General features: G+C 39.8%; 1 protein-coding gene across 2 annotated transcripts; it reads left to right on the plus strand.

Moving 5' to 3' along the window:
* The first annotated feature begins 2632 nt into the window (after nt 1-2632).
* On the plus strand, nt 2633-208986 carry ARID5B (AT-rich interaction domain 5B). 2 transcript variants are annotated; one of them, XM_074232334.1, is made up of 10 exons: nt 2633-2744; nt 3121-3375; nt 36315-36540; nt 93978-94208; nt 157248-157360; nt 167282-167486; nt 169461-169513; nt 178702-178799; nt 195839-196037; nt 199643-208981. In XM_074232334.1, exons 1-10 carry the CDS (start codon nt 2724-2726, stop codon nt 201791-201793), a joined length of 3552 nt encoding a protein of 1183 aa, XP_074088435.1. In that variant the 5' UTR covers nt 2633-2723; the 3' UTR covers nt 201794-208981. The 2 variants fall into 2 exon arrangements, with proteins under 2 accessions (XP_074088435.1, XP_074088436.1); XM_074232335.1 differs by lacking the exons at nt 2633-2744; nt 3121-3375; nt 36315-36540; nt 93978-94208 and adding an exon at nt 94215-155370 and having other exon boundaries at nt 199643-208986.
* The last annotated feature ends 35383 nt before the right edge of the window (nt 208987-244369 follow it).

Here is a 244369-nt window from a genome sequence, read left to right on the forward strand (position 1 = left end):
GGCACTCTGCTGAGCCTTCCTGCATAAATGCTGCCGCTTTGGTCTTACAGGAAACTGACTCAGAGTCCATCTCAAATATGATCTTGTCAAAATACTGCAACTCCAGTTTTTTAAAACAGTATTTCTTGAACTGGACCTATCTATTTACACGAAGGGGGCAGAGAGCCTAACCCATGGATCTCTCAGACGTCTTTAATGGTCCAGAAATATGGAAAATGTCCTTCAGTCAGGTCCGATCATCTGTAAAAAAAAAAAAAATGAAATCTAAAAAAATAATAATCAAATGGGCTGGTCTCATCCAACAGACGCAGGATGTACTGTATCATAAAGTGAGGTGGGGGAGGGAAAGGAGCTGTAATCCCTCTTTGCAACAACCCACGTTGATGAAATCGGAAGATCAGATGAAATTTCAAGAAAGATAATTAAAGAGTGAGGCGCAAGGCGTCATTTGGCTAATGCAGAAGATGGGGAGCCTGCAAATTGCTACATTGTCTCCCTGCACTCTGCAGAGTTGGGATATTTAAATTATTAAAATAGTTTTCGACAGCTTCCAGGATCCCGGGTCTCTTTGGCATGGGCTTTTATGACTTCGGGTAATTTGACGATCTGCCATTTTCTCTCGTTTATCTCAGGGGCTAGAGGAACGAGATAGATCTTGCCTTTATGACTTCCCCATGTTCTGAATCAAAAATGTGGTTTAGATCACGTTAAGTGCTCTAATTCTTACTGCAGTGGACGCCTCGCTTAGGAAGATGCAAGCCACCCGAGGGAGGGGGCTCCCCCCCGCCCCCAGCCCGGACTCTCAGCCGTTCCTTCCCGGCTGAGTGTCTTCACTTCAGCCATGTGAATATAATTTTTTATTAAAGTAATCCTGTTTCGAGTAGATGCTAAGACTAGAGGTGAAACGTTGCGAAAGCGTTAAAAATAGCTTACTAGTAATTTCAACATCCTGTAATTTTATCACAGATCAAGTTTCAACTGTCATACTATACAGACCTTATTCCCCATATATTACATGTTTACTTTTTAACATGCCAGACCTACTTGGGGAGGATCGTTGCCAGTATAATAAAATTAGAGGGGGGGTGGGGAGAGCTGGGGGAGGGAGGGGTTGCTGGTGGTGGTGGAGAAGGGGAAGGGGCGGGGGCAGGGCGGGGGGGGAGGAGGGAAGAGGGCTGGGGAAAGGGGGGGGGAGGAGGTGAGAGTATACCATTTTACATCAACACTGCGAAAATGCAATCAAGCGGCTTAGAACCCCAGCAGCTGGATCGGAGCTGGGCTATGCAGTCAGCCCCTCTTCTCTGCCTGCTCCCCGTTCCGTCGCTCTTAAGTTTCTCTGTGTTTGCATAATAACCCAGAATACAAACCTCCCCGTGCTCCGGGGCTCCAGAACAATAAATATACACATTTAAAGCCTTTATTGTCTCACGGTTCGTGCCCTCGCTTGGAAACAGCTTCATTTCGAGTTGTATTTAACTAGTTTGCCCATGGATCGCCCCCCCCTCCCCGTTCCTAACTATTCCACCGAGGAAGCCCCCCCCCCGGTCTCCTCCCCCTCCCCTTCTATTTTGGGGAGGGGGAGATGGGGAGGGTGTGAGTGTGTGTGAGTGCGAGGGGCAGAGAGTTCGCCTGCTCTCGCTGTGGCACTGGGTTATATAAACACTGGAGCATTTGAGAGCGCCCTTGGCGTCCATCAGCATGGTAAACACGTCCGAGGGTATAGACCTGAAAAGGAAAGAGATGCACCCGCAGACCCCGGCGCCTCGGGGTGTCGCGTTGGGGGGGGTGGGTCTGCCCCCCCTTTTATTGTCTCCATCCTTGGAGGCCCTCGGCGGCCCTCCGATATCGGGGGGGGGGGGGGCGGAGGGAAACGGCCACGACAATAACGGCTCCGAAAGGGATCCGGGGGATGTGGGTGTGCGGCGCGTGTGAGTGTGCCCGAGTGTGCCCGAGTGTGCCCGGGCTCGCCCGGCCCTTCCCTGGGAGCCCGGGGGAGAGGGAGTGTGTGTGTGCTCGGCAAGGCGACCCGCTGCATGAATATTTATATGTTTATAGAATCGATACCCCCCCTTTGGCTCCCGTGTAAATAGGCATCACCAGCTAATTTAGCAGATTAGTTCTTGAAAACATGGCAGTGAGGAAGCGTCATTTAACTATCAAACCAATCTACATGTCTAATAAAAGCCGAGCTGCTAAACAGCGCCGGGCGCCCCTGAATCTCTGCAGGAAACGTTCTTTATATTAGACATATATAAGCAGGTCCTGGCAGATGCACGCAGCAGCCCCGCCGCCCCCGGCCCCCCGAAAAACGCGGGCCGCCGCCCGCCGGCCCCCCCGCCCGCCCGCCGGCCCCCCGCGCCGGGGCCCTGCCCCGGGGGGGCTCGCGGATTTTTCGGCGGCCCCCGGGGGGCGTCCCGGCCCCCTCCAGCCGCTCTACCCCCCGTCCGCGCCCGGGGCCGGGGGGCTCTGGCGCGTTCCCTCCCCGGCGGGGCGGGCCGGAGGCGGCCGCGGGGGCCCGGGGGGGGAAGCCGGGGCCCCGGAGGACGACGGGGCGCCGGCGGCGGTCATTTGGGGGGCGGCGGGGCGGGGCGGGCCGCCTTTTATATTGGGGCGGCGGGGCGGCTGGAGGGCGAGCATGCTTTTCCCTGCCAGGACCTGATGCAATCCATTCAAGCCAACAAGTTTGGAGAGAATGTTGAGTTCAATCAATTCAGAACGGCGAGATGGAGCTCAGCTCACTCCAGGTATTCCGCTCGGCTCCGCGCCCCCGGCCCGGCCGCCCCCGGCCCGCGCCCCCCGGGGCCCCCCGAAAACTTTCCGCCAAACTTTTGCCCTCCGCGGCTCCCCGACTCCCTTTTAGCCTGCCCCCCGAATTCCTGCACACATTCTCCCAGCCCGATCGCGTTTGCCCCCCCTTCGGGGGTGGGGGTGGGGGGCCGGAGAGGGGCCGGGGGGGGGCCGGAGGGGGGGGGTCGCGAGCTCTCTTCCCCCCCCACCCCCGCTCCCAGCCAGCCGCCCCGCGGGCTCGGGGTGCCCGGGGGGGGGGCGGGCGAGGTGGGGAGGGCGCCCGGGCCGGCCCCCCCCCCCCCGGGCTTGACCCGCTTGTTTTGTCCCCCGCAGTGGGTCGGCTCTCCGTGCGGCTTGCACGGCCCCTACGTCTTCTACAAGGCTTTCCAGTTCCAGCTGGGGGGCAGAGCCCGCATCCTGTCCCTGGGCGACTTCTTCTTTGTACGCTGTAAGCCCCGGGACCCCATCTGCATCGCCGAGCTGCAGCTCCTCTGGGAGGAGAAGACCAGCAGACAACTTTTATCCAGCTCCAAACTTTATTTCCTCCCCGAAGACACTCCCCAGGGCCGGAACAGCGACCACGGCGAGGTGGGCGAGCTGGGGCTCGGGGCGCCCGGCCCGGGGGGCCGCCTCCCCTTCTGCAGGGAGCGCCCGGCGCCAGCCGGCCTTTTTAAAGGGGTAGCGCCGCGCTCTGGGGCTCCGGCCGCTCGGCCTGGGCCAGGGCTGGGTTGGGGGGGGGAGGTCGGGTGCTGGGGGGGGGGGGTGGCCGTGGCCAAGACTTTTTGACTTGTCAGCTGTGCCCCGAGGAGCCCACGCCTCGGGGAGCATCGGATCACTTGTTGGAGGGGGGCCCTGGGGGGCCGCGGGGTGAGTGGGGCCCGTCTGCAGGGGGGGGGGTCAGTGTCGGGGCGCACACAGGGGAGTCCAGGAGAGTGCCGGGGAGCGAGTGGCTAGGGGTGTGTGTGTGTGTGTGTGTGTGTGTGTGTGTGTGTGTGTGTGTGTGTGTGTTGTGTCTGCGTGAACGTGGGTTGTGTGAGTGAGGGTCGGCATGTGTGAGGCTGGCTGTGAGCCGGTGGAGATGAGGCTACAGGGGGGTGAGAGTGTCTGTGGCAGCCTCGCGCGGAGTGTGCGTGTGCGTGTGTGTGTGTGTGTGTGTGTGTGTGTGTGTGTGTAGGTGGGGATGGATGGAGGAGCGTGTCTGTCCATACGTGAGTGTGATGCCTGGGAGTGGGGCTCCAGAGGTGAGTGTGCACCGACAAGTGTGTCTCTATAGGAGAATAGATGTCAGTGTGTTCTGATGTGTGTGTGTGTGTGTGTGTGTGTGTGTGTGTGTGTGTGCGCGCGCGTGCCCTGCTGCTGCTGGCTGCCTGAACGTCACATGCTTTCTGTATTTTTGCTGAGATCTCTCCCCTTCCTTCTCCCGGTCTCCCCCTCTGCTCCCTCGCCTTCCTTCCCCTCTGTCCCCTCGGTCTGCCGGCCTCGGCCAGCCCCTCTCCGGGTTACATCCCCGCGGGTGTCTGGCTTAGCCAGGGCTGGGGGGGTTTCTCCTCGGTGCCTTTCCGCAGCGTTCCCGTTTCTTTTCCTTTCTTTCTCTTCTTTTCTTTCTTTCTTTTTTTGTAAGTCTCTGATATGTTTAAGAGGGCGGAAATTACGAAATGGAGGGCTGAGTTGGGATCAAAAGCTATTGAGCTGGCAAAGACGTGTTGAATAAAGTGATAAATGACAGCTACTGGGCTAATACATTCCAATAACTCGCAGGTCTGCCTGGGCGGATTGCAAAGCCGTCCAGTAACCCGCACAAACACGTTAAGCATGAACAACTGTCTCTCCCTCTCTCTAATGCTCCCCGCCCCCCCGCACTGCACCCCACCCCCTCCCCTCCCCCCTTCGCGAGCTAGTGCCTGGACTCCCTTTAAATGACTCCACGAAAAGTGGCCCTTTTCCAAAAAGGAGGTTGGGGGGGGGTGAGGAGGAGGTGGGGGAGCGGCGTGGGACTCTCCCACGAACCCTGAAAGTCCAGTCATTTCCTCTCCCAGACGATCGCCCTGCTGGAGAGTGGGGGTGCCTGTAGGTAGGGAGAAGAGCCTGCTCGTCACGTTTCGGGGTGGTGGTGGCTTTTTTTGTTCTGTGTGTTGTTGGCTTTTTTTTTCTTTGCCTCGGGGCCAGTCCCGATCCGGCGGAGGAGAGGGCCGGCCCCGATCTCCGGGCCAGCCGGCCCGCTGCCCCGGCTGTCATTGTCGGGGGCACCGCCGTTCTGCGGGGCTCCCGGCGTCAGCCGCCCGCCTGCGCCGGCTGGCTGCCGGGGAGCCGTTGGGGGGCAGTGGTGCCGGCGGCGGGCATGGAGGCGGCGTCCCCGCAGCGCGATGGGCAGCACGACAGACTGACGGCCTGGCCAACTTGCCGCCGCCGCCGCCGTGCTTTTAAGTGGGGAAAGGTCAGGGGGGTCCTAGTGTGGCGGCAAAGCAGCTAACTCACCCCGGGGCGGGCAGGCTCCCGAGGTGCCAGGTAGGTAGAAGGCTCGGCTAACCCCCGCGCGAGGCAGCGCTGCCAGCCCCTCCTGCATTCCCCAGTCTGGGGGAGGAACTGCACTTTTCGGGGACGCCCCCCCCCTCAGGATCGAATGACCCATCAGTTTGTTCATTAATGTAGTTTGTCCGGAGACCTGCCCCGCTCCCTCCCCACAGTCCACTTTTGGGGGTGCCGGTCGCCCCTCGGGTCCGCTGTCTGCCCGCAATTTAAGAATGGATGTTTGGAACCCGAGAGCCAACCTTGAAATCCACCTACAGGTTGACCCCTCCCCTCTCCAGCTCTCCCTCCGTCCCCTCCCCCTTTGCAACTTTCCAGTGCAGCTGTCTCTCCCTCCCCCTCCCTCCCGCCCTCGCCCCTCCCCCTCCCGATTCCTTATTATTTGCTTTTCAAATTTATTACTTCAACATGGCCTATGATCTGGAAAAAGGGAAGGATTAAATATCCAGAAAAAAAAAGAGCTGGAGTCTAATAGACTTCTGAGTAAACCCAAGAGGAAATTATGCAGTGTTTTACGGGATATTTTGTGGTCACCTTCGAAATTGGAATTGCGATCTTTTTAAAGCCTTGGTGGTGACCCCACTAGGGTACAGGTTTTCATTTCTGTTTGGCTGATTCAGTGGAGAGGCTTAGCTTGCGGGCAAAAAATAGAGCAGCTGAAGGTTTGAATTTGCTTTAAAAAAAACTGCTGACAGGGACTATTTAAAAAAAACCCCACTTTTTCTTTGTTTATTAGAGGGAAATGAGCCATTTTAATGATCAGCTCATGTTGTTACTGCGAGACACCTTACCTGAGAAAATTCATCTTACCATTTAAAGGAAAGGGGGGGGAGGAGGAAGGGGAGATGACTCTATTTATAATTCTCAGCTGCATATACGTCCTCTAATATTATGCATGATTTGTTTTTTAATGCTAACATGGCTGGTAATTAGCTGTATGATTATGCCTGTATATTTCATTAGGACCTCAGCTGATGTCATTGTGAATTATCCAGCCATATTAAAACAATTTTCAGTCGAAAATACTGACACGCCTTAAAATTATGCAAATGTGAGTTGCATTGTGTAAAATAATTATGAAAAATGTTAGAGCAGGTAGAAACTTTCCTAATGCGGATCGGTTTTCCACCCTGGTGATGTCATTTCCCCCCCTGGCCTAAGTTAGTCATTCATTAGTAGACGATCGGCGGCGGCGGCGGCGGCAGCAGCAGCAGCAGCAGCAGCAGCAGGGAAAGCTGCAGCAGCAGCAAAAGCTCTGCTGCACACTCTTACTGGTTTGGCCGAGAGCCTATAGAAACTCACGCTTGAAACCAGGACCTAGGGAGGGCAACATCACACTCCTATTAACAAATGTACTTTGTTTTTACTTACTCCATTAACTTGTTTATATACATTGAAATGATTTCTATTATTGATGTTAAATAGTTCAGAATGATAAATTTGTTGTTTAAAGGGGTAAGGGAAAAGGAAAAGCTTCTTAGTGATTTGCACTTTGGTACTTGAGGAAAAAACGCTAGCACTTGGCATCAGCAGAGCCCTGTTGATTTTAAGGATGGCAGGGGAGGGTAATCTTTCCTTTATGTAACTGGCTTCAGCATCTATTCCTAAAGGACACTTAGGGCTCGTTGGTGGGGGGTGGGGGGGGAGGTTTGTCTGTTTGCTTGTTTCATAGAGAGGCCCTGTTATCTTTCCTAGATTTCTGGAATTAGAGAGATGGATGTTGCAAGACTTGGCAGATCCTAATTGTTAGAGAGAAAGCCATTCCCCAGAGCTCCACGTTGTATATATTATATTATGGAAGCTTGTAATCTTATACATTTCACAATTGTCAGTGTGCCGTGTCAAAGGTCATCCGGTGCTGGGTATGAGTAACATGGTTGGTTAGCGGGCCAATTGGCTCTATCGTTAGGGTTCAGCTAACAGCTAGTCTGAGGTGCCTGGTGACAACAATAACATCATAGTAATTACTGTAATTTTGTGTGTGTGTGTGTGTGTGTGTGTGTCTCCACCCTGCTACCTCCAGAGAGCAAAGAGTTTCATTTAGCCCTCTTTGTAGGTATTTTTGTAAATGATGGCCAACACGAGTATTTTCAAGGCATTCAAATCATAGAATTTGTTCTCCATTATCTTTGCCAAAGGAATGAATGGCAATCCGTTGCCCAGAAGGGGTTAAATTTCATCAATAATTTCCCACAATTGAAACATTCAACCATTTGCTCTTCAGGGAAGGAAAATGGCAAAGTAGGCGGGCGACCGTTCTGTTACTTGGTAACTTCTGATGACATTTATTTTCAAGTTGCCAAGTGCTTAGTTTAATGGCAATTTTATAGCCTCTTGAAATAGGCTTGCAGACAACTCTCCGATTCTTATTTAAGCCTGGCCTGCAGTGTGCCTGAAAGAAAAGGCATGCTGATGGCCTGCAACTTTGGGTGGCTCACCAATGCAGGATCATTTGGGTTAGAATGAATAGGTTTATTTAGTCAAGTCCAACCCCCTCATTCTACTAAGAAAGAAACTGAAGTTTGGGGGATCCAGTAACTAATCTGATTTGGGAACATGATACAATGGAAAGAGTACCCGTCCAAGAGTGATAAAAATCTAGATTTAAATCACAGGCCTTCCGTTTGCTACCTATGTAATCCTGGATGAATTCCTCATTCCCTAATTCCTATCTGTTCTCTGAGGTCCCTGGTTCCAGTTGTACCTGACCCCATTTGGGATTTTCTTGGCTAGGATAGCTGGTTTGTCATTTCCTTCTCCAGTTCATTTGACACATGAGGAAACTGGGGTAAACAGGGTTAAGTGACTTGTCACATAGCTACTAAGTGCTTGAGGTCAAATTTGAACTCAGGTCTTCCTGACTCAAGACTTGGCACTCTATCCACTAGATCACCTAATTGCCCACCAGAGGTTCCCTTACCTGCTTTTGATCTATGATTCTCTCTAAGCAACTGAGCTAAAATTCCAACCCAACTTCTCAGATAAGCTCCCCAGGACTGGCTCTAAGGGCCGCTTTGGTGCTCAACTCCTTGTGTGGGTTCTGAAGCAATGGCTCTCACGTTCCCACCAGCTGTCCCAAATGTTATTGCCCCTGCGTTTCCCTTACCAGAAGTGATGTAACTCCATAATGCCCACATATCTGATCAATTCTGGAAGAAACCGAGACTTGGTTACCCAGTTTGGTCTGCATTTGCATAACTGTAGTGTCAGATGTCGACTTAACTGAATTTTTGGTGCGATGGCAAAAGTTGGATTTGAGATTGGAATTGTCTAGACAGGAGCCAAAGTCTAAAAGGAAGAGATATGTTTTTACTCTTGGACCATTATCTCCTCATCTTCTAGAATTCATGAACTGAGTGTTCGGGAAGGAATTTCTTTGAGATGCTTTAGCTGATTTTATTGGCAACTGCTAAAATATCAAATCTGTATTAAATAAACTGGTGAGGCGTTTCCATTGACCAACTCAACTTCTGCCAAAGTAGGGCCATATGATGGGGAGGACACTTCTTGCAGACTAACTGGAACTTTGGAGTCCCCAAAACAATGGGTTGGTGAAAGTACACCTGTTGCTCATTCTTAGAAGTCGAAGAGCCTGAAATTAAACTCTGGGGCAGTGCTCCTTCCTTTGTGAGTTGCACTGACCCTCTCTTTAGAGCCCAATAGTGGATCATAGGTTTATAGATTTAATCTAGAGACCAATTAGTCCAACTTTCTCATTTTTTCTGATTAGGAAACTGAGGCCCAAAGAGTTTGTGAACTGCCCAAAGTCACTGAAGGATTTTTGCTTAGTATTATAATAATGCATGGAAAGAATAGGTACTATATTGTATGAGGGTAAAAATATTTTTAAATGGCTTAAGTTTAAACTGAAGTAATGTTTATGTCATCCACATTTAGTCCCTTAATCAGTAAATGCTTGTACCTACCTACCTCTTTTGCAAGTTATTGTGGGAGATACACAGAGGAACACAATATAGCCTTCTGCCCTTGAATTTTTAATGTCTTTGAGGAGGTTAAATGACCAGATCTAAAACAATTAGAGAACAATATTTCATTGGATCTGTGATTCTATTGGGTTTCCATTTAATTTGTTTTCTGATTTAGTTCCCTTCCCTTGCATCCCTTCTTATTCCATGCCCTTCTTGCCTATGTCTTTCTCTAAATTTCTATTTTGGAGCCACCAAACTAGAAGACCCATTATATTTCATGGATATGGGCAACATTTGCGCTGCCCTTTCCTTATGTTTGTTCCATGACTGACCCATTGATCCTTTTCTGCTCATATAGGTCCTTATTTGTATCTTTTACACCAGTGTTCGTCATCTTTAGTATTATGCTAATAATACCCGTCATTCAGACATATTCCATTGCCCTTTGAGTCAACTTTGATTCTGATTGTTTGGGGAGAGAACAATATAAGACATTATCTAATGAAGTGCTGAGTTATGTGGTCCAGACAATACATACAATCATTCAGAGAAAGACTAATTAATTTAAGTCTAGTAGATTTTTTAAAGAAGGTCCGGCTTCTGTGTTTAACCAAATAATATGCACATCCAGCCATCTGGCTCATGGTCAGAACCATTCTTGGCCCCTTACTATTTTGGATCTTTGCCAATAGGGAATTTTTGTTTTGGGGTGTGTGTGTGTGTGTGTGTGTGTGTGTGTGTGTGTGTGTGTTTGTTTTACACATTTAGTCATTTAATATAAGCCTTAGCCATTCCTAGACATAGTCCTATATCCAAACACAGGATCCTGAGATTACAGATTTAGAACAGGACGGAACTTAGAGGACTTATTGTCTAGACCCTCATTTTACACAGGAGGAAACCAAAGTCCATGATTTACCCAAGGTCATGAAAGAAGTAAATGAGAAAGGCAGGATTGGAGTCCAAAGCTCTGATCCCAAAGCCAAGTATTCTTTCTGCTGTACCTGTATTTGGTAGCCAGAAGGAAACTTCTGTCTGATTTCTTCATTCTTTCCCTACTTTATTCTCAGCTATGGGCCTACTATAGTTTATTGTTGTCGCTCAGTTGTGTCCAACTCTGACCCCATTTAGAGGTTTCTTGGCAAAGTTATTGGAGTAGTTTGCCATTTCCTTCTCATTTGACAGATGAGGAAACTGAGGCACACGGGGTGAAGTGACTTGCCCAGGATCAAACAACTACTGAGACCAAATTTGAACTCTACAAGATGTCTTTCTAACTCTAGGCCCACTTAGCTGTCCAACAACAGTTTACCTGCATGTAAACATTTAGCACCCGGTTTCATGTTGTTCATGTCCCCCACGGTCCATCTAATTGAAAGGGTGCTCATGTGTATATACTGCTTTCCAGGACTGGGAAACTGAAGACCTGATATAAATTTTAAATGTTACTCTGTGTGATTTTCATTGAGAAGTTGGGTACAAAGGGTTTTTGAGTCAGGAAGATGCGGATCTAAATCTTATATGCCCCAATTAGTTGATTCTCATTGGACAAATGACTGACTTTCTGGACCTCAATTTCCTGATCTGTGAAATGGGGGTAGGTGCATGATAATATCAGTTATACTTGCCCTCACCAGGTTGTTGTGAAGCTCAGGTAAGATAAAATAGGTAAAGTGATTAGATTCTACAAAAATGCCAACTGATGATTAACCAAAGGATTAGGAGGGCATTGACTTCACACCATTAAAGTTAATAGGTGAAGCTTCTCTTGTTTAAATGGGGCTCAGCTTGCAAAGTGCAGCAGTTTGGGGGGATGGGTGGGGGAGGGTGGACTGTTTAAATACTCGACCTTGACCGTGGCAGTGGCCTTTGTGTTGAGTGATTGTTGTCAAATTACACTCACGTGTGTTTAAGGATGATCTTTTTAACTGGGCCACACGTTTTCCATCAAGTCCAAATTATAAGCAATTAAAATCTCCATTGATGTTTGAACTGTTAGGCAAGAAGTAAGGAAATGTTATTTTTAATGATGTACAAGAGTCCACTCTTGTAAATAAATTGTTATTAATTATTGATAAGAGTGCAGTTGGTCATAGTGGCATCTTAGTGATACATGACCCAAAGCTCATTTATCAATGTCTCATTTTTTACTGATATCCAGAATGTAATTGCTGGAAATCAAAAGCATTTGCCCATCATTTTTTATACTCTGGGCAGTTGGATGTTTTCCATTTTGTAACTCAGAATAATAGCATTGTTGATGATTCTCGAAAGGATTGGTTTTTAAAGAAATTTAAAACAAATTTATTGATCACTGGCTTGAGGATTCATTTGCCTCTCAGAAACGTGGTCATGGGCGCCTGCGTTTCTTGAAAAATCTGCTCTCCTGCACTTGTACAATAATGGATTTTTCAAGCTACACTGTGATACTTGTCTGTTGGATGGAGATTAGAATCAAGGCCTTAGCCCACGGCCTGTGTATCTCCCATCCTGGTCTGTCAACATCACTAATGACAACACATCTCAAACATGCATATTATGATTATCAAAGTGTGCTTTCGAATCATGTTAATGCCATCAATCCCCCAACACTCACTTGGCGTAAATTAATTCTGCTTCTGAAATCAAATCCACTGTTAGCAGTATTTGAGATGTACGTTTGCCATTTATCACCCAGACTAGTACTGTTTGGATAATTATATCTCTTGCCTAACAATTCTCCATATCGACACCTATGTCAATGCATAGCTGCATGCAAGCGTGTGTGTGTGTGTGTGTGTGTGTGTGTGTGTGTGTGAGAGAGAGAGAGAGAGAGAGAGAGAGAGAGAGAGAGAGGGAGAGAGAGAGAGAGAGAGAGAGAGAGAGAGAGAGAGAGAGAGAGTACATGCAGACTCATGCTGTCCATTACAATACTGAACATATTCTCCATCCTTCTTTTTGGCAGCGGCCACAAGTCAACCAAGCCAAGACCAAAGGCATTAGTCAGTGTTAAGCCACATGTTGCTAGCCATTAGCCAGCAATCTCTAACCTGTGGTCACATCAGCCTATTTCCCTCTTTTACCTGTTCTTTGTGATTTCTCCCTCTGCTTCTGGGATGGGAAACACACCCACTGTTCCTTCCCCTCAGTGGATTTCCCAGGCCGATCAGTGGCACTGAGTGTTCAAACTCTTGTTTTTGAGAATAATGGGCTTTCCATTCCGCAACCCTCCAGCATGTTACACTACTGTGCAGGCTGGGAAATAAAAATGTTCTAATTGTGTCTTTTAAATAAGCATAGGAGTGAATTAATTAGACCATATTTTGTCTTTAGTTGCCTAGTTACACAATAGTATTCCTGAGCACGAGTAAGATAAATTGGCTCCTTTTGGTGTTGCTTGTCCCTTAATCATAATTACTGTATTGCTTAGGAGAGTAAAGCACACGTAGATTTTGAATTTTTTATTAATCATCAAAAATATGCATATGATATAAAGTATATGCTGTTCAACCTGTTTTATATGCTTCTGTGTGGGAAGAAGTTGTATTATGGTGGCAACATTTGCATTAGTTGCTCAAAGATGTAGTTCTGGGAAATACATAATTGAAATGTTTTTGAATTGCCTTTTCTGGCCTTTGCAATCTTATTCAAAATAATAGTGCCTCCAGTCCTGGAGTCGTCACTCTCATTTCATTGAACAGCTTCCTTTGCAGAGGATATGTAGACATCCAAGGTTAACCCTGTTGAGCCCAGTCTCGGGCGGGCACCGTCCTTCTGGCAAGCAGAGCTTCCCTTGCCTACATTCAGGAGTTCAGAAGGATGCCAACTAACAGTGGCAGCCCTCCAGTGATCCTAGTGCTTGGCATGTGTCTGTGTCCTATTAGGAGGTGCCAGGGCTAAAGAGATCAGGGCCAGATATATCCACTGAAAGCTCCAAGTTCAAATCTGGGCTCTAAAATTCACCTACTTCTGTGAACCTGGGCAAATTACACCAAGTCCTTTAAACTTCTGCTTTCTGTAAAATGGTATTATTACTGAACCTTTCCTGCTGGGCTGATGTAAAGAGGAGTGGATCTGAAGTCGGATGACTTGACTTGACTTGGTTTCTTTGCTGTTCTCTGCTGCCCAGGGTGACCTTGGGGCCTTGGTTTCCTTGTTTGTCAAAAGAAATTGGACTAGATTGTCCTTGTGATTTAGCTCTTTATCTACAGGCCTATGATCCCAAGCTATTGATAAATGTGAGCCTCTCTTGGTATCATTTCACTTCTGCACAATAACTTGTTGGGACTAGTTAGTTAAACACCTTGGCTTTCCTTTTCTGCTTAGAGCTGAAGTGCAAGCATTGGACACCTTGATAGAATTGCTAAACAATGAAAGATACTGGCGTAAGAAACCCACTGTACAGGCTCAGTCAATGTATGTGAAAATTGTCCCCATTGTTCTGTTGTATGAAAAGCAAGTAAATTATTTACAGATATTTGCTAATTAAAGCCCATATTGTTTTACCAGCACAAAAGAACACAATATAACTTGAGACAAAAGAATAGGCTTGCATAATTTGAATCTCCTAATGCAATGAATTCTTGTTAAGAAAAAAATATAATTATGTAATCTACAGACTAGGCCTTTGCACACTCCAATTTGAATAGGCCAAATTAGCAGCCTGGCCTATCTATCTGCTTATCAGCTGGCCCATACTGAGATCTTTGGACGAGAGAGAGAGAGAGAGAGAGAGAGAGAGAGAGAGAGAGAGAGAGAGAGAGAGAGAGAGAGAGACCACACCTCCTGACAGAATCACATTTTCCCTTTTGTCAGAAATTCTCTTATATCTGTTTTCAGATCACATCATATTTCTTTGTTAAAAAAAAAAATTGGTGACATACAAGTTGAGTCAGAGTGTTCAAATTTGTACCCATCTCTGAAAACTTTGCCAAGTCAGAGCTTGTTAGGTTGTTGTTCTTTTTTCTGACAGTCCCCACTTTAGCCATGAGTTACTATTTCTATTTGTTCTTGCTCCAAATATCATTAAAAGGAAGATGAGAAAAATTGTAAAACTACACCTTAGAAGAAAAGAATTTCGTATTTTGTTGCTCTTTCTCCCTCTCTCCTTTAGTTTTCTGCTCTTCTATATTAGGATCTATTTCCTGGGATGGAATCTTGACAGACTGAAAGGTAAAGTCTGGTCTACCTGCCTCTCCCACTTGACTTTTCTTATAATAATAACGTAATTCTAAAGACAGAGGACATAGAGGTGTTGAATTTCAGCTGGTGAAGTTCACCAGTCACATTGTAAGAAAGGCAGTTTGATGATGTTGGCAATAGTGAAACATATTTATCTAAGAAAACTGTTCTTGAGGTTTCCTCAGCTTTGCCTTGATATTGATGTCATGCTATGCCCTTCGCACTTTAGAAGAGTGTTTTGAGTTTCTATATCCTGTTTAACTTCTTTGGATGACCTGGCAAGGAGATATTACTCTCTGGAATCTCTAGAAAGATGGTCTGAAATCTGATTAGATTCTTACAAAGGAAGATAATGACCCGGAAGCCATGATTAATAGACTGGGTCTCCCAACTGGTAGTTACTCCCCCATGATCAATCTCTCCTGAAATAAAAAGGATGCTTTCATGAGTACATTGTGTGTTTGTCCAAGCCAAGCTTTTCCAAGATAACATTTTGGATAGTCTACAAAGCTGCTATTTCTGTAACTGCACAGCATGTAGAAGGAATGAAGGCATTAACATGGGAATGGGGAAGTGTTTTCATAGGTTTCTCTAAAATGAAGAGAACTTTTCAACTTTCTAGAATCTGATCAGGCTGGTTGGCTCCCTGTTCCTCTCTATGCTATGCTTTCTCTCATACCTTTGGAATGCTACCTTTTCTTATTCATTTTTACCCCATTTCCACAATGTAAATTAAGGGCCATCTCTTCTATGAAGCTGTTTACCAAGACAGTATATTGGTGGGCTATATCCTGTCCTCATCTGAGGTCTCTCCACATTTGGAGGATTGGGTTTTCTTTGAGGTGTCACTTTTTAGGAAGTACATTGATTAGCTCTTGAGTATCTTGAGGAAGGTGACCAGAATGGAGAGAGGAATATAGATAATGTCATTGGAGAATCAATTGAAGGAACAAAGGATATTGAACTTGACTTGGGAGGGGGGGGCCTGATGGCCCCTTCCCAGTATTTGAAAAGCCATCGTGTGCAGGAACAGTTAAACTTTTCTGTGTGACCCTAGAGGGTAGAACCTGGAACGATGGTTCTGCAAAAATAAATCCCGGTATAATGAGATCTGTCAAAGTCTGAATGTTTGGAACTATCTGAAAGTGGAGTGACTTGCTTGAAACAATAGAACTAATTTGGAAACATGTTTTACACAATTGCATAAATATAACCTATATCAAATTGTTAACCATTTTAGGAAGAGGACAGGAGAAGGAGAGAGAAAAAATTGGAGCTCAAAATTTTGTATTAATGACTCTTAAAAAATTGTCTTTACATATAATTGAAAAAAATACAATAAAAAAAGCTAGTCAGGTCCTCAAACAGTCTGGAGACAAGAGACCCAAGTCTTGTTATAGATTCCATTTATCCTTACCTAGCATTGGATACTGATTGCTAATCTTACTATTCACTTTCTATACCATACAATTTAGTACTTTATCCACCTGTGATTTCATTGGTATATTCATACCAATATTCATCTCCTGTCCACCTATCCAGTGCTGGAAGATCTGGGTTCAAATCGAGCCTCAGATACTTGATAGTTATGGCATTTCAACTTTCATGGCATTGATTCCTCATTTGTAAAATAAAGGGCTTCATCTTGATGACCTTAAGGGCCCTTCTAGCTCTAAATTATGCTCTCAGCACTTTGTGGGATGGAGAATTATGATGGCGGGAAATTTATCTTATGGCATGACTTTCTGAACATACACAGTCCTTGGAAAAATCTATCAGGGTGGGATTCTAGCTGGGGTGATCAGAACTTAATGGACCAGATGGCATTTTGAGTGGGTATTAATGGAAGGGTAGGATTTTACTGGTTAGAACTGAGGTTGACATTGAGGAGACATTCCAGGAATGATTTCGAGAAAGGCCTGGAGACAAGAAAACTAACAGGTGTGGCCAGATGAATAATCCTAAAGGACAGGTTTGTCCTTGTTACTCCCTTGCTCAAGAAACTCTTGAAGCTCCCTCTTGCCTTTAGGATAAAAGACAGAACTCTTCTCTTTGGCTTTGAAAGCTCCTCAGAGTTTGACTCCAGGCTTATTACATGTTACATATTACTCTCCTTCAGTCTCCCAACATTCCAGCCCAACTTGCCTGGTGGCTGTATCTTAGACACATTATCTATATTGCAATGACTCTTTCATGTCCTCAAAATATCTCAGACTTTATGATTCTTACCACTTATTCCATCAGTTAATCAACCAATGAATACTTGAGTATTGATGACTTGCTTAACATTGTTAGTCACCTGGTGGAAGAGGAATGAAGGGCAAAGAAATCCCGGTCTTCAAAGCTCTGCTTCATTCCTGTCTCTTATAGGAAGCCCAGCCTGGGCCAGGAATTTCTTTGTATCTACTTTGGATAAATTTTGTATTTCATGTCCTTTGTTCATGCTGTTTTCTCCCAATAGAATGTCTACTCCCACAAGTACTGTTTCTTCTTAGCCTTTGTATCAGAACTGAACACGATGATTGGAGCGGTAGATACTTAATAGGTTTTATTGATCAAAATATTTAAGAGGACGGTGAAGGGTCCATAGCATTGTAAACTCAAACAAGCAGGGGAAGTGACCTGCCCAGAATCACCGAGGATCTGGGATTTGAACTCAGATCCCCCTCTGGCTCTAAATCCCACATGCCTTTGACTAGAACATTGTTTTAGTTTTTCAAAGTGGCCAACCAACTCAAACTCATTAAGCACCTCTTAGGTGAAGATTATTCTACCAGAATATAAGGATCCTGTCTAATATTTCTTTTTTGCCCCTCTCCCACCAAGGGCCTTGCAGAGTCATAAACATTCAGCTATTTTATTGGTTGATTAACTGGGAAACAAGAATTTGGTAGAATTATAAAGCTTTTTGAATTTTTTTATTCATCCCACTGACTTTTTTTAAACTTCACTTTATTTTTTGTAAAATTTCTAAGTTCTGAATTGTCTCCCTCTGAGCCTCCTCTCCACTCTGCATTAGAGAAGCCACCAATTGAGACAGAGTAATAGATAGATGGATGAATATATGTGTGCGTATGTTTGTTTACATCTATGTATATTTAATATGTCCTATCTATACCATGCCATTTATCAGTTCTTTCTCTGAAGGGGAGACCAGTCAAAATGGAAACAACTGCTAGAAGTTAACCAACTTGTTCCCTCAAAGTTATTATAAAGATGTGGAGGAAATTTTGCAGATAATTCTGTAACTTCTAGTCTTTATTTCCGTTTTGATTGGCTCATTCCAAAGGAGTCCTGTCTAGCAGCCACAAACACCCCCTCCCAAAAAAAAAAGAGTGGGGAAACAAAAAAAGTACTCCATTCACACTAGAAGAGTCCACACCCAATCCTTGGTATTTCCATTTCTTTTTTGTCTTGAAACCATGATGTAGCATTAGATTCATATTGTCCAGTTTAAGTCCCCTCATTTTACTGAGAAGCAACCTGAAATGGACATCAATAAAGTGATTTGCCTCAGATAATAAAGAATAGTTGTAGGATTAGAATCCATGACTTCTGACTCATAGTCCAATTTTCTTTCTATGACACCATGCTCCTTTACCACCCATTTTCTTTTATAATCTTCCTAGCCCATGATAGAATAAATTGTGAGGGGAAAAAAATGCCTTCATCTTCTTGCATTTTTCCTCTTCTTTCTCCTTTTTTGGAAATGTTCTTCAAATTAGGTCTTTATAAGTTCATGGTCAGGTCTTTTAAAGAAACCAGGCTTATTAACAAGGGTCTATGAGGGGAAAGGGAGTCCTAGTTAGAATAGAAAGAAGTTATATTTCTATAAAGTGTTATAATTTTATGCTTTCAATGCCTTGGGTCTCCCTCCCTCTTACAGAAAGACCCCGTGTGTCTCTCTCTGCTCTGGGCCAATCCAGCTTGGAGTAACTACTGTACTGAATTCAAATGAGAACTGGGTCATGCCTTTCTACTAACCAAATTGCACCCAAATTGAACATACGGGGGGCGTCAATACAGACAATAATGGAGCCCTTTATGTCTAAGTGAAATATACAGATATATTATCCTCTGTGAATGTAGTCCATAATAGTCTAATTGTATTTTGTCCTCCTCAGGGTGACTGTGTATTCAGCAACAATGAGCTAGCATATAAAATATGCATCCCTAGCCATCTACCCCGGTAAAGGTTTCAATAACAAGGCTGAAGATGGTTTTTAAATGTAAATTATGAAGATGAGATAAATAGCAGTCAGTGTCTTTTATAATTATCAACAAGGCTTAGAGTCTTCCTGTTTGATTTGAATTAATTCTTTTTTTCAGCCTGGGTCCTGCTCATCTATTCACATATTTGATGTTCTGAGATCATTTCTTCAGGAAACCCCTGAGCAGGTGTTCAAATCATTCATGACCTCTAGAATTCTGTTAATGACCCCTCAAAACAATGGCGTGAAAGCATTCTCCGCATGTCAGAATCCAGAGATAGCTCAGTTGGCTTATTTTTTTTTAAAGGTTTTCTCATTCCTCTTTCGAAAGAGAAGAGAAACCTTGTCTCAGCACCATCTCTTGGAGAAGTAGCTGTGGTGAAAGAGAATTCACAACTTGCACAGGCAGCCCTGGTCCAATAGGTCAGCTGGGCAAAGTGTCTTTTTAAAAATGGCTCTTTAAAGGGGAGGAGAAAGAAAGGATGCTTTTAACTTTTCCTTCCAGGCAAGGGGGTCGCTGGGTGCTGAGTCAGGTAACAAATGAGGCTCTTTTAGTATCTAGGATGGTTGCTTAGACAACAGTGAGAGGATATTTCTGTGTGATGGTTTTTCCTCCAGATCTACACTTCCCCCCATCAGTTTTTTCTTTTGAAAATGACTAATGTTAGACTTTTTTGTTTTTTTTAAACCAATAAAGAAATGGCTTTTTTTCTGGAAACAGATTGACCTTTTCGGTCCTACATATTCATTCATCCCACCTAGGTTCTGCTGTAAGCATTGTATGTTCAGGGCATTGTGGCAGCTACAAATAGATACAAGTGAATAGCTCCTGTCCTCTAAGAGCTTATATCTGGTGGTGGTGGTGGTGGGAGGGTTGGCAGCTAGGTGGGTACAGTGGATAGAACACTGGTCCTGCAGTCAAGAAGACCAGAGTTCAAATCCAGCCTTGGACACATAATACTTAACTAGCTTAGGCAAGTCACTTAACCCTATTGCTTTGCAAAAAAAAAAAAAAAAAGGAGCTACCCAAGCAAGGGAAAGAAAATAGGATCCTAGATTTTTGGGGACCTCTTGTTCTCCTTCTATTTTATAGATGAGTGGGACTAAATCTCATAGAAGTTATGACTTGACCAAGGTCACACCATCAGTAAGCATGAGAGGTACAGTTTGAATCTAGGTCTTTTGACTCCAGTTACACCATATGATACTGGTTCCTATTGGTAATGAATAAATGCTACCCTAGGTCATGATAGACATGATTGTATGGGAGATCTTTGCCTTTACTTTTTAGCCTGTTCTGGAAGATAGGATTTAACTGTAAGATGATGCAATTGGAAATGTTCCAGACCCCCCAGGAGATGGGGGTCTCTTCATAGTTGGCTATTTCAAAGATTTCAAAGTTCAGACAACTACTTCAGAGCATTTTCTGTGGCTGGTCAACACTCTCAGTGGCTGGAGATTAATTGAATTCCCAGGCTCAGCTGAATCACTTTTTATCACAAACCCAATTTCATTGTTGGCCAGGAAAATACCAAAAACATATAAAAATGCTTTTCACTGAAAGCCTTTCGGCAGAGCCCTGTCACTGTATTGCCCAGCTCCTTTGTTGGGAATTGAGAGGCAGCCAGCTCTAGGAAACAAACCTGAATTTCCAATTTCAGAAGTTGGATTTGAATTCTAGACCTGAAATGGCATAGTGGTGTGATCTTGGATATGCTGTTTTACTTTCCTGGGCCTCAGTTTCCCTTTCTGTAAAAGAAAGTTGTTGTTCTGGTTGACCTCTGAGTTCCTTTCTAACTCAACTCCTGCTCCTCTTTTTCTTCTCTGACCCTCTCCCCCCCCTTCTCTCCTTCCTCCTCTTTCTTTCCAACTTGGCTTTATAAAATATTATGACTTCTCCTTGGGTGGTTTTTCCTTCTCTGATAATGGGCATATAATTAGGGATGACATAAATAGTAGATGGCAGATTTCTTTAATCTCTTAAGATTTGTTAATCTTACTATATGTCAACAAACACGACTTGGTCTTTTCTTTACCTAATGTCTATATTGGGAGTTCAGAACATTTTCCTGGAGAAGGGCTGAGTGTAACAAGATGGCGGGTTTTGCCTAGTGAAGTAGGAAGGAGGAGCAGAGAGAATCAGACAAAGTTAGTTAATCTCCAGTTTTTGGTAAACAAGATGACTGTTTTCTCCCCCTCAGCAGATGCTTTGGGGAACGCATAAATGATTGCAGAAATTACCTTAGTTTTTCTATAATACTAAGTAGGATTTTTCGTAGACTGGAAGCTCAAAGGGACCTTACAAACCATTGAGTTCAAGCTCCTATAGATGAAGAAACTGAGTTTCAGGGAGGTTGATTTGTCCAGGGTTGGGTGGGAATAGAAAGCAGCAGAGATAAGGCACATTGACTTGTGTGTTTGAAGGAAGATATTGCTTCCTCACGAAATGAACATCTTTGGAAGGTCTTTGGCCCAGCTAAGCCTGAAGAATAGCAGACCGTCCATCCTTTACATCATATTGAAGGGATGGCTTCTATTTCTGTTCTAGGAAGAAGCATTGATTGGCTCTCAACAAAGGCTGATGATATTCCTATATTATCCTAGCACTTGAAAAGAGTTGGGGGGCAACTTGACCAGTCTTATAAGAACAAGACAAATCTTAATAGCAATGGATGGGAGGAGGAAAGCCAGTGACATTTCCAGACAGGAGAATGGAGTCATTCTTGCCAAAAATTAAATTCCCCCCCTTCACTACTTTTCAAAATTGGAGAGTAATAGAGTCATATGACGGAGATAAATTCATGAAAAATTCCTGAAGGGTAGTAGGGACAGCTATATCTAGGTTCCTGGAGGAATCGTGGAAGTTGGCACATGAAAATCTGGAACCAAAAAAAAACCTGGACTCACATATTATATTATCATGGCTGATTAATTGAAGCCTGCACTTCATGGACTTCCAACAAATGTTTATTGGGAGCTTGCCCTGTAGCTATGTGTTAGGTATTGCAGGGACACAAATGATTAATTCCCCAACTCTGCCTTCAAGGAGTTGACTTTCTAGGAGTCCTACAGCCAGTAGATTCTGTTATTGTTGCTGCCTTATGTCTTGGATTTGAATCCAGCAGAGATCTTAAGTAATTGAACCCAACCTCTTCATTTTACAGATGAAGAAACTGAGGCTAGATAAAACTGGGTAGCTTGCCCGTATTTTTATAGAAAGTAAATATCAGAGGCAGGATTTGAACCCAGTTCCTCCTAATTCTGTGCATCATATTTTGATTTACTATGTAGGATTAATTTACTATTAGGATTAAAAGCACATTGTAACTAGCACATATAGTCCATCTAACAGTCTTTTTAAGGGTATCCCTTAGATATCCATTCTCTGTTTGAATGTCTCTCTCTCTCTCTCTCTCTCTCTCTCTCTCTCTCTCTCTCTCATTTTTCGGCAAGGTAATGGGGTTAAATGATTTGCCCAAGGTCACACAGCTAAGCAGCTAAGTCTTAGGCTGCATTTGAACTCAGGTTCTCTTGACTCCAGTTCCAGTGCTCTATCCATTGCAGCATCTAGCTGCCCTGCTTGCATGCTTCTAGAGATAGGAAGCTCCCTACCTTGTAGGTCATCTCATTGGATAGTGCTTCTCCTGAGTTAGAATCTGCCTTCTGGTAACTTCTACCATTACTCGTATTTTTTTTTTTTTAGGTTTTTGCAAGGCAAATGGAGGTAAGTGGCTTGCCCAAGGCCATGAACCCAGGTACTCCTGACTCCAGGGTCAGTGCTTTATCCACTGCGCCACCTAGCCGCCCCCATTACTCGTATCTTTACCTCCTCTAGAGAGAAATGGAATGAATCCAGTCCCTCTTGTAGGTGCCTACTTTGGACATATTTGGGGGCAGTGAATCTCAGCTTCCCTTGCCTCTGTGGCACCTCTTTGATGGCAGAGCCAGCAATAAGGCATTGTATTAGATGACTGGTGTCCCCCCTTCTAGGAAGAACTGACATTTTTGGTAGCGCTCTAAGATTTACAAAGTACTCTGTTCCCTACAACTCACTGAGATAGGTGGTTTAAGTATTATTGCCTCCATTTAACAAATGAAAAACCAGCCATTTTTGAAGTTAAGTGACTTACCTCTGGTCACTAGGAAACGAATAGGTGTGCAAGGCAGATCTGGTCTTTTTTTTGTCTCCATCCAATGCTCGCTTTCATGTGCTCTGCAGCCTCTGGCTAGAAGTACAAAGGTGACCAACTGCGGTTGAAAATTGGCTCTTGTTTTGTTCCTGAGATTTTGAATTTCTTGTACACAGAATTTTTACAAACTGAAGAGCCTTTGATTGAAGCCTGAATCATTTACCCTGGCAGAATATATCAATAATATCGGGAAAAACTAGAACTTAAAATACAAAGTGCTCCTGAGTAATCCGATCCAGGATAATTACATTATTAAATAAAGCTGTTGGTCTCACATTATTCCACTGGCATCGAGCACATCAGGATAATGACTTGAGCTGTGTAGAATGAACAGAGCAGACATGGGAGACAAGAGGGAGCATGTCTAAATCATATGTTTATATTTAAGTGGAGGTTACACAAAACACAAAAGATTGACTTGGTTTCTACATGAAAGCTTCCGAAATAGCCTTAATATACCTCTGCCATTAGCTAGCAGAGCAAAGACTCCAGGGCTGCTCATTGAAATTTTGATTCCTGTGTGCCAGAGCCCCTCAGACCCATGAGGTAATCCAAAGAGATTGGATTGGACTCAAGGCTTCCTCTAGGACTTCAGAGGAACGGAGATTTAAAGCCGAAAAGAAACTTTGGTGTCATCTTGTCCAACTCCTCTGTTTCCTGTGGTTCACCAGCCCCCCTCTGTTCTGGATCAAACAGACAGAGTTCAAACCTGGGGTCTACTTCCAAAATGTCTCTTTTTGGCTCATACTGCCCCTCACCAGAATTTGCTCTTGGGACATAGCTTGGGTTTCCTCAGATATGGCAAAAACAAAAACAAAAAAGAAAAAAACCCCAAACAAAAAAAAAAGTCCTCACATACTATAAAAACATTCAAGGTAATTTATACACATATAGCTATGCACCCATTTATGTATATTGAGTCCAGGATAGCCTTTATTTCACAGCCCTCACCCAAATAAAGATGACACAATGGACTAATAGGAGACTATAGATATTCTCTTTATTCTCCTGCTTTCCCTAAGTTCCTAAAGACCTCTAGAATAACTTCTTTCTGGTTTGGTTGCCCCCTGAGAGGGAACTGAACCTAGAATTGCCAGTGGTAATTCTGATCTTGTACATACATTATTCCTCCCCACCTATCCTGAAATAATTGACTTAGTGAGAACCTACCTTTAATTTAGAAAATATTAAGCTGTCAATGAAAGGGAGGAGATCCCTTTGTTTAGCTCTGGGAGGGAGGGCAGGAGTCCAAGGGGAATGGATAGTGATGAGGTTGCTTAACTTCTAGAATATTAACCCCAGAACTGTATTGTTATACACTGTAATTTGTTTGTTCCTCTAAATACTACCTTAAATACTATTGGGGTTGATAGTCATATCGGAGGGCTTGGGGGAACTCTACCAGTCTGGGCATCTCTCTCTCTCCAAACTTGAAATGGTGTAGAGATCAATATTCAGTTGAATAACATTTTTTCTGCTATGTTCGTGTACACAAAGAGGATGATATGAGTATTGATGTATTTTTTCTTTGTCATTCTACTCTAAGCTCATCAAATATGGTATCATGAAAAGCATGTTGGATTTGAGTCTGAGGACCTGTGCTTGTATTCTAACTCTGCAGTTTATTATTTTGAGACTTAATCACAAGTCAGCATCTCTGGGTCTCAGTATTAACACCTGTAAAAAGAGGAAGTTAGGGACAGCTAGGTGGCGCAGTGGATAGAACACTCACTGGCCCTGGAGTCAGGAGGACCTGAGTTCAAATTTGACCTCAGACACACAATAATTGCCTAGCTGTGTGACCTTGGGCAAGTCACTTAACCACACTGCCTCTCAAAAACAAACAAAAAAAAGAGGAAGTTAGACTAGATAGGGCCAGAGATCAAAACTTAGATCTTCCAGTTTTAGAAGATTTAGAACTTAAGAATTCTAAATCTCCCTTTTACTTATGATTCGGGCATTCCTTTATTTGATCCCTACTACAGAGTAAAAATAAAATGAGACCCAGAGAGGCTAAGTGTCTTGCCCAGGGTCACACAGTAGCAGACCCAGGACTTGAATCCAGGGCTTTGACACCACCTACTCAAGTGCAGTGGGCTCATTGCCATCTCCTTGGGCCACAAGATGATCACTGTTTTGACCACAGCAATTCACAAAGACTCACTTCTAAGTTATAGAGGGTTTGAGATCTGCATTGACAGAGTGACTACCCACAAAGACAACTTAGAACCTTTTCTTAATGTAGTATAGAATCTATTAATTTGCATAGTAAGGCCAAGAGTCATAAACCTGGTGAGTGGGAGCTGTGAAAATGACTTTGTTTGAGTCATTCCTCAATGAGGAAGTCTGTTAAAAGAAAGTTCTCAAAAGAAGAATTACAAGTTGTGAAAAAATAAAAAGTTTTCCAAATCACTAAAAAGAAAAATGCAAATTAAAATAAATCTGAGAAAATTAGCAAAGATGACAAAAGATAGATATAGTGAATGTCCAAGTTATCTGTGGAAAGACAGGTATTCTAATACGTTGTTGTTGGTGGAGTTGTGAATTGGTCCAATTATTCTGGAAATAAATTTGGAATCATGGGAAGAAAATGATTAGAATGTTTGTACCCTTGACCCAGAAATCCCATTGGTAGGCATATCCCTAGAAGAAATCACAAATGGGTGGGAGGGGAATGATCCTATAGATAGCAAAATATTTACAAATATTTACAGCACCTTTTGTAGTAGCCAAGAATTATAAATACAATAGTCACTCAATGATTGGTGGATCATTAAACAAATTGTGATAAATGAATAGTACCATTCCAGTGAAAATAACAAATATGAAGAATACAAAGAAGGTTGGGATGCACTTGGAAATAAAGATGACTTATATAAAAAACAAAAAATTCCAATAATTTTTTTTAAAAAGAAAATCACCTTGTCTACCGTGTCCAGAAGTATGCAGTATAAACCTAGTGAAGGTTTGTTGCAAATGTTTATGTGTTTGTGAGTGTGTGTTTGTGTGGAGGGGGCTGTGTTTTTTTTATTTTTTGAGGGGCCTGGCTCGTCAAAGAGTCAAAACTAATGGTGGATTCATTGACTGTATACATATTTGTCTTTTGAACAACCCTGGATGTGAGCGTTTAGACTAGTTTTATTTGAAGAACAAGAGTATGGTCATCCTTCTAGCTTTGAAGTTCATCCTGGGGTTAGTTGAATCTGCAGAGCGGCCTTACCCTTGGCTGGCATTACCATCCTCACAAAGATTGACTGAACAGGAACTGATTTTTTGGGGGATCCTTCTCTATCCGAAGTTTTCCCCTTTCATATCAGATCTTCAGAAGCTGAGCTTAGTGATCCTTGGGTCCCTAGGATAGTTTGTTGGTTCTGGTAAGAAAAAAAAGGGAAGAGTTCCGTCATGGGATTGTTGGTTAATCGGACAATTTTTTAAGTGTTGGTAGTTGGCAGGTGGTATTTTTCTTGTGGTGGAAGCAGGATGTGGAGTGGATGAAATTAGGCATTATTTTACATTAGCATGATTTTATGTCTTTAGGAACATAAAATAGTTATTGGAATTACTTTTTTGATATGCAAATACAGTTGGCCATGATGTGAATGATTGTCTTATACTCAACACCTAAACCAACACCAAGCCTACTCATATAATTAAATGCTGTATGTGGATGAGGGTCTGACTCTTTAGCTGACTACCTATACTTGCTGTATGTTTCAGGGAGCTAACAGGTATTGGACCTCATTTAGCTCTGAGGGGTTGAGCCCTTTCAAATTGGGACAGCTGCCTAGGAAAAAGGAAGATCGACTCTACCTCCTTTTGACTCTGGATGCTTTGCACATGACTGTGAGGCTCATTATAAGTGTCTGGCTGGCTTATACCCAACTGACTGTCATTTTTCCATATGTGAAATTATCTCAGTGATGTCTTCTATCTCTCAAATGTTATCGTTAGGTAGAGTTGAAAGGCAGGTCTGGTCCTTATTGTGTTTCCGTAAGTTCTGTAAGAACTACGAGTTCACTGCTTCTATGGGGAAGTTAAAAGAGACAAGGAATCGTGATGTGTAGAGCTGCCAGCGACTTCAGGGGTAATCTAGACCCTCTAAACTGTTCATCTCCATCATGGATTAAATTTTGTAAATTTTAGGGACTAAACAACCCCTTTAAGGTATTCTGGGCTGTATTTTTGTATCATTTCAGTTGTGTCTGGCTCTCGGTGACCCCATTTGGGATTTTCTTGGCAAAATTATTAGATGGTTTGTCATTTCCTTTTCCAGTTCATTTTATAGATGAGGAAACTGAGGCAGTAAGGTCTGAGATCAGATTTGAACTCAGATTCTCCTAACCCCAGGACCTCATCGCCCTGTTATTGTATATTGTCTAGATGTTCTCTATCACTGAGGTTCATTGATTGATCTAAAGCCACATAGTTAACCAAAGGACAATGGAGAGGCAAATGCTATGCATGAATACATTTTGTCAATTAGTTTTGTGACAGAAAGGAAGTAGCTGCTGATCCCTTCCCCACTCCACATCCCACCCTGAGACTACTTCCCATCTACTCTGCATTTAGCTTGTTTGTGTGTGTGTGTGTGTGTGTGTGTGTGTGTGTGTGTGTATTATCTAGCAATTTATAGTTCCCCCATGAGATTGTGAGGTCATTTCTGCCTCTCTGTGTAGCCAGTGTCCAGGATAGTGCTTGAAAAATATTAAATACTTAATAAATATATTTTGATTGACTAAGATCATCAGAGTTATATAACTGGAAAGGCAAGTGGGCCAGTCATGTAGCTACAGGAAGAGATGACCAACTGATAGATTAGCCATGATGGTCCATTCAACACATTCTGGAGGGTGGCTAGGTGGTGCAGTAGATGGAACACCGGCCCTGGAGTCAGGAGGACCTGAGTTCAAATCCGGCCTCAGACACTTAGTAATTACCTAGCTGTGTGGCCTTGGGCAAGTCACTTTAGACACAGTGCCTTGCAAAAAACCAAAAAAAATAAATAAATAAAGACAGTCTGGGAAATTGTTTGGTTTTTTTTAAATAATTAATTGTTATTCAAATGCATTTGAATGTAATTGGTCTCCTTTGTATTCCAAATATTTTGTTTGATGCATTTAAAAATATTATTCTAAGAAGGGGCTCTTAGGCTTTAGGACACTACCAAATACACACATATATGACTCAAATAGGAAGAAGATTCCTAGGATAAAGGAAGTCCTCACTTAGAGATTTACAGGAAGACACAGACAAGAATCACAGAAATTGGGAAGGCTTTTATATTCATGTTAAAGAGATCACAGAGGCATCAAGGTATTATGCAGACCATTAGTAGGTGGAAACAGGAACTGAGTTTGGTTCTCCAGACTCTCATTCAAGTGCTCTTTCCCCTACGTTGGTGTGTATCTCTTTTGGAGACGAGAATTTTGTCCCACCAAGAGAATAGTCTTTCTCAAATGGAGAATAAAATGTATGAAAAGACAAAGTGGAGTGGATCTCTGTCTCTGTTGGAGGGCCTTGGATGTCAAGCAGTGAAATGTTGACTTGCTGTAAGTCAATAAGAAATCTTTAGATTATTTAATAGCACATATTATGATAAAGTGTTTTAAACTTAATCATTAGTGGGCAAAAATAGTGTAGACTGACTAAGGAGCCCATCTCAGTAAAAAATTGCAGTTACCCAGATATCCCAGGGTATAGACTTGGTTAGGCTATATAGGCAAAGGGACCCATACTAGGAAACCTCCAATGAACAGCACTTGATGATCAGTGGTATCTGAGAGGCAAAGGAAAAGAGTGAGGCAGAGATATTCCAGGGGTTTTGAGTCTGGAAGTGCCATTGCATATGGTGAAGGTGGAAAAGTGGAGATTGTTTACGGAAGAGAGATGAGTTTGATTTTAGATCTGTTGAGTGTTGGAAGTACTCTGCCCTATAATCTGCTGAAGGACCATCCTTTAGGACTTTGTGCTCAACCCAGGGATTTTTTAAACTCCTGGATGGGGATAGGACAACAAATTGGTTTTGGGCCTGACCTGCCTGGGCCATTTACCACATGTATCCAGCACCTGGGAAGTACTCCATGGGGAGTGAAACCTTTTGTTATTATAGTTCCCCTGATGATACATAATGTTCATACGATAACAATGGAAGAATGGGAAGGGAGAGTGAATGCTGATTGACAGAGAGTGAAAGACTGAACAAAGACCACTTAGTTACTGAGGCTTGAAAGAAGAGAAAATTCAATGGCTGATGAAACAAAGCAGGAAAAAGATCAATGCCAAAAGGCATGATTCCCCAGAGACAACAAGGTGGAACAACTGTGGTCTTGGGATTGGGAACACCCAGTCCAAATCCCACCTTGGCCATTTCCTATCTCGACGAGACCCTTGGCAAGTTGATGAGTGATCTAGTCCCTCATCTTCTTCATTCTAAAAAGTTGGAAGTTGATGCTGGCCTCTTTTTTTTTCTTACATGTGGACACCCCATTTCTGGCCTGAATGTTTTCACTGACTAGCCATCTTACACCCTCAAACTCTCTTCCTCCTCATCTCTACCTCTTGGTGTCCTTTGAGTCTTGGCTAAAATTCTACCTTTCTTGAGTCACCTTAATGCTGATCCTTTCGATTTTTTCCAGGCTGTACCTGGTGGATGAGGTTGTTCCCATTCCTCCTCTTCCCATGGAGCAGAGATTTTTAATTTTGGTTTTGCTTTTTCTTTGCATCCCCATTCAATGCTTTTAACAGTTCCTTGCACATGGTAGGCATTTAGCAAGTTCTTGGCTAGATGGCTTCTAAAATCCCTTCCGCCTTCTTGTTCTTGTCTCTTGTCATTTCTGTGAAGTCATCAGCATCCATCTCTCTGCTGAGATAGTCCTCCACTGAACACCTCACTGTCCTCATGAAAGTTCCTGTATCATTTTTCTCCTTAGATTAAATCACCATAAGAGAGGGGAGCCTTCTGAATTCTCCATTATCCTAGTAACATCCTTGCCTCATTACTGATTTTTACCTTTTCCAGAAGACCAAAATGGATCTAATTACTCTAAATTATATGTTTGTAGATCATTGGAAATATGAGCTAAACTATAGGCACATTTTAGAGGAATGCTGGGAACTAGAGATCGAGCATTAGGAATCAATCACGGGTGTGATGACTGTGGTCATCAAAGACACACAGAAATGATATTTTTGAAGAGATGAGTGTAGGGAGGAAAGAGCTGAGGGTCAAAGACAGTGTCAAGAATAGATAAAGAAGGAAAAAGGAGATCAAAGAAATGAAACAAGAAATGATCCAGGAGATGGAAAAATTTCATTTGAATTCAAAAATTAATTGCCTACCATGTTGGCCCCTGAGGATAGATAGAAAGACAAGAATGAAAGCATTTCTGCTAACTGAGGGGATGAGGAAGAGGGTCAGTAGATACAGCAAATACACAACTAAATAAATGCAAAGTTATAAATTATTAAAAAAAAGTAATACAGAAAATTTCATAAGGGAGGGAACACCAACTGGAGAGGAAGAATCTGAAGATGAGGTTTGCGTCCTAGGAGAAAGTATCTGTGTTTGGGAAGGAAATTGGGACTTTGTGAGCCAAATTAAAGAGGGAAGGCATTTTAAACATTGGAGGCCATTTGTGTAAAGATATTGGGATGGGTGATGGAATGTTAGATTAAAATGAAAGTTCACGAGAGGCCAGTTTGATCAGAATGGAGAGTTTGTGATCAAGAATAATGAGAAATAAGATTAGGAAGGTAATGAGAGCCATATTGTATGTGGAAGGTTTCATATGCCAGGCTGAGCCTTTTGCAGTTTATCTTAGAAGTAGGAGGCACCACTGAAAAATTTTAAGAGAGAGGTATGATCATATCTGTGTGTTGGAAGTGTCAGTTTGACAACTATATTGAGGATGGATTGGAGACAGGAACAAAATCAAAGCAGGAAGTCCAATGAGGAGTTTTTCTGTCAGCAGGCCAAATGAACGATTAGAGGCCTAAATTTAAAAAAAAAGTTGCAAGAAGAGGATGGATGGTAAAGACTTTCTGAAAGTAGGATTTGACTTCTGATTGGCTCTGGGAGATATGGGAGAGGAAAGGGTCAATATTTAACTCTAAGTTTGTAAACTTGGGTCACTGGAAGGATGATGGGACCTCAATAGAAATAGAAAAGTTGAGAGAAAGGATGAATTTTGAGGAAAATGTAATGAGTTATAGTTTGGATATATTTAATTTGAGATAATATTGGCCATCCCTTTGGAGATGTACAGTCTGCAATTGGCAATGAGATAATGATGGAGGGAGGGGGATGGAAGTCTTTAATGAGCTCACCAAGGAAGAACCTGAATAGTAGGGATTCATAACCTGACATTTGTCTTCTTTAAGATTGCTTTGATAACTATGTTTTAATACAGTTTCTTTTCTATGTATTTTTAAGATGAATTTAAAAACTTTATTCTTTGGTGATAAACTTTATCAGACTGCTGGCAAGGTTGGGGTGCAGGTCCATGACACAAAGATTAAGAGTCTCTGTTGAAGTGGGAGAGAGAAAAAAAAGAGAAGAGAGCCCAGAATTGAATTCTGGAGGTGAGCCAGTCAGGGGGGATTAAGTATGATGAACTGACAGAAGGGGACCAAGCAGTAACGGTCAGCCAGGTAGAAGGAAAAACAAGAGGGAGCAGCTTAGAGGAGCTGGAGGAGAGATGTCCAGAAGGAGGGAGGTGTTGCCTCTCTGTTGAAGAATGGTCAAGTAGAATGAAATTGAGGAAGGTGTCATTGGATTTAGCACTTGGGATTGTTGCTGACCATGGAGGAAGCAGCTTCAGCTGAGAGGAGAAGATTGTTAGGCATTGAGAAGTGAGGACCAACACAGTGAAAGATGATGGACCTAAAGAGTTTCAGGAGGGCCATGATGCTCAGCATTGCTGCTGAGGGGCGGAAAAAAAGTCTGTTGGATACAGCATGTTATACTGATAGGAGTATTGAACTAGGAAGCCAGGGCTGTAGGTTCTGGTCCCAGTTCTGCCACTGGATATTTAGGAAACCTGGGGCAAATGACCTTAGTCTTATCTCTGAAAGGAAGCCATTGAACCAAATGGATGATATCTAAGTGCCCTTCAAGCTCTTAAGATTCTGATTCTGTGATTTGGTTAGAAGGACTGTAGTTATTGCTCCTTACTTTTGCCTCTTGGAAGCCTTGGTTATACATACATATATATATATATATATGTATATATATGTGTATATATATGTGTGTGTGTGTGTGTGTGTGTGTGTGTGTATATGTAGATATATATATAGATATGTAGATATATATGTATTTGTATATTTACTCTCTGGATAGAATGTAAACTCCTTGAGGGCAGGTGCTGTTCGACATTTTGTCATTGTATCACTAATCAACAGTTCTGCCACATAGTAGGACTGTTCATTGATGGATTGCTAGCTAAGGAGAAAGTCAATATGGTATATTGGATAGAGAGTTGGTCTCCATATCATAAAGATTTGGATTCAAGTCCTTTTCTTCAGCTTTCCCCTACCAGAACTCTAGACTCTGCCCCTGGAATATTGGAAGATGATAAGTAAACTTTTGCCTCAATTTGCCCATAACTAGACCTACAGGTCACTTCTCAGTCACTATTTCCAAAGGATGGCCCTGCACATGAATCCTTCAACTTTCCTTTGAAGCTGCCTTCTACCTGGGAATCCTGAAGGGCAGCTATTGTCTTGCTTGTTTGTAGCACTTAACTGTCACATAGAAAATGTGCCTACCTTCCTTTCTTCCTTCTTTCTTTCCTTTCCTTTCTTTTTCTTCCCTCCTTCCCTCACTCCCTCCCTCATTCTCTCCTTCCTCTCTTCCTTCCTTCCTCTCTCTCCCTTTTGTCCTTCTTTCTTTTCCTTTCCTTTCCTTTTCTTTGAAACTTCCTTTCCTTTCTTTTCTCTCCCTCCTTCCCTTCTTCCTCCCTCCCTCCTTTCCTTTCTTCCTTCTTTCATATGGGAATAACAATGCCATCTATAATATATGCTGTATATATTATAATATAATACATAACACATAATATAATAATCTACAGTATTTTCATGAGGTTCAAATATATTCAGAACTCTCATCTTCTTTAGGAAATTGTCCTAACCTCCCAATTTCTGTCTTCCTTCTTTTAATTATTTTGTATATATCCTATATATAGTTCATTTTGTGTGTATCTACATGTGTGTGTGTGTGTGTGTGTATGTGTGTGTGTGTGTGTATGTGTGTGTGTGTTTGGATGTTGTCTCCCCTTTAGACTGTAAGCCCCTTGAGAGCAGGACCTGTCTTTTGTTCCTTTTTTGTATCCCTAGCTCTTAACACTGTGACTGCACTTAATGGTTTACTGATCCACTGAAATAAGCTCTAGAGTTAGAAAGGAGCTTGAGTCCAATTCCCTCAATTTACAGAGGAGGAAATTGAGGCCTAGAATTTGAATCCAAGTCTTCTGATCCCAAAGTCAGGAAAGAACTTTCTGTTCATGTGTGTGAAAAGATTGGGTCTAGTCCCTTAGATTTAATTACTAAGGAATTATACATCTAGGAATAGCCAGATGAGGAGACTCCCTCTACCAATTCAACTCAGTCCCTTTTTGTCAACTTTTAGTCTCCAACAAGTGCTTGGGTCACTGATAGATTAACCCATCTACTAAGTAATAGTCAGTTAGTCAACAAGCAAATTATTTAAGGGTTTACTATGTGCTTGTGTGAGATTTTAGGATAAACTCTAGTGCTGTAAAGAAAAGCAAAAATAGAGTCTGGGATGTGTTAGAGGTAAGACTTGAACCCAAGTCTCCTTGACTTTGATGGCCTAACTTTCTATCTCTATGCACTTTTATTTACTCTCTCTTTCTGTCTCTCTCTGTCTTCTCTCCCTCCCCCCCGCCCCGTCCATCTATACCTCTGTGCCCAGGTGTACTCGTGTCTTCATATATTTTCCATGTTTGCTGGCCACTACTTCATTCCAGGCCTTAGCACATCTCCTCGGTGGAACAGTGCCGCTGACTTCTTCCCGTCCCCTTTGTATTGTCCTCAGGTACACCAGCAATATTTGTCTAGGGCTAATACCGGTGTGCTGAGGACTAATGTAATTGTATGATGAGTGTGCTCAGATTCTTTTCCTGGAGTTTCATCCTCACCAAGGGACTGGAAGAGTATTAAGAACCTGAGTCAGCGCTTGCCTTTGTGGCTCAGAATAATAAAAATGAACTTGCAATTTGGGTCTGAAAAATAATGTCTCCTGGGACTTCACATGTATATATGTATGTATGTATGTGTAGGTGTATATGTGTGTATGAGGGATGCTTTTTTTTCTCTTTGTTTTCCTCTTCACATGTCCTCCTTTCCTTCTAAATTCTGGCATCAAACAATGTGGTTGGGCTAGTTTCTCTGAATCCACAGTGAGATAGACTAATGATTTCACAATTTAACCATACTTGGGTTTAAAGTTGCCTGCAGTTGGATGTAGGAGACCCAGAGATCTCTGAGTTGAATCTTGAAAAATGAGCTTATTCACCAATGACAGAAGAAAGCCTACATTTTCCCTTGGTTAATAAATGATTTGTTTGGCTTGCTTTGTATACCAGCCAGAGCTAGTCAGACCATTTCTTGGAAAGTATCTGAAGCAACTGGTAATTGAAATGATAATCATTTGATCATACCAGAGCTATTTGAAAATAACACTTATCCCCAAACATGTCTGATCTGGGGAGCCATATTTTATGGCAACTGATGCTACAGAACATTTTTCTAATATTGAGGGTGATATATTGTGAGACTTCATTATCTGCTCGTGCATTCTAAACAAGGCTTCCACAGTGTTCTGTCCAAGAACTGTGAAGTCGGCTTTGATGCACCACCCAGTCTGAATTTTTATTCTGCCATTTAATAATCACCATGTAATAGCAATGAAATGCACGGCAACTACAGATCTTTTATTTCAAGAGGATGGTGTCATGAAATTGGATGAAATCATCCGTTGAAATTCTCCTTTATAGTATGCCCCATTGTTTACAAAGTATTGAAAAATGTTCATAAACAGAAGATAAAAACACCGTTTCCATTGTCTCCCATTTAGCGGAAGTTCATATTTAATAGCGATAAGGAAAGGGATTCCATTACGAAAGTTTATTTTTTTTTTTCAAGCACACGAACATGCATTTCATTTCTGATGAAATATTTATTGTTTTGTTGCAGTGTAATAGACACTGTGCTCAAAAATCGGTTTGGAATCGAATGAGGAAAAATAAAATTTGACATCTTTTTTCTAAAGCTAGGACTCCATATTGTGGTAAGCTTATCTCAATAACCTTTTGTTTGTTTGCTTCCTATTGAGTAATATATGTGTGTGTAAATGTGTTTAAAGGGTGGGGAAAGGCAGAATCAACTCTGCCTTTTGTTTAACAATCTAGAGACATCTTTCTGTTGTGTGGAAAAAATGTTGATAGCAGAGATATCACAGGCTCTAAAGGGTTTCACAGTTCTAGCTTTCTTCTGAAATGGGAAATGGAAAGAAGTTAGAGAAGTCAGTTCAAGTTGAAATGTCGCATGTTTCAAATATTTAAGTTAAGAACCGAGAGTTTATCTTCTGAAGTCCTTCCCAACTCATCTTTCTAGGAGGGGGGTCTGTTCCATGCAGAGAGAGATTTATTAACTTACTTTATACATTCTGAGTGAGAAGAGTTGATTGTTTCCTGGAAGCAATTAGATATACTTAAAATTCAAATGCATTTTCCATAGGAGAGACTAAGTTTAAATTGCTTTTCTTAGAATTGTAGGCTTCCCCTCCCCCCATTAAAAAAAATCAGTTCATTTCTCAACTTACAAAGATTTTAAGAAACATGAGAATGTGTAAGTTTTGTTCGGTGGGAAAAACATAACATTTATGGAGTATTTCTTTTGGGATTACATCACAGTTTTATTTAATTTTTAGGACAAAAGTTAAATTCAATATTTGTGTATAAGCCAAGGGAAAATGTACCATAAACATAGGAATTTTCTGGTGAGTCAGAGTTCCAAGAATCCCAGATTTACTTAGTCCATTTATATGAGGACTGGCTAACCATTAGTCATCTAGCCCTCCTTTTTTTACATTTGTAGTTAATTGCACCTAAAATGCTAGCTTTCACTCCAGGCTTTGACTCCACTGAATAATTGACACTAAGAATTGCCATTTGGGTTATTACCTTGGTATTCTTGGGTATTTTTGATCCTATACATTTTTACCTAAGTCAGCAACTAATAGTGTCATTGAAAGGTCATAAAAATAAAATGAGTTATTGAATGTTCTTTGATACAGAAGGGAAAGCCACACATATACATAGGACACACACATGCACACATCCCCCCACATATACAGATCCACCCCAAATATGGTCTTCAAGTCCTTAAAAAGTTTACTCAGTTCAAATGATAAGTCGGCTAGGACTGTTCTGTTCCATGCACTCTGGACTTGCAAATTATATTTTGGTTTCTTCTTTGACAATTCCTTTTAGGATGAAGTTATCGCAGTTTCCGAAAAGGTCATTGTGAAGCTTGAAGACCTGGTCAAGTGGGCACATTCAGATTTCTCCAAGTGGAAGTGTGGTCTCCGGGCTGGACCAGTAAAACTTGAAGAATTGAGCAAGAATGGACAGAAGGAAGCTTTGCTCAAATACAGACAGTCAACCTTGAATAGTGGACTCAACTTCAAAGATGTCTTAAAGGAAAAGGCAGATCTTGGTAAATAGAGCATCCTTTCCTAAATATGTTGATGGGAGGTGGTGGTGATTTGTATGTTTGTGGGGTCTAATTTTTTTTAAGGGACTGTGCAGTAAGATGTGAGGTCTCCAACTGTCACACTGGGACACGTGTATTTCCCAAGGTCTGAATATTGATCCTGAACAGAAATGGATAAAAGAACACCTTGCTGATAACGTATCCTACTGTGTCCAATTGTGTCCCTCCTATAGAGGCCTCCGAGATAAGAAATCTTAGATTATAAATTGGGGGTGGGGGGGAATTTTGGAGATCACCTATAGTAGTACAAGGGTTTTTAACTTTTGTGCCTTAGGAAACCTTTGGCAGTCTAATGATACCTATGGACCTTTTCTCAGAATAATGTTGTGTGTGGTTTTTTAATTCATAATTGAATTAAGTGGTAAATTTCTGTTAGGGGTTAATGAAAATAAAGATAAAACTTTTTTTTCTATCCAGGGTCACAGACCTCCTAAAATATATCTCTATACATATCCATATTCATATCCAAATCTATCGATAGACCTTTTTGGTGTCTACAGACTTTAGATTAAAAGCCTCCGATCTAGTCTTTACCAGAAGGTTCTATAACTTTTCTAATCTCATGCAGCTAGTGAGTAGACAAGACAGAATTTAAACTTAGTTCCATTGATTTAGAGCTTGGAAGTTGAATGATCACCTCAGGGTCACATAGCAAATGCATGGAAGAAATGGGACCTGACTCCAAATCTTCCTAACTCCAAGGCTGGAGTTACCTACGCTTTTTAATGCATTATATTCATAATCCTTCAGTGTTAATAATAATCTCCATTCTCTGAAGAGATGCCTTCTTCATTCAGAACTTGTTTTTCCAGTTCTTTGCAATTACGTGTATTATTGCAAACCTTTTTAGATTTGATTTTATTTGACATTTTATATTTGATTCTTCTTTGTGTTGAGTGGTCCACTGTCTGCTGGAAGGCACTGAAGTCTTCATCTTTCAGGTATATGGAAAGTCCAACATATTCACAAATTTGTATACATACTGGTATGGGACATTATTAAACTGGTATTTTTCCTTCCAAAGTTACAGAGTGGTTGTCTCTTGACTGGGCATCCCTCTATTTTGATTTTTAACTTTAAAACTGCCAAGGATATTATGGCCCATTATCCTTCTCACATTGGGTGACTTGTGAATTAGACTGTGATTTTGACTCAACAGTGCAGTTTCACTACCATTGTTCTGTGTTTCCCTTAAAGCTAAAAATCTTTTTTATTTTTTTGGTTACTTTTTTTTCCTTTTTCCTGTGTGATGGAATATTCTGTTACTAACAAACAGAGCAGCAGGAAGCCCCTGGGAGACAGGAGGATATGTAGCTGGTACTTCATAAGGAAGCCGATGCATTTTTATACCATTGTTGATTCTTAATCGAGGTATTATGAATGGAAACAAACAAAAAAAATCAACCCTTCAACTGAAGCAGATAGTTTAGTGTTTTTATTCTTTAATTTTCATTTTTTTTTTAAAAAAATTCATTTCTTTGCTATTTGGAACATTTTCCAAAGAGCCATGCCTAGCTATTTAAAATGTCTTACTCTTTTGATTTAGGGCACTTTTGAACATAAGAGCAGGAGCTTAATCAATGTTTCTTTAGGAATTTGGACTCTGGATTAGCCTAGAATATCTCCATTTGACCTGACCTACAGTTTAGTCCAAAGAAAGATAAAACAAAGACCAGAAAAGCTGGTTAGGAATCTGTCTTCCAGTGGGTGGCAAGTCACTATAACTCAAAACTAATTATTTTTTAGCAGAATGTCCTTTCAGGATAGAATTCGGAGACTTGAAATTCCACTCAGTTGGTAGAGCTGTGGGGAATTCAAGACATCAGTTTTGTAATTGGAATGCACACTGTGTTGTAATAATGTGTAAAGAGAAACAAAACCTTTCCTTAATGTAATGAGTTTCCTTTTATCTCTCTGATCTGTGGTTTACAAGTCTACATTGTCTGGATTTCTATGGAGGAGAGCACTGGTGTCATCTGCTGGTCACCTAGTCCTGGCCCCAGACCTTTAGAAAGCTAGTCTAGCTATTTTTTCCCTTTCCTGGGTGAAACTTCAAATTATTTGTTGTCTGCTCTTTTCTTGGCATGCAATGATTTTCTTATCAACTTTTCTCCTGGCCTCTCTGAAAACATCTCTGATCCCACATTGTTAATGGCACTTCATATACTTACTAGGTCTTTCCTTGGTGGACCCTTTCTAACTCCCCATTGTTCTTACCAAAGAGAGGAGTTGAACTGTGTATGATTACTTAAGACCCTTTCTTTTTCCTTCTGCCAGAAGGAAGTAAAATGGAAACTTCTCACCTTTTCTGGGGATAGAGGAAAACCCCAGAGTGTTTTCTTTAATTACTAAATCATTTCGTCCTGATTAAAAAAAATAAATAAATGAATCCATTGCCCTTTAAGGAATGGATTTCTTTTAAGGCATCCAAGTCTAATTAAAGAACCCAGGTTGTTCACTTAGGTAGAACAAGTTCCCTTTAATCCTAGTGCCTCACTTCTTGTGTCTTTCTGAATAGGAAAAACAAGAGGGTTCTTACAAATGTCTCTGCCAACCAGTTTCTACTCCGCAAAGAGTAGCTCCCATTGACTGTTCTCATTCAGATGACAACAGGTATCCTTCTCACCTGCTCCCTCCTTCCTACCATTCCTTTTGGATAATAGTTGCCTGGGTATGTGTTGGAATGTTTTAAACCTCTGGAGTTTTCATTCAAAATCCTATCATGACTGGTGAAGAGAACGGAGCCAAACACTGAGCCCGGCTCTTTAGAGAGCAAGAGCCTAGGTCTCCCTTATCCCTTTGCTGCCTCTTTTTGCTTCTTTTTCCCAGAGTCCAGAACAGAATCAGACTGAGATTTGACTTGGTGAGTTGCCTTTTCTTCCCTCCTTTCTGACTCTTTCATTCAGAGTTTAAAAAAAATAAAGAAAAATAACAATATGTAAAAATAGAATGGCTGAGGAATGTATTATTCATAAGCGTAATGAATACAAGAACCTGTTTTTCTAGAAGAATCGGGCTGATTAAATCGTTCACTACACAGGCCTCGAAGTTATTTATTTTCGTCGTTAGAATTACAGTGCTTAGCTTTTGTAATAAAGTGGACTTGATACCCATATTTGGTAGGGTAGTGGGAAATTGGCGAATGAGGAACTTTTTTTCATTTTCCAAAATTTTAGCAACTAAACTGTTAAACATAGAAAACTTGCATTTTTATACTCTTTCGGCTGGAGTTTGAAAATAAATTCAAATTATTTTCTATGATACTGCTCCTTACAGAGCACCTTTAACTGAGGTCTGAGAGCTTCAGTGTAAGCTTTATTGGCCTATAAATATGTCATTATAGTTGGACTACATTTATATGCTTTGGATTGTTGTTTAAGCCAAGAAAATATGTCTCTACAGGTTGACTTTTTATTGAAACCCTTTGAGGCATACAAGAGAATGTATTTTAGGCTAAGGTTATTAAAACAGCATTTTCATTTTTTTCTAGCAGACTCATTGTCAATTATGCTGCCACAAACTGTCTGTGGATAGGCAGTTATGGATGGTTTCATCTCTAAATGTGTCTTTAGAAAGAGAAATAAAAGATAGAAGAGTCTGATCTGAAATTGAGAAAAGAGGACCAAGATGGTGGCAGTGGGTGTGGGCACGACTAAATTTAGTCTTAGGGAGGGATTCTCTGGGTTAAGTTTCTATTTCTAAGGCTTGCTCAGCTTAGTTGAGAAGGAAGGAAGGAAAGAAAGAAGGACAAAAGGAAGGAAAAACAAAGATAGATGTACTCTGATTTTTCATATCTCTACCCCCCCACCCCGAAGCTACACTAGTGATTGGCACATTCACAAGAGGGTACATCCATACACTCTGACTTTTTACTTCATTGACTTCCTATTGGAATCCAACTTCCCCAAACCCTTTCCTTGAAGTACTTTTTGAATACCTTTAAGGGATAGGAAAATGAACAAATCATGGCTTAGAACTCAGCCAGATGGCTTGTTTCAGCCTCTGTGATAAGCAGTAGATCTGATGTGGACAAATAAATGAGAAGATCCCACTATGGGGGCCCCTTTCTCAACGGTGGGGAGATACAACAAGACTTTGGGGTCTGCTCATTGAAATAGTTATCATAGATCACTATTATTTAGTATGTCCTCTCTAAGTTTTTAATCTATTTTTTTTTAGCCTTAAACCACCAGGAATTCTCAACTGTGATTCATGAACTTAAAAAATTTGATAATTATATTTAATTATAATTGGTTTTCTTTGTAATATTCTATTTTTTATTTTATGCATTTAAAGAACATTATTCTGAGAAAGGTCCATAGGCTTCACCTGACTGCCAGAAGATAAGGATCCAAAAAAACCATTAAATCCACTTTAACTATAGCCCTCATTGGGTGATCTCCACATTTGAAAAGAGATCTGTTGTAATAAAGAAACCTGAATTTGATATTAATATCTCATCACTTTGGTTCCTGTTTATTTTTAATAGCCTTACTTAGCATACTTTCACAATCTGGATGTTCTTGAGAATGTGGGTAGGGCTCATCTACTAAAATTTTTGATGCTAGTAGTTTCCTACCCCCCACCCCTGAAATATTCACCATGAAGTTATTATATCTGTCAGAAATACTAGTGTGGTAATTTTCTATGTGAAAATAAGCTTAAGTTTCTTTCTTTTGTGCCAACATTTTCTTGGTTCCCCCTGGGCCATCATTTATGGGTTCCATCAATAGCATTTCTAGTACAGATTTGTTTGGGCGTTGCTAAATTTATATGGATTTCATGGAAAACTGTAACATCATTCCTACCCTGAAAATTGACTCAGTGCTTCAAATACTTATAAAAATGAGAATTGATTGGGTAACACTTCCCTTCCTGAAGGTGGAGGTGGAGTGAAGCATGATGTCAGTTTCCTTATTTTTCTTCTCTTACTTATCATGATCAGAAAATATTTGCCTTTTGTCTTTATCTTGTTGATGTGACTGTGGGTCTATAGCACAGGTACTTAACCTGGGATCCATGAACTTAAAAAACAATTTTTTTTCTATAATTGTATTTCTGCAGAATTGATTTCCTTTGAAATTCTATGTATTTTCTTTTAGCATTTAAAAACATTCTTCTGAAAGGGCCTATTGATTTTTTTTTTAGCAAAAGAAGGCCATGACACCAAAAAAGTTAAGAACCCCTGTTTTATAGAATCATCTTCAGATGATAATTGTGTTCATTCAGACAATGGATAATACATTTATAATTCATAGGACTCTTGATTTTCAGGAGGGTTTTTGCACACTGATATTGGACGAAATTAATCATTCTTAATCTCCTTAGTATTGACCCTATTTCCTCCAAATAGCTTGTTCATTTTTTAGAGCACTTTGATTTGTCTGCTTTACCCCAAATAGGCATTTTCCAAAATGTCAAAGATCATCCGTTCAGTGGGGAGTTGGGCTGTATATTTTGGGCTTGCGATGGGTGTTCTTTTCCTCTTTCCTTTCTATAAATATGAGTCCTGAGGACAGGCTACCTCTGAAAAAAACAGCTTTGATTCAGAAAGGTTTCATAAAATGCCCTTATGTTCATCAGGTACTAAGTAAATGTTGTTGCTATTGGGTCTGTGTTCTCTTCCATTGCCTTTTTCTCTCTGTGGGAAAAGTCTTGGAGAAGTGGGATCAGGATAAAGAAAGAATTCCTTCTATCTCTGCAGAGTGGTGTTTTCTTTCCAACTATAGATATAGGGACACTAAGAGGTTAAGTGATTTGTCCAAGATCACATAGCTTATGTATGTATGTATGTATGTGTGTATGTATGTATTGTGTGTGTGTGTGTGTGTGTGCATATGTCCTCCCAAGGTGGGACTTGAACCCTAGTCTTCTTGACTCAAAGGCTAGTTCTCTCTCCACTCTGCTGTACTATCCCATGCTTAAAGATGCCCGGGACCCACTTCCCCTTTTCCTCTTCCTCCTCCACTTTGACTTCTTTTTAAGTCCTATCTAAAATCCCACTTTCTAAGGAAGCCTTTCCCCCATCCCTCCCTCTAATTCCAGAGTTAACCATCTCCTAGGTATCCCTATCTGGGGCTTGCTTGTCTGTGTTTGTTGTCTATAGTTCTCCTGCCCTCACTTAGATTGTAAGCTCCTGGAGGGGTGCTTAATCAATTTTTATTGATGCTTGATTAATTGCTTCTCAGTTCTAGCCCTGGGGATGCTTCCATCTAATTTTTCAGAGATAACATTGTCTTCATGTCTCCCTTGCTTAGCACAATGGCTGATACCGTAAATGTTAGTGATTTAAATTGCTGTTTGATTGGATGATTGTTGAGAAGCCTCTGGTGAATTGCCTTCGGGTAGGAGATAATGCTATCATGCTAGAGGTAGGGGTGGAAGGTATTCTCTATGGTGATCCTCCCCCAGCCCCATTTGACAGAAATGGAGGCCCGAGTGGCTTTCCCAAGGTCATTGAACTAGTTAGAAACAGAATGAGGCCTCAAACTCAGCTCTTCTGACATCCAGTACTCTGATCTATCTTACTACTTTATGCTGGCACGTTCTGAGTCCTGCCCCAATCGAATCCCAATACACTTTTCCAGTTTCTTTATTCTTGAACCTCTCTTCTAATCATCCTGAACTATTCTCCCCACCAAGCCTTTAATAATTTCTAGAATGCCCATTTTATTGTCCTTTGCCTTTCTCCATCTTCCTGTTTGTACTGGGCTGGTGACATGCTACTTCTTCCACAAAGACTTCCTAGACTGCTTGAATCCACAGGGACCTCTCCTTCCCTGCGCTCTATATAAACTCATAGCATCGGAGCGAGTTTACTGATACCTGTGGCTCCCAAGGGTAGCTGGGTGGCACAATGGATAGAACACTAGCCCTGGAGTCAGGAAAACCTGAGTTCAAATTTGGCCTCAACTGTCTAGACCTCCTGCCTTTACTACTTGGCCATCACTGTCTCTCTTGGCCTCTCTTTAAAAAAAATGTAACACTTGAACAACTACAACCTTAAGCAAATTGCACATGCATATATGCGCGTATCAATGGATGGATATATGTATTTATTCATACATATACACGAAGATGTGTATCATACATGTACATGATGGGCATATATGTTTATATACATACATAAACTGAATTTTTATATATGCATATAAATTATATATATAAATATGCAATGGTTTATGTAATAAATATGTATATAAATATGCATGTTTTTATCTAGCCATCTATATATACAAATATATGTGGATATATGGTTAGAATTGAAGGAACATGAGAGGTCTTATGATCCATCCCTCTCATTTTATAGATGAGGAAACCAAGGCCCCAAACAATCATAATTATGTTTAAAGAGCTAATATATAGTCCAGATCTTTTAACCCCTAATCCAGTGACCTGCCTCAGTATCCTCATGTGTAAAAATGAGCTGGAGAAGGACTGAAATGACTGGCTGACAATAAGTGGCTCCCAACATTCTCTCGTATGATGTCCCTTTTTTCATGTCCAAAAACCTTTTAGAGTCTCACATGATCGTGGTTGCATTTTTAGTATCCATTGACTTAAAAATATTTAACTACCTAAAAATAAAAAGCTACTGTGATTTCAGTCATGTTTTAAAATTAATTTGTACCAGTCCCAACAGCATTGACACACATTTGAAAACTAGTCATCTAAGCCTGCCTGTTGCTTTGAAGCTAAATTAAGATAAAGAAGACGGTGTTTGGTCGATTCCTATGGATTCAAGGTCCCCTTACAATAGCACCAGGGTCCTTCACAAGCTGTTTTAGTCTAAGCCCTTTATGACCTGATAGGTACTTAGGGACCAGATTAAACTTGCTTGGAAGCTTGTTGTTCCCATGTTAGTCGTGTGTGTGCCAATTTTGGGTTTTTAGGAATTCAGTTGGCATCTGTGCGCAGGCCTGTTTTTAAATTGGGACATAGCTATTTTGGACCTGGTTGATTTTACAGTGATGCTACCCAAAGGATTGTGGAGAGAGTAGGCTGGCATTTCCTTTGTCCAAGAAGGGCCGGCGATGATGCTCACCTTGGGCCCTCACACCCAAGCTTTCTCTCTCCCCACCTTTGATAACACCAGAGATTTAAAATGATGGCCACACATGTAAGCTTTCCTTCCAATGAATCAAATCTGCTATTTCATATTAGCATCATTAAAACCATTGGACAAAATCTGATTGGTCATATACAGAGAAAGACAGCATGCTCTGAAACTTCCTTAGGAAAGTCAAGTCAACAGCCAGGTCATTTAAAGGTGACTAAGTTTCAAAGTACATTACTAACCTTATCATATTTAAGATTTTGCTGCCCCTGTTTTCAGGTGTTTATTTGATTTTCTTGGGTGAGAATGAGCCTTCCTAAGCCTGCAAGCCATCTGTCCCCAGTCTCTTGTCCCCCCTCCCTTTCTGGTCCCTCAGAAATCATGGTGGATGTGTGCTTGACCGGGAATGGTTTGGGCCATCAGATGGGCAGCTTTTGCTTTTTGGTGACGAGTGACCAGTTTCTCAGCCTAGAACTTAGTCTGGTTCCAGATGGTAGTGGTCTGGGTGTGCATAGCAGACCCTGCTTCCTTTTAGGGTCTTCGGCCTCCTGGTTTCCTTCAAGTCTCCTCTCATATGCCACTTTTCCCATTGCCCCAATGCATGTCATGCCTTCCCTTCTGAGACTGTCTTTCATCTACTCTATTTAACTTAATAACCCAATTATTTAGATATAGGATCCCCCACTTGATTGGGAGTTCCTTGAAGACATTAACTGATATTGTCCTTCTTTATAATTTATAATATAGTAGGCGCTTCATAAATATTTTTGGTTGGTTGCTTCATTGTATTTTAGGAATGAGCATTGCTGTGGTGATAGTCTATCTCTCCTTTTCCTGAACAACAATTCTTAGATTTAAGCGGAGAGACATGGTGCTGAAGGGATTTAGACCAGGAGAGGAACCACTGAGGTTTTCTTCTCTGAGGGTTCATTGAATCGAATGGCATCCTTTGATTTTACAGAAGATGAAATTGAGGCTCAGACAGGGCCTCTCTGATGGGCTTGACCAAGGTCACAACGCTAGTTAGTGGCAAAGATGGCAATAGAGCTCTGATCTGATTCTTAGTCCCATGCTGAGTGGGACAGAAGCAAACTCCTATCACTTCCTCAAAGTTTCCTTTTTATGGGGAAAGATTCCATTGAATTTTAAATGTGGCCTAGTAGAAAGAGCCTTGAAGTTCTGGAACTAGAGGCTCTGGGTTCCAGTCCTGCCTGTGTGAGCCAGTCACTTCACTACCCTTGGTCTCAGTTGTCTCAGCTCTGCAATGAGGGGGAGTGGATGGCATTCACCGGTCTCAAAGAGGGAGGGGGGGTCCCTTCTGGGTCTCACTGTCACCTTCACTCAATCTACTATCTTTACTACTTGGACATCACTGTCTCTCTTGGCCTCTTTTTTTTAATTTAATTTTTTTTTTTGGTTTTTGCAAGGGGTTAAGTGACTTGCCCAAGGTGTTTGAGGTCAGATTTGAACTCAGGTCCTCCTGACTCCAGGGCTGCTGCTCTCTTGACTGTACCGCCCAGCTGCTCCTTTCTTGGCCTCTCTTTAAAGAAACTGTAACACTTGAACAACCACAATCCTAAGCAAACTACACATAACTGAATGTGTGTGTGTGTCACACATGTATATAAATGGGTATGTGTGTTCATATATGCATGCATATGGGCATTATATACTTTTATATTTATATACCTATATACCTATAACAGATATATGTGCATATCTGGTTAAAGTTGAAGGAACATGAGAGGTCTTATGGTCCATCCCTCTCATGTCATAGATGGGGAAACCAAGGTCCCAAATAGTCATACTCATGTTCAAACAGCTAATATATAGCCCAGATCTTGTAGCATCCAATCCAGTATAATTTTCAATCAGCCATGCTATATTTTTTACATAATATCACCCTGGAGTACTATCACTTATAAAATATCTTCCTTTTTCTTAGTCAGCAAGACTTGTAGCTGCATGACCCTGGACAAGTCACTTAATTTCTCTCAGCATCTGTTTTCATAGCCTTAAAATAGGAAGAAGAAGAATACTGGTAACTCCCTTCCAGGGTTGTTCAAGTTTTATTAGTTTAATAAGTATTGGCTGAATTGAGTTGAATTTTTGGCCATGATGATTATCCTCCTAAAATTATACTCATTTGAGTTTGTAATTTTTTTTCAGATAGGAAAGGATATGGGTCGTGATAAAATGTTGCTTCTTGCTTTGTCTATCTTACCTCCATGGCCAGATTATGTCACAGAGTTTAAGGGTTGAAATTCCCTTAGATGAGTTCAAGAATAACCAGATTTTTTTTTTCAATTTTAACACCCAAACTACCTTCAATTTGGAAGCTCCTGCCGAGGGTCTGCCATGTAAACTTGACTGCACACTTCTTCTCTGAAAGCATCTGGGGCCATCCATGGGAAGAAGTTCCATTTCAAAATATCTTCCTCTGTTAGGATCATCAATTTAGACTTGGAAAGGACCCCTCAGATCACTCAGTGAAGTCCCCTCATTTTATACAACTTATCTGAGTGACTTGCCCAAGGTCACACTGAGAGGAAATAACAGATCCAGAATCTTCCCCCAGGTAGTATTCCTTCATCCCCAAAGCTACTTTTACTGACCTAAACTATCTTTTCAAGTTTGTTGAATTTTTTTTGGCCTATCTCCTAGAAGTCTTACATAGAAAGAACTTTTTTGGAGTTAGAACATCTGGGCAGTTAGGTGGTACAGTGAATAGAGCACCAAGTCTGGTGACAGGAAGAGAAGACCTGGGTTCAAATCCTGCCTCAGACACTTACTAGTTGTGTGACCCTGGAAAGTTATTTGACTTCTCTCAGTCTCAGTTCATCTGTAAAATTGTGCTAATAATAGCAGCTACCTAGGGTTTTGGTGAAGACTTGAGATAATATATTTAAATGATTTGTAAAATCTTAAATTAATGCATTTTACATATGTGTGTGTGTTAAATAATTATTATGGGGTGTAATTAGAGATGTAAACACTAGTGTTTGAAATTTGCCCCGCCCCCCCCAGTCTTCACAATTCACCGTGATCTAGGCCATTTCTGCCTTCAGACACATTCCTGATTTCCTTATGGGAGGTAGTCTAACCTTAACAGCTTCGACTGTAATAGGCTCTTAGCCAAGTTATTGGATTGACTCACGAGGTCACTGATTGATGTACCCCCTTCTCCCATGACCCAGGCTTACACAGCACACAAGACAGGTCTCTTTCCTGTGGTTGATGATGATGAAATAGAATATGGTCAGAATCTCCATCAAAATTCCTTTCCCCAGGAGCCTCATTTTGTTGGATTTTTCTGATATCTTCTGGTTTTTGTTAGATGTCTCTTTCCCCTAGGAAAACATGTTGCTTTCAAGGACTTGGGTCAAAAACAATACCCAGGATGTCCCGGGATCAGTTCACATTCCATCAAGTCTTTTCTACTCTCTGTATTTATAAGACTACACAGTGAAAACTGGTGCTTAGTATAATGACCTTGAGAACGCAGTCCAACCAAAAAAGTGTCAAATCTGTTCATTATATTTTACTTATTAGAGGGGGTTTTTGAATTGAAACAAAAAGAAGTTTCTAATTAACCATCAGCAAAGCAAGAATACTCATTCCCCTGACCATTCCCGTTAATCGAGATTTGACCGTGTTTCAGTTTTTGTGTGACTGGGAAGACAGATGACCTAATTCACTCATTCACTTTAGTGAGGAAGAAGGGTTTAAAAGAATAAAGATTGCTAAGGAAAGGGGCCACCTATCCACCTTTCAACCCTGGGCTGGCTCCTTCAGGTGGGAAGAGGGACAAGATTTGAATTACATTTTTTGGTCCTCTTGTATCGCCTTCATTTCTCTTTTATAGGTAGTAAACATCAATGTCAGTGTTTACATTTGGCAGTGGGGAAGTGTTCCTAAAAATTTAGATAAATTACATTTTTTATTAATGATTTCCTCTTTTAAGCAACTCAGGAAAGCTTACTACTTCAAGGAACAGTAAAAATGCATTTTGTAAGGAGGCAGCATGATCTGATGGAAAAACTGTAGAGTCAGGGGACCTCAGCTTGAGATCTGTCTCTAACATGTGACCTTGGGCAAGTCTCTTGACATCCCTGGACCTCAGCAGTTTCTTCAGTAAAAGGAGAAGGTTGGACTAAATAATCCCTGAGACCCCTTCCCACTCTGAGATAGTTTTGTAATGTAATGTTACCAAGACTTAATGTTTTTAATTCAATTTCACAAAAATTCATTAAGGTCTGTTTATATGCAAGGCACCACGGGAGGGATAAATAATAGATGATAAATACTAGTTATTATTAAATGATGGATAATAACAATAGCTTCTGTTTATCTAGCTCTATGAGATTTGCAGAGTTATCTCATTTGATTCTCACAACAATCCTACAAGGCTGATTCTATTGTTATCCCCCTTTTCCAGAAGAATAAACTGAGGCATGGAGTGGTTCAGTGATTACTTGGGTTCATGCAGCCAGGAAGTGTCCGAAGCAGGATTTGACCAGATTTTCTTGACTACCAGTCCAACTCTGTATCCATTGCACTGCTTTGTTTAGCTGCTTATCGTGTCCTTGCCCTTTGGGAGGGCTACATTCCAAGGCTGATAAGCCAGTAAAAACATGAATGTGGAATAGTAGATTTGTAGAATTGAAGCATTAAGAAGGGATTGGCCCGGCACAGATGGAAGACGCTGGGAAAGCCAGGCCATTGGAGACAGGGAGAGCTTTTCAGAAGGTGGCATCAGGCTGGGAAGGCAGTCAAGGTCTAGGGAACAGAGGCCATAAGAAAGGAAAACGTTCATGGGCTGTCCAAGTTGATGGACTAGAATATCTGAAGGGGAGGACTAGGAAATTGAGATCAGAAAGGTACATTGGTGCTGAGGGTGGCATTCTGGATGGCATTCTAAGAAATCTGAATCTTGTTGGGCAGACAGTGGAGAACCACTCATGGTTACTGGGGAGAGCAGCATAATCAGAGTAACGTATTGGGAAAAATAATTTATCAGTAGGGTAGAGAGGCTATTGGGAGACCACTTAAGGGGATGTTGTAGAACCCTAGATGAGAGGACTAGGTTAGGGCAGAGGTAGTGGGGAGGGAAAGAGGGGACATTCAAGAGATGGTACAGAGGCAGAGTCCTAAAACTGAGGAGATGCTAGGGATGGAGGAGAAAGGTGGATCACAAAGATGGATGTGACGCATGTCCTTATCGCTGCAAGGACTCCCCTCAATGCACACACATTCACATTCACAGTGAAAGTCCAGTCCTCCTTCCACTCATGTCCACAACTGTCGCCCCCCTCCCACTAATATTCCCACTTTTCCTACGGTCTTGTGGGATCCCAGCCTTGGGCTTAGGGGGGAATGTCTTTCAGCCTGGGTGTACCCCAACAGGCAGAGAGGCAGTGACTGGTGGGAAGGGCAAGTTTTGAAGAAAGGCTTCCACAAGAGGGAAAGCCATTCTGAACTGGGAAGCAAGACTCCAGAAATATGAGTGGTTGGAATCCAAGGCCTGGGTTGTGGAGCCTTGGCCAGGAGGATGGCCACCCCAATGAAGTGTAGTGGCAGCATGGTCCAGTAGGAAAATCATTAACCCTAGAATCAGTGAATTCTGGCTCTGGCATGTATGCTTTGGGCAAATCCCTAGATCTCAGTTTCCTTATTTGTAAAACAAAGGACAGGATTGGACTGAAAGACTTCTGAAGCCCTGGGTGACCTTGGGTCAAGGTAATGAACCTCTTAGGACAGTATTTTTCTTCTTTTTAAAATAAGCTCACTTTTGAATTCCCTTTTGGCCTTTGGAATTTTGTGAACCTAGGATCCTTCCTAACTTACGGCCTATTGATCTCCTAACTATGGAGACCACAAGCGTATGGAAGGGTTTCAAGGCAGTCTTGAGGTGTTTTTCATTTTCCAGTCTTCTCGCTACCTCTCCTGTTGTTAACTCAGATTTTATTTTATTTGTTAGTTATTTGCATGAAATGTAAAGGATTGTCAGATCAAACTTGGATGCATTTTGCATTTGGTGACATTGTGATATTCTTTCCCACCACCTAGGGTAAAAAAGGGCTGTGGGCACAGCCAGGGTGGTAACTGCCACATTCTAGACTTCATTTCTATCAGTTTGTAAAACTTGAGAACCATATAAAATTAGTTCCTTTAAAAAATTTATGACTGAAGATGATTTTTCTAGTGTGAAATCTTTGGGGAAGCAGAGACTCCCTTACTCTTTCTAAAATCCTGGAAGGGCCCATGTGAGACAGACGCTTTGCCTGGGCCTCAGGTTTGAAGTGGGTGAAGGTAAATGAATAGTATCTAAAAAGAGTCCATGAAATGAAAAATAAAGGCGGACCCTTCCATCTGGGTCCCATTGCCTAAGCGATAGGAGCCCAAGTGTGTATGGGAATGGGCTGGTCCAAACATTGAAATATGGATAGCATGCCTCTTTTAAGATGCTTGTTAATGATTTTATGAGCACGTTGGTAGTCAGAGCATTACATGTGGTTTGAGAAATGGGCCTGGATATGCTTGGCAGGCAATATTATTCCGGCAGAGTACGAAAGGCCATCTTTTTTTGACTGTTTGACTTCGTTATGCTGTGAAAGAGAAAGATAATTCAGCCGAACATTGCACTGTGGACTAGAGACACTGCATTTCAGAATACAAATATTACTGAAGGTAAATGAATCATTAAAAGAGAACAGTGGCATAAAATATCTGAAGAATGAACTTCTTGGAATCTCATCTAGAATAATTTTCCTCATTCATGGACTGTCCTTTAATCCAGATACTAATAATATCAGTTCTGTGTTTAAGATACCAAAAAAGCATTTCTATGGACACAGTACAAATGATTGGTAATTGTGTCTTACAGGGCTATAAATACATAGAGGGGATTTGGTGATATCATAATAAACCCCGAGCAGAACTAGAGTGGTTTCTAATGTTACCAGAACCTTGAGAAATATTTACAGCCTTGTTCACAGTACTACAGTTTTAGGGCCCTATTCTTTTGGTGAGACGTGCTTCTCATTTCCAATAGAGCCAAGTGGGAGTTAGGCATGTCTATCTAGGGGAGACTAGCCCCTCCGTCTGTATAATGCATGAATCTCCTAACAAATTCAAAATACAATTAAAGAGAAAGAAAAGGTTCCCCTCTTGTCCTTCCTTCAGCATCTTCATATCCTGTTTCCTCCCTTTGAAGGATGTTTCTAAAAGGGACAAGATGCAGTTGATGATCAGGTCACTTTCCTCTCTATTTTGGCCATAAATGGGCTGTTATTTTTTTTTTAATGCTATTTTTGATTGGGGGTGGTGGTGGATGAATCTGTTGTCATGATAGCCCATTGTTTCCATAGCCCCACCTCCCGCCTTCTTTGATAGAAGATGAAGAAATTTAAAGGCATGTAGGCAGCTGGGCCTTGATTCATAGAGAGGAAGACTCCTTTTCAACCGAGTGAGACCAAATCTATTCCAGTTAAGGTGTTAGCCCTTGTAATAATCTTACCCAAGTACTCACTTGGGGATATTGTGACTGGCTAGAGAGCTAGTGTTGGGTAGTCTAATATCAACCCAGCAGATGGTTTTAAGAAGAGTTTCAAGGTACAATAAGGAGAGCACTGACTTTGGAGTCAAAAGATCTGATTCCAGGGGTGGCTAGGTGGTGCATGCAGTGGATACAGCACCGGCCCTGGAGTCAGGATGACCCAAGTTCAAATCCAACCTCAGACACTTAATAAATACTTAGCTGTGTGACCTTGGACAAGTCACTTTACCCCATTGCCTTGCCAAAAAAGCAAAGACAAGAAAAGAAAAGATCTGATTCAAATTTTGTAAGTGATAACTTAATCCCTTTGCAACTTTGGGCTAACTATCTCTCTTCTCTAGGCCTCCATTTCCTCATCTGAAATTGGATGGGAAAACCTTTGAGATCCCCTCCAACTCTAGAACCTTATTCTCTCATTCTATAAGACAAGGACTAATCCCCAAAATGTAGAGGCCCATTGGCACCTCCATCATGTTCTTGACCACCATGTTCCATGTTCAATGCTTTCAGACAACTTTCCTCATGTAGTGGATAGAACATTCTAGAAGTCAGGAAGACTTGAATTCTATTGCCACCTCAGATCCTTTCCGGCTGTGTGACCTTGAGTAGGTTAATCCATTTTTCTCAGCCTCAATTCATAATCTCTAAAATTATAATAGCACTTGCCTCCCTGGATAGACTTGAGGAAAAAATATTGGTGAATTTTCTTGGCTACAAAAATGCCACTGTTGTTGCTGTTGTTTGGTTGTTAAACTCCAACTTTGCCATCTCTTCTAGATATTGGAAAAAAATCGATCCATAAAGAGATTGAGCGCTAAACCTTTCCGTTATTAGTGGCTAGCTGTAACCAGTCACAGTCCCAATGACTGCCCTCAGTCTAGAATGTTTTTTATACATTATTTGTCTTTAAAATCTTATTTGGATGATAGTTAATATATTTTGAGTGGCTGAGGTCAAATAAAAATTCCAGTTTTGAGGGTGAAGGGGGGCAGAGCTAGATCCCGTCCTGACTGGGGGGACATGGTGAGACCTAGAGGGGGTCCCAGAACTCTTAAGAAGGAGGATTTCACAGGTCTTTGTCATGCCCTGCCAGTGTTCCTTAGGACATTTAGCAGAATAGAGCTTCAAGAAGCATCGAAGTCACATTCTGCTCAAATGTACCATCTAAAAATAGTTTCATCTGCAGTGTGAACACAGTTTCATATTTATACTAGCATCTGGCCTAAGGAATTGAATACTTCGTTCTTTGAATAGCTCCACTCCAACTCTCGAATACTTGGTGACTAGAAAATCTCACCACAGTCAAACACCTTGTTTACATAAGCATATTTAAATGCAAACAAGCCCGCTTGAAGATGCAGAGAAAAAAAATATATTATTTTGAATTGGGGTGGTGCTTTGGGGTGAATTTTTTTCCTTTTTTTCCCTTTTTTTTTGGAGAGAAGGAGGAGGGAGAAATATTATAAAACATCAGAGCTTAATAGAAGATTTCTGGGACACCCACTCTCTTTTCATTCTCTCTTTGCCTAGATTTGGCTCACAGAGGAGTCAGTGGTTTGCCCAAACTAGGGGGTCGGTCTATACAGCCCATGGAAATCAGCCACAGTGAAGGACTTGAGAGGCAGTGCCAAAGTACAAGGATAATAGAAATCTAAGGAGAGAGGTTCTTGGCTCCCCCAGCCACCCACTGCCCTGGGCCCAGAAATCATTGGCCAGTGAGCACTGGATGGACCTTTGCTGGGCAGAGGGGATCCTAAGGGTTAGTCCCCATGAAGAAACATGTGAAAGTAATGTACTCTACAGGTAAACATTACAGATGGATGGCTAATGATTAGCTCTTAGCAGTTCAAAGGGGCAGAACATTTTTAATAGTTTTATGACCCTTGCCCAGACTTTATTCAAGGGAGATGGTAGATGTAAAATTCACATTTCAGGTCTACAGCTCCTCTGAACATCTTTGGAATGTGCTGGTTTTATATGTGCAGAGGCAGACAATATGACATGTGGAGTTGTCATGGACCAATCATTTAATCTTTCTAAGCCTCAGTTTGTTCACCTATAACATAGGGGCATTGAACTAAAAAGTCTCTAAGGTATTTTCTATTTCCAAATTTTGTTGGTATAAGAGGCAATATGGTAGAGTAAGTAGAGTCAACCTTCAAATCAAATAGACCTGGGTTCAAATTCTGCCTCTGACACCTACTGAGGGGTGTGACACTAGATGGGTCCAAGCCCTCAGTGGTCTTTATAAGACTATAAATTGCAGAAAGGGTGGCACCTTGCATGGATAGAGACAGTTGGTCATCTGGGAATTCTCTCTACCAATAAAGTCACAGATCTAGTGGCTATTTGTCTATATTTATATTTACAAGTGTTTACATGAGTACTAGAATGTGTTATAGTTGTATGAAATGTGTGCACGATGCAGATTCTTGTACATGCATGTGATACATGTAGCTATAGATTGGTATGTTTATTTGTACATATACATGATAGGTATATGTCCTATGAAAATTTAAAGCTTACCTGGGTTCACCAAGGCCATGGAAGGCCCTTCTAAGCTTAATACCATTTGAATTTTGACCTTTCCCAAATAGCCTCACTAAGCTCTGAGAGTTTCCTCTCCTTGAAGTTGATTCTTAAGTGCCTTGTATTCATTCATTCATTCATTCATTCATTCATTCATTTATTGCCACAACCAGTTCATAAAACTGCCCACCAAGGTGTGGAGTGGTTAGGAAGGTCCTACATCATCAGAGAGAATGCCCATACTGAACCATCTCTGACTTTTGAAATATTCATAAGGAAGTCCCACTAAGAAAGTCTATCAAGTTGGAATTGTTGCCAAGATTGGAAACCCAGGCCATTGGAGTAACTGAGTCTTCTCTGACTTACTTCTTCAGTTTTTCCCAGGCAGTTCAGGAAACTTGGGGAAGAAGGTTGACTTTTTCATATCCAAGTTCCCGGTGGTGTATTGCAGCCATCACATTGTACTCTTAACGTACTCTGTGAGAATACTTTATTAGGGAATAACTTGGGGGGGGGGTCAGTTTTGGATCATATTTCAATATCTCAATTATTTCCCATCTCCACTCTTGGATTTTCTAGATTTAAGTCAGTTCAAGTCCCATCTTTTCTGTGAAGCTTTCCCTAGCCTGGTCCATAGTGGTGTCCACCTCCACTCTCTAGAGTCCCTCCTCTATAACATTCCTGTTGTATTTCAATGGAGTTATTTCTTGAGACAACAGCTGAAAACCTATAATGATTAGCAACTTTCTTCATCTTCCTTCTAGAAATTCCTGTAACATCTATTGTTGAATCCCAGGTCTAGAGCTCCACAGAAAAGTTTAATCTTTCTTCTTCATGAACTTTTCATATGCTTGAGGATGAAGACCAGATATCCCTTTCTTCCTCTCCTCCTCCTCTCTCCTCTCTTCATTCCCTTTATTCCCTCTCTCTCTCTTAGACGAGTGACCCAGTTCTTTCAGTTAGTCTCCATGGGGTGTGATTTCCAGATGCTTCACCATCTTCAAAGCCCTCTTCTGGATATGCCCTCCTTTGTCCCAATCTTAAGAATCTGAATTCGACTGATGATTAAGTTAGTCCTGCCCAAACACTGTAGTGTGATCCCTGAAGAATTTATGTTTCTCCCATTGCCCACGAAAAATTTGTCAACAGAATGCCATCAAAAAGCATCACATTTCCATGCTATGGCTCCTATAAGTATCATGCTTTTTCTTTTGGGTTAATGGAAAGCACCCAGATCTTAGACCAGGTTCAAATTCTGGTGGTACAACTATTCACTGTATGTTCTTGGCCAGGTCACATCATCTCTTGAGTCTGTTACTCCTCTGTAAAATGGGCCAGTAGTGTCGGCATCACCTGGGTTATAGGATTATTGTGAAGAAAATATTTTGTAGATTTAAAATACTACAGAAATATAAGTTAATATTTTTTAGCATAAATGGTTAAGAAATCCACATATAATATGAAGGGCAACTTCCCCCCACCCCCCTGCAAAAAGCCCACTACTGCCAAAAAAGAAAGAAAAAAATGCAACTTATTTGTGATATGATGACCTTGATTTTTTTTTCTCCAAAGAAATCATGGGCAGGTTTTCTGCCTTGCTCATTTACAGATGTAACAATAGACTGTGTGGGCATTGGTCTGAATTAGGGCAATGCCCCCAGCCAATGAGAAGGGGCATCAATTTCATGCCAATTCTCTTTGGACCTATGAGAAACAGCGCTTTAATATCTGGCCCCCCCTGCCCCCCAAAAGGTTTCTATTTTTAGATTTTGTGTGGCTTTCTAAAGTCTTTAGCCAAAGTGAATAGAACAATCATAAATTGGTTTCACATTTCTGCCCATAGAATTGTTTGTTTAGCATTTTCTTTAAAACAAGAGACCTTCCATACCCATGAAAAGCCTGGATTTTGATTACCTATGAGATTTGAAATGATTTCTAATCTTGCCACAACTGTCATCTTCTGCTGTATATATGAAATGTTTCATTTTCAAAGAGACTGTCAGGCTATTTAGTAGATGGTTGTCCCACCCCCACACCCCTCCTCCTTTTTTTTTTTAATAAAATGCTTTGCTTTCTACTTTCTAAGAAAACAGTAGCATTCATTTTCATCTTTGCAGATAAAAATTGCAGTAACTCTTCCGAGGCTTGTCTTTTCAGGGAGCCTCTGCTTCAGCTGCTTATAAGATGTATCCATAATCCAAGGTATGGTAGATACTTAAATGTTAATTGACTTGAAAAAAAAATTAATTCCTCTAATACGCCAAATGATGTCTTCTTTGCTGGTTGGGTTTGATTTCCAGTGTACTAGGAGCACCCCCAAGAAGATGTTTTTTTTAAACAGATATAGATGAGAGGGAGGTGTGGAATGGGAACCCCCTCCAGTCACTTTTGTCAGCCAATGCCCTTGCCCAGGTCCAAGTGAAGAAAATGACTGAAAATTCTCTTCTTGGATGACCTAGGGAGACATTTTCTTTTCTGATAAAGACATAAATAGACATTCGAGGTAGTTGGTGAAGATTAGATTGGCCAAAAGCGGGGAAGATTGGAGCCCGACTAGCCCATCTAGATCCTGAAATCTAGTTCTCACAAGTACGTTCTCCATAGGGGAGTATTGCATAGGAGACAGCAGTTTGGAACATGAAGAATACAACTATGCGGCGGTGTCTTTGTCAGGGTTAGCGAATCTGCTTCAGGTTGTTTGCAGAACGGAGCATGCAGCCCTTGATCCTTTCGTTCACATGAATAAACAATTAGGTTAACAAGTCTTTATATGAAAAAAGAAGATTTAGATAGTAGAAGTGCAAATGGATTTGTGATATTAACCAGAAAATATTGTATGAATGAAACTCAGTCTGTAATTTAGTCTATCTTCTATAACCCACCCAACACATACATATCTGTTTATACATATATATACCACATATGCATATTTTGTACTTATGTTTACACATGTAAACACATATTTACACACATACCTGTATATATTTACACATATAAACACAGTCTATATTATTCCCATCTGATAAGGTTGAACTGGTTCTGAGTTTTAAGAGAATGATTTGATGGCCCCTGACTTGACCAGACTTTGATAGAGTTAGAGCCTTAAAGATAGCTTGAATTTTTCTCTCCTTTAAGTGATTTTCTCTTGTATGTTCAGATTCCTGACTAAGGTAGACTCATAATCCACAACAATTCGAAGGAACTGTAGGAAATCTCCCAAGTCATAAAGTCATAGATTTTTCAGAGTTGGGACCAGTAAATCTAGGTCCTTTGTTTTCCAGATGATGAAAATCAGGAAGAAAGAAGAAAAGTCATTTTCACAAGGTTACGCACTTACATAAGAGACAGAGCTGGGATTCAAGCCTCGGTCTCTTGACTCTCAGACCAATACTTTTTTCTACTACTTGCTCTCTTTCACCAAATAATGGGAAGTTATGCATAGATAGAATGATCTTTATTTGAAGCAGTATGGAGTGAAGTTATCAAACTATAAATCATAAAACCTCTTAATTTCAGAATGACAAAAATTGTTGTTGATCCAGAGGGTAATGGGAAGATGAATAGTAGATATCAGGCTCCTATAGCATTTTACTAATGACAACGTGCATCTAAGGAGTAACAGGAAAAGGTATCGTTGAGGAAATGGATGACTGGAAGAAATAGTGACGCATTCATAAAAGGAGAGTATCGGTGACAGATACATAACCCAAGTGTTGTGTTTTGGTATCCATATATTGATTAAAGACTGAGAAGAAGGTCTCCAGCAGCTAGGGAGACCCTCTGGAGATCCATAAATTGAGAAGACCTAAATGACTAGATCTATGCTATTGGAGAGGGTCTCCATATTAATGAAATATTATGAATGATGTATAATACAGACCTAAAACTGATTAATGAATGACAACTTATCAAGCAACTTATTAATATTGTAGGGGATAGGGTTTTTTTAAATATACTTTTTAATCTTTTTTTTAATCAGGCTTAGTAGGGAATGAAAAAACCCTTGCTAGCCAGACTTCCTGCTATGAAATACAAAACTTGTGAACTTCAGATCTAATTGTGAAATACAAGCAAACTTTCTCAAGAAGTATGGATAGAAGTCTATCCAAGGCCCCTTCCAGCTTTATATCTTTCATCATCAACTTTGAGATTACAATCTAGCGAGGAGGTGGTAGGAGAGGTTGGTGAAGGGTGTACCCAAGTTTGGATGGTACATAGGTAAATGATTTCAATTAATATAAATTCAGAGAACTCTGAGTCATGTGTGTCACGTGCAATGAAGAATTTGATGAAGATCACTTTCAGTTAGTGAGAGTGGGGAAGGATTCGTAGAGAAGATGATATCTGGGATTAGTCATGAAGGAAGTAAGCCAGTCAAGTGGCCTTTGACTAAGCATTAACTTTGTTCCTATAAGAGAAGGACTTTAGCAGATGGAGATGAAAGGGAGGGGGTATTCTAGGCTTCAGGGATAGGAAGGATGTTGTGCAAGATGAGTGAGGGCCAGATGATAATGTGTGATGGAGAGGCTCAATGGGAAGAATGGAGTGTGGAAGGGAATGAGGTTCGAAAGGTAGAGGGATGACAGCAATGGAGAGCTTTAAATGAGAGCTGTGTCATGGATCTCCTTTGGCAGTCTAGAGAAGACTTTGGATCACATTAAAAAACGACTAAGAATTATAAAGGAAATCAGCTAATTATATTGAAAGATAGCTGTCTGGGGGGCGGCTAGGTAGCGCAGTGGATAAAGCACCAGCCCTGGTGTCAGGAGTACCTGGGTTCAAATCCGGTCTCAGACACTTAATGATTACCTAGCTGTGTGGCCTTGGGCAAGCCACTTAACCCCATTTGCCTTGTAAAAAAAAAAAAAAGACAGCTGTCAAATTTTTTTTTAATACTTCATGATTAAGAACCTCTGGTCTAATCCAATCCCAGACCATCATTTTATTATTTATTTATTCATTCATTCATCCATCCATCCATTCATTCATTCATTCATTTTATTGCATCATTTTATGAGATGAAAATATCAGTGAGGATGATTTCACTGAAAAAAATGATTTGGGGAACAGTAATGCAGTCTGAAATGTACTTCAATCTGGTGATGACTTCATTATCTTACCACCCTGGGGATAGATTATTCTTAGCCTTTTCTCCCCAGAAATTTTCAGTAGATCTCCCCAACTGCTTGATGCTTTTCTCTGGATCCTTTACTATTTGGTGGATACCAGTATATAACACTCAGGCTCTCCATCTCTTAACCCTTGTCCTGATTACATGACCAGCCTCCATTTCTTTTTTGGGGGGTGCTCATTTGTTTTTTTTTAATGCATGTCATCATTGAGCATATGCTTCAATCACTCACAATATGTCCTTTCATTGGGCTTTGAAGTTTTGGTTCTTTGGAGGTCGTTGTCTTTCATGACTTGCAGCCATATGCTGTAGCATCACAGGGAAAATATTGGTATTAGAAAGCTGGGATTTGGTGGAAAGAGCAACTTGGGATCATTGAAAGTCTAACATTTCACCAATGTGAATCATTCACTTTCCTTCTCTTTTTCATATCTTGGGTTGGCTCGTCCATCCAGTGTAGTATATATTCCCCTTCCTTTCCTCTACTGATAGACTAACCCAATGGGTTGTCTGTGCAACTATATCTCCCCTTATCTGGGAAATGAGTTTGTGTGTGTGTGTGTGTGTGTGTGTGTGTGTGTGTGTGTGTGACATACATACATATATATATGTATATATATATACATATATGTATATATATAATATATATTTGGTTTTTTACTAAGTGAATGGCCAGATTCATCTCTTCTGTGTGGTGCCAAACGTCACTGAGGAAACTTGGGTCCTGTGAGGTTTAATGCAATCAGTGCAAAATTATCCACAAAGAGAAGGCTGTAGAAAACTCCCCATCTGTAGGAAGTCACCCTTTCATTTGAACTTTGCTAGGAGGACATCAATGACAGTGGTAAGCGTCCCTTAGTGAACTTTACTCTTCATGTCTTTCTTGATGTTGATCATTGGGGGATCATTGAACCAATTGCAACTTAACTCTATAATTTATAATCATTCTTTCCTCTTGTGTGCATATTTTTCTTTAGTATCAGACTTTTTCTTTTGTTTGTTTTTTTTTTCCTGGAACCTAAGTATGCATGTAGGGAGGACACTGGAGGAAACCTAATTTAAAGTCTTGACAGATAAATGTGCAAGGTCGAGTCGATAATTCTTGAGATTTCCAACTCAAAACAAGGATTGTGGATTGCAAAGCAACTCAGAATAGACAAAAGGAATCGTTATTACAGATTAAACATATGTCTAAGATATAGAAGGATTATTGTGTCTGTTTTAGATGTAATTTCATGCCTGAGAATTTACATTGAAGGAAAATTGGTCTGGATCACATTAGTAAGAGTCTGTTTTGCTGTCAGTTTAATTAAATGGAAACTGCTGGCAAGAGCACCGAGTAGGTTTATAGGAGTAATGCTCTTTCGTATGTTGGAACATGAAACTGTTAGGTCTTCCAGTTTGAAAAGGACACACAAATGAAACCAGTGATTCATTTCTGTTTACACATTCCCAGCTAGTTTACAGTGACCTTAGTAATAAATGAATTACAATTAGAAGTTGTATGTGGTTTGTGGTAGAATAGTTTGATTCTGATTTTTGATGAAGAGGTTAGAATTTGTTTCATGTTGTTTTCTTCCCTTCCTTCCCCCCCTCCCCAGATATCCCACAAAGCTTTCTTCTTCTAAAGGTTTGTGCCTCTCAGTTGATGGTTTGGAGTTAAAAATCAAAAAGGTGGGGAGTGAGTGTTGTGTTTACTTGTTATAAGTGTGTTGTCAGAAGAGGGGGAAAAAATAAAAATAAGGGGGGGAAGAAAAGGAAAAAATACCCTTGAACAGTGATTTATCTGTTAACTGTGGTTGGCATCTTGCCTTTTGGCATTAATTTTTTTAGAGAAACATATTTGGTTTACTTTAATAGGCAAAAGCACTGAACTTCATTTGAAAAAAAAGAACAAGTTTTTCTTTCCCTTTTTCAGTTTGGCTTCTTATATTATGGCCTTCTGTGTCATCCTACCCCTTGTAAAACAGTTCTGAGTTGAGAGGGAGGAAGAAGATGGAGGCTTTGGTTCAAACTCCTCTACTTTTCCTTGCACAAGGTCCCAAGGTCCCAGTCCTTTTAAAAAAAAAAGTCAGAAAATGAAATTTTAACAATCAGTGGTTAAATTTTTCTAGAGGTCAGACAACCTTGACATTGAGAGTGCTGGGCTGTTGGGGCCTTGGCTGTCCCCCTCACAAGAACCAAACTTCAGAATGTCAATGTGGATCCCATGGAAGGGAAGATTGCAACTTCAATAAAAGGGGCAAATATATAGGAGAATTGTCAGCTTACGTCTCAAGTGAAATTGGCTTTAATAGGATAGTTCTAGAATTATGGCTTTACAAGGGACATTAGAGGTTGTGTGGTCTGACCCACTTTATCTTAGGTGAACCCACTAAGACCCAGAGAATCAGTGATCATAGATTTAGAGTAGGAAGAGGACCTAGTTTAGTTCCCTCATTTTACAGATGTGGAAACTGTGGTACAGAGAGGGAAGGAGCTTGCCCAAATTCTAATAAATAACAGATAGGATTTTGCACCCAGCTCCTCTGACTCCAGATGTAACATTCTTTTGGCCCAATTTTGCTTACCTGATATTATTCTTCTGTGTGTGTGTGTGTGTGTGTGTGTGTGTGTGTGTGTGTGTGTGTTTATCTATTTGAGACAAAACTGAGAAAACACCCATTGCAACATTTTTATCTGGAAGACCCAACTCTACTTTTCCCATTCCTGTGACTTCTTATACCTTTCCCTGACCCCCCAATATATGTTATGTCTCCTATTAGAATATAGACTCTGACTTTTGTCAGTGATTGACATATACTCGATTTCAAAAGTGTTTTTTTCATCCACTTAGTCATTATTTCAAGATTCATTTAAATCCCATCAACAGCCATTACTCTGTCCTTCATTTTGAAGAAGAACACAACATCAGGGAGGTGATGCCATCACAAGTATATGAATTGGATTTGAGTGATGGCGGGGGCGGGTTGTGCTAAGTCACCAGCCTCACTTTCTCTATCAGCCGTCTGGGTCCCGTGGCCAAAGATGAATCAGGATGCCTGGAGATGGCCCTGGATGCCAGTCAGTCAGGGTTAAGTGATTTGCGACCTAGTAAGGGTCAAGTGTCTGAGGCTAGATTCAAACTCCTATCTTCCTAACTCCAAAGGCCAGTGCTCTATCCACTGTGCCATCTGGGTTCAGTGATAGAATTCTTTGATTCCTGGCCCAGGTACACTCACTCTAACCTAGCACTTAGCATGGTGGATGGCATGCAATAGGCACTTAATAAATGTATATTGAGCCACTAAAGGTTCTGTGTCTGACCCTGAATGTGCAAAAATTAAATTGGCATACCTAGCCCCTTCCTGCACTCTTAACTTTTGACCAAATCCTCCAGTGGGAGAAAGTTGTTTGCCATCATACAAGTTCAAAGAATGAAGCAATTCCTACTCTCAAAGAGCTTACAGTCTAAGAGGGAAGACAGGTGTGTTCTCACTGTTTATTATCCTGTGTTCAGCAGGCTTTGTCTATATTTGTTTGCTTACTGTCTTCCCTTCTTAGAGTAGCAATTCCTTGAAGGCAGGACTGTCTTTTGACTCTTTTTGTAGATAATAAATGTTTATTATTATTTGATACCGCCATTAATATAATTAATTCTTAATTTATTTAATTATTCTGAGAGCCTGTGTCCCTCAGGAGCTAGAGAGCCCAGCAGTCTCTGAGTCAGGATAAGCCAGATTCAATGTCCATCTCTGCCCCAGACTGACTCTGTGACCCTGGGCTCTTCATTTCTCTTGTCAGCATTACAGGATACTCAATTATCCAAACTTTATTAAAAGTCTTCTATGTCCCAGACATAGCAGACATTTTGCTACGGACACAAAAAAAGTCAAACAGTCCTTGTTACCAAAAAACCCTATATATTCTGGTGGAGAAACTCGTTCTAAACATATCAAAATATATACATATAAAATTAATAATTATAAATATGCAAAGCAGCACATGCAAAATTCAATGCAAAGTAGTTTGTAAGGGAGGGTGCTAGCAGTTGGGGATGGGAACAGAGATGAGGAAGACAAAGAAGGCAAAGATCTAGATTGGTGAAGGGATGGTCCTCCTCTGGGAGTTCCCAATGAATGAAAGAAAGTGTCCCTTTCCCTCTGACTCTGTAACTCCATGGTGGCCTGGAATGTTGATCCTGAAGTTAGAAAAACCTGTGTTCAAATTCAACCCCAACTGTGAGACCCTGGACAAGTCATTTAAGTTCTGTTTGCCTTGGTTTCCTGATCTGTAAAATGAAGATGATAATAGGACCTACCTCCCAAGGTTGTGAGGATCAAAAGAAATAATAGTTTAGCATAGTGTAAATGCAGTATAAATTTTATTTGTTATTGTCAATGGTATTTTGGGTTTATTGTTTTGTTTTTGGTTATATTTTGTTTTTCCAGCTACAGAGTAATAAAGGGGCATTTCTCTATTCCTTCAAACTCTTTCCATTGTGTAGGTGACAGAATACTGGTCTTAAAGTTAGGAGGCAACTAAGTTTGAAACCTATTATCTGGTACTATTTATGTATCCATTAGAAGTTAAGGAAACCTCCGTTTCTTTGCCTCATAACTGGGAATCATACATATAATATTGTGAAGATTAAATGAAGTAAAATAATGTGAAGTGCTTTCTAAATCTTTTTTTTAATAATTTTTTTTTTCCCTTTTGCAAGGCAATGGGGGTTAAGTGACTTGCCCAAAGTCACATAGCTAAGTAAATATTAAATGTCTGAGGCTGGATTTGAACTGAGGTCCTCCTGACTCCAAGGCTCTATACTCTGTGCCACCTAGTTGCCCCTTCTCTGAATCTTAATTATTATTATTATTCTGATGAGGGGCGGCTAGGTAGCACAGTGCATAGAGCACCGGCCCTGGAGTCAGGAGTACCTGGGTTCAAATTCCAAAAACCTAAAAAAAAAAAATTATCATTGTGATGGAAGCAGACCCTGTTCCCAAATTGGAGAACAGGTCCTAATTACTTTGCTCTGACACTTTTTTTTTTTTGAGACTATGGAGGTTAAGTGCTAGTTAGTATTGTATCTGAGGCTGGATTCGAACTCAGGTCCTCCTGACTCCAGGGGCTGTGCTCTAACCACTGTGCCACCTAATTGCCCAAGATCCGAAACTCTTGAAAGGGTTAAGCTTGCCACTTGCTTTTGATCAGTAAAAAATTTATACTGAAGATAACTCCATGATCGTGTCAATGCGTGAGTCGATTTGCAAAGCCCCTCCCATAGACTCGGAACTGTTTAGCACTGGGGATGCTGAGACAAACAAATGGAACAAGTCCTCCTCTCCAGGAGCTTAGATCCATCTTGAAAGTTCTATGGGCAGTGACTTCTTTGTGGAGAGAATATTTTGTAAACTTTAAAGCACCATATGAATGCAAGCTATTATCATGAAATTACCCAGAAATTGGATTTTCCACTTCCAGTAGCTCTTGAGTTTGCCATGAAAATGCAGATGAATTTAGCTCTTAATAAAATGAGCCGTTATTCTGCTAGCTGACCTCTGGACTCCTTAGTACCATTACTTTATGAAGGACCAGAAGAAACAGCCATTGTTGTTTGGGGGAGGGAGGGGAGGGGGAAGGCTTTTAATCCTTCAATTTATTGATTTGATATGTGCATGATTTTATCTAAAGAGTATGGTTTACCAGCCATTGTGGAGCTAGGATTAAGTACCAATAAAATGCTTTAGGCCTTAGAAAACAAAATGAGATATTCATGCAGCGAGTTCTGTTAATTTCTCTTCTTTTCCATTTCATGACAGTATTTCAAATAATTAGGTTGATTTATGATTACAGATACTTTTAAGATGTAGGATGCTATAACAATACAGTGCCAGTTTATTGTTTCTGGCCTTATCCAATTATAAAATTGAGTTTAGTCATGTAATGATGTTCCAACCGAAATATCAATCATGGCGAATGGAATTTTGTGATATATATGGGGAGGCTGGTTCGAGCTGTATTCTTAAAGGCACGGCCACATCTGAATATGCTTAGTTAACTTTCCTCTAAAACGTGAAAGAACCCACGAAACTTAGCTAAATTTAGCCCCTAGCTTCTAATAGGGACAAGGCACATGCTTGGTGACAGTGAAGGGACAGCATTTGACGGCAAGCAGAATATGATCGACTAGAGTAATTATTTCCGCACGAAAATGAACACCCTACGTTATTTGTACAAATAGCAGAGAATCATTATTTGGCCTCGCCATTGTAATGAAATAATAAAGATCATATTTAATTTAAAACAGTATCCCCCAAGGTCTTCTCTTTTTTTTTTAATTTTTTTTTCATTTAGAGCATTTTTTTGGCTACTAAAACAAACTTAATTTGCTGCTACAGTTAACAGCATTTGGGGGGTGGGGAGAGAGAAGACAGGAAGGGAGGGAGGGAAAGAGGTGGGGGGGAGAGGAGAGAGAAAGAGAGAGAAGCAGGCAAAATCTTTTCTTTGTTCCTTTCCATTACTCCAACATTCCAGAAAGAATGATAAGGGCATGTGAGAAGGGAATGTTGAAATAAGTCACCTATTGTACTATTCTTTACATATTGTTTGCATAACAGTTTATTTACAATAATTTGAGTCATCTCAGAGTTCCTCCGAAAGGCTTTTTTTTTTTTTTGGCCTGGAGAGAAGTACAGCTTTAAGATATTTCTCCTAAAATAAATTTGAGACGGCCTCATTTATAGTCAGCAATGCCTTGATTACTTGCAGACATACTGGAAATTTACATGCGCTTTTCTCCATTATAAAACACTGATCTGCTCATATCATTAGTTCCCTCATGACTCGCGCTTGGCTGCCAGCCAAGCCGGCTAAATCTGTAGTTGTAAATCGTGAGTCGAAATAGCAGAAAGTGGATTTGTAACTTAAAAAGTGTAAACAGTTTGGAAAATGAAGTAATTTTAGAGTATGATTGATTGCCTTGTGATTCTACTTTAAATTAGCCTAAGGTCTCCAGTGCAGATATGTGCTTGAACTACTTATTATACATTGTACCTTTTTTTTTTTGCTGTGGAATAATGGCATTGTTGGTAGGCTTTTTAAACAATGTATGCATCTCCTAGAGTGACCTTTTAGGAAATGAATAGTTTTATTGTGTGTCTATTACTTTGCCCGAAACAACATTTTTGAGTTATTCATTTGACTCATTCTATAAATAAAAAATTCAAAATGCAAAGCAGCTGCATTATAGGGAGTACACTTTATCAGCCCTGTACGCCAGAATGGCTATTGGAGATTGATCACCCCCGGTACAAATAGTTTCTTTGGTGATAAATTAATAATGTTTTGTGTAGCTTGTAGTTCCTGAAGATTAGTCCTTGGATATTATGGGAGCAAAGAAATGATGATGACTCTGGGGCAAGTGATTGTTGATCTTCTGGGGAATGGGGTGGGGCCGGGCCTGGCAGGACTGGTTTGCTCAAGCATGGGCCGGAATGGAAGGAGAAAGAGACCACTGGGCCATCACAGGGCCGCAGCCAGGGTTCTCTGCTCCAGGCTTCTCCAGGAGCCTGGGCTCCGGATTGACTCAGTGACTCATTTGGTGGCTGACTTGCTTCAGTCTTTCCCATTCTGTGCATACAGAGAGATAGCTTGTATTGATACCAGAAATATTTTTTTTTTTTTTGCCGCAGGGAAACAGGCGCTATAGAGCATATTTTTCATTATTGCTGGTTAGTCTTTTCTGCTTTCTAAATATTAATTCTCACAGTGCCTCTCTGCAGAGCTCGTACTAAGGGGGTGGGCAAGGTGGGCAGCCATTTAGAACGCCACGAGAAGCACTTCTAATACAACTTTTAATAAATGTACATTTTTATTAGTAGAAATTTCTGCTCTCTGTGGCATGCAGGTTTTTTTTTTTTTTGGAAAAGCAAAATCATTGACATTGACTGTCCCCTCCCCCCATGCCAGGAATGTTGTTCCCTACTTACTGCTGTTTCCTCCCTCATTGTGTTCATGACTCAACTCAGAGGCCACATGAAGCCTTTCCTAATTACTAATGACCCCCGACCCCCCCAATCACATTTATATATTATCTCTCTCAACAGAATGCTTTTGCATCCCTAATATTTAGTACAGTATCTAGTATACAGTAGGTATTTATTCAATGTTTTATGATTGATGGATAGATGTTTTCAGAAGCCTTGAAATCTGGCATATGACAATAATCTTAAAGGGTCATATTTTCCATCTACAGGGAAGCAGATTTTTTTTTGTTGTTTTTGCAAGGCAATTGGGTTAAGTGACTTGCCCGAGGTCACACAGGTACTTATTAAGTGTCTGAAACCGGATGGTGCTCTATCCATTGGGTCACTGGGCCATCTCGCTGCCTCAGGGAAGCAGAATTTTTAAACAAGATTTTGTTGATATCTTTTATTTTTCTATCACTGTGATTTCCCTCTGAATTCTTCTGCCTTCCCTCCCTTCCCTTTTTTTTTACAGGGCTGCCAAACTTACTTTTAAAAGTTTTTATGAAACAATAGACAATATATTTTGATTTGCCATTTTAGTGAGGGCTCTGGGGTAACTGGGCTTCTTTACTAAAGTATTTGGTAAAACCCACAGGGGCCACATAAAATCCCCCTGAGAGCATTTTGGACAGCCCTGCTTTGTAACAATAACCCAAAAAATTTAAATAGGAAAGAAAAAAAATAGCCAATGTATCCATGTATCAAAAAGAAAAAAATTATATTATAAAATATATTAACATAAAATATAAAATAAAACATTTAAAAATGTTTCACCCCCTTGAACCCTCCATCTCCAAAAGGGAATAGAGGATGTTGCTTCTTATAGTCTCTTCTTTGAGGGTGTATTTGTTTCTTGTAATGTCATACCTTTCACCTGTGTATATTTTGTGGTGCCTCTTTCCATTCATATTTCTATGGTCATTGCATATGTGGTTTTCCTGACTTTACTTATTTTACTTTGTATCAGTTCATGTGAATCTTTATATGTTTCTCCATATCCCATTTTACATTTCCTTCAGCATAATATTCCATTACATTTATTTGGTTCAAATTTTAAGCCTTGACTTACAAATCAAAACTTCCTACTCAATTCCTCCCCCCTCCATGGGAAATAGACATTTATACCCCTTATCATAGATGAGAAAATTCTCCTTTAGGTAGTTTTGATCATTTAATTTCTGGACAATCATTGATGGTGCTAAGGATAAGCAGTGCATCTTGCTTCATTGAGCATATATTAATTACCTATTATTTGCAAAGTAGAGTGCTGAGTATTGGGGAAATAAAATGGTTGGAGAAGGTGTGGTCCTGCTCTCTTGGAGGTTATAGCCTACTGATTCTGCTTATTTTGACTATATAGCAGCTCCAACTCAACCTCTTAAAACAGACTTTCATATCTAAAATGTTGTAAATGTTGTAAAATGGGCAGAAGGAAAGTCACTATTTCCAAGAATCATTATTTCTTAGAGGAGTCTAGAGGAACCAAATTGTGTTTCAACCACTAGGCACTCCTTCCAGAGAAATGTGGAAGCCATGGGCAATCAGGGCCTAATGGGCAGGTTTGTAAACAACTTTAGGGAGGAAGTGATTGGCTATTTCAAATAATATCATTTCACAAAGCAACAAAAATCACTTGGGGGAGAAAAGAGAGCTAAAGAAAGTTTGGTATGAGAGTCAGTTTAGCCAGGTCACTCTGAAAGCATTTGTAGCCGCATCTGGGAGGACATCAAATATGAGCTAAAGAACACAGACCTGCCCTGTTTCTATAAGAATGTTTTCCTAGGGGATAAGGGAACCGCCACTTTCACCTCTTCTCCTCTCAAAACTAAATATTCTTTGTAAAATTATAGCAATGAAGTTGACAAACTGGAGAGTCAAGATTTGAAGAGCAGCTCAACTTCATGCCTGTTTTCTTAGCTCTGCAATTTTTTTTTTTTAATGAGACTAGTCTTTGTGCATATTAAGGATATCCTTGACAGAAAAAGAAGGCTACTGGCGGGCTTTCACAGACAATTTTCTCCATCAGACCACATTATTATAGTTATATATCTGACTCATAGAGAGTCAGTGTGGCATGATGAGAATGCATCTCAGAGTCAGAAAGACCTGGGTCAAAGCCTGGTATCTGACATATACTAGCTGTATTATTCTGGGCAAGTCATTTGAGCTCTCAGTGCTCTAGGTGACTCTTTACGGTACAGAGAGGGTACTGACCTGCATTTGTAAAGGGAGACTCCTCTCATGGAAGTTTCCTGTGCCAATAAAATCACAAATATAGCCCGATCTCTTGTAGTTAGCTTAGAAGAATAGGAAATATAAAGTTCCTTTGTGTATTTTTTTAAACAGTGGAACAAAATAAAGCCCTCAAGTCTTCAAAGAGGGTGTCTCCTACCCATTTGTCAAATTTTCTAAAGGCCACATGACAGATACAACAATGGGGATAACCAAGGGGGACCCTCTGAGATTCCTCACTGCCTAGGAGAATGTACTAAACAGAGTCCAAGTAAAGCAAAGTTATTCCAATGCTCTTAGTCACATATGACTATTTCTGATATAATAAGAATTTCATGAAGCCCTAGAACACAATAAACCTTTACAGAGAAATCCATAATCAACTTGAAAAAGATTTCTATGACCATTCAAACTTGAAAAACAAAGCGGATGAAAAGTGCACATTGTATTGCATATTATATTGACTCTTCCAAGTTGGATCAGTTTTAAAATTGAAGTGAGAAAAGATGAAATATGAAGGTTCCCTCATTTAGAGAAAAGATCATTCTAGATACACAGGCAGGTCTGTGCTCTTTTGTTCATAGCTGATATCCTTCCAGATGCGGCTACAAATGTTTTCAGAGTGATCTGGCTTAACTGTGTTATACATCAGCACTTTATCAAAGACAGGAGTGACACACTTGGTATTCCAAACAGCTGTATGGGCACAATAGGTTGAATTGCTTTTGGAAATTTCTCAGTGCTTTCAGTGATTCCCTAGACCAGGATCACATATGATACAAAGGCAGGAGCATTGGCACCAGTAGGCAGTGCACCCTGATGAGTACACAAATAATCCAAATTTCAAGAGGATAATGGATAAACTCTTAAAAGCAAACATAACTCCTCAGACTGTGTTCACTGGAAAGGAGGAGAGGAGGGAGGTGCTCAGGTGGTTGACAGACAAGAAAAAAAATTAATTGAAAATTTGCATTTGCCCTGCTCTATCTTGTACCTGAGGGGCAATGTTCAACCTTTAAGATAGTTAGAAGTTTTTTGATGTCATTGGCAGAATGATTGAGGGAATGTTTATTCTCAGATAGGTAGAAAATGTCGCTTTCACATATGTTATTTCACTTGGGTTATAAAACTTAGTTATTTTTCAAAGTGTTTTCTTGAGAAACAAGTTCTCAGATTGTTAAAATATCAATGAATTGAGATTTAAGTTGCATAAGCCTGAAGCTCAGTCGAACTTTGTGCCTCAATTCTTGTTGAGGTTACCTTGTGTCTGCAGCCTTTGTTTCTTCAAACCCCATCTTTGATTTCTGGATTAATAATTTCTTCAGGTGTGAAACATTCTTTGCCATTTGGGGAATAGAGCTGGATAGAGGTGGCAAAAGGACTGGTCACAAATAGGTATACTCAGGGGGATCCTCTTCATTGAGGCCAACCACCTTACTTCACAGATGAAGACAATGAGGCTCAGCAAGTAAGACAATAACAGAATTTGAAAGTTAGAAGCCATTCATTCTAAACATGGTAAAAGGAATTCCTACTCACCAAGCGTTCATTTACTCTCTGCTTGGAGAGCTCCAAGTAGGGGGGAATCCATTACCTCTTGGGACATCTCTTATTATTAGAGAATTTTTCTTGACATCAAGTCAAGATTTACTTCATGAAACTTCCACTTTTTCTATTTCTTGGGCCCTCTGAGGCATAGAAGGTCAGTTCAAATACTTCCTTTACGTGGAATCCAAGTAATTTTGTCCAAAGGCACTAAGTGAATTGGGGGAAGGGAGGGTCAAGACTCCCATCATAGATTTAGAACTAGAAAAGATCTTAGAAGTCATAAGAGTTCAGCTCCCTTGTTTTTACAGATGAGGAGACTGAGCCTTAGTGAGGTTAGAACACACTTGCCCAGGGTTACACAGCATGTTAAGTATCAGAGGTGGTATTTGAACCCAGACTTGTGCCTATTAGTTTTGTAGATGAGAAAATTGAAATCAGAGAGGATCTGGCTAATGTCTCAGAGATAGTTATATAGAAAGGGCAATTTGAACACGGTTCACAATTCCTCCTACTTCATTTCCTTTTTTTCTCCCTCTTTATATTGTTGTTTCCCTTGAAGAGAGTTTGCCCAAGGGAAGCTAGGCAAGGTAAATTTTTTCTCCAAACTCTTTGTCTGGGTAGATTTGTCCTGGCTGTAATGTAATTATAGGGTAATCAATGAAAAATTTCCTGTAGTACAACTGGAAAGTAAAGCAGGGAAATATGGGTGTCTTTATTTGTCTCTCTTAAATAAGACTTCATGTTAAATCAGTTGCAAATGAAATGGATTGCATTATAACTTGGAGGAAATAGCTTCGGATTTCATAAATTCATCTAGATTTCTGGTTCTGGGCCTCCTTTCAAAGGCCTCTCTTAAAATGATAATAAGCAAAATAAAGTACCTACCACCACTTAGTGGATAATGAAGGAATTATAATTGCAAAGTGAGAAGAAGCTCCCACCATCCTCTGCTGTGGAATACTTTGGAATTGCTTTTATATACCATCATGGTGGAGGTTCTGAGTCCTATAGATGAAGGGCAGGATCTTGGTCTGCTTCTGTCCTAAGTTCACAATCAAGGGGTTCTCTGTCACTCAGCAGACAACAGTGATGATAGTTCCTCCTTTCCAGTAAATACTCAATAGCCAACATCACTATCCAGCTTTCAGTCTATTTCTTCCTACCTCTTTGGTTGTCAGAGAATGGCATTTGGAACCCACAGTTGTGTTCAGATTTTAGATCTTCCACCTGTGGTCTATGAATTAATCAATAAACATTCAGTACTTGCTGTGTCAGTAGGCATTTGTCATTAAGTGCCATTGTTCAATCTGGGTTAGAAGCCAGGATAAGCACAGAGAATATAGAGAAAGGCAAAAACATCATTCCTGCCTTCAAGGAGCTTACAATCTAATAACACAATGTACCAACTATATATAAATAAGAAATATTCAGGGTATTGGTGGGGAACCTCGATGGGAAATGGGGGAGTCTGGGAGAGGCCTCCCACAGAAAGTGTGATTGATATGATTTTTGAAAGAAATTGGAGCAGCTAAGAATTGGAAGGGAAGAGAGATCAGAGAGCATTCCAGACATGAGGTACCTTGGACAAGCGACTAAAGCCTCATTAAACCTCAATATTCTCTTTTCTAAAGCATTATCTTTGGATGAGGTACCTCCTGGGAGCAAAGGACTTTATAAGTATCAGCTGCCATACAAGTGAACCCTTATGTAACATGTTAAAGTTTGAAGTTATTTTATTTCTGTTCTCATATTATGTAGGAATCCACATAAAAATGTTAGGCTTTTGTTATCCCTGTTTCCTAGATGAGGAAACTGAGGCTGAAAGAAATTAAGTGACTGATTGAAGATTTGAACTCAAGTCTTTCTGACTTCAAGTGCTCTCTACATATTATGTTACCAGGTTGCCAAAGGAAGAGGAACAAATGGATAATCTTTGAATGTTGCTGCAAATTATAGAAGTCCTAGAGAAAAGCTCTTGGAACCTACAGGTTCTGTTGGAAGATTCTAGGTAAAAATGGACAAGAATTGTGTAGGGGGGCAGCTAGGTGGCACAGTGGATAGAATACCAGCCTTGGAGTCAGGAGTACCTGAGTTTAAATTGGGCCTCAGACACTTAATAATGACCTAGCTGTGTGGCCTTGGGCAAGCCACTTAACCCCATTGCCTTGCAAAAAAAAAAAAAAAAACCCTACATAGGTACTACTGTTTCCTTTCTGGGGTGGCTAGGTGGTGCAGTGGATAGAGAGCACTGGCCCTGGATTCAGGAGGACCTGAGTTCAAATCTGACCTCAGACACTTCACAGTTATCTAGCTGCATGGCCTTGGGCAAGCCACTTAACCCCACTGCCTTGCAAAATCCTTAAAAAAAAAAAAGAATTGTGTAGGATAAGAAGGCAAGATGGTTGGAATTTCATTGGGGAAATGAGTACCCGACTTGATGAAATAATGGACCCCTTGAAGTATACAATGATTATTTCTTTCTTCTAGAGTTGTGGTAGCAGTTTTTGTCATCTGTACAATTTCCCCTGGGTTTCTCAGGCCATCTTTTCTACCTTGAAGGAGCACATGGATATCTTTTGTCTTGGGGAGGATTTTGTTTTCCTTTCAGGAAAAATAAAACTTATAAATTCTACCTCAGCTCAAGAGGGAAAACATAGATCTAAATGGGGTTGTTGGTAGGAAAGAAAATAAAATCTAATTACCCACCCAGTAACTAAATGCCTCAACTTTTCCCTCCCTCCCTCCCTCTCTCCCTTCCTTCCTTCCTTCCTTTCCCCTTTTCTCTTTCTTTCTCCCTCTCCATCAGACAGGCACAGAGTAGTATCTGGTCCCATAGAAATGATCTGAAATCTAGAAGGACTTTGCTTAGAAGACTGTCTCTGACACACATTGGATGAGAGTAGAAACAAGTCATGTTGAAATAAAAACTGTAGGCAAGAAGCATTATCAATTACATGTATTTTATTGGCATTTTAAAATTCTAAGACAGTGGTTTTGTAAGGAGCATAACGGGAAGAGGAAGATGTAACAAGATGCTAACATATATATATATATATATATATATATATATATATATATATCACAAAGATGAGTAGAAGTGTAATGTGTTGCATAGTATAGGTGCCTGCTAAGTGACTAGATTGAGGATTCTTAAACCTCTTTTGTGTCATGGATGTGGATTCCTCTGATAGTCAATCTAAGCTTAGATAGAAGCTAAGGGACTACTCAGAATATTTTTAAATGCATAAAATAAAATATATTGGCTTACAGTAGAAACAATCATATTGAAGAAGAGGTTGTAGGCAAAATTATTGATCACATGTATTTTATCGACAGATTTAATAACCTCAATTAGCTTTGAAGTAGTTATAAGCATTAATGATATCTTGAGATATCGGCAACAATCGTAATGGGATATGAAACTATCTGTGACTACTGTGAATGCCAGAGTCACAGTTAATTGGTAATATGATTGTGGTTTGATGCTGACATAATTGAAGGAAATGCTAAATTTCAGTTAGAGGTTAGTGAAAAGAAAGGTTTGTTTTTCTTTGCAAGTTCAAAGACCCCTTGAGATCTATTTATAGATACTGTGGTCTAGATAGCATGGCTGGATGACTTGGTTGGTAGAATTCTGGAGCTTGGGGCAGGAAGATCCACATTCAGGCCCACCTCAGACTTCACTCCTTTCTTTTTATCTTAGTGATGTGGCACTTACCTCAAAGGATTACTGTGAGGATTAAATAGGAGGATCTATGTAAAAAATGCTTTGTAACCCTGAAGGCATCATTCAGATATTTTATTATTAGATAAAGCATCCGAAGTCCTCTCTTAAAGCATTCTTCTGTACCCTGGCAGGATAGTAATTGGACAGCCTGGTAGTTTGGGATGTTATTGTTTTCTTCTGCCCGGCTTCAAGCGTCGTTTTATCTACAGCGTTCATAAACAGTGTTGACGTGTGTATGCCCAGAATCTCAGATTCACTTGGCATTCTGCAAACTGGACGGTGTCTTACCTGCGTAGGTGGGAAAGGTCTTCAAAGGAGAGCGTGGCATGTAAATTGCTGCTGAATACTGTGGGAGATTAAGCAAAAGCGCCTGCATAGTTTAATATCTCAAAAGTTCTCAACTCTTACTCCTTGCTGGGTCTCTTTTAACTTTGCCTTATGGAGGGAAGCCATGAGGGAATGTGGAACCGCTGACTGGTACTACCAAATGTAGTATCTTTTGTCACCTGTCCATAGGAAATGGCCATCATTCAATCATACCGAGGTTGATTTTTAAAAGGTTTTGCTAATTTGTCTATGGAAGGACCTTGCTAGAAAGAAATGATATTTTTAAATGTCGATTTTTTTTAAGGTTGGGAAATCTTATTTAAATCAAAGTAATACATTTTTAGAAAAATGTAATCATTCTCACTCCTCCATGTGTTGGAGAAAGCTGTATCAAAGATGAGGAATTGGGGTTAGAATGAGTTGGTTATTTTTTTACACAGACCTAAGCACTTACCTGTGTGTTTGAACTTGTGAACATGTATATAACATGTATATAATATAAGAAATAGATTTTGTTCCTATTATACCCAATAAAAGTGAACATGGCAACCATTTCACTCTGGGACTGTGAGAAGTCTGTGTGGTCAAAAACATCTATTGGCTCATCCAGTTAGATGGTTTAGTAGACTCAGGGAAGGTTGGAATCCACAAGGATTTGGGGTCTTCTAGCCACATACTTTTATTCTGCAGAATTGTATATTGGTGCCTAAAAAAGGAAAATGATTTGTTGCTTGGAATGATAGAAATGAAGTTGGGTAATCTGGAAAAGTCCTACATTAGACATATAATTGTAAGATCTTGGGAGATAGAATTTTGTTGGGAGTGATTTGTTGGGAAGTATTTGTTGATTCAGGATCTGTCCCCAAGTATATGATACTCAGAAATTATGAAAGAACCATTTGAAAGTATTTTACTAGTATTCATAGTAGTATGAGGTTCATTGAAATTAGATAATGTTTTGGGAACATGATGATTTTTACATGAGAACAGAAATAGCCAAACCTCTTTGAAGTTTCTTTGGAGTTTGGAGGGAGGAAGAGAAGGAGCAAGGAAGGAAGGAAAGAAGAAAGAGAAGGAAGGAGGGAAGGGATAGAAGGAAAAGAAGGAAAGGAAAGTTAGTTTGGAAGGTGCCCTGGTTTGGGCATGATAGCTGCAGAGTGCCAATCAAATGAATACAGAGGAAGGGATGCCCAAGGCTGTTATTATAACACAGTAGACTTGGGGTGAAAAATGAAGACTTTGAAAAGTGAAGTCCCTTGCTCAGAGTCATTAAAGAAAAATGCAGGAGACTTGATTGCAGTTGAAGTCTGTACCCCTAAACCTTGGAAGACATGGTGAACAATCCAGTGATTTCTCATTGCAAACTAATCATGAAAACAAATGATAGTAATAGTAGTAGTAGTAATAGTAGTAATAGTAGTAGCAGCAGCAGGAGCCAATTTTTAGCTGTGTCTGTCTCTTCATGACTACCTTACTTTGCATTATCTCATTTTTTCCTCAGAATTAACCCTGGAAGGTAAATGCACCAAACCACACTACTTCTGTAAAGAGAAAGAGGAGGTATTATAGTAATTGAAGAAAAGAAAAAAAAATTCAGTGAAGCTAACTTCTCTCCCATTTCTCTGTATTTTCTCTATATAAAAGAAGGCAGAGAAATGTTTTCCTTAGGCTAACAAAAGAAACAAATCTGGAATTTTTAAAAATGGGAAATGGTCATTGGTATTTAAGTAGACTTTGGTGGAATCTTGGATGGCATTCAGAACCTGTTGAAGTCATCTTGATTATAAAGAGTCTAAATTAAATTGTTAAATTGGGCTACATGAGTTGGGTTTGCCAATAAACACTCATTGGGTCATATCTTGCTAAGGGAGAACTCCCAATTACCTGAATGTTTATTGAGCTAATCTCACCTTAGAAAATAAAACATTAAAATAGGTTTGAATTTTAGATGAGTATTTATTACATTGTTATGAAAAGATACTGCCTTAGCATTTGTAGTTTCATTAACCAAGACAGCAGAATAAACATTTCTTCCCAAGGTGTAACCTCCTTCATTGTTCCTTGGTCTCTGGAATGCTCTGTGTTCAAAAGAAGGTTTTTCCTTTGGCCAATGTGCCTACTGGAGACTCCCACCTCATATTATTGATATACGGTAATATAGGGGAAAGGACATTGTTCTTGGCCTGGGTTCTTGTCATCTCTGACCCTTACTTGGCTTTGTGGCTCTGGGAAAGTCAAACAACTTCCCGAGTTTCATTTTCTTCAAATGGAAAATGGACAAGGTAATGGTCCAGCTTATAGGGATGTTTCTAGGAAAGTGTTTTGAAAACCTTTAAGTCACTGAAGAAATGTAAATTATTATTCCGCTATGAAACTTGTAGTGTTTGAGGAGCACCAAATGACATGGCGCATGCATAATACTTTGTAAATCTTCAAGTACTTTAATAATATGAATTATGATTCTCTGATTTAATCTCACCTCTTTATCATGAACACCACTATTGTCTCCACAAAATAATCTTTATTAAGGATAGCCCTGTGTTGATTGGCCTGTACCAGTCAAGCGAACAGTCATTTCATGGAGAATTGGCCTCAAAGTCAGGGCTAATGGTTTTCAAGTCCTATCATTGACTTATTTGGACTTTGTGAACATGGAGAAGTCACTGAATCTCTGAACGCTCTAAGAAACTCTTTAAGACCCTTAAATTGCAAAGAAATATAATGGTAAAGGAATTTCCTTATCTAAGTATTCTATCAATAAAATCTCAGGTCCAGTCTTTATCCCTTTACTATCCCCCCCTCCCTTTTCCCTGTGGGTGCATATACTCAAAGTCTAATGTTGGCTCTCCCTACCATGGCTGATCACGGCCCAGAAGCTTTAGACACTCAGAGGTGAGACAAGAGCTAGCAAAGAAAAGTTAGTATTTTGTAGCACTAGAGGAAGAAAGGAAAAACAAAATGCTTTCCTCATATGTGATTGGAAGAATTGCCTCCTTTGGATGCCACTCACCAACAACATCTTGTTTTGAAGCTACTCTTTGAGAACTCGTCTTGCCATATAGTTATAGATAGGCATGGAGATGAAAAGGTAGGACTAGACACATAGAGTAGACAATGAGATTTGAAGGTGAGGCATTTTTCAAGAGACAAAATGGAGCCACGATCCATTGCCTCAGTGTTTATGTCCACTGAGAGAGTTGCCCACTACATGAACAAGGGCTTCTTGAGCTGGATTTTACTCTGTGGAGGATCCTGAGCTCCTTCCCTATCTGAAATGAGTTTTGAGGCCTCCCCTGGATGACTATTATCTGCCTCTTTTCTATGTAGATATGAGATACAGATCAGTAGTCCTTATCTGTGGCATTACGTTCTAACTAATAATTACTTTACCAACAAAAGTAAACACATTAATTAAAGGATGTGGCACTGGGTTGGTGCAGGTTTAGAGTCAAAAAGTCCTGAAGGCAGATCCAGCATACCTCTGGGCAAAGTACTCACCCCTGTTTTCCTCAGTTTTCTCATCCGTAAAATGAACTGGAGAATGAAATGGCAAATCCCCTTCCATCTTTGCCAAGAAAACCCCAACCAGTCATAAGTGAAATGACTCAACAGCAAATAAATGTTTGTTGACTGTCTGACTTTTCAAAATAACACTAAGATATTTTAATTTCTAACAGTAAATATCAATAAATGTAATCTACGTAAACAAAAGGTTTTTTTGAACCCCCAATTTTTAGAAGTGTAAAAGGGTCCCAAGCCCCAAAAGTTTGAGAACCACTGACCTAATTCACAGTCCTCTCATTATACTAGTGAGACAGAGGCCCCAAATGGGGACATGTTGGTAAGGGATTTTAATTTGAAGGAGAATTCAAGGTCATCCTAATGGCCCTACTTGTTGAATGATACTGTCAACAGAAATGAGAAAGCCAGAAGGAGGCTGAGGTTAAGTGAGGCTGGTGGGGTTGAGGCACAGTATCTATTGAGTTTTATTTTAGACATAATGAGTTTAAGAAATAAAAATCATTCCTAGTATAATTTTAATGGAATGATTTTTTTTTTGGTGATAAAATATGTTCATGGACCACAGTTAAAGTGGGTGAATTACATTCTTGTTGCTTGACCTAAGTCTAGTTGGGGAAAATCCCCCTAGTTTTATTCTGATTCAGAAATTCAATTCCTAATGGTTTTAAGAATGGGGGTAGCGATGGTGGGGGAGGGGCATAAAGACTAGAGAGGAGCTATTATTTCACAGGTAAGAAACAAGCATTACTCAAAAGTGAGTTTAAGTTTGGGGGCTTAGGGCAACTTGAAACCAGAAATTTTGTTTTCACAATTACCTATTGAACCTGGCCCTTGGGGTTTCTCGTAATTACCAGTGCACCATGGGGTCGCTGGCAGTTGATAGGGGAAATCAGGAAACTGCCAATGATTTCCTGCCTAAACAGTTCTCATATTCTTGCCAGAGTCCTTCTCTTAGAGTCCCACTGGAAATGTCCATTGATCAATCCTACACCTAGAGCCATGAGATCTTAGATTTATAACTGGAAGGAACTTCATCTAGTCTAACATTTCTTGGCTCCTGTTTTGATGAGAAAACTGACCATGAGAAATTAAGTGACTTGTCCATGGTCAAATTGGTATTGGAGGGTAGAGGGGGGGAGTTAAATAAAAACTGAGGTTCTTGAAAGCCAATGATCTCTCTGTTGTCCATCCTAGATGTCCAGAACTTACATTGTTTACTGTAAGTGTCTCCTGTTTCCAAGGAAAAATGGTATTTTCCTTTTTAGCTTGTACATTCAAATGATTGTGGATGATTAGACCATCTGTTCTCTTGGTCTCCACTCAATCTTCCTACAGAGGCACTTTTGAGTATAAAACTCCAGTGACCTCTAGATTCTTATTTAGTCCCTGTTTTCAGCACATTTTTTTAAACCCAGTTTTGTTGGCTGCTAATATCTACTTATGATTCTGTCTCTCAGTGATTGAGGATGAATCTACCCAAATAGGTTCTCCAATCAATGTCACGTTTTGGTGGGGGTTCCTTTTATAGGGGTTCCTTTTTAAAAAAGATTGGTGACATTTACAGAGTAGACAGGGACTCTCTTATATCATCACAGCCACAAAGACGAGAGGTATGCATCTTAGATGGGTTAGCAGCAATTGAATGTTGAAGGCAAAGACCAATCTGGTACTAACTGTGAGGAACATTCAGGAGGCCAGCTGACAAGTCTCTACCTTTGAAGTTCTTGTCTATGGAATTAATAAGGTCCAGGGTAGGAACATCAGGAAGCGTCTTATCCCTCCCTCCATTTTACAAATGAGGAAACTGAGGCACAGAAGTTCTATACTCAACTAAGATCACATAGGTACCTTTTAGGAGGGGAACCTTTTTCTCTTTCCTCTCTTCATCAGCATTTAGAATCTCAGGGAGGAGAATCCTCTTTGGGAACTGCAGAATTAGATAAGTCATGGAATATAAAAGCAGATCATTTGAATGATTTTCCAACATTACTTTCAAATCTTTTATGTTGGTGGATGGACTGGGACAGGGAGGATGGGAATGGGAAGAAAAATCTGTGACGGTAGAAGAGGTGATAGAGGTGAGAGGTCCAATGGGAGCATGGAGCCACTGTCCTTCTATCTGTCTGTTATCAACTCCCTCTCTCCCAGCTTTCTTAAAAGGAACTCAAATGGAGCCTATCTGAAGCATCAGCTCTAAAATAATGTCCTTTCACGGTGTGCTCTGAGTGCACATTAGAACTCGGTGGAGTTTTTACATGACTGCATTATTGGGAGATTGAAGAGCTGTTTCAGTCTCTAGTCGATTTATAAGTATCTCTTTCAGATGTTAAACTAATTTTAGGATTGTGCACACTGCAAAAACACATACACACAGCATAGTGCAGCCCTTTCAGAGCTGACTACTATTCTAGAACCATGACAGAAAGAGTAGCGGTTAGTTTGTGAAAATGGCTGAAGGTGTGGTGAACTCGAAGCCCGTTGTTTTTTGACAGATAATGCATAATCCATTGAAGAGAATTTCCTTTTCCAGGCCACATATTTGTTTCTGTTTTATTTTGAATGGATTTTTAACACTCACCAAGAGCAAAATATGGTGAGCTGGGGTCATGCCATAGAAATAGCCCCATCCAAAGAACTGCCCTTGGGCCCTCTGTAGAGCTGTGGGGGTTGGAACTTCCCTAGTCACCGAATCAATCTATCAGCCCTGAGCTGTATCATAGATACCTTTTCTTCTCTTTTTGGTTCATAGAACATTTAGAACAGAAAGGGCTCTTAAAGATCATGTGATGTAGAGAAAAGCATGCTGGGTGTAGGGGCTTTGTATATGAATGTACTATCCCCAAAAGAATGTAATCTCCTTGAAGGCAAGAACTGTTTTGCTGCTCTCTTTGTTTCTCCAGTGCCTAACATGATACCTGGCATATGATAGATACTTAATATGTTTTCATTTATTTTTGTAATCATAATAATATCTGGTATATGGAGAAAGCACTAAAATTTACTTTATTTATATTATCTCATCTGAATAACATCCTATGAGATAGATGCTATTATTATCTCCATGTTTACAAGTGATGATACTGAAGCTAAGAAGTAAAGCAAATTGCCGTGGTTTACATAGCTAGTAGTTTTCTGAAGTGGGATTTGAACTCAGTCCTTCTGGCTACAAGTCTAAGACTTTAACAGTGTACCACCGTGCTGTTTGATCTCAATTTTGTCATCTCTAGACTAGGTGATGATGACGATGATGACGATGATGATGATAATATGGTAACAGCAACAACAGTAACAACCATCAGCATTTATGTAGCGCCTACTATTTGTCAGGTGCTAAACACTTTACAGATACTTCCTCATTCAGGTAACAATGCAGATATTCCTATAATAGCAAAGCATTTTATGTGCATGATTTTGTTTAATCACAGTAACAACCCTCTGTGGTCATTCTATAGGTGTTATTGTCCCCATTTTACAGATAGGAAAGTAAGGCTTTGAATGGCAAAGGAACTCTTCCAAAGCTACACAGGTAATAAATAGTAGATAGGTTCAGGTTGTAAATACAGGAACCTTTGAGCCTGTGTCCAAGACTCTTCCTTCTAAGTCATGGTGCTTCTTTGTCTGGCAACATCTACACTTAGGAACCACCTCCCTCTTCCTGTTCACTTGTCCTTTGGGTCCTTCATGTGTTTCAACCTTGATTATTTGGTGTGCCAAGATCTCCCTTTCCCCCCATACATTTTAATTAAATCACCCTAGATTGCAAGAACAGAGAGGAAAAGTCTTTTCAAAATGGCCCATCCTTTATTTCCATTTTTTTTAGGTTGTGAAATTTTAGCATGTAGGGAGCTTACTTTTGGAATATTCTGACATTAAATCCTGGACAAGTCATTAGCCAATTGCCTGTGAAATATGTCCAACACATTCCTTAGTTCCCCAGACATTTACTGAATAATTTGTGTGCCAGATCTCCATGTGCAGTCCTATAAAAATGGTATCCCTTTTGAGATAAGGAAGGACTCTCTTGGATGGGAGAGGGAGAAGGGAAAAACAAAAGAGAGCCATTAATATTTATTTTTAGACATAAAATTAAAAGGCATCCCCAAACCTTTCATGACACATAAGCATTTATGAAGTGTCTGCCACCTATCCATGCCAGGGTGCTAGTAATAAAAAGACAAAAACATGACTATTTCTGCCCTCAAAGAGTTCAGATCCCCTTGGGGGAAAAACACCGTGTTAGTCAACAGCATTTGTTGAGTGTTTACTTTGTGTTGGACATTGTGCAAAACACCAAGTAAGAGGGAAAAAACAACCCTAAACAAAACAAAAACACCGTTCCTCCCCTTATTCTAAGGGAGACAAATTTGACAATTTCCCAGGACATCCAAGATATAGATGAATGTATACTTGAAGTTATGGGAGATAGCTATAGATATCACATATGTAAAAAATATGATGTGATAGAGAACTATATATTGTAGTCATGTAAAATATGTACATGTGAAGTTGAGTTCAAAGTGTGTACAAAGTAGTTAATCAGTAGATAAGCATGAAGGGATTATTACTAGGCTCTGTGTTACATATTGGAGATGCCAACAGGTGAAAAAAGAAGGAACAAAAGATAGTCCCTGTCCTCATGGAACTTACAGTCACATGGGGGAAAATAACACAAAAGCAAACTGAAAGACTGGGGGAGTATGTATGTTGTTGGCAAAGTTACAGGGTAGATTCAAAGAAATGGGAGTGGGGAGAATGGGGTAAGAACCTAAGCAATGGGAGAATCAGAGTGGGTTTCCTTCTAGGAAATGCCCCTTGAGCTGACATTGAAGAAAGCCAAGATGTCCCAGGAGGGGGAGGGAAATAGGGAACAACTTATTTAATCCCACAGAAATGGGTTCTAGAGCTATGTTAGGAAGTAGCCAGTAGCCCCATTTGACTGAAACGTGGGTTGTGAAAAGGACTTCTGCATTTTAGAATCAGAAGGTACTTGAGAGATGGTCTTGCAAATGAGGGAATCAACACCCAGAAAGAGGAATTGATTTGAGCCAGGTCACACTCTCTAAGGAGACCCAAGCAGTGATTGTTGTCTAGTTGCCTTGTCCTGTTCACTGCCAGAGGTGATGGTGAAGGAACTGAAGTGGGATCATTCTTGGGGCAAGGGTAATTTCCCCAATAGGAGGCTTTAGGCATGTCTTTGGACAGGGTGTTCACCTTAACTCTATTCGGTGATATGTACTCTGCCTGAATCCGAGTTTTTGAGTACCTGGATGTTCATCATCATCATCATCATCATCACCTCCATTAATGTATCAATATTTCATTCTAGAATGCATTTTTACAAAAGACTTGATGCATGCCATCTTGTTTCCTCCTCATACTGACCTTGTACAGTAGGTACTTTTATCATATTCATTTGGCAAACGAGGAAACAGTTTGAAAGAAGTCCAGTGATTTGGCCAAGGTCGCACAGCAGGTGAGCATCTGAGGTGCATGGTTCAGACTTGGATCTTGGCGATTCCAGGTCACTGTGCCACCTGCTGGCATAAAAGCCACACCTTCTGTGGATACTTCCACAAGGGACAACTCATTCTTCCCACCTCCAGTCTTTGCTTCCCCAACCCCAGACATCCATCCCTTCCCTTCTACTTCTAAATCATGTGAACCCCTGTTTTCTCTAGTTTAAACCCCCTAGAGTGAATCACAGAGACGTAACAAGGAAAGATTGGATCTCCAGGAGTAGCTGTGGGGGCTTTCTAGAAAGATAGTCACTCCATCTTATATTGCTCAAGCCAGGCTGAGGACAGCTAAGTTACGTTCCTGATAACAGATCAAATTAAATGCAGAGCCCCTTATCTTCTCGGCTTGGATGCTGCCCCTCCATGAGCATTTATCATCAATCATTTACTATGTGCCAGATACTCCATTATGGTATGAAGATAAAAAGGCAAAAAATAAATAAATAAAATAAAATGAAGTAGACTATGATTTCAATCAAGAGAAAAGCATTTATTAAATACCCACTGTATACCCAACACTGTGCTGGAGCAGTTTGGTGATAAAAATATGGGAATTTCCATTTTATGATGGGAGACACCATCATCTGGAGGACAGTCTAGATTAATCTAGAAATGTTAGAGATTTGATTTGTGGATCATTAAAAAGGAGAATATGGTTCCATCATAGTTTCCAATGTATGTTTTATCTTTGATTATGAAGCAGATGAGACCCTTCTCACTCCCCACTCACCTGCCCAATTTCTTACAGTTGTGTGATCTGGTTGTTGGTTTTACTGTTTTCTTATCTCCTCAGTTCCCTTCCACTGGGCCCTCTTTCTCTTTAATAATCAAACCTATTGAGAAATAGTCCAAAATGAATTCACACTAAGGAATAAATGACTGATAACAGTTGACAGTATTATTTCCTTCAGGCACTAATGTGATGAGTTAATGAGAGAGATGACTCTGTGAGGATGGGGGTAAACAGATACACAAGTGTGATATATATGCATATATAGGCATATATATATATCTATAGATAAACATGTCTATATATACACATATATCCATATATTGTATAAATGTATATTTCTTCTTAGGAATTAGGATATGAACAGATGGGAAAATTTTGGGGGGATGGGGAGAAAGAAAGGTTGTAATAAACCACATGGGAGGTCATATGTCAGAGGGGATTGGATTTGGTGGCTACAAAAGTCTCTCCCAATTCTCAATCTCTGATCCATGTACTTTTACTGTGTATCCTGCCAGCCCATATATTCTCACTAATGGACCCCTTGGATGACTTATATATTTTGGATATCTACTTGAGATTTCATAGAAGTGAGAAAACTAGACCCTCGATAGTTTAGAGAGACCATCTGAAAGCCCATAGCTCTTCAGTGCATTCCGAGAGATGGCGTCCTATTTGTCATTCTCCTGTCACCTTCCTTTTTTTTTCTTTCTTTCAAGATTTCAGAAGTGGGTTCATGTGTTATAGATAGGACACTCTCTCTATCCACCCCCCTCCCATACCCAGCTGTTTCCCTTAGTGTGGGCTAAAAATAATTTTTAAAAAAAATTTACATATATATTTTCCAAAGAGATCTGCTTTTAGAACAGGTCTATTCAGAGCCCTTGAATCTTAATTTATTTTTACTATGCATTTGGAATTTTTCTTGCTTAATTTGCTGTCCTTACACTAATCCATTTTCCCACTTTTTAAAGTTCCCCAGTGTTGTTTCTGTTGCCTATCTTAGGAAGATCTGTGTTCCCATTTATCAAAACAAATGGCAAGCTGGGGACCATTTAAAGTAGTTTTTTAGTTAATAAAACCAATCTTCTTGTTCTGTTATGTTAAAAGTACATTATCTTTTTATTGCCAACTCTATATGGCTCTGTCTGTTTTCCTTCTTAGCAATTTTCAGGACTGCTCCACTCACTTGCTGTGTAGAGAATTACAAAACTATTAAGGGTGGGGCAGAACCAGCTGACTTACAGTACAAACCATTTCTCAAAATAACCACAACAGTCCAATGCTGATGTGTAATTTACGTCACAGCATGTTTTTATGAAATCGTTTGTTCTGTATTCATTTAGATTCCGGGTGGAATCTTGCTTTTTCTCTCTTTTAATCAAACATTTTGCTTTTATAAAAAAAAATATATATTTTCCACTCCTTGTCTTGGCATGCCTCCAATTTAACAGCTTTGGTGAGAAAAAATAACTGATCTTTTTTTTTTCCCCCTTCTCTCTTAACAGTTTAACTGCAAGTGTATTTTCCCCTTTGATGTAGACTTGGGCACTAACTTGACTGCCTTGAAAGAGGTTTAGACATGTGGTAGGACACATTACACAGAACCGTAACCGAGAATTGATAAAGTTGATGAACAAATTTGGAATTTTAAACACTTTCCAACCAATTCATGGCTATTTAGCCATGTTGCTCTGGTGTATTTTCCTTTTACAAACATCTTTCTGTATAATGTCTTGTAATTAGAACAGGAAATCATTGAGTAACTGTAAGATGAATAAGAGTACTTAGACTGAAAGGAAAATTACCTTCCGAGAAATTATATTCAGATTTTTTTTTTCCCTGCCACACGTTACTGTCTTGGTAATGATGGTAACAGCTGTAGCTACTCTTATCTGTGTTATTGTTCTGCTTTTTGTTTTCTGGATTCAGTCTTCATTTTCAGTAATATCAGAAATGAATGGACAGAAAATAGGAAACGCCTAATTATGATAAATATTCAGTGTCACAACAGAGCAGCAATTAAATGGAAACTTCAATATAATTATCAATAGCAGCAAAAACTGGAGTGAAGCCAGGTATATAAAGTTGATGCCTCTTCTCCTAGCTGGTTGCTAGGAGCACAGGAAAAAGGAGAAAGCATCGAGAAAGGAATGTCTAATGTAATAAACTAACAGAAGGCGGCATAAATCATGGAGAGAGGAGTTCATATCGACAAGATTTGACTTCCATTGGCCTGAAACTAGACAGCAAGTTTTCTAAACATGAACAAATTCAGGTTTGCTCTTTTAAAAACCACTCTCTGTTGTCTTTGAAGCAGTGGGGACGTTATGTTTCAAACATAGCTCTAATACATATTTGGAATCTTTTAAGTGAAAAATCCGTAAATGTTTGTTTCTATTGGCATCCAAATGCCTTCACCCTAATACGATTAGGAGAACTAAAGGGTCGGATTCTTGGCAGATTTCTCAGTTGAGGTAATTAGGTGCAGGAAGGAACATGCATACTTTTTCCATCAAGCTCTATAAAATCCTGGCGAGAAGGTTTTTTTTTTTTAAGTTAAAAAAAACCCTTACTGATGTTCGAGGTAGATTATGGTGGTTAGCAGTAACTATAATAGTCTAATGTTTCCGAAACAGGCAACGTTCCTCCCCAGGCCCAAGAATGAAAAAGAAAGTTGCATTTCTGAGTCGTTTTGGAAGGTATGGGAGCAGATTGCTCCTCGGGAAATCATGTTTTCAACCACTCTGTGAATTTGGCCAGCTTTTGCTATTAAAAAAAATAGCATTATGGATGTTTGAAAGTCACTGCCCCATTAAGTCATTGTGTTTGCTATTTCATGCATCTCCCTTGCACAAAGACAACTTGAGCAACATGCTATTCAGCTTGAATGCCCGTTCTTCCCCTCTCTCCCCCCTCACCCCCCCCACCAACTTCCCACTCCCCCAACCCAATGATGTGAATTAAGCAGTGGTATACAGTTACTGTTTGAAAAGCATGGGTGGAGTCTCCCGATGTAATTACAGTTTCTCTATGGAATTCTGTTTTGAACTTTGAAAATATATAAATAAATGAAAAATTGACATTGAGAGAGGTTAACAAAACGTGTAATTATGATATAAGCCCTGGATTAGAGTAATTTTGGTTGAGCATTTACAAGTAGTGTACTTTAGGTATTAACTTTTAATAGGTAGAATTCTTTTTATTGAAGTTAAAATGAGATTGGCGATTTTGAATCTCCTATTCACAGGCAGTAATTCCTTTTAAAAATAGACACATATAGATGGGGAAGTGGGGGCGGGGGAGTGGACATGGGGGAAAACAGATTGTAACCAGGGAGTGGATTGTTACCTTACTAGAAACTCCTCATTATTCATTTAAAATTTTACCCAGTGTCAACAACTCTTCACTGATCATTTTCTGTGGACTAAAAAAATGTCAAATAATACACACCACCCAACTAAGGGCAACCTACTGGAGTTAGGAGAAGAAAACTTCTTTTTCTCAGGCCTGTATTTTGTTAGAGCAATGCTTTGATTTCTTTTCATATGTGGGTGTGGTTGAAAGAAAATCTTTGTTCCAGGAACACTTTGTTTGTCTTTCACTAAACAAATGTGCAATTTATCCATTCTTTATTCATTCTTAGATTTATCTGTTGGCCCTATTATGAATTGGAGTGGGGAAAAATGCACGACAGAGCATTTGTTGGCAGGCCTCATTGCAAGACTAACTTTGCATTAAAGTCTTTGTTTATTATATAAACATATATATATATATATATATATATATATATACACACACACACACACACACACACACACACACACACACATATATGAGCCACACAAATAAGAAAAAGTAATTTGGAAAATAAGTCACTTGGAATTTATATAAGAAAAATTCTTTCAAGGTTGACCTGACTTTTTTTTTTAACCTATGCTCCCAGCTAGGATACTGTATCTGGCCCTGGGTTTTAAATGTTCTTAGTATCAAGTCAGGAGGAAGTTAGTTTAATAAATACAAAAGCTTATGGTAAAATCATGGAGCCTTAGAAATTTTAGAACTGAAAGAGAGCTTTGAAATCATTCATTACATTTCCCCCGTCTCCTGTTCTACCTTGACGTCCTTATCAATTTTACGTATAGATTGACAGATTTCTTAATATCAATAATATTAATAATTAATAATATCTTAAGTAGATGTTTTTCCCCTGGTCACACAATTGTATCTGCTCAGTCTACAGAGAAGTACCAGGCTGTAGACCCCAATAAAGGAACACTCTGCTTCTGGGCCCCACGCCTACCCAGAGGACTAACTCTTCAACTTTCTGGGGAGCCAGTGAGGTTTGGCATCTTGATATAGTGGTTTGAGAAATTCATGGGAACCCACTTTGGGGAAAGACTCATTAGGAAGAAGTCTTGTCAGATTTGAAATTTGCTTTGTCCATCCAGTGCCAATGCTCTGATCGGTTCTCTCAGTCCAACAAGGTTGTTGATGAAATCTTGTCGACAAAACAACCAGTTGATTTAATTCTTTCCATCTGTGAACCAGTTGTTTTGGCATCACATGACTTTGCTTGAGTTGGAAAATAATGCAGATCGATGATTGTCACCCATTTATAGACTTGTTGAATCCTAGTCCTAAAGCTGGAAATGGACCATTTGATCTGTTAGAGGTAGGAAAAGTCTTTGTCAAGAGATGTGCCTTCTTGGCTAGGTGGTGCCTTGAATAGAGCACCAGCCTTGGAGTCAGGAGGACCTGGGTTCAAATCCAGTCTCAGACGCTTAATAATCACCTAGTCGTGTGGCCCTGGGCAAGCCACTTAACCCCATTTGCCTTGAAAAAAATCTAAAAAAGAAATTAAAAAAAAAGAGATGTGGCTTCTGACTCAATAGTCAGGAAACATTTATTAAGAGCTTGGCATTAGGGCTGGTGAAACAAAGAAAGACAAAAAGGGCCCCTCTCCTCAGAAAGCTTACATTCTAATGGAAGAGACAATATGTGAATAAAAAGGGACATACAATATATGAACAATCAGAGAATGGAATGGAATAGATGAAAGACAATCTCAGAGGGAGAGGAAGGGGACAGAGAAGGCCTCCTTCAAAATGTGTCTTGAAGGCAAACTGAGTCTTTTTTTTTTTTTTAGTTTTTTGCAAGGCAAATGGGGTTAAGTGGCTTGCCCAGGGCCACACGACTAGGTGATTGTTAAGTGTCTGAGACCGGATTTGAACCCAGGTACTCTTGACTCCAGGGCCGGTGCTTTATCCACTGCGCCACCTAGCTGCCCCCCCGGGCAAACTGAGTCTTGAAGGAATCTAAGTGATAGAGATGAGGGAGGAGAGCATGGTAGATGTTGAGAGAGCCAATGCAAAGAAGTGAAAAACTACAAGAGCGCCAGTGTAAATGAATTTTAGAGGATGTAGAAATCTGGAAAGGTAAGAAGAGATTAGGTTCTAAAAAGCTTAAATGCCCAACAGAGGATTTATATTGGATCCTGGAGGTGATAGGGAGCCATTACAAAAACCATGGGGAAATTCTGGTCCACAGCTGGTTGTTCTCTGCAACTTTCCATAAAATAAGTTGTTCTTAGCCTAACTAATCAGGAACCACTGTCCTCATTGCTAACATCATGAAATGCTCATGAACATTCATTAACATCTGTGCTGCCTCATTTTGGCAGGAGCTCATGGTCTAAGAGCAGTGATGGTGGGAAGACATATTAGACAACTGAATAAGCATAGAGAGACTTTCTCACAACTAGGACTATCCCAAAATAAAATAGGGTGTTCAACAGAGAGTAGACTCCCCTTGGTGGAGACCCTGGCCATCCCCTCATCTGGTGTGTGATAGAGAAGATATCTTCAGTCACAAGTTTCCCTAAGTGGTCTCTGGGGCCCCTTTCATTGACAATTTGGTGATTGAGTAAACACCTAAAGTAAATGAGAATGTTAAATTCATAAATGTACAAAGCATTGCATAAGCAACTCTTCTAGATTGCTTGGTAAACAGAGAAAGAGGAATTACTTGTTTCAATGAAAACAGTGTTGACTAGCTTTCAATGAATTAAGAAAGACTTCATGGAATAGGTGAGATTTCAGGGACTGCTTAAACAAAGGAAGCAAATTCAATCATAATGAACATTTGTCAAAAATTTACGGTATCCAAGGCTCCTTCAAAGATATAAAATAACTGTATTCCTAACCCTAAAGGGCAGATGTATCAATGAAGGGATCATCTATGTGCAAAAATAAAGTGGAAAGGAGACCTGGTACTGCTCCTGGCTTACTTTGGGCAAATCCCTTTGTCTCTCTGGGCCCCAATGCTCTTGAATATAAAATGGTGAGGGGAAAGAACTAGAGATGATCTTCAATTACTTTTCTCACTTTCAACCTTACTATGATCATTTCTCTAAATTAGAAAGTAAAAATGTTATGGAATAGGTCAAAAAAGGTATTTGCAAGAGGTCCATTAAGCCCAAAAGAGAGAGGGAATAAAAAAGAGATTTTAAGTATTTTTGTGAGGAGAGCCCAGTTTCAAGGGAAATAATCATTGAATAATGGAGGAGTAAAGATGGGGTAATGAGCTTAGGCAAAAAAATTGACATAGTCTAAAGGGGTCACATGAATTTATTAAGGAATGGCACTGAAAATTTCTTTTTTCTTTTGTGAAGTTAGAGTACTACTTTCTTTATCTTATACCTTTTAGCCTCAGTTTCTTCATTGGTAAAATGAAAGGATTGGAATCATTTGCCACCCAAGGTCCCTTCTTTCTTAAAAGTTATGGTTTTTTGATCTTGAGAAACTGAGGCAGTCTCAGGATGACCCGCTCAAGGCTATTGAAAGTCATTGTTGGGGGGCAGCTAGATGGCACAGTGGATAAAGCACTGGCCCTGGAGTCAGAAGTACCTGGGTTCAAATCTGGTCTCAAACACTTAATAATTACCTAGCTGTGTGGCCTTGGGCAAGTCACTTAACCCCATTGCCTTGCAAAAAAAAAAACCTAAAAAAAAAAGAAAGTCATTGTTGGAATCTTAGCTAGGCAGTCCATCAGAACACGGACCCTTTCTCATTTGAAATTTCTTCTTCCTTGGAAGTTTATAATGGTACAATTGTAACTTTGTGGTTGCCTCTTTAGATGGCACTTAGATACTCTTGAGTTTGAATAAAGACTGATGGATGTCAACACTTAATATTTAGTAAGTTCTTTAACTCTATAGGAAGTACCTACTTTAACCAAAAGTGTGAACTATTTTTGGGTCTGCTTTAAAAATCTCAAATTAGCATGTCTTGGGAGACACATTCTATCATCTTTAAAAATGGCATCTAATTTTGGAACTTTCCTTCAATGTAAACATATTTCCTTTTAATTAAGTGTGCCAGCTGAAGAAGTGGCTACCCACAAACTAAGCAGGAGGCTAAGAAATGTAAACTGTAAAAAGATGTCATCTTGCAAGCCGCAAAACATCTCCATTCGAGGAGAAACAAGAAGCCCAAGGAACTAAATGAACATAAATAGAAATACATCTGGGAATTAGCCTCCTATCTGAAAAGGTCACATCTGCACCTTCCACTGATACTGATGATGTTCTATCGTTATATCCTCTCCTTCCTAATACTTTACCACCGGTTACCAGATGGTCATAATAGTGTCAATATCCCTAACAACAGTCTTGTACAAATCCCTACGGCATGGGAAGGTCTTCAAATACTGAGTGTTTTTCCCATTGGATAAGTTAAGTGATATATTTGGGAATTGGTTATAACTGATGGTGGGTTTGTGGAGTGCAGTGGCAAACTGGGCTCTGGGATACTAAATCTGGTTTGGCATTGCATAGACTTGGAGTCATCGAAGGGATGGATTGTTTGTCATTGATAAAGCTTAAGATGATGGAGAGACTTATCCATGAGGGGTTCAATTTGGTGAATGGGTGCTAAATATAGCAAGGTGTAAACAGGCATCGAGAACATCAAGAACAGGATTCATTAAAGTTACTGAAGCATTTTCATCAGACTTAAGTTGGTTCTGATTGAGTCCTTTAACAAGGGCCCTTGGGATATACTTCTCAGCAGGGTTCCCTTCGGTCTGCTAAGGTGCCAGATGGATTTTGAGGGTTTGGGGAACATTGAAATAGGGGAAGGAAAAATGTGGCTAGCTGGGGTGGCTGACTTGAGAGAGAATTAGGAGAATGAGAATTGTAATGATGATGATATTTAGATCCATAGAGATCTGAGAAGTATACTACTTTCCCAAGCAAAGCATATTGTGTGAGTCCATATGACTGGATCAATGGAGAGAGGGAAGAGGCATGAGCTCTGATGAATGAGAATTGACAGGAGATAACTTCATGCTATATGTCATATCACATAGAAAACAGAATTTGGAGATTGAAATGATGTGATCATATCTTGATTCTTGCATGCCTTGCTGTCTTTACAAGAGGAAAGAGTTATAATGGAGGTCTTTTTTTGTTGTGTTTTTTTTTCTTTGCCTAGGGGAGGACGATGAAGATTCCAATGTGATTGTCCTCAGCTATCCACAGTACTGTCGCTACCGTTCCATGCTGAAACGTATTCAAGATAAACCATCATCAGTGCTAACAGACCAGTTTGTGTTAGCCCTGGGTGGAATTGCTGTGGTCAGTAAGAATCCACAAATCCTTTACTGTCGGGACACTTTTGACCACCCAACTCTTATAGAAAATGAGAGTATATGTGATGAATTCGGTAAGTCTCTCTCTTTTTGTTTCCCACTGTTTTTGCTTAAACAATGTTCATTTTCATCTAGCTGATGTTTCCACCCCGTGGTGTGGCCAGTGATGGTTGGCTATGGGTTCTTTTTTTTTTCTTTTTTCTTTTTAGGTTTTTGCCAGGCAAACGGGGTTAAGTGGCTTGCCCAAGGCCACACAGCGGCTATGGGTTCTTAACCATGTTGAGTCTCTTTCTCTCTCAACCTGTCTACCATTGGCAATGGGGTTATTATTTTGAATCTACAGACAAGTTGTTGAACATATACAACATTAAGCTGCTTGTTAGACCTTGAAATTGGACTTTGGGAAAGAACTCCAAAATATAAAGCTTCCTATTACATTGAACTTGAGTTGCTTGGGTATTGGTTTTACTAAATGGTTATTCACCTGTACCTGTGGTACAGCATTATTTACTGGACCCATTGTAGATCAACAGGCATTTGGGGTTGGTCTCCATGGTGCACTGGTTTTTTCCCTTAACAAGTCACTCAACAAACATGAAGCAGTTGGGGTATATTATTATCAGGATTCAGATAGAATTGATGTTTCAGAGTTTTGAGTTTTGAGTCAGAAGGAATCTTTGAGACCATTGAGTCTACCCCCCTCCCCAGTCTCCCTCCATTTAATGACTCAGGTCTGGAGGTGGGTAATCAGTTTAGTCAAGGTCACATAAGTATTAAGTATCAAAGGTAGGATTTTGGACTCAAATTCTTTTGGAATTTGAATAAAAATTTGACCTAAATTTCTAAACTTCTCATTTCTAAAAATTGGACTCAATTTGAATTTGACGAAAAATTTCTAGTGCTTTTTAATTTTATCAAGATTATGTTGTGTTTTTCACATACACACACACACACACACACACACACACACACACACACACACACAGACACCTATCCTATATACTCAAAACATAGTAGGGTTCTAAATTGTTCACCATCCTGTGACCTGATCTCTTTGACTTTGTTCTCTCTGATGGGCTTCTGGTTTTAGTATGGTTCATTCTGGTAGTGCCCATGGAGAGGCTTCCTCAAGCTCCCCCACCCCCACCCCAGTAGCCCTTCCTTGGGGAAGAATATTGGCATAGAGTGGAAGTCAAGAGAAGAGAAGGAAGAGCCATTGTCATCATTCAGTGGGTCCTAAAACCATGAAAAACCTGAAACTGAGTTATTTGATATCATTTCAGCTATGGAATCTATAAAGCTAGAAAATCTTTACCAGTCCTTAAAAAAGAGGGGCTAATACTTATGAGGAAAAAAGACTTTTTCACCTCCCTACTCCCTTCCCCAGTATATAAAGCAAATATGTGTGAATATTTTAGTACAAATATATCTGGCCATAATAATTAGGGCAGTCAATGTTTCTGGAATGTCTTTGAAATAAATTTTTATTCAGCTAGATAAAAATGTGTCCTTGTTTGTGTGTGTGTGTGTGTGTGTGTGTGTGTCCTTTTTAGCCCTACTCTGAGCTTCCCTTATTTGGCCCCTTCAAACCACCCTCTCCACTCCCTGCCACTCTACTGAGGCCTCTCATTTACTGACACAAAATAAAACTGAAAGAATTCCTTCCCTCTTGTTTAAGAGCATTTGAAATTAGAATTTCACAATGTAATGCAATGAAAAAAAAAAGGTTTTAACCTTTGGGGCTAATTTAAGCGTTATTAGTCATTGAGTTTCAAAGCTCTTACCATGAAGATTCTTCTGTAATTTGAGAATTTAACAACTCAACTGTGATCAAGATGGCTGTTCCAGTTACTAAATCCATCTTCAGTCTTTCTTCCAAACTTTTGCATCTGACTTGTAAAAGCTATGATTTCCTGAATCTCCCAGTGACATTGCTTACTTTAATATTGTTTTTCTTCCTTGGCCTCTTAAAGTGGCAGCTGACTTTTGCAATGCTAAGTTGTTTTTTTTTTTTATTGAAGGTACCTTTAAATTGCTTCTGGGATATCTGGCCATAATAATTAGGGCGGTAGATGTTTCTGGAATGGAATGCCTTTGAAATTCCCAATAGTGTGCTATGAGACAAACTAGTCAAATCAAGGAATTTTTTTTTCAATCCAATTTTTAATTTTGGAAACTTTGATATTACCTGTCCCCCCCCAAGGAATGCATATTAAGTTTCCAAAGAGTATACTTTTAAATCATCTGGTTGTGCCAAGGAGCCACAGGCTGAAGGAGCTGGTTAAAATGTATGGCTAGGATTTCTCCCCACAACTAGCAGTTGGTAGAAGGACATAAATTTAATTAGTGACTAGCATTAAACAAATGTTACTAATATTAAACACTGCCAGATGACTGAAACACTTCTGTTTGATTACCCCAAGTGCCAGGGGCTTCACAGATGAATTTGTTGCACAGTATATCTATTCTGTACCGCACGTCTGGTTGCTTCAGTAATTGGTCAGATGTAATTTAGGTAACAGTTTTCCTGTGCTGTGAAAATCAAATTTTATTAGCCATATCACCAGGTGGATGAATAGGATACCTGATAGCAAAGAGTAGGCACTCTGAGTGGCTATACCTTTGACATATTTAATGCAGAAGGGTTCATAGAGTATCTCCCTGTTGTCCATTGTAAGGACTCTGTCGGTTTTTCTAATTCTAACAAATGTTTATTTAATCAGCCTATATTTCCTCAACCCTTGCTATGAATCAAACAGTTGTGGGGGAGAGTAGTTCCTTGCCTCTGAGTAGCTTAGTCTAATTGGGAAGACAAAACCTCTCTGTTCTCCATCTCTTGTCTCTGTCTCTGTCTCTGTCTCCCCCCCCTTCTCTCTCTCTCTCTCTCTCTCTCTCTCTCTCTCTCTCTCTCTCTCTCTCTCTCTCTCTCTCTCTCTCTCTCTCTCTCTCTCTCTCTCTCTCTCTCTCTCTCTCTCACACACACACACACACACACCCCAAGGCTAATTGACAATGTGCATACAGAGACATATATAATTAAGCATCAAATGAACAATACAGACAAATGGTGCCTTGGGAGTTAGGAGGAGGGAGAAATAGAGTTAGAATGGAAGCCAGAAGGGTCATAGAAGGATTTATGGCAGGACAGGAATTGGTCATGGAAAATGAACCAAAGTAAAAGTTTATTAGGGGGAAAATGTATATACATGTGTGTTTATTATTTTATATAATAATATTATGTTATAAACACATTTATGTGTTATTTATATATTTGAATATATTATATTTGAATACCATATGATGTATTATATAAATATACAATATATTTATGTGTAGATAGATAGATTTTTTTTTTTAAAGAGTAGGTCTCCGCATTTCATATGACTGGAAGGGCAGGGGCTACTCACAAACCCATAGGTATAGATTGACATAGGTGTTTTGTCCTGCCCCAGTTCTGAGCCGGGCCAGTTTATTCCCGCTTTGGCATCCCAGCAGACTACCTCATCTTGGGGCCCACTGTATCAATTGATGGACTTTGTACAAATACATCACAGCCCGCGGTTCAGAATTCCTGAGATCCTTTACCCACCAGCCTCAGTAGCTAGGATTACATTGTTAATATTTGCCCACACCCAGCTATATTTACTTAAGATATAAAATTATTTTATATTTTAGCCATTAAATTAAAATATATAATGTTCCATATGATACATAAAACTCTGTAATATATATCCTATAAATATGTATTTTCCTACATTCCTTAAAATAGCTTCACTTCTTGGTGCATAACATTTACAGAGCTTTGTACTCTGCCAATTGCTTTCACATACTTTATCTCATTTGTTATTTTTTAAAAGAACAATAGAGAAGAATAGGAGTGTTATACTCATTTTAGAAAGAAGGAAACTGAAGCTCAGAAAGTTCCTATGATAGGTTAGTTCACAGTAAAACCAGGCTTAGGACCCACTGGTCTACTTTTGGTCTCCTGTTCTCAAAGTCCTGAGAGATAGCGAACTGGAAAGGACCTTTGACTCTTGTTGACTTTAGTCTTGACTTTTTACAGATTGGGGAAGTGTAGGTTTTTGGCGATTCCTTGATTTGCCCAAGATCATGGAGGTAATGAGGTTGTTTGCAACAATTGCCTCTGAACAGGAGTTAAGCCCAGGTCTTGGACTGCAAATTCAACACTCTTCACCATACCTCCTTCTCATATTTCTGTTAACTCATCATGGCTGCTTTTGCCAGTTTTTTTCTGGCATATTTTGTTTTTTCAGGACAACGCTATAGCTACCTATCATCCCTAAGATATATAGTCACTATGAATAGTGACAAATTGCCATCTCTTACCTGGTTCCTCTTTTAACAGTAGGGATAGACTTATGAATTGGAGAAGCATGGTGAAAAGTACCATCTATGGTTTCTGGATGGGATTTTCTTTCCCTTCCCAAACCTAGCTACCCTAGATGAGGATGAGGTTCATGCCTCATTGGTCCTATGTCTTCAGAAACCAGGTCACTTTTATTTAATCCAGGAACCAGGATCTCATGGGTAGATGCAATGTATCTGTCCGAGAATATCCCCCTTTTACGGAGCGTTCTACAAAATGAAGGAATTTCATTGGATAGTAAATGTGATTCATTTAGATCTGTGGTTATTTATTGCAAAACTCCATGGATTTTTCTGAAGCTATTTAATGAAAAATTTGATTAGAAATTTTTAATGGAAAAAGAGGATCAATGAAATACTGTGGTTTAGTTCAAAGGAGCACCATTGAGATTTTTATTTACGTTGAGATATTCAGAATCGAGTAAATATAGCTTGGTTTTAATTAACTGTCCTCCTTCCTTTGGAAAGGTTATTTTAGGCTTGAAGGGTTTTGATAGTAGACCATCTGCTTTCTTGACTCCATTTTATTCAGGTTCATTCTTTAGTTACAGCTTTGTACAGATTCAAAAACTGGGGTCTAAAGTCGAAATTGGGGGAGATTATTAAAAGGTGATTGAAAAGACTCCACATCTGGATATTGATTGTATTCCTTGGTCTTCTCAACTACTCTACTCTTAAAAGTCATGTGTTCACTTAGCATGGAGAATTGGCTTATCTTAACACTAAGGAAATAGGTCACCTCTTCTTCCGCCTGCCAAAAAAATAAAAAGAGTGGTTATGATGAATTTGTGATTAGGAAATGAGATCGTATAACAATTGGCAAAAGTGAAGACTAAAGGCAAGAATTATTAAGTTAGGGGTTTGGGAGCTTTTAGAAAAACTGATAACTATATTTCAATATTATTGCTTTCCTTTCCAATCTTATCTAATTTATTTTATTCACTTACAAATATCTAGAGAAGGGGTCTGTAGGTTTCACCAGAGATGACCAAGGTAAAAACAATTAAGCAAAAAAAAAAAATCCAAAAAAGTTAAAATCCCCTCCTTTAAGATAATATTTTTACAAAAATTATAACCCAGTTCACAATCCTTAGCTTCTACAACTGAATTTATATGTGAATCATCCTAGCAAAATTTCAGAGAATGGAACTCTCCTCTCTGCCACCCCCCTCCCCCAAGTGTTTAGCCATTTCCTTCATTTTGATTTTCCCCTTATGAAATGAACCTGTCATTTATATTGTGTTCAGTACATGTGTGGCAGAGGGAAATGCCCCCACCCCAAAAAAACCTTTTATCTCTTTTTTTTTCTAATAGAACATTAAAATGTACCCCTTGTAGGGATGGCTGGTGGCACAGCTGATAGAGCACTGGCCCTGAGTCAGAAGTACCTGAGTTCAAATCCGGCCTCAGACACTTAATAAATGCCTAGCTGTGTGACCTTGGGCAAGCCACTTAACCCCATTGCCTTGTAAAAACCTAAAAAAAAAAATAATAAAGAAAATTTCTTCAGGGGCGGCTAGGTGGCACAGTAGATAGAGCACTGACCCTGGAGTCAGGAGGACCTGAGTTCAAATTCAGACTTAGACACTTAATAATGACCTAGCTGTGTGGCCTTGGGCAAGCCACTTAACCCCATTGCCCTGCAAAAACCTAAAAAAAAAAAAGTACCCCTTGTAATGCATGGCGTTTAACCTTAATAATGTGTAGATTGATTTCACTTGGGTAAGTGATCACAGTTCAGTCTCAAGTAAGGGAGGGAGTACAGTAGAATAATTTTCTCTAAGGTATGGCATCTGTCACTGAGATCTAACAGAGAACTCAACTTACAAAAATGGTACTAAGACCATTTCTTAGAAATGCCTAGAAAGGGAACAAGATGTAATTAGTTTTGAACTCCTTGGTCTTTCTCAGTTGAAAAGATGCATAGGAAGTTTCATCCTAAAATTAGTAGTAGTAGTAGTAGTAGTAGTAGTAGTAGTAGTAGTAGTGATGGTGGTAGTGGTGGTGTTGGTGGTGATGGTGGTGGTAGTGGTGGTGATGGTGATGGCACTAGTGTGGTGATGGTGGTGGTGGTAGTGGCAGTGGTAGTGATGGTGGTGGTGATGGTGATGGCACTAGTGTGGTGGTGATGGTGATGGTGGTGGTGGTAGTGGTGGTGATGGTGATGGCACTAGTGTGGTGATGGTGGTGGTGGTAGTGGCAGTGGTAGTGATGGTGGTGGTGATGGTGATGGCACTAGTGTGGTGGTGTTGGTGATGGTGGTGGTGGTGAAAGTGGCAGCAGCAGCAGTGTAGTAGTAGTAGTAAATTGCATTTTATTTGATCCCCCATATTTCCCCTGTAAAGTAGATGTTATTTTGATCCCCATTTTTCAGATGAGGCACCTCAGGCTGAGATAATTAAAGACTTTCTCAGAGACATATATCCAGTAAGTGTGTAAGGTAGGGTTCAAACTTGTGTTTTCCTGACTCCAGGTCCAGTCTTTGCCTCCTAGATCACTTGTCATGTCAGACTTACATTTCTAACCAAGACTAGGATTAAGCCAAAGCAAAGATTTTCCACCTTAAAAAAGTTTGAGTTTTATAGAAAGTAACCTATTTCCATTCATTAGTCAGTGTGTCCATGTTGTAAGCATTGATCTTCAGGGAAGGGGCATTGTAATTCAGGATTTATGTATACATGCACATAAATTCACCCAAAGCCCTATAAGGTAGATTCTGCCAAGGCAACTATCGTTAGCCATTGAATGAATCTCAGATCTATGAACTTTTCCACTTGTTAGCAAAATATTCATTGAGGATGGGGGATTGGGGGACATGATTTTCCCCACCTTTTTTTTTTTTTTAGGTTTTTGCAAGGCAAATGGGGTTAAGTGGCTTGCCCAAGGTCACACAGCTAGGTCTTTATTAAGTGTCTGAGGCTGGATTTGAACCCAGGGCCTCCTGACTCCAGGGCTGGTGCTCTATGCACTGCACCACCTAGCTGCCCCCACTTTTTCTAATCCACTTCAAGGATGTAGATTTTATTCTTCTCCTTTTTTTACTTTCCTTTTGGGAGAAAATACTCATTGAGACAAAAAAGGAAGAAAGGAAACCTTGAATGTTTGTGAAAAGAAAAACTTTAGGGTGGGGTCCAGCCTCCCCTAGTTCTTGTTCCAGGTATTCTTTATTTTTGCCAGAAATGAAGGAAAGGTGAATATTTTGTTAAAGACATGGAAGATTTATAAGCAATTGTACTTTTTTGGCCTCTGTAGGTTTTCATGGTCTCTGGAGATTTCTTTGATCACGAACTCCTGGCCCCTTTTCACAAGAATGCAGCTAGTGTGCCCATACCAGTTGATATCTTATTGATCTCTCAGATAATAAAAACCCTCAAAATTATCTTTAATTAAAGATAAGCAGTAAAGAAATTTTTCTTGCGTGTTATAGACTGGTTACAAAAAAGAACCAGGCCAACACAGGACTGGTTTTTCTTTGAAGTCCTAGAAATGGATGTTTGTGGACACAGAGTCAACACAAGCCCCCGTTACTATGCATGTTTCACTTCAAGCTATCTTTTGGATATGATACCCAAAGAGATGAGTGGAGAAAATAGGGGACTTATGATTTTCACCAGGCAGTATGGCCAACTAAGCTTAATTGAGAAACCTGGCTGTAAGAGACAGTCAGATGCTTCTCTCTTATATATAATTGTGATTTATTGTCTTGGTTTTAAGAACATGCTTTGGCCAAGAAAACCAGAAAATGCCCTATTTGGCAGAGACTTAGAAGACAGGATATCAGGACAAAGGTTTATACAGGTAAAAACATACCACATCCAGTAAAGGCTAATGGAGAGAATTTTGTTGTTGCTGTCGTAAATTATTCCATTCCATACATAGACATGGCATGGAGAGAAGTCGGGTGAGTGGATTTTTTCCCCCCTGTATTTTTTTTAAACAAAGGAACATTTTAAAATAGTTTCAAGCTACTTTTTAACAGCAGAGTGGACCCAATGACTTATTAAAAAAGCTTTCTGGACTCTTGGGTATAATAAACTCTTGTTCACCTCAGAAGAAGGGATTTGTAACTATATTGGCTAATCTTTCATCAAACATTTCATCTAGAAAAATAGGAAAGTTATATCCCATTACATTAGGAAGATCAACATAGTCTTCTGCTGAGTGAATTGGACATTTTTATCAATAAAAAAGCACACAGGAAGAAACTGATTCTTTGAAAAATTAACATACAGAATTATTAAGACTGGGGGACGTTATATGATGGAGAAAGAATATCCAGTATTTTAAAAGCCCTTTGATAAACTCTTATACTAAACTCACTCTCATACTAAAATTCATCCTTAACTTTTTCCTAAGGTTAAATTTTGTACCCTGGACTATAGGGAGGAAAGCTTATCTAAACGTTTTTTAGTCATTTCCAGAAATGAGCCCCCATTGGTGGTAGCTGCACATCTCTTTGTCCTTTTGAGGAGCAACTCAGTTTTATTCAATAGGGTTCATAGCATTTCCATTAGGTGCTGTCTGAAAGATCCTAGATTCATCTGAAACACTCTTATGGATTCAGAGATAAAGTTGTAGCATGGTAGATTTAGGAGTGGAAAGAATATTAGAGATCATAGTACTTCTAAGAGTTGGGGTTTCAAAGGTTTTAAATTAGAGATTGTCTAATCCAAACCTGCATTTTACCAATGAGTAAAATGGAACGTGGAAAGAATGACTTACCCACACACACACTCACCCAGGTAATAAAAGGCAGGGTGAGAATGAGAACCCATGTCCTATAAAGCCAAATATGGCTAACTTTTCCTCTTATATCCATACAGATGCAATCACTATCTTCAAAGTCAGGTAGTTTCTTTAAGGGAAAAATAATGAATTCCCATGGATGAACATACATTGCCTTGGTTTTAATAACATATGAGGGCCAACAAAGCCAGAAAATGTCTCTATTTTGGCAGAGATTTTAGAATACAGAGTACCCAAAGAACTCAATGTATATTGGGTAGTATGTTATTAAGTCATCCAGGAATAGTCCAGAGGTTAGAATTTGGTGGAGAATGTGGCGGCCCGTGGTTTGTACTGACTGTGGAAGAAATTCAGAAATTACAAAAGAAATTATTATTATAAGGATTCTCAATCTCAAGATAGATGAACTGTGATTGAGGGCTAACTACAAAGAAAGATGTGTAATGCTTTCTACTTAGCATTTAAAATACTGAAAACACGTATAACTCCATGAAGGAAAATAGGAGGCACCCAGGTCTTCCATAAATTTGGTGTGACTTGGAGTGGGTGGCTGACAATGTTTTCTTTCTATACCTTGCTACAATTTTCTGCTTAGAAGGCATTGGCATGCCCAACTTGGCATCTTTTTTTTAAATGAAAAAATTATAGGTCTAATTTCAAAAACTGAAATGTATGCAAGCTTTCCTGCTTCTGTCACATTTATATTCCTGTAACATATAAATCATTTCCTTTTTTTAAATTAAATTTCTCTTGCCATGATTTGGTAATGGGTTTTCAAAGGAGGCCAAGTAGCCAAGTTCTTGGCATGAAAAAAGACTGTGTTGCTTGTTCAGGAAATCTCACTGCTAGCTGGCATTGCCCTTGATCCCATCAGCTGGGCTTCATGCTCGCTTTGGTCATGGACACAAAATCCTCCTGCTGGGAATTCTTCAATCCATTCCAATTCTGGCCTTTCAGCTTCTCTTGCGAGGAGAGGGATTAGAATAGGTACGATATCAACAGTAGTCATGCCACAAATAACAGCAAAAACACTTCCTACTCTCAATGAATGATCAAACCTTTATCATATGCCCATCGGTGACATAAGGGAAAGAAGAGTTCTGTCCCAATCTTTGTTTGATGCCCTCCAGTGAAGTTTGAGCTCATCTCTCCTGGTTTCATTCCTCTGTAGGCTAGTTCTAATTATCAGAAAGAGTCTCCTTTTCTACCCCTGTACAACTGCAAACCTATTGTTCTGAGTCTTCAGGGCCAAATGGAAACTGCTAGAAACAAACATTTCACCTATTTGAAGAGGCCTGTTATGTCCTCACTAAGTCTTTTTTCCTTCAGAACTAAACATCTCTAGTTTCTCCAAGTGATGTAAACCAATCAGAAAACAATCATTTTTTAATTAATAATTATATATCTGACACTATGCTAAATGTTTAGGATTCAAAGAAAGGTAAAACACAGTTTCTGCCCTCAAGAAGCTAGGAAAGATAACATATAAATCATTATGGACAGAATACTTGAAGATAATCAGAAAGAGAAAGTTATTAGCAACTGGGGGTACCAGGATAGTTTCTCTTGAAGAAAGTGGCATTTGAGATGATAGCAAGAATGTCTTCCAACCTCATCCTATGTTAATGAAGAGCCACACTGAAGTTTTCTCCAGAATAAGGTTCCTTATCCCTTCAAAGGCTAAATGTAAGTCCATGTGAAGACCACAAGCTGCTAAGATGGAGCCACCTAACTTTTCTAAGAGGGTCAAGGGACTTTCATCAACTGGCAGAATGTAAGGTTGTGAGCTCTGGGGGAAAAAATAGCCAGGTTTTGCCCCTTCTTAAATGTGATGGCTGCCCTTTGGGGATACAGAGAGTAAAAAGAGGCCACCTGGGGTAGAAGGTGAGGGATCAGAGTCAGCTGGGATCATCTCCTCGAAGTATGAATTAACCGTCACAATCATCCCATGTTTTTGAAAAGAGCTCTGGAGGGTTTCAAAGATTTTCTCATCAATTTTTTTGCTTCTCCATCTTCCTTTCTTCCCTCGAGTTTAGAACCCCTTTAGTAGAGACTTTATATTTTAGCTGTTTCCCTGCTGACTTAATTATTCTTTTATTAAATTTACTATCATTATTATAAACTCAACATTTATAGTAAACACCAATTAACCAGCAATTGAACCAGGCATGGGGTAAATCTCCTACCAAACTCTCAAAAGTCAGCCTTTCTTTTAGATATGTAGAGAAAATGTATATAATACTCTACATCTTAGCAAGATAAAATCCAACTAGCATTGAAATGGTTGACCTTGGGGTTCCTTCCAGCATGTTCTGGTGCTATTATCTTTTATTTCCTTTTATTGTGCCTGTCACAGTGTAGCCAATTAATAAATGTTTTCTTGAAATAAATTTTTGTTCTGTTCTAGTTGGGGAGTATGTTGTCTTAGTTCCTGTTGAACTGATTCTTGTAGAAATGGAAATATCTTACTCAAGGAAACCCTGTTTCTTTGTAATAAGAAATCTCTAAGAGTGATAAGGAAGATGGCCAAGATGCTGGACAAATCCAACCCAGAACTAAGTTCTTTCTGAGTAGGGGGAGTGCCATACAAGTTGGACTGAACCTTCCTTGAACTTCTTTCTCTATAGGTTTTGGAATTCTATTTCAAAAATAAGTCCTTGCAATATGGTTGTTAGAAGACATTGATGGCATTGAGTCATCATTCACTTCTTAATTGACAATACTTTTTAGGGGTCAAATCACGTCAACTAAACTTGAGGGTAGGTTGTTTTTAGTCCACTGGATATTCAGGGAGTTTGGATTTAGTAACCTTAGACTGGATAAGACCAAATCAGTCAGTCAATCAAATTTTAAGTGAGGCTTATAAAGAACGATTGATCCTCCGCCTTCTAAAGGAAATACTTTGATATAGCAGAAGGAGTGAGTGCCACTTTCTAGTTGTTTGACCTTGACCAAATTTTTCCCTTTTCTCTAAGCTTCATGTAAAATGAAGGGATTGGTCCAGGTCATTTCACAGGGCCCTTCCCATACTAGCCTTCTACGGATATATGAGTCCTATAGACTCAAAGGATGCACGGTGGTCCCTTTACTCAACCGGGATTACTTCTTGGCAAGAACAAGTAGTTTTCCATCCCAGAAATGACTTTTGGCCAAGGAAAGATGATTGACTTCATCATTTATCCCTCTCCAGGTCCAGGCTAGGTACCACCAGAACTTAGACGAAATCAGATAGTTTAACCAGTGGATGAAAAAAGCATCAGAAATTGAACTTTCAAAGCAAAACCACTGAGGCATTGGTATTCATTGGTAGAGTTTAGTTCTTGTGTTTGCGTAGATGGTGGCACTGGGCAATACAATCTATTCAGTTTTACATGGTTCTTAGCAAAAGTTAAAGAGGAGAAATAGGATGAAAGCAGAGGAGTGCTGAGAGTTCTCTGGACTCAAGCAGGCTGAGTGTGAATATCTATAATCTCTGCTTTTGGGGAGGTAGAGACTGGTTCTGAGGGAGCCAAAGACTATCTTGTATCCATATTGAATCTGGCTTCTTGGGAGTAGAGGACCCCAGACTGCTGAAGGAGGAATGAACTGGCCTAGATCCAAAAAATGCAGAAGATTGTTTAGCTTTTGTGCCATTCAATACTGGAATTGGGCACTTCCACCCTAGGCAAGATGGGAAGACCCCAAACTAAAAATAAACAAAAAATACCATGGATAGGAAGAAATGTGGCTCCCCTACCATATTGGTATCCACATGAGTTCACATTCAGGGCCTTCCATTGATTTTATGATCATAATAATCCCTACCTTCACTTCCAGCCCTTTATTAACCAAGTGCTTTTGCCAGATTATCTACTTTATTCCACATTTCATCCACTTCAAGGCACCAGAACCAACTTGATGATTAATCCAGCTGACAGATGAGAACACTAAGGAAGAAGTCAAGTAACTTAGCCAAAGTCTTCTGATGACCAGATCTTCTAAAGACTATTCAGGTGTTCTTTCAACTACAACAAATCCCTCTTGCAATTCTAGCTTTTTTTTTTCCTCCTTGAGCTTTCTCACCTAGCATATGGGAATGTCAGAAAGGCATTGGATGATGGCCACTTCTGTTACCCATTTTCCTTCTGCCTTCTCCATTCTACGTGTGTCTTTGCTTGAGGGTGGGATGGAGCCAACTTGAATCAAGAGCTACTCATTTAAGTTTTCAATGTGAGTGTTTTCACTATGGATATACACAAATGCTAGAACTTTTAACTGTCATTTTGTTGATTGTCTAAACTTAAGGACGTGGTGAAGAAAATGTTAAAGATACAGATTAAGTGGGGGCAGCTAGGTGGTGCAGTAATAGAGTGCCAGCCCTGGAGTCAGGAGGACCTGAGTTCAAATCTGGTCTCAGACATTTAATAATCACCTAGCCATGTGACCACGGGCAAGTCATTTAACCTCATTGCCTTAAATAAATACATTTTTTAAAAGATTTTATTTATTTTGAGTTTTACAATTTTTCCCCTGATCTTGCTCCCCTCCTCCCACCCCCAATAAATAAATTTTTTAAAAAATACAGATTAAGGTAGAGGATGTACCTTGGGCAGGCCCAGGATTACTTTGGTTTTGTCTATGGAGATAGTCATGTTATTATGATTTAGAACAATTTATTCTAATAACATAATTCTTGTGAAAACATGAAATTATGATAATTCTGGGCTAACCCAGGGCCTTGCATGTAGTAGGTAATCAACCAGAGTTGGTTGCATTGAATTAATTCATTTTCTAGATTTTCTAATATCATACAAGGAAGATTTTCATAACCCAGTCCAGACACTGCTCTTGACCATAACGTGGACAGGATGACTTGAGTTCAAGGCTAAGTTCCAGCTTGGACAAGATGTAGGTTCCAGAACAACTGGGGCAAGGAAAACAAGGGAGAATCTTCATGGGGGAAGCAAGCTCAGACCAGGTCCCATGGACTAGCAGGGTCCATCATAGAGAAGGGGAACAGTATACCTAGAAGAGCAGAGTCTCAGCTTATCGATACCCCTTCCAAGTCAACATCAAGGTCTTCGGCAGCAGCCAAGGCAGAGTCAGCCAATTAGGTGAAATCTGTCTGTTTACCTGGGATTGGCAAGAGCCAGCCTTTCCAGGTCATGTTTGCCCATATAAAGTTAAGAGCCTCAGCTGCTGCTGAGAAAGATCCTCCTAACTGAAACCATGGGATGCATTAGACCTAGGGTTTGCATAATTTTTCCTTTTTGCCGAACTTTAAAAAGATGCCCAACATTTGTTTGGTTAGGATGATGGAAGGCATTGTCCCAGCTTTGGTTTGGGGAAAAAAAGGGACTATTGGGGAATTTGCTTAATTTATTGATAATTTGAAGATGAAAACTTTAGCTCTGTCTATATGTATTGGAAAACATTGAGGTGCTGGACATGTATAGATGGGTGCAATGGAATGACTGTTTTGTCTTTGTTTTGTTTTTGCCTGGATGTTTGGATATTTTGTGATTAAACCTATAAAGGATTGATGATCTACGATTAGTAGACGTTATGTGTCTGTAGATTAGTTAACGTAATCAATCATAGTCCAAATAGGTGATGAGATTCATCCATCTGTTCCACTGTCCACAGTAGGTGCCACACAGTGAAGACTCCAGAAATGAGCAAGTCCAATACTGCCCTGAAGGAGGGCATCTTACTAGATGAGATAAATTCATAAAAAGTTTGAATAAAAGAAAGGATGTGAAAGTATAATTAGAAAGGTGCTAAGGTGACTCCCCAGTGAACTAATTCCCTCCTCCAATTAATGCAGGTTGATACCTCCTCTGCAATTTATAGTCTTAGAGTCGCTCTGAGAGGTTTTAGCAGTAGCTAATATTGATAGAGGATTTACTATGTGCTTGGATAGATAATTATCTCATTTGATTCTCACAAAGGTAGGTGCTATTATTATTCCCATTTTGCAGATGAGGAAACTGAAGCAAACAAATATTAAGGGACTTGCTCAAGGTCACATAGCGGCTCTTGTGTCAAAAGCAGGACTTGAACTCTCCAAGCCCAATTCTCTCTCCATTATAACAAAAATTACCTCTCTGTCCTACTCATGAGATAATGTTTTCTTTGAAAATTCAGTGAAAACCTCAATCTCATTCCAACAACAGACATTTTATTAAGTGCCTACTCTGGGCAGGAGAGCACATCAAGCCCTGGAACACAAAAGACATCCGATTTGTGTCCCTTCCTTGTGAAAGCTCCCGCTCTGGTTTGTGTAGCTGAAACCATGGGCTGAAGATGATTTGAATGTTTCACTTCTGAGATGGGTTTCTTTTGTGGTCAATCAAACATATTCTATATCCAGCTTGGAGTGAGAGAGTGTTCTTTCCCATATCTCCCCCCCTACACAGAAACACACACACACATACACACACTCACACGTATATATCTTTTTGTTTGGTGCCACTGTGCAGCCTTCCTTAGATCTATTCTGACCAACCATCCTACAGATCTTTCCATGTGATGGAACCCTGGGATTTTTTCCCAACGACTAATAAGGAGTCCAAGGAATATTTTGGCATTGTTCTTTGATACTATTTCTAGCCTCCATTAGTATAAATATTTAGGGTGTTTCAATGTGGTGGGTTTTGCAGCAGAGATATTTGTTATTGCTTTCATCTTGAGTCTGAAATATGTGAGCATTATGCATGTTCTCAAAATGTGTTATGAGGCCACGAAAGGCTTTGTAGTAGTGTGGAATCTGGAACCTTCTCAGATGCTGCTTATGGTTGTATCCTCACCAGTCTGAAAAATATGCAAATTATACAAAAGGCGCCCAGTATAGAGACTTAGCACAGTATTGGGTTTTTAAGCTTCCTCAAAACAAAAACAGGACATTGCTAAAGGGGAAGTTATGATTAATATATAATGGTGTGTGTGTGTGCATCATACACAAACTCACATTTATATACTCACTTGAGCAGTACATACTGTATTCATAAATCTAAATATAAGTCTTGGGGTTGATTTTTTTTCAGAAATGGAAATATTTAGAATTCTGAGTCAGATCTTTTTTATAATTTGACTAATCCAACTGCAGAGTAAGTTATTAATGACCCCCAGATGTTGTTTGTAGTGATTGAATTATTTCAGTTGGGAAATAATATTTTCTTTTTTTATGAGGGTGAGATTTCCTAATAGTCTTTGTAGCATCAGAATAAAAGTTTGATATTAGAACCATTTGCGTGCTCAATGTAATCACTTCTGTGAAGTGAAGTCTTCATTCTTCACATTTTTGGCTCTAATTGCTTCTTTTCCCATACGTCTAAAAATAAATATTTGCAAGTTTTGCATTCTGTCACTCATTGTAATACATAAAATATTTGTACACTGAGCAAAATCCACTGATAATGTTCACAACAGGCTATTTAGAGAAAGCAAGTTGTGTGTGGCAAACTGAGATAAAATACATTTGTATCAGTAAAAATGCCAAAGAAAACCATTTATCTTATTTTGAAAGAGTATTTTAAAGGAGTGGCTGGCTAGTTAACCCCTGGAGGTAATTTAGGTAAATTCATTTTCTGTAAGAATTGTTGAGTCTAAAAATAATCTTTTTTGCTATACAGGAAGTATGCAGATGCATTTTTATGAGTCCAGTCAGTTTTTTTACTAGCCAAACAAAAGGGATATAAAATGCAGATTATCCAGGAGAAGGGGCCCAATATGCAGACCCTCCAGGTCTGCAACTCCCTCTGCATGCTCTCCTCCCTGCCCCAGCTCACTGCAGCCCATACCCCTTCCTTGGGCTGCACCCAGCTCCTTAACACCTCCCACCAAAAGATTGGCCTTGAAGGAAAGAGGAGAAAGATGAAACTCCTTCTGTTGTTCTTCACAAGGCCCTTGGAAGGAACCCATCATGAATGAAGTAGGAGCCAGCAGGGAAAACTAAGATACTAGACTGTCGGAATTTTTCTCTTATTCTCCTCTTCTTTCTGTTGGTACAGATAATCAATAGTTGACTGAATGGGTTTAAAATTAACTTTGGGACTGAAGGACATGAAGTCATAATGGTAACATGAAATTCAACCATCCTTTTTTAATACCTCCTGCCCAATCTACCCCTACCACCACCCCCAGAGGGCCCAATTATTTGAATTCAGGAACCTTTCTCTGGCCTCCATGCAGGTACAGGCTGGTTTTCCTCCGTCTTTGGCCGACTTCTCAGTTTATTTACCGAGAATTGTATGCCCACAGGCAGTGACCAGTCAAAAAGAATTTGGGTACATGGGTCTGGTTTAGAAGCTCAGATAGTTTGAGAGAATGGAAAAGAATACTGGACATCTGAGGCCGAAAGACATTCTCTTTGGTCCTATGGCAGTTCTGACACTTTTAACTATATAACCATGGACACTTGGACATTTTGCCCTGAAAACTTCAGTTTCCTCTCCTTTAAAATACTGAGCTGACCTCATTGTCATGAACTTTAAAATACTATATAAATATTTATTATTATTGTACTGGCAGATCACTTGTCCTCTATGAAACTTAATTTCCTCCTCTGTAAAACGAGAAAGAGACAGTTAGGTGGCTTAAAGAATAGAGCATATTCCACTGGGCTTGAGATCAAGAACATTTGAGTTCAAATCTGATCTCAGACCCTTATTAGCTGAGTGACCCTGGGCAAGTCACTTAACCTATTTTAATTCACTAGAGAAGGAAGACTTGAATTCAAATCCTGCTTCAGATACTTAACTAGCTGTAGGACCTGGGCAAATCACTACTCTCACTTTCAGTATATTTATCTGTTAAATGAAGATTATAATAGCACCTCCCTCCTAAGGTTATTATGAAGCTCAGAAGAGATAATATACATAAAGTACTTTGCAAATCCTCTATAAGTGTTAGCTGCTGTAATAATAGCCATAGTGTTCATAATAAATGATCGTGCCCTCCAATGTCAATGCCTAACAGTACCTGACACACAGTTGAGGCTTAATAAATGCTTGTAGATGAACTTCCCATGAATGGGAAGCTCTATGAGTACAGGGTCTGTTTGATTTGTGTCTTTGTATAACATAGAGGATAGAGAGCTGACTTTGGAAGCCCTTGGATGATTAGCCTCTGGCACATATCTTAGGTGACTGACTCGAGGCAAGTCCCTTCACTTCTCAGTTGCCCCAGATAACTCTCTGAGAGAGTAGTTTGCCAGATGGTGCAGACTTGCATTGGTTGAGGGAGTTCCCTCACTCTGTTTTCCTTATACCACTGAAATCTCAGGTCCATTCCCAGCCTATCTGATAGATCAGTAAGCATTGTCCCAGATCTCAAGGAGTTCACATTTAAAATTATAATATTGTTATGAATGTTAATATTATTATTATCGACATCAATAATAGTATTATAGCTACCATTTACCTAGCACACATTTAGAGTTGGTCAGATGTTTTACATTTATTAGTTTAGGGCAACCCTGGGAGGTATATGCAACCCTTCGCTCCATTTTACAGATGAAGAAACTGAGACCAACAGAAATTACATCATTTTGTCCAAGGTAGGCACTAGGTCTTCTGGACTCTAGTCTGGCAGTCTATCTCCCACCGTGCCCAGAGAGCCTCTTAATAAATGCTTATCGTTGAATCAAACTGAATTGCGGATGCCTTCCACTAATAAGAGGCAGTGACTCCTCTCCTCCCCATCTCCAAATATTTGCTTTCTGACCTGCAGCTGGATATGTATTTCAAACAGAGTAATCAGCAACAGGGTCCATAATTGTCCAGACAGCTGTCAAATTTGTGCTGAATTTCGAGGTTCTGTGAAATGTGACAATGAAGTAATTCTGGGATGTTTTCTTGAAGCCATCTTTGTGATATGCATTCTTGAAGGCATCCTGGCTACTTGGAGCTCACATTTCAGCCCCAGTTCGGACCACCAAGCATGCCTAGGCTGGGGGAGCTTTGTCCTGGGAGCATTCTCCATCAATCAGAATCCTAAATTTACACTGTCGCCTTCCCTGGAGTGAATAATAACACTTTGCAGCCAGCTCAAGGACCCACATTCCCAATGGTGGTAGTACAGTGGAAATCCCGAGAAATAGCGGATATTAGACTATGGCCCCACATTCTTCTGTTTAAACCCACTCCAAAAAAAAAAAAAGACAACATTGTCATATTTTCCGATGACTGTTTATCATGAATTACATCAGCTTTCATTTCAATTGCTATTATTTCTCCTTTCTTGGTGCCTGAATAATTTACATCATTGGCATCTAGGGACCCTGAGAGCACCTTGGCCAACCAACCGCCGATGGTAACGAACATGGAGTATGCATTGTTAATTATTAGGCAACTCCTTTAACTTTTACAGAGTGACATAAAATATTGTCGAGGTATTTATGGCGAAGGCTACTTTTACATGAGTGTTTTTTGCTCCTGGCTAGTTCTTAGCTAACGCGATCATTTGTGGTTATTAGGCCTCAGGAGATATTATGTCAGAGCTGCTTTAAGAGTATTATTATGTATCACATGTCCTACAATGCGTGTCAGCACTTGAAACTTTCTTGCTATACAAATAAATGTAATTTTGGTTCATGCTCTTTTTGAGGCAGCCTTGTTTGTAAGCTTGCCTAAGTTCATTAGGTGCAATGGTTAGCTGGGAGGCTGTCTCTCTCTCTCTCTCTCTCTCTCACACACACACACACACACACACACACACACACACACACACACAAACACTTTTTTTCTCTCTATTCTTTTTTTAAATTTTTTTATTTTTTTTTCAATTTTTTTCAATTTTTCAATTTTACAATTTCCCCCCAAATCTCACTTCCCTCCCCCCAACCCCCACAGAAGGCAGTCTGTTAGTCTTTATAATGTTTCCATGCTATACATTGATCTAAATTGACACATTCACTTTTAAACCTTCCAATGTTCATTTAAAACCCCCCCCCCAAAACCAACAACTCCTACCACCCCCTTGGCAATGTTGGATTCAGTGTCTGGATCTGAGGAGCCCCAGTGGTTGTTTTTTAATATATTTTTTATTTATCTTGTAAAATTTTTCCCAATAACCTATGAAAAATAAATTATCTTTTAAAAAAATTAGTTCCAAATTCCATCCCTCTTCCTTCCTTTGAAGGCAAGCACTTTGATATTGATCCTACATGTGAATTCATGCATTGCATATTTCCACATTCGTCATGTTTCAAAAGAAAACACAGACGACCAATAAAACAAGAAAAATAAAGTTTTGCAAAGTCTGCTCCAGTCTCCATTCAGGGTTTAGCAGTTCTCTCTGGAAGTGGATAGCATTTTTCATCAGAAGTCCTTTGGAATTATCTTGGGTCATTGTCTTGTGCAGAGCAGCCAAGTCTTTCCCAGCTCATCGTCGTTCCAATATTGCTATGACCATGTCCAGTGTTCTTGAGGAGCCCCAGTGTTAACCCAGATGAGCTCATCCCAGCTTCCTAAGAGCTGGAAATGAAATTCCCCATTTTGTGGGCTCGTTCCTGATTTCCGTCCAAAGCGGGAGGCCTGGATAGGCCCATCATCCATCGTTGAGTTGGCCCTTCGGGCAAGCATGGCAACAATGGAAGCTAGGAAGTAGGCTTGACTTTCCATAAGCTGCCCTTCCAAGTAGTGAGCAGCAAACTCTGAATTAATCTGTCATTCCCCTTGTTCCAAATACTATGCATATTTTCCAGTACTTGCTTGTTTAAAGCAAAAAAAGGAAGGGCGGGCCAGAAAGTTTTACAAAGAATGAAAACACATTAATGACTCATGTGAACAATTACTGATTTTTCTTAACATATAATTTCTTAATTACTGTCAACCGAAATCATTTGCATGATAATATTTCCCTTCTCTCCCCCCTCCCCCATCTGGGTTTGGAGAGTCATAAAGAGTGATCAAAGGGTCCCTAGATCAATGGTGGTGAAATTTAACCTCTTCGTGCCCAGGGAGCAGTTGATATTGGATATCCTGTAGAAAAATACTCTCGGCAGCACAATGGGCAGAATAGATTTCCTAGGAAAACAAACACACACAAAGCTTCAAGGCATTTTCTGTAGTTTGAATTCAAGGAGGAAATTGTGACTTTTATGAAACTTGCATAAATTTACATGTATCCTGTCAGAGTTTTAAAATTAGACGACAAGCTTGAATGCCCTGGAAATGAGTCTGCCATCCAGATTTAGAGTTCTTTTAGCTTTTTTAATTAAAGAGATTTCACAAGCCAACACCAGGAGAAGGGGATGGGGTATTACATAAGAGTGCACCATACTTTGGGGCTTAATGAGTGAATATTAGACATTTCAGAAAAACATCAGCTATTTTGAAGGGAGCCACAGAGGTCAGATGTTTTATTTTGCATTTTTTTTTAAAAACAAGTTAGAAATAGAAGGGCTAAGGAGCCATTTGTTGTAATCACTGCCCCCCCTACACACACACACACACACACACACACACACAAACCATCCCCCCCAATCTTGGCACCGTTTCAAAGTCTGCCGATCTGACTGTGCGACTGTTAATGAGCTCTTGTGGCAGTTAACTGAGATCATGGGTTTGTCACATGAATATATATAAAACTCAGAAGGGACGAGAAAAAGAGTTGTTGCCGCAGTGGAACTGGTGGAAACAGCAAACAATTAAAAAGAAACCTAAAGACCACATTGTAAAAAAAAAAAAAAAAAAAATCTCACAGCTGGATCCTGCGAAAGCTAGTTTTGAATTCCTTAATACTTCTGATAGTTAAATTTAGTTATTGAAAATTGTTTTTAGCTACAGATGTTAGGCCGTTTAAAAAACTTAGACTAAATACTGTCAGCCCATGTTTGCTTTTTTAGTATGTTATTCATTTATTGAGAAATTTGAAATGTAAAACATCTGGGGGGAAACTTGGTGCGCACCAAGTGATCTTTAAAATGTCTGTTTCAGAACTTCTGGTGTATTTATTTAGAAAGATAGGGGAGTTCTGTAAACATTGTTCAAAACGTATGTGACAGGAATACGAAGGAGAAAGTTTGTCTAATTGGGGACCTAATTTCAGATTTCTAGAAATATTAGCATTGATCCAAAAGGAGAATTTCCTTAGGGAAGAAGAAGAAGGTTGGGTGGGGGTGATGCCAGAGAAAGGTAAGCAATGTTTGCCCCAAAGTGAGTTTTTTTCTTCTCTTTTGCCCAAAGTTTCTATTCTGGCCTATTCAGCTCTGTCGGGATATTTATGTGTCAGTAGAAATATTGAAATATTTCAATGCCTAAGAAATTGCTGCACAGACCTGATCATGGAGAAATAAAAGACTGCCACTTGAAGGAAGCCTTGGGCAATGTGACTTTCTTTGTGGCACCCACAGTCCTGGACAACAGTTGGTTTACAGAGTTTATGACAGAGCCTTAAAGAAACCGATATAATCAGTACAATCCCAGTGATTGTGAGATGATAAAACAGAGAGGCAGCCTAGATAGAGGTTGAACTTTGAGCCAGGCAGACCTGGGTTCAAATCCCCACTCTGACACTTTTATTGGCTGTGTGATCCTGAGCAAGTTATTACTTTCCGTTACTCAGTTTCCTTATTTGTAAAATAAGACCCCCAAGGTTTCTTTCCACTCTTAGTTGACTGTCCAATTGACAGGAGTTGGATCAATAAAATTAATAAGAATTTGTCATTTTCTCTTCCTTGGAAATGGCAAATGGGACTCAGAGGCATGTGAGGTATTTTAGAGTCCTCTAAATCTGACATGCTGTGGCCATTTTCAGTGGTATTAAAATTTTGCCCTCTAATTCCCCCAACCTCCACTTTGAAAGGAATAGAATGATTTCTGTCTTATATTTAGTCTTGTTTACTTAGTTGAAATCTGGTACCAACCGAAACCCTAAGTATTTCAAAATGGAGGTCTAATGTCTTCTTCATTGATGTAAAGGATGGTCTGGAAGGAGGGTCTCTGAAGTTCTAGGAACCTGCCATTAATAACATCTTTTCTTAGAACCAAGGCTTTGGACCACTACTTCAAGGCTCTCCCGTAGGGTCATGGTGAGTGAGGCAGTGGATGTATATACTATCATCTGCCTTGTCATTCACACCGAAGAGAAAGTGGGGCTGGTGACTTAGCACAGCCTCCCTCACTCAAATCCAATTCATGTACTTGTCATGGCATCACCTCCCTTCTTTGAGAATGAAAGACAAATATTGATGGAGGAGAGGCCCAGCTTGAATAGAACATCCACAAGAACCATTAATTGACAAGTCATTTGTATTTGACTAGGAGACACTTTATATGATTGGGGCTTCATTATTAAAATACCGTTCAAATGAAGTTGAATGCCTCTGAACACATGTTTACGGGCATGGTGAATGATTGAACTGAAGGGAGAAATTCAAGGGAGAAAGGAAGAAATGGATCTGGCACTAATAATTCAGCTAGGATAGAGCAGGGGCAGCTAATTGTGCATTTTCTATAACTGGAATATAAATGTCAAATCCCATCAATAAGAGGACAGGGAAGCCTCATTCCCTGTCTAAATCAGAACCTGTAATAACAGGGCCAGCCCAGGGCCAGGATCCCTTTGTCAAACAAGAGGAGTCTGGAAACTAGACAGAGAGGCTTGGACTGTAGAATTTGGGGTATCTGAGTCCAAGTCGTCCCAGCTCAACCCTCTAGAGCCAACCTCTATTTTATTCTTACCTTCTCAACTAGATTGTAAGCTCCCTGAGGGGAAAGACTATGCCTCACACTGCTCCCTTATTAGAAAGGATCCCCAATCCTGGGCTAGAACAATAGGTACCCAGGAAATAGTGTTTTTGATGGACTGGTAGCGTTCCCAGAAGAAATAAATTGTTTCTAAGTATGTAAGCCCATCACTTTGCTTGTTTTCCAAAGCATGTTGCTAATTGTAAATGAATCTTATCTGTTGATGAAAGCCATATGTTTTTAAAGAAATATTTGGTTAGCAGTTAGAGGTACTAGGAAGGAATAAACTTTTCTTTTGTGTTGAACATTATAGATCATAATGTAATAATGCAGACAATATGTTATATTTTTATTGTAATATATAGTTATATAGTTATTTTATATATTTATATTGAAACATAGATGCATGCATGTCATACTTCCTGACTCTCCCCCCAATTCATCTGAGCTAGTGAGGTCCGAGTAAACTTGGTTTTCTTAGCTCCTATCTTGTGAGCTTCAGAATGTTAAATGCCCAACTACAAATTGTGTGCACTTGTATAATTCCTTTTTCAGTTGTGTTGTACTAATTCGTGTATCTATGGTAACACCTGAGCTAAGCTTTGCAAGAACAAAAGGTTCCTCATTATCCTAATTAAGTTGAACTACAATTAAAATATTTTTTTCAAGTTCAGACCCTATAAGAACCCTGATGTTAGACCGGAAGGGAAGACAATAAGCATGAATTACTTGCCTTCAGAGTTCCAAGGACTAGACTAAGTGTGTTGCAAATATTTTCTCATTTGATGATATTTGTGCCAAGAAGCAAAGGGGAGCCAGTGATAGATTTTGAGGAGGGGAGTAATGAGTCAGACCTGTTTAGAAAAGGAATATTTTGGCTGCTGAGCAGACAATGGATTGGGACGTGGTGAATTCAGAAATCGACATTAACAGACGAATAAATTAAGAGTCAGGATTTCTTGGTCAATTAAGGGTTTGCAATATGCTTTATATGTTACCTCACCTGTGATTGAGTCAATAAACATTTATTAAGTGCCTTCTATCTACCAGGCTTTGTGTGAAGCACTGGAGATAAAGACCAAAAAGATCTGTAATCTCATGGAGTTCACATTGTAATGAAATTAGATAATGGGATCACCTTTGTTCAGATTACTCCTCCCTTGGGTCACTCAAATACACCCATATCTTGTAGCTTCCTGATTTTTATGCCTGTGCATTCATGGAGAGGAGACCATTGCCCCCTACACTATCAGAGTATTCTTTGATCAAAATGAGATAAGAAGAGAATGGAAACTTTTTTTTTTTTGTCCAAATGTCCCCATTTCCATTCTGTCAATAGGTAATCCATGGCTCTAGCATAGTCATCCTCAGGGTTAAACAGTGAATCTTTTCCTCTTTGGGATCTGTCCTGTGAAGGGTGGAAGGGAGACAAATTTACTGTTGAATTTATGGGAGCAATTACTAGCTGATAAGGACCTGTTATTCATCAAATTCTTGCAAAACACAACTTTATCACAGTCAAATGCTTCCTGACTAATACGTTCTCTACTAAATCATAAACAGCTCTAGAATAAGGAGGTACAAGAACATACATTCCTTCATAAAACAGTTAGGCAGACTTGGCCTTTGAATGGGGAGAGGGAGGAGGGGGAAATGGAATTCTCATATTTTCCCATGAGCCATGATTTCATTGATATTCTCAGTTATAGGGCAGGGTGACTAGAGCCCTAGACTTGGAGTCACATCACTTCTCTCTACCTCACTTTTCTCATCTGTTGCTTGATGACCTTTCAGGACTCCTTGGGCTCTAAAACTGTGATCCTCTGAAGGCTCCAATCCCTTCCCATGTTCTCCTTCATAATTTTAGAGCAGAAGTTCCCCCTAAGGAATCCATTAAAGATGCTAGAATTTTTCCCTAGTAATTTTAACATTTATGGGTTACCACCAGACATGAGCGATTTCCAAGACAAGATTATCTCTTTTACTAGTCATACACGTATGTCCCCAGGGAAGTCTTTGGTGTTTATTTTTATGAGCAGATCATTTTTGGTGAAGAAATATCTCTTCTTTATGTCTACCATCATTCTTTCCATTGCCTTTTGGGTACTCTGTGATTCTGATACTTTTCAGATTGTTGTCATCTGTGATTCATAAGTCTATAATATTAATAGGAGATCATTGGTATTTAAGTAATAGATTTTTACAGTAGTAATTTCAGATCATTGAGGAATTCCTTTTTTAAAAAAAATTTTGGCTGTAGTGGAAAGAGCCCTGGCCCTGGAGTCAGGAGGACCTAAGTTCAAATGTGACTTCAGACACTTAATAATTGCCTGACTGTGTGACCTTGGGCAAATCACTTAACTCCATTGCCTTAAACAGATAAAAAAAAATTTAAGTTAAAAATTATCTTTTTTATTTATTTTAGGCAGTGGGCTTAAATGACTTGCCCAGGGTCACACAGCTAGGCAATTAAGTGTCTGAGATCAAATTTGAACTCGGTTCCTCCAGACTCCAGGGCTGGCGTTCTATCTACTGCTCCATCTAGCTGCCCCTTCACTGAATAATCCTTAAAGAATTGAAAAGTCCACATATAGTTGGATCATCAGAGAAAACCAATTCAGGATCTCATCAAGGATGCCTTTGTGATATACATAAACCCCTTTTCTAGGGATTTTATAAAATGAAAAAACAGATAGATGGATAGATAGTTGCTACTTTTGTTTTTGGCAGAAGCAGTCTTGAGAATGCCTTCAAAAGCTGTTCTGCCATGTATGTATCAAGAGTATAAAATTATAAATGGTCCTATGAGACGTACATTCTGTAAAGATAGCTTTGTGTAAACATCCTCTAAGATGTTTTCCATGGTTAGATGTCCCACAGAGTCCAAATAAAAGAAGGATTCTCTATGGAAGACATAATGCACTATATACTTCCCTATACTGGTTCAGACTTTATTTAGTGCATTGAAGCCTAGGTCACTATAAAGCCCTGTGCTCCCATAAATCTCCCCTAAATTACCCCTGCACCTAGAAAAATATAGTAAGCAAAATGTTTAACTAGGTTTTTTTTTTCTTTTAACTCTGAAAAGGTATTCTGAAATTATATTTTAAAACAATTTATGAAATAGAGAGGTCCCTGCCTTCAGGCTAGACTCTTAAAAATCCAAAGAAAAATAATCATGTTTGTGTATATCATTCCACTGATGTGTATTTATTAAGTACTTACTGTTTGCTGAATACTGGAGATACACAGAAAGAAGACTGTCCCGGCTCTCAGGGAGCTCACACTGATAATATGGAAATGAGATACAGGCATGAGAAATTAGAGATTCTCTGGGAGAGAATTGGGGAAGGCCTGCAGAGGGGTAACCTTAGTGAGACTTGGAGGAAGCCAAGGAAGACCGAAGGGGGAGATGAAGAGGTGAACATCCCAAGCACAGAGGAGGGGCAAGAGAGGGAGGGTCATGTTTGAGGTCAAGGAGGGTAACTAAAGTCATCGGCTCAGCAAGGCAGTAGAAGAGAGCAGGGTAGAGAGGATGAGTAGGGTAGGAAGGGGCCAGGGTATGGAGGTCTTTACAAGAGGGGGATATTCCATATGCATGAAATAACTGAAGCCAAGGCAACAAGATGGGAGCTGGGCTTCTGTGCCCACGAGAGAGGAAAGGTCAGTTGGTTGCTTCACAAATGTGAGTCGCCAGGAATGACCACGGGAGGCCCAAAAGAGAAATCTGGGCTGCCTTGTTATGGATGGCTTCACAAGCTAAACAGAGGAGTTTATATTTGATCCTGGAAGCAATAGGAAATTACTTGAGTTGATAGAGTAGGAGAGTCACATGGTCAGCTCTAGTGAAGGAAAATTACCTTGGCATCAGCGTGTGGGATGGACTTGAGAGAAGAGGAAGTAGAGGCAGTAAGTAGGGAGACCTTTGGCTGAGAAAGCAAGGAGATATTGGGAACAATCTCATACCTTGTACCTGACTTAAATGGTAACTAGTCACTTAGGATGGGTCAAATGGAGAGGAAGGGGCTGAGTATTCAAAAAGAAATATGGACTGTGCTGCCAAGCGCTTTTGAAATATTATTTTATTTGATCCTTACAATCACCCTGGGAAAGAGGTGCTATTATGATCCAAGACTATTAAGGTCAAGTGATTTACAGCTATAAGTGTTTGAGACTAGATTTGAACTCAGGGCTTTCTGACTCTGGTTCCAGCATTCTATCCACTGAGTCACCTCAGCTGCTTCTAAGCAAGACACTCTTGGGTAAAGTGAAGTGAATGATGATTTTCCTTTTGAAAGATTGTTAAAATAGAGAATTAAGTTCTTGACCAAGGGGATGACCCCCAGCTTTCTGTAGAAATGACCAGAATCAGGACAACCAGGTAGCTCAGTGGCTAGAGCACGAGCCCCGGAGTCAGGAGGACTTGAGTTCAAATTTGATACTTACTAGCAGTGTGACCTTGGGCAAGTCACTTAACCCCATTGCTTCGCAAAAACAAAAAAATTTTAAAAAATTGGAACCGTTATTGATGATCTATACATGTATGCTTGTGTGTATGCATATATATATACATATATATATATGCATTTATTTCTGTGTGTCTATATGTATGAAGAGAATTGTCCTAGATGGTGACTAAGGTCCTTTCTAGAACTAGTGCTTTAGATCCTAAGAATTTGTCAAATGGCCGACAGGTAAGGGTCAACCCAGATGCTATGTTCAAAGTTTTCTGTCTATATGAATGTTATGGTGGATGTTGTATGAATGTTAAACTATTGTTAGTATTATTCCTAGGCTGTAGTTGAGCAAATTGAACCTAAGACTGAGTGGATAGTTCGCCCTGCTTCATAACAGCATTTATTGTCATTAGGATTTGAACCCACTTCTTCTGAGTGCTATCCAAAAGCAACTTTCTAAACAGGATGTGTCTGAATCTTCTGTCGAGTGACACAGTTCACAGCTATTACATATTTTCTAGTTTATTCTTCACAATTGCCCCCCTGGGGTTAATATAACAGATTTTATTATCCTTTTATAAATTAAGGAATTGAAAGGTCAAGGTTATCCATAGCCGTCCAGTGAGGGAGAGGAAGGAGTAGGGTATCAGCTCTGTCATTTTGGTGGGCCAGGGTTAGTAGATCACAAGTTAAGGGCTCAAATGATTGCTCATTGGAACCCTCTGCATTTTACAGAGGAGGAAACTAAGGTCTCATATGATAGAGATGGAAAGTCAGAAAACTTGGCTTCCCTGGCCCAGCTGGGTGTTCTTGCAGAGATGACGTCCCTGCCCACTCAGCTTCTTCATCTATCATTGCACTGCTCATCTCACCAGGAAGACTATGCTTGAACTTTTAAGGAATTGTCTGTCTGTCTGTCTGTCCGTCTGTCTGTCTTTCATCTCTTGTCCCTGTATTTCCATATATCTGCTCCTACATGTAAAGCCCTATTTCCTTCCATTGCATCACACTGCTTCATTTGATAATATACAGAGATAGAATATAGCCTTCTATTTCTGACTGAATATTCCCTTGAATATTTTACTGGAACTAATTGTGGGCAAAGAACTGGTGAGTTTCACAAGTGACTAATAGATCAAGTCCCACTCCTTTCTTAATTGAGTCAGGGCTTAAAAATGTAGTTTGATGGGGTTGTTTAAATGTGGATAAATACTCATTAAGTCCCCAGATCTCTCTCTGTCTCTTTCATCTTCTCATCCTCCCTCTCCTCTTCCTCCTCTCTTCTCCCTCTTTCTATCCTCTCTCTTCCCCTTTCTCTATCTTTCTACCTCTTTTTCTTTCTCTCATATGCCCTTCTCTCTTTTTCTTTCCCTCCCTCTCTCTCTTTTTCTTTCTCTCCTTCCCTCCTCTCTCTCTGTCTTTTTCTCCCTTCTTCCTTTTCTCTCACCCTTCTTCCCTCTTTCCTCTTTCTTTTCCTTTCCCCCTCCACCAATGACTTTTTTCCCTTATTTTTTGGCCTAAAAATGCACCTGGCTAATACCCTGCTCTATGTGCTTAAAGAACATGCTAATTAAAAATTATTTGTTAGCAGAAAGTGAGTAAGGGAAGACTCACTCATTACAGAGGCAACTGCAACCCACAGAGGGAGTTGGAGAACGGGCAGGGGGTGGGGGAAAGGAGAGGAGAGACTTTGTTCCCTCTTGTCTAGGAGAACCTGAACAAATGATGTGTCAGTGGTTCCGTGGCCAGGGAGCTGCTGATCTAAGAAGACAACAGCCCTCCATGGCTGCTTCTGGTATTGTCATAGTCCAGAGGGAAAACGGACAGCAGAGGAAAATGAGAGTTTCTGTGTCTGTGTTCCAGCTTCTGTCCTCTGCCTTTCCATTTCCAGTCGGTCCCTCCTGCAAGGCTTAGCTCAAGCTAACTCCCGGGAAGTCTCTATGAACTCACAAAGCGTTCTAATAATGTATTATTTCATTAAACTATAATTCGATGAATTGAGGATTTCAACTGTTAGATGTACTTTCTCATCTAGAACTGATAATAAGAACCTAGATTTAAAAGTAAAAAGTACCTTAGAGATCATCAAGTCCAAATCTCTCAATTTATCATTGGGAAACAGAGTCACAGATTGGTGAAGTGGTTTTTATCAGTATGTTATGATAGTGTCAGAGGAAAATTTTGAATTCAAGGCTTCCTGACTCCAAATATATTCAAATCACATCCCAAGTGTGTTGTCTTGTTATGTGTAGTTCTTGTCCATGTCTTTGCATAAGTCTTATTCACCCAACATTCCCAAGACTTGACTCCATTTCATTAAATTTTTTTTTGGTAATTGAATAGAATTAACTTCTATTTGCTTAGTTTATATCTGTTATATACTTTTTTAAATGATATTCCCCGTTTGAATGTGAGCTCCTTGAGGCCAGGGACTGCTTTTATCTTAGTTGTATTCCCAGTGCTTAGCAGCACAGTGCCCGGTATAGGTGTATGATTAGTGTTTGTGAAAATGCCTGTTGACTTACAGGATATCAGTTTAATTTTGCAAACTGCCCTTTTTTCCCCCCCTTCACTCTCACCACTAGACCAGTCTGCCCATGTTTCTAATCAGGTGTCCTTGATGAAGTCTTTCACCCTATTTAGCACACATCATCTATCATTGATTACATTCTACAGTTTTATCTATGACCACTACTGTTATTCCATGGGTCACTTACAGTTTTGTATCCTTGGACATCATGGGGTGCCACATAGACTCAGTGAGGAAATATTGGTGTTGCAAGGATAGGTTTTCATGGCAGAGGATTTGTTTGAGATTATTGAAAGAATGATGGCATTTCCCCAAAGCAATCTGGACTACCTTTCTCATTGTCCTTCTTCATTATTTTTCCATGATTTGTTTTTGTTGGTTGAATAGCTCCATGGCATTCCATCCAACTCTTGTGTTATTGACAGTGGCCATTCTTTCAAATCACCTGTGCCATCCCATAGGCACTCTTTCCTGATTTTCCCACTTAGTAGTGTCTGATCCGTCTTAAAACTGCTTTCTGTATTTTTTTGTTCTGACTCATCTGTGTAACTATTATAGTCTTTATATGAAACGCATAAACTCCAAGGGTGTAGATATTATTTTATTTTTGTCCTTGTATTTTCAGTGACTAGCAAGATATTTTGCACATAATAGGTGTTCACTGAATGTTTGAATTGGATTGAATTAAATCTTGAATTCTTTATATAGTCTCAATTAATTGAATCCCTGAAAAGATGGTTGAAAATCATTTATAAAAGCCTGTTTTACTCCCTTCCCATATTTTCTTTATTGACTTCCTCCATGTGGTCATAAGATCATCCTCATAAAGGTTTTGTAGAGATAAGGAGATGTGGATGGCTTTTTGATCACTTTTTTTGGGGGGTGTAATAATACTACATTTGATATTTTCTATTCCTTTCTCAATGTTCTCCTTTCAGATATTTTGAATATCACTTCCAGAGTGTTGTTAACATTGTGTCACTCCTCACACAGATTTGTTTTGTCTGAATTTTGTCATGTCTAGCCGCTCTTACTGACTTCATCTTCCTAACCGCCATTTCCACCTCCTCATCTAGCACATTGGAGCCTGAGGTGTTAGAGTCTAAATGTTGAAGTTTCACTGGATTTGTGATTCAAATAGATCACTACAGAAATGCTGGCAAATCTGTTCCAATTTCCATTTACTTGTTGTCCTCTTTCCAGTTTCATCTATAAATGGTCTTGGAGCAATTTGGTATAGTTGGGTCCCATGCCAAGCTTTTAATGAATTTTTTACCCCTCCACTAAGTTTTTGCTGTTTTTCTGAGGTAATGTTGTTTATAATTTTCTACCATCTTCCTGTACAATGTTTTACTTTGGGGATTGGTCTCTAAATTGGTGCCACTTTTAGTTGGAATGGCCCTGCCTTGCAGGACAGTTTTACTAGGCAAGGTAAGTTCTGGTTTTGGAGTCATTTTGACTTTCTTTTTGTGGTAATTATTAAGTGAAAGAGTTGAACTTGGTACTTTCTAGGTCTTTTCCAGTGTGAAATCTACTCCTAGACCTTATTATAAATACCATATAATTTCTCAAAGAAATTATATTAGAGTCAGTATCCTACTTTTATCAGTTTCTCATTTTTTTAAAGATCAGTAGTTTGTTTAAACAGGTTGGGTAGGAACAGTTATGACTCTGCTCAGGATCTTCTTGTCTTCCTCCTTTCTTTAATTGGAGATTAATTTTTACATTTGCTTTAACTAGCCTTTGACCTGAATGCATACGGATGGCTAATTATGAAATTACTCCCTTTCTAACAACCTATAATTTACATTCTATTGAGGTATCTATTTTTAGGAACCCATTTCACTTTTTTGTGATATTTCTTAGTACTCTCTTTGTCCAGAACCTTCTAGCCATCATTTGAAGAAGGTATGGATATAAATGTGAGACTTTCAAGTGATTTACAAATCTCTGAATTCCTTGATTTCCTAAGCTAGAATCATATTTTAAAAGTCATATTCCTTTTTCCTCCTGCCTGTCTTCCCCTTGAGGTCATGGAATATCAAGGTCAACATTGACATGGTTTGGAGGATGGTGTTAAATTATTTATGTTATGGTTCTTCATCCTATGCAGTAGAAATTGGCCCATATGTTGCATATTTCTTCATGACACCATGACAATATAAACTCTGAGTCCTTGACTTTGATATTTTAAGGAAAAAGTTTAGGAATTAAGGGACCAGGAGTCTAGTCATAAAAGGCTGGGTCACCTTTGGCAAATCATTTAGCTTCTCAGGACCTTAGTTTTCTCATCTCTCAAATGAATGGGTTGGACTGGTTCCTAGCCCTTTTTGGGTCCTAGGAATCCCTTCTCAAAATCATATTTTGAAATACATAAAAAAGACATAGGAGTCCAAGGGAAACCAATTGTATTGAAATGTAGTCTTCAATTGATTGATCAACAGATGACCGTATTTCAGTACAGTTAGTTTTATATATACATATATGTTTACAAGTATGTGTGTATGTGGAATTTCCTTTTAAAATTCACAGTCCTACAATTAAGAATTCCATAACTAACTGGTCTCTAAATTCCTTTTAACTAACATCTTATGGTTCCATAATTCTCTGATTCCATTCTCTCTTGATGTTACTGCTATGGGAAAAATATTTAACTCCATTCAGTAAACATTTAAGTAGCTACATGTGCCAAGCTAGATATGGAGTTTAGTATGAGATTTTATTTTTAATTTCTGTTTAAGAGTCTTTTAAGTATTAGGCAGCAGTATTTGAAAGGGCATGAGGATGTGAAGCAGGGGCCAAAGGGCACCAATTCTGGACTGTAACACCTCTGTCTTTCACAACCCATGTGTCTTAGGCAATGTGTTCGCTATTATCCCTCCTGATTAAACAGTGGGGTTTTCTTCTGGCCAATCAAATAAATATTCTTCCTAAAAGAAAGTCTACAACCAGATTATGCATGGATAGAGTAGCATTAAAGTTTGGGTTAAATGAGAATGGTTAAATCTAATATAATAAATTCCACAATAGAATTAAATTGAAATACAACAAAACTCACTGCACAGGCAAACTAGACTAAATGACATTTAGTTTTTCTCTCTTGGATCCAGGAAACATTTCAGAATCTTGCATCATCCTGCACAACAATTCTCATTACAAGGACAAATCACTGAAGTGACATTAATAGAAATTTTTAGCAGGCGGGCTGATAGAATGGCAACAGGAATGAGACAGACTTAGATTCAAGGCCATGCTCTGACCCTTAACTAGTCACCTTACCATGGGAAAATCACAGAAGTTCCCAAACCTTGGCTTCTCCATTAAAAAAAAGCTTTTTTGTTTGTTTGTTTGTTTGTTTGTTTGCTCCATTGACTTACAGGATATAGTATGAGGAAAGTGCTTTGTACTAGTACCAAGAACCTTTGACCTGGAGTCTGTGGATTTGAATTTTGATATTTTGATATTAAATCAAAGAATTGGTTTCCTTTGTTGATCCTATGAATTTTAGTTTACCCATTTAAAACTTAGGGGCAATAAGGTGGTGTCATATAGTAGTGGACCTGGAGTTAGGAAGACTCATTTCCTGAGTTCAGATTTGGCCTCAGACTCTTACTGGCTGAGTAATCCTAAGCAAGTCACTTAATCCTTTTTTTCTCAGTTTCCTCCTCTGTAAAATGAATAAGAGAAGGAACTGGCAACTGTCCAATATCTTTGCTAAGAAAAATTCAACTTGGAGTCATAAAGAGTCTGACATGACTGAAAAACAAAATATTTTTTAAATGTTCTTTTTCTCCCAATTACATGTAAAAACAATTTTAAAATTTCATTATTAAGCTTTGACTTTCAATTTCTATTCCTCCCTTCCCTTCCTCCCTTAGATGGTAAGCAATCTGATATCTTATACATGTGCATTCATGTAAAACATTCCCATATTAGTTATTTTTTAGAAAAAACTCAAAACAAAAAAAGTAAGGAGAGAGAGAGAGAGAGAGAGAGAGAGAGAGAGAGAGAGAGAGAGAGAGAGAGAGAGAGAGAGAGAGAGAAAATAGTGTGCTTTGGTCTATATTCAGACACCATCAGGTCTTTTTCTGGAGGCGGATCACATTTTTCATTGTCTTAGATCATTATATTGCTGAGAATAGCTAAGTCACAGCTCTTCATCATACACTGTTGTTCCTGTGTACAACCTTCTCCTGGTTCTGCTCACTTCGCTTTGTATCAATTCATGGTAGTCTTTTTCTGAAACCCTCCTGCTCATCATTTCTTAGAACACAATAGCATTGCATTGCAATTGGATCCCACAACTTATTCAGCCATTCCCCAATGGATGGGCATCCTTTTGATTTCCAGTTCTTTGCCACCACAAAAGGTTTTGCTATAAATATTTTTGCCGAGTCAAAGGGTGTGCGGTTTGATATCCCTCTGAACATAATGAACAACAAAATGTAAAACATTATTCTGAGGAGGGTCCATAGACTTTGCCAGAGTACCAGAGGGGTCCAGGGCCCCCACAAAAACGATCAAGAATAATGCTTAAAATCTAGACAGATCACTGTCTTTGACACCTCCCCCAGATGCTGAGGCTCTGTGATCTGATTGACTTTAAATCTGAGTCCATTGGAAAGGGCAACTAGTATGGTTTATAAACCATCAGATTACCAGAGCATCAGACCAACTACTGGTCTGTGTTCCAGTTATTTGTGCTTATATCCCCTGCTGTCTCTGGGATCTGTGACGTCCTGGCCGCCAGAGGGTTCACGTCTCTTCCGCTACACAGGAGGAGTATGGCTGTAGGGTGGGTGGGTAACCAAGAAGGAAGGAATCAGTGAGTAACAAGAAAGGCGAAACCAGTTCCTTCCTTCAAGGAGTTCTCAATTTAACAGTGAAGACAATATAAATAAGCAGGTGCATTCAAGACACATATACCAAGTAGATGAGGAATGGCACGTTTAGCAGTGGGGGTCAAACATCAAGTGGGATTCTGGGAGATTTTTCTCATAGGAAATGGCATTAGAACAGCTCGAGTTGGCTAATTTAAGATCCCTGAATCTCTCACTAAACTTCATTTTGTTCATCTGTGAAATGGGAGTAGACATAATACCCACTTCTTAGGGTTGTTCCAAGTAATCAAGTAAGATAACCAAATAAAATACTTGGCAAATCTTAATGCAAGATACAAATGCTAATCATTATATTTCTTAAGCTGAGTCTTAGAGGAAGAACCTGCCGCCCTCTCTTACTGATGTGAGTCAGTCATGTAGAGCTTTTCACTGTATAACAATAGCATCATAGGATTCAGTGTTAGGAGGACCCAGGAGAGATTTCCAGTCCCTCTCCTTCCTTTTATTTATTTTACCAATAACAAAAGCATTTGATATGAAGCAACATAAGAACCAAGAAAAAGAAACAAGTGGGAAAGAAATTCTCTGCCCCTATGTCCCTCCATACAGACATGGGTACAATCCACAGGCCTCCAAAGACTTAGTTCTGATCATTATTCCTTATGACCAAGGACACCCATCCTTCTGGACTTCTAGTCCAGGCAAGAGATGTTAGAGTACAGGTTTCTGCCTTCAGGTTCACAATTTCGAGAGTCATCTGGAATCCCACCACATGGCTGACATTGCCCCACTCCTTACCTCTGATCTTCTGCCAAGGAAATACCCCCCCCCCAACATACTTCAGTTATGGTCTTTGCTTAAAGATATCTAAGACCGAGGAACCCACCAGCTACTGAGGATGCCTGGTCCTTACCAAAATAAAAGTTTCTTGATATCAAACCCAAACTGTCTTCTTTCTGTTCCTGGTGCTGCACATTTGGGTAGCTAGTTGACCTCATTTCTATGTGATAGTCTTGCCACATCTTGGAGACCATCAAATCTCTGCTCCGTGTTCTCCACTGTCCTTTAAATGTCCTCAGTTCTTTTGATGGATATTCTCAGAGCATAATGATCTCAAGGACTTTGACCATCTAGCTTTCCCTCCTCTGAACATTTTTCACCTTCCCTAAAATATAGAATGGAACTCAATACTCTAACTATGGTCTAATCAAGTTTGTTCACAGCAGAGATCTCACCAACCTAGACCTAGACCTCACATCTCACTTCATATAGTTCAAGAGAACCCCAATGCCTTCCAGGCTGCCATGTTGACTTGTGGAGTTTGCAGCCTTTAAACAACCAGGTTTTGCAGATCAGAGCCAGGCTATGGGGGGCCAAAAGAGACAGATTCCTAAGTCCCTGAATCATGATTGTAGGTGCCCCAGGCTGTTGTTTTGCACAGTTAATAATCTGCTCACAAGGCCCTATCAAGGTAGAGCTTAAAGGCTATTTATACATAATTCTACTTTCCAGAGCTTCCCTACCTGAAAAATCACACCTCTGAACTAAAACCACATCAAGTGTACAAGTCTTTGGGGACTGCCTCCCCTCCTGGGATGGCTGATTGGTTTCTTCCCCAGATAGGAACATGACCTATTACAGAGTGTTACAAACTGAAATAATCAGTGTCTGAGAAGCACAAAACAAGGCAGTTTAATCCAGACCTTTGGTGGTCAGGATTGGGGAATCATAATGCCCAATTATCCTCATTAGATTCTCTCAGATTGATTTTGTAGGAAAGGTTTAATCTTTATATGGAATTAACCCCCAATAAGAGAGCCCATATGGCTGGGGATAGGGGAGAGTGGGATCCTGAAAAGTTGTGGCTCACAGGTACTATTCCCAAGAGGTGCCTAGAGTGCATGGAGTATTTGGGGGGTCCCATGTCGGATTATTGGAATTTTTTCCCCTCTCCACAAAAGAAAGAATACCTTGCAATGATTTCGCCAAGTTGTTTAATTTAGAAGTTTGACTCAATTTATGGAAGTCTGTGTTTACTGACTTCTGTAGCTTGATCATCGCATTGGAATGTTCCAACGGGGGGGGGGGGTAAATCACTGAAAATTCTCTATAAAATGAAGTCTACATATACTGGTAAGAAGCACAAAGCCCTTGGCACCCGTCAGGAGGCTGGCTCTTTGATTGTGATGAAGGGGAAAGTTCTTACTGCTTCCATTTTGGGTCAGGAAAAGAGAAGATAGCTCAAGTGATCTGTTTAGTGAATCCCAATGTTTAGAGTTGTAACCAAGGAGCCTCCGGAGATGGCGTCCCAAGGATCCCCATAGAGGAAATGCACATGTAAGGTCTAAATAGGGCAAATGAGGACCCCTCCCCAACAATAAAGGCAGAAAAATGACCAAGACAAAAACCCCAGTGATCTTTTAGCTGAGGCGTTGTCACAGGATGGAGCTACCTTTGAATTCTTGTTGATGGGGCCAAGAAAGATGGATGTGTTGAGAAGTGATTTGGTGAGTCATCTTGCCCCAACAAATACTTCGGCCTCCAGCTGCTTTGCTTACTGACTGTCCATCGGAGGAGGAAAGGTCTTATTTTAGTTCTGGTAATGGCCTCGCTTTTCAATCATTTTTTTCCTTCTGTTTTTGAAAGTGTTCAGACAATTAATGCCTCATACATGTATTCAACAATAGTTGCCTAGCAACCACCCAGAAGCATTTTTTTTTTGGAGAGCAAAGGGCCGAAAATGAATGAATAGCAACCGTAGTTTGCATTGTAGGTGAAGGGATTGGGATTCTGCCATGGGTCCCAACCCAGATGCCCGCCCAAGGAATCAGATTTGTGCTTCCAGATATGATTCTGACTGTAACCAACCTATGCCAGTGGGTATAAAACCCCATTGTAATGTGCTTTTTTTGCTTTCAGCCATGTAGTCAAATTAGGCAGAGACTAAGCCTCTGGAAGAAGGACCTCTAGAGGTTCGAAGGATCATAGCTTTTAAAACTAGAAAAAGACCCTAGGGACCATTGAATTCCTTTGCCCTGTCCCATTTTACAGAGGAGGAAACTGAGGCACAGAGAGGGGTTAATGATATGATCATAGATTTAAAGCTGGTAGTGACCCTAGAGCCCATTGAGCCTCATTTTACAGAAAAGGAAACTGAGAGTATAAGTGATTTATGATCATAGAATCATAGGTTTAAAGCTGGTAGTGACCCTAGAGGCCATTGAGCCTCATTTTACAGAAAAGGAAACTGAGAGTGTAATTGATTTATGATCATAGAATCATTTAAAGTTGGTAGCAACCCTAGAGACCACTAAACCTCATTTTACAGAAGAGGAAACTGAGGCACGGATAGTGTAAGTGACTTATGGTCATAGAATCATATAGTTAAAGCTGGTAATGACCCTAGAGACCATTGAATCTTATTTTACAGAAGGGGAAACTGGGGTACAGAGAGGGAGTTAGTGACTTATGAATATAGAATCATAGATTTAAAGCTGGTTAGTGATCCTAGAGACCAAAGTGATCAATTCCACCCCCCCCTTTCATTTTATAGTTGAGGAAGCTGAGACAGATTAAATGACTTACACAGGGTCACATAACTTATTAAGTGTCAGAGATTAGATGTGTTAGATGCTGAGCCTGGGGACACAATTAATCTCATCAAGCAGAATTAACTACCTATCCATAATCCCAAACATCTGGCCAATTCCCTCAATGGAAACCTGCTTTCCTCGCTAGTAATACTGTTAACCCTTGGACCAAGAGCGTGCCCCTGAAATTATACAGGACTTTGTCCCAGATGGGAGCATCCCCTCCCTTGCTCTGATGGGCTGAATATTTTGGATAGGTATTCAGAGCTTGTTATATAGCTGGAAGGGATCTCCCTGAACTGTGAGGGCAAGCCATCACTTTACAGATGGGGAAACTGAGGCTCACTTGATGCCTTTGCTGTGATCATAGGGTTAAGGCACGAGATTAAGTTAGTCTTTTGTTTCCTGATTCAGTGTCTGTCTATTGTCTTTTACCACCAGTGTCTCCCCTGAGTGTGTTTTTCAGCTATTCTAATGAAAAGTTCACAACTGTGGCCATACTAAGGTCTTCAGGTCAATCGTTATTTTAGTATAAACTTTGCTTGTTGGATTTGACTGAACCTGTGATTTCCTTGGTATAGGGGGTCCTGGTAGGGAAGTTTCTTCTACCATTAGAGATGATCACCTTCTCAGAAATGTAAAGTCTTAGAGAATTACCCTGAGTTTCAGAGGTTAAGTGACTTGTTCAGAGTCACACAGTCAGTGGGTGTCACCCTTCAGTCTACTAAGCCAATGGTGTCAGATTCATTGATTCCTAATTAGGACTTAGAAAACCACAAATTCACATCACCTATGTTGCATTGTACTTTTGTTTGTTTTATTCAATATTTCCTGCATTCAGGATATTCTGACTGAGTGCACTGGGGGGATGTGGGCCCTGCATTCTCAAGTGTATACAAATGACTTTTCCCTCTCATTTCCCAACTCCTTATTTTAACCAAGAGTTTGGTAAGTAGGAAGAATCTTATCAATTTAGAAATGGCAAATAATCAGGTCAGCTGAGGGACTCAGTCTTTTAAGTATTAGGATTCATTGAGTGTTGGACTCCATTTAAACCCACAGACCCCACCCCACTCTCTGTTTCAGTCCCCTTCCCCAATTTCCTTTCACTAGGGCACAGTTGAAATAGTAGCCTTCAACACTGATCTTCAAGGGGCCCTGAATCTTGGTTTTTTCCATGTAAAAAACTTTTAGAGGAGCTTAGGTCAAGAGAACTCATGACTTAACCTCCCTTTTTTGCTTTTCAATGATGGGAGAGCACATTTGTAACCATTTTCCTTAAAGAACAGAATTCATAATTGCCTCTTAGCTCATCACAATGGAGTATAAATAGTCTGAGAGGCAGGCAATGCAATATAATCGATCAAGAGTTGAAGCTGCAAAGACCTGGGTTCAAATCCTACCGTCTCTGTTACATTTAGTCTGTGTGATCATTGTCCTATAGTATATCTAGCCCTAGACCATGGAGCAGGAAGGCATCAACCTATCTTAGTAAATGGCATTTCCTCACCTGGAAACTTAATTGCAGTAAACTGTGATTTATTGCAATAAAATCACAGGTCTAGTCTTATCCCCTCTACTAATCATTTCCAAAAAGTGGTTTTTCTCCATTTCAATTTAACAGTTATTAAGGGCCCACTTAAGGCAATGCAATAGGCACTAGGGTTGCAAAGTTTTTGTTTTGATTCTTTTCTTTTAAATGGTACTTGACCTCAAGGAGCTTCCTTTGACCAGGGGACTAGCCATACCCAAATATGAGGCAGCGTGGACTGTGTTGGAAAGGTCCAGAGGAGAGTGTTGGGGGAAAATTTGAGATCAAAGAGATCATTTTTTTTACTTTCAACTGTTGGCCGTGTTTCTGTAACACAAGAATGTGTCAGGACAGGCAACGGTTAAACTCTATAGAGACATGCCAGAGTTCTTGTGTCAGTTGATCCCACAGTTTACAAGAAATTCCTCCTCTTTTGGGCTTGCCAAGGGGTTCACCTCCATGATGAAGGGGCAACTTTTCCAAGGTGCCACGAGCTAGTGGGTTCTCTTGGAGCCCCCCTGGCCACTTCAGAATCCTTACGCCTACTTCATTGTCTCCTCCAAGAATCAAGTGAGGGATTCAGTTTCATAAGGCGGTGGTGTGCCGCCATCTTAATGGCCTGGACATTTTTATTATTTGGGGGCTGGGACCAGGTAGATGTGGTATTTTTCCTGAAGTCGATGGCGGAAGCCATTTTCAATGAAGAGGGGGTTTTGTAGAGGTCTGTCTGCATTTCGTTTCAGGAGGGTGTCTTTGCTGGAAAGATAATCAGATAGAATGTCATCCACAACCTCTCCTTGCATGACTGCCTAAAGCTTGTATGGCAGTTTATTATTATAAAATTAGTATTGCATAGAACAAACCCGGGATTCAAGCCAGGCAAAATAGACAGTGAATAGTTATATAAGACTTTGGAGCCTCATGTAGGACACAAGCTCACTGTATTTTCTTCTCAATTGTCTGCTGTTTGCTAATGTTTCCCTTTCAACATGATTACATCTCAGTTTAATAGCACTTGCCATTCCAAGGTTTACGGTGCCAGCCTCTGACATAGTTACATCCCCTCTGTTCTCGAAATATTGTATGGATATATTAAAGCCTAGCCCGACATGGTTAGCTAATGGGTTAGTCAGAAGCTCTGCCCTTCTATAATTAAGTGATGTATGTAATTTTGTGTTAACACATTTGCGGTGTGTGTTTCCCTGGCAATTGCAATGCTTTATTCCGTGTAGAGTGTGACATTTTAATTCCCACTGAACAATTTCCTACCTTGATTCTGCTGTATTTGTGGCAGGGTATTATTTTGCAATCAAGATAAAAGCATTATTTATGAAATTTCTAGACTATCCTATTACTGGGAACTTTCAGCTGTAGATCAATCTCCTTTTTATTGATCTTTGTTAAAATCTTTATTGGAATTTAAATTTAATCTCTGGGTTATGGATTTTCCCAGAATTTCATCAGCAGGTACAGGTTGGTTTTTCTTTTTTTCTTTTTTTAATTTTATTTTTAGTTAGCATTGCATAGAGGATAGTTTCTAAAAATTAATTCTCACCAATCAGCCCCCATCTAAGCGAGGGAACTTCTTTTAATGTTGATTTTTTTCTTGGTGAGGATGATAAGATTTAGCATTTTAGAAAGAAGCTTAGAGACCACCTAATCAAGATTCAGAGTTGAAAGGGGTCCCCAGAGACCATCTAGTATAACCCTATCATTTTGCATATGAGGAAACTGAGGTCAGAGAAGCCAAGCAATAAATGGTAAGATTTGAAGGTTATCTGATTCCAGGGCCCTTCCCACTGGACCTTGCTGCCTCTGCTCATTTACTGAGGCCCAGAGATTTACCCAAGGTCACATAGGTAATATATGACCAGATCTGAGATTCAGACCCAGGCCCTCTGACTGACAATGCCTTTTTGAGGGGATCTTTGTAACCCAACAAGACTTGAAGACATTCAGAAGTGGGATCTTGGCAGAGAGGAAGTCAAAGATGATGCCGAGGTCATGCGTGCCCTCTGTATAGGAGTGGTTGCCATTGGTCACTCTTCAGAAACATATAGACGGCAGGAGCTTGTTTGGGAGTGAATGTGTTCCCCTCAGTCAAGAAAATAAAAGCCAGGCTTCAGCTGGTTCACCTTATCCTTTGGATATTAATTGTCTTCTTTAGACTGGTGCTGATTTCTCCTGGTTTTTGGAGGCTCAGACTCTGAAAACCTGGGAGAAGATAGATTGGGTCACTTAGATTTTCCAACCTAATCTGACAAGAGCAGGCAGGAGGCAGTAATCAGTGCCAAACACGGGGTGAGGGTGTGGGGTTGCCCCAGTGCCGTTGCCAACATCTTCCCTTTGGTCCCTTAATTTAGGCCTAAGCAAACAGCTGGGTGGATTGTGCTCTGAAGGGCCTGCCAGAGTGACCCACAGTGGAGGCAGAAGGCTCCAAGTTAGCTTTTCCTGTTGTAGTTTTTGGCACGTGAACACAGTGGGAATGTACTCATCGGCTTTTATTGACTTTATTAATTATAGTTCCTTGGAATTTATGTTTTAATAACATACAGTCTCAGGAGGATGGTGCCTGCTTTTCTATCATAGACACAGGTAGAAGTATTCAAAACTCTTTGAGAAACTAGTGGTCACTATGGACAACTGGAACCCCAGTCCAAGCTCTACCATTGACTCTGGGTGATCAGGAGCAAATCCCTCTGCCATTCCAGACATCAATTTCCTCATCTGTAAAATGGGGTCATTATTGAGGTGACTAACAACTCCAGAATTCTATAATTCTCCAGTAAAAAGTCTACTATAACTATACCTACTGGCATACGATCTCCTATTAAAGGACCGGTCTAGTCTCTGTTCAGTTGTGTCCAGCTTTTCTTGATCTCATTTGGGGTTTCCTTAGCAATGATACTGGAGTGGTTTGCAGTTTCCTTCTCCAGCCCATTTTACAGATGAGACAAATTGGATTAAGTGACTTGCTCAGGGTCATCCAGCGAGTAAGGGAATGAGACTAGATTTGAACTCAGAAAGAAGAGCCTTCCTCCCTCTAGATTTGGCACTCTATCCATTGTGCCATCTAGCTGCTCCTTGACTAGGTTTTTAAAAATGATTTTCCCCTTCTTCTTTCTTTTGTTTCTAGTAATAAACTTTGGATCTGTTTCTAATGGTTAACAATCTTGTTAACATGAAAACTCCAGTATCCCTGGATATACATTTTTTTTCAGTGTCTATGTTGGTCCCCTATCCAAGTTTATCTTTTTGAGATCATTCATCCTTTCCTTCATTATCCAAGAAGTATAAAAACAGAAAAGCAGATCAGTAATACAGACAAGATAAGCAATAAGCTGAAGCAATAATATTCAGCAGTTCGGTGTTTAATAAAGCCAAGAAGGTAAACTGTTTCAGGAGAAGACTCAGTATACAGCAAGAATTTCTTGAAAGGCATGTGGCTGAAAAGCACTTTGAAAGAAAAGAAAGGATAAAACCTAAGTGAAAGGTCCAGCAAGAGGCAAAGAAGGTCAGGGGAGTAGGAGCAGATTGTTAGTGCTGAACACATTCTTCTCTTATCACTCTTTTCATCTTGGTAAAGACAGGGCAGAGCAAAGAGAGGAAAACTTATAAGAGCCCAAGAAGGACCAAAAAATACACAATTAACAATAATTGCCATGAATACGAATGGGATGAACTCACCCATAAAAACAGGGGAGGGCAGCAGAATGAATTAGAAAGCAAAATCCAACAATAACCAAGAAATTAGAGCTAGAGCAAAATCTCTTATACTTCACATCAACCTAAAAAAGCAGAAGGAGCAATCATGACCTTAAGTGAGACAACAGTAAAAATAAATTTGACTAAAAAAGATAAACAGGAAAAGAGAATTATACCTAAGGTACCATAGAAAATGAATCATAATCACCATCTATGTCATTTATACATAAGCATGAAATGGTACAGAATATAAATTTTTAAAGGAATAGCTATATTATTTGAAGGGAGATGTAATAAAACAGTAATAGTTGGGAACCTTAATGCATTTATTTCAGACTTGAACAAATCTAACAAAAATGATAAATGAGAAAGAATTTAAGAGCTTGCCTAGAATTTTAGAAATTCTAAATTTCTAAATTTATCTATTTCTAAGACTGTGTATGTTTTTTATAACTGCCTGATAACCTTTATAAAACTTGACCATAAACTAGGAGGTAAAAATGTCACAGACAAATCCAGAAATGTTGAACACATCCTTTACTGACTATAGTGCAATAAAATACAGGACTTTTGAAGAAAGTCTTCAAATAAATAACTCAGTCATTAAGGATTGGTAGGCCAAAGAACAAATCATAGAATCAGTATCTATTACTTATTTCCTTAAATAAAATAACAATAATGAATTATCATGCTAAAGATTTGGTTATTCAGCAAAAGCAATTCATAGAGGAAAATAGATATCCTCCCAAAATTCTTTGAGAAGAAAGTCCAACCTAATTCTTATGTCACATGCTACACTACGTGCCAAAGGATTCATGAGCAGAATATAAAAATTCGCATCATTTTTTAAAATTAGTAGATTGGAAGGAGGCATCTATGGTCTCTTCATATCCAACAGTTTAGAGAGCTAATCCATTCTTACTGGACCTGAAAATTGGTTTATCCATTCCAGAAGAAAATTTGGAATTATGTGAGAAAAGTCACTAAGTCATTCCCACACTTGAAGCTAGAGATCTCAGTGCTAAATATTTGTCCCAAGTGAGATCAAAGACTGAAAGAAAGGCTCCTCCATACCAAAATAGTCAAAACAACACTTCTCTGTGTAGCAAAGAGCTGGAAATAAAATGGATGCCAATCAATTAGGGAATGGCTGAACAAATTGTGGTATTTAAGTGTAATGGAATATTATGTAAATTATACTGTAAGACATGACCAATATGAGGTATTCAGAGAAACTTGGCAAGACTTGTATGAATTGATTCAGAGTGAAGCAAGCAAAACCAGAAAAACAATATACACAATAACTATTATAATGTAAGCAAAAAAGAATTCTAAAAGGAATCCAAATGTGTAACTGTAATGATTTGACTGTTTTTTGCGAAATATTTTTATATAAAATTTTGAATGAGGATAACCTACATAACCCTAGGGAAGATAAATAGGATGACTTGAGTGGAGAGCTGGATGAGATTTAAAGCCTGGTCCAGGGGGCTCGGTGTTTATAGGGGCTAAGAGGTCAGGGTAATGCTGTACAGTGATAGGCAGATGATAAGATGGCTCCGGTTGAGAGTTCGACAGGATAAGCAAATGTCCTTTCCTCATTGCTTTGGAGAGGTGGGAAACTACAGTTATGGAATCTTGTCTGCCTGGCAAATGTTACCTCTTTGTTGGTTTGCTTAACCAGTTTTCTTTATTACAATGGAAGACTCATAGGAAGGGTTGGGGTAATATGTCTGGAAATGACTGTGACATAAAAAAACAGAAGACTTCAATAAATTTTAATATTAAATAAACATTTATGGAGCACTTACTGTTTTCAGAAGCGTTCTGTTAGGAGATATGGAAATATACCATTTAGACAAGATATGGCTTATCTCTGTATATGGCACAGAGTCGATGTTGAATAAATGTTTATTGACTGCTGGCTGATTGACATGGTCCCTGCTCTCGCTGATATTATAGTTTCAATAGGGAAGTAACAGACAAACAGATAATTACAATACACAGAATTACATAAATACATCTCTAGTTTCCTTCCTTCTAAAACAACATACATTTAACCACTTCGTGAATATTGAAGTATGTTTTTATTAACTTTATGCTTTTGCTGTACATATTTTTATATATGCCTCTCCCAAAAACATATAAGCTCACTCTGAATCTTTTTAACTATTTTATTCTTTGTACTAGCCTAATACAATGCTTAACAATATTTTTTAAAAATATATTTTATTTTTCCCAATTACATATCAAAATAATTTTTTAACATTTTTTTTCTTTTTTAAGTTTTGAGTTCCCAATTCTACCCCTCCCTAAGATGGTGAGCAATCATTTATATATTATACATGTGCAATCATGGAAAACATTTCCATCTTCATTGAGTGGGTAGGTTAGTCAGTTAGTCAGTAGGTTGAGAAATACATTCAGAAAATGTGAAACAAAGGTCTGTGGGGGAGGTCCAAGAGAATTTTGTTTTGAAATGTTAGCCAAGTCCAGAGACCTGAGTGGCATCAAAAGGTTTATCCATTAGACCTAACTTAAGATGTCTGAACAACCCTGGAATATTTAGCTCTATCAAGCCAAATTATCTGTGTTCTTGGCAATATGTCAAAGAGATTATAAGCAGCCAATCACTGTGCTGTCCATATGCCCCTGAAGGCTGTTGTCTATCAGGGGGAAAAAAGGGGGGGGGGACTGTTTTCAACTCTCCCATTCTTTTGATTCCAAAAAAATTTCAAACATTCCACAAGTAGTTGAAAATCTTGGCAAGGAATCAGATTCTGTATGTGACCCCTGTCCTTACCTTTCCCCATTGGGTGGCTTACTCACTCAGGGCCAACATTTTGATATATTCTAGTTTGCCCATCTGTGCAATGGCTGTATAATTCTTGTTTCCCCAAAATATTTGTAAGAAGCTTTGTATTTCGCAATAAAAGGTACAGCATTAAGACAGAGAATCATTACTTATTCAATGATGGAAACCAAACAAAAGCCCTTTGAGTGCCCACTCTTTGTAAGCCCTCTGATAAATTACCTACTACTTAAACATTGGATTTCAGAGGTCATCAAATACTTTTTGTTTTGTTGTGTTTTCTTTATTATTTTTAAAAGCTAAACTGGCTCACTGGGGAATTCATGTTGGAATAAAAAGGCATGAAAGAAAGGGTATTTTCAGCTTGCACAATAGTACAAAGGAGAACAAGAATCATCATGTTTTTCTAAAGAGCTCACAGCTGTTTAATTTTATAGTAAAATTACTTTAATAACTTTGCTAATTCAAAGACAAAACCAAATGGCTTTTGTTGCAAAACTGGCCTGCCATATGTGATTTGGAAAAACCAAGTTAAGATTTAATCAGCTCCTAAGATCATATTAAAAATACAGAGTATTTTTCTTAATACTGATTGGGAGTAGTCATGATTAATCAGACTAGAAGTCAAATCTCAGAAAACATCAGTACCTTTGCTCAGTGTTGGGAAAAGAGGGAGGAAAGGTTCATATTTTCATACACTTTTCCTCTGGCTTCTCCCATCTTTCCATTAATCTTCCATGGACTTGCAGATACACTGATTGGTTTGTTTTAATACGAGGTCTGTTTACTTTTCAGGGATGGGCCTGTTATACAGGAAATTATCCAAAGTCTTCCAGCCAGAGTTGAAAATGAATTTTTTCAATAAAGTGTGCATGCTTAGTTTGGCCATCCTTAAATAGAGAGTGCGGACTCCTTCAAATATATTTTCAGGAGTCGAATTAGAGAATCTCTCTAAAGAGAAGGAAAGTCAAAGTATCCCACTGACTTCTTTGACATTGAGGAAACTGAGGCCCATTCTGAATGGGTTTGGTGATTTGTCTCAGGTCCCTTTGATAATGAGTAGGAGAATCAGAATTCTCATCCAGTGAGAATCAGTGTTCTTTCTATTCCACCAGATGGAGAGATACTATACCTTCACTTAATTCAACAGGGCCAGGCTTTCCATATGTTGCCCATTTTCAGAAGCAAAATAAACTGCTCTTAAAAAAAAAAATCTTGGTTACTCTTCCATATTAGGGAATATGGAAGCTTGTTTCCTTGGTTCCTATAATACTGAACTGGTTCTTACACCAGTTTATTTTTAGTCAGGAGAGAACCTTTCATGTAAGGGGCAGTGACTTCGAAGGATGCTAAACCTTGGAAAAAATCAATTGGCCACACACAACAGTTATGGTTGTAAATATAACGAAGTCATTGTATGTCGGAAAAACAAAGGATTTTCGTTTCCACTGACCCAGGCTTCCTCATCTTCCTTAGTGTATATTTTGAAAAATAAAATAAAAAAACCAAACCAAACGCCTGGCCACTGGGAATTGTTACCAATGAGAATAGTGTCTTTTTCTGCCTCAGATTGAAATCTGTGACTATTCTCTCCACCTTCTGCTTTTCTGTGGTCTCCCCTATGCAGAGCAGAGATGTAACACTAGAGGGCAACTGAGAGTTTTCTTTCAGCTAACAAAGCTTTGAGATGGGTTTAATATCAGCTTAGTGTTTCAACTTGCTAAGGATTTGTTTCCCTGTCTTCTTATTGCCACACATGTAACCTTGCCGTTTCCATCGCCAGCGAACAATAGTCCAAATAAAGGTCTTTGGAGGGAAATCGAGAGTGGTGCAGGCTAGAGCTTTTGCCCAAATAAGGATTTTTTTGGGGGGAGACCCCCATGGGTTAGATAATGATCAGCTGACAGTTGGTCATGAGTTAATAATGTTGCGTGCTGAAGTATGCAAACCATGTGGACAAAGACAAACAGAGAGAAACCGTAGCACAAGGGAGCAGAGCGTGCAGCCCTGTCTGGGGTGAACCAGGCCAGAAACTTGATGAAAATGGAAAGGGTCCTGAGAAAGAAGTTTTATCTTGATCAGGAGCCTTGGTAAAGCAGTGGCTGCCATAAGGCTCTTTGAGATTTTAGAGCTAGGCAGAAGTTTATTGATCTCTCTATTCAGGATCGCAGCTCCAGAGCTGGGAGGGACCTCCAAGGGCAGCTGGGCAAGCCTCCTTATTTGGCAAATGGGGAAACTGAGGCCCAGGTCCTGTGATTTGCTGAGATATAAAGGGTCAGAGGCTTAATCTGACCCCTTCATTTTACAGATGAGGAAACTGAGTCCCAGTGATTGATCAAGCAAAGGCAAGTTGCAAATGTCAGTTCCACTTTATAGATCTGAAAACTGAGGTTGAAAGAAGTGAGCAGTTTCTCCCAAAACACACTAGGAGCAACCAGCAAAGTCTAGATTGGAACACTTGTCTTCTGACATCTATGGTATTGATTATCCCAGGGTAGCAAGGGTCTGACCTTCTAAGAAAGGAAAATATATCCCAGAGGTAGAGTTAATCAAGCTATTTCCTTTTTATTTTCACAATCAGGACCCAAAGGGTATATCTCAAATTAATTTGGCCTGGTGCAAATCCTTTTAATTGGCATGTTGGGATTGGGGGGGCTACCTTCTGCTTAGGCTACTGTGCTAAGAAGGGTCAGAACATGACATAGGAGGAGACTTGGAGGGGCTGTGACCCAGATATTGATGAGTTCCAGACTTTAGACCACAGAAAGGGATGATTTGGTGTCTACGGCAATTTTCTTGGTGACTGGAATAGAGCTCATGTCATCTAGGTGAGCACATCCAAGAAAACCCATGTTCTGTTCCATCTCCACTCTGACACACGTCCTTTTTTTTTTTTTTTTGGAATTCTTGTCCTATTGCCTGCACATTCTGATGGCAACCCAGAGAGACTAACAGTCTGATAGGCAATCAGCAATTGAGAACTTACTACTGTAGCAAGCATAGAAATACAAAGAATAACACATGTCTCATACCCTCACCCTATTTACATTCTTTCAGGGACACATGGAACAAATGGAAGCAAATGATAACTTAGAAAGTTACCACAAAAAAATTAAAAAGCTTGTAGGAAAATCTGTGGCATTATAAAAGAGAAGCTACAACGTGTATCACTTAAGAATGAGAGGTTCATGGAAAGACTTACTTGAACTGATGCAAAGTGAAGTGAACAGGACCAGAAGAATGTTACAACAGTAACAACAGTATCATTCAATAAAGACCTAAGAATGATTTCATTATTCTCAGCAATACAGTGATCTAAGACAAAACAAAAGGACTAATGATAAACCATACTTTCTACCTCCTGAGAAAGTCCTGAAATTGTTGGAATATCTGAAATCCCTTTGTTCTACCTGCTGATTAATTCCTCTTTTTACCTTTGGTTAATATATCATTGAGTTTAACTTACCCTTCCTTTCCTTAAGGTCCTAAGATTTTAGCAGGGTGGGACTTGTGAAGTCATTTCTTTTTTTTTTCTTGCAAGGCAAATGGGGTTAAGCAGCTTGCCCAAGGCCACACAGCTAGGTAATTATTGTCTGAGACCGGATTTGAACCCAGGTACTCCTGACTCCAGAGCAGGTGCTTTATCCACTGCTCCACCTAGCTGCCCCTAAAGTCATTTCTTCTAACCCCCTTATTTTACATTTGAGCAAACTGAGAACCAGAGAGGTTACAAGTGAAAGGTCCAGTTGGTATATGGCAGAATCAAGATTTGGACCTAGGTCCAAATCTAGTCCACTTCATACTAAAGTACACATCAAATCATTTTCCAATTCTTTCCCCTCCAGTGATTTCTCCATCTGTCCAACCCTTCTCACATATTATACTCGTTCTTAGTGTTCAAAAATATTCTTTAATAATTTATTACAGTGCTCTTACTTTTGTATGTCATCAAAACCAGGGATCATCTAAGATCAAGAGTGAGTGTGTGTGTGTGTGTGTGTGTGTGTGTGTGTGTGTGTGTGTAAAATGGTGGGGAAAGGGGTTGTATAAACTGTAACTCAAGAAGTGATGAATCGCTGATACCAAAGATCATAGGTAGCTAAGTCAGTGTGGTTTAAGAGCCTTGAATTAAGGGAAATGAAGGGGTCAGAAACCTTGAATTCCAATCCTTGCTTCTTGTGTAACCTCAAACAAGTCATTTTAGGTCTCTGGGCCTCCATTTCTCCATCTGTAAAAGCTGGGGTCCAATGAGAAAACAATAATTGATAATAACAGCTGGCAAATTCCTAACACTTCAAGGTTTCCTAAGGTGCTTCACAAATATCGTCTCTATTCTCCTATCAACCCAGGAGGCAGATGCTATTCTCAATGATATTTTTCATATTAGGAAGCTTAAGGTTTAGGCATCTCAGTTAGGAAATAGTTGAGGTGGAAACACTGGGTTACCCAGTTCCATCCCATCCCTTCCAAGTCTAGGTTCTTTATCTAGCAACCTCTTCCATCTAAATAGGGACTGATTCTGCCCTCAGGGCCTTGTCCAAATACAAGTGACTTGGTATTTCAATTTTTCCAGCCTGATGGTGGCAGAAAAATTAAAAAGATGAGAAAAAAAATTCTCATTTTATGGAGTCCTTTTTTTTTTACTTCTAAAACTTCTTTCAGTGGCTGAAAGAATAGAGCCTTTTAAAACCAAAGTCTCCCCTTGGTGACATTGAGCTCCTTCCTTTGTGTTATTCCCTACCCCACCCCCTTCTTTTTAATGAGAAAGTCCAGGATTAAAAATAAAAATCACCCTCATAATTTTTCAGTCTCAAGTCTGCACTCACTTGAATGTCTCCATGCTAATTCACACCACCCCAAAAAAGTGTCCATTTCAGTTACTTTCAAATGGGGAATGTTTTCTTAAGAGATGTAGCAAATCGATTATCCTCCACGTCGAGAATAGAATATCTCGTTTCCAAACCCAAACCAGGAGAAATGGTTGAACAAGGATGCACTGTGTACATACGAGTTAGAAAATTGTTCTGATATTTACTGCTTCTTTCAAGGATATTCAATACGAAATGTAGCTTTCAAATCTCTTCTCTCGTGTTCTATTTTAACTCCACAGAACATTTCAATTACAGATAAGAAACAGTAGGTCTCTTGATTATTTTTTTAATGACAAAAATTCATCCTCTGTATTTACAAGGTTACTCTTGGCTTTAAATCATTGGGAGATTGAGGAAATCCAAATTTTTGCCTGTGGTAGAAACATTTCCAACACAAATTCTGAAACACTGAAAAAATGTCAAGCATCTGAGGGGTTAACATTAATTTTTTTTTATTATGTGATACCATCCTGAGAAAGAATGTATATCTGTGTTTACAGAGACTTCTTCCAAAAATGGAAATTTGAGATTTTTCTAAATTGAGGCTTAAGTCTTTTTCAGAGACCCATCTAGTTTAACATTTGAACAATATTCTTTTGTCCTAGTTTTAATGGGTAGCTTGTGGGGTTCTCTCCCCCCCCCCTTGTTTTCTCTATCCATTGATAGCCCAACTGATCCACTGGTTGGCATTGGTTCTACACAAGTCGATCCATAGAAAGTGGATGAGATGGGAAAAATACACAGGGAATAGAAAGAGCAAAAGTTTAAATCCCCCCCAAGCCAGTCCTAGAGTATATCATAATAATAATAATAATAGCAGTAATCGCATTTATATAATTCTTTGAGATTTATAAAGACTGATTTAATCCTCATAACAACCTTGTGAGATCGGTATTATTATTTATTCCCATTTTGCAGAGAAGGACTGAAGCCAAGAGAAAATGCCTTGCCCAGGTTCACACAGCTAAGAATGGTCTGAGGCAGGATTTGAACTCATATCTTTCTGACTCCCAGTCCAGTACTGTGGCACCTAGTCAGTGCTGGTAGTACTTAACTATTTGCCATCTTTAATTTGCCATAAATATTCTGTAGGACAGTCACCCCAACCTGTGCATGGCTTTCATGCTTTGATACCACATGGGCATTTGGGAACCCATGCCAAGATGCTCTCAACCCTTCTGAACCTCAAAAGCAGATGATTTCACAGGGCAAAGTTCCCCAGATGCCCTTTTGCCCTAGAGCAGGAATCTCGAGGAGCAGCCTTGACCACAAAATAACTTCAAGGTGCTGTGTTTTGCCTCTCCTCCCTTCACTTCCTGCCTTCCTGAGGACACCTCCCCCTTCTTCAGAAATTTTCTGACCAGGGAGGCGTTGGTTGAAGGGAGGGGGAGGAGAAGTGAAATTTTGAAATCTCACATGGTCCTGATCTCCTTTCCCACTTGTAGAAGGCTTTTTTTTAAAGACCAAGTACCATGACAAATTCTATTTCCCTTTCTGTTTTACAACTGCCCTCAATTCTCAACATCAATGATAGCATCTCAAAGGTGTAGTTGACCCAACACAATGTGAGAGGATAGGACTAGCCTGAGAGTTGAGATCTGGAGGTATGTGGTTGGGGAAAGTAATTTCCTCAGTTTCCTTAGCTATAAGAAGAGAGGATTAAATTTCAATAATAACTAAAATTCATATGTAACATGTACAAAGTACTATTCCTACGTTATCTCATCAAGCTTAACAACCGTGGGTTATAACCTCTTTTGTACCACGGACCCCTTTGTAGTCTGGTGAAGTCTTTGAACTCCTTCTCGGAAGAATATTTCCAAAAGCATAAAATAAAAAAAACCAGAATTTCAGAGGAAATCAGTTACACTAAAAATACAGTTATCTAATTTTTAACCCTAGAATAGGAATTCCTGTCTGAAATAATATGGGGTAAAGCACATTTTACAAAAGGGATCACTGAGGCAAACATCTGAGACAAGAATTGAAACCATGTCTTCCTGGCTCCAGTTTCAGTCTTCTTAACCACTGCTATATTTTTTAGTCTTCTTGGCATTCAGTTTCTGAGTCTGTAAATATTCACAAACTGTATTCTAGTTATCATCATCCTTTAGGTCAAAAAACCATTTCAGACCAACTAAATTTTTTCTGGGATCCTTGAAATGCCATATCCCTCTCAACCCCATAATATGGCAAAACAACCTATGGAACTCTGCTTGTTGGTCAGTGGGAGATGTCTGAATTGTTTGATCGATGTCTCTCCTCACCATTCTCCCTTGGAAATTCATCAGGGTCGACAAAGCTAAAGATGTCGTAAGTGGTTTACTCCATTTTGAAGGCAAGAATTCATAGTTACATGCTTTCAAACCAATTAGTGATACAGATGAACCAGCATGATCTGTTTAGTTTACGAGGAGGAAAATATAACAATTTGTGTTTTTAAGTGTTTCTGAGAAATGAAGCCCTCTAAGGCAGAGAAAGAAAAGGCAAATCAAGAAGATATGCAAATCCAATGCCTCTGAAAACACCCAAACTTCCATCAAGGCTATTACCAATTGCTCTAGCCTTCCCAAGGATGAGATGGGAGTGAGTAAGAGTAGGGGGTGGGGGTGTGTCACCTGGGAAGGGAGAGAGGAGTGCTTAATTACTTACTTGGTCTATTTGGACATGAGCTGCTCAGGAGAGGTGCAGGTATGACAAATGAGGTCATACATTCCATTGGACTACCTCACTCTTTTTGACACAAAGCCATCAAGGTGAGGCCTCTACTTCCTCTGGCTTCATTTCGTCATCCTCCTTGTAACAAAATGACTGCACATTTCCCAGGTTGATTTCGACAAAAGTTGTAGTTAGTGGGTACAGGGAGCCTGGCCAGGAGGCCTTGTTACAGCAATGGATCCAAGCCAGAAAACTCAGGGCCCAGGCTTGTCACCCTCTATTTCCAACCACATTCCCGTTCTTGGAGCCTTCTCTAATGCATTTGCTTATTCCTATTGGATTATGTGGTAATTTAGGACTGAATAATGAACTTGGGCTCGTGTTTTTTTTTTTTTTATGGAGGGTTTTTGTAATCTCATCCATTGGAGTAACCTGAGGCCAAATTATCCGCTTACAAAGGTGTGTTGGAAATGTCTAATATCTTTATTTGGAAAAGAGGGAAATTGAATTTTCAGAACAATTAGAAAATAGAAAGTCCTACAGTCTGATTTGTAAGTACCCAAAGATATCTTTACTCAACTGATATTGCAATGATCTGGTTTTTTTTTTTCCATGGGAGATATCCCTTACTTTTAAAGATCATATACAACCCTTCTATGTCTTAGGAGACTATTTGAGGAGTTGTTAGATTCTCCCCATTCTCTACCTCCACCCCTCCCCCAAAATCATCATTTTGTGATGCTCATCCTAGAAATAATTTTTTTTAATTATGACTAATACTAGATACCAAACTCTGAATCCATCTCCCATGTTGATGCCCCAAAGTTTCTCCAGCATGGTAGGCAAAGACCATCTAGAGATTACCACCTATTCTAGAATGTTGGTTATGAGCAATTCATTGGCTCAATGGATAGAGCACTGATCTTGGATTCAAGAGGATGGGAGTTCGAATCCAGCCTTGCCACTTAATAGCCACATGACCTTTACTTAATAGCCACTTAACCCTTACTGCCTCACATCCAGGGCCATCTCCAGTCGTCCTGATTCAGATCCGACCACTGGACCCAGATGGCTTTGGAAGATAAAGTAAGGTTGGTGATGTAGCACAGCATCCCTTCAGTCAAATCCAATTCTTGTGCTTGTCATGGCATCATATTCCTGATGTTGTGGTCTTCTTCTTTGAAAATGAAGGACAAACATTATTATTCTAGTATGTTGGCTAAGATCAAATGCCATTATCATTCTTGGTGATCTCACTCTTGTATTCCTCTCTCAGTGAATTGCATAGCTTCCTTTGAAGCATTTGTACCAATTTTCAGTCTAGGAGAAAAATTCAGTAAAAGTCAGCTAGCAGCTTTTAAACTTAGGATCTCTTCAGTCTTATAAATAGGTGCCTTCTAAACACAAAGTTAGATTCAGCTGATGGCTATATGAACCACTTGCCAGGTGTAATGAGTTAACCATACTGTTGTAAGCCCCTCTCGGTGAGGGGTTGTGTGTAGGCAGATGTGCTTGAAAATAGTAAATATAGAAATAAATGCAATTTCTGAGAAACATTTCTATATTTATATTTTTATAGTCATGTGCTCAGACCATATTTAGTTTTTAAGTTTTGGTGTTGTTGGTTTGAAGTATCTGAAAGAAGAGAAATCCTATAAGGGACAATCTGCAAACTCCTTTTTCTTTTTTTATGCTCTCAAAGTCAAATGTGGTTTCAATAGAAACCAAGACTGGCAGAAGCCTCTGAGTCTCAACCTTTTAAATTAATAACTTAAAAACACCCAAACTATTTTTTGCCACGGCGAAAGAGGAAGTCTCTGAAAAGTCAAAAGGGAAACATTTAAAATAGAACACAGCAATGACAATTAAATTAGTTTTTCCAGAAAGAGCATGTCCCACCCTGCAGCTCATCAGAGTATTTTTAAGATTGTGTCTCTGTAAACAGAGCTTTGAGATCCTCAGAGGAATGGCATTAGAGAAATGTAGGCTATTATCCACAGGGTTTGCTGTACACCATACCACATGGTCTAATGCTTTTTGGTCTCTAGTATTTGAGTCACTGGCCTTTTGTTTGCCCTTGCTGTCCTGTGGCAATTTGCAATCAAATGAGTTAACTTTCCTCCGACTCCCTCTCCACCATATTGATCTCTGGTGTCAGACTTTCTCAGCTACTCTTTGGAAAACTCAGGCCTGTGATTTTCAGTGGGCCAGCCTACCAGGGAGCTTCTCCTATCTCTGGTGTGGAGGGCCACCAAGCATATCTTGGGAGAATACAGAGCTTTGCTCATTGGCAAAAGCCTTCTCTTTACAAAACAAGAAAGACTTGTTCAAAGTCGAGTCGATCCAACTTTTCGAGGTGTTTATCTTTATGGTGTTTCCAAAACTATGAATGTTAAAACGAGAGGGTTACCGCAGGAAGGAAGGGACAAATTGAAAAACAGGAACATTTAGGCCAAAAGCAATTTACTTAGCCAGTAGCTGGGTACATTTCCGTTGTTTTGTTAATATGAATTGTTATTCTTATTGGGATTATTTATCATGAGTGCTTTTGTCCCTTACACCGAGACTTGCCCAATTCTGTAATACACAGAAGTGAATGTGCGGTCATGCCCTAGTGATCTGGGATCTGAAATGGTTTGTTTGGCCAGGAAAGCTGGCAGGAGCCGCTCATTAGTACAGTGGAGGACAATGCCCAGATGATGCCCATAAAGGGTGTCGGGCCACATGAGACTGTTGGAGCTCCCTGAATTCTCTAGGGATTATCACCCGTGCTGTTGTACCCTCCCAGTGACTGAGATTTCATAAAGGTCGAATATTTGTTCATTTCACAGCACTAAGTTAGAAGAAAAGATGGCCAGTGGGTACAGGAAATCCTTGTCCAAACCACAGAGATTTTTAAATGATTAGCCAGAAGAGCAATTGTGACTAATACGGGGGAGTAAGCGTGAGAGGGATTAAGACCTCTAGCCTCTTGGTTTTCAAGCCCTTTATTGGATTTCTGGGGCCCCCCTGTTCAGAAAAATTCATAGTTTACTGAACCACCAGAGATTGGCCATCATCAAATGTTCTGTGGTCCTGGAGTGACGTGGACATGGCAGTTTCTTTCACCCGTAGAAAGTTCTCTGTTAACTACTCCAGTCAGGGTTATTAAAATAAGTGTCTTCTTACATGAGTGTGGGTGGCTAGATATGAATTATACATTCACACACACATATGCACCCTCTGTAGGCAAATATGTGTACATGTTTGGTTTTGTGTGTTTCTGTGTGTTTTGTAAATTTGTGGGCAAGTTTAATGGTCTCTTAGAAGGGAGAGATTAATAAAACTGGTTTGAACCAGTTTGAACCAGAATTAGATAGGTGCTGCCCCAATTTCCCTATGTGTCTTTCCTAGTGGAGACCAGTTTTTTTTTATTTTCCCTTCCCCCTACTCCCCTTAAGTTTGGGGTTCTTAAAAATGCCATTTATTCTCTGTAGTGCAACAGTGACCAACTTTTGTCTTCAAGGAAGATCAAATGACATTATGTATGTAGAGTATTGTTTAAACCTTAAAGCTCTAAGGCTCTTAAATTGAGGTCTATGGACTCTAAAAATATAGATTTAGTTACTCTTTCAATATAATCAATTTTCTTTTAAACCTAATGTATTTTACTTTATTTATCTAATAATATTATTTTGAGAACCAGTCCATAGATTTCACTAGACTGTCAGAGGGGCCCATCACACACAAAAAGTTAATTTCCAGCTGTTAATATTAAGGACAATATGCATGGTGACTTGGTTTGGAACTGGGTTGGCAGTAGGGGATTGTGAACAAGAATTGACTGAGCACCTGGTCTGTGCCAGTCACCGTGCTAAGTAGATACCAAATACTATCTCATTTATCCCTCACAACAACCCTCCAAAGTAAATGCTGTTATAACCCACATTTTACAGTTGAGGAAACTGAGGCAAACAGAAGTTAAATGACTTGCTCAAGGTCACACAGGTGCTATGTGTCTGAGACAGCATTTAAATTTGGCTCTTCATGTCTCTATCCATTGTGCCACCTAAAGGATAAGGGATTAGTTACTTAATGTAGGATAATTAAAGGCTGAATTTCTTCCTCTTTACCCCCTGTAACTTCACACACACACACACACACACACACACACACACACACCTAGCATAGCTGGAAAAGAAAAACCTGGCTCACCCTACATGAACATGCTATTTTCAAGACTTCCTGCTATATTTTTATCAAAAGTTGATCTCCTGAGATCTCAAAACTATCCCTGAAGCCAAACTGCATCTTTAACTCAATGCCACTCAAGGTAGTATTTTGGGGAACTGGATAAAATTCAGAAATTCATTTAGAAACCAGGGTGGCACCAGGCTTTAGATGACCCTTCCGGTAGAGACTGGTGAGCAGAACCTTGAACACCCACCAAATTGGACATCCACTGAGAGTTGTTATAAAATCCCAGTCTCTCAGAGATCACTATTTTGGGGTTGAAGACCCTTGACGACATCCCCTATAAGAAATTCAGATTCTCCTTGAAGCCCTCTAGGGATGGGGAACTCACTACCTATTGAGGAAGCTCACTCTAATTTTAGGAAATTTTTTCTATCTGGATTTCTCTAGCTTTTCCCCTAATTTGATCAGGACTCAGCAATTCCAGTAGAATTTTCATGACATGCCTTCCAAAAACAATCTTCAGACCCCTTTCCATCATCCTAAATTCAACACATCCATATAACAGATTCATTTTCTTTAATTTTTCAAATATATAGATGGTTTGAAACTGGGAGAGGGTAGGAGGAATAACACCCTGTGCAGTCATACTGGCAGTCATATCCAGTGAAGATAAGCAAAAAGACCAGGGCACCATCTTTTCCATCCTTCCATACCAAATAGGAAATAGTGCCACTTATTCAAAGATTGATTATTAATTCAATATCTAGCCTTTATATAGCAAAGGACTTGACAAATATTTCATTTTATCCACACAATTAACAATTAACAATCCTGGGAGATGAAATGAGTGCTATTGGGGTTTTTTTTTTAGTTTTTTGGGGGGGGGTTTTTGCAAGGCAAATGGGGTTAGGTGACTTGCCCAAAACCACACAGCTAGGTAATTAGTAAGTGTCTGAGACAAGATTTGAACTCAGGTACTCCTGACTCCAGGGCTGGTGCTCCATCCACTACACCACCTAGCCACCCCTGAGTACTATTGTTAACACCCATTTTACAGGTGAGAACACTGAGGCAGACAGAATTAAGTGACTTATCCAGGGTCAAATACCCAGAATATCTCTGAGGGCATGATTTGAGTCCAGTTTATTACTCTAATCCCTGTACTTCCTAACTTCTTTTTTTTTAAGTTTTTGCAAGGCATTGGGGCTAAGTAGCTCGCCCAAGGTCACACAATTAGGTAATTATTAAGTGTCTGAGGCTGGATTTGAATGCAGCTCCTCCTGACTCCAGGGCCACTCTCTAATTTTTTAAAGATGATGAGTTTTCCCTTGAGTCTTCTTGTCCCACTTAAAAGTTAATTCTTTTATTTGTGACTTGTTTGGATTCTTGGAATTGGATGCAGGCTCATACTTTGTTGTTGAGTTTGTAACTTCCTGTATTTCTCTAAGTGCTTAAACAACTCCAAGAATGTTGACTATGGCTTCTTCTTGGGATGAGTGTTGACCCATGTTGCCTGGTCTTGCTCCCATCTGCCAACAGGTGGACTTTCCCTGGAATGCAAGCACAGGATATTTGTTAGGATTGGAACAGAGGCTACTACAGACTTGGGGGCGGCGGTGTCCTACTGTTTGGTTTGCTTTTGGGGTTGGGTTTTGTTGTTGTTGTTGTATAAAGAAACATTTCAGCCTAGGCCAAGTTTTCGGTTGCATTCAGCTTTGACTTTATTTTGGTGACTGCCATTCGAGTGTCCCCGGTGCTTCACAGGCAGTAATGCTCTAGCTCTGCAGCCAACTGCCATAAATTGTGGGAACACTTCTGTTCCTCTACAGTGTCGCCTACACCAGATATGAAACTCCTTGGCTCGCGGCTCCTCGGGGTGTCAGATTCATAGAGTCCTAGTCGAGCTTGGTGCAAGAGGTCAGAGTCAACAAAACAATTAGGATGAAATCACCAGCCCCATTAAGAAGGTGGAGAGCGTGGAGCGGCCCTGGCTGCCAGTCTGGCAAGTCCAGAGGCTCATCCCACACTCCCACACTCCGGGCTAGTCACGGCTCTGTGTTTACATGAGTAATGGAGCCTCAGGGGGAGGGGAGTTGTAAGCAGAGAGCAGAGACTCCGAGGCTCATTTGGAGGAAAGCTGACATCCACACCGAGGCAGCCCGAGCCACCCAGAGATGTAGTAGTGGGCAATCACATGCTACAGACGGCTGGCATTCATGAGCACAGATAGAAATCAGGCCGATGCTTGTCGATTGGAATGGGTAAATTATTACTTTCTCTTTGCTTCATTCTGGGGCAGGTTTTCTTTTGATCATAAAGCCAGGCGAGACTTCTGAAACAATTTCATGTTTTGGAGGGAGGGGAGAAGGAACCGGGCACTAGGGATAAAGAACAATACCAACATTTTATCATCATTGTTGTTATTATGCCTAAAGTTAGGGCAACTTTTCCCACAGATTAGTAGCCTTAATAGTATTTGCCAAATGCTTAGGACATAAGGTGCCCTAAAATCCATTGCTGAACTGTATGGCCAAAAGTTGGATTAACAGCAGCTGGGTAACACTGGAGGGAGAAGTGTGTGGTACCTTGAAGGAAAGCAGAGCTTGGCTACCTTGAAAAGTCAGTTGTCTTTTAGTTCACCTAGTACTCTGTGCCTCTTCAGTGAGCCGGAGGCTTCTTAGCTCTGGTTGCCAATGGGAGTTTAATGGAGAAACTTATGCTGGACAGTGGTGATGCTCAATCAACATCTGCCTTCTCTTCCTCCCTTTTTGTGGGTCTTAAAAGGAATTAAGTTTGACATCAGGGATGAAATACGACTTTGATTTGCATCCTGGGTACGGCCCTTTTCCAAAAAGCCTCAGAAGAGCTGAACGAGTCTCGGCATGAGCTGGCAGGGGGTGGGGGATAAGGGGTAACTTTAAATAAACCTCAGGATTTCCATAAAACTGGTCCTGAAAAGAAAGTTGAACAGGCTGGTTTATATGCCTCTGCCAAATATGTTCAAGATGTTGATTGTCCTGACCACGGATTAGTGAAAAACATTTAATATTGCTCAGACAGTTTAAGTGACTTCCTTTTAGATACATGTGTGGATATGTGTATAAATGTGAATATGGGCATCTCTGTACGGGCACATATGTATATGCATCTCTATGTATGTATACATGGATACATGTATCGGTATGTACATGTGTCTGTTTATCTTGGCACATGTGTTTATGTATTGATTGAGCACATATGTGTATCTATATGTATGTAGATTTATGTATTTATATAAGTACATGTGTGTATATATTGGCATAGATGCATTTATATTTGTGTTATTTCTATTTATATTGTGTTCACTATGGGTTGGATCATATACATGTGTCTATGTGTATATTTGTTGATATATTATTTAAGCACATATGTGTGTCTATATGTATGTTATTTATATTGTATGCACATTGGGTTGGATCATATATATGTGTGTTATATATATATATATATAGACATGCCTATATGTAAGTATATTTACATATAGTTTTTCTATATCCATAGTTTTCTCTATTGTTATTTATAATTGTTTTGTTTTTATATGTATGTGTGTGTATATATGGATATTACACCGCTATTTCTATCCATATATATTTCTTTATTTTGTGGTCTGAGAGACTGTGGCCACTTGGAGAAATTTTCTAAAGTAGATGTTTTCAAAGACTCATGTTGCCATGACCTCACAAATAGCCTGCTAGATCATTTAGGATTAGGGGATCCTGAACAGAATGGGTCCCAGGCTGGTTCAGAGATGATTTCCCACTCTGGATGTTTCTCTAAAGATATCTTTTCCATCTGTGGGGAAATACATTTTCTTTCTGTCAACTCCTTTCGAGACAAAGGGCTTGGTTTTAGATTAATTAGATATGTTAATGTAGAATAGATTAGTCTTGGGAAGTGGGGTCCAGTGATTCATAGTCTCCGCCAATCCAACCCATCGGGGTGAGCGACTCCTAATGAGAGGTGGCTGGGCCCAGATGTGCCCAGATGTACGTTTCTATGAACAATTACCAGAGATTGATTTTGAGCCTGGTTTGGTTGGTTAAGAAAACAAAGCCATGTAAATGAAAATGACTATAAATTGTTCTCCATTTGTTTTCAGCACCAAATCTTAAAGGAAGGCCACGCAAAAAGAAACCGTGCCCTCAGAGAAGAGATTCGATAAATGGCGTTAAGGATTCCAGTAGTAACTCAGATGCCAGAAGCATTGCCAAGGTAGAGTCACTCATTCAGAGCTATCCATTTTACTCATCTTTCTATTTCTCTTTTTAAAAAAAATCTTTCCATTTTTGTTTCTTGATGCAGTTTTTCCAATCAGAATCTGTTGGCATCCTATGAAGTGTGTGGTGTAGGGCAGAGTGACAAAGACAGAGAGAGGAGAGAGAGAGAGAGAGAGAGAGAGACAGTCAGGGAAAGAAGAGAGAGACAGAGACAAGGAGAAAAGAGACAGGCAGAGACAGAGACAGGGAGAAAAGGGGGGGAGAGAGAGAGAGACAGACAGACAGACAGACAAAGAGACAGAGAGAGATAGGGAGAAAAGAGGGAGAGAGAGAGAGACTGAGAGAAACAGAGAGAAGAGAGACAGAGAGAGAGAGAGAGAGAAATTTGACTTTCTGATTAGTCAACAGAAAGACTTCCCACCTCCAGTTTTGGCTGCTGGGTAAAGGGCTTGTGATTAGTAGCTACGTCATCAAGGCAGAGATTTCATAATTGGGACCACAATGACATAGTTTACTCTTGCCATATCCAAAATAAATTAGCTGAGCCATTCTTCCTTTCCCCCATGTACTCTTAAATATCTTCCAAAGATTAATAGAGGATGAAATTAGAAGTATCTAAATTTAGTCATTTTAATTGTGTTTCCTCCCAGGTCACCCCCAGATTAAGAGTCTGACTAGGAGAAAGGAATATGGAATAAAAGCCAGAATCCCCAGCTAGACCTTTGGGAGCTTGTTCCTGAGATCTGAATTACATAGAACCTTGAAAAGAGATGTTTGAGGTGTTTTATTCTCACTTTACATGAAGGGTTAAAGGGGTCAGTTTGTATTTATAGCCTTACCTCTAGGTTTTGCTGGCTTGGATCAGATTGCTATAGCTCAGTTTACCAGGTATTTGGATTGGGTGACATTTTTATGCTAAAGACAGTTATGCTTCCCCCCACTAAAAACAAAACCAGTCCTCATAATCAACTCTGTAAGACTAGAATTAAGGGCCAGATTTCAGCAAACTATTTCTAGAGCCAAATTCTGAATCCCTGAAGCTTTCAGTGGGAACCTGGGCAGACTTTGATGTAGGGAAATAGGAGCTTGGCCCCCATGACATAGCTTCATAGGAGAATCTCCCCTCCCAGAATTTCTAATCAGAGTGCTTGATTATATAACATGTTAGGATTTATAAAACTCTTCTTTCACAATCCATATAATCAATATTGACTGAATCTGGCGTGCTTTCTCACCAGAAAGTCCAAAGGAGTTCTTTAGTGCATAGGGGGAGAGACAGACAGACCAACAGAGAGAGGGAGATAAAAAAGGAAAGAGAAAGAAGGAAAAAAGAGAAAGGACAAGGGAGGGGAAAAAAAAGAGGAAATGAGAAAGAGAGAGGATTGATTATGTATCAGGAACTCTTCTAAAGTGCTAAGAATCCAAAAGCAAACCAAAAAAAAAAAAAAAATCAGTGCCTGCCCTCAAGGAGCTTATGTTCTAGTGGGTGGGGAATATAAAACAAAAGGGAAAATGGGGGAAAGAGGAAGAGACAAAGTGGAAAAATAAAGTTCTTGAGTCCTTCCTGAGATAATAATCTCAGAAACTTTGCCAATCAGCAGAGGGAGCCATAGGGGCAGAGGCATTTTTAGGGATCTCAGAGATCATTTAGCTCAGTCCTCTTATTTTAACAAATGAAGAAACTGAGTTCAAGAGAGAAAATGACTGACCCCTAAATCCCATGTTTGGTTGGGTAGGAGAGCCAGATTTAAAATTCATCCTAAATTCATGATCCATGTTGTTGGTTTTTTTCCCGTGACGCCATGTTGACTTGTTGAGTTCAGATGACTGGTCCTTTGTGGTTATCTGTCCTAAGCGTACTATGACTTTGCTAAAGGGGCTGAGTGGAAATAGAGGGTCTGTTTTGTCCCTGGTAAGAGCAAACCAAGTGTCTTCTCTTTATGTTATGTTTGGTGACAAATCAAGAAAGGAATTTCTCAGTGAATTGGGTACCTTGTCTTTGCCTCCATGAGGCTCAATATTAACTTTTTTTTTTGGAGGACTGAATGGGGCTCATAAGAAAATGAGCATAAGGTTATTGAGAGAGATGTCAATTAGAGCAGGTTGGCTCCCTGCGAGGTGGCTTGCAGGTTCTGACAAGACATTAACGATTAGGGCTGGGCGGTTTCAGGACACGAGCACTCGGCAAGGCCTGGCACTGCCGATTCCGTGTTTTGGCAGCCTGCCCCATACCTTTGGTGTGACATCACAGGTGTAAGGCGGCATGTTCTGTCCCTGAGCCCAGCGGGTGCTCCCTGCAGTGTCACTTACAGTCACTACCAAAATATGCTGCTTGAGAGTCTTGCAAAACTATGAAAATTGGCGGATCCCTCCCCTGTCTCATTTCCAGCAAGCCAACCCTTTATCCCTGTGCCAAGTGTATGTATATGGGGGGGGGCTTGTTTGCAAGGTTATGTTTGTAGAACTGCTCCCCCAGTTCTGCCTCTCCGAAACATCTCAGTTTATCAACCTGCAGTGGTGGTCGGGTCATCTTGGATTCCAATCGGCTTAATTGGATTTTGAATGTGGACTTTTTTCCTCATGTAAAGATTTTGTATTAACCCATTGAGGCCAAGAATCTATCCTGGAGCCGTTAGACTTCAAGACCCAGCCTCTGCTTCAAGGCTTAGGAAGCACTAACCCTTGGAATGTCATAAGAACAACTCAAATTTATGGATATTGCTCTAAGCTTGTAAAGTAGTTTTTTATTCTTTCTCTCATTTGGTCCTCATTGGTCCTCATATCGCGGTTTAGAAATGAAATGACTTGTTTAAGGTCCCACAGCCAGGACTTGAAGCCAAGTCTCTCCCAAGTTCAGAAGTGCCAGGCCATCCACTTTTCCATGGTGGAACCCATCAATCAGTAAGCATTTCCTAAATGCCTGTTTTTCTAGCATATACGGAAACAAAAATGAAACTGTCCTTGTTTTCAATGAGCTTCCATAATTCCCGTTTGGACACAGTTAATGATTTAGAGAGGCCTTTCTAGCAATAATCCGGTGCTGATGATAATGTAAATGAGATGACATCCCTTTTGCTAATGAGGACAAAAAAAGAACTGAAATGATTTTCTCATGATCACACAGCTAGGAAGGAGCAAAGCTGCGTGGTACAGTGGGTAGAGTGCCAAATAGGAGCAAGAAGAATTGAATTCCTATACAATATCAGCTACTTACTAGTTGTATGACCCTGGGCAAGTCACTTACTTGTCAGAACCAATCAGTCCATATTTACTAGGTATTTATTGTGTGCCAGGCCATTATGTGTTTAGTATTAAAGATACAAAGAGAAGCACCAGCATTGCCCTCCAAGAGCTTACAGTCAAATGGGGGAGATTGCAGACAAACAAATATATAAACACACAAGCTCTATAGGATAAATAGGAGATAACTAATAGATGGAAAACACTGGTATCCAAAGGGTTGGAGAGCAGCTACAAGAAGTAGAAGGTGATATTTTAGTGGAATCGACATTTTAGGACATCCATTCTGAATCCCTGACTCCAAATCCATGAATGATTTGACTGGAAGTATTTTAGGTAGAAATGCTTCACTCCAACTCATAGTTAAACCTATGTCAGTAGTCCTTTTAAAAAAAACACATCAAGATATCTACTCATACAGAAGGAAAGGGCCCACAGAATGCAAGAATTTCTCTTGGAGAAGCTGGTTTCTGCCACCATCTTAGACTGTTTTCTTCAAATCTTTATACAGTTTCCATTAATCATTGAACATTAGTGTTGGAAAAGATCTTAGGGATCACAGGTCTAACTGCACATTTTACAAAAGAGGAAACTGAGGCTTAGAGAAACAATATGACCCTTAATCCAGTACTTTTCACAGTACCACATCCCCCTGCTTTTTAGATGCCACTTCTTTGTATAACCAACTTTTACTATCCTTTGGTCCCCAAGAGACCTTGACTAGGTTTTAATCTTGAATTAAACTCTGACTCTTGGGGTTTTCTGAATATGCAAAAAATATAATTCAGTCCAAGTAAGACTATCTTGCTATAGCAGCAGATCTCTGGATGTGTACTAGATCTGTACAAAATATTTTTTCTTTGACTAGGTTTGAATGAAAGGAAATTCTGGGGATGGGAGGGAAACAAATCTCCCCTCACTTGGAGAAACATCTTCCAAAGCTTCAGGTCTACCAAGTGTGCATTTATAGGTGTTCTAAAAAGGACCTGAGAAGGGAAAACCATAATCCAAGTTAAGAGTTCTGGGATTTGGAGCCAAACCACATGACATAAGTTCTAATCTTGACTGTTCCATTTAGTTAGTCAGCCTGCAAACATGTGTAGCCTCAGTAACTATAAGACTTAAACTCTGTGAAAAAAACTACCTAAACTCTATTTCAAGGACTACATTACAGATGAAATGTAATTAAAAGAATTTCTTAAGAGCTCATTATGTTTATGCTTGGTGATGGAGATAGAAAGAAGGGCCAAAGAAATTCCTGTCCTCAAGGAACTTACATTCCATAGCAAACACCTATGGCCAAACGAGAGAATCTCACAGAAAGGCTCTAATTGTACTTGGGTGACCTGGGGTATGGCACTGGATCTCTCTGGGGTAGCTTGGAGGGTGTCATTGTGCACAGAGGACTGGACCTATGGTCAAGAAGACTCTTCTTCTCGAGTTCAAATCCAACTTCAAACACTTATTAGCCATGTGACCCTGAGCAAGTCACTTAACTCCATGTGTCTCAGTTTCTTCCTGTGAGCTGGAAAAGGAAAGAGCAAACCATTCCAGTATCTTTGCCAATTAAATCCCAAGTGGAATCACAAAGAGTCAGGCACGACTGCAAAAGGACTCAACAAAAACAACCAGATCTTCAGACCCCATTTGAAAAGGAGGCACCCAAAGGAGCTGATTCTCAATTCTGGTCCTGAATCCTGTGATCTGTGAGTCCTGGTGCTGCTTTCTCATTTGCCTTCTAATGGGAAGATCATAGAATTCCAGGCTCCATAGAAGCTCCATCCCTTGCTGCCATACTTGCTTTGATGTCTTCAGTACAGTTTGGCCAGTACGAAGGCCTGCCCTGTGAGTCACCAGGTATACTCTATTTGTGGTAGCAAAGAACAGGCATCTCATTTAAAAGCCATCATCAGAAGGTGGAAGCTATTTGAGGGTAGTTGGAGGGAGGTGAAAACTACCTCTTCCAGTCCATTAAGGTCACCAAAGCCACACCTTAAAAATTTTGAAGGAAAAAAAAAAACCTTTTGTCTCAAGGCCAGTATAAGAAGACCTAGAAAAAAAGTAGCTTCTGTCCCTAAACTGAAGAAATAACAGAATGAGTTCATTTGTGGTAGGGAGAGAGGCAAAAGCCTCTTCCACCAGTGCAAGTGGACATCTTTAAACCTTTGGTCTTCGAGAGTTAGTTAGCGTGAATGCTGAGAGATGGTGATTTGCCCAGGGTTTTGTAGCTGTAGAGTCAACTGCAGCATCAGTGATAAGCCAGCAAATCTTAAAGTATAATCTGGGGATCCTGGGGGGGGTGGTCCTAGAGACCTTCTGATGATCCATAAGGTCAAAACTATTCTTATTAATATGAAGACATTTTAATTTCTTATAGGGTAAATGTCATATAAACAGAACTTCTTTATGGGGGAGGTCAGGGGAAGTCCTCAGAAATATTTAAATGTGCCCAAGGAGTTCTAAGACCAAAAAGTTTGGCAGCCACTACACTAAGCCTACTTTGATTTGTTTGTGATAAAGCAGGTAATTTCATTTAAGAGGAGCTTTCAATGGCTCCCTATTACTTCTGGTATAAAATACTGGTTCCTGAGCTTTAGGATTTGCCAGTCTGTTTCCAGTCTCTTTTTCCAGACTGATTTCACCTTATCCTTCTTCTATCTAAATTGTATCCAATGGGTGGTTAGTTTGGCATTCTGTCACCAGTTTCTGCATCTTTATACATCATTCCTTCTAGACCTGTCCTGCCAACCTTCCTCAACCACACCTCTTAGAATCTCCATTTTCCTTTGGGAAACTTGGGTACAAATGAATCCTGGAGCTTATCCCTCCCTGGTTTTTATTGATTTCTCCCAACTTAAGATCCCCTGGTGGTCTTTTGGTCTTTGTGCTTGCTAGATCTCTTCTCCCCACCCAGGAGAATGTAAGCCCCTTGAGAAGGGTAGGGCTGTTTGGGTTTTGGTCTTTGCACTGTGCTATTCTTGGAGCAGGTGCATAATAAATGAAATTACCAAAAAAAATAGTGGTTTTGTCATAGTCATGGATGGGGCTGATCAAAAGTAACAGTTTTGAGAAAACTATAAAATGCAGACTAAGACTTAAAGCAGGGGCGGCTAGGTGGCACAGTGGATAGAGCACCGGCCTTGGAGTTCAAATCTAACCTCAGACACTTAATAATTACCTAGCTGTATGGCCTTGGGCAAGCCACTTAACCCTGTTTGCATTGCAAAAACCTAAAAAGAAAATTTTTTTAAATTAAATTAATTTACAAAGCAAGGATAAAGAACCCAGATAAACATTTTACTGCACGCTGAAGGTTTTTTTTCTGATATATCCAGATGATTATTTCATCTCTCTGTGTACATCATCTGCCATTTATTTGACTGCTTGAATATTTGTAAGAAGAATTGTTATTCTCTTGTATCGGGGAAATAACCTAAGATTTGTGGTTGGTTTGGGGTTTTGGGGTTTTTTTGTTTTAAATTTCTCCAGTATATGTGTATATATATAATATATATATATATATGTATGTATATATATATATATATATATATCCCCATTTTAAAGTGCAGACCCTCTCATTGCCTTGAATTTAATTAAAACATCTCTCCAAATTGCAAGTTTTGACTACCAACTTAATATTTTGAAAAATCACTCCCAGGCTGGCGCGTGATGTCGATTATAGACTACAGTGATTTTATGATTTAAATAAAGCCTTTAAAATTACAGATTTCATCAGAGGTTCATACCCAGCCCTAGTTACAGCAATGGGAAGTGATGGCAAGGTAAAATTTCACCTGGAGTAAGTCTCTGTATAATGTTACAAGGAATGAAAGTTTAGAAGGAATGCAAGTGATAGATTTCCTTTGGGAAAAAAAAGTTTAATCCCATTACCGCAGCCTCTTAAAAAATTAAAATGCAACCTAAAAGCCCAGCTCGATAACCTGTAGTGTGGGAAGTATTATTTTTCCAGTACCAGGCTAAAGATATTAAACTTGCACAGTCACTCTGGGGAATAAGTGATGAAGAAAACTCTTACAGGGGATATGTTTCCATTTAATAAATAATCATGGCCTTTTACATTCTTCAAACTTAGAAAGGAGAGACCAATCCAGAACCAGAGATGAAACATGTAGAAGAAACCATGGGATATTTTTATTCTGAACATTTCCCCATCACTTGCTTCCAGGCCTTTCTCTGAAGTGGTTCTGGGACCATAGACAATATGAGGATTTTGGAATACAGAAATTCCTCCTAGACCCACATGACCTAAAAATCTGACCTCTTGTACTTTCTCCTTTATAATTAAGATTGCCCAGCAGCCTAATAGTGTATTATCAAAGGCAATGAGGATGGAATATTAGATCAGCTGTGCATGATGTTCAGTCTATATTCTCCTGTAATGTTACAGGGGGTGACTGTGCAGAACTTGCCCCCTTTTCTTCCCTCTCCCACATGTATAGAGCTTTTCATGAACCTTTTTTTCCAGGAAGCTGAGTGACCCAGAGTCTCTTTTATTGAAGCTCTCTTATTGTACCCCCAGAATTAACTGGAAAACAGAAGCAATCATAAAAATATATAACCTTTCTTTATTTGTTGAGAGGGCAATCCAGGATTCACATCCGGGGACTGACCAGGAGATACTTGGGTTCAGCCCATATGATGAGCAGCCCAGTTTTTCTAGTAGCATCATAGACTTCAAAGTTGAAGGAAAAGGGAGACTATCTCTTCTAGAACTTTCAGGCTTTAGATGCAGAACTGAGGTCTAGACAGGATGAATAATTTGGTCAGACATACACAGTTGGTAAGGAGCAGAGCCAGAATTTGAACCCAGATCATCTACCTTCCCCTCTACTTGTGTGTAAAGGATGGAGGTTAGTTTTGGAATCTCTGTGTACTGTTTATTCAGCCCTCCTTCACTTCAGTCCAGGTCACTTGCACATCATAGCATCACCTCCATGATGTCATGATCCTCTTCAGGAACAAAGGACAGGGGGTGCGGCTAGGTGGCAGAGTGGATTAAGCACTGGCCCTGGAGTCAGGAGTACCTGGGTTCAAATCTGGTCTCAGACACTTAGTAATTACCTAGCTGTGTGGCCTTGGGCAAGCCACTTAACTCCATTTGCCTTGCAAAAACATAAACAAAACAAAACAAAACAGAACAAAGGACAGGGCAACTAGGTGCCACAGTGGATAGAGCACTGGCCCTGGTGCTCTAATTATTAATATTAACAATTACCTAGCTGTGTGGCCTTGGGCAAGCCACTTAACCATTACCTAGCAAAATGTTAAAAAAAAAAAAAAAAGAACAAAAGACAGAGGCAGCTAGGTGGTGCAGTAGATAGAGCACCTGCCCTGGAGTCAGGAGGACTCAACTTAATAATTACCTAGCTGTGTGACTTGGGCAAGTCACTTAACCCCCATTGCCTTGCAGAAACCAAAGGGGAGAAAAAAAGACAGCAATCATTTATTGTATCAGATTTATTGAACACAGCACTTAATTTCTAAAAACCCCAGTTTCCTGATATTTAAAATCAGAAGGTTGGACTAAATCATCTACCTCCAAGTCAGCTTTCAGTATCCTGGAAGATAGATAGATAACAGACAGACAGACAAGTCCATAGTCCTGGCTATGGTTTTATAAAAAGAATCGTAGAGTGGGAGGAGCCTGTGAGATCACATGGTTCCAGTTCCTCCTCTTAGAGATTGGAAAATAGATGATTGGATGTAGAGGAGACAGATTCAGATCCCACCTGTGATCCATAGTGTCTGTCAAATCTTACATAAAGCCTTGATCTTCATTAGTCTCATCTATGGTCAGGGGCCTCTGCTATGCAGCTATATAGTTAAGCATGACTTGGACAAATCATTTCATGTCTTGCCTCAGTTTCCACATCTGAAGAATAAAGAGGTTAGAATGAACAGAAACCCTTAAATCTGTTGTAAGTCTTTAAATCCTTTGACAGCCCATCAAAGCTCAGCATAATGGTTTGCTGACAAAATTCAGAATTGAAAGAAATAACAAATTTTAGTTCAAGCTTAGTGAAAAATATTTTTTTCCTCCATACAAGTTTATGCATCCCTTTCTACACTCAAATCTGTGACCCATTACTCAAGCCCATCAATGCCAATAGGAGGAATGTCCTTGTCTCCTAGCACCTTGGTGTGAGTTTCTGAAGAAGACATCACTGACATGAGTGTGTATGTGTGTGTGTGTGTGTGAGAGAGAGAGAGAGAGAGAAGAGAGAGAGAGAGAGAGAGAGAGAGAGAGAGAGAGAGAGAGAGAGAGAGAGAGGAAGAGAGAGTCAGTCACTAAAATAAGGGCTGATGGATGGGAAGGATAAATTGTCTTGTAGCATGAAGGACAGAACTGCTTTGACAAATGAAAGCAGCAGTATCTGGCACCTGGAGACCTTTCCCACCAGATGGCAATGATGTTTTAGGTTGACATTCCCATAAAAAGAAAGAAAAGAAAAATACTTAAACCATTGAAACCAGTTCCCATGTAGAGATGACTCCAGGAGCTGGATGGTTTCCCTGTTTGGATGGTTAACTGGCCTCGGGTGGAATTTGATTGGTTCCTCTTTCCTGCCCTGGGAATGTTGGAGCTCAAGAATGATTTTGAATAAGCTCTCCAGGCCTCTGCTAGGTTTGATGTGGTGCGCTTTCCTCTTTCCAGGTGAAATGTGAGGCCAGATCAGCCTTGGCCAAGCCCAAGAATAACCACAGCAGCTGTAAAAAAGGCTCCAATGAGGAGAAATCAAAGGTTGCCATTGGGGAAGAATGCCGGGCAGAAGAGCAGGCCTTCCTAGTGGCCCTTTACAAATACATGAAAGAGAGGAAGACGCCAATAGAACGAATTCCCTATTTAGGGTTTAAGCAGAGTGAGTATAATTTTCTATCTCTCTTTTTCTCACTGCATTTCAGAACTGTTCAGATTTCTTGTTGAATTAAAAACAAAAAAATTTTAAAAAAAAGCACTTTCCAGCGATGAGGCTAAAGGCCTCATTTGGGGCTGACACTGTCCGTTTATCCTGGACCCTGCCCTACCTCGCCCGGCCAGGCATTCCTCAGCCTCTGCCCTCTCAAACCCTCCTTCCGGGCCAGTTGCAAAGAGATATTTATAGGCTTCAATCTCCTGATTATGCCTGGAAATAGACATGTTGAAATTTTCTCATTTTCTGTTTTGTCAAACCCTAGTGTCTGTAATGCCTTTCTCCTGAGATAATAAGATGACGTAGCTTTATCGTACACAGATGTTGCCTATGAAAAGACAGATATGAACCCGAGGCATTGAAAGATGGCCAGAAGAGCCCCAAAGAAAGAGGAGAACCTGTTTTCCCTGCAAACTCCACCCCCCCCCATTTCTTGGGTGATAATGAATAAATATCTGGCTTCCAAAGAGATAGAGACAGTTAAGAACAGAGGGCCCTGTTTCGAATGATTCTCATATGAAATTTTTAAATGTCAAAGCTTATTTGCAAATGATGGGAAAATCGTAGCTGAGTCGATTTCCACCGAGGAGGCGAGAACTCATCTCCCAAGTTTGCCACTGTGTGTATAAATGTCTTCGTTGCCGTAGATTCGGTGGTACACAAAAGGGAGGGCTCCCTGCCTTGAAATATCCCTTTCTCTAAACATATCTTCCTAGATTAAAACCATGTGTCATTTTGATGAAGAATGTCAAACCTGTGTGTTTTACATAACAATTTACATACCTAATAGCAATTGGCACTGATTGCAACCCAACTCTCGCAGCCATTATAAACTTATATAACTACGAATGATTACAATGTTTGTCTGAAAACTGGTTTCTGAAAATAGAAGTGAAATTAATGTACTATGAACAGCTTTGCTGCATAATGCATTGACTCAGATTAAATCAAGGCCTAAGCAAAGCTTTTGAGTGCTCTGGAAAAAAAGTACAAGGTTCAATGAGGCTTTGAGAACGTGATGTGTCAGAGAGCCTTGTTTTATTTTTATTGTATTCTTCATTTCTCCTGCCAAAGAATTACTCGAAATTCAAATCTGGGGGGAGAAGGGGGGTGGTGGTTACTCAGCCCCTAGCAGTCCCCCTTCCATCCATCAGACAGACACAGTGGTTAGCTGTTCATTGGAGTCATTGAGCTTCATGGACATGAGCTAACACCACAGAGAGAGACCTGTAAAAAAACAGCATCTATCGGACGACCATGGGCTGAGTGAGGACACCCAACTTGCTCACCTTGGAATTCCTCTGGGAATGGAGGAAGACGTCCTGCCCCTCCGATCTATCTGCTGTGGGACTGCCTATTCCAATTGGAAGTATTGGCGCTGTGGTCACACAGAGTCCCCACACGTGTCTGAAATACAGGATGGGCCGTTAACAGGTACTGCCATCCGCTGTTCTATTATGAAAGCAATAATATATGAAAATAGCGGTAATCTATTGATTATGGTGGGTCTTCTCCAAGAGAGTCATAATATATTACTATTTAATCAATGACTCCTTCACAGAAGTTCAGTGAGGAACTCCACTTTTAAAATCAGACTTTTTTCCAAGGACAATTGAGCAATAGGATTCTGCTGTCAGACTGATGGAAACAGGACTCAAATTGTCTTTTTCCTGATCCTAAAAGTAGAACCATTTCCGTAGCTATGTATTAATATTCCTTAATATATATTATAAGTCACCCCATATCCTGTTGCTGAATGAATGAATGCCCTTTGGTAAACTGTTTCCCAAGTAAGTCTCTCTCTCTCTGGGGTGGATTAGCACATTAATTTCTCCTCAGTTTATTTTTTTTAATGTTTAATTGAAATTTCTTGGAAGTACGTTAATGCAATGCTTATCTAAATACTTATTATCCCTCTAACAGTCAACCTTTGGACTATGTTTCAAGCTGCTCAAAACCTGGGAGGATATGAAACAGTAAGTGTTTAAATAACTTAAATGAAATAATTGTACAATCTCACTTTCCCTTCTCTGACCAAAACGGGAAAGAAGCAAAAAGCCAACAGCCATAGGCCGGCTGGCTTTTCTGATAGCTCTACCCTTTGGGGGTTGCTCGGGCCATTCTTGGAAACGGTCCCAATTAGTCCCAGGTTTGGCAAAATTGTAAACTTGTCGTAAAAAACGACAAGTGGAAACCATATGGAACTCTTCCTTGTCTAGGAAATCAGTTGGGTCTGGGATTTTTCCCCATGTTGAGAAAGGCTTATTATTGTACAAGAGGCCAAGACAGAATAAAAGAAATTCCAACTGGCAACATACCTGACATCTGTTCATGTCTAATATGGGAAATGTATTAAGGGCTTTCAAAAGTAATCAGGATTGGCCATTCAGGAATAAGATGCAGCAGAATCTTCTCTTACTGCTAGCACACACAAAAAAAGGCTTTATTAGACAAGGGTCAATGCCACATAAACAGGAAGTGATCAACCTAATTCAGAAAAGGCTCTGACACTTTTTATCAGCTAATTCTATCTGACAGGAACAGGTTATTTTTAGCCCACAGGAAAATTTTGATGGCCACAGATTTTGCAACATATTTTTTGAACCCTTAAAATGTTAAAGCAACAAACTTAGATTAAAATCTCGAAATCATAAGAAAGAGCTGCATTAATACAGCCCACAGAGATGACATCTGCAATAAAACCAATTGACACAGGAAGATGTCGTCACTGGAAATGCTTTCTTTTGCAACAGTGATCAGATTAAATTGTGCAGTTTCTTCAGAAATTGAATAAGAAATTTTTTAAAGAAGTAATCTGGGTTATCTCTGTTTGGTAGTAAAATGACAGTAAGAGACACAAAATAGAGAAAATGAAATTCATTTTAGCACAAATGTAATAACCAGTGTTTTTTTTGCCAGATAAAGCTTATTGTGCCACAAACTAATATCACGATTTGAGGCAAGGAGCTAGGGGGTGGGGAGAAGGTGACAAGCTCCCTGTGACCCAGATGATTCTGTATTTATTGGACAGATATCTGCTGTGCATTCTGATTTAATACTCTTTGATAGAATTGAGTATGTGTGTGTGTGTGTGTGTGTGTGTGTGTGTGTGTGTGTGTGTGTGTGTGTACCCCTGGATAAATTCATTTCACATATGCTCTATTCATGTTTTAAGGAAATATAATCAATATATGAACGACATATAAAATGTGCATTTCTCAAGCATGAGTGATTCACAATGTTTATTTTCTCAAGTGCCCTGAATAAAAATAAACAATGTAATTATTACAGATGGATGGCTCTGTTGATAGGAGTGTTAGATAGTCTCCAACCTCGACTCCACGGCTTTTGCCTTAGTAAGATACTGGAATAATTATAGTCTTCATCTTTGTGAGAAAGATGATAACTTGTTCAGAATGGGTCTCGTAGATTTAGAAGTCAGCCCTTTGATCCAACCTGTATTGTGAAGGATAGGGATAAATGTTTTCTCTGAGCTGAGATAGTAAACTTCCATAAGTCCTGCCATGAGGCCTCATCATGACTTGGAGGTGGTCCTAGGCTCTTCAAAGCTGTGCTAATGGGGTCTAAGATCTAGTAGATCCCACCAGGCTGGAAAGAACTTGGATATGGGTCTGGTGATCTCTTTGGCATGTGATTGGTGTCTAAGGATGGGTCTTGCTAAGTTTGGAATGGTTCATCATCTGAATGTTGACCAGCAAGGCTTGAACTCTTTTGGCCACCTACACTTGTCAAAATGCCTGCTATGTCTTAGAAAAGTTGTAATCTGATTAGCAGAGGGAGCACCCAAACCAATGAAATAATAATATATAATAATGAGAATAATAATATTTATCATTTGTAGAGAGTTTTAATGTTCTAAAGCACTTTATATCTGTTATCTTACTGGAACCTCAAAACAACAACCCTCAATGGCAGATTCTTGGAATATCAAAGAGAGGGGGAAAATATTGAAGTCTATTGTTGCAAAATATATTCTTTAGACCCAGCAATTCTGAATGACATTCACTATTGAAGAGAGTGCTGATAAATTCACAATTCCACTTATGTCATTTTCTTCTCAGGTATTTTTTCATGCAACAGTATGATAATGTAGATTATCCATGTGTGAAAGATTATGTCCCTGTGTAAGGTAATTTTGAAAGACAAATTGAGCTTCATCTTCCATTTGGGTGCATACCCTGCCAATTGCTAATGTTGACTTCTACTGAAGTCAGACCTTTGAAGAAGACTGAAGCTAAACCAGTCTGTGATTGTCATATTCTTCTAGCTGCTCTTTATCTCCCTCATCTTCATCTGGGATAGAGAAAGAGGACCCTGTTCTTTTACGGCAGCCCCAATTTCCTCCCCTATCCATCTTTGTCTTCTTGGGAGCCATGACTGGAAAGTCTTAAAGATTTAAGGGGATAGTTGTAGATTTACTGACTTATTAAATACAGAGGGTCTTTCTTTTGGGCAGATGACACACTTTGACCAGTAAAAACTGTGGCTGTATGATTGGGATTTTCCTTTGAAGGTCAACATAGCAAATAAAATACACATAACCAACAGCATGGAATGATATTTCCTTTTTGCTTCTTTTCAAATGTCTTTTTGACTTAGATATTTCCATATAGATGCTAGTGAATTTTGAAAGCAAATAATTCTACTCCTTCATTACACTGTGAAGGCCAAAATGATTCAGCAGGAAACATTTGTCCCATAGGTTTGTTCTCTCTTAGGTGCAAGAGCTATCCATTTGTAAATAATCCATGTTTCTTGAAGAAACTCATTTGATCTCTCTGAGTCTAGTGTCTGGCTTATCTTTTTCAAGGTATCTGGATAAGCAGATTTCATAACTGATTTTGATATGGATTTACTGAGCCCTTGTATGTATCTGTTGTCCAAGGATGGGTCTTGCTAACTTTGGAATTTTTTTTAGTGACAGATTTAATCTATGATGTTGAACCCAGTAATGTTAAGCCTTGGATTCTCACAGTCTTTACAATCATTTGATTCTTCCTTGTAGCTAAGTTGTCTAAATTAATTTGTAATGATCTAAATCATTGCCTGAGGTTTAGGTATATAGGCTATCAAGGTAAGAGAACTTGATAGAGCATCTAGTCCAGAGTCCTTAGCCTGGAGTACATGAAAATTTCAAAATATCTATTTGATAAATATTTTATTTCAATATAATTAACCTGGAGTACATGAAATTTTCAAAATATGTATTTGATATATATTTTATTTCAATATAATTAGTTTCCCTTATAATTCTATGTATTCAAAATACCCCCAAAATTATAAAAAAAATAATTCTATGTATTCAATTTTATGCATTAAAAATAACAATAGCACCAGCCCTGGAGTCAAGAGTACCTGAGTTCTAGTCCGGCCTCAGACACTTAATAATGACCTAGCTGTGTGGCCTTGGGCAAGCCACTGAACCCCATTGCCTTGCAACCCCCCCCCAAAAAATAAAAATAACAATAACGATATTATTCTGAGATAATGTTTTACTGGATTGCTTATCCATCTTTGTCTTCTTGGGAGCCATGACTGGAAAGTTTTAAAGATTTAAGGCATTTGTAGATTTACTGACGTGGGAGGCCTCCTTTAGGGCAGATGACCCACTTTGATTAGGAAGAACGTGACACACACAAACACAAAAGTTAAAAACACCACCTAGACCATTCTCATTAAAGGTCAAAAAACTCCTCTATTTTCAGCGGGTTCAGTAATAGAGATGACGTTCAAACCTTGGCTCATATTCTTACCCTTTATATCCATGCTCATTTCCTTAAGGATATTTCAAAAAAGGTGAGAGAATCAAGGTGAGAGTTCGTAGATGGCAGTAGTCAATCTATCACATGTGTAAAACTTAAAGTTTTATCTATTCAGCTTGTGACTCATGGTAAGATAAAGACATCTCACTGGAATCTGTAGTGGTTATGGAATCGACTCTTTTAATTGGCTTGTTTTTGTTTGTGGTTGTAAGATATTTCAAAACTCCTGGATGCTGTTTCAGATTGTGGGAGCCTTCCATTTTAGCCTTTTACAGTCCTCAAATTGTATGACAAATTTATGGGGGAAAAAAAAGATAGGGCAGAATTTATTCCTCAGGTCTCTGTGATATGTCAAAAGTAACTCTCTCTCTTCTCTTACCCAGCCAGCAGATATGGAAAGGGATGCATTGTTTGTAGATCCCAATGTTTAGAGCTCATTAGTCTACTGGGATGGATTTGATTTTCAACAAAAGTCTATAGCAGAGCTTCTAGTGATGGACAGTGATAAGTCACTTCCAACTTTCCCTTCTAAATCTATGTTCTGATGGGTCATTCCTTTCCCTACCCCCACTAGTGGCTAGAGACAGATGATGAGTGGGTGACCTCTCAATTGCCTTCATCTCTACAGAGGGCTGAGGGCTTAGAATTGATGGAGAAAATTGGGGCCTTTCCAAGATTCATGTAGTTGATCTGAGAGGCATTCCCTGTTGACTTGCTGCTTCAGCAGTCAAGGACAGCCATGAACTAGGCAGAAGATCACAGGTGGAACAAAAAAGTCTTAATGGATTTCTTTCCTGGAGGCTTGGGATGACAAACCACAACAGTGCTTGCTAAGCCTCTCCCCTCCCCCCAAGAAATAAAGCCATAATATTTTTTTTTTTCATTTTGACAAATGCCTGCTATCTTCACAATGTGTGGGTTAGGCAGAGTTTGACATCATTCTCATGACATCCTCTGAATCTGACCTCAGTTCTCTGGGCAGACAAAGCTTCTTGCTTAATTTGAAACTAGCTGGGCCAAGGATGATGTCATGTAATTTTGAAAGACTTGAGTTCCTGGAGTACTACCAGGAAAAAAAATATATTCCTTGAATTCAGCTAGCCCTCAGGTCTCCTGCAGATGAAATATTCACAGAATGAGCTAGGGTGGTCCTGGGAGCCAATGGATCTTGGTCCTGCCCTCACCATTGTGGAACAGTTCCAAGATCCCAGCAGGTCAAGGGTGCCTCTCTTCTCACTGGACCGGATAGATCTGAGAGTTATTCAATCTCAGCATCCTCCTCTTCTTATTTTGAAAGCTCCTTGGTTTTGTTGGTGAAGATACTTCCTTCACCAGCAGAGATCAGAGCCCTTCCACCACTTGGTGTCATGACATGAGAAAATTGCGTAATGAATTTGAAGGCAGAGGATGTGAATCATGCCTACTTCTATCAGATGCTTCCTAGTGGACCCTGGACAACACACTTCAGTTCTGCCATAATCCACTTCCCCATTTGTTAAATAGGAATATTGATAGCACCTCCCTTACAAGGTTGTTGGAAGAATCAAATGAGATGATATTTGTACAATTCTTTGCAAAGTATTATATAAATATTAGCTATTAGTATTATCTCTCTGAATCTCAATTTTCTTCTCTTTGATATAAAGAGATTCATTTAAGGACCTTCAAAGTCCCTTTTAGCTCTAAAGCTATGATCCATGGCTTTCTTCCCCAAAATGGTGGCCATTCTATGATGAATCTCTCCAAACTCTGCTAATCTAGTTTCTCAGATGATGGAGTCTGTTTTTCAGCCCATGGTTAAGAGTTTTCTGACTTGGCAGGTTTTCCGTTAGCATAGCCTTTGAGGACCTCTGACCAAGTTAAGATATTGGATTTGGTCTTTGTTATAGGCTCTTTACATTCAGGGATTTATGACTCATTTTGAAGACCCAGGCTCAGCTTAGTCACGAGTACAAGACAAAGATGGTGGATAGATAATTGTTTTTTAGACAAGGATACTCCTGCACTGAACTGGGGTGGGGGGACTGGGACATGGGGAGAGACAAATATTTTCTCTCTTATGAGTTCTCATGAGTGATATTTTTAAAATATTATTTACTTAGGAACAAAACTTACCCAGGTGAATTATGCATCTAGTAAAGATCTAAAGAAGCTAGAGACACTGGAAAAAGGAAGAAAGGACATCCTTTATGAGGGATGTTTTAGGAATTGAACCTTCTTCCATTGAATTCCTAGATAAGAACCTCAGAAAGCCATGAGATCTCTGGTTCTGGGATCCTGTCACTGTGGCATTCATCACTTAAGTGATGCCATGTCCTGGAGGCTATTTAGGCAAGCACTGCCTTTGCCACTTAGGCAAGCACTGTATGTGCCAAGAAGAGCTTTTAGGAATGGATACAGGTGCCAACAGCCAATCCTAGTATGGGCATAGAGGCATCATAGCTAGAGAGAGAAACAGAGAGAGAGGAGGAAAAAGGTTTAAATCTTGATTTATTTCTATCAATTAAGAGAGAAAGAATGATTTGTGGATAGGCATCTTATCTCAGAACCAGGAAGTTCTGGGCTTCAACCCTACCTCAACCACATCCTGGCTGTGTCACTTCTTCTTGCCCCAAGAAACTTTCCAGGACCATGAGTTGCAAAGATGTTGATGCACTTTGTCCTTATCTGGGAGTGCCTTATTTCAATGGAATCACAGGGCTAGGCTCTGTCTTTTACAGATAGAAATATGAAGGGAAATCTTCCTTTTGGTTGGTAGCCATGGGTGTTTCCTCCCCAGAGAGACTGGGACAAGGCACTCCTCATTACATTGCTTCTTGTCAGCCTCAAAGACATCTTGGATGCCCTACAATGAGAAGACTTTGGGGATTTCTTATTTTAGAAGCCATGGTCAGCATTTGAATGAAGAGTTAGTGAGAGTGAGTGAGGCTAGAGAAATAGAGCAAAGAGGAATTTGTTTCAGGGAGATCCCAGCATTTAAAATTGTCTTTTGTAGTCATTAAGTGTACATTTCATGTTTGCCAGGGTAAAGAGAAAAAGCATTTTGTCTAAAAACCTTGACCCCTAAGTGTAGCCATTCAGGGCTATGTAGATAAAACATAGTCAAAACAGAGATAACCTTGGCTACGATCCTGTCTTCATTCATGATGTCACCAACATTAGTAGAAGCTGTAGAGACACACAATTCCTACTAGTGGCAAACCACCACCAACTTGGGCAAATGTGGGCATGGCTTATTAAGGTAGGACTATTGTCAGTACACTTCCATCTGACTCTGCTTCAGTCCCAGTGTGAGCAGAATTTTTCTCCTTTGATAATTCATTGCTTAGTCTCAAAGACTTCATGTCTTTTCAGTATCACAAAGTGAGTTGAACAGTGGGGCTCGCCATGGAGGACGAAGTCACTATGAGTCTTTATCTCTTAATCCAGTCATCATTTGAACTCTTTTGTGACTGGTAGTGAGAGATTTAGAATTTGCCAATTCAGTTTTGGGAGGTAATTTAGATCCAGGTCATAATGAGCCTAGGATTGGGGTGGTGGTGAAGATGACATAAGGACCAGACATTTAGAAACAAAAAAAATGGGAACCTGAAGGAATCTAGTCATCAGCCACTTGTCAACCACTCATCATTTGATAACCCAAAGCCAGGAAGCTGAGATCCATCCCCACAGCACTTTCTCCCAAAGCTGGTTTCATCACCTGGGTGACCACATGAGCCAAGTTGTCATGGTCAGTATGGTAGACAGGATCAATGGATCTCAGACACTTGAGTTTAATATAACAGAAGTATCTCTGTTTCCCCTCTTTTCAGAGAGGTTCAAGAGTAGCGGTACATCCCGGCAGTGTCATATTTGGACACTCCTTTATTCCCTTTTTCCCTACAAAGTCTCCAAAGAAAAAACAGACCTCTTAAGCAGAATTAGTTCATGATTGTACCTTTAAGCATGTTGGGGGAAGATTGTCATTAAATATAAAATCCTTATCAAAATATGTATTTTGAGTCTTGCTGGAAAGGTTCCTGTAACCATTTATTAGAATCTAAACCATCCTGTGAATAGAGGAGGATTTTAATTTCCATTTTACCTGCTGGTAGACGTGAGAGGTGGTTCTTTCTAATAAGAACTCACCAAACAAAGGGTTTTAAGACTACTTCACAGGGAATTGAACAATACTAAATAACATATTGTCTCAAGACCCTACTTTGGCTTGTTGAGAAGGTTTTACGAAAATGAAGGGTTTCTTTTTATGTAAAGCAGGAAAGGCGCCATTTACCCTATAATATTTAACCACCCATCTCCTCCTCTTTAGATTACAATTACAGAGCCCAGATTGCAAGTTGTGAGATTTGTTTTCTTTCTGATTGCTGTTTGTGGCCCCTTAGTGAACTCCACTGGCAACTCTGTGGATATCTTTGAGCAGAGCCTTGGGCTGTGATGGTGTTCAACCCCACCAAAAGTGACCCCTTTGTCACTCACTCCCCTCGGCCTGGTATTCTGGTCTTCTACAGACTCTGCTTTGGAGTATTCACATAGGGTGCAGAAATTTGTCCTTTTCCTTCCTACTTTCAAGGACACTCCCACTAGCCTTGCTGGATTAGAGAAATGACGTGGTTTCCCCAAATTATTCTTTTGCCAGATCTCCCATCTGTTATTTTGTAGATTCCTAATTTCTTTACAGAAAAGGAAAAAGAAAACAAGAGCATGGTAGGCAACTCAGTATATTGTAAGATGTTTATTTTCATTCATCCAGTTCAATAAAACACATAGCTCACATATTAGCTTGGGAGTATGTTTAGATTTTGTTAGCATTCAATCTATATACTCTTTTGCTGACCTAAGTGAATAAAAATAAACAGCTTGTGACATATAAAGTTACAGATTTGAGTTTTGTTTTGGCGGACATAGCAAGCTGGGATAAAAATACAGTGTGAAACGACTGTGAATTCCATGGCCGGTTTGATTTCCTGGATTCCATTTGACTAATGAGCTAATCGATAATTTTGCTGAGCTCTACTTCCATTCCACTGGCTAAGCATGGGATATGATGGGGCATGATAGAGGTTGGAGAACTTGATTGGGGTGAGAAAATGGTAGGATATAGTGGGAAGGAGAGAGGAGGGTTTCCTTTTGTGAAAGTAAATGGAGTGACATGAAATTGAACCAACAGTCAAATTCCATTTCTTCCCAGTCAAGCAAAGGGATGAATCTCGGGTTAGCGTACAAAGCTATAAGCTTATTGTACTTTCCATAGCTTCTCTGTTCTTGGGTTTCGAGAACATACTGTTCTCTTGCACTTTTGAATATGCATTCAAGGCTGTGTGCTCAGTTGCTGTTGAATCTCTAATGATGCACGTTTGAATTTGCCATTGCCGTTTTTGCAGATAACAGCCCGCCGACAATGGAAGCATATTTATGATGAATTGGGGGGTAATCCAGGGAGCACGAGTGCAGCTACGTGTACACGCAGACATTATGAAAGGTAAGAAGACACTTATTCTCAATCCTGGTTTAATTAAAAGCATGTTACTTTGGAGACACTTGGTCAAGGAAAAGAGAGGAGATCAGGGGATTTTTAGAAAGATAGGGAAAATATCTCTCTGTCACCTTAATGAACCTTCACTCTGTGATGAAAATCTGAACTGATATTTTGAGGGATCCAGATGCTCAAAGAAGATGCTTTGGTTTGTGTTTAGGTGGTGGTCACGTCCCTATTTTCACAGGTATTGGTACCCAACAGGGCTGGGGTGCCCTCTCATCATAGAGGGACCTTCAGCTTTAGAAAAATGTAGCTGTGACTCTTTATTCCCAGCTCACTGAGGGGAGTCCAAGGAGAGACTACCCCCACATGGTCTGGAAAGTCAACATTTCTTTAGCCCTTGTACAATCTCCATGGTTTTTCTTCTTTCGGTTGATGTTTTTATCTACAAAGACGTATTTGACATATGAAATCCATTCTTTGCCGTTCTGTTTTTACAAGCTTCATTTTCTGTCGTGGAGGCTATGACAGCCAAACAAGATGTAGCTTTACCAGTTTAGCCTCGAGTGAGGATGTACTCCTGCCGGCTTTTCCATCAGGGCAATACCTTGCTTAGTCATGTCAAGAAGGAACCGTTAACAGAGTCACCACTTGTCCTTGCTTCATGCTTCGATTCCCAAAGCTAAATGGTGGTTTGTTTGGGTCGTGCTCTGCCATGTTTACGGGGGATCCACCTGGAAGAGCTCCTGGCATCCAATTGTGAAATCTGGACCTCACTTCTTTTATTAATGACCAATAATGGCCCAGATTCTGGCCGGAGCAGTAAGCTGAATAAATAGAGAGTTCACTAGTTTGTGGTGAAGAGAGACAGCTCATTCATACATCTGCTAATGGTTCTTCTCTGATGTAATAGTCGCCATTCCAGTTTTTCCTACAAAGAATGGCCATAGTTGCCTCTCCTGGGGCCTGGGTAAGAAAGACATATAAACGGAGTGATGCATCAAGGACTGCCCTGGCAACCATTTGCAGAAATAGAAAAGGAAAGAATGTGGTTGGGATTGTGTTTGGGTTTGTCAGTTTGTTTTTACTTGTATTGTAGTTCCGTCATGGAATATCAAACTACCGCTAAGATTTTAAGGTCAGAGGGGAAATTAGAAGTATTCTAAGTCCTCCCCCATATTGTGCAGGTGAAGACATAGGGGCTAAAGGGAGTCAGGTGGGGCTCTGTATGATGTGTGTATGTGTGTGTATGTATATAAAATGATCTGTCACATTACAAAACTGGATGCTCTTGATTCCAAGGTGGTCCGTCTTCTTTCTGTTATTCACACAATATGCTTTCAATTTGGATATATCAAAAATATTTAAGGCACAATAAATATCTCTAGAGAGAAGAGGCAGCAAGGTATAACAGAGAGAATGTGGGACGTGGAGTCAGGAAGAGTTGGGTTCAAATCTACCCTTCAACTTCTATTGGCCATGTAGTTTAATGAATCATTTTGCATCTTGGGAACATTAGTAGGTTCTTAATAAATGCTTGTTGTCTGACTCACCCTCATTTTCTTCTGTAAAATGGGGTGGTCATGCCTATAGCATATCTTATAGCATGGTTGAGAGACTCCAAAAATGTATTTAAACACTAGATAAGTTTTAGAGAATATCTAAATAGCATTGTTGTTGTTACTATTAGCTAGGAGGCACAGTGGCGAGAGCGCTAGGCATGGAATCAGAAAGACTCATCTTCCTGAGTTCAAATCAGTCCTCAACTACTTCCTAGCTCTATGACCCTGGACAAGTCACTTCACCCTGTTTGCCTCAGTTTTCTCATTTGTAAAATGAGCTGGAGAAGGAAGTAGCGCAACCATTCCAGTATCTTAGCCAAGAAAGCTTCAAATGTGGTCATGGAGAGTTGAGCACAACTGAAATGACCAAATAGCAACAAAAATTATTATCATTCCTTGTTCAGACACTTACAGTGAATGGAGTTGGGTCTAATTGTAGCCCTCTCTAAATATCTTTTGTCTCCATGAATGTGGAGATTTCTAGGAAAAGGGTTTTTTTTTTAATTTATGCTATTAGTTTCCCCAGAGTCCAGTTTTTCTTTTTAAATTGGCAGCATATTGAAACCTTACTATATTAGAAATGTTTCATTTTAACATATAATCCCTTATTTTGACTTTTTAAATTCTTAATAACAACTCTTTATATCTTTCGCAGAAGTCAAAACTCCCCTTCTCTACAATTTTCATCTTTGTAATAAGAGTGTGGAAGAGTGTATAAGAGAGTACTGGGAGGACCCATGTTCAAGTCTTGACTGTGTGCACCTGGGCAAGTCACCTACCCTTTGAATTCTAGGCACTGATCTGTAACTTTAAATCATCAAGGAGTGCCCAATCAGCATGACTAGAGAAAATTTCCTCCCTGAAAGTTCCCTGTGACAATGGAATCTTAAATCTGGTTCCCTCCCCAAATAGTAAAAAAATGGCCATTTTTTTTTTTTAGCCCTTTGAGGTTTACAGAGAACTTCCCCTAAGAAGTAGATTGAGTTAGAATTTTCAGGAGTGGTCTATGGATGAGATAGCCAAGGCTCCTGGAGGATAAATGTCTTGCCCAGGATATGCACCTAACTTCAGAGGTGGCACCATTTCTACTGAACTGTTCTGCCTCGACTATGGTTCTAATGCTACCATTAAATCTGAGAATGGCATTGAATCCATTATTGTGTATTCTTGTCTGAGCCAGGTCAGTCCCAACTATCTTCATGCCTCAGTTCTACCTTCAAGAAGCTTCTCTTCTATTCTACAAGACCCTACATTTCCCATCTGTGTGTTACAGGGGGAAATTCCCCCAAAGTATGATGCTCAGATTCTTCTGAGACCATCTCTAAGACCATTCCAACACCCTCTGTTCCTCAACTCCTCGGACATAAGCATTGAAAATTCAGGGAGTCCGAGTCACATTTGGAGAAACAAATTTAAGCTTAGTCCAAATTCAGTCAAATTTGCTATTCAGGTAGAAGTAGCAATAGTGTAGAAGGCTGTACATATCAGCACCTTTGTAGATAATGTTTACTTCCCACCAAATGTCTCCTGAAAATGGCAGATGCCCCAAGGTCTTTTCTCATTCAAGTCTCATTGTGCAATCTCAATGAGGAAACTTATGATTTAAGCAATTTAAGGGAAATGATTATGAATGAAGGAGCAGTTTTGGGAAGGGAGGAAGTCTAGTTATTGCATGAAAGATCTCATGTGATAAAAGAGGTCAAAGGGATGAGACCTGAGGATTAGCTCCATCCCATGGGGCTGCAAGATCCCTTAACCATGGTGAGGGCTTTCATTGGAGGTGCATAAAGTCAGAAGCTGAACCCCACCAGGAAGTAGCCCCCTGGCTCCCCAGGGGCTTATTAACATGAAAAGAACAAGGATGTCTTGTTTCAGACCTCGCTGTATTCCCATTGACTTTCATATAAATAATAATAATGTTTGTCCTTCATTTTCAAAAAAAAACCATGACATCATGGAGGTGATGCCATGACAAGCACGTGAATTGGATTTGAGTATATGGGGGGTGGGGCTGTGCTTAGTCACCAACCCCACTTTCTCTTCCAGAGTCATCTGATCCAGCGGCCAGATATGAATCAGGATGACTTGGAGATGGCCCTGGATACCAGGCAGTCAGGGTTAGGTGACTTGCTCAAGGTCACAACAGCTAGTTAAGAGGCTGGATTCGAACTCCCATCCTCCCAACTCCAAGGGCAGTGCTCTATCTTCTGCGCCCCCTAGCAGCCCCCTTTCATATAAAAGGTACTTAAGGGGGCAACTAGGTGGTATAGTGGATAGGGCACCAGCCCTGGAGTCAGGAGGACCTGAGTTCAAATCTGGCCTCAGACACTTAATAATGACCTAGCTGTGTGACCTTGGGCAAGCCACTTAACCCCATTGCCTTAAATAAATAAAAAATGTAAATAAATAGATAAAAGGTGCTTAATAAATCTCCCTAATTTGAATACACACACACACACACACACACACACACACACACACACACACACATCCAGACTCTTAAGCCAATTGCCTGGTCTACTGTGATTGAAGAGCAATTTCAATATCATGTATTCTTCCAGTGTTAATAATATATGATAATAATGATGATGATGATGATGATGATGATATAACATTTACTATAACAATGAAAAGACTGCAGTATTCCAAACAGCTCATGGATGATCATCTTTGGAAACTTAGAACTCATCTCCTAAACTCATTTGTTTGTAGGCAAAATGTTATTTTTTTCCTGGCATTTTCCACCATGACAGTAGCAGCTGGCTTTTATTTTTACCCAACATCCACTTTTCTTTTTAGGAAGAGGAGGAAGAAGAGTGATTTACTGTACATTCCCCTCTGATTCATTTTTTAGGTCATGTGTTTCATGTTCCAGTAAATGCTTTTGTCTTCCAATCGGGGAAAAAAAATGTAGCTGATATCTCAGTAAGTGTTACTTGTACAGCATATGAGTTGGGCTACTTTGAGTTTATTAATGAGCAGAGTAATGAAAGCACTGGTTATTGAATAGAATCAATGGATGTTTTTATTTACGGCAAGCAGGACTCGCCACCATGCCAATGGCTGCATTGTTGTTGCTGAGGTCTGATTGGCCTAAATCTGCCTCTGATTGGTTTAAATCGAATAGGTCCGAGCACTTCATAAAAATGGCTTTGTCAGCCTAGTTTTGCTTCCAAACCTATTCATCTCTGTCAGTTTTTAATATTAGTACCAGGTTCTTGGCTATAGTCCATTAGTACTGTACTTAATTGCTCATGTTACAGATGATTACCAATATAAAAAGCATTCATGTTTTCCCATCAAGAGACTGTTGCTATGTAGATGGCTCAAACTCAACGCAGCTTCAGAAGCATAATAATAATGATAATAATAAAAAAGATAATAATAGTTAATATTTACATAGTGCTTACTAGGTTCTAGGCAGTATCCCAGTTGCTTTACAGTTTGATCCTCACAATCTTGAGAGGGAATTCTATTGTTATCCCTATTTTACAGATGTGGAAACTGAGGCAGGGGTTTGACTTGGATACAGTCACGCAAGGAGTGTCTGAGGTTGAATTTGAACCCAGATTTCTCTCCACTGAGCCAAGTGGCTTCCCTGAGCCTAGTTATTTTAGACATCTCTTGCTCCAAATTCTAGAATTGCATTGGGTGTTGGTGGAAAGAAATATCGTTATTGGCAGTTGAATTGAAGAGCTTCATGTTTTGCCCTCTATGGGCCGCCACCCACTTCTTTGTTTCTTCCATCCTTCTGTTTTGCTCTGGGATCTTTCTTCTATCAATAGCAAAGCCAATGGACCATGGCTTCTTTTGGGTGGAACACTCTCTTCGTTTGTTTTTGAGGATGGTAATGCAGCTTAAACAGCTCTGCTTACACATGCCGGTTTCTTTTCTCTTTTTAAAAAAAAAAGGAAAAGAAGAAAACCTTCACACAAAATACCAGATTACTGGTTTTAATTTTCCCGAATAAATTACATGGTCTCTCTCTGTGGAGTGCATGAAGTTGTTATTAGGGATTTGAAAAGGAGCTTTAAGACAAAAGTTCCTTAGGATGTGCTTTTCCGAGTATTCAGAAACTCAAAATCATAAACAAATGTTTTGGGGTGGGGGGAGAGGCTGAGGAAAATGGGCCATGGGGCCTCTTCCTGTTGAACAGACCAAGTTCATGGGGGCATAGATCCAGAACTGGAAGATATCGCAAAAGGCATTGAGCCTGAATTCCTCATTTTACAGATAAGGAAACTGAGACCTGAGGAAGTAAAAGTGACTTAATATCATAGGAACATAGATTTAGAGCTCGAAGGACATTAGGGACCTCAAGCCCTACCCCTTTAATTTTACAGATGAGGGTAACTAAGGCTAAATGACTTTTGTAGACACATAGCTAATTGATTAATGTCCGAGATGAGAGTTGAACTGTTGCTCTGCACTTGCTCCTGGGGAATGTTCCATTGGTTCAACGCCATGCCAAGAAATCAGGAAGGTCATCTCCCCCTGAGGAATAGAGGGGGGGTCTGTACCTGCACCAGGGGTACTTAGGTTCATCAACTGAATGACATCCAGCTAGGACAGCCTTCTGACATGGAAGTGCAGGGCAGGGTGGGGCAGGCTACATATTTTGAGTAAGATAAAAAAATATGCCCCTGTGTCAATACTAAAAATACCCCAGATTCCAAGGCAGCTTTACAAATCATATGGACATGGGCCAAGGAAAACCAAGGTGATCTATGACTCTGTTCTTTGTCAGTTGAGATGGAAATCTGGTCTCTTCTTGTACATTTCTGCCACCCTAGAGGCTGCAAAGTTGGTGGATCAGAAGGTCACTGAATCATGGAGTTTTAGAGTTGAAAGGGATCTTGGAGATCGTCTAATCTGACCTCCTACTCAAGAGGAATCTCATCTCTAGGTTCCTTAATAGATGGTCAATCACTCCCTGCTGGATACCTCAGTGGACAGAGCTCTGGTCTGGAGTCAGGAAGAACTGAGTTCAGGGGCAGCTGGGTGGTGCAATGGATAGAGCACCAGCCCTGGAGTCAGGAGGACCTGAGTTCAAATCCAGCCTCAGACACTTAATAATTGCCTAACTGTGTGACCTTGGGCAAGTCACTTAGCCCCATTGCCTTACAAAAAACAAAACAAAAGAACTGAGTTCAAATTTGTCCTCAAATACTTTGAGTTCAAATTTGTCCTCAAATACTTAGTTAGGTAACCCTAAACAAGTCATTTAACTTGCCTTGGTTTCCTCAAATGTATAATAGCACCTACCTCCCAGGGTTGTTTTGATGATCAATGAGTTGATATTTGTGGAGCAGAGAGCTGTCATATGGTAAATACAAATATTTGTTTCCTTTCCTTCCTTCCTCCCTCCCTCTTTCTTTCCTTCCTTTCAGATTTCTCCTTTCAAGTTTTTTTTTTCTTCCTTTCAAGTTTCTTTCTTTCTTCCCAGAACAGTCTGGCAGATATATTCCTAAATTCCTTCCTTGTATTGAACTCCATCCTCCCTTTTTAAAGCTACCTCATGATGATTATTATCATTAATAATAATAATAATGATGATAATTCATAATCATTAGTACCACAAGATTGATAAAAGTAGTTCCTCACAACTCTGATATTAGAGAAATTGCCATCCCTATGTTGATGAAGTCAAGAATTTAAATGGGTTGCCCAAAAGTCCCACAGTTGGGCAGCCTTTGAACTCACACCTCCCCAGCTGAATCTGTTGCTTCTGTATCTACACCACTGCAGCCCAGCCACCCAGGACAACACAGAACAAGTCTTTGCCCTCTTCCATGTGGTGTCATCTTCTCTTTTCTCCAGGCCAAACATCATCTTCCATTTCAGGATCACTTTAGGTCCTTTATTTTATTAGTCACCTTCCCCTAGATATTCTGCAGTTGTTCAAGAGTCAGTAGAACCGTCCCAAAGATCTCATCTGAGCAGGACCAATAACAGTGCTACCCTCACATCCTATAATCTGACATCCTCACTAGTATCATGAGGGAGCTGGTTGTAAAGTCAGACAATGGTGACTTGAATCCTGGCTCTGCTGTGGGTCCTTTTACATCCCTTCTCTGAGCCTTAGTTTCATGGGATCGTTCAGATCCCACCTTTGATGCAACTGATCCCTGGGACCTTGGGGCCTCAGTTTCCTTGTTTGTAAAGCAAGGGCTTTGAACCTAATGGCTTTCAAGGTTCCTCTCAGTCCTAGAACTGTATTTTTAATACACAGCCTCTGTGGTCTCTTCCATCCCTAAGTCCTGTGATAATGTAATCTAAAGAAAATTAGCTTTTTTGACTTTGGAATTTATTGAGAAAAAGGAATATCTCCAGAAATCCAACTGGTATTCCTTCCACCAGCACCCTTCTCTTCAGGCATTCCACCAACTCTTTTCTGTAGTTTTTGAATACTATTAGCAGTCGAGCAGTAGGCATCAAGATGCTGCTCTGGGCAAGGTTGTCAAGAGATATGAGAAGATCTGGAGTGTCCTAGCCTCTAGATGTTTTCAAGATGGAAGCAGAAATCTCTTCTGGCCAGGATAGCAGGGATGAATTCATTGAGGAAAGGGATCAGATGTGAGCTCATCTTGGAAGAATGAGTGAAGTTTGGGGTTAAGATTGATGATGGGTATGGTATGGTCAACTTAAGCAAAGATGGGGAAACTTTTTTTCTACCAAGGGCCATTTGGATATCTGTAACATCATTCAAGGGCTATATTTGGTCATTTAATTCCCTCATTTAATTCACCCCTTAAAACTACTAGATTTATTGAATTCCAAGTCCCACCTTGGCAATGCCAAACCAGAGGGGCTCTGCCCCAAAGAATACTCAGGTCTTTGTTGGTCTTTGGTGAATTTACTAGGTTAAAAAAAAGGACATTGAAAATAGGGTAACTTGACAAAGGTGGGCAGAGGAAAAAGTGGCACAGAGATCTGATTCATCCAATAAGAAGGAAAATCTATATTGAGGTGAGAGCAGATTCTAAGACTTTCCCTCAGAAAAGCTCCGTACTGAAAGTTCCTCTGATGAGGAACCTTGTCACCCCTATTCTTCCCATGGCTGGTGTGACCCAGTAGCAGAGGAGCAAGAAAATTGAATTAAGAGCCAGGGAATGTGGTTCTGCCACTCGATGTCCCAATGACCTTGCTGAAGTAGCACAATAATATACAATATGGTGCTTTGCAGGGGGACAGAATACTCCCTGTGTGGCCGTCTACTCCATTTTCCTAAGCTTATTCTCTTCCTTAGTAAAAATAATAATAATAATAATGAAGAGAGGAGCAGTAGGTGGTCTCAGAACCATTTTAGCACCAGAAGACTAAGCTTCTACCATTTGGAGTTATTCAGCTACATGCCGAAGAGGTATCAAAGTCCAGGGAATTGAAAGCTAGCCATAGAGCTAGGGGTCCTACTGACCATACCACCCCAAACAAATCATTTTCCCTCTCAGGATTCTAGTCTTTTAGCTCCCCAAAACTCACTTAAATGGTAAAGAAGGTGCCCACGTACACTGGTTCCCTCAGAGTTATGTACGATGAAGAGACCAAAGATCCTAACTCCCTTTTCAGCTCATCCTGTCCTATGCCCTTCAAGCCTATTCCCAACCTATTCTGTCCCCTTTCATCATGCCCGCTCCTCTTTTATCCCATCCCCTCCCTCTCTCCCAACTTTTCTCTTTTTAGCTAGCCTGTTCTCCTCCTTTCCTCAACTGAAGTTCTACCGTCTTCCAGTCTTTCTCCTTCCCTCAGTTCTTAACATAAAGCCCACAGAGAGTCTCCTTGCCCTTATGGGGGAAGGATTGGGTGGGGGGGGGGGGGATTCAAACAATCCAATGCTAATTCCCAAAAAGTGAACCAGAAGAGGCCTAGTCTACCTTTTTCCATCACCTGCAACTTATGAAGCTTGATACGGACTTGTCAAGGTAGTAGTCTCTTTTTTCATGCTCCTGGAGATTTTCTACTCAAAGACTTTGAGGAGGTAATTTAATATCCATCTTCTCATGAAGGCCACTTGGGATGCTTCACCATTTCAAATAATTTTTTATTACATGGAACCTTTCAAGAAACTTTATTTAAAACAAAAACAAACAGCCCATCCCTGAAGAAGAAAAACCAGTTTTTAAAATAAAGAACAGCCAATAAAAATCATGATTTCAGGATTTTTTTTAGGTTTGCCTTTAACTCAAATTTTAATTAACAAAAGGTTTTCCTTTACCCCAGTGGGTGAGAAAACAGCTTTTGGCCCAAGCTGTGTTCCTGTCATATTTTAAACACGCTCTCCTTCTTTGTCTGACCCTCAAACTCGTCCAGCATTCTTCGGGTTGAGGAGTCGTAATATTGTTTGTGTTTTGCCTCCAAACTTTTGTTTTCCCTCTCTTGAAACCAACTCCAAGACTTAGGAAAACTTTACAGGTCCCATATTTTATTGATATTTCTCATCAAGCATGCATTTAAATTTGAAAATAGATGAGGTGCCTTCGTCCCTTTTCTCTTTGATAAATAGCAAGAGGTTTCTACTTAGGATTTTCTGTCCTCGGGGCTTTATCATTAAGATTAAATAACTGTACTCTGAAGCATGCCACTGCACAAACATCTTTTCAATTATGTGAGGAACAGATGCTTTAACAAAGGAACTATTGAAAATTCAGAAAGCATGTTTCCAAAAAAAAAAAAAGAATGAAAGAAAGTATCAGATGACAGAAGAATGTAATTGTTTACCATTAAAACATAGCCTTAGCTCTTTCATTCAAACCCTCTCAGAACATTTTGGTTTTTGTTTTTTTTTTTTTTACAAAAGTTATTTGGGCCTTTAGCTGAAAGGATAAATGTTTTGGAGAATTGCTAGGCATTATATATGAACATGAGGATAATAGGGTAGGAATTAATAGGATTATAATAGGAACTGAAAGGCATCTAAGAGATAATCTAGTGCGCCAGCTCCCCCTCTTTTAACAGATGGAAAAACTAAGGTCCACAGATGAAAGGGACTTGCCCAAGGTCTCTCAGGTATAGAATAGCCGGGGTAGAATTCAAATCATGGTCTTCTGACTTCAAATTCTCTGCCACATCACCAACCAACCCAATTGTCCTCTCATTATGAATAAAATCAATGCTGAGACAAAGGGTACCATTCTCTCATGGTGACTGTTGGTTGATTGGTTTTTATTGACATAGGGGAACTGGACGATTGTCTAATGCAACTTCCTTATTTTATACTGGAGAAAACAAAGTTCCAGAATTTTCAACAGACCTGGCCAGGCTCACATTGGAAGTAGTTAAGCTGAATTTTGATCCCAAACTATTTAACTTCATGTGCTTTATCCAGGGGACTCTTGTCCCCCTTAGTGCAATCTTAGGAAAGCCTCGATAGCTTATATTCACTATATAAATAAGTAAATATATATATATGTATATATATATATATATATATATATACACACATACACACACACACACACACACGTGTGTGTGTGTGTGTGTGTGTGTGTGTGTGTGTGTCTGTGTATACATCTTCCCATCTCCTATGGGTTACTATTTGCAAATGTGCTTTGGACTCTAAAGTGATATGCCAGTGCCAAGTTTTACTATTAATATCACCCTTCTAATATTTAAAAGTACAATGAGACAAAACAAACTTTTATCAGTTATCTTTACCCAGAGGCACTGGGTATAGAAGGATGAAAAATGAGATTATTGCTGACATCAACGGTATAGTTGTAGGCAGGGAGGAGGTTGAGTCACCTTTTGATCACAAATAAGTGTGTGTAAATATAAAATCCTCTTGTAGAATATCTTTCTTATCTATGAGGAAGAATCATAGAATTGTAAATTTGGGCTGAAAGAAATCTAGAGGTCTTCAGGTCTGATTCTCTGCGCTAACATATGAAGACACTGAGGTCCAGGGAAATGAAGTGACTTCTCAAGGGTCCGTCACCAACCCCAGGTCATCCACGAAGGCTGGCTTCTCAGTTTCTTCCGATCATATTACTGAACCATACAGACCCCCGGCAGTTTGTGGTTCCAGCGTATGGTGGTATGTGCCCACCAGCTTGTCTTCCCACTGGTCCATTCCAGCCACCAAACCCACTGTTTGAGAGATGCTCTACCGAGAACACTGCAGAGTGAGATCCTCATCAAGAGCCAGCCTCTTGACGGAGTGGGGTTTGATGTCTACAACAGCCAAAGCAGAGAAGCACATTTGCTATTGTCTTCACAGTTCTGCACCCAGTGTAGAAACCACCTCTTTTGGACATCGACAAAGCACTCTTGTCTGCAAAGTGATTTTCTGCCATTTCAACATGGTGCCCTGTGAGTTGAACAAGTGTGGATGGCACTGGAATCTTTTTCTAATCTTTGGAAGACAGAATGGTTTGTTTTGTTGGTAATTTTTTAACTGGAAGAGGAAAAATGTACCTTCCTTTGGCTGAATAGTTGGGTGAGAGATTGTTTTTCACACTTCACAGTAAAGTTATATTTCTATTTCTGGCCCAGAAGGAAAATGTCTGGCCAAACCCTTGAATGCCGAGACACTAGCATCTCTACTAACAAATGTAATGACTCCGTTTTACATCAGATCAAGTCTGAAGCCCCAGTGGAAGCAATATAGCATTTCTTTCGTTGTGTTGCCATCGAAAATGAAAAGAACCAATTGAGTATATAATAGAACATCTACAGAGAGAGAGTGCCAGAGTTTTTAACCCGAGTAGGTCAATATTCCCCTCACCCCTACCTTGAAACCATTTTGCTTCTGGGGGTGGCATCGCTTACAGAAATATTTGGTATTTCCCATTGGTCTTGGCCAGAAACATCCAGCTCTTACTGGAAAACTGAAGATTTGAGTGTCTCCCTAGCCCATTTCTTTCTTCTCTTGACTTTGAATCAGGTCATACATGCCTATGCGCCATTTTTCAAATCTCTATAAATAGATGAATTCCCATCTCTTCTTCAACACTGTTTGCTAAATATTTGGCCCTCCCAGTTCAGTTATTCTATGCAGACATTAATCAGGCTAGGAGACATTGGTGGTTAGACTGTACATTATTCTGGTGGGGTTGGGGGTGGAGGGGCAGTAGGGAATGTTGTCTAATAAAGATTAAGAACCTTTTCTTTTTTATGAAATGCTAATGACAGAGACATGTGTGATATGCTGTGAAATACATTTCTGTAATGTGAAGTTTCTGGTTTTTGTTGAGAAAGAGACGCAGATCCCCAGAGGATTTTAGAATTTGTAAATATAAAAGTATCTGCCTTCATGTTTAAAAAAAATAAAGGGAGTTGGCAGGTAGCCAGATTACTTACATTACTGTAATAGATTTGCTGACCTCTGACTTGTGCTGCAGAGAAATACATTGAATTTTTCATAATATCAGATGAGGCAGATCTAAAAACTCAGGTTACACTGAGCTCCATTATTTCACATGAGATTTAGTAAAGCAAGAATCTTTTCAAACCAGCAATTTCTATATGATTATAATTTATTGGCCCAGACCCCAATAAATCGGGGTTAGCATGTCACTGATTTGTTCATCTAACTTGAGTTGATTTTAAGTTGTCTTTATTTAAAAAAAAATAAAAGTCTTGCCTTTCACAGTGACTGAATTTAATAAGAATCTTTGTGATAGCAAAGGGCTCCCCTACTGTTTCTGCTTTGGGGTGGAAAATGCTATTCTTGTATTATTCCTGGAAGAGGAAAGGGGAAAAAAAAAAACCTCATGCTGCTCTCATTCGTCTATGGAAAGACGTTATTTTTCAATCCATGATAGCTTACCTATTTGAATCCATTAATGGCATCATAAATAAGAATTTGGCTAATCTGGAATTTGAAATCTGGATCATAATAAAGGGCCATTTATTGCTGCTGCTTCTAGTCCCTCAACCTGATGAAGATCAGAAAGGGGAGAAAAATGTTCTCTGTTTTTTCTAATGAATACATTGCTTTCTCTCCAGCCCCCATTACTTCCACCCACCTAAAACCGGACTGTGGCCTACGAGCTTGCAAGCTCATCGAAGTGATGTCTCCAGATGAATGAATTTTAGGGGGTTGGGATAGCGGGAAGAGGGACATTTTTGCTTTTATCTGCACCGTTCAGAAACCGATTAAATCTTTGTTGTACTCCAAATATTTGAAAATAATCATCTGTTGGTTTCAGGCATGTTGCATTCTGCTAAACTATTTGTATAATCCAAACCACGTTCTTCCTGTGTTGGGCAATATTGACCTTCAGTTGGCTAACCTGTTTTAATGGGACCGCATGTTCGTTGAATGTTCAAATGCTCCAAAACCTGTAGTAGTTTTAGTGCTCAGGGGCTGTAAAAACTTCTAATAATCAAACGATAAGATCATATCCTGTGGGGTAATTGGGCTGTACCTTGAGAGTATAACCGAAAAAACATTCACTGAAAACTGCACCAAAACGGAAATCACCCTATGAAGCTGTCTGTAATTGTTTGTGGTGGGAGATGTTGTCCTCCCCTTCAGAGCTACAGTTTCCAGTCCCCAGCCCTTCACTTTCACTGCCCCCCACTTCTCTCCTTATATTCAGCCTTCTCTTTTCTTTTTCTTCCTTCTTTCTTTCCTTTCTTAATTTCTTTTTCCTTCTGTCCTTCCTTCCTTCTTTCTACCTTTTTTTATCCTTTCTTTCCCTCCTCTCTCTTTTTCTTCCTTTCTTTTTTCTTTTCTTCCTTCTTTCTTTTTGTTCTGTCCCTTCCTCTTTCTTTTCTTCCTTCCTATAAATATCCTTCTACTATTCGAGAGACTAGCAGCCCAGCCCATGACCCTGTCCTGAAATGCACACACACTATACACATACACACACACACACACACACACACACACACACACTACACATACACACAGTGCAGAACAACACACATGGATAGCCTCTGAGCCCTGAACATGCAATGCTTATGTTTGGATTCAGTTTTACCTTAGTCATGCCTCTTTCCAGATACAAGAGCCATTTAATTCCAGATTTCCCGCTCCTGGCTCTCAGCCTTTGACCAGCAAAGTGAAATGTGTTTTCCCTGTTCTTGGCCAGCCCAGCTGCTGAATTGAGTGGAAAGAAGGGGGGGGGCAAAGACCCCAAACTGAAAATGCAGTCCTCCGACTTAAGATTAGAAGAGGAAATTTAAGCCTTGGTTACTAATTAGCACCTGTCTAATGAACCAGGGTATAGATTTTTCTAAGGAAGGACTTTTGTGTGCAAATATTACATGAGGTTCCAGAGAAGGAATTTCAGGGGTGATTGAGGCCCCCTGGCTGCCCCCCGTCACCCCCTACTTCTGAAGGGTTCTCATGGAGCTTCTTCTACCCATGGAAGCCTCACCTCATTTGAAGATGAGGACACCTGGGGAAAGGAGAAATGGTTACCACTGGAATATGGAAGTTTCAAATGTACCTCCAGTTGCCACGGCAACCAAACAAAAATCAAACAATCCTATCTCTGTGATAACAATTATTGTAATAAAATGTGTTTTGATTAAAGTCAATTTTAAATATTTAACACACAGAGAGAAAGGATGTAAATATCGTCCTCACTTGAACCCCAACTTTCTACTGCTGTGAAGCGAGGGGGCCCCTGGCAGGGCCCAGGTGAGATGATTAGACATTTGGGGGAATGTCGGGGGATGTTACAAATGAAGTAGAATAAATTCAAGTATGAACAAGATTGTTTTTTCTCTCTCTTATTCTGCTTAGTTATGCTTTTTATTATATAAACATTAGCTGTAATATTACAGTGGGAAGCAGGTATTTGGCAGCTATATATTATTTTAGTAAGTCTGCATAGAGGGAGGACTTTCCAGTTTTAGCAGCTGTAACATGTTTAAACTCAGTTTGTAATGGGATCTGAAGATGAATATTCCCCATGGGCTCTCCTTAGCTTTGTGGCTGGCCCACTGCCAAATTTAGGGCTCGAAAGTATTATTCACGCCTCCTTGCACATACCTTGTCAGAGCATGCTCAGTTAATGAATTTCATTTCTAATATGGCATAAATTGGGATTTGATTTTACCATATTTTATGTAGTATTTTATTAAAGAACGAAATGTTACGATCACAGGCGGCTCCATTTCTACACTCCTCAAGCCAGAACTATCGGTAGAGTCTAGAGGTAGAGATTCAAATCGCTTGGTTAGAAACCAATTGTAGGATAACAAATGCACAACCCAGGCAAAGGGTTTTCTGCCTGGGAGTCTTAGATTAAAGATAATTAGGATTCCCAATCTTTGAACAGATTTATGTTGTTTATAAGTAGACTGCATTTTCTTCATTGAGTCAACTTGTCTTATTTAAAACAAATTATGTTTGCTGTATTAAAGTTCATATTTTTAAGGCTGAGTCTTGTATTAATCCCACAGTGAGTCATTAATCACACCAAATGCATTATAAAAACTTTAATCACTGAAGTTGAAACTGAGATTGTAATGCAATCCATCCCTTTTAATTACATGAGCTATTTTTCCCCCGTTCAGATCAAGAGTTACGTCGCAAAGGGAAAACAGATTAAAATGAAAGCTTTTTGATGTTTCTCTTTTTTTTAAGCAATTTTATGGATTTTGTTAAAGAAAGTTGCATAATTAAAATTCTTGAATTTTTTTAGTCCTCTGATTCTTGCCTTTCTTCTCTTTGCTGCCCTTAGGATTTTTTTCTGAGTCTCAGTAAAGTCCCTCCCTACAGCTGGAGACCCCTTAAAAAGTGTTCCTCCTTGGAAATGCTTAATAAGGTGCCTCTTGCTTAGTGGGACTCTCCTTGAACTACTTCCAGCAGAGAAGGAGCGATTAACCCCCACTCGTTTTATTGCCCTCATGCTAACGTGGGTGCCATATTTGTTAGTTGTACTTTCAATACAATATGTCTTCCTTGGCATCTTTAGATAGAATAGAAAGAGTGGAAAAGTCACTTCCAAATGTAGCTTCAGTCCCAGCTTATTTACCATTTCCCCTTGGGCTGGTCACCATCAGAGCCTCAGCTTTCTCAGTTGGAAAGTGGCAATAATGACGAGATACTACCTACTTCCCCAGGGCTGTTGTGAATCACAGATGAGTATAAAGTGTAGCTGTCCGTCAGGTAAAACTGAGTCAAGAGTAATGGTCTTCCTAGATTGTTGAAGATTTAGGTGTTGATTCGGATTATGGAGGAATAGTCCTTTTCAAGATTATGCTATTTTAAAGGTAATTTCTAGAATTTTATTTATGCCAATGGGACAATGGCATCTTTAATGAAAAAAAAATTACTAGACTTGAAGTAGAGACGGAGGTTCTAGTCTTGACTCTTGCTAGAGGACCTTAGGAAAGCTTCCTCTCAGCCTCAGTTTTCTCATTTGTAAAATGAAGATAATCTCCAAGGAGCTTCCTATTTCTTAACCCTTTGTGATTTGGAAATAAATTACAAATATTAAAAAGGAAAGAAATGAGCCACCATATGATGTTCTTGACTGAAATTGTAAGGGCTGATCAATTATTTGTTCTTTAATCCTTTAGATTAATACTGCCATATGAAAGATTTATTAAAGGAGAGGAAGATAAGCCCCTGCCTCCTGTAAAACCTCGAAAACAAGATAACAGTTCCCAGGAGAATGAAAGCAAAACAAAACTATCTGGAACCAAACGCATCAAAAGTGAAAACCCAAAGAACAAAAAAGAAAAAGATAATGCTGCGAAACCCCAGGACACACCAGAGGTTAGTCACCCACCATGTTCCTGTGCTGAAACAGCAATGAGAAATAGTCTGCTTTTGACTCTTAAGGGTGGAATTTATATGTTTGACCAAATCTCCTCTTCTAATTTGCTCAAGGACTGAAAAGTTCTGCCAGGTCTTCTTTCTGGGTGTTTTGATTGGAACAAACTTCAATCAGCATTCATCAGAATTCCTCTTTTGGGTGTCTGGTGGGCAATAAGACAAGTGTCTGAGGGCAACTGGGTGGTGGAGTCAAGAGGACCTGAGTTCAAATCCAGCCTCAGACACATAATAATTACCTAGCTGTGTGACTTTGGGCAAGTCACTTAACCCCATTACCTTGCCCCCCCCAAAAAATAACTAAAAATAAAAGAAATAAAACAGGTATCTGGAGGCAGTGTGGCTTCTGCTGAGGTTTAGGAAAAGACCTCCCAGAGGTGGAGCTGCATAGGATCCTGGCCAGTGGCACATCATGCATTCAGAGAATTTGAAAAGAATTTTAAAAATCAGTTGAGGGTTTGAAACTAGACAGGTCAGGCCTTCATCATGGATATATTTCAGTGCCTAAGCAACTTTGAGTTTTCCCTGCCCAGCGTAATCAATCTGGCCATGATGGTCAAATGCACTGTGTGAAAAGCTTATTTGAGACCATTTTCACTAAGAATTATTTATTGGGTTACTTTTGAAATGGCTCTTCAGAAACCATTATTATCTTTTTTGTTAATAGGTAGTTTCTGACCATTTTAAACTAGCACCAGTCTCCCATAGACCACAGCTCTGATGGAAGCCCTTTCAGAAGCGAGACAAAAAGACTGGTTTTGAGATCTGTTATAACATGAATAAATTTTTAAAACCTTGCTCCCTATTAAAACAACAACACCACCAATGACTTAGAAGCCACATTCAAAGGCAACATGTTTTAGGATTCAACCCCAGGGGGAATTTTGGTGGTTCTATTAAACGTCCCTAAAAATCAGGTCTATGATGAACCCAGAAGAGACTCTAATTAAATGGTAGCTTCTTCAAGAGTACACAATTTTAAAAAAAAACAGCCTTCCTAACTGAAAATGAAGCCACTCGTCTGAGTCTTATAGAAATAGATTATATAGATAGGAGAAAAGAATTTTTTTTCATTTCATGAACATTTTAAACCTCAGTAATTTAAATACATGCTCACACACACACAAACACACTTCCTATGAATTGACTGCATATGTAGCCAAAATCATGGAAGCTTCTAAGCTCTTCTTTTAAGCCTCAGATCAATGAGGAACATTGTCTGCTGTATAAACAAACTTTGTCTACATCCAACAGATCAAACCCTGGATATTGGGGCTAAAGCAGACCTTTGAATGTCTTTTTTTGTTATGTTTGGGTGTCAATACCCAACCCATCACTGCTTTTTGTCCCCAAATATTATTTGGCTGTCAACTGTGGGCATCATCCTTAGCCAACCCATTGACATAGTCATCGTAACTTGGAAGCCCAAGTCTACCTGGTATAAGCCCATACCTGAAGATGACAATATTCAGAACTCTAACCCAGAAGTTAGACTTGAATTCCATCTTTGGCGCATCCCATCCATGAGACTTTGGACAGGTGATTTCATTTTTCCTATTGGGCCACCTTTGGCTTTTTAAAGAAGCTGATTACTTCCATTACAGAATCAGATTATCATATAATCTAATCATACATCGATTGCATCTCATTGACTTATGTTAATTAAGAGATATGGATACCCCCTTCTCCCATTGTATGCTCAACTGCCGTAGAGTTAACCAGGGCAGGTCTTAGCTTACTCTCGCCTGGACTTTGGAGCAATTATAAATTTCTCCAGAAATAATCATGTGATTCTACCACTCCCGGAACAACTAAGCCTTTATCTTACAGCTTCAGCAGATAAAAGAGCAAAATATTAAATGAGAATTACCTTTTTTTCCCCTCTTGACTCAGACTTTTTTTGCCATAGTTCAAGAGACTAGTATCTGTATAGAGGAAAAACCTTCTGGTGTGATCATCAGAGGATTTGGAAGAACGTGATATTAGTCGTCTTGCTCTCACTAGATTAAAAAACCTGTTACCTTGGGCAAGTGAGTCTCAGTTTGATCCTCTGTAAAATGAGAAATCATGGGACTTCAGGCTGGGAGGAGTCTTTAGAGACTATCTAGTCTAGCCCACCTTTTATTTTACAGAAAAGGAAACCAAAGCCCAGTGATTTGCCCAAGGGGATACAGGCTGTCATTAATGAATTGGATTAGATGATCTCTAAAGTTGTTGCCAGCTATAAGTTTCTTAGATTTGCCTTCACATAAGACATGTTGATATTTGGACTTATGAACAACCAAAAAAAGCTCTTTGTGCCAGGATGAGATGGATGACCAGACTCTTAACAAATTGTGCATCCCCAAGCACAGCAGGGTCTTGTGGAGAAACTTCTTTTAAATGGGTGTGGGTATGATTAATGAAATGCTTTCTCTGCCACCCCCACCACCGAGTCTCCCCCAAATACCTTCTTGCAACATTTAGATAATCACTTTCTTGATGCTTCTTAATCTTAACAACTGAGGAGAACAACGTTAGAGGGTGAGACAGATACCACAAAAGACCAACACAAAGCATGGTTTTGTGACCATCGTCCGCCAAGGCATGTCACGATGAGATGACAGCTGTTATGAAAGAGTTTGTCCGTCAGCCGGGGTCACAGATGGAAAGTTAGAATGACCTTTGGAGGTCACAGTTCATCTGGCTCCATAATGGAATGAATGGAATGGATTGTACCCACAAGCTTTGTCAATGGTGCAACACAAAGAGGGGCTGTCTCATTGACGATAACTTATTTCAGGGAAGAGAAAAGCTATATTTGTAATGGTGCACACTGCCTGAATGTTGACAACTTCATTTTTAGCTTTAATAAAAATGTAGCTTGCCACAATGCTGAAAGGGAGCCTGGGAGTTTCTTTTCTCCTTGGCAGGCAGGCTGCCGCGGCATCTGCATAATTTTTAAATATTTTAGCATTATTTGTGTATCGTGTGGCACCAAGGAGAAATTATTAACACATAAGCAGTCGCTAATTTTAAATTCACCAAATTGCAGAAATTAGAGTGAATCTGGCCATCTCGAGGAATAGCAAGAGGTGAGAATGCACTTTGTTGTTGTGTGGGTCTTGTAATGGGGTTGCCTGCCTTCTGGAAGAGAGCAACTATTTTTTTTTTTAATCTTTCTCAATGGTGTCATAAAACTACAACATGTAATTTAAAACCCATTTGGATAATTGACTGATTTGACAAGAAGACAACCTCAGAATTAAACTATATGTTGGAATCAAGAGATGATATGATTGTATACCATCAGTATACACGACTTTGCTATTTTGATAGGTGTCTCATAAGAAGCCAGAGTCGATATGCGTATTTCCCTTAATGTTTCTGTAATTTAGATTTCTTTGTTTAGAGCGGTGATTGGGGAGTAATAAAGCCTTTCAAAACTCTCAGAGGTGATTGACAGGCCTGTTTTTAAGGAAAGCTGCCGAGTGTAATATTGTATTTCATAGTAGAATCTGTCAACATTCTTTGCTTTCTTCTGACTATCTATTGAAATATTTTATTAGGTCTCATCGGAGCAAGAGAAGGAGATGCCAAATCAGAGAAGTCTGACCGCACCCCTCACCGCAGTTGAATTGAAGAAACAGAGGGAGGGAATCCCAGCAGAGGTGCTCATGTCTGGAGCAGACCCAGATAAAGGAGACTTGAAGGACCAGGGTTCAAGCAAGGAAAAAGCTGAAGAGTCCAAGGCCAAAGAGGAGGAAGAAGCCCCATCTTCCTTCCTTCCTCCAGTACTCTCTGAGGAGGAGCCAGCCCAGATCTCAATGGTTGGCAAAGAGTTGCACCCATCACCAGATATCCTCATTGACATGAAGCAAGAACCCCAGACTTGCAGTTTTACCGAAAGTCCTGAAAATGAGCTTCAAGAGACCCAATTTGGTAGTTTCTCCTCCATGCAGCTGCCTTTGGCAGGCCATAACGAGATGGAAGACGACAAGCTGCCTGTGATGGCCGATTACATTGCCAACTGCACTGTGAAAGTGGACCAACTTGGCCACGATGACATCCATGATGCGTTGAAACAAAACCCCAAAGTCCTAGTGGTCCAGTCATTTGACATGTTCAAAGAAAAAGAGTTGACAGTTCCCCATGATGACCCCGCATTTAACTATACCCCTTTGCTTTACTCCCGGGGTAATCCAGGCATCATGTCACCCCTGGCAAAGAAAAAACTTCTGTCCCAAGTGAGTGGGGCCAGTTTGTCCAGCAGCTATCCCTATGGCTCCCCTCCCCCTTTGATCAGCAAAAAAAAACTGACGAGTAGAGATGAACTGTGTTCGGGTTTGTCCCAGACCCATCACGGTCCCAATGCAGACCACATGGTGGTCAGCCGGCCATCGGTCATCCAGCACGTGCAGAGTTTCAAAAGCAAGACTTCTGAAGAGAGAAAAGTAATTAATGACGTGTTTAAGCACGACAAATTAAGTAAGCCGGATCCTCACCGCTGCAGTTTCTCCAAACATCACCTTAATCCACTCTCTGAGTCATATGTACTGAAGTCAGATCTAGAGGAGAGCAAAGACAAACTGGTGGAGAAAAGGGCCCTCCAACATTCCCACATGCCCAGCTTTCTGGCAGATTTCTATTCATCTCCTCATCTACACAACCTTTACCGACACACGGAACACCATCTTAATAATGAACAGACATCTAAATATCCCCCCCGAGACATGTATAGAGAATCAGAAAATATTTCAACTTTCCCTTCACATAAACACCAAGAAAAACTCAGTGTAAATTATCACACGTCTTTGCATCTGCAAGATAAAAAGACCACTTTGGAAGCCTCCTCAGATGACCAACCCACAGATTTGAGTCTTCCAAAGAGCACGCATAAGCAGACTGGAAAGGCCCTGGGCCTGGCTCATTCCTCAGTGGGGCAGCAGGAAGGCAAAACTATTTCACAGTTTCAGGTAATGAGCAGCCAGACAAATCGAGACTGTAACCCCAAAGCCTGCCGAGTGTCACCCATGACCATGTCGACCCCCAAAAAATATATTGAATCGCTTCCTAGGTCTGGAAAGCCTCACCATGTGAGACTGGAAAATTTAAGGAAGATGGAGGGGATGGTTCATCCAATGATACACCGCAAAACAAGCCCCCAAAGTATTGGCGCAGCTCGGCCTTTAAAGAGGAACCTGGAGGATTTGGATCTCGTGATTTCGGGGAAAAAAATCCGTGCAGTGTCTCCCCTAGATTCCTCCAAGGAGACCTCGGCCAAGGACAAGGCCTCCGAGCAGGATGGTGAAAGCACTAAGCCGGCTCATGGCGGGCAAGCCAGCAGCACCTTGGAGAGCCACAAGCTTCCCCTCTCTTCTCCTATCTTCACAGGGTTGTATCCAGGAACCCTGTGTTCGGGTCTCAACTCCCGCGTGCCCGCTGGATATTCTCATCCTTTGCAGTACTTGAAAAATCAAACTGTGCTCTCTCCACTAATGCAACCGTTGGCTTTCCATTCTCTTGTGATGCAACGGGGCATCTTCACATCCCCAGCAAATTCTCAGCAGCTCTACAGACACTTAGCTGCGGCCACACCTGTAGGAAGTTCCTACGGGGAGATTTTGCACAACGGCATCTACCCTTTAGCTGCTATCAATCCTCAGGCGGCCTTCCCATCGTCCCAGCTATCATCTGTCCACCCCAGTACAAAACTGTAAACGTAGCCTTCCAAAGCATTGAAGTGAAAATGGCAACCTCATAGCTTCACTCCTTACCCCATGATGACATCTTGAAGAAGGAGAAGTCTATTCCTTCTAAACTAGGGCTCAGAATCCACCCTGGGAATGGAATGGATAGGTCTCTTTGATTGGGGGTAAGGCTTTGCTTTGGCTAGGTCATTCTAGACCCCTTTGCCCTGTTGATGACCTCCCCAACCTCCAAATCATTTCACTTTGCACACGAGTTTTGTGAAGGGATTTACAACGTCCAAAAATTGCTCAAAGAGACCCTCATCTGCCCTCAGATTGTTGGGCCTGAGCTAGAAAGGTGGCAACTCAGAGGAGGGGAAAAGGAAGACTGGTGAATCCATACCATCAAGGGATGCTTGACTTTTTAAGGTTGAATCAATGCAATGTATAGTGAATCTGCAATCGATCTTTCCTTTTGACACTATTAAGCCGGAAAAGTAAACACTGTTCAATTGACTGTATAGACTTGCTTCTTAAAAGGTACCTGTATTTGTTTGTTCACATAATTTATATACAGGTAGTTCCATTTCCCCCTTCCTCCCCAGTTTATTCTGTCCTTTTTTTTAATTAAACAGTATCATTTTGTTGGCAGGTCTTTTGTTTCTGTTTCCTGTTTTGTTTTTTTGTTTCGTTTTTTTAAAGGCTGTCCTAGTTGTCGATGTGTGTATATTTTTTTTTCCACATCTTCTCATTTGGAGCAGCTTTGGGTGGTAAAGTTATTGTTTACAAATTGAAGCAACCGATTCGAGTGGAACAAATGGAAAGAGAGAGAGGGAGAGAAAGAGAGAGACAGTCGGTGGATTCCACAATGGTGTGAACCAAGTTCATTTTTCAATCTACAACTTAAGGATTTTGTTCCTCCTACACGGCAGGGCCGAAAGAGCTTCTCCACTGTGTACCCAGCCTTTGAAGTGTTGGGTTCTGTGAAAATGTTCAGCATTGTACTTACCTTATCTAGGCTGTGAAACTGTCCTACATACCAGAGGAATCATAAAAACACAAACTTCATTGGCAACAAACTACAGAATAACAACCAAATCCAGAGGACATATTTGTGGGCTGTACAGATATTTTAGGAATTCCAGAAATTAAAACAGGAGCCAAGATGATCTCCACTGATGTTGGGTCGAAGTCTTTTAAGGGGCTGGAGGAAGGAGGGCTAAAGGGTGGGTGGTGGTGGTGGAGAGAGGAGGCCAGATGGGACTAACTTAAGAGAAGAGAATGCCTAGACATCAGACACCTTGCCCCAGCTGAGCCGTCTTTAGAGTCATCATTGACCTGGTCCAGTTGGCCTCTTACAGATGCAAGGAAGAGCCCACTGCCACTATGTCATCATGGCTATTGATTATAGTTGGAGTATTTAATTATGCTCATAAAAAAGAAACTCATCTTTGGTTGCAAAGGCAATGTTGTCGTAGTGGTTGTTTTCACCAGTGGCCAATCTGGCAACAGATTTTGCTTGATGTTTGCTTCTGTCATCTGAAATAAATGCTCACGCTGGTCAAGCCATGGAAAGATGTGAATGATTTGTTTTGCCTCTGTGTTACGTGGGCTATTGAGATGTAACCACAGAGTATTCTGTTTTAAAAAATGTTTTGTCAATCAAGGAAAATGGTGGGTTTCCTTTCAGCCTTCCCCAAGAGTTCTTCCTCCTTTCCCCATAGATGATCATTTTGTTAAAACACTCCACCACCCTCCTCCCTTCTGGTTTCCCCTAGACATTAGTTCTCTAGTTAACTGAGGTTTGGGATGTTTAATTTTTTTTTCATTTTTTCCTCTGAGATGTTTTGTTGTATGAAAATTGATGACAATTTTCAACTTCTAAATAAGCAACTCGCCTGCAGAATTTTCAGAACTGGTAAGGCTCTAGAACAAAGCCATGCATGCGATGCATTTATTTGTATTGAACCATCACCACAACATAAAGCCAAATATCTAATGTAACATACTTAATATCCAAAGGTGAAAACAGAAGAATGTAGTCATCCAGTGTTCAAAGTTCCATTTGCTTCAATTACTTACCTTCCTGTGGGGAAAAACAAACAAACACGTGTGTGGGTGTGTGTGTATATATGTATATATGCCCATATATACATATATATGAGAGAATATTAAATAAACTAATAGACTTTAGGTTATACATGTGTGAGTGCATATTATCCTGCTGTTGCACAAGAGAGTGAGAGAGACTGAGAGAGCGAGAGAGAGAAAGAGAGAGAGAGAGAGAGAGAGAGAGAGAGAACATCACAATCCCAACTGGTTTCCTTCCAGCAGGGACACATAAGGAAGTTGCACTAGATATGAATCGTGACAGAACCAGAGAATATGAAAGAAAAACAGCCCCATGACCATTCCACAATCAACGAGCTTGTTTGAAAAGAACGGGAGCTTCCCTTTTTTGGGGGGGGGATCCCCTATAAATTGTGGACCTGGGGCTATTTGTTTTCTGCAACGCACTGATCTCACTTTGGTTCCATCAGGTTGGAATTGGGTCATGCCATTTTCAAATCACGTTAATAAAAGCCAGCATTCATTTTTCTTGTTTGTTGCAAGAAGAGGCTCACTATTTCTCTCTGAGGGAGATCAAATGCTAGGTGAAACCTCAGGACCACTAAGAGAGATGGTGGGACTCCCTCTGGAAGCGACACATTATTTGTTGTTGTCATTATTGTTAATTTAATCTCAACCAAAATTTTGGAATTCTTTTCCCAAAAGACCATTGAATTCCTCATTGGCTGAGAAAGGCTTTTTTTTTTAAGTCTTACATGGGCTTTGTTTGTATTGTTTGAGTCCAAGGGGCCTTATTATTGAATGGGGTTGTGCAAGCCTTTTGTTGTGCAACCACACCATTGTTATTGGTAGTTTTGTAAAGGAAACTGTGGAATCTAATGGGCAACAGAGTCATAAATCTATTTACTGAGAACAGCTTCCAAGAAATGTTGCAATTCCAAATGCACTAAGTTCATGATTCATTGGATATTTTGGAGGTTATAAGATTTAAATAACAACCCCCACCACCACCAAAAAGAAAAAAGAAAACAAAACAAAAAAACAATAATTTTGACTTTAACAAACTCAATTTTAAAACTAGAGTCCAGTTGAGTTTCAGCATTCAGTGTCCTCCTAGTAAATGATTAGAATGTGGACTATTTGCAACAGGACTGTCTTATTTAGTTAGTTATCGGAGATTCTCAGTTCGTGTTCATCAGAGCATAAAGAATGGTTTGTTCAAGCCCAATATTGACTTTACAATTTACTGAACTGGTGCATGAGCTCTTAAGTACTGTATCTTACTATGTTGCCGTGTCTCATGGAAGTTTTGAGTTGGTCCCACAAAAATCTTTTCTGTAGTGTGCCTTCAAAGAGAGCAGTTCATTTTTCTCTTCACTGATTGTTCCATACGGTCACATTTTGTGGTGGTCAGCCAAGTCCCATCTGGTCCAATTTTCCAATTGTCCTGATCTTAATGAGGAATGGGAATGATTTCACTCTGGCGAGACCCACACCATTGAAACGATCATCATAAGCACTTAACTCCAGTGTTGGCTGTAAATGTATTTGATATTCTGCTTGTCTCCCTATGGTTGAAATATGTTTGAAGAAAAGGCAGCATAATCTCTTGGCTGTTTATACTTTTTTAAACTTTTCCTTTGTTGTAAATATTGTATACTTTTGGTGATTTGAGTTATGTAACCTCTATGCTCTGTAAGGTGGTTATTTGTATATAGTCAAATGGCCCAGTGATATTAGAGACTTTCCCATGGAGGAGGTTATTGAGTAGCCTCTGCATTCGTTTGAACACTACCAGAAATAAAGCTGAGCCAATTATAAACACTCGATTTTGTATGTTTTCCAAATTGTACTTATTAATGCTTTTGATACTGTATCACGTGCCAATAGTTTCCCAATCACATAGCAGGCAAGAGATATTTTGTACTTTTTGATCCACTGTCATATTTAATAAAAAATGTTACTATCTGTTGCCTTTGGTGCCTGAGTAATAATTCTATCTCCTGCTTTTCCTGTTGAGAAGTCACCAGAAGTTGAAAGTCTCTGCCCCCAGCCTTTCCTTCTTTTAAGCCAATAAAAGGTGCTATTTCCCTAGGAGGAATAGGAGCATTGTCATAGAACTGGAAAGGACTAGATTTGAAATGGAGTTCCAGTGCCTCAATTCTGCAGATGAAGAAACTGAGGCCCTGAGGTTGTTACTTAAGTCCCAGAGCTAGGGAGAAACCTTTCAAATCCAGATCCTCCGAATCCAGATCAGACCATCCATCCACTAGGCTTCATTGCCTTTTCCTAAGGCACACTTTTCAAAAATATCCCCAGACGATTTGGGTCAGTATTGATCTCCTGAATGAGCCTCTCTAAACCAGAACTGGAAGATGTTCTTGATGAACAACCCTAGACTTTCTCTGTTTTGCTGAGCTTAGAGTTTGAAAGAGGGTGTTCCCTGATGACTAGCTCTGGGATAGCCCTCTTCTTTCCTGCGGAAGAGATGCCGGGGCTCAGGTGGAGCCTGATGACGGCCTTCTCAAATGAATAGATAAGGGTGATGGGCAGGAAGCTGCTCTGAATATATGTTCAAGTTGTTTGCATGCAGACTTAACTTTTTTTTTTGGAGATTTCAGTTTCCTGGAGGTCCCCCTCAGAACCACATCCCATCACCATCACCATCAGGCACACCTCCTCCTTCCTATCTCTACCACCCCTTCCACAGTACATGTTGTCAATCTCTGCAGATTCATCACCATAGCATTTCCTGGGCAAATCTACCCAAGATCTTCCTGTGCTCTGTGTATAACAGGTAATAGTTTACATTTACCTAGTTTGCTTCAAGATTTGCAAAGCATTTTGCAAACATCTCATTTTAGCCTTAAAACAATCCTAGAGGTAGGTGCTCTGTTATTTTACAGGTGAGGAAACGGAGGCAAACAGATTAAAAAATTTTCCTGGGAGTTCCACAGTAAGGCTAAGGTAGGATTTGAATTCAGGGCTTGCCATACATATTTTTTTTTTAGGATTTTGCAAGACAGATGGGGTTAAGTGGCTTGCCCAAGGCCACACAGCTAGGTAATTATTAAGTGTCTGAGACCAGATTTGAACCCAGGTACTCCTGACTCCAGGGCTGGTGCTTTATCCACTGTGCCACCTAGTCGCCCCTTGCCATACTTCTTAGGAGAGGCCGAACCCTCAGAGATAAACATTTACCTTGTCTCAATTCAAAAAATCGTGGTTGATTGAAGCTTTTAAAAAGAGAACAACCCAGATTTTAGTACACAATTAGCATTTATAAGATCATACACATAGCAAGAAAAACATTTCCAAATTTCACCAGATTTACAGCTGTACAGCTGGTCCAAACTGACAAGTAAAGAAACTGAGACCCAGAGTTAGAATACTTGCCTCAAGGAACAAGAATTGGCTTGGCCAGAGATAAGTCCCAAATGGGTAGGAATTCATGGTTAATGATCCCTTTGAAGAAAGTAAAATATGAAGTGAGTCCAAAAGTTGCTATTTGAGAACCCACAGCCAGCCCTTGTGAATAGGTTGAAGTTCACATGGGTAGCCAGTGTGAGAAAGGGAATCCTAAGTTGATTCATGTCCGAAAAAGGTTGGCATTCAAACAACACAGGAATCACAAATGATTTGTCTTTGCGGTTAGGCTTCACTGGAGAGCCTGGTCTGTTTGCTAATGGTTTGGCCCAGCTTTAACTGTAGAAAGGACCAGAACACCTGGGGACTGAATCAAAAGAAGCTAAATGTAATGAAGGCAGGAAGTACTAGAAAGAGGACTCAACAATTGAGTTCATGACAGTCTAATAAATTTGGGGGTTCGATAAAAACCCTTCTGTTCATTTCAAAATAATTAAAGTAGCTGATCGAGTAGTTTAAGGTTTGCAAAGTTACTTTATGAATGTAATTTTATTTGATTGTCACAATAATCCTTGAAGAAAGATGTTAACCAGTGTCTCCATTTTACAGATGAAGAAACTGGGAGCAGAAAGAGGTTGGATGACTTGCCTAGAATCACATTGCCTTCCAGCCTAGCAACATGCCCAGAATTCTAACCACTATACCACTTGTTTAGTCGTTTTTCAGTTGTGTCTGAATTTCTTTTTTTTTTTTTTTGATCCCATTTGGGGTTTCCTTGGCAAAGATACTGGAGTGGTTTGCCATGTCTTTCTGCAGTTCATTTTATATAGGAGGAAATACGTAGGGTTAGGTGACTTGCCCAGGTTCACACAACCAGTAAGTGACTGAGACTGGATTTGAACTCAGGTCATCTGATTCTCACCCCAATCTTTTATCTCCACTATACCACTTAACCCCCCTAAAAAAAAAAAAGACTAGCCCTTCTGAAAGTGTTCCAACTCATCTACAAATTAACAAGTCTTGACTGGGATCATTTTTGATATTTTAATTTATTTTTCCAATTATATTTTATGAAAATTTTTCAACATTCATCCACTTGCATATTTAGAAGTTACACATTTTCCTACCCCACCAGCAGCAGCAGCAAACATTCTAGTAAAAGTTGTACATTTTCATTTGTATTTACATGTTTATATATTAGTCATTTTGTATAGGAGGATTTAGGATTAAGGTTTAAGAAGGAAAACTAAGGGAAAGGAAGGAAAAGCAGGAATTTTTTAAAAACTGAACATAGTACGGGATAATTTTTTTTAAATGGGACTTCAATGAAATCATGCATTGGAGTAGCTAGGAAGCCTCCAGCACTTTGGGTAGACCCTCGTCAGAGACCTCTTAGAAGGATATGGGTAAGAATGGCACAGGATGAGGTAGACACGCAAGGCTTGTCAACATGGAGGAAATGCCTAAATTGATGGGTTCAAACGTCTATTGCAGTATTGAAACATCAAAGCATTTTTTTAAATTTACTTTGGGCAAGCCATGCGCCATCATTTATATGTGAGTCAGCCTATTTTTAAAAAAGACTGGTCTTTTCTAAAACCCTTAATATGAAATAATGACCCTAATGAGGCAGCTAGATTGTGAAGCTGATAAATCCCGAGGATTGAATCCAGGAAGAGCCAAGTTGGACACCTAATTGCTCAGCGATATTAGACACAAGTCGATTCACTATTTGAGAAAATGAAGATATTAACATCCGTCATGGAGGTGTATTTGCAGATCATGTTGGCCTCAATTACTCTTATCTGTAAATATTATTATATGACAATATATATATAAAACATGTATTATTTATATTTAACACAATTTCCTATATAACAAGATAATATATGATTTTATTATATGTAAAATATTCAGAGATTATAGTGAGAATCATGTAATATAATATAAAATGCTTTCCAAACTTTAAAATACCTATTATATTATTATAATTATTGTTACTTAATCAGATTTAATTGGATTTCTACTTTATACCAATTTTTTTTCTTTTTGTGAGTAATTTTAAGAGTTTAACACTAAGAAAGCTACTCTTTTTTAAAAAAATAGATTTTATTTTTCACAATGTGGACATTTCTAGCACCAAAACTGCCTTTCATATTGTTTGAGAATCAGCTTCTTGAAAGGAGGGATGATCTTGTTTCTGTCTTTTTAGCGCTGCCCAGTCCCCTACACCTTAGATGACTTATTAAATGTGGACACATTTGTGAGAATTAGTGAAATTGAAATGTCAGTGTTGTAAAGCCTTTATTCTGTCATTTTCTGTCCATGATATTTCTCACCTAGGAATACCATCTGTGTGATTTGTTTATATGAAGTCAGTAGTACCAAGGAAGATTCCAAACTGAATCAATCATTTTGACCAATCAATTAATTAGTAAATACTCCATAAGTGCCATTTCCCTAAGAGCTAAGATAGAAAAAAAGAAAAAAAAAAACAGCCCCTACCCTGAAGGATTTTATAATGTAAAGGAAGTAGGGGCAGCCAGGTGTCACAGTGGATAGAGTACCAACCCTGGAGTCGGGAGGACATAAGTTCAAATCCAGCCCCAGATAGTTAATACTTACTTAGCTGTGTGACCTTGAGCAAATCATTTGACCCCATTACTTTGCAAAAAAATAATTTTTTTAAACTAATGGAGGAGATAATATTGAACATCTATCTCCATTAGATTTTTAAAACATTTTAAAAATTATTTTAAAATATTAAATATCTACAAACCAGCTCTAGTGAGGACTGATAGAAATAATTAACAGAGAGGAGGCACTAGAATTAAAAAGGGTTGGAGAAGACTTCCTGTAGAAGGTAGAATTTTAATTTGGACTTAAGGAAAACAGGGGAGCCAGTAGGCAGAGCTGAGAAAGAAGACAGAGAAATTGCCCTATCCAAAATTGCCCTATCCAAAAATGCCAGTGTCACTAAATCAAAGGGTACATCTCTGGAAAAGTATGAAGCTTGGAAAGGTGAGAATGGGCTAGGGTAGGGAGGGCTTTAAATGCCCAAGAGGGTATTTTTAATTTGTTCCTGAAGGTGATAAGGAGCCACTGGAGTTGATTAAGTAGGGAAGTGACATGTTCACATCAGTGCTTTGAGAAAATCACTGTAGCTGAATAGAAGATGGATTGGTGATAGGAAAGATGAGGCAGCCTGATCCACCAGCAGTTATAATGATAGCCCAAGTATGAGCTGATGAGGGTCAACACCAGGATGGGGGCCATATCAGAGGGAAAAAAGAGGACATGCTGAACAAATGGTGCCAAGGTGAAATTGGACATATCCAATAACAACAGCTTGGATTTAGGGGAGCGGGTAAGAGAGAATGACTCTTAGATTGTGAAGCGGGGGACTGGGGCAAGGTGTAGCCCTTGACAGTAATAGACAAGGGAGGGAGAGAGAGGGATTAGAGGGAAACATAGTTACTTCAACAGACATTTTCTGAGCTCCTCTTATGTGTGAGATGGTGTGCATCCTTTAGGGGAAAGAACTAACATGGGCCTTGCTCTCTAAGGATTCACAATCTAGCTGGGGAGGAGGGAAACGAGGGAAAGTAGGGATGAGAGTAAACTGTCTCATGTGGGGAAAGTTCCCTAAAGAACTTGAGACAGATTCAGGTGACCTGCTATGAGCCATCTGAGATGGGAAGATCACTCACCTGGAAGGATAAGAAAAGGCTGCACAAGAGGAAATCACCCCAAACTGAAGAAAGGAAGGATTTTCATGGACCAGGAGTGTGGAGGAGAGGCCCTAGCACCTGAAGTCAGGAACACTTGACTTTGAATTCTGCCTCAGAGACTCAGTTGCTGAGTGACCCTGGTCAAGTCATTCACCCCTTGAGATTCAGTAACTAAAAAGTGGAGGCATTGACATCTCTGACTAAGAGGATGGAGAGCTAGCCTCAAAGCCAGGAAAGACCAGATTCAAATCTTGCCTCTGCTAGTCATGGACTGGGTGACCTTAACCTTAACCTCTCTATGCACCAAGCATCTTTTGAAAATTACAAATTTCAAAGCAGATACTGTTTGGATAGAGGAAGTTTCCACACATGGGAAATTCCTATATCGATGGAAATACAGGTCCAGAAGGTCTCCCTAGCCAAAGTGTGGAGCTGTGGTGCAACTCCAAAGAGCTAAGCACCATTTTGTTAACCTTCAAGAGATATATAATTGTCCATTGTGAAATTCATCTCATTCTTCCCATCTTCTTCAATGGAACATGGAGAAAGAAACTTTCTGAGTCAAATCACTGTCTCCCTAATATTCCTTAGAGTCATGGCACAGGTTGCTAAAAAATACTATTTTTTTCTGACTAAAATCAAAAGCATTAGGATATTTGTGTGTGTGTGTGTGTGTGTGTGTGTGTGTGTGTATATATATATATATATATATGTATATATATATATATATATTATAAGCTAATTGGAAGGGCAACTAGGTGGCAGTGGATAGAGCACCAGCCCTGGAGTCAGGAGGACCTGAGTTCAAATCCGGCCTCAGACACTTGATAATGATCTAGCTGTGTGGCCTTGGGCAAGCCACTTAAGCCCATTGCCTAAAATAATCATAAATAACCTAATCGGAAGCATCCATGGCATAAATCCGATGAGGGGAAAGGATAATGGGGCTCATTCCTGCTCTCCCTATGTGATGTTCATCTCTTCCACAAGAGTTCTATAGTTTGGAAACATTCTGTTCCTTGTAGCTTGGACAGTATGAGTAGGGGTAGGCATGATAGTTGTTATCAATTCATATGGTTACTATCATTATAAATATTGCTCAATGAGTAATGATGGGAAAGGAGTTCACTTGAAGCGTGACAGACAATTTGAGCAAAGGCATGGCAGTGGGAAAGATCAAGATAGGAATAGAGGATAGGGAGTGGTTCAGTTTGGGTGGAATATTAGATGTCTGAAGGAGCATAACAGTATAAGGCTGAAGTGGTTGGAGGTGGTTTGTGGGAGTCCTTGAATAATAATAGCAAAAGGAGAAGGAGGAGGAGGAAGAAAAAGAAGACTAATCTTTACAATCATCATTTTTATTAGATTTCACAAAAATCCTGGGATATAGGTGGCATTATTATCTCCATTTTACAGATTTGGAATTCCAGGATCAAGAATTCATTTACAGGGTCAACTCCCAAAGGCCATTTTATATGAGATCCATGAAAAAATATGTAATATAATCAGAGCAGTTCATCAAGAAAATTATTAGTGCGAGAGATGATTGGAGAAGAACAAGATTGGCAATAGGAAGAGAGGTCCAGAAATTATTAACAATATTATCCAAGTGAGAAAAGACCAGGATATGAGAAATGTAGATCATAGTAAGAATGAAAAAGAAATAACTTTAAGAGATATTAAAAAGGCAGAAGAGACAGAACTTGATAATTGGTTAGATTTGCGTGGTCAAAGAGAAGAGCATGTCAAAGATGAGCCCATGCCTAGGTGACTGGGTGCTATCAACAGAAATGACAAAGTTGGGGGAGAAGGTTTCAGGAGAAGATGAGGAATCCATTTTGAAAAATGTTGAAGTTGAGATACATCTAGGTTAAGATGTCCAAAATTGGAGAGAAGGACTCAAGCTACAGAGAGATGGATTGATAGATAATGACTTGGCCTTGTGTGAAGTGCTTGTGACTATGTTTATATAGTTTCATAGGTGGACTCTCCAATATTTGATATTGTCTGCAAGTTATTTTAAATGGAATTTCTCTTCTATCTTTTGGTGCTGGGCTTTGTTGCTAATATATAAATATACTGATGACTGATTGAGTTAATTTTATATCCAGTAACCTTGCTAAAGATGTGAATTATTTCAACTAGCTTTTTCGTTGATTCCCTAGGATTCTCTAAGTTTAGCATCATATCATCTGCAAAGAGTGATAATTTTATTTCCTTATTGTCTCTTCGAATTCCTTCAATTTCTTTTTCTTCTTTTATTGCCACAGCTAGCATTTCAAGTACAATATTACATAATGTGATGATAATGGGCATCCTCGCTTCACCTCTGATTTTTATTGGAAAGGCTTCTGGCTTATCCCCATTACAGATGATGCTTATTAATGGTTTTAAATAGCTACTACTTATCCTTTTGAGGAAAGATCTATTTATTCCTAATGCTCTAGTATTTTTAATAGAAATCAGTGTTGTATTTTGTGAAAGATTATCTTTTCATCTATTGGGGTAATCAAATGCTGTGGTTAATTTTATTGAAAGTTTTCCTAATATTGAACCAGCCCTACTAATCTCACCTGAATTTAGTGTTATGGTCCTTGTGATAGAGTGCTGTAATCTCCTTGCTAGTGTTTAATTTAAATTTTTATAGAAATATTCACTAGAGAAATTGGTCTATAGTTTTATTCCTGTTTTTACTTTTACTGGTTTAAATATTAGCACCATATTTATAAAATTTGGTAGAACTCCTTTACCTACTTTTGCAAATAGTTTATATGGTAATGAGATTAATTATTCTCTAAAGGTTTGGTAAAATTCATTTGTGAATTCATCTGACTCTGAAGATTTTTTGTAGACACATCTTTCAATTTCTATTTTCTAAGATGGGATTATTTAAGTATTCCATTTCCTTTTCTGTTAATCTTTTTTTTTTACAAATACTCATCCATTTTTGCTTCATTTCTTCAGATTAATTGGCATATAATTAGACAAATTAGCTCCTAATAATTGTTTTAATTTCTTCTCCTTTGGTAGTGAGTTTATTCCTTTCATTTTTTATACTGGTAATTTGGTTTTCTTCTTTCCTCTTGCAAAATCAAATCAGCCAATGCTTTATCTGTTTTATTTGAGATTTTTTTTCATAGCCCTGCTTCTAGTTTTATTAGTTCTATGATTTCCTTACTTTCTTTTTAATTTTTTTTTTTAGGCTTTTGCTAGGCAATAGGATTAAGTGGCTTGCCCAAGGCCACACAACTAGGTAATTATTAAGTAGCTGAGGCTGGATTTGAACTCAGGTTCTCCTGACTCCAGGGCTGGTGCTCTATCCACTATGCCACCTAGCCACCCCAATTTCCTTACTTTCAATGTTATTGATTTTCAAGCTCCACAACTTGGTGTTTAATAGGATTTTTTAGTTGTTCTTTTTTTCTAAATTTCATGGCAATTCATTGATAAGTGCTTTTTCCATTTAATTGATATGTGTTTAGAAATATAAATTTTTCCTAAGTACTGCATTAACTGCATGCAATAAATTTTAGAATGTTGTCTCATTGTTGTCATTCTCTGTAATGAACTTATTGTTTCAATGATTTGTTCTTTGACCCACTCATTCTTTGTTTTTTTTTTTGCAAGGCAATGGGGGTTAAGTGGCTTGCCCAAGGTCACACAGCTAGGTAATTAAGTGTCTAAGACAGGATTTGAACTCAGGTACTCCTAACTCCAGGGCTGGTGCTCTATCCACTGCACCACCTAGCCACCCCCCAACCCACTCATTATTTAGGATTAGATCATTTAGTTTCCAATTCATTTTAATCCATATTTTCAGTGTTCTTTATTGAATACAATTTTATTGCATTATTATATGAAAAGGATGCATTGAATATTTCTTCTTATCTGCATTTGGTTATGAGGTTTCTATTCCCTAAGACATGATCAATGTCTGTAATATTCCTTTCTATTCCTATTCAATTTCTCCAGAGGTCTATCATACCTAATTTTTTCTACAATTCTAACAATTTCCTTAACTTCTTTCTTGTTTAATTTTTTAATAGATTTATCTAGTTCTGAGAGGGGAAAGTTGAGGTCTCTCACTTGTATGCTTCTGCTGTCTATTTCCTCCTATAACTCATTTAATTTCTTGAAGACTTTGTATACTATATCATTTGGTGCATATACGTTTAGTACTGATAATTACTTATAATTTAGCAAGATTTAGTTTCCTTCCTTATCTCTTTTAATTAGATCTATTTTTGCTTTTGCTTTGTCTGAGATAAAGATTACTACTCCTATCTTTTTTTTTAACTTCAGCTGAAGCAAAAAGAATTTTAAGGGTAAGATAGATTTCTATATCTACATTTCATTCCTGCTTTGGGCCAAGTCTGATGAGAATAAGGTTCATGTGTTGTCCTTCTTCCCTTCTATTGTAATAGCTCATTTTTTATGTGAGATAATTTATCCATTCTATCTCTCCCTTCCCTCTTCTGCCAGTTCAACCTTCTTTTTCACCCCCCTAATTTGGGGGGGAGGGGGGTTTGCTAGGCAATGGGGTTAAGTGGCTTGCCCAAGGCCACACAGCTAGGTAATTACTAAGTGTCTGAGACTGGATTTGAACCCAGGTACTCCTGACTCCAGGGCCAGTGCTTTATCCACTGCATCACCCAACTACCCATATATACTCTTTTTAATGATTGCCCTTTCCTGTTTTCCTGAAGTATCTTTTTATACTTCTCTTGAGTCTTGTAGTTGAAGATAAATATTTTTTTCAGCTCTAGTTTATTCATTAGAAATACTCAAAAGTCTTTTATTTCATTCAATATCCATTTTCTCTCCTAAAGGATTATACTCAGTTTTGCTAGGTAGATGGTTCTTGGTTATAATTCCTACTCCTTTGCCTTCTAATATATCATATTCTAAATCTTCTGATCCTTTAATGTAGAAGGTAAATCCTCTGTAATCCTGACTGTGACTCTAAGATATTGAATTGTTTCTTTTTGGCTACTTTTGCAGTATTTTCTCCTTGACCTGGGAGATCTGGAATTTGGCTATAGTATTCCTAGGAGTTTCATTTTGGCATCTCTTTCAGAAGGTGATCAGAGGATTCTTTTGGTTTCTCTTTTTACCCTTTGTTTCCAGAATATCAGAGCAGTATTTCTTGATAATTTCTTGAAATAAGATGTTCAGGCTATTTTTGTAATACCTTTCAGGTAGTCAAATGATTCTTAAATTATTTCTCCTAAATCTATATTACAGGTCAATTGTTTCCCCAGTAAACAAGGGACTTTCCCAATAAGAAATTTTGCCATTTTCTTCTTTTTTTATTTATTTGATTTTTATAATATTTTTCTTGTTATCTCATGAGTTGTCAGCTTTTACTTTCTCAATTCTAATATTTAAGGAATCATTTTCTTTAGTGAACTTTTGTATTACTCTTTTCATTTGACTAATTCTATTTTTAAAAAATTGTTTTTCTTAGGTGAATTTTTGTACCTTTGCCCCATTGTTTTGTGCTTCCTTTACCAAATTGTTGACTTTTTTCATGATTCTCTTGCATTATTTTTCATTTCCTTTCCCAATTTTTCTTCTACCTCTTTTATCTGATTTTTAAAATTCTCTTTGAGCTCTCTTCCAAGAGTTCTTTTTTGAGACCAATTTGCATTTTTCTTTGAGACTTTGCATATAGACATTTCAACATTATAGCTCTTTTTAAGTTTACAACTTGATTTTCCCATCACAGTAGTAATTTTCTATGATCAAGTTTTGTTTTATTTTTTTTTTTGCTCATTTTTCTGCTTAGTGTATGACTTGTTGCTTTATGCCAAAATTGGGCTTTACTCCTAGAGTATAAGGGTACTGTCCCAAGTTTCTTGTCTTGGGATCTTGCTGCTGACTTGCACTGAAACCTCCCCCTACCCCTGCCCTCATTTGATTTATTTTTCATTTGGTCAAACTTGAGAAATGATGGAGAAAAATGCCAATAATGCAGATTAAGTGTGTTGTGTATACATTTTATTTCCTAAGAAATCTAGTTGTTAAAGTTTTATCGGCATACCCATAAAAGGTCTTCAGAGCCAGGCTTGTCCAACTAGACCCAACACAGTCCTTTTAGTTCAAGGGAACCTGCTATTTCCCAAGGTAGCCTGTTCAAATACAAAGAAGAATAAAAAAGAATTAGAGATAGCAACTGCTAAGGGAAAGAGAGAACTGGGGTCTTTATTCTGCCCTCTTTCTATCTGTGTGACCTTGGGAGTCACTTCAATTCTCTAAGACTTGGTTCCCTTCTCTGTTACGTGAGATGATAGAAATTCCCTTCAGATTAAATCTTGTCATTGCTAACCTTGTTTCAAAATAGCCTCTTCCCTCTCTCCTTTAGGGTCCCCCCCACCCAGGGCCTCTTGCCAACTAACTGTGGCGGAAGGGAGGCTTCTGACAAAGCAGTTCAGAATTCTAAGATAGAAAAGTGAATATATAATCACTTATTGTGTTACCCTTAACAGAATAATCTACATTTGAAAAAGGGATGCCAGGATGAAGCGGTGTCCTGGCCAAAGGAAAAGATTTCAATTGGTAGAATTTCAGGTCTGTGACAGAGATCAATGAGAGATCCTGAAAAGATTATGAACCTTAAAGTTAGGAAGCAATAGGTTCAAATGTTGCCTTGAGATATCCTAGATGTGTCAATTCAACTCTCTGGCCCTCAGTTTCCCTATTTGAAAATGGGAATAATAATACCTCTACCACCTACTTCACAAGATTATTGGAAATCTCAAGTGGTATACAGCATTATAGAAATGTTAAATATTGACTGTTATGGGTTCTGCTCCAGGTCAGGATGTGATCTCAGACTGGTTAATTAATCCGTGTATGAAGGACTCAAAACTTTGTGTATTGTTTTCCAATACTGGAAGTGAGGATGACTGAGTCACAGAACCCCAAATTTGTAACACTTCTCTCACTTGGACAGTAGGACATCTGATGTACCCACCTCCCAGGCCAAAGTTCTATACCATCATGAGCCTGCAACTAGAAGGGGCCTCAGGAATCCTCAAACCCAATCCCCTTATTTTACTGGTGAGGGAACTGAAGCTCAGAAAGGGTGAGTGGTTCAAGGTCACACAGTATTAGAAATGAGACTTGAACCCAGGCTTTCTGATTTCCAGATGAGCTTTCCACTGTACAATACTTCCTTCCCCAGATCATTTTTGTAAATATTTTGCCAGTCTAAAATTCCTATTATTCTGTGCACTCTTGTTGCTGTAGCTCTAATGGAGAAGAAGGCATTTTTGAGCCCCGCTCAAACCCTGCTTCGGAACTAAGGCACATTAAAGCATTTTGAAGAGAAGGAGCATGGGGTTTTAGAGCAGATGGCTCAGAAGGAGAAGGAGAGAGAAAGACTTGTGACTTGACTGTTCTTTCTGGGATCTGATTCTAAGGGAGATCTGGTTTCTGAAGCCCTGGAGAATCATAACTCACATTCCTACTCATCTGGAAGGGTCCCAGAGCACTTTCATTGTCAGTATCTCTGCAAACTAACTGTTACAAGAAAAATTATTCCCATTTCTTGGATGATGAAGCTGAGGGTAAAAATGAGAGAGAGAAAACAGGTGTTTATTAAGAGCTACTTTGTTCTACTGAGAGCTTTACCCATATATCTCAGTTGATCCTCACACCAACTCTATCATTGCCCCCACTTTACAGATGAGGGAAGAGGGGCAGACCCAGGATCACAGAGCTACTACGGGTCCAAGGTCACATTTGAACTCAGATCTTCCTGAATCCAAGTCTAGTGATCCACCCAAGAGCCTAGCCGACCACTACTGAGAGTTAACCAGCCAGCATATGGGAGAGTTGCTCCTAAGTCCAAAGTTGGACCTGGACAAGAGTCAACCTTCTGGGAACTTGGCCTCAGGAGCCAAAGAGTTAAAAAGTTGAGAAGGAAATGGGGTTTCAAGAACATCACTGATTTTATGAAAACATTTCCTCTGTCTAGATAAAAGAGAGATTACAAAAAAGAGATGGAAGGTAGGCATGGACCTTTGTCTCTCTCCTTATGGGACACTCTCTATCTTAGGGCATGGGGGCTTAGCTTAGACCCAACTCAGGTCAGTTCGACCTCTGAACCCATCTGTGACCAGTGGGAGGCAGGATCTCAGGTTAGGAAGTTACCCTGGGGGCCTCTCACTGCCCATTGACTCCTGGGTGCCCCCAATTCTCTGACAGATGAATAGCTCCTGATAGCAAAGGAAGGAGAATTCAGTTGGGTTTGGGTACAATTCATTGAGTGGGTGCCAAGGGAGACCTGAAGAAAAGAGAATGGTACTACAAGTCAGTGGAGTTGGTTCGGAATCCTGGCTCAGTCACATATTACCTATATGACCTTGGGCCAGTCACTCAACTTCTCCAGGACTCAGTTTCCTCATTTGAAAAATGAGGAGCCTGGACTGGATCATCTCTGCTCCCTTAAATTCTATGATTTGTGACCTAGCACAGTATAAGGTCTGGCAGGCTGATGTGTGTGTGTGTGTGTGTGTGTGTGTGTGTGTGTGTGTGTGTGTGTGTATGAACAAAGGGAGGAGAGAAGACACAATAGGAATACAAAACATGGACCTAACATTTGAGGAATTTGGGGTCTAGTCAAGGAAACAGTGGCACAGAGTGAACACTAATCATTTCTCTGTCTCTGTCTCTGTCTCTGTCTGTCTGTCTGTCTGTCTGTCTGTCTGTCTCTCTCTCTCTCTCTCTCATCTAGCTAGATAACAATACACTTAAGAGAACCATTCAGAACAAAATGTAATCATGGCCCAATGCATAATAACAGCAACAGGTGCCATGCCTGGAGCCTTTTAAAATCTACAAAGTGACTTAACAGACATAATCCCAAGGGCTTTGCACAGTAACCTGGTAAGGCAGGCTCTATTGTTACTGTCTTCATTTTATAAATAAGGAGATTGAGGCTGAGAAGATCTGGGGTTTTTCCCCAGGTTGCACAGCATCTTTTAAGTATCAGAAGTGAGTTTTGAACCCAGGTCTGACTGACTGCAGCCCCAACATTGTCCCCTGTGAACAATGGCTCTCTATTCTCTGAGGTAGGTGCTACACCTGTCATTATTCCCATTTTACAGATAAGGAAATCAAGCGTCAGAAAGCTCTAGGATCTCAGACTATCTGGGCTGGGAACCCCCCATGAACCACCAAAACCCTTGCAAGGGACCCTCAAAAGGAAAACCATTTTTGCATCAATACTCTGATGTTCTCATTTCTGTTACAGTAAACATCCATCGGTATAACCAGAGGTGTGCTCGAGCCAGCTTTTACCGGCTCCCGATTTTCAGTGAGAGCATTTTTGTCTCAGAAATGGACAAATGTAGGTGGTGCAGTGGATGGAGCCCTGGCCTTGAAGTCAGGAGGACACGAGTTTGAATCCAGCCTCAGACACTTGCCACTTACTAGCTGAGCGACCTTAGACAAGTCACTTCACCCTGACGGCCTCCTATCCAGGGTCATCTACCGTTGACCTGACTCCCATCTGGCCACTGGACCCAGATGGCTCTGGAGGAGAAAGTGAAGCTGCGGACTTAGCACAGCCCCCCCCCCCCCACTCAAATTTCACATGCTTGTCATGGTATCATCTCCTGTTGAAAATGAAGGACAAACATTATTATAATTGTCCAGACTTAAGAGAATATTGGAGAAAATATGAACAATGCAAATTAAATTTACTAGTATATCCTTCCTAGCTGTCTTTCCCCCAGAAGAGTCCATGGTTCAATGTGGATTACACATATGCATATTCACATTTAAATGTATAAACACACACAGGCACACACACACACAAACATACACAGATTCTTGAACCTTCTCCAGGTTAAAGATTTGTTGAATTTTATTTATTTCTCTCCTCCTCACAGTACATACCATAGTGTTGGGCATTTAATAGGGTGTGCCATTTATACACACACATACATGTAGATGCATATATATAAACACACATGCACACACATATCCCATATAGATAAACATTCTTTAAGGTACTAAAGAATTTTTAAACATATAAAGGGTTCCTAAGACCCCCAAATCTGAAAGCTACTAGCCCAGCTTCAGTGCAGAGACTTGAACCCAAATCCTTTCGGATTCCAAATACAGTTTTCTTTCCATTTTCCTCCCCAACAGACAGACTTCACTCAACCTCAGAACCAGCTCCCAGAGAAGACAGGAGAGTGGAAAAAAAATCCAATTTCAGGACTTGCCCTAATCCAATGGCTGAGTCCTTCTACCCTCAGACAGGATGCTTGGGTCCTAACTCTCCCAAACCCTTCCTTGTGACTTGGCTGGAGGCATCCAACTATCACAACAGTAACAAAGACAGAACCAAGACCAACTCGCTTCAGGTACTGTTTTAAGATAGCAAAGTGCTTCACATACATGATACTGGTTAGAACATATTAGTTTGCTTGCCCACTCCCTCATTAGATTGAGTTCCTCCAGGGCAGGGATTGTCTTTGGCTTCTTTCTGTATCCCGATTTTCAAGCACATAGTAGGCTCTTAATTAAATGCTTACTGACTGACAGTACAATGCAAAGAAATCTGGCATTAGAGGTCTGAGTTCAAATCCTAATGTATATATGAAGACAATGGAATGGCAAGGTGGCATAAGAAATGACAGGAATACAGAATTCAGAAAAACATGGGAAGATGAAACAGAATCAGAACAGCCTATAATTTACCTGTCAACGGCTCCCAGACTTAGAGCTGAAAGGGAGAGAGTCCAGCAACCAAACTATCATTTGGCAAATGAGGAAACTGAAGGCCAGTTTTGCCAAGATCATATAGGTTCCAAATAGTCTTTGAGCTCATGCTCTCTGTTGACAATTCAAAGCTCTTTCTACTACAGAGGCTACTTTCTACTCTTTCTGCAATTATGAGAGATGAGATGACTCTAGAACCCCCAAAAAATCTGTTCCATCTCCCATATATTTTTCTTTCAGTTTAATGTAAATGTTCTCCGGATGATTTGACTTAGTGGGATCTCAAGCCAAGTTTTCTAGAGACTTATTTTTCCTTCTACTTTCCATTCTTCTGTTAGATGATACAGCTTATACATTTCCATTCTATTCTTTCAAATTGTTTTTCTAGAAAAGTCTTTGTCCTCAAAGAGATCATTAAAAGTCAGTGAGAAGAGGTGGCTAGGTGGCTGGGTGCAGTAGATAGAGCATCAGCCCTGGAGTCAGGAGGACCTGAGTTCAAATCCCATCTCAGACACTTAAAGATTGCCTAACTGTGTGACCTTGGGCAAGTCACTTAACCCCATTGTCTTGTAAAAAAACAACAAACAAAAAAGTCATTGAGAAGTCACTTGGGGTGGGGACATCCACAGCTGGGACAACTACCGGAAGAGCTAGAGATGAGTTTGAAGGAGGCTGAGAGTTGGGGGAGGAGACAGCCCATGCCAGGTGGGGGGAGCCATCTGTCACAACAAAGAGGAGAAAAGGCACACAGGCTAGGCTGGCTGGAATATAAACTGTGGAAAAGGGGAAAGAATCTAGAAGCCCAGAAAAGTAGACCAGAGCTAGACTGTGCAGAGCTTCCAGTGGCTTCCTCTTATTCTTAGAGGCAATAGGGAGTCACTCGAGCCTCCAGAAGAGAGGAGTGACACATGTCAAACCTACCATGTCTCCACCTGGTAAAGGAAATCATGTTTTCTGGCTGAGACAGTTTCTGGACTCTCTGACCTCCTCAGGATGATTACAGTTTTATACCACTAATCTGTTTGTTTTTGCTTTTGATTTTTTTTTGGTTCTTGCAAAGCAATAGGATTAAGTGACTTGCCCAAGGTCACATAGGTAGGTAATTAATTATTAAGTTACACCACTCATCCACATTACCTATTTTCAATTAAATTAATGCTTATAAGTCACCACACAAAGTGCCGAGAGTATAACGGTATAAGTGAAACTATCCCTATCCTCATTGGCACAGACAACCCTGCGTCTAGACAAGCATCCCCAGCATCTAGAACAGTATCAGATAGTAGACGCTTAATCAATATTGGTTGAATTATATTTATTTCTCTGTTCATAGTAGAGAGCACAGTTTTGGAAATATAGTAGGGATCAGCATTCACTCATTCAACAAACCCATATACTGAGAATTATGCTTAGCGATGGCAGATACACAACATGGAGCCAATGATCTAATAAGGGCATAAGACACAAATGTGATTAATTAGAATATTTTAATGTAGAACAAAACAAAATGATACAGGGAGTCTAAGGGAGATGAAAGGACTATAGTTCTAGCCCCAGATGGACACTCAGAGATCAACTAATCCAAACCCCTTATATTACAGGTGGGGATACTGAGGTCCAGGAAGACAAAGGAACTTGCTCAAGATTGCACAGGTATTGAATAAATGTCAGAGATGGGATGAATGCAACTCTCTGACTTCAGAGACAGTTCTCTTTCTATTGTACCAAGATCAGGGAAGGCTTTCTATAGGTGGTAGCAATGGAATCTATAGAATTTGCTCATCCGAAGGCCACCATATTGTACTATTGTTATCCAACTTCTGCTTGAAGACCCCTCGCAAGAGGAAACCCACAGCCTCCCAGCACAGCCCATTCCACTTTGAGGAATGCATCTGGAGGCTTCTACAGATATCAGACTTAATTGATTAATTAATTAATTAAGTCATGGGGCCCCCTCACAACAGAAGTAAATCTCAAATTCCCAGTCCCCAGCAGAACTAGATATGTAAAAACCCTCCCCCCAAAGTTTCACTTCCCACAGTGCATTGTAAGGACTCCAAATAATCTAATTCAAGCAATGAATTCCAAGGTCGATTCTTTCTGAAGTCCTCAGTAGTCTTTGTGTTTGTATTCTCAAAATCCAGTTAGGGCTGTCTGCTTAGACTGTGCTAATGGAAAGAATTTTTTTATTTTAAGAAAATGTTGTGAACTCCATCTAGTGTTTTACGTAAAGAATGAGAATCCGATACTTTGGCAGGGTCGGGGAAATGAAGGCCTTTGTAAATAAACTCAATTCCATTTGGTTTAGCTGGAACATTCAGATCGCTACAGACATGGCTTTTATAACCCAAAGTACAAACGATTTTTGTATGTGTGTGTGTGAAATGAAATCACAGAAAAAATGACTTTTAAGTTCTTAAAAAATTCTCAGAATCTGCCATTATTTTAAAAGCTAAGCCTAGAACGAGCATAATTCTCCCATATTGGAGAGAATGTTGCCGAGCAGGGTCTCAGTGATTAGCAGGGAAGGATCCCAAAGATGGAATAAAGATGGGCTTTTGTCTGGCCAAGTTTGGAAATGTTAGACCTGGCTATGGGACCGGGGGCCTTTGTTGAGTTTTCTATTAGTGATTTCTGCCTATTCTGCTTAGAAGAAATTTTATTTGAATGATGCTATCATTCCGGAACCCGGAATATAAAACAGGATTGGGATAATGAGCTGGGCATGCTAGAAGGATAGGTCTGAGAGACTGCCATAAATTTAGGACTGGAAGCGATCTTAAGGGAATCGAGCTCTATCCTTTCTTTTTACAAATGAGGAAACTGAAGCCCAAAGTCACACAAGTCATATCACAGTAACTGGCAGATGGAGACTAAATCAGAGTGCCATACCAAAATGCAAGTCACGAAGAAAAGACAGTCTAAACTTCAGAACTAGCAGAGACTTTTAAAATAGTAATAATAGTTAACATTTCTCTAGCCCTTTGGTGGCTGCAAAACACTCTACATATATTTTACTTGATCCTCTCAAGAACTCTGTGAAGTGGGTGCAACTCTTATCACCATTTTACAGATAAGGAAACTGAGGCAGGCAGCATGACTTCCCCAGGGTTGCACAGCTTATAAGGATCTGAGGCTGGATTTGAACTAAGGTTTTTCTTATTTTAAATCCAGGCATCTTATCTGCTTTACCATCATCTTCCTCAGAGAGATCCTTAAAGATCACCTTGCCCAATCCCCTTATTTTCCAGATGAAGAAAATGAGGTTGCAGAAGGAAAGGGACTCGTCCAAAGTCACACAAGCAGTAAGTGGCAGGTCTGCCTCTATGTCTTGTGTTTTTTCCAAGATACTAAGCTTCTCACAAAGAAGGAAATCAGTGATACAAATGTACATTAATCTTCTTTCTTTTGTGTGTTCTTGGGTCCAAGATCAAGTCATGGCTGACTATAGTCAAATAAACAGTAGTCCAGAGATCCCTGAGTGGATAGGTGTAGAGTTTCCTCCCCTCCTCCTTTCTCTCATATTATTCCTGGTTTAAGATCTCCAGGGATTCTCATTATGACCCTTCAATCTGAAGGACTGCCTGCTGGCTTCCCCTGCCCTGACTTTGGAGTTCTCACCAGTTCTCCAGATTCCATATCCTTCCCCAGTCTTGTCCTGCCAGAATCTTTCTGTTGAGTTTGATGGTGCTCCCCTTGAGGAAATATCCTCCTTCAACGGAGTGTGGCAGACCCTGGATCCTTGAAGGCTATGCTATGTCCTGCAGATCCTCCCAAACCAGAAAGATTCCAATATGGTACCTCTCTTATCTGGAGACCAGCAAGGCTCACCAGCAGCTTGGCCCCAGAGGGAGGAATTTCTCCTGTGGAAACTAGTAAATAAATCATGAAGGGGCTCTCATCTGTGCACGCAGAAGGACACTGTGCCTTATTAGATACTTAATTATGTCTTTTTTTCTCCTTCAAATAATCATCTTCCTCAGGTTCTCGGTCATTACTTCCTCCCCTGCCACTCCCATTTTACATCAGGGCTTGATGGTATCAAGGATATAGTACTCAATCTGAAGTCTGAAGACACGGGTTTGAGATCCCCAATTTATTAGCTGTGTGAACTTTGCAGGGTTGAACTAGATAGTTTTCTTTTAGGGTTTTTTTTTTTTTTATTTTGCAAGGCAATGGGGTTAAGTGGCTTGCCCAAGGCCACACAGCTAGGTCATTATTAAGTGTCTGATGCCGGATTTGAACTCAGGTACTCCTGACTCCTGGGCTGGTGCTCTATCCACTGCACCACCTAGCTGCCCCTGAACTGGATAGTTTTATCAGTTCCTTCCAACTCTAAAGGTTGGAAGCACACAGAGGGGGAGTAGTGGTAACCAATCAAGAATGAGTCCAGGGCTAATTCACTTTTATGTCCATTGAGTGTCTGTGTCTTCCTATCCTTCAGATGGGTTTGTACCTCTTTCTCTGGGTTCTTTCCATAAATAGAACTTCAGGGAGTTGAGTATTATTAATTAGAGAATTTTCATAGTAAATTCAGCTGGTCTTGTCAGTTGGTTGATTATAACAGTGAGTGGGGACAATGACCTGTGCTTAGTTATGATTGACAAAACTATTGTTTTGACAATTCTGTGGCCTTGAGCCTTGCTCTCTTTCTGAATGAAGTATTTCCTCCCACAGAAAAAGGAAGCAGAGGAGGTACATGAAGGACATAGGCCACAGTTAGCCTCTTTCCTTTAAAAAGCATATTTCCTTTAAAAGTCCATTTGGGAATTATTATCCATGAATGTGGAAATAGCTCAAGGCCTCAGTGAATAGAACTTTAGACTTGAAGTCAAAACCTAATCCTGATTAGCTACCTTCATCTGTGAACCGGGGGCAATAATCATGAAGGGATTATGAAGATCAAATAAGATTGATTTTGTTGTTCATTTGATTCAGTTGTATCTGACTAGATAAAGGATAGATCAGAGGAAGAGAAATCAATTTATACTGGTCCAGGTCAGATTCCAGGTCAAGTCAAGTCAACAGCATTAATTAAGAGTCCTCTATCTTTCAGTGATTAGGTTAAGAATAGACAAGTATTGAGGCTCCCAAATGGCTGAAGAAGTTATGGCATTTGAATGTAATGAACAGTTGCACATTAGAGAAGTATGGAAAGAATTACATGAACTGATACTGAGTGGAGGGAGCAGAACCAAGAGAATACTGCATACATTAGCAACAACATTGTGAGAGGATCATCCTTAATGGAAGCAGCTCCTCTCAGCCATTCAGAGGTCAAGGACCACCCTGAGTGACTTGTTATGGATAATGCTATCCACATCCCAAGAAAAAACCAGGGAGTCTGAATGCATACTATGTTCACTATTTTAAAACTTCTTTTATGATTTTCCTTCCATTCTCATGGTTTTCTCTTTCTTTCCCCTTAGTTCTAATTCCTCTATGACAACATGACTGAAATGGAATTATGTTAAACAGGATTGTACACCTACAATTTTTGTCAGACTGTTTGCTGTCCTGGGGAGGGGGGAGGGAAGGGAAGCTGGTAGAAAAAATGTGGAACTCATAAATTTGCAAATGGATGAATATTGAAAAATTACCACTGCATCTAATTAAAAAAAAAAGAAAAGAAAATTTCAATTAAAAAAATAAAGTGAGTAGTAAAACATTTTGCTCTTCTTCCAAGAAAACATTCGCTAAATGAAAGATTTTTTTAAAAAAAGTATTGAAGGAGCAGCAGAGTGGATAGAGCACCAACCCTGGAGTCAGGAGGACCTGAGTTCAAATCCAGCCTCAGACACTTAATAATTACCTAACCTTGTGACTTTGGGCAAGTCATTTAACCCTATTGCCTTGTTAAAAACAACAACAAAAAAAAAGTGGTAGTTTAGCAGAAGATATTATAGGAAGCTAGATGAAACAGACTTCAGAACCACTATCTGGTCTTTGATGCAAAAAAGAAGCAAGCTGCTTCCTGAGACTGGTGAAGGTCTGGGACATCTACTCCTTGATTATCTGAGCCAGAAGAAAGTACAGAGATCTTCTATAGGAGAAAGAGACATCTGACCTGTGGAAACGGCAATGGCTCTAGCATCAGAAGACTCGAGTTCAAATCTCAGCTCTACTATTATCACCTCATCTCCCTTGCTTGCTCAGGCATAGGAATGGGAAACATTACTATGTTTGTGACTAGATGGCCCTGGGAAGGGAAGTTGGAGAAACAGCCAGCTCTTTCTTGGGACTTCCTTCTACCTGCCTGCTTCTTCTGCTCCAAGTCGAGCATGGGGCCAGTCTCTCTCTCTCTCTCTCTCTCTCTCTCTCTCTCTCTCTCTCTCTCTCTCTCACACACACACACACACACACACACACACACACACACACACACACACACGTCCTTACACTGTGACCTGACTTCCCCCCCACACCATCCTTACCTCTTCGTTTGTTGTTGTTTATTTGTTTATCTAGGAGAGCGCCTCCATATCTTGGTTCAGGCTGGGCCATCCATTGCTCCCTGTAGTCTCTACTATTGATAGGTTCAGAAGCTATGTGTCTATGCTGGGCAGTCTGTCCTTCCTCACCTTGGGCTCATGAGATCAGTATCAGATTTATTGTAGACCCCTTATCTAAGCTCAAGCCATCCATCCTGCCATCCTTGGTCTCGCCCAGCAGAGCACCAAGGCCAATCCCAACCCTCCTTTTTATATGATTGAGGAAACTGAGGCATGTGGAGCCAAAGTGACTTGCTTAAGTTTTCCTGGCTAGTGAGGGGTAGAACAACACTGATTTTCTGACTCTGTGACTGACTTTTAGCCACACTCGTTCCATGGCCTCTTACTGCGTCTGAATTTCAGACCTTGACATTCATTGCTAATGTAGCTGTAACAGGCAGAAAACAATATCCAGTACAAAAGGATGCTCTTTTTACTGCTTCCTCGGGTACTTAATTGTAGAACATGGGCTTCTCCCAGTGGAAACAGAATTCATCTTCTCCAAACCCCTTAGACCAAGGCCACCTTCCCATCATTAGAAGATAATGACATTGAACTTCAACTAATCTGGGTCACCCTCCCACTGGGAGATACATTGGTGAGAGTGATGTCTCCAATTAGGAATCCCCTGGGGCCTTGTACTTGGGATCTCTACCTCTCCAAGGGCCATTTATGACTGCCTCTGGCTGCCCCTGAGTCTTCAATGATCAAGGAATTGGATTTTCTCCTTGAGTTGGTCCTAATCAAGGGGAGGTAGGGTAAGCTGAGGAAACCAGAGTAGACAACCAATTAGCTGAGATTTAACACCTACTATGTGTTCATCTTTGTGCATTATCATGGTGGATACAAAGAAAATGGATTTGATTCATGGGGAGTTTGTTGTCCTATTTTAACATGGGAATGAATACTGAGACGATCTATGATGTCATTGAGTGAAACCACTTCTGGGTGAGGGAATTCCCTCTATCAGTGGAGGTCAAGTATTGCAATAAGCAGTTATGAAACACCTACTATGAAGCATCATTTGTGATGGAGACCTCAATTAGATATCCAGTTATATGGAGAAGCTATCAGACACTGAGTAAGTCAGCTCTCCGTAGTGAGATATCCTACAAACCACTATGTACAAACAAGATAAATACAGGATAAACTGAATAAAAGCTCAGAGAGAAAGACAAAAAGTTAACTTTCCCCGAAGCCTAGAGTCTGATCAGTCCCTGATCTGCTTCCCAATCCACACCTACTATGCGCCAAGGCTCTTAGTAATTACTAATAATAATTAATGACAGTAATTAAATAATGATAAATTATAAATTAGATATTTTAATAATACTATTCTAATGAAAACAACGTGACTGAATATGCTTCATCAGAATTTTAAGTTTTGGTATAATACTTTATATTGCGGCGATTTGAAGATCTGGATCAAAGTTCAGTTTATTTTTAGTCCTTTGTCTTAATGACTGTCATAGTGAGAAAAGAGACCTCTCAAAGATTCCATGATCCCAACGGAAAGAAGTACGGCATTGGGGATGTTTACAAAATTACAATACCGGTTTTTCATCCTCAACCAGCAATTAAGCTCAAATTGTTGCTGAATTTTGACTAGTAAATTCTGACTTCCCTGATGTCAGTTGTCCCTACAAACTAATCAAAAGGGTTAGGTTTTTAATATTTATAACAAATAGACCCAGTGTTCTGAAACTCTTTAATTAGATATCCAGTTATGTGGAGAAGCTCTCAGACATTTAAGTTTAGGTTTTGAACTAATCTGCCCCTCTAACCTACCATTCCAACTATATATACATGTTTTATACATATATACATATATATGTATATATGTATTTGGATTTATACCTATATTATCTTCTTTTTTTTGGTAAGGTAATGGGGTTAAGTGACTTGCCCAAGGTCACACAGCCAGGTCCAGACATAAATTATGCACACACATTTATAAGGAGAGAGAGAACAGCAACTTTGCACGTGTCTATGCATGTATTTACATATATATATATATATATCTTCATTTATTAATGGAATTGACTATGTATAGAAATATATCTAGGGAGAGCAACAGCTGTAGTTATCTATATCTCATTGTTATAGATAGTCACAAAGATGCTGCCCTTGCTGTATATGTATATTTACACTCACACGTAGCCACATAGCCACAAAGTGATTGTTCTCCATATAGGGACATTTTGCAGAATTTTGCATTTATCTTTGCATATCAAGAAATTTTACATTTATTCATTCATTCATCTGTTTATTTATTCTTATTGTACTATCTATCTATTCATTTCTTTTCTGTGTATATTTATGATAGGGTTTCACAGAATCCCAGACTAGATGAAGCTAAATACCTAGAGACATTCTCTCTGTATGACTGATCATTGTGTTATCCAGGTCCTATCATGGAATTTCCATTCTCCATCTTTAGAATGGAGAAACCCAAATATGAAAAGCCTTGGTGTTCTTATGACAAAGAGGTAGGAGGCAGAAGAGAAAGGGGAGCTCTTGAAGCTGTTCTAAGAGGCACAGGAAGTGGTCGAGGAAGGAAAGACAAAGTGTTGAAGGCTGTGAACAGGCTATTTTGGGGTAAGAAAACATCTGTTAGACCCCAAATCAGTTAACAGTCTCAGACAAGAAGAGAAAGAAAATGGCAGTAGCAATTTCTTTGGGCTGATGCTGAAGGGAGAAATCTATTCTCTCCACGAGAGGACTATTATGAGTACACACTGTATTTTAATTTGTAAAAATAGAAAAATCAGTTACAATCTGTTTTCTTGTGATTTAAATGGATGTGTGTGAAAATAGTGGTATGGGTGGGGAAGATTTGAGTCTAAAATTTTATCAGAATAGTGAGATTTCTTTACAACTTGCAAGACAAATATAATATATAGTTTTAATTATCTCTGACAAGTAACTTGGTCCCTTGGTTGACTAATCAGAGGTAGGATTTGAACCCAAGTTTCCCTCATTTTAAGGACTGCCCTGTAATCTTTTTTGTTGTTCAGTCATTTCAGTTGTATCCAATTCTCCTTGACCCCATTTGGAGTTTTCATGATAAAGATACTGAAGTGGTTTGCTCTTTCCTACACCATTTCATTTTACAGTTGAAGAAACTGAGGCAAACAGGGTTAAGTGACTTGCCCAACATCACTATTCTAGCATGCATGAAATGAGACAGAGACAGAGAAGGGGGAGAGTGGAGTGAGAGACAGAGAGAGAGGAAAGATGGAGCAGAAGAGAAAGAGAGAGGGTGAGAGAAAGAGAATGATTCAAAAATTATTCCAAAGAGATTTTGGAAGGCATGGAGATGTTTTTAAAGGTGATGGTGGAAGGAAAACTCAAGGAAGACCTCCAGAACATTGTGTAGCCCTTCCATGGCAAAGTTTGGGAAGAACATGGACAAGTCACATAGAAGGAGCAGACATGGACCAGGTTGTGTTTTGTATCTTCCAAGAGAACTCCCATTGAAGAATATAATTGCAACTAGCCATGTTCGTACCTACATTTAACTAAGGTAAGTGAGATGAAGCACAGACTCTCATATCAAACTTCTATACCAAACCTATTTGTGAGCCTCATGAGTGGAGATCCCAGTACAAGGGAAGTCAGTTAGTGGGTTAGTGGGGTAGCCACTGCCAAGAGATAGGGTGGGAGAGCATGACCAGGCAGGTCAAGATGAAAGGGAAATGATGGGAGCCATTGGGACTAGGTGAGAAGTAAGCAAACCCCACTGGGTAACTTCCACTTTTCATTTTTTAACTAACTAGGTCCTAAATGCAGTTGCTTTTGAAATGCAACTGTCCTCAATTTCAGCACCCTGGAGCAAAAGCCCGATTGTCTAACCCTTGTTACACCTCTGTTAAACAACATGGATCTGATCCAGAACAAATCTCTGTGGAAGATTTAAGGTTCACTAGATGAGGCAGTGGCATGGAATGGTCATTGGCCATAGAACCAGAAGATAATGTAGCACCTCCCCTCCAGCAATCTAGTCTAATCTGCTCAATTAACAAATAAAGAAACTGAGGCTGTCTTGCCTAAGGTGCTCATGGTGCAGGAGGGTGGACATTTTGATGGACTCCTTAGAACTGAGATGAAAAAGAAGGTTTGGGCTGCTGACTTCATATTCCATCTATGAAAATGACCACCCGGGTGACCTGGCCAAGATCTTGTAGCCTCTTCGATCTCGATTTCCTCATCTATAAAGTGAGGAGGTTGAATTAGATGCCTCTGAGGTTCCATGGTCCAAAACTATCAAATGAGGGAAAAGTTTTCCAGTTAAATCCTGAGATAACTGGAAAATTCAATTAACCCAAAAAGTTGGTTTCCCAAGAAGGCATTGTGAAGGAAACTTTCAGTTCTCAAACCCTAGAATTCAGCCCTCATTAATGATAGCAAATGCTCTGCTGCATCACTGACATAAATATCCAACTACCTTTGTCCAAGAGCAATGGGTTTTAGCCTTATTTGGAAATTCTTTGAGTGGGAAGGGTTACCCTGAGCTTTTATTAATTTTCCATTGTGTTGCCCCTTATAGAATTCTGGGACAATTAGGGAATGACATCTACTCCCCGATGGGGCTAATTAGAGCAGAAATTTCCACTGGCCACTTCCCAAGTCTATTTCTCTTGGAAAAATTGTGATTCTCTAATTGTTCAATTTGATTTGGGGACTGAGGGCCTAAAATCATGGTGGGATTTGTGACATTGGAAGGAAAAGTATCCAGGAGATGATGTTTGGGCAGTCAGGCAGAGTGCTGGACCTGAGTCAGGAAGACTCATTGTTCTGAATTCAAATCTAACCTTAGAACTTAGCAGCTGTGTGATCCTGGGCAAGTCACTTAACTCTGCCTCGGTTTCTTCATCTGTAAAATGAGCTGGAGAAGGAAATGACAAACCCATCCAGTATCTTCACCATGAAAACCCCAAATGGGATCATAAAGAGAGGGACATAACTGAAAATGAAGGAACAACAAAAACATATGTTTAGCCTCAGGCCCAGAATCACAAAGATCTGTGATCAAGTCCAGGCTCTAAACTATGTGAGCAGCAACTATCTGGAGTTAAAGGTGTAAAATGGGGATAACTATTCCCATCACAAAGTAGATAAGAAGCTTGAATGAGTAAATGTTTATAAAGTATTTAGCTAACTTTTAAGTTGCATCTCAATTATGGTTATTATTATCATTATCATAATCATTATTCATCTCAAAAGATGTTTGGTGCCCACAGGGATCGTTTGGTAGTGGAAATAGCACTGGCTTGGGACTCAGGAAAACTGAATTCATATCTCAACTCTAACATTTATGAGCTTTGTGATTACAGTCAAGAGCCCAGCCAGGTCCTGATTCATGGGAATATGAATCCGAGGAAGTGACCACATGTATTGGAATTTTCACTATTCGCAGTTATAATTATGTAAAATATGGTCACTGGTTCTGGTCCAATGGAAAGTATGAGTTTGATTGACGTAACCACTCTATAGGATTGCTTGTTTGCAGGAATAGGAATATACCTACATTTAACTAAAGTTAAAGGAAGTGAGGAAATACATAGATAGGAGCACTGGGCCTGGAGTCAGCAAGACCTGAGTTCAAATGTGACCTAAGATACCACTAGCTATGTGATCCTGGGCAAATCACTTATGTTCTGACTGCCTCAGTTTCTTTGAATGTAAAATGGGAATGATAATAGAACTTCCATCTCATGTGAAGATTAAGTGAAATAAAATTAGGCACTTAGCACAGTGTCTAATATACAATAAGTATTTAATAAATGCTTTTTTTTTCTTCGCCTTCATTAGTTAAGCAGCTACAATGGACAAGACATTGCCCAGCTAGTTTACCTGCCCTATGAATGTGAGTGAGGATAGTCAGTCCTTCTTTCCTTAGATGATGGCTGGACTGAAAGTAGGACCAGTGATACCAGGACTCTTGGGTTTATCAAGGGAAATATTATAATTTATAGACCAGTAAACTGAGTCTCAGAAAGGGTTTAATCACTTAAACAATTTTTTTTTAGTTTTTTTTTTGCAAGGTAAATGGGGTTCAGTGACTTGGCCAAGGCCACACAGCTAGGTAATTATTAAGTGTCTCAGACTGGATTTGAACCCAGGTACTCCTGACTCCAAGGCTGGTGCTTTATCCACTGAGTCACCTAGCCGCCCCTCACCTAAACAATTTTTAAAAGATAGTAAGTGTCCAAAGTGAGATACAAGCCATCTTCTAGAGTCATCTGGTTCCAGTGACCAGATAGGGATCAGGATGTTTGAAGATGCCCTGGATTTGGGGGGAGGGTACATTTTAGATGTGAGGAATGCCTTCTGCAAAGGCTTAGAGGTGGGAGATTGAAGCCAGGCTTACTTATTTCAAATCCATTGCTTTCCCCACAATTCCTCAGCTGCCTTAATAGATTTGAGCTGAAAAATACTTTATAGACTATCTAGACCCAAAGTTCTTAATCTGGAGTTGGTGAGCCTTTGAAATATAGTAAATTTTCAACATTTATGGTTTTAAGCATTTAGTGATTTTGTTAGTAACCTCATTTTCACTTTCCAGGTGGCAACCACACAGTGGCTATACTCAGCAAAGAAAAAAAAATGGGGAGGCCCAATGCTCACGCTCTTAGGAAGCAGTGGGTTTCGGGCTGATCTAGTTCACCCTGCTATTATAAGGAACTTCCTGTATATTTGTTGTCTATTGTCATTGTTTTCCCTTGAAACTCAAGTTTTATGTTTTAATCGTACCTCAACGTACGGTGCAAGTCAGTGACTCCAAGGCCAAGTACAAAGTCAGTGGAACCATGTAGTGAGAAAGTAAAGGTGTTAGATAAGCTTCATGCTGGAATGTCTGTGGCTTTTGTCAGCTTTGAGCTTGATGTTAACAAACTGATGATTCATTATACCAGCAAAAATGAGGTATTTATAAAAGTGTTCAGGAATCTGCTCCAGAAACTATCATCAGAATTCTATTATTTTTACTAACAATAATTTGTAATTATATTATCAGAATCAATGTTTCATTAGAAAGAATTGTTTGCAGAAGTGTATTTTCAACCATCTCTAGTGAAAGATTACAGATTTTGGATAGTTCTGAGACTTTAACCCCCCCATTTCCTCTAAGTTTAATAGATCAACATTCATATTTCTTGACCATCTGCACATTTTCTTGGACCATTAAACCCCATGAAAGTTGAGGATTGGCTGCATTCTGTAAACTACATTTCAATAAAATTGATTTTCTTTGAGATCCTTTGGATTGTATGTTATGCATTTAAAAAGAGGAGACTGATAGATCTTACCACACTGCCAAAGGGATACAACATACAAATCCAGTCCAATTCCCACATTTTACACATAAGGAAATAGACCTAGTCAGGGTAAGTGACTTACCTGAGGTCACATAGCAAATTAACTATATATTATGTTTAATTTATCTATACACATACTTATATAATGTAATTATATATTTCTATATGTAACTTTATAAATAATTATATAGAAAGTTACATATATAATTATATAGCATATATAGCATATATAACATTACAATTTATATATATATATATACCCATTAAATATTATTTATATGGTATATATATGTAATATAGTAAGTGAATGTATGTGTACCTACATTGCATTCATATGTATAGACATGTATACATGATATAGATATATATGCCATGCCCATATAACTAAGACTAATTTCTAGCCTCCCAGATCCCAGTACAAAATTGCACAGCTAGGTCCCTTGGCTCTAAGAGGAGTTGTCTTACACCCTGTTCTGCCCTGCTTTTCTAAATAAAATGACTTGTATAAAAGCAGGAAAGTGACTAGATTCCTTCTAGCTCTAATTTTCTAGGATAGGTCTCCTATAAATATTTATCTAACACGGTCACTTCTGTTTCCGTGCTCTTGCCATACTCCCTTGTGAGTCGCTCAGCTTGTCAAGGTCACACCGATAAGAGCCAAGCCAGGACCTGAATCGACTCCCCTTACTCCAGACCTCAGGTTCATTCCACTATGCTTCATCTAAAGTCCTGTCCACTAATGTGGTGCATAGGGCATTGGGCTTGGAACCTCTCTTTCTAGATTCCATGTGCATTCCCCATATTGTTATCATCAATCCAGCTCCAATAGTCCAAGATGCCTTAATTCTAAATACTATAATTTAACATGTAAAGGATCTATCTCCCCAACTAGATTAGAAGCACCCTAAGGACAGGGTCTCTTTCCCCTCCCCCACCACATGGACTAGCTGCCATTCATCAGGTACTTGGCAAGTGTTCGTAAGCTGCTAGCCAGAAATATAATTTTTTACGCATCTCCACTGATACATCTCAGGTCCTTTCTTCCGTTATTCACTCATTGAACTCCCAGTGGCCTCCTCTCAAGTGAGAGTAGCAGTGGTTGTCATTCATTCATCTCAGAACCAGCCAGAGAATCAATCTTGGTCCAGTTGCTAGGAAACCCCATCTTTGAAGTGGGAGTTCAGGATCAATCTCCTTCTGCTTTAGAGAAAAAGTATTAAGTAAATGACTTCCTCAGAAATATTGATTCATTCAAAGACATTTAAACAATATGGAAAATAACGGGATTTCTGTGTGTGAACCATGTCTACTCTGTAGTGTTTGAAAAGAATAACACCCTGACAAATATGTATTTACACAGAAAAGTCAGATTTTGTTTGGCCGGGTAAATAGCAGACTTAAATACAGTCTAAAGTTCTATTTATATAATGAACTCTTATGGCCTGTTGCATAAATAACGTCTTCAGAACTGTGTAAATAGGCATCTATATGTAGTTGCCTCTGTGAACTTTCCTAAGAATTTTGGTTTTACAATTAGACTAAGTCTGAGTTTATATTGGTAAATAAAGCCTTGGGAAGAGGGGAATTTATTTCCTAGCAGAGCAGCATCTTAACCACATCATGTGCTTTATTTTTAATTTTTTTGTTAAGAACACATTTTGAAAAAACTCAAGCTGTCTTAACAGCCTCAGAGTTTTGCAAATGGCTCCATCCGCTAGCTGGCCACTGGCTTCCCAAGTGGTCTTGGACAATGGGAAAGCTCACGGCAGAGGAGGGATGCCCGCCAGCTTGTGAAAATTTTTCTGCAAGAACTTTTGGCTGCCTTAACTGCCTAAAGCAAATGTTTGTTTTCTGCGGCACTCCAATCAAATGCTTTTGTGTGAAAACACTTGCTAGGGAAACAAATGTTTGTTTTGGTAATCTCCATTTGGACAGTTGGAACATTCCCACTTAAGATATTGGTTCTCGGAGATAGATGTTTTCTTTGGAAAATGAGACTTCAACTCAAGAATGTGACTTAAATCTAGCCAGCAAGGAAATGAGGTGAAGGTGGCCTCATCCATTCTCTACACCCCCTTCTCTGAATTGCTAGGCCTAGTGAAAGGGTGAATTATTTTCCACTCTATCCTGTAATGCTGAGACTTAAAAACCAAGTGGAAGAAGTTTAAAAAATCACATTTCTTCCTAGAAATAAATGTATGAATCTTCAGAATTCCAAAACAGACCCTGAGAGATCATTTCATCTAATACGAATAATTAAGTGGTTTTTTCCTGATCGAACAACCCATGTGTTGTGAATTACACTTTCAGTCAAACAGTTCAAACTGATTTCTGTTTGATAAAGATTCCTTCTTAGGAACCACTCTTGTCTGGCCATGCTAATAGAAAAGAGGAATGATGTGGATAATGCAAAAGCCATGTGGGTCTGGGAAAGTTTTCACTGGGGGCAGCCAATTTTAGCATCCTTATTAGAGGGAAAATGAAAGGCGTGGACCATTAGAGTTGGAAGCAAGCTTAGTGGTTATGGAGTTCATCTGTTATTTATAGAAAAGTAAAACTGGGGAGAGATAAAGAGGAAGTAATTGACTAAAGGTCATGTAATAGGTTAGGGGCAGAAATGGGGTTAAAAACCCAGGTTTCTTGAATTCTGGTTTTGGGTTCACCGGACACCTACACCACATTTGCTGTTTTTCTTTTTGCAAAGGCAATGGGGTTATGTGACTTGCCCAAGGTCACACAGCTAGGTCATTATTAAGTGTCTGAGTTTAGATTTGAACTCAGGTCCTCCTGACTCCAGAGTCAGCGCTCTACCCACTGCGCCACCTAGCTGTCCCTTACACCACATTTTCTAACCAACCTCATCTCCTTCACACTAATTGATAAAGTGGGATTTGAGTGGGATAAAGACAGTAAAGAAAATAAGTTTGAGTTCTTTCTATCATTTATCATCAATGATCCTGCATCTGGAAAAGCAAAATGTGATTTTATCTAAGACAGACCTGAAGCCTGAAGTCAGAAGGAAAAGTCGTAAAATTAACAAATCAAGTCTTTGTCCATTGTCCAGGATAAGAGTCGGTTATTTAAAAAAGGAAAAAGAAGCATGCACTTTGCCTTAATTAAAGTCTTTAGTACCCAGAAGTATGTTTGAATTTCCATTGGTATGTTTGATTTTGTCTTATTGCATTTTTTACCAGGCTCAGCCAATACTTACATGTGTTAACACATTATTAAAACAAGATTTTTATGATGGATTCAATTTTTTGATTGTACTCTGAAGTCAAAGACACTATGACATTTTTAGCTATTGTAGCACTCCTTCAAGAAGCTTCTCTGTAACTTTGTTCTCATATTTACACACTGTATTCTTCAAAGGGTGGCTTCTACTTCAGGTTCAAAGGTAAATATTCCTAAAATTATAGTTCACAAGCCCCCATCAGTGTGTTTACCCTTAGTAGTTAGCCATTAGATAACAATAGCTCAAAGCAAAGGTATTTCCTAAGATGGAAATAATAGTAACAGAAGCTGCAAACTATTTCCTTCATAAACTTCTCCCCAAAATATATACAGTGTCAATGGGAAGAAGAACTACACATAGAGAACACTATATAGAGAGTCAAGCATACACTTGGTGCAAATGTGGCCAAGAACCCAGAACCCCAAAATGATGGCTTTTCCCTTTTCATGGAAAAGAACTGCTCCCCCCTTTTTTTTAAGGTTTTTGCAAGGCAAATGGGGTTAAGTGACTTGCCCAAGGCCACACAGCTAGGTAATTATTAAGTGTCTGAGACCGGATTTGAACCCAGGTACTCCTGACTCCAGGGCCAGTGCTCTATCCACTGCGCCACCTAGCGGCCCCAAGAACTGCTTCCCCTTGAAAATGATGTCTGCTTGGTGGGCTGCTCAGAAGGGTTCCATCTTTCCAGTCACATACACACACTTTTCTTTCCCTCTGCAGTCCCTGTAGCATCCAATATCTCTTACTAAGTGAACAGCTTTACTTGTTAGATAGTATGCTCAATGGGGAAAGGGAAAGAGAGAAAGAAATATCCCCCCCCCCCCCAAATATACTGGGAGGAAACTCTTGTAGAGACTCAGGGGTAATTCTACAGTGTTGTCTCTTAGGACTGGTAAGTTTGTTTTTTAAGTGACATAAGATATGATGTCAATTTTCAAAGGGCAAATGAATTCTCTAATTCCATATGGGAAACATCACACTTTGTAAGGGCTGGTAGGGCACAGACACGTCTTCCCACTTTCCATTTTGAATATTAACACTTCTCTTTGTTACCTATTCCCTCATGTAATTTCATCAATGAGTCTGTTGAGGGAGGGTAACCAATTGCACTTCCAAACCTTTCACTCTACTTTGAAATTCAAAATTAAACCTATGTGAAATAGAGGTAGCCTTGTGTTTGACTGAAAATCAAGATATTTTAGGCAATGGTTCAGTATTTGGAGAAGGGCACTAGATTTGGAATAAAAACCTTAGGCTTTGTATTTGCATTCTATTACTTACTGTCTCTATGACCTTAAGTACAAACTAACCTCTCTGGGTCTTGGTTTCCTGTGTAAAATGAAGATGTTGAAAAAAAAATGAAGATGTTGGATTGGAGGGTTCTGGGTTGTGGTCCTGAACATGTGATAATTTCATTTCTTTGGGCTTTGGACTTCTCATTCATAAAATGAAGTGGACTATTTGTCCTATGCTTTCTTCTAACTTGAAAATAATTACAACCTAGTTTGAAAATTATTTATCTAAGACACCATGACAATTTTTTCACATTAGTAGAATCAGATAATTTTTGTGGGTTTTTAAAAATTTATCCTGCTGAATAAGACCTGAGATTTCAATGCTAAGGCATATGTATTATCACCCTTCTTTACCCCCCAACACTCATTTACTGTTAACAAACTGATAGCTGAACTGGAAATGTTCAAGCTATCCAAATGTAAATCACCAAACGAAACATTTTCAAGATTATGAGCATTTTTTTTCTAACCTGGCGATCACATCATCATTTGGGAATGAAAAGTCATCTCCCCATCATTCAAGAAGGAATAAACTTTTAAGTTAATAAATATAAGTAAATACAAAAAATATATGCACATTAGTGGAGGAGTGGTAGAGAAATTAGTACTACCTAAAGAAAGCAGGAAAACCATCATTTTAAGTATAACTCCTCATAAATGTAGTGGATGTACTGAGTTTAAAAAGCTGACCTTAGTTACTGTGTGACCCTGGACAAACCACTTAACCTATACTTGCCTCAGTTCTATATCTGTAAAATGAGGACCCACTGGAGAAAGAAATGGCAAGTCATTCCAGCAAATTTACCAAGAAAACCCCATAGGGTCCCACCAAGTCAAATATAATTGCAGAACTAAACAACTGTTTCTTTACAGATAGCTGCCGAGTGACATGTGCTAAACCAGAAACATGTTTTACATGAAGACGCCAAGAATGTAGGTGTGGATCATTTTGGAAGACTCTAGAACTCTGATTCCAACATGAATCGTGACCTCAAAAGAATGATGATCTATGCCTCCCACCTTTCCTTGAGGTAAAGAGACAGATACTTTCAGATATGGTGAAGAATCTGTTTGAATATGGCTATGTGTTACAGTGGAGATAGTAAGAGGATGAGTGAATTTTGTGAGTAAGGTTAGAAATGAAAAAAAAAAAGAATTTAAAGGAAACATTTTAAAAGTACACCAAAGAAAATGAAAGGCTAATCAGGAGATGACGTGAACAAGTCAATGCTGTTACTACCATGTTACAGTTTATGTGAATTTTAAAAAACTGTCCATAACAAAAGGGCCATTTCAGGGGCAGAGCGTCTTTTTTTGCTTTTCTTTATATATTGATTCTTCTTTTTTGCTCTTCTTTGTATATCGAAATGCTCATATTTGTAAGTAATTGTTTTTTTTAAATTTTATTTATTTAAGGCAATGGGGTTAAGTGACTTGCCCAAGGTCACACAAGCTAGGTAATTACTAAGTGTCTAAGGCAGGATTTGAACTCAGGGACTCCTGATTCCAGGGCCAGTGCTCTATCCACTGTGCCACCTAGCTGCCCCTGTGAACAATTGTTAAAAATAAAAAATAAGTTGGGGGGTATTTATTGTAGAGAAGGGTTAAAGAGTTGTGACCATGTCTTCGAGAATGTATAGGATTTTCATGTTGAAAAGGACTGAAACTTTCTCTACTTCGCTATAGAGGGAAGAACCAAAAGCCAATAATGATGGGGGGGGGAGTTCCATTTAAATTTGGATCCATACAAGGAACCCTTAGGGCAGCTTCCACAGGGAATGGACTGTTGAGAGAATGAGAGGATGAGAATAGTGATGATGAGGCAGTAGATTCCATCCTTGGAAGACTTGAAGCGGAGATTGAATGGCTGTAAGGGACATTATAGAAAGACCTGGAGAACATAGAGCTCCAAGGAGCCTTCTCCCCGCCTCCATGAAGACTTCTTCGATTGCTCCCACCACCTCATTAGTGAAGTCTCCCTTCATAACTTACCTTATATTTGATGATCTTGTTACATGCTGTTTTCCCTCCATAGAATGGAAGCTCCTTGAGCAAAGAATTCTTTCATACAGGATATGCATAGTAGGCACTTTATTCATGCCTTTTACTGAATTACATTAAAGAAGTCTCAAATTTTCTAGATGACACTAAACTCCTTGAGTTTATTTTTTTTCTTGTCTTTCTATTTCTTCTTACCTATTCTAAACCAACCAACAGAATAATTGCTGAGTGTCCTTTATGAGTCTCCCAGCATAACTGGAGAGCTGTGAAAGATGTGAAAAGTTCTAAGTTTACAGTTCAAAGTCATAGGTTCAGCACACAGCTGTTATCATGGGCAGCCAATATAACGAGCTACATGAGTGATATTGTGGACAACTATTGTTATTAGATTGCTGGTTATTAGCCTTGACTTCCTTTTCAATTTACTTTGCATTACATAGTATGTTTCATGTTTCCCGGGTTATATACACCTTATACCCCAGAGTAGAGTGTAAGCTTCTTTTTTTTTAAGGGTTTTTTTTTTGTAAGGCAACCAGGGTTAAGTGGCTTGCCTAAGGTCACACAGCTAGGTCATTATTAAGTGTCTAAGGCCGCATTTGAACCCAGGTCCTCCTGACTCCGGGGCCAGTGCTTTATCCACTGCGCCACCTAGGCACCCCTTCAGAGTGTAAGCATCTTGAGGGCAAAGATGATTTCATTTATGTCTTTGGACCCCCAGGATCCAGTATATACTTGGACTGGCACACATTTGTTGAACTGAATTAAATCCCTAAGGTCTCAATGGCTCTATGTGCATTGGTTGACCCTGAAGTAGATAATTTTTTCACATGCTGGAAAATACCATACAGCTTTTGTAAGGGAGGAAACTGCCAATCAGACTGTTGAGTAACAGATTTAAGGCCACCCAGGTATTACATGGTCAAGGTGAAATCTGAACCCAGGTCCTCTGAGTTAATATTCTTTTCATTATGCTATGATAACTTCATGAAGATGGTCCCTTGATTTGTATGGATGATAAAGATGTTGTTGGCTCCCACAAGTCTAGGATAGACATGGAAAGGTATAGCTCCATTATAATACTTGTCATTTTTCTGGCACTTTCTCAAATCAGCTTCTTATTTATTATCTCTCTAGGTCTTCATAAAAAGCCTTCTGAAGGGGCAGTCAGGTGGATAGAGCACTGGCCCCGGAGTCAGAAGGACCTGAGTTCAAATCCAGCCTCAGACACTTAATAATTACCTAGCTGTGTGGCCTTGGGCAAGCCAATTAACCCCATTTGCCCTGCAAAAACCTAAAAAGAAAGAGCCTTCTGAAGCATGGGGAACAAGGTTATAGATTTTGAGCGGGAAGAGACCTTAGAGGATCATTCAGTCCAATGCACTGATTTAGCAGATAAGAAAGTGGAGGCCCAGAAAGGGGATTTTTCTAAAATCACACAGACAAAGAAGAGCCGAGATTTCAACCCCAAGGCCCATGCTTCAAATCCATGGCTCTTACCAAAATACCTGTTTATCTATTTCTCTCATTTTATTGATAAGGAAGTCCAGTTGAGGGGGTAAAATAATTCTCCTGCTAAATAGCAGAGCTGGGTCTTCTGATTTCTAGCTCCATCTGTTTGATGCAATATTTCAATACTCCAATGAGTATGTGATGTCACTGATGTGGATATCCCATCCCTGTCTACCTATTTTCTGTGATTCTTGTCCATACCTTCCCATAAGATTTCCCCAACACGCCAGATGTCCTCCTTTCACTCTCTTGAGATCACAAAAATAACAATGGCACACAGAGATTCTCCATTGATAACTAGCCGTTCCTCTACTAGGAGGCCAGCTCATCGTCTTTGTCAATCATACATTTCTTGGAAGACATCCTTTACCCTAATTCTGTTGTTTGTAATGTTTTGCTGCCTGCTCACACCCACTATGGGCCTCTCTATTTCCCTTTGAGTGATCTTAAGCTTCAATTTGTGAGAGAATCTCATATTTCATGACTCACAACCACAAATCACCAGAAATCTATTGCTGTTAGATAGAAAGATGAGTCTTTGTTTCAGGGAGAGGTTTGTGGAGGGTGGGTCACTAAAAACTTTGCAATTTTTCAAAGGCAATCCTCTTGGCTCTCTCCATTTGTTCAATTCTGGGCCCAACTCCCTGGTCTTTTCAATGGCTGTCCCATATCTGTGGGGTATTTGTCTGTTTGTCCAAATATGGTGATAGACGTTTAACATCCAAGTGTTTTTTTTTCCTCCTCTAGTTGCAAACTCTTTTGAGCAGTTACGGCTGCAGTATTCTGGGGCTTGACACAAACGGTACAAGGTCATTCAAGGACAGGACCTCACCATCAAAATAAAGGACCTCT

Source organism: Macrotis lagotis, chromosome 4, assembly GCF_037893015.1.
Source record: "Macrotis lagotis isolate mMagLag1 chromosome 4, bilby.v1.9.chrom.fasta, whole genome shotgun sequence".
Lineage (NCBI taxonomy): Eukaryota > Metazoa > Chordata > Mammalia > Peramelemorphia > Peramelidae > Macrotis > Macrotis lagotis.

Excerpts from the sequence above, each read along its gene's own strand:
- ARID5B (XM_074232334.1), top strand. The coding sequence starts at position 2,724 with ATGGAGCTCAGCTCACTCCAG. Across the intron at positions 2,745-3,120 it reads TGGAGCTCAGCTCACTCCAG|TGGGTCGGCTCTCCGTGCGG; the intron begins GTATTCCGCTCG and ends TGTCCCCCGCAG. Across the intron at positions 94,209-157,247 it reads GAGTATATGTGATGAATTCG|CACCAAATCTTAAAGGAAGG; the intron begins GTAAGTCTCTCT and ends ATTTGTTTTCAG.